Source organism: Lepus europaeus, chromosome 10 (assembly GCF_033115175.1).
Source record: "Lepus europaeus isolate LE1 chromosome 10, mLepTim1.pri, whole genome shotgun sequence".
Classification (NCBI taxonomy): domain Eukaryota; kingdom Metazoa; phylum Chordata; class Mammalia; order Lagomorpha; family Leporidae; genus Lepus; species Lepus europaeus.
The window spans coordinates 87,688,934-87,977,291 of NC_084836.1; the positions used below are offsets into that span (position 1 = coordinate 87,688,934).

General features: G+C 41.5%; 1 protein-coding gene and 1 pseudogene across 1 annotated transcript; both read right to left on the minus strand.

Annotated features, from left to right (window-relative positions):
* Positions 1-301: 301 nt before the first annotated feature.
* SPTLC3 (serine palmitoyltransferase long chain base subunit 3) lies at positions 302-159,631 on the minus strand. Its single transcript, XM_062203864.1, has 12 exons — positions 159,231-159,631; positions 123,627-123,809; positions 105,418-105,572; positions 104,691-104,839; positions 86,661-86,785; positions 85,229-85,322; positions 60,098-60,203; positions 52,525-52,744; positions 43,476-43,602; positions 17,442-17,577; positions 9,536-9,665; positions 302-4,054 (listed from the first exon to the last, which is right to left on the minus strand). Exons 1-12 carry the CDS (start codon positions 159,345-159,347, stop codon positions 3,941-3,943), a joined length of 1,656 nt encoding a protein of 551 aa, XP_062059848.1. The 5' UTR covers positions 159,348-159,631; the 3' UTR covers positions 302-3,940.
* Positions 159,632-224,544: 64,913 nt separating this feature from the next.
* LOC133768129 (telomeric repeat-binding factor 2-like) lies at positions 224,545-231,142 on the minus strand (annotated as a pseudogene).
* Positions 231,143-288,358: the final 57,216 nt, after the last annotated feature.

Genomic DNA, 288,358 nt, shown 5'->3' on the forward strand with positions numbered 1-288,358 from the left:
TTTTTATACTGTCAATTATTTTTATGCTCTGAATTTCACAGTTAAAATGAAGTAGAACTGGTCATCTCACTTGTGTCAGTGAAACATATACAACACACACACATACCACATACATCACAACACCATTAGACAATGTCCTACAATAATTCCCTAGAAACCCCCCCTCCCAGATACATACTCTCCTCTCAATTTCTTAAACAGTACACAGCTGGGGGCGTGTGCTGGGCCACTTGACTTTAAATACATTGTTCTTACTGTTTTGAAATCGGAAAAAATTGCAAAGAATTCATCAAGTGCTGTTATAATGGTTATTAATACAATTGTTATTATTGCTATAAATCAGAGTATATATTTAAGAGGGTCAAGGTTTCATCATCAGAACTTGTATTTTCAAATCAGAGCGAGTAGTTTATAACAATTGCTATCTTTGAAGAAAAACAGAACATTGCATGTTGAGAGAACTGTCAAGACTTTCACTCCATTGAGGAGCTTTTTGTTGGGATCAATAAATAATCAGAGGTTGAAGGGCTTTTTTTTTTAAGGGTTGGAAGATAAAAGAAAAAAAGATGAACAAGATAAGAAAATGAAAAAGGCCATCTTGTAAGGAGTGATACAGAAGAGAATTGGAGAAGGAGTAATTTTGCCAAATGAGTGGCAAATTATTCCTCAATGTGTAGTACATTTTTATTGAAAGAGAAGTTACTTGGAAAATGGGAGGAAGGGAGCAGGAAAGGGGAGTGTTGTGGGTGGGAGGGAAGTTATGGGGGGAGGGAAGCCATTGTTATCCATAAGCTGTACTTTGGAAATTTATATTCATTAAATAAAAGGTTAAAAAAAAATAAAATGGGAGGAAAATGTCATTAAGGAAAAAGGTTGGCCATGGAATAAATTTATTTTACTTTACTAATACTTATTAGCAGAGAACCAGGACAAGGTTCCTGTTTTTAGAGCTGACTGATCTGTCAAGTGAAAGCCCCAATAATGACTCTTAGATTTTGACTGGGTTAGAAGCACCTGAGCAGGCTGGTTTAAATGTAGATTCCTGGGCACTACAGCTATTACAAATCTGTGGAGGTCTGATGTGGGACCCAGTGGTTGACATTTAAACAAGTGTACTAGCAAAGTCTGAACCTGTGGTCTATCAAACCAAATCATGCTAAGAGGCAAGATAGGTGAATGTCCATGACACCCTTGTTTTATGTTAAGGTTAGGAAGGAGCCGATGTCATTTCCTTGTAATACAAATGAATCTTCTTTACAAATATCAGTCTGGAAGTCTGGAACCTTTGCCTTCTCGTTCCCTGAAGGTCATTTTCTAGAACAACATCTTCTATTTGTCTATAAACCATTCAGATTCTCATGTATATACTTTTATACTCTTGATTCCCCTGTAGAGGAAAAATCTGTGTGTGTGTGCATGTTTGTATGTGTGTGAACGTCTGTATGTGTGTATATGTGTGTGCTGGACTGTAAACAGTGTGTGTGCCTATATAAACAGGAGGTTTGGGGGTACATAACATTGTAGTTCTGTTAGAAGATTCTCTTTCCCAACAGACCTAAACAAAGAGAAATTTTTGTCTCTGATAAAGTTTCTCATTAATCTCTGTAGAATTGGAGTCACAGTCTTATCAGCCTTGTAGTAGAGGAATTCCTGATAACAATTTTAAAAATGCATTATTCACAATCATGTTCCTAACCAACCTTGTTCTGTACAACATACCTCTATTACTAGCCCTAGTCTGGGTCTCCCCCAGTGTACCCAAGAAGCATTCCATTTTAATTACATTTGTTTTATTAAAGGTATATTCAACATAGACTCTCTTAGAGAAATAGGGATTTTGTCTTGGATCTTGATGAAAAGGGAATAACCTGCTTCCTGCCCTCCATTCTGAGGGGGTAATTAGCTTCCCATGATGGATTAGACTTAAGCTTCTCCATGAAAGTAATGGTGGACATTTATGTGCAGGAATACACCCACTTAGGGGCTTAAAATCCAAGGGGACTGTGAAGTGTGTTTGAAGATCACAGACCGATCTATATAGGAAGAGGGTTGTTTGTTGCTTCCTGACTTTGGGAAAGACCTACATATCCCATTGTCTTTTTTTTTTTTTTTTTTTTTTTTTTTTACTGTCTGTGTCCTTAGTGGGACTGGAGATAGTCATGCATTTTGCACAACTCACTAGAAACAATTTCATTTAAATGCACATTTTCAAAAGACCTACATAGTCTTCCTTTCTTTGCATATTTGTATGACATACATGTATGTTCTTTGTACAACTAATGCTGCACCAATTCACTGAGAAGAGTTAATTTCGTTACTCAAGTCAATCCAGATGCAATTGCATCCCGAGAACCCAGTTCTCTTCATCTTTCACTAACAATACTTCTTATTACCCTTAACCATTCCTGAGGAACTTTGTCACCATGATACACTTTTAAACTGATGTACCCACCGGGGGTTATAGCTTTCCCATGGATAGCTTCCACACTGATTCCTCTTTTCTTGAACACGCTTTGAGCATCTGAGCACATTGCTCTATCCAGTGCTGGCAATGCAGTTGAGTTTCTATCTCAGTGCACAGCATGAAAGCTTGGGTCCATCTGTGTCACACAAAACCAAACCTCTCTTGAAGTGATTTGTTTACAGTGTCATTTGATGGAGTGGAATGTTCTGTAACTCATTCGAACTGTTACAGAAGCTTGGCTAAAAGGTCACCACTGCTCTTTAGAGTTTCCAAATCTGGGCACCATCTGGGAGCTTGTTAAAGATAAGGGTTTCCACTGGCTTTTTCCATACCAACCAGATTTACTTAGCAAAGGGCTACTTTTTCAGAGAACTTTGTATCCACATTGACAGAAAGAGGAGAGAGGGAAAAGAGAAAGAGAGAGAGAGAGAAATTATTTGCATTAAAGTTTACGTTGCGCTAAATTTGAGTGTGTGTGCCAAATGATGGTACTATTTAATAACCAGTCTTGGAAAAGACAGAATTTGCTTTTCAGTGTCCTTGAATCAATACATCCTTCAAATGCGGTCTTCAGAGTTAGTTCTAAATCAAATTCAGTTTCACCTTTTTTTTTTTCCAGAAATCCGTAAGAAACTGGCAATGTATTCCTGAAAGTCATAAAGATTGTGCATGCTAAACATTCACTCTGCGTGACACCAATAATGCTCAAGTTGTTTTGACTTTAGAATTTTAGTCTAGACCTAGAGCCGGCTCCTGCTTGCTTTCTGCCCCTTGAATTTTCCAAACCTCAAAAGCTCAGCTGTAAAACTGTAGGAGACCAGCAAGAGGAAAAGGAAAGTTTCCTTCCAAGACATGGCCAGATGCTGCTGGCCAATTCTGGTCTTTCCCATGAAACATTAACTATGTCTTTGGACACTTGTCCTTGGAAAAAGTTCAAATGTGGCAAAATGTAGAACCAATGTTTCTTTACCGCCTGCCTGGTTCCTCTCATGATACGGATGAGTTCTAGCTGGTACTTTTATGGGTGGAACACAGAAGTCAGGTACCTTCCACCACCCTCACATCTGTAGGTGAAATGAGTAAACACATAGTGAGATAACAAAATTAAAACTCAAAATCCTCTCGTTTGGCTGGATCCGCTGAAAGGATCTGGACCAAAGAGGCTTCACTGTAGCAGCTAAAACATAGGCTCATTGCCACTAAAAAATATCCTAAGAAGTGTACGTGTGTGTAGGCATGTGTGTGCATGTGTCTGTGTGTATTTCTAGCAGAAAGCTTGAGAGAGGAGAAACTTAAATCTGGAACCATGTTTGTTTCTGAGGTCCCGAGTTAGAGACATTAAAAACACAGCAGTGTCTCCCTCATTTCAATCAAACTAGTCCTTAGGAAGGAGGAGAAATCCATTTAGATTGCTTCTGAGGTAAGGAGGGAGATCTTTCTGGCAAAGTCTTCATATTCCATTCAGGACCAGGAAACTCAATCGTCGAGTTCAAAGCTTGTCTCGTCATAGAGCTCAGGGCGTGCTGAATGCCTGTGCCGGGAATATTTCACTTGCAGGAGATCACCTATTTCATCAGTGGCTTCCAAAACCTGTAATGAGGTTGACGTCCATCAGTTATCTTGAAATCTAAGTAATGCAGGTAAATAGCAAGCCTCACAGAGACCCTCAGTTTATTTTGCCAGCTTCTTGGGCTTTAACAAAAAGGATCAAGATCCATATCATTAAGCTGTGGTTTCTAAGCCCTACAGGAATGTTAGATGCTAATTCATTTTACTTAATGATCGAACTCCACCTTATGAACGTGTGTTTAATCGTGGGTAGTTTGAGTTGCGGGATACCAGCATCTGACCCATGCCTACCTATCCTTTAAGGCTTTATTTTAAAATTTAATGACTTAGATATATCCTTGTGGGAGAAAAAAGGAAAGGTTGCAGAATGCATTTGAAGTTATGTCTTCATGACACAGCAAAGCAACCTGGCCAAGAACAAAGTGGAACATTGTGGGAGCTGCTCAGCCTCCATCCTCCCAGGCTCTACCCTCCCACACCTGTGTTTCATGTTATAATAGGGCTTCAGCTCACAAAGGGCCAAAAATTCACCTGCTTCACTTCTTTTACTTCGGTGGGTAAATATGTTTCCAGTTTTACCTATGAAATGGCTGAGAGTCAGAAGGTGAAAAAGTATATCTTTTGTTTTTCGTATATCACCAATTCTATGGTACTGGGCAGACTTTTTTAAAACGTTTCTGAGTCTGTTTTTCTTAACCGGTTAAATGAAGAGGAAGACAGTTATTAAGATCTAAAACTTCAAAAAAAGTTACTGAAAGTTGTCAATATTGGAATGAGTGACTACTGGAGTTTAGGGAACTTCCTTTTGGGAAATCTTTCACATTTCTATCCATTAAGATATCTCTGGGGTGGGTGTCCTGGGCGCAGCCAGCTAAGCCACTGCTTAGGACTCTCCTATCCCATAGCAGAGAGCAAGTTCAAATTTCAACTCCATTGTTCCTGACCCAGCTTCCTACTAATGCACCTGGGAAGGCAGCAAATGATGGCCAAGTATTTGAGCTCACGCCACTCATGTGGGAGACCCAGATGGAATTCTGGCTCCTGGCTTCAGCCTGGCCATGGCCCTGGCTTTTGAGGACATTTTAAGGAATAAACCAGAAAATGGAAAATTCCCTATCATTTTCTCTGTCTCTGCCTTTTCAATGAATAAATAGAAAATTATTTTAAAAGAAAAATATATCCACCAACATGTTGAAAGTAATTTATTTCATGGTGGTGAGACTGAGGATGTTTAAAATGATTTTCTGGGGGTGAGGGGGAGGCTGGCTCTGTGGCATAGTGGGTGGAGCTGCCACCTGCAGTGCCAGCATCCCTTGTGGGCGCCTGTTCGAGTCCGGCTTCTCCACTTCTGATCCCACTCTCTGCTATGGCCTGGGAGAGCAGTAGAAGATGGCCCAAGTCCTTGGGCCCCTGCACCCTTGTGGGAAACTGGGGAGACTCCAGGCTCCTGGCTTTGGATTGACACAGCCTTGGCCGTTGCAGCCAACTGGGGAGTGAATCAGCAGAGAGAAGACTTCTCTCTTTCTCTGCCTCTGCCTCTCTATAACTATGCCTTTCGAATAAATAGATAAATCTTTTAAAAAATGATCTTCCTGGTTTTTCTAGATTTTTCTATGCACATCTAAGTCCTAAGGAAAAAAAAAACACACAGTTACCCTTTAAATGTCATCTATCTGGGATAATTTCTATTGATGGTTGTGGAAGGTGGGTTATGGAACAGCTCAGTGGGATCTGAAGTGGAGTACAACCCCTGGGATCATGTGTGAGACAATTCAAGGGGAGTGCAGGAGGAAAGTATTAGGATTTCCTGTCATTTTTTAGGTTAAAATTTTCAACTTTTTTATGTCTGTTTATAATCGACATAACATAATAGTTCATGGTAAAATTCCCTGATCAAAGAAAGACCACCCAGTACACACCTGTACTCAAAGTTAGAGTTCCTTAGCTGACTGCCATTTGGGGGAGCAGCATTCTTTCTTTCTTTCTTTTTTTTTCAAAGATTTTATTTATTTATTTGAAAGGTAGAGTTACAGACAGAAAGAGGGAGGGACAGAGAGAAAGGTCTTCCTTCCGCTGATTCACTCTCTCAAATGGCCACGATGGCCAGAGCTGTGCTGATCCAAATCCAGGAGCCAGGAGCTTCTTCTGGTCTCCTACATGTGTGCAAGAACTTGGGCCATGTTCCACTGCTTTCCCAGGTCATCAGCAGGGGGCTGTATTGGAAGAGGGGCAGCCGGGACTAGAACCGGTGCCCATATGAGATGCGGGTGCCACAGGTAGAGGATTAACCTATTGTGCCACAGCAAAACCCCACCCCCCACCCAAAGCAGGGTTCTGAGTTGGCTGGTGTCACCCAGCAGGTGCAGTTCACTGGCTACTTGTATATTTACAATTTTCACCCACAGGGTGGACGCATTAAGGTGAGGTTAGAGCTGTCACTGGTAAGGGAGAAGCCTTTAATTAGAAAGGGGAGATCTGAAATCATTTTATGTCTGTCTTGTTCCAAACATGGGCATTGCATGCATTTGTCTAGTGTTTACATTTTGTGAGCATTTATGTGCAGTTGCTATCTTAGTGCCTTGGCTGTTCAGCTGGGTCATTGTTTCTCTTTCTCTTATGTATATAGTAAGGAGCTGTTCAGATTGTTTTTATTGAATGGGGTGCATGATCTTAAAAGTTTAGAAGCATCTATCTAGATGATGCCTTGGTGTTCCTTTCAAACCTGGTATTTTGCAGCAACTAAGAACTTGTGACAAGAGTCACAAGGTCGGATAGCTAAAGAATTGTGTATATGTGAGTATCTCAATGTTCCTTGGATCACCAGAAATACAACCTTAATCCATGCTTCCTATCCTCTCTGGTCATCTGTGGTAGCTTGCTCCTGGGCCACCCCCTCTGCTCATTCTTGCCCGCAGGCCCCCTCCTCATCGTCTTCTTCCATTGATGTACAAACATGTTCAAGTCTTCACCCATTTCCATGGAGTTTTTCTAAACTTGACTTTCTTTATAAGCAAACGTTTTGTATTTCCTTCTTTGTATTCCTTCTTACCATCAAGTCACTCCATTGAAAAGAAATGACACTTAAATGAATGTACTGGAAATAAATGCCATAACTAAAAATAGAGAAGGATATGAAGAAGAACAATAGAGTTCATTCAGCTGACTTATCAATACCTAGAGTAAGCTCAGTTGTTAATGTGTCATTCAGCAAATTTTTGTTGTGTACCTATTATGCAGTAAGCACTGGTTTAAGTACTGTAGTTATAATGGTTAAGAAGAAAGACACAGTCACACTCTGTGTGTGTGTAGTTCCGATTCAAACTACCTTCTTCACTGTTTTATTCTTTGTATTCTTATTTGTGTTCCCTGCATTTTCCTAAAGCTGCCCAATGTGAGAACATTAAGCTTCTACTAATGGCTAATCCAATACTGTCTTTTCACCTTTCACCCTACTTAAATTTTCTGCAGTTTTTTTTTTTTTTTGGGGGGGGGAGGGTCACATTTAGATCTCCTCCCTGTTCCTCTTCACTGTATTTTTTAAAAATTTTTTTAAAGATTTTTATTTATGTATTTGACAGGTAGAGTTACAGACAGTGAGAGAGAGAGACAGAGAGAAAAGTCTTCCATTGGTTCACTCCCCAAGTGGCCGCCACGGCCAGCACTGCGCTGATCCGAAGCCAGGAGCCAGGTGCTTCTCCCTGGTCTCCCATGTGGGTACAGGGGCCCAAGTACTTGAGCCATCCTCCACTGCCCTCCCAGGCCACAGTAGAGAGCTGGACTGGAAGAGGAGCAATCAGGACTAGAACCCGGCACCCATATGGGATGCCGGTGCCGCAGGTGGAGAATTAACCAAGTGAGCCATGGTGCTGGCCCCCCTCTTCACTGTGTTTAGCACCACATCAGTCCAGGCTTTCTTGGATCATTCTGGCCCCCTCTAAGTCTAATTCCCTGACTGTGATCCCTATATATGCCCAGATACGTGGGCACCACACAGATGTCTGACCTTGGCCTGATCCCTCTCACTGGAAAATTATATATCTTCTGCCACCAGCTTTAATGGCCCCTCATTTCCCTAAACTGTAGTACCTCTAGCCATGTACACTCTCGGGGCTTTAGAATCTGATTTTCTCTGATTAGTGGTCCATAGACAACTAATCTCACTAGGTCTAGAACTATGCTCATTTTATTTCTCCATTACCACTGAAAATTTGCTGTTCCTTACTGTGTAGCTAGTCTGTTTAACTGCTTTACCATCCTGCATACCTCAAGGTATCTTCTGGTCTTTCTTCTCACATGTTCCCCACATCCAATCATGTGCTAACTCTAGGCAGCTCTGTGCACTTGTAATGCATGCTCATAGGTCCATTTCTTTAGTTCCTACTGCCATTGGCTTTGTTATCCCTTATTTTGTTCAAATAGCTCCATTTTATGTCCCCTCCTCTTGCCTCTTTTCTCTGAACGCATTTGTCATATTAACTTCATAGTAGCAAGGTTATGCAGCACCACTAGTCAAAAAAACCTTGAATGCTACTCCACAGTCTCTATCAAAAAACCTGCCTCAAAAGTTACCTCTTCTGTGAACCTCCCCCATTATAATAACTCATTCCTATCTTCATGTTCCCAAAGTTTTCCATATTTCTTTAAAATTTTTATTAATAATAATCATACATATTTATGGGCTACAATGTGACCTTTCAATACATGTGTAGAGTATACAGTGATCCAAACAGGTAATGACCACCTCCCTTTCTTTGACATTACTTTGTAACTGGAGACTTGGAGCTTTGTTCTTCTCTTTGTTTTTGCAATACATACTAGGTTGTTGTGAACTATCATCTCCCCCACTATATTCCTTTTTCAAGATTAATTTACTGCCTGTGGTATTATCATTATTTGCTTGCTTGTTATTTCCTTCCCGTAGACTTTTTCCCCTAGAGTTTGCACATAGCAGACACTCATTAGCGTTTGCAATTAACCCCAAACTGATTGGGATGACTTAGTTCTCTGATGTGACTCATTCATATAAAAGTGAAGTCAAGGGACAATGAGATGCAGATTTTAAATCATTTCCATCTCTATTAAGTCTGTCTGATAAAATATAGGTCTGTCTTGGTTTTCCAACATTTTGCTAAGCAGGGCTAGATTTTATTATGGTAGATTTAGTAGGTATGAAAAATATAAGGATAATAGGCAGCCAATGCTAAAATAGCATGCAAGATCAATTTTTACATTTAAGAACAAGTAAATAGCAGGAAATTTGGCTACTATAGAACCAAGATAATACCTTGACTCAGATTTTTGATAAACTAATTTCATTTTCCTGTTGAATTAGTCCCATTGTTGGGCATTGTGGAGGTACCCTTGCTTTTTAGCAGTGAAGTTTCCCTAGTGGTTTTCTAAATCACCCAAGAGAAACTTGAAAAATCCTCGTCTGGCTTAATAAATGGACTGAGAATCCAAGGGAGCAGGACTAGAGATTCTGTTGGGCCAGGCAGTACTCACCGTGTCTAACATCTCCCGGGTATGCGATGCTGAAATACAAAACCGAGCCCGAGCTTCTGCCAGGGGAGTGGCTGGAAATCCAACGACAACCACTGCAATTTTTTTCTCTAACATATGCCTTGCAAAAGCCCTAAGGGAAAAGCAAAAAAAAAAAAAAATGTTAAAAAGGAGATTGGCTGAGCAAAGACAAAATTATCCTGTCTGCAGAAAAGGAATATTACTAATGACTTTTTCTTTTTTCATAAGTAGAAGAAGATTGGAGTTAAATTTCTATCAAATAAAATTGACAGAGAAATGGTCAGTCATTTGATGCTGCTTGTTATTGAGTGTGTGATATTATGGGGCCTGACACACTCATTAGATAATTGTGGGTACTGAGTCTCTGACATGGAGCAGAAATGCTGATGTATGAGGTATGTGACTCTTGCTTGACAAGTCTGCTTTGATGTGAAATCCTTCATCAGCAGGGTTCATAAGACTAACAACCAACAGCTATACAATGCAATTACATAAGAAAGAGTACATATTAAGTGCAAACCTATGTATTTTCATAAAAATTAGTATCAATAATGTACAAATGTCAAGAGGTCTATATTTAGTGACTCTAATTTTAAAAATTATATTATTTTAGAGGACAGAGAGACAGGGAGATCCCCAAATGCCTCTGGTTCACTCCCCAAATGCCTTTAACAGCTGGGCCTGGGCAGGGCTGAAGTTGGGAGCCAGAACTTGATCCAGGTTTCCCACATGAGTGGCAGGGACCTAATTACTTGAGTCATCACCACTGCCTATCAGGGTCTACATTAGCAGGAACCTGGAGTCAGGAGCCATAGCTAAGTATCAAACCAGGTACTCCACTGTGGGATGCAGGGTTCCCAACTGGCATCTTAATTACAAAGCTAAATGCCCATGTCAGTGACTATAATTTGAATACCAAGATCAGAAAATTCAACACCAAACCAATATACTACTCTAGAGCCAAAGATTATATTTTCCATCAAATTAGATATAAAAATAGCTAATCAGATCTAAGAAATAGATGTACTAAATAGCAGTTATTTTTTTATGTGTGACTGAACCAGGTAACTACAGGAATAATAAACCCATTGGCTGGGTTAAAGGGGGATGTGGCAGAGGGAGACAGGAAAAAAAAGTTTACACCCATAGAGAACTTAGTAGGTAGACACAACATGTGGGATACAAATCATATAATTGTAGAGCTCTTCGGCACAGGATACAACCTTTGTAAGCTATAGTTCCTTCTTTTTGTCCTTCTGGACTCTGTTTTTCAAAGTAACACCAGTAACAATTCTAGAATATCAAACTCAAAGTCTATAAATGTCTTTGCTAAAAGTCAAAGTGAAACAACAGACTAACACAGAAATAAAAAGAATCATCAGGAATTACTACAAAGAGCTGTATGCCAACAAATCCTGAAACCTAGAAGAAATGGATAGATTCCTGGAAATACACAATCTATCAAAATTGAGTCATGAAAACATAGAACACATAAACAAACCAATAACCAAGATAGAGATTGAATTAGTAATAAAGACCCTCCCAACAAAGAAAAGCCTAGGTCCTGACACCCTCACTGCTGAATTTTACCAGATATTTAAAGAAAAACTAATTCTAATTATTCTCAAGCTATTCAAAACAATTGAAAGTGAGGGTATCCTCCCAAACTCCTACAAAGCCAGCATTACCTTAATTCCTAAGCCAGAAAAAGAAAAAAAAATTATAGACCAATTTCCCTGATGAACATAGATGCAAAAATCCTCAACAAAATACTAGTTAATCAAATCCAACAACACATCAGGGAGATCACTCATGGGACCAAATGGGGTTTATCTCTGGTATGTAGGGATGGTTGAACATTTGCAAACCAAACATGTGATACAACACATTAACAAACTGAAGTACAAAAACCATATGATTATCTCATTAGAGTCAGAGAAAGCATTTGATAAAATTCAACATCCTTTTATGATGAAACTTCAAGCAACTTGGGTATAGAAGGAACATTTCTCAAAACAATCAAGGCAGTTTATGACAGCCAGCATCCTACTGAATGGGGAAAAACTAGAGGCATTCCTATTAAGATCCAGAACCAGACAAGGATGCCCACTCTCACCATTTCTATTTTACTTAGTCCTGGAAGTTTTAGCCAGAGCCATTAGGCAAGACAACAAAATCAAAGGGATACAAATTTGGAAGAAAGAATCAAACTACCCCTAATTTCTGATCACATGATTCTACATAGGGGACACATTAGACTCCACAAATAGACTATTGGAACTCATTAAAGAGTTCGGTAAATTAGCAGGATATATACTCAACACACAAAAATCAATAGCCTTTTATACACAGAAATGCTATAGCTGAGAAAGAACTTCAAAAATCAATTGCATTCACAATATCTACAAAAAATTTTAAATACCTTGGAACAAATTTAACCTACAACATCAAAATTCTCTAAGATGAAAATAATTACAAAACATTAAATAAAGAAATGGAAGAAGACATTTAAAAAGTGGAAAAATCTTCCATGTTCATGGATTGGAAGAATCAAAAATACCCATACAACATATAAACATTGAATCTATAAAACAGTTTATAGATTCAATGCAATCACAATAAAAATACCAACAACATTCTTCTCAGATCTAGAAAAAATGCTAAAATTCATATAGAAACCAAGTGACCCCGAATAGCTAAAGCATTCTTAAACAATACAAACAAAGCTGGAGGAATCACAATACCAGATCTCAAGACATACTACAGGCAGTTATAATCAAAACAGCCTGCTACTGGCACAAAAACAGGCATGTAGACCAATGATACAGAATAGAAGCTCCAGAAATCAATCCATGCATCTACAACCAACTTATTTTTGGCAAAGGAGCTAAAATTAATACCTGGAGCCAAGACAGTCTCTTCAACACATGGTGCTAGGATAACTGGATCTCCACATGCAGAAGTATGAAGCATGACCTCTACCTTACACTTTACATAAAAATCCACTCAAAATGGACCAAAGACCTAAATCTAAGATGTGATACCATCAAATTCCTAGAAAGCTTTGGGGAAACCCTATAAGACACTGGCATAGGGAAATACTTCTTGAGAAATACCCCAGAAGCCAGGCAGCCAAAGCCAAAATTAACAAATAAATTATGTCAAACTGAGAAGCTTCTGCACTGCAAAAGAAACACTGAGCAAAGTGAAGAGGCAACTGACAGAATGGGAGAAAATATTTGCAAACTATGCAGCTGATAAAGGATTAATTTCCAGAATCTATAAAGAGCTCAAGAAATTCAACAACTACAAAACAAACAACTCAGTTATGATATGGGCAAAGGATCTAAACAGACATTTTTCAAGAGAGGAACTTCACATGGCTAACAGACACAAGAAAAAATGCTCAGGATCACTAGCCACCAGGGAAATGCAAATCAAAACCATAATGAAGTTTCACCTCACACTGTTAGAATGGCTCTCATACAGAAATCAACAAACAACAAATGCTGGTGAGGATGTGGAGAAAAGGGTACCCTAATCCACTGTTGGTGAGAATATAAACTGGAACAGCCACTGTGGAAGATAGTATGGAGATACCTCAGAAAGCTGAATATAGACTTACCACATGACCCAGCCATCCCACTCCTGTGAATTTATCCAAAGGAAATGAAATCAGCATATGAAAAAGTGATTTGTACCCCATGTTCATTTCAGCTCAATTTACAATAGCTAAGAAATGAAATCAACCCAGATGTCCATCAACTGAAGACTGGATAAAGAAATTATGGTATGTATACACTATGGAACACTAAACATATTTTAAAAAATGAAATCCTGTCATTTGCAGCAAAATGGATGCAATTGGAAACCATTATACTTAGTGAAATAAGCCAATCACAAAAAGAGAAATACCATTGGGTCTCTCTGATCTGTGGTAACTAATAGAGTACCTAAAAGGTAATCTGCATGAGTGAAACTGATGCCTTGAGATGCAATGATTTTGAACAGCCCTTGTCCTGACTGTTGAGGAACAATTTTGTTTGTTTGTTTGTTTTGTTCTTTTTTCTTTTTTCTTCATACTATTCAGTGAACTCTCTACTTAGTGTAGTGTTAATCTTATGAGTATAGAATTAACTGAAAATAGATCTTTGTGAAGAATAAGAATGGAAAAGGAAGAGAAAGGAGGAAGAAGGGTGGGAGTATGGGTGAGCAGGAGGTATGGAGGGAAACAATCACCATGTTCCCAAATTTGTGTATATTAAATGCATGAAATTTGTATTCCTTAAATAAAATACAATAAATATGTACTGAATGCCTGATAATATGACAGGAACAGTTGTATTCAATGTTCAGCAATGAAAAAGATTGATAAATTCAGTGTCTCAGGGGAAAAAAAGGGTCAAGGTGAGATAAAAAGGCATGTACCCCCAAGGGAGTCCTCCCCCACCTTGTTTGGGCTCTGTTGCTTTCTGCAGGAAGCCTTAATTATGAAGTGGCTGCACTCGTAAGTGAAGTCAGTGCCTCAGATCTGCCCTCAGCATTAAGAGGTTGCTGGTGTATTATTTTAGGTTCCAAGCTGGCAGCACTGGGGAAACCTTCCAGTCATAATTCAGAAGGAACTCTTGAGCCAGATGTGGAGAGTATGCATTCCTGTCCATCCATCTGTCTTTTGCCCTCTACCTATTGATTGCCTCTTGCAGAATGTAGGTTATCACATGAAGCACAGGAGACTGCAAGAGTTACAGAAACACACGGCTTCTCTCACACATGACACCCCACCCCCCACCCCCAGCTTGGGCAAGGCAAGATCTGCCCTTTGATTTGCACTGGGAAGGCTACGCGGCGATGAAGCTTTCTAACTGAGAAAGCTTGAAAACAGAGGCTGTTCTTTCTCTTTCTTGATCACCCTATGGAAGGCTGCCCACGGAACTGCACAGGATGAGAGCTCCTAATTGTCTGAGAAACAAGTCAAGTGCTTTTATTGCTAGAGGACAAACCACCTGACCCATGCTCTCAGACCTATTTCGGGGGCTCCTAGAGGACTATTTTCCCTGTTTGCATGCTTGTCTTTGTACCAAAGGAAGCAAGTTTTTCCAGAGCGTAGAGCATAACCTATGACTCTGTTGATTCATTAGGCAAATCTGGGATGAAACTGGTGCACTGTTGAATTTAAAACTTGCACTACTAAAACTAGCATTTTTAAGTGAATGTATATGATTGCACTGGGCATTTTATATAATGAGTCTCTAGGTTTGTACTCCCCAGAGCAAATTAGAGCTGGCATAGGCTGAAAGAAACTAAACTATGTGAAATAATAATAATAATAATTAGCATTGAATTGCAAGCAGCATCACTCCATCTCGTGTATCACCCTCTTCCAAGTGCATGGCTGTGGAAGGAAAATGCAATCCCCATACCAAGTATTACATACAATACATTCTTGGTGATTTGAGTGCATATTTTATGGGTGAAGTTACATTATCCTGAACTCCATAGAAGATTCCAGTAGTAGAGTTGTAACAGGACTTTGTTCAACAGGATAACTGACTAGAGATTTTATTTTCATTCTACTTATGTAGAAATATGAAGAAATCGCAGTTCATTAATAAAATTGAAGATTTTTAAATGAGCAAATGAAAGAAGTGCTTCTACTCTGGCTTATACAATCTACTCTCTGTTTTCAAAAGCTTTTCTACAAGTAAACTTTCAATGAGAGAAACAACATGGAAAGAAACAAAGCCAAACAGCCAGGTAAGGTCTTGTTAGCACCTCTTACCAGCAACAGTTGACATGACTTTTTCTTAACTAACCTTTTCTCAGTTTCCTAACATTTTCTCAGTTGTCTAAACTCAAACAATTAGATTTTTTTTTTATCACAGTGATTGATGCCTTTACAATCACCAAGGATAACATCAAAGAGAGTTAAATTTATACTGTGTTGCTTCAATGAGATGTGCATTTTTTCCTATGGACCAAAAGTTGAAAGACTTTGCTGTGTGTTCAAAAGAGCTGGTTTAGGGGGCAAATGGAACTGGCTTTAAATTCTGGGCTCTTCTGCTTAAAACCTGTGTGAATCTTAGAAAGCAGTTTTCTGTTTCTTAGAAACTGGCTTGCTGGGACCTTTATGAGTCTCAGACTCCTTATTTATAACCAGAGATAAGCACACTACCCTCAGTGTGTGACCAGTAGGGTCTAGCAACCTTATGTCACATACAGTCAGAATGCTAGTCTTATGGCACAGCAGTTTAAGTCTCCACTTGTGATATATGCATCCCATATTCAAGTGTGGGTTTAAGTCCTGGCTGCTCTGCTTCCAATCCAGCTCCCGGTTAATGTACCTGGTGAAGCAGCAGATGATGACCCAGATACCTAGGCCCTTCCCACCCACAGGGGAGACCCAGATGCAGTTACTGCCCCCTACCTTCAGCCTGGCCTCTACTGCCTGGCCTCCCTGCTGCCTCTACTCCAGTATTGTACATTTTCACCTTGAACAAGTTTATTTTTGGTGTCTTTTTTGGTTTAGTGATAAAGTGTCTAAGCTTCAAATCTTTCTTTCAGGAGTTACCATTTTCCCAGCCACTTTGAATAAACATTGATTTCCCTTTGTGCCTTCCAAAATCAGATGGTGAAAGATTTTAGATTATCTTCTACTTGGAATCACCATTGTCACCCCTCCTTGCCATTGGCACGGAGTAGTACATTGTGCAACATTTCTGTAGCACGCTATCTTCTTGGACACCCCAAGCACTGTTTTCTTGACTTAGAGTCACAAATAAAAGGCCAACTTGTGTAATTGCAAGGCATGCTAAAAAACCTCACGTAGGTTTTAGCTGCCTCTTATTTTGTTGTGGTGAAATGACACTAGAGAATGCTCCAAAGAATAAGTCTTTTGATAACTTATAACTCAGTCTTACCCCCTTGAGTTCTCAACCACAAAGACACAAACCTCTTTTACTGGCACACTTATATACTTTAAATACTCCACCTAACTATTCTGATAGTTAGATGGTCAAACCAAACATTTCAGCGGAAGTGTTATGTTGGGAGTAAGTTAAGACTTTTAGAATCTGAGAAATATTGTATTTAATATTTCTTCTTACACTGTGTTGGGCAGAAAGCCAAATATACATTTACATTTAGAAAGAACTCTAATTAATTTTCTTAAAAAATAACAGAAGTAATTAGTCTCTAGCAATTGGAAAAATGGCTCATATGTAAAATTGTCTGTTCTATAATGGGAAAGTATTTTTTTCTCTTTTTGCAGTTGTTGCTAAGGCTCAATTTCAGAGTTTCAGTGTTGCAATCCAATATAAAACAACTCAAAATTGGCCTATAATAGCAATATTAAAATTTGGTGTTAAGAGCACAAGATTTGGAGTGCACCTAAGTTTATCTTTTCCATCTTAGTTTTACTACTGTTTGCCATGTATGACTTTGGGAAAGTTGTTTAATTGCTGAAAGCCTCAGTTTCTCCATGATTAAAATGAGGATTCTCTGGTCTGAGGATGGCCATGAACGTTCAGTGCAAGAAAGCACAGATAGATGGTCTTCAGAAGTTCTCCCTGAGAAAGATCTTTGATCTAAAGAAGGCTGAAGACCAGCCTTCATTTACAGTTGAGGCTGGAGGAGATAAGTGTTCATGTGCACAGAGCGTGAGAGAGGTTGGCCTTAGCCCCTAGATTCTTTCCTATAGCCTTGTTGAAAGGTCCTACTGATGGGCTGGCAGATGGCATCTGACAAACTGTGTAAGTGAATTCAAAACTTGAACAACCAGTTCAAAGTGCATAATCTGATATTCATGCTGAACACCTCATAGTATCAAAAGCATCACCCTGGTCAGGTCACCTTGGTTTAGGTGTGATTCTGAGAGTCCTTGGATACTTACGCCACTTTACCAGGCATGTAAAGGAGCACAGGAACAACAGGAGAGTGATCATTGCCATAGATAATGAATCCCATTTCCCGCAGTCTCTGTCTGAAGTATTTCGTATTTTTTGCAAGTTGCTGTACTCTCTGCAGCCCTGAAAGGAGAGAGGCATGAAATACATCAATTCCCACCAGCAACAGGGAATTGAAGGTCAGAGTAACTTGGCAAATATAGCTAAGTCTCTCTGTAGGCTTATACATTAGCTTGTCAGGGGTCCAAATTGGGTGGGGAAATAGCTCCTGATGAGTAGGTGTAGGCACTAATATCTATTACTACCTTGAGTCCAGGAAGCAGGATAAGGAAAGGGTGCTGCTCGGTGCTGTGAGCAAATAAAGCAAGGCTAGGCTGCAGAGCCAATGGCAGGCAGTGGTGGAACCTATTGCATATAGGCTCTGTGCTGTTTTAAATGCATAACTCCAGGAGAAGGGAGTGTCACACAAAAAGTCTCTCTCTCTCTCTCTCTCTCTCTCACACACACACACACACACACACACAGACTCCAGCTGTTGATAGGTGGTTTTTACTCAAGTTGAGATAGCTCATTAAATGAACCCTCACTACGTCTCTAATCAAAGGATACTTCATCCAACTTGAATTTGAGAAAGTAGTTGGACATAGGTACAACTGAGGCCAGGGATGAATTGTGAAGCTTTGGGTGGTGGTAGAGTCTTAGACTCAAGGGAATAGCAGGGCTTCTTCTTTCCTCAACTGGAGAAAAAGGATGACATTAGCATACTACCTGTGTCCAAATCAAAACTATCGGTGTTTCAGCTCAAAAGTTTATCCGCTTTCTTGAGTGTGCGCAGAAGTTACAATCACGAGATCACAAAGGGAATTAGAAAGCAGAAATTGTCCTGAGAATTGTCCCACTAGGAGGTAAACTATCAATTGATAGTATAAGTAGAAATTGAAAGAAATGTTTCTTGACAGAATCTATGATATGGAGTAAACCATTAGTTGGTAGAAGCTATGGCAACTATGAAGAAGAGAAGTGGCCAGTTCAAGGTTTCTCAGCAGCAATAGGAAGCGAAGATATAGAAGAAGAAATGTTTACCTCCTAGTGGGAGAGACAGACTTTAATCAAATAATCACACAAATTCACAGGACATTGCAACTCTGATGAACAGCAAAGGCATATTATTTGCTGTCATGAATGTTCACTTTAGGACCAAATCTGAGGATCAATAAATGATGAGTGGATGAGCAAGTATTAGCCAGGCAAAAAGCCAGAGGAGAGCATGCCATGTGTAGGAAACAGTCCTGTGGTCTGAAGGAGAACAGAATGATTGAGAACCAGACAAGGTGCAATTGATGCATGGAAGGCAAGACAAGGCTGGAAGGATAGGCAGATTGTCTAAAAAGGAGGGGAGGGTAGATATGTGAGAAAAACTATAGGGATTGAAGAATCCAACATTAGTGATTGTGAAGAAAAGGATAACCCCAAATGGGAGATGCAATATGGTTGGTCAGGGAGGGAGAAGATACGTCAAGATATAGAACAGTGTTCCCTGGATATATCAATGTTAACAGTCATTGATAATCTTCACTTTGGGGTCCTTGGACAAGACTCTGGCTTTAAATTAGCAGGCAGTTGGAAGTATGGTTTACTTTAATGCATTTGTTGTTTGTTTTCTAATATACACCCTTAAAAAGACAAAAAAACAAACAAACAAACAAACCATGATTCTAGGTTGCAATGTAAATGTAAGAGATCTTGCAAAGGGGTAGAACCACCTGTATACATTTTGTTGCATAGACAACCTCTTTGGTACTTTAAAAAAGAATGTCTTGTAACATGCTGAAGGATATCCCTTGGATTTATACAGCCTATAGGAAGGACAAAACTAGATATTAGGAAGGAGGAGATTTGCCTTTGTTTCATGACAAAATTCATACATTCATTGAAACTGTGTTGAGAAAGAACCAACAAGTAGGGAGACCATGTGGATGGAAGAAAAAGAAAAGAGGGCTACATTAAGACTTTCTTAAAGACAATTGGAAGGAAGGCACAAATATACATCCGGGTCACTAAAATGCATTACATATGGCCTGTCCCCTCATGTGTTTGGCTCTTTTGTTGATTGTTAACTGCACAAAGAACACATGACTTCTTCAGGCTCAGCCCAATGATTCCTAAATGTTCCCCTCAAAGACTAGAAGGATTTTCTGGTATGGAAATGCATGAGTGACTTAAATTGATTTTCCCTGTGGCATTATCTTTGCACTTGCTTATAATAACTCATCTATCACTGGATTGCCCTAGCTACTTAATTGGCCCTGTCTGTCCCTTTTGCCTTGATTAACCCACATAACTGGATCATCAGCTTATGTTACCACTTCACTGCCTCTAGATCCATTGAGACTTGACCTAAATGATCATAATATGGATTCCAAGGTTGTCTGGTGAGAACTGAATGTTTTACTTTTGCCCCTTCCTTTCTCTGAACTGTGTAGAACAGTGTGGCTGACACACCATTATAATACACTTGGTGATCACTATGTTTTTTTTGTATAGGTCACTGTAAATCCCTTTGAGATCTTCTGGGTTGGCCAAGATACAGCTCCTTTCAATTACTCTATTGCTCACTCTTTAAAATTGGAAACATTCTCATATTCTCGGAGGGCCTGGGGGCAGAGGGGAATTTGTACATATAAAACGCTACTCATCTAGACAGGATGTGGGTGATTTTATTAATTATGTTGTTCTTTCAGATGCTTTGTAAAAGTAGAAGGAATATTTGGCACCATATGTTCTTTCATAGAGGGGTGGCCGTGCCAGGCTGGTACTTGGGCACTTTAGAGATTGGGCACTATAACCACATCCACTTGACACTCACAGTCCCTGAATGTTTGATCTTCTCCTGCATATGGTGTAGAAGGCAGAAAAGGTCCTTACTGAGATAAATTAGTGAGCCAGTCTCTCCTGTAGGCTTCTGGAGGGTTCACAGAAGTGTTTATTTTGCTGTATTCTGAATTCCCTGGAAGGCTGTTGAGTGGAGTTAAATGGATTGGGAGTCAAATCTCACCTGGACAGCTTAAAGCCTTAAATCTGAAATTTTATCTGCAAAACACTGATGACGAATAAGCTTATCTCGTGGAAAAACTGGGACAAATAGAGCTTACTGCAGGAAATGCGCTTGACTCTATCTGGCATCCAGGAGGTACTTTGAAGGTTAAATTCCCTTTTCTGTAGAGAAGTCATTCTTAGCAGCCTCACTGATACCTTGGAATTGTCTAGTGAGCCTGGCAAAATCCCATACTCAGGCTCTACCCCAGACCAGTTGAATCAGGATCTTTGGGAACAGATCTGGGTACACATTTGTGTTTATGCACAGCGCAACTAAGCAGACTTAGATACTCAGAAATAACCACCATTTCTAGTCCATACCTAAGGCCATGAATTTCCTGTGTTCGGTACCTAATTAGGTCCAGGCTGAACCATGCTCTCTGGTTAGATGTGGAAAATAAGAAAAAAAATTAAAAAAAAAATATGTAGTAACCTCTTCTGTGGCATGAGCGCATCCCAGCCCTTACTGAGTGCTTAAGTTCTTATTCAGGTAGCAAACTTTTGGGGGTGACCTGCTGCTGGACACCTATTTGGTCCTAAGTATTCACTCAGCTGGAGGTCAACAGCACCCCCATCATCAATCTCACCCTTTTCTCAAGGGTGGACAAAATCATGGGTGAACCCACCCCAGCTGACAGCCTAGCTGTTGCTGTTGCATCTCTGAGGGCTGGAGAGATGGGCGAGGTTAACGGAGGCCACAAACACTTTAACCTTCCCTCCAATGCTGTTAAAACAAAAACAGCTGGGGCAGAGGAAGGAAAACAAATAAAACACAAAGAATCTTACTACAAAGCCTTGCAGTCCCCTAATAAAAACAATGGTCTGTGGCGTTTCCAAAAATATGTTTGGGACGACTCAGTCTCCCAGAGGGCCAGAAGTGGAAACTACTGGAATGACCTATCTTAAAGGGAGGATATTTTCTTCTCTGTCCATTGGCATGCAAAAGAAAAGAAAAAAAAAAAAAGAGAGAAAGAAAAAAATAAGAAAGTTATTTCCCCCCGTAAGATTAAGCAAAGGAGATAGATTTGACAAGCTTGTGGGCCAATACCAGTGTCACTTTCTATTTTCTGCAGACCCTGCAAGCTCACTTTTTCACAGAGGAGACGGGAACGTGCCCAGATGCCACGAGGTGACTAACTTTATTACTCCCCAGGCTTAAAACTCTATGAATTGAAGTACACATGCTCACTCCCTTCTTAAATTATTTAGCACATCACCACTCTTGGAATACAGACTGGACAATCTCAAACAAACTTTTAGGGAGCACTGCAATTCCTTTAAAAAAATGTGGTTCTTGTCATTTGAAATGGGAAGTCTCCTGCCACAAAACACATCGCACAATTTGAGAAGCAGGCATGAGGGAACCTCAAAAGGTTCATGGAAATCGGAATTAAACAGTAAGTCTATTTTGATGCAAAATGTTTTTGAAATCCATGCATACAAGTGGCCTTCAAAGGGTTCATGGAAAATATTACGAAAAACTATTCGTGGATTCCATTTTTTTTTTTTTGTACTCAAATAAACTTATCACTTAATTTCTTTTTCCCCATCAGCCTTTTGAAGTTCCATCACATTGCTGAAAAATTAACCCAGGGAAGATCTAACTGATACCAAAGAATGCCTGAAGTGGTCAAGGAATAACTAACACCCCTTCTTCATCCTTCTTCTCTGTCCGCTCATGTACCCTTGGCTTTCCCCCCTGGCATGGCGAGGGGCTGGGGGGACTGGGGAGACACCTTGGAGTAGTTTCAGCATGGCAGCAGGGACCCAGCATCTGTTATTGTAAGCACTGGACACCAGACAGGACATTTTGTTTCAGCACACTCGGGGGCAGAGAGATCTCAGTAAAGATCAAGAGGCCACAGAGCCGCGAGAATTCTAAGAATCACATTAGCAGTGACAAGCTTCCCAGTGGGTGGAGGAAACAGTGTTTAGAGTGGTTTACTGAGAGAAACACACATTTTTATCAGGCGCTGAAGCGCTCCCTTTTGATGTCCACATTCCAGGGTTACAGCATGTTTTATAGTCACATACACATGTTCTGAGGGCTCTCCGGGCCACTCAGTCATGCTCCTGTGGAATGCACGCAGGAGCAGGCTGAACATCAGGGTTGGGTAACTTTCTGCACGGCCCGATTTCAAGAGCCCTGGGAAGACACCCCTGCCTCCAGCTCCCCACCAGCTGCTCAGATACAACATGTAGAATTTAATCTACCATGAGAGATGTTAATGGACATCTCTTGCATGCCTACTATGACCTAGGAAGTGGATTTATGAGCCCTCTTCACAGATGGGGAGACTGAGGCATAGCATTCACTAAAGTATCACCCTACTGACCCAGGAATTGGCTATGCCTATGAGACTATCCAAGTCTCCTGTTTGGAAAAGCTGGTAAACTCATTCGTGAGGAGGCACAAATTCCATGGTTCATACATTTCACAAATGAAAAGCACTCACTAAGTGCAGCTGCCAGGCCAGCTGCTATGGTGGGAGGAGAAACTGAAATAATTCTGGGACTGTTTGGAAAAAAATGGTCTGCTAGGAAACAGGGAAGATATCAAATACTATGCAATTGAAAAGAAGTGCCTTAAGACAAATACAGGCATTTACATAATGCTGCTTCATAAATATTTATAGAATGCATGATATGAATTAATGTTAATTTGCATTTAAATAGAGACCAATATCTTAGTCATTAGTTGTAGAATTTTAAATGAGGCAAAATTGAGAGGTAAGGGGCTTTCTGGGAACCCTTGCAAATCATCCTTTTAAAAAATTTTTTAAAAAAATGTATGAGAGGCAGACAGAGAAATCTCACTTCTACTGATTCACTTTCCAAATGCCCACAATAGCTGGGGTTGGGTCAGGTCAAAGCCAGGGGGCCGGAACTCAATGTGGTTCTCACACGTTGGTAGCAGGGACCCAACCACTTGAGTCATTACCTGCTGCCTCCCAGGGTCTGCATTAGAAGAAAGCTGAAATCAAGAACAGAAGTGGGACTGGAACCCAGGCACTCTGATTTGAGTTGTTGGTGTCCTAACTGGTATCTTTATTTCTAGACCAAATGCCTGCCCCAAATCAGTGATTCCTAAGCCGAGGGACACACCAGAATCCTGTGGAAAAAAAATTTTTTTTTGCATTTTTATTTTTTAGAATACACATAGCCTCCCTCTACACTGGAAAGAATGGGGTTAACCTTTATAGAGACTTACTGGGAATTGTGGGGTGTACCCCCAGTTAAGAACCACTGCTCAGAATCATGCATTACACTGCATGTTTTTAATTCTCCATACATAACAGTTGCTCATAATTGAGGACACTAGAGAAGAAACAAAGAAGTTATGTGTTTAGCCAATCAATCTGCCTCCTTTTCTATGAAGATGAGCAAGTCGCTCATCATCTCTGAGCCTCCATTCACTGACCTGTTGAATGGAGATGACAGTAATGCCTGCTCCACCTGCTTCCCAGGACTTTGGGGAAGATGATTAATTTGACATCTGCCTATTTAATACCTACGCCATGCAGGGGGCCGTTCTGTTCAGTGGAGAATTAAACACTGAGTGTATGCACTATTTTCCAAGGGGTATATAAACTGGAAATATGAATAGAATCTTAACAGAAGGTAGGAAATTGAGCACCTCAGGGAAGAAATGCTCTGGGAGTTTGGAGCAGAGACCCAGAGGTGGTAAATTAACCTCCTGGGCACACAAGTTTGTTGAGGTTTCTAGAATGGTTAGAATACAGTCACAATAGAGTCAGACCATGGGAACTGCAAATGCCATCCTGAGAGTCAGAACTTTTTGGTGACTAATAGAATCCATGGCAGCATCATAAGCAGAAAGTGATACATTCCAAGAGTGATTAGAAAGAGGAAGCTTGTAGTGTATAGGGCATGGATTACGGTGAGGGAAAAAAACTGGAGGTTGCCAGACAAATTGGACAGCCAGGGTGGTGGCCAACTCCTAAAGTGAAGGAAGAGGATGTGTATCAACAACTATTCTCATCTGAGGCAAAGCAGGTAGCAAAGGGCAGGTCCTGGACTATAATAGGATTAATGGGATCCCTTGAAAGGACTCTGAGAAACCATGCAAATGTAGATGGCCACCCAGACAGAAGCGCAATCCAAAGCAGCTACTCCCCTAACTTCCATAATTAAAACTTCTGGTTTCCATAGCATTTGCTAGAAAGTGATGTGCTGAAGAAGCCTCAAAGAGTTGCATGGGAAAAATTGACCAAGAGGTCCTGTACCTTGGCCTTACTCCCATGACAGCTGCCTCACAGCCAAGGGCTCTGGGATTGTCAACCCAGAGTTCTGAGTTCAAAACCAACTCTGTGATTTTGAGCAAAGTACTTCATTTTTCTATAACAAATTCTTCACCAGTAGAATGGGAATAGTAACACTGATACTCATCATATTAATGTTCATTTTATATTCTTGTGAGCATTTATTTTGAAGAAGTTGCTAGCATATAATAAATTGTGTGTTGCAATATATGTTTTATATAATAGACTTCCATACACATCTGGAAAAATACTATGGTTCACAAATATTGAAAACTTTTAATCTGAACCAAAGACTGTACTAACCTGGAATTGCTCTCCCAGTCTTATCCCTGGAGAGAAATGTAACCGACCTATAGCACCTATAGCCTTTCTGGCTGTTTCTGGGTCCCCCTTAGTATTTTTGGTGCCCCTGGCATGTCCTCCAATATCCTTTTATTTACCAGAATTAAGTGTTTATCAGAATCATTTTCATTCTTAATGCTTAAATTGAAACAGATGTTCACTGAGAATCTATTAAAGTACTCCTGTTTTATGAAGGAAATCTCAGAGACATTAACCAGTAGTTAGATCTAATAGGTGAACCCTTAGAGGGGTGTGGGCTTTTCCTGAAGGACAAGGGGAGGGGAGGGGAGGGGAGGGGAGGGGAGGGGAGGGGAGGGGAGGAGGAAAAGAGAGATTTGATGATGAGGAGATTCCATTGGCTTTGAAGATGCAAGGGGACAGAAAATGAGGAATGCAGCAGCCTCTGGGAGCTGACAGCTGCCAAGGAATTGGGGACTTCAGTCATATGACCCCAAAGAACTGAATTCTTTCACAATCATGTCCTTGGAAAAAGCACTTGAACTCCAGATGAGAGGGCAGCTGCTGACCCCTTGATTTCAGCTTTATGTGAACCTAAGCCAAAAAACAAACCAAAAAACAAACAAACAAACAAACAAAAAAAAAACAAAACAAACCCAAATGGTACCTGGGCTCCTGAACTAAGAAAACAGGTAGTAAATAAGCATTGTGTTAAGCTCCTAGATTTGTTATGCTGAAATGGAAAGCTAGTACATTTTCTCTAGCCCAGACACACATGCTGGGCTTCCTCAGGCACAAATCCACCTGCTTAATCTTCTCCAGCTGTCTGGTGAGGTAGCTGGCTTTCTCGACAAAATTCTCCGTATCAGAGTAGGGCTTAGGGGGTTTTGTGGGCTCGCTGAAAATGAGTGCATGATGGGAAAAACAGAGACCAAGGTGCAATACCAGTTTCCTTTTCACCCTGAAGATGCAGTTGTGCTGAACCAACATGAAATTCCATGTGTGTCGCATCACGACTGCCCCATCTCAGTTCCATCCACACACATCGGGAGACAAATGCAAAGAGGAAGCTTCAATGGGATTCTCGGTGTAACAGGATATCTTGTTTGTAGGGCAGCTGGAAGGAAGTGGCTACACTATCCTTTTGCCCCAGTGCCATTTCAAAGACAGAGTCCTTTTACACCCTTGCTAGGGAAATGTTTTTAAGGAGTCAAAGCAAGTGCAGAATTTACTGAACTTCCATGAAATTCTACTCTTGGCTACTTGTTAACGTGAAATGAAGGAAGGGGTGGAACATTCTGGAAACATTTGCCCAGCATTTCTGCACCATCAAGCAAACTTCTTCTTGTTGGCTAATTTTGCAGTTATTAGACCCAAGCTGTCCTACATGTATACAAGCAGCAATAGGGCAAGAAGGCAATGCCTGTCACCTTGATTGCTAACCCTGACCTTAGGTCTATGCACACAAAAAGACCAGGTAGAACTTTTTTTACCCCCCAGCACAGGTGATTAATCATGGAGGGAGGCAGGCCCTCAGTTGAAAGCCAGTGGAGCATAGCACCTGACATCTGTTTTGTATTAGCTATTGCTGAAATGCCAGTGGCCTGAAACCATTTAGAAAACGTGGCTTTTCGTGCCCTCTATTTCTTTCTTGGCCTTTTTCTGTGTCTCCAGCTGGTAACTGAGTGGCAAATATATTTAGGAAGCAGCAGCTACTTCCTCCCTTAACAAAGCCAGGAGCTTTCAATGCCAAGGCCCTCAGACAGTGTATTTTGGGTAGAATACTCTGTCAATGCCTCTTAAATTCATTGAGGGGCCGCAGAGGGACAGAATTAACAGCATGTCAAGGCTGAGTTTGACAGCAAGAAAAAAAATTGTAGGAAGCCAGTTTTGCATTCACTGACTTCTCCACCAAGGTAGACACTGAGAAATGTGAGAAGACCTTTCAGAACAGTTTAATTATGTTTTCACTCCCCTCACAGTCCTTTTGCATTTCATTGTCTTCCTTGAAGAAAAGACAGAATTCCAAAGGAAGAGTGAAACTTGGGAGTAATGGCTGCTAACTGAGCTTGGTGATATGGATGTTTAAGTACAGTTTTCAGCCTGCAAACAGCATGCACTGAAAAAAAAAAAAAAGCACCTTACTCGAGAAGTTTGTGAGTGTATCTCATTCTGTCATCCAATATACTCCTTTCTTTCACTCCTCAGTGCCCTAAATCTTCCCACTTAGTCACTGCTGTTTTTTAAAGCTATCAAACTCAAGTGTAAAAATATGTGTGCCCTGTTCCAGGGACCAAAGCAAAGGTGCAAGGTCACAGCTGGAAAGAGCTGGTGCCATTTTCCCCAAGTCCATGTTGAGTTAGGTGCAGAGCCAGTACCTGACCCGTGAATCTCATGATACACTTTCACAAATGGTCAGAATGGATGAAATAAATCCATGAAAAGGACTTTAAAATGAGGTATGGCTGTCTTTTCAGTACAAATACACTGGAAGTATATTTCAAACATCACTCTTTTTTCTCTGTAGAAGACAAAGAAAAATAACTTAAGGAAAAAAGAATTAATGAAGTTACATAAAAGACTTTGGTGTTTTACTCAAGTCTTTCTCCTAATAACTGAATGAAAATCAGAAAAAAAAATTTAAAAATATCCCAGATATGGGATGGAATTATCTAGAGTGAACAGCTTTTGGTGCTTCCAAAGTAGATTAAGTGCTGAAAGTGGTGTTGATCAGGATTTTGTTTTCATATCAACTCAATCTGTATATGAAACGTTTGGCTTTATTTCTCTATCATGGCTCAGAATTCAGTCTTCTCTTTTGTCTACTTACCCCAGTCTGTCAAGAGCTGGTGCTAATGTGATAAACATCACATTTTTGATACCTGTTCAAGCCTGTTATCTTCCTTTTAGTATACAGTCCCAAAAGAACTCGAAATAAACCTATGCAATTCAAATAATTAGCCTAAATGTCCATGTCTTAAACAGCAATTTATAATTTTATGATAATGACCCTATTTTTTGTCTTATCACATACCCTCTTTCAGAAATAATATCCTTGGGATGGGTTTTTGGTATAGCAGTTTAACTGCTACTTAGAATGCCACATCCCATACTGGGGTGTCTAGATTTGAGTCTCAGATCTGCTTCTGAGTCTGGCTTCTTGCTAATGTGTACATGGGAGGCAGCAGATGGAGACTCAAATAATACCTGCCACCCCCATGAAGGACCAAAATTGAGTTCCGGGCTCTTGTCAGGCATTTGGGGAGTGAACCAGCAGATGGGAGAGCTCTGTCCTTCTCTGTTTCTCTGCCTTTCAAATACATACAAATGAGTAAAAATGCAAAAACCACCAATACCAGTGTTCTTAATTTCTGGAATTTACTGTTTCCAAAATATACATTCCCCCTCTCCTGGCCCAGCTTCCAGAACTGTTCCAATATTGTGTCATTTAAATTTCTTCTGCAGAAGTATTGTCTTCAGAGTCCATTCTCTGCCTCCAGAAAGTACACAGCACTGAGGGATTTCACAGCACAGTAATGATATTGATATCAATACCTGCCAGGTGTTGGGACTGAGTTCTATGAAAAAGGAATCAGAAGTGGTTGTAGTAAAAGCCAGACTGGTAGCCCCGAGAGTCCCTATAAAAGGAAAGAGACCCATCTTCAGTCCTTTGGACTTTATTTTTTCTTTTGTTCTTATGTAGTGTTATTCTATTTTCAGGTCCAAAGTTCATTTACTGGGCCGATAGAAAGAGATTGGGAAACTGTCTAAATAGTCCACCGTATCTTCCCACTGTAACTGTCCACATGCAAGTCTGAGGAAAGAATGTCCTGGCTGGAGGTCACCTCTTCGTCAGCCTCATTTCCTCCTCCTAGGCAGATGCTTAAGTTCATTTTCCAGACTGCTTTGTGGTTAGGCGTAGTCATGCGGAATGTGGGTAGAAATGTAAGGCGCCTTTCTTGTCACGGACCGTGAAAGATCCCACACATGGTTCTCCATGCTCCCTACCCCTTTGTCAGCAAACTAGGAAGGCAAATGGGGAGCCACCAACTGGAAGGAGGCTGGGTTCCTGGAAGAGAACTCTCTGACCATCAGGACCACCAGGTTTTTGGACTTTATTTGAGGGAAAAGTAAATTTCTATTGGATAAACCACTGATAGATTGTGATTTGTCTGTTACAACAGTTAATAGACCTTAACTAATATGAATGGTACGGATTAGGATACTATGAACAACTTCCAAGGATTCAAAATCTGAGGCCCTTCTTCCTTAATTGGCTGTATGGTGTAATTGGCTGTATGGTGTGAGAGAAAACCCAAATTTTCTGTGGGAGTTTTTTAGTTTCCTCAACCTCTCATTACTAGTCGCCAAGCAATGTCATGAAAACATGGAGTTTCTTGATTGAAAAACATCTTAAGTGCAAATCATCATTAAGATGGGGGAGGAGAAGGAGGGTGGATGGAAAATGCCATTTTGGACGCTTAAGATTCAGCCTGCTCTTCTCTGTTTTAGAGTGTACTTCAACCTGGACACAGCATTGGCTGGTGCCCAGCCCCTGCTGATTACTGTGCGTAAAAAAGTCAAATGCATGATGAGTTTTAGATGGTGTCTCCATAAGAAACCTTAAGTGAGGGATGCAGCTAACTGCTTGGATAATTAAAGGAAAAACTCCATTTTTGCTTCTGCTATATTCTGCGTTGGCTTGAACTACCTAGGCTTATCTTACCCTATATCTGATGATGTCTAGACAAATTCTTACTAAAGGTAGTGTAAAATTATTCATTTATCAAACAAATAAGAAAGGGACTCTAGATGTTGGCCCACAAAGAGTCACTCATGCAATATTTGAACCAAAATAACTCTATAGGCAACCTCTAAAGAAATGATGTTGCAGTTGTTTATAAATTATGAATAGATTCCATGGTTTGTTCATGAAATCTGCTTAATCCCAAATACAGTATTCAGTTCCCATTCACTCCCATTTATCATACTTAAGGCACAAATAATGAATCACTATCTATTTGTAGGGTAGGTTAGATGTATATGTGACTAGGTAGGTTAGATGTGTATGTGACTAACATAATAAGAGCAAGAAACTGCAGGATACTGGAGGAGAAAAGGGTTATTTTTTAGCTGAGGCCATCAAGATCAGGCTTAGAAGGATTAACAGGGATTCAAGACATAAAGAGTAGGTATAGTGTGTTGTAAGGAGAGGTTAGTCTTTCAGATAGAGGAAAAACCATGAGTATGCATGGGGAAATACAAATTCCTGAGGAATGCTTGATGAGATGTGCCCTGCCTAATTGTGTCATTTATTCAGCTGACATGTAGTATTTGAGGTTGGGGACAGTATATCTTCCCTTATGGTGCTTCTATTCTAGGGGTGACAGACAATATTGAAGGAATCAAATGAATATTCTCAGTAGTAATAAATGCTATCAAGAAAGCAATGCAGGATAAGGGAGGAGACAGAGTGACTTACAGGGAAGAGGACATTGTTTTAGAAAGGGTGGTTGGGAGAGGTCTCTAGGGCTTCTAGAAGGGTCACTCCAGTATGAGTCTACGTGCTGATCTGAGTCTAGATATCCTCTGGGTCCCAAGTTTGGGCTCTGAGCCTATCTGAGCCCAGGACCACCTGTGTTTGTTTTCAGAAGCAAGAAAGACCTGTGTGGAGGAGGGGTGGAAAGTGAGGAAGGCTGCATGTCTCTAGGGAGTCAGAGATGGCGTGATTGCTTTCTTCCAGTTTTGTAGAGAGATACTTTTTCTTTTATGAAGAAAATTTTATCAGTTTCAATTTTTGACTTCTCTGTTTTTAGCGACCTGGATTTCTTCAATAGAATTCCCTTACTCCAGTGTCCGGTGTGTTTTGCGACGGTTAACATTAATATATAACAACACAGATTTTTTTTCCTGTTGTATAGACATCACTTATCTCTGGCCCCTTAGATGTTCTCAGTGACAAGACTCAGGAGGTTTCAAATGAAGAGGCAAAAAACCCAGTCTTAATTTTAGAATAGGCAAAATCACCATAAAATATGATACTGCATAACCAAATATTTATTATGTAGTTATCCCATGGTATCCAGAAGGGATTGGTTCCAAGACTTACTTAGACACCAAAATCTACAGATGCTCAAGTCCCTGTATATAAATGACCGAGTATTTTCATATAATCTAGGAGTATTCTCCCATATATTTAAAATTATTCCTAGATTACTTATAATGCCTATGTAAATGTAAATACTGGTTGTACTATATTGGTTAGGGAGTAATGACAAGAAACAAATCTTATGTGTTTAGTACAGATGAACTTTTTTTAACCGATTATTTTTTTAATTAATTAACTAATTTATTTTTGATAGGCAGAGTGGACAGTGAGAGAGACAGAGAGAAAGGTCTTCCTTTGCCGTTGGTTTACCCTCCAATGACCGCTGCGGCTGGTGCGCTGTGGCCGGTGCACCGTGCTGATTTAACCGATTATTTTTAATCACAGTTGAATCTGTGGATGTAGAACCCACAGAGAAGGAGGACTTATTTTGGTGCAAAACAGGTTTTTTTTTTTTTTTTTTTAAATAATGTATGGACAGTGTATAACATGAAAATCCATGCACTGATTTTAAAAAATTGCAACAAGATAAACTCATACTTTCAATTCTGTTTTTCAATGAGCATTTTGAAGTATCCTTGTGTATTATAACACTGTTATATAACCACGTACAAATTTAAAATCCATCAGTGCTTGGTTCAGAAATAGAGAGCCTTCTCCCAGAGAGCAGCACTCAAAGGAAAAGAGAAGAGCACCCCATTCACTTTGGGCCCGGTGAGTGATGTGAGAGTAGAACTCTATGGCAGAGGTAACCACTTCCCCACTAGTGGAATGTTTTGAATACTTCCCAAGTCACCAGAAAAATAAAACATCACAAAAACTTAAGCATGGGGAGGCCTCTTGGGTGGGGGGCATTTCTATTTGGTTTTTCCTCTCCAGACTTGGTCTGAAGTTGATTTTGATTTCTAATGGGCAATGGAAACATGGCCTGAAGAGGAATTCCTTGTACCAGCACAGTTGTGGTGGTGGGAGTCCTTGGCTCTAATTTACAGGCTCAGTTTCCCCATCTTTTCTTTGTATTTTTTTTAAAGACTTATTTATTTTTATTTGAACGGCACAAAGAAGAAAGGGGGAGAGATGAGAAAGAGATATTCCATCTACTGGTTCATGACCCAAACCTGAAGCCAAGAGTCAGAAATTCCATCTGGGTCTCCCACATGAGTGGCAGTGGTCCAAGCACTTGGACCAGACCGCCATCTACTGCCTTTCCAGGTGCATTAGCAGGGAGCCTAATCAGAAGCAGAGCAGCTGGGACTCAGACTGGTGCTCCAATGTGGGGGTGGCTTAACTCACTGTGCCACAGTGCATCTTCCCCCCATCCTTTTCTTAGTAGCTTTCTTAACTCAGATTGACAAAAAAAATGTGAGTTTTCATACTCTACTATGCTTGTTTTGTTTTTTCCTATATATTGCAAGTAGGAAACTGAGGAAATTATCTGGATAATCTAAGTTTGAGTGATGATATTATGACTTATGTCCTCTTTTTGCAGCAATAATACCTGACTACTACATCAAAAAGCATGAAGTTCTACAGAGAAAACTTCACATTGTCACTCTGTCAGATAAACTCTTGTATTTTTGAGGCTCTTGTATAGCTAATTGTTTTATTTCCAAGGAAACTATGCATTGGAGCATCTTCTTTTTTATCTTTAGTTTAGCTCTACCTACATAATATCTAGGCATACCCCCTCACGACCAAGTAACTCTTTTTAAGAGCAGGGAGGCACAAGTGTGACTTTGAAGAAAAAGAATCCTATTTTTCCTAAATTTATCATTTTAAATAGAGGAGAATTTATTAGCAGTGATGTAAATATATGGAATCTGATCTCATACATTAGAAACTGATTCCATATATATTTTCTTTTATAAGTAAATTCCCATACTGTCTCCTTTTCTATTGGCCACTTGATTACAAAAAGTCAAATGTTTTTGTGTGTGTGATAGTGATAAGTGTTTCTGTGACTCAAAGCTGGCAATTATTTCATCAGCCTAGCATTGAAGTAACAGATGGGAGAAGGTTGATTAAATCACAGATATTATGAGTTTTTCTATAACTATTTTGTGTTAAATAAGGAAGGAGGTATCCAATGGAGTAATCCAAACAAAGTACTGGCCTGTTAATCAGAGTCATTCCAACTATTCCTGTCCCTGGTAAAGGTTGGTACTTAAAAGAAGAGTTATAGCTACAAACTGCACATGTTTGATAATATAACTGCTGTATCACCCTGATAAGTAACTGAAAGTATAACAAGAATCCTAATATTTGATACAAAAATGCTAAATCAATAGATGATACTGATCAATAGATATTTCAGATTGAACTGTCATCTTTTTTTAATAAAAAAAAGTTGGCATCTGTTCAATACCATGCTTTCAAATTCTAACAATCATATAAGGAAGATGGGTAGCCCAAAAGGGGTGATAATTACAGTACAAAGTCATGCAGATCCCACATAATTATAGGGAAAGCCATCCCTTCCAAGTTATGAATATGAAATGTTTTGTCATCAGTTATTCTTAGAAAAACACTTAGCATTGTTGTCCATTGGGGATCTTCTTTCTGACCAAATTGATTCTATGTATTAAAAATGCACTGTAGAAATGGAGAATTTCAGTAATTATTATGAATACTGCCTTGTCTATCTCAAGGGACATGAGTTAATAGAGAAATGGCAATGTCTTTGTGAAACGCTGTCTTAGACTATTTTTATTATCACAGTGAAATCCCTGAGGCTGGGTACTTTATAAAGAAAAGAGGTTCATTTAGCTCACAGTTATAGAGGTTTGAAGGTATGCTGCTGGCACTGGGTCAGCCCTGGTGAGGACCTCATGGTGATGGCATTACAATAATGAGTGTGCAAAAGTGAGTAGTCACATGGCAAGACAGTAGCCAAAGAGTGGGGAGGACCAGTTTTGGTTTTTTGTAGCGGTTCATAATTGTGAGGATAGTGGAATCTCACAAGATCTACCTTCATTAGCAAGACCTAATGACCTTCCAGTACATGCCATCTCCTAAATGTTCCACCACCTCTTAATATTGCCACAATACAGACCAAACATCTAACACATAAATTCTTGGGGGGATAAATCACAACCAAACCATAGTAGATGCCTACCATCAAATCAAATGATTTAATCAGTATTTGCAATCATGAATCCTTAATGCCTTTACATGAAAGCATGGAGTTAAGGGAGAGTCTGTTGGAAGACACAGATACTTCATGAGGGCAAAAGTTCTTTGCTATCCTTTATTCCAAGGTAGGTAGGCACAGGTATTGGGAAGATCAGGTGAGGTAATTTTGACTGAGTAAACAGAGTTGATATTTTGATTTAAACAGGCTGAAAGAAATGGATCAAAAAATGCTTCATGATTTTCTATTTGTCTGCATTTTCTTCTTCCTGATTTTCTGCTAGATCCTCTCCCTCTGCCTGAATTTTCCAGAATTCCATCCCTTGTTTTCTTGACTTTTCCTTCTGAGAAAATGCTGTCACCCACATCCTTTCCTTTATGTAGGAACATGGTTCTTAAAGTTGAGCCTGCACCAGAACCACCTGGAGGGGTGGTTAAGACAGCTTGCTGACTCCTGCCCTAGAGTGTGTGATTCAGAAATGCTTTCTGCATTTCCAAGTTAAACTGTGGAGTACCATTGCCCTCCCAGCAGGCACTCCTGTCTTCATGAAACAAGCAGTGATGACAGAACACATGGGCAGGTTTTCCCAACACAGGTGACCTTCTATGAAGCACAGAAATGTAATGAACAAGACTGCACTCCAACATAGGAAAGAATTACAAGGAAGAGGCTGAACTTGGTGGGCGAGTTCAATTGCTCATCTGGCTAACAGTAAGTATTCAGAGAGTCTGCTCAACTCTATCAATGAAAAGATGGCTCTGAATAGATATTTTTATCAGCATCTGTGTCATGGCACAACTGGGTCTCCACGTTTCTTTTCAGTTCAGCTTGAACATATGTGTTGAAGGCCTATCATGTCAGGCACTGTGCTGATGATATAAAGATTATATGATATGATAGTTTCTCGCCATAAGAAATCCACAATCCATTAGTGTCTGGTAGGAGGGATAGGATGGGTGCACGGTTATTATAAAGCAGTGGTTCTCAAAGGGTGAAGGCTGGGCCAGCAGCGTCACTGTCACTTGGGAGTTTGCTAGAACTTCAGGGAGTGTTTCTGTTTTTTTTTTTTTTTTTTTGACAGGCAGAGTGGACAGTGAGAGAGAGACAGAGAGAAAGGTCTTCCTTTTTGCCGTTGGTTCACCCTCCAATGGCCGCTGCGGCCAGCGCGCTGCGGCCAGCGCACCGCGCTGATCCGATGGCAGGAGCCAGGTGCTTCTCCTGGTCTCCCATGGGGTGCAGGGCCCAAGCACTTGGGCCATCCTCCACTGCACTCCCTGGCCACAGCAGAGAGCTGGCCTGGAAGAGGGGCAACCGGGACAGGATCGGTGCCCCGACCGGGACTAGAACCCGGTGTGCCGGCGCCGCAAGGCAGAGGATTAGCCTAGTGAGCCGCGGCGCCGGCTCAGGGAGTGTTTCATGCAGAACTCTCTGGGAGGTGGGGTCACCAAGCTGCTTTAACCCTCCCTCCGGGTGAATCAGATGCAGGTTCAGGTGTAAGAGGCACGTCTCTAGACAAAGGAAAGGAAACAGGTGAGGGAACTTGGGCAGAGGGAGATGTTAAGAGAACAGAAGATGGAATTCTGGCCAATACATGGGAAAAGAGGCTAAGCTGGAAAGAAGAGGAAGAAAAATGAAAATAAAAAGCATGACAAGAGCAAAGAGCATCCCCACAACTAGGGGAAGACCACTTTCGAAGAGAACAAACGATGCAGAGAGGCCAATTGCAATCCAGAAGACGAGGAGGTTTAGAGTGATCTTACCCCTTCCTGCTTCCTTCTCCGCCCCTTCTCCCCCCTACAATCAGTTTTCAGCTCCTTCAGCTTGACCTCTGATCTTTGGCTCTGCGGGCTCTGCCCCCTCAAAGATCACTGTTTGGAGAGGAAGAAGGCTTTTTAGCATGATGGGAACTGATAGATTCATGGTTGAGTAAAGGGGCCGGTGGGTCTAGAAGGCGGAAAAAGAGAAAAGGAAGCACAAGGAGTAAAAGAGATGAGACTTGTTTATTTGTTGAGATAAGAAAGACAGAGAGGAGAATTCTTTCCATAAATATTTGTTGAGAACCTATGCACTGGTCTCAGTTCTCCCGGGGTTTACATTCTAGCGAGGAAACAGACAATAAGCAGATACATAATTTGTTAGGTGCCCCTAAATGCTATAGAGATGAAAGACAGTCCTGGAAAATTAGCAGGACAAGGAATGTGCACTATTTAGGATAGGGCTACTCCCCTAATGTGGTTGATTTTGAGCGGAGATGTGAGGGAAGGGAGGGCGGGGGTCACACAGATGTTGGTCTCTACTGCAGCTTTAGAGGGACCAAGTGCAAAGGCCTCTCCATGGGAGCTGCCCTCCGTACTCTAGGAGTGCAGGCTGCCGGCTGGCTGCTGGGGTGCATCAAACAAAGGTAAGTGTGGCGGAGCACGTTACAGAGGCCTTGAGGGGCCACAGACTGAACTTTGTTCTGAGCAAGCAGAGAAGCTGTTGGAGAGTTCTGAGACAAGGAGTAATATGGTTTGACTTATAACTTTTCTCCCCCTTTTTCCCCCCCTAAACATTTATTTATGTTAAAGACAGAGCAGCAGAGTGATGGATAGAGACTCTTCCATTCACTTATTCACTCTCCAAATGGCTGAAACAGCCAGGGCTGGGCCATGCTGAAGCCAGGAGCCAGGAACTCCATTCAGGTCTCCCATGTGGATGGCAGGGTCCCTGGTATTTGGGCTGTTTTCTGCTATTTTTCTAGGCACATTAGCAGGGAGCTGAATCAGAAGCAAAACAGTCAGAACTCAAACTGGCACTCACATATGGGATGCTGGCATCACAGGCACTGTGCCGCAATGCCAGTCCCTCTCCCTTTTTCCTTGAAGATAATTTTGGCTTCTGTGTGGAGACCAAGCCTCAGAAAGGGAGGGGCAGAAGCGGGGAGAATATTTGGGAAACTACTCCAGCAATCCAGCTGTAAGGTGAGCAAGGGAGGGGTGACATGTGAGGAATGACGAGAATACGGGCATATGAGGGGCCTTCAAAAGTTCATGGGAAGGCCGGCGCCGGGGCTCAACAGGCTAATCCTCTGCCTTGCGGCGCCGGCACACCGGGTTCTAGTCCCGGTCGGGGCGCCGGATTCTGTCCCGGTGGCCCCTCTTCCAGTCCAGCTCTCTGCTGTGGCCAGGGAGTGCAGTAGAGGATGGCTCAAGTGCTTGGGCCCTGCACCCCATGGGAGACCAGGAGACCAGGAGAAGCACCTGGCTCCTGCCTTCGGATCAGCACGGTGCGCCGGCCGCGGCAGCCATTGGAGGGTGAACCAATGGCAAAGGAAGACTTTTCTCTCTGTCTCTCTCACTGTCCACTCTGCCTGTCAAAATAAATAAATAAATAAATAAAAACCTAACAAAAGTTCATGGGAAAGTGGACTTGAAAGTATGACTTGACTTTGGTGCAAAAAACCATTTCTTTTCATATTACATGGAGTATGCATATTATGAAAAAAACTATGCATGGGTTTCAAATTTTATTTTTGCACATAAATAAACATTTTTAATTCTATGAACTATTTGAAGTACCCTCATGTATCAGCGGAATAGGCTGCAGGATTTGTGGCTGGAGTAGGTGCCAAGTCACAGAGAAAGGAAGAATTCCAGGATGGGTAAAAGCTATTGCAAATGTGGAGAAGGGGAGAAAGCAGACACATAAAAAAATAATGGAATCTCACTGACCACTTATATCAAGCATTATGCTTAGCTCATTATCTACACTCCATCATTTAATCATCTGACAATGTCAGTTGACAGTGGAGGAACTGAGACTAAAGGAGGACGAGTATCCTGCCAGTGATGGAGCAAATGGTGGGCTGGGCACCGGCCCCTGTGTGTCTGTGCACAGACCACACTCCCATAGTCATCCATGCTATACAACCGTGGTTTTCTCTGAGAAGTGAAAGGTGCCACAGGGTTGGGGAAAAGGGTGCAGAGAAGCAAGGTCAAGGTTGCAAGGTGAAAAATAATTTGACTAATTGAAAAATGTGCACCAGTGATTTAAACTAAATAATAAGACAACTGTTGACGATACTTTCTTAAGGGAGTCAGTATAGATTGGGGCTCTCCTGCTTGTGCCATGTCTAGATGGAGGAAATGACTGAGATGCAATCTTTCTGGACCTCTCCGAAAGTAACCACAATCGCTGAAAGATCCTGGTCCCCAGGCCTATGAGATAAACATCCCCATGATCTCAATTAGCTGAAATCGAGCAGGCCGGCAAGATGGAACTTGAATCATGACATATTCATTAAGCCAAGCACTGAGTTTGACACTCAGAGGAACACCAAATTAACTCAAGACACATTTCTTGCCCTTAAGGGGCGTACAGCATGGTTTGGCTGGGGGACCACCCACCATCCATTAGGCTGGAGAAACCAAATCTCCACTTTGGGCTATTTCACTGCACGGAGTGACAGGCCAGGAGTTTAAAAGGGCCTCGGTGCATATGGAATGCACGCCCGGCCTGCAGCCCCTCAGCCTGTGTGCATTAACTGTACCAGAAGCCTGGCTACAGAGCGAAGGTGGCTGTTTGTGCATAAACATTGTCATTTCACTGGGACTGCTATTTCATCTTTGAACCCTGGCATCAAAGGGACACTGACCTTATTCCTGTAGCTTGCTTTTCTTTGAAGCGTATGACTTTGCAATGCAGATTAAAGCGAAGACATTCATCAAGGAACAGATCTGGCCAACCGCTCCCCAAATTCAACCCGAAACAAAGCCTTGAAAGGCTCCGATCACAGTTGCAGTGGAGTGGGCCAAAGATGAAGGCTTGGAGCCGGGCTTCTCTTTTCTCAGATCCTGTAAGTCAGCTCCAGCATAACACAGTGCATCCCTTTGAGCTTTGGACAACTTTAACCCAAGAGTCAGTCTATCTCTGCGGAAAGGGCTAGCTCATGCAATATTCCCAACCTGTCCGTTTTACTTAAAGCAGGCATTGTTGTAAATGAGGCCAGCGTGATCATTCACTGTGCGCCTTTGAATTCTTCAAAAGACATGTCAGGCAGAACCACCTGAAACTTGGCTCATGAGTCTCGATTTTCTATTCTACTATTTCCCTTTGTTCATTTAGTTGAAAAGAAGCTGTCCTATCTTTCTCCCTGGTTCATCTCCTTTGGTTCTGAGAAAGCAAACCATCTTTCTGATTTTTCTTCCCTCTCTTAAGATGGCAAGAGGAGTGAAGTGAAAAACTTCAACTGCAAGGTTAAAAGAAAAGGATCAAGTAATTAATTATAAAGCTGAGAGAAAGAGCCAGGAGAAATAGTGCTTACCTCAGGGGAAGATGAGAGATGGCATTGATGATAAATGACTGGAAGGACAAATGATCATATCTTTAAATGCAATTTTTCTATTGATCTTCAATCGTGATCAGATCCTGTCTGTGATGAATGGGTAAACCAATCCAGAGGAGGGAAAAGAATGATTGCAAAGCTGCATACATGTAAATCAATGGATCTTGATAGCAAAGGCTCCAAAGTGTCTAAGGAATTCTCAAAAAATCCTTACTGAGAAATAGGCTACTTTTTGGAATAACTTTTTCCTAGTCACTCATCTTTAAAATAAGACCAAAGAGTCATTCTGGTCATTATGATATAATAAATCACAAATAGGTGATTTTCCATTAAGAAGTCCTTAAAGATCAGGGCATAATTTTTTTTTTTTTTTTTTTTTTGGACAGGCAGAGTGGACAGTGAGAGAGAGAGAGACAGAGAGAAAGGTCTTCCTTTGCCGTTGGTTCACCCTCCAATGGCCGCCGCGTCTGGCGCGCTGCGGCCTGCGCACCGTGCTGATCCGAAGCCAGGAGCCAGGTGCTTCTCCTGGTCTCCCATGTGGGTGCAGGGCCCAAGCACTTGGGCCATCCTCCACTGCACTCCCAGGCCATAGCAGAGAGCTGGCCTGGAAGAGAGGCAACCTGGACAGAATCCGGCACCCCGACCGGGACTAGAACCAGGTGTACCGGCGCCGCTATGCGGAGGATTAGCCTGTTGAGCCACAGCGCAGGCCAGATCAGGGCATAATTAACACAGTCCTATAAGAAGCCTGTGGTTCCTCAACAGTCTCTTTACACCACCTGACAACTCGCACAGGGATGGACACAGCTCTTTATTGCCATTTAAAGTGCTGGAAGATAACTGCTTATCCAATATCCATAGTCTTTAACTTACTACCTCTTTTTGACATGGCTATATGAGCAGTTCCAGACAATGGAAGGTGATAAATGTCACTTCCAGGCTGATCCTGCCTTTCTTTCCTCCTTAGTGACCATGGAGACCATGTTCTGAGAGGGCCTACCTTAAAGCTTGGAGCAGCCCAAGTCACTGCCCCTATGAACAAGAACTGTGCCAGGAGTTGGCTGATTTGTATTAGATTTGGTGAAAGCAAGAAATAAATCTTGTTTCTCATAAGCCATTGAGATTTTCAGGGTTTGTTAATGTGGCATAACCTAGATTATCCTGAGTAATCCAGATATTTGGAGGATATCTAGTCCTATTTCACTTCTGTCATAAGAATCCTTCTTACAGCATCCCTGAGATGTGGTCACATTCTCCTTTGTTTGGCATGGAGGTTAAGAAACCACTTAGGACACCCATATCTTACATCAGAGCATCTGGGTTTGAGTTCTGGCTCTGGTCCTGATTCCAGCTTCCCGCCAGTGCACACTCTGGGAGTGAGCAGGTGATGGCTCAGTAATTGGGTTTCTATTACCCACATGGGAAACCTGGATTAAATTCTGGGATTAGCCTGGCCTGGTCCAGCCTTGGCTGTTGAGGTCATTTAAGGGGTGAAGCAGCAAAAAGGAGCTCTCTGCCTGTCTTTTTTTTTTTTTTCTCTCTGTCTCTCTTTGCTTCTTAAATAAATAAATTTGGAAAGATTCTTGAGGAATAATGGCAAATACCAGGAGCAACAATTATATCAAACTTACTAAAAATCCTTTCCAGACAGAACTTTAAATACCTCACATGGATTAATTCCCCTAATTTTTTTTTTTTTTTGACAGGCAGAGTGGACAGTGAGAAAGAGACAGAAAGAAAGGTCTTCCTTTTCCATTGGTTCACCCCTCAATGGCTGCTGCGGCCTGCGCGTTGCGGCTGGCGCATCACACTGATCCGTAGCCAGGAGCCAGGTGTTTCTCCTGGTCTCCCTTGCGGGTGCAGGGCTCAAACACTTGGGCCATCCTCCACTACACTCCTGGGCCATAGCAGAGAGCTGGACTGGAAGAGGGGCAACTGGGACAGGATCCAGCACCCCGACTGGGACTAGAACACGGTGTGCCCGTGCCGCAGGCGGAGGATTAGCCTAGTGAGCCGCGGCGCCGGCCAATTCCCTAATTCTTACAAAAACCTGACTCATAAATATTATTTTCCTTATTTAATAGCTGGTGCAACTGCAACACACAGACGTTCCATCACTTCCTTGGGGTCAAACAGGTAAGTCACTGGCCTAAGACCACACAATGTGTAAGTATAACCCAGAGGTTGAATCCAGGCGGCCACCTTCCATCTGTACCATGAGGCCTTTCTAGACTGGATTGTGATTTCCTTTTTACAAAGGTCATTCAGTCAGAGTCATAAGATCTTTGAAGGCTGCATTTAATATGGAGGGAAACAAATCAACCTGCTGTCCATCTTCTTGCTTTTGTAAAGAAGCAAGGTCTATCTTAGTGGTGGGGAAGGTCTTAAACAAGTGTCATGGGGGGGGCACAAGGGCCCCGTAGAAGACCCTAGGTGCTGTTCATAAGGGAAAGAAGGCACCACTTCCACCAGACCAGTCTTGCTATTACCTGCTTTATATATTTTGTGGATTGATTATCCCTTATCCAAATTGGTTGGGACAAGAAGTGTTTTGGATTTTTGGAACATTTGCATATCTACAATGAGATACTCTGGGATGGGGCATTAATTTGTTTTATATTTACCTTGTACATGGAGTCTGAAGATAATTAATACGATAAATTTAGGACAGCTATGTTTTGATTGTGAGCCATCACATGAGGTCAGATGTGGAATTTTCCACTTGTGTCCTGTTGGTGCTCCAGAAATTAAAGATTTTTGGAGCATTTAAGATTTCATATTTTTAAGTTAGGGATATTCAACCTATAGTCAGTTTCTGGTAAAATTTGAATAAAGTTTTTGCTGCTTTTATATAGTATTGAAAAATGCTGGATAGGCTCATATATCTACTGAAATAGTGGGCTTGGAAGGTGTAGGGCATCATACAAACTGGGCTATGAGGTGGGTCACATGGATTGTATTGCTGAAAAGCTGGTTCTGGGGCGGGTATAATTTGCTGCTCCATAAATGCACTCACCAGCTTGCCCGGCTGCAGCAACTGCCTTATTCATCACTGTCTCCCCAGTGGCATGTGCCATGTGGGAGAAGCTCTATAAAACATGTGTGCAAGAAAGTAGAAGAGTTACAAGGGGCTTTGATGAAACAGTTTTTTAAGAAGTAGTTCTAATTCATTTGGGTTGAGCAAAGCCACACACTTTAGTTGAGGTGACCCAATGGCAAATAATGGCTGGAAAGTTATTGTGTGTGTTTTCCCCAGATACCCTCAAATGGCCAGTGGGTTGTAAAAGGATGTTAAAAAGTTGAATATTAAATGGACTGTCTTGGTTTCAGGGAAACACAAGTGACAACCGCAAACAAACTAAAGCAAACACTCTCTCACATCCATAATATATATAATACATACACACATATAAATACATACACACATACATACATATACATGCATACATACACCTACAAATATACACATATAAATGCACACATAAATCATACACACATATACATACATATACACACAAAATATGTACTTCATTTCAACATAACTAATCACATAAAATTATCTAAATTTGCTGATCACATTAGGAGATGAATTAGAAAGTTCTCTTCCCTTTAACAAAGCATTTGTGTGTTTGTATGTGTGTGTTTGTGCTGACAGCAGTTCTGATACATTTATCATATTGCTTGAGTTACTTTAGACAAAGGTATGATTTGAGAAGGGGGAAGACTGACAGAAAGAGTCGGGGAGGGGAGTCACAAGTGCTCTGTGCTTGTAGATTCTCTTACCTTGCGTGGTCCCATCCAGTCCCATGATGAGTTTCATTGCTCTGATGATTTGCTCTGCCACTGGAGGGCTCATGGATGTAGCATAAACAGCACTATGTGAGTGGACCCGTATGTAATCCACAAGTTCCTTAAGTAAAGATGGGGGAGACCCAAAAAGAAGGCAAATAAATCTCAGTATCAGAGGTGAGCATCACATCTAGTCTTACCTCCATCCATCAAGCAAAGAGACATTTTATTTTTGAAGCTCAAAAGATGCATGTGACTTTAATGGGCATCACCAAAGTGCTTCTATTTTCTACCCCTTTAATCTCAGTCTCACCCTCAAAAATCTAGAAGCTATCAAAAATGGGATACTGCACATTTGGAGCCGAAGTCTATAAAGCAAAACCAGATTGTGAAGCAAAAATGATTCCCAAGATGTCTGTTGAGTTCTATGTGAGAGGACTGACTTGGTGTTGAGGAGTGTCCAAAGAATATAGGACATGGTTCTTGCCCTTGAGAATATTACGATTGTTCCCATGGAAGAGTAGTGCTAGGAAAAGTAACAGTACATACAATAGGGCTACCAGATGCAAAGGATTCAGAGAGGACACTGCTGGCTAGAGCAGAGGGGGAAGTTTCCAATGAGGAGATGGGATCAATCACATCTTGAAAACAGAGTTTAGAAAATGTGAGGGGTTGGCTGGCACTGCAGCTCACTTGGCTAATCCTCCGCCTGCGGCGCCGGTACCCCGGGATTCTAGTCCCGGTTGCCCCTCTTTCAGTCCAGCTCTCTGCTGTGGCCTGGGAAGGCAGTGAGTGATGGCCCAAGTGCTTGGGCCCTGCACCCGCATGGGAGACCAGGAGGAAGCATCTGGCTCCTGGCTTTGGATCGGCTCAGCGCGCCGGCCGTAGTGGCCACTTCGGGGGTGAACCGACGGAAAAAGGAAGACCTTTCTCTCTGTCTCTCTCTCTCACTGTCTAACTGCCTGTCAGAAAAAAAAAAGGTTAAAAAAAAAAAAGAAAATGTGAGGGAAGGGAGTGCAAAAGGAGAAGCTGAACAAAGGTATGAAGGCAATAGCAGAAGGTAGATTGTTTACAAATGGCTGCATTGCCTTTATTTCCTATACCGTATATCTTTGCAATCCAACCTTGCAGCAACTTCCAAAAGATAGATGAATTGGACTGATCATGTGTCTTTCTTTAACCAACAGAACATTGTTCTGAACAACGTTGTGGGAGTTCACATGGGAGGGAAGAGAGAAACAGGCCATAGGCTAGTTTCTGGCATCCACAATCCATGTATATAATTTAAATTAAGTTGCTGCCTAATCTTTTTTTTGGTGAATATAATAAAAATAGCTGGGCAGGTTTTGCCATATTTGAAGAATATGAAGGTGCTTCAAAAAGCTCGTGGAGAGACTGGCATTGTGGCACAGTTGATTAAGCTGCTGCTTGTGATGTTGGCATCCCATGTCAGAGTGCCAGTTTGGGTCTCTGCTGCTCCACTTCTGTTCTGATCCAGCTTCCTGCTAATGCACCTGGGAAGGCAATGGAAGATGGCCCAAGTCCTCAGGTCCCTGCCACCCATGTGGGAAACCTGTATGGAGTTCCTGGCTTCTGGCTTTAGCCTGGCCCAACCCTGGCTGTGGTGTGCATTTGAGGAGAGGCCCAGTGGATAGAAGATTCTCCCTCTCTCCCCCTCCCTCTCTTCCTCTCTCTCTCTCTCCCTCTCCACCCCCCCCCCCACCGTGTGTGTGTGTGACTGCCTTTGAATTAATAAATCTTTTTAAAAAGTTCACAGAAAATGGATTAAAAGGTGTTTATTTTGATGGAAAATCCTTTGAAATCCATGCACACTTTTTTCCATAATACACACTTTTCATGAACTTTTGGAAGATCCCTTGGATGTGCAGGATGCTGGCCTCATTTAGGGTATCAGCCATATGCCTGGCAATCGGGAAGTTTACTTTGGAGGATCCAGGGCACCTGAACAGGAGAGCAGCACTGATTTTCCAGAGCAGCTGCATCCAGGCTACCCTTCACATCTCAGTGTTCTGCCCCAATGGGCAGAAACTAGGCTTTTCTTTCTCTGTGGAAAGTGAACACATCCCCACAGGATGCTGGGGGAGTCAAGGAGAAGTAGGGTGAGGTAGGCTCATGTGGACCTGTGTCAGGAAAGGAGTGTTTGATGACAATGATCTCTCCAAAAGGATGAGGGGACTTAGACACAAAGGAGGGTAAAGTCAAGGACCTGTGCTAAAATCAGGAATAAGGATGGCATCTTATGGGCACAAACCAAAGGAGTTAGTTGGGAGTCGAAGGGGAAGCTTGTGCCTCTGAGATGAAGGAAATGTAATGCAGGAGTACCGGCACAAGCTCTTGAACCCAAATATTTTGGGATCAAATCCTGGCTTTGCAATTTATATAGGCAAATTATTAAATCTGTGCCTGAGTTTTCTTCTTTGTTAAGAGATGACAGTAATGCCTACCTCAGAGTCAATATGAGGATAAAATGAGTTACTGCATCAGTGGTGCTTCAAAAGGGGTCTGACATACAGTGACTACATGATGTGGTTGGTTATTATTGTGAATAGATGGCCAATTCAAAGACTGTTGGACAAGTGGGAGGACCCCTTGGCCTGTCTTTATTCCAGCTCTCTCACCTTGCAGAAGGCAATGTTCTAGAATTATTTTCTAGATGTTACATTCTAGAGTTAGGCAATTAAACATGTTCTAGATCATGCAATTAAACAGTGTTCTAGAGTTATGTAATTAAACACCGGTAGACCCAGACATCAAGCCAAGATTTTCAGCCCAGCTCCTCCTCCATCCTCACAGGGGCGTTGGCAGTAAGAGTGAAAAGGAAGGATAAGAGAGCGATTTTATAGAGAGGAGTATGTGATGGCAGATGGAACTTTGAAGAGAGAATGGGACTAGAAGCTAATGCCATAGCTGATATTCATCATCTGCTTGAGGTTCCGTTTTAAGAACTTTGCACATCAAGATCTGCAATAACTCTATGAGGTAGGTCCTGTTTTTGTCCCTGTCTCATAGATGGAATAAATGAGTCACAGAGAGGTTCAGAAAATTATCCTGGAAAAGTGATAGGACAAGGATTTGGACCCAAAGTGTCCGACTCTAGAGTTCAGTCCCACCCTTATCACCACACCACAAGGGTGAGGGAGTTCTGATTGGCCACCGAGGCCAATTCAACTTTTAGTTACCCTGTGGTGCTTTCTCTGGTTCAGATAGATTCTTCCTCTTTTTTTGGAGGGGGGCATTGGGGAGAATTACTCAATATGCTGTATATACTCAGTCTATACAGTACTAAAGCACAGAGGGAATCGTGTCAGTCCCCAAATGGTTCATGTCCTTGAGAGCAGGTGTGGTGTTACACATTTCCCTTAAAAATCCATAGTGGAGAATTAGGAGGGGCATAGTACATACTGACGGCCTTATGGAAAGCAGGTGGGGTTCAGAGGCAGAGGAAGATGGTGAGGGTCCTTAAAATGTATGGGAAGCCGGCGCTGCGGCTCAATAGGCTAATCCTCCACCTTGCGGCGCCGGCACACCGGGTTCTAGTCCCGGTCGGGGCGCCGGATTCTGTCCCGGTTGCCCCTCTTCCAGGCCAGCTCTCTGCTGTGGCCAGGGAGTGCAGTGGAGGATGGCCCAAGTGCTTGGGCCCTGCACCCCATGGGAGACCAGGAGAAGCACCTGGCTCCTGCCATCGGATCAGCGCGGTGTGCCGGCCGCAGCGCGCTGGCCGCAGCGGCCATTGGAGGGTGAACCAACGGCAAAAAGGAAGACCTTTCTCTCTGTCTCTCTCTCTCACTGTCCACTCTGCCTGTCAAAATAAATAAAGTGTATGGGAGGTGGTGTACAAAGCTGCATTCTTGGAAACAAATGTAACAATATTCTCTGAGCTTGGGGGCACTGCTGACAAACCACCAGCAAGGGAACAAGGCAAAGCTTACTTTGACCCCCGACTGAAAGGGCTCTTCCCAGTGTTTCAAACCCCCAATTTTCCTTCAGAAATGGAGAGATCTCATAAAGTCAAGTCATGAGCATTCTTGTTTTAAATACATGCTCAGTGGTTCAGTATCACTCCTTTTTAACATCAGGACTGTCTTGTCCACAATTGTATTTCTTTTGGACTGAGTTTGCTCTCCCCGAAAATCAGTTTGCTGACTGGGAGTAATACTGGGGGTAATTTGCTTGTGCGGTTCAGAAAGGAGAGCTCTTGAGTAACTTCTGGGGACCGGCAAGGAAAGCCTTGATTCTCGATTACTGATTCCCTTCCTTTATGTCCCCACTGGGTGTGATAAGCCGTGAGTTAAGAGCTGGCTTTGGTCTTTTGCAGGGTGAGTCTGGGTTGTGTCTTCCTTCAGGGTAGGTTAGAGGTCTCCTCAGACTGAGGTTTCCAAGTCCATGTTTAAGTTCAAAACTTGGATTATTTTCTTTACCCACAGTCCTGGAGTTCAGGGCAAGGGTGGGTTTTGGACAGGAAATCAGACAGGAGGCTCTTAGCATAAACATCTTGGTGCTCATTCTGTGACCCCTATTTACTTCAAAGGGCTGTTAAACACAGCCAGGGCCGAGCTCACAAGGCAGAGCTGGCTTCTGCCAGGGGCCTGCCTGTGCCTGGTGTGCAGACTCCTGGGGCTCATGCTCACCCCAAACTTGGCTGCACTGTCCCCCTTCCTTCCTTGAGCGTTCCAGCCCTGGAAACTATCAGTCAGGAGGGTTTTCCTTTGCTTCATTCATCTGCAAGTCTCTGGTCAGCCTGTTGAGGCTGTGGAAGCCAATGGTTAGCACCAGACAGGCAAGAGAAATCAAGATCCATGCCTGGAGAAAAAAGTGGGGTCTCCGGGGTCAGGCACATCTCCCCAGCAACTAATGAATACAAATGAAAACAAGTGTAGGACCATCAGCTTAAGCTTTCTTCAGAGAAGCCATTCATGGCATGCGGTTCCCTCGGGTGGAGGGGTCATTAGCTGACATTTCATCTGAAAGATTTTGGAAGGACAGAATCCTCTAAGTGGGGTTCTTCACGGAGAACCTGTAGCAGCTCTAAGCTCAAAGTCAGCAAAATAGAGAGTACGAGACCGTGACAGCATGCAAGAGAGCCCTGGCTTCCCAGTTCACTCCCCAAATGCCAGCAAGCCAGGACTGGAAGTCAGAAACCCAGGAACCCCACTAGTTGAAACATCACTGCTCCCTCCCAGCGTCTGCAGTGGCAGGAGGCTGGCGTCCGGAGCCAGATACTACCATGTGTGGGCCTGGTAACTGCTGGGCCAAGCACCCACTCCTTGTGCTCACTCTCCAGAGACTATGTTAGCATTTTCTCCTAGGTGGGGAAAGAAAGCCAGGCAGAAGCTCTCATTAGCTGAGATGAATCTGTCAGATATTTTTATGAGGGGAAGGCTGAGGCCAAAACAAAACCTCTATTCTCTGGTAGCGTCTTAGCATCAAGTTGATGCTTTTCCCCTTTGTTTCTCAATGTTTCCCTCTCACTTGACTCTTCCAGATGGTAATGTATATAGCTCTGACCTTGGCCCACTGTGTAAATATTTCTAGAGCCTCTGGGGCACTGTTATTGGGAATATGGCTCATCTATATCAATATTAACATTGTCTTTTAGAAAGGAAGGGTCAGGTGTTTTTTTGGTTTTCTTGGTTTTTGGATTCAAGTGATTGTTTTTAAATTTTGATTTACTACGAACCATTTTCAGAAAAATGTTAAGTCTGAGTGTGTGCACTGTAACATTTTTATGGTGAATTTTGTTGCTATGTATCTGGTGGTTTAGAATCCTAGATATTTTGCAATAACCCTCAAATTAAGATATACAAAAACATTTCAAAAAAGTCTGTGGAGAATGGAATTAAGAGATAAAGTTTATTTTCCATGAACTTTTAAAAACATCTCATATACTGCAAAATTTCTTGGAAGGCTGTGTGTAAGTGTATGAAATTTTGATAATGTTGTAATTATTTAAACAGATAAGGACAAAGATTTTTTTTAAACTATTTTTATTTGTCAAATCCTATGTGCTTTCAGTTTAAAAAGCATAGCTTAAACTAAACTCAGAGTGAAAATTCTTCACAAAGTTATCCTCAGTTCAGGAGAATAAAATGTATCATTTAAACTGAAGATACACATAATTAAAATTAACACAATTAAAAGAAATTAAAAATACCTGGGAGCAGATACATAAGTTTTATTACATAATGGGTTCCTTGGCTTATTAGGCTGGGGAGAAACCAGTTTATCTCGGCTTTACAGTCTCACCAAAACCATTCCAGCCAGCTGTGTATCTGACTGTTTTTTTAAATCATCATGGGTGACACAGACAAGCAACTTCTCCATCGTCCTCCTATCTCTTACTCACCCTTCACATCTTTAAAAGCGCTCTATTTTCAAAGTTTCATATCTTGCTGCTTTTGGGCTTCCTTGCTCAGCAGAGGCTAACAGTGCTCTGCCTAACACCCTTTTGCTTTCTGCCATCTAGTGGTAAGTTCGGAGTTTGCACTGTACTATGGAGAGAGAACCAGAAACTAGAAGAGTGGAAACAGAAGGAGCGAGTGATGCAGCCCTCTGCACCCAAATATCAGAATGAGTATTTGAAGGGACAATAAAATGAACAGATGTCCATACTTCTTCTGCATCCTGATTAATGTAAATAATCATCATTTTCGCAATTGCTCAGTATGTACCCTGGATGCATAGGAGTGATGCTGACAAGAACGCCTATACTTTTAAAATCCTCCAGCTAACTTCAAGAGGGAGACTACGCGGGAGAACTACAGCGTGTCAGTTCTTGCTTCAGCTAGTCACCGGCCTTTGTGTAAAGTGCGTATCAATTGAAGGAACTCCAAGGAGAAAAATGTGACATCTACCAAATTTGACAGCATTTCAAGGATCTGCTTGCTCCAGTTTATTCAGGTGCCTTTCACTCTGGAAGCAGAGTTATGCCTGGTTAAAATGTTTGAGCTCAGAGCTCTGCTAAAGTAATCACCAAACCTTAAGCTCACAAAGCATTGCGGTCTCGGTAAGAGGAGCTCCTAAATTTGAGGCCCTCTGGTCCCACTGCTGTGAGCGCTGCGAGGGGAGCATTGAACCTTTCACTGAGTTTAGCTGACATGTGTAGGATCCTGGGCATGCATCACCCAGCTAATTCCCACAGACCAGTGGAAGGAGGTTAAAACTGAACACTGGGAGCCTGGGATAAAGCAGTGCTTAGTGAGGGGTAAAGATCACTTAAAACGCTGAGCATTTTCAGCATCATAGCAGGGCGAGTGGCCAAGATGAAATCTGTTGTTTTAAATCACAGGCTTTGAATGACAAGACTGTTTTCTGCTGCACTGCTTGATCTGTCTAACTGGTTTACCAGGAGTTTTATTCCTTCTGATCACAATGGGCTAGGAATGGTGAAGTTTAGATAAGCCATTGGTGCCACCTGTGTGCACTGGTTTGCGGTCTGCTCTGCCATCCGGGGTGAGCCAGCACCAGTCGCACGGTCTCTTTGGGGTTGGATATAGGGTTGTATGAGATTGCTGTCAAGGTTTGGATAAGGCTGTCATGTAATGGGGGAGACATCTGGCCCCCTTATGCTCAAATCCGAGTTTGAGTATCAGACTTTCCCTTTCCCATCCTCCTTCTCCTCCCCTGTCATCTCCATGTCTCCCCCTTCTCATTCTTCTTTTGAAAGATTTGTTTATATGAAAGGTGGATGAGGGGAGAGAAAGAAAGAAAGGAGAAAGAGAGAGAGAGGGAGGGGGGAGGGAGAGGGAGCAAGGGAGGGAGATAGAAGGGGAGAGAGGAAGGGAGGGAGAGAGGGAGAGAGGGAGAGAGGGAGAGAGGGAGAGAGAGAGGGAGGGAGGAAGGGAGGGAGGAGGGCAGAGAGAGAGAGAGAAATATATCTGCTGGTTCTACTCCCCAGATGGCCACAATAGCCGGGGCTGGGCCAGGTTGAAGCCAGGAGCCAGGAGTGCCATCTGAATCTCCCATAGGAGCACAGTGTCTGCTTCCCACGTGCATTAGCAGAGAATTTGATGAGAAGCAGATAGCTAGGACTTGACTCAGTACTCTGATAGGGGATGTGGGTGACCCAAGGGGCTGCTTAATCCACTGTGCCACAACCCTCTCCCACCCAGCCCCTCTTCTTTTAAAATGTCTTCCGAACATTTATTGTTTTATATTCACAAACCCATTGGTGGTACCGACACTTGAATAACAGGGCTAGCACTCATTTAAAAAGTCTAATTTCATCACATAAAATCTTTTAGGTATATAGATAAGATTAGAGAGTGGGAAGATTTGACCTATGGCTTACCCAACACTGTGGAAAGAACTGTTTTTGCAGAGTATCTTAAAAGTACAATGGGTATTTCAAAAAGTTCATGAAAAAATGGACTAAAAGGTAAATTTATTGTGGTACAAAAACTGACATTCACACATAATTTTTTAAAATAATATACATCTTCCATGAATATCTTAAGATCCCTTTTATATATGGGTTTCAACATTTTTTTGCACAAAGTAAACTTCTCTTTTAATTCCACTTTCCATGAGAGTACCCACAAATGCCACTGATCCTGCCATTGTTGTGATGAAAACTCTCAAAACCCATAGCTTATAGCATAAGGTCAGCCTCCTTAACACCTGACCTTTGCCTACTGTTACTATTACCTGCTTTGCATTCTTCACAAACTACTTGCAGATCAGTCTTGTGACATCCCCTAATCACTTCTGTGGCTGGGTATACATTATTCCTCTCTGAGAAATATAATCCACTGCCCCATCACTGACATTCATTCTAAAGACATCCCAGAAACTCCCCTAGTGAGTCGGTTATGCCTCTCCTTTGTACTGAATCTTGGGTAAGCTTTGTCATCTGATTATAAAGTGAGCACTCACTCCATGCTGCTCTCCACAATTGGCCTCACCTGGGTGTGGATCCATTGTTACTCAGCTGCAGGGCTGAGTCAAGGTGAGGTGAACTGAGCTGAAGCTTCCCCAGAGTTCATAGCGGCCAGCAGATTTTAAACAGACACTAGGAGTCTCTTACCTTCTTTCCAGCTATGTAACCTCCTGCGGCTCCAAAGCTTTTGGTGAACGTGCCCATGAGCACATCAACATCTCCAGGGTCTATTCCAAAGAATTCGGAAACGCCCCGGCCGGTTGGGCCCACTGACCCAATACTGTGAGCTTCATCTATGTAGAGGTAAGCTTTGTATTTCTTCTTTAGGGCCACGATCTGGGGAAGCCGCACAATGGAACCTTCCATGCTATGGCAGAAGCAGAAATGCTCGTAACTAACGAATACTCTCCTGGGGTGCTCTGTCAATCTCCCAGTACATGCACTGGGGTTCTAGGTCCTCTGCTAGTATTTTTTATTAAATTGCTCTTCAGTGATCATATGTTTTCCCTGATCCAAGGTAACTAATAGAGTAACTAACATGTAATATATTGGAGTGAAATGGACATTTTGAGATTTGATGACTGTTTACAGCCCTTGTCTCTTCTGTTGAGGAACAATGTTTTTTTTTCCTTCCTACTATTTGTTGAACCCTCTTACTTAGCGTAGGGTTAACCGTTACGATCATTAAGCAAACTGAAAGTAGATCTTCGTAAAAATTAAGAGTGGGAATGGGAGAGGGAGGAGGAAGAAGGGCAGGAGGAAGTGGGCAGGAGGGAGGTTAGGGTAGGAAGTATCACTATATTTCTAAATCTGTATACATGAAATACGTGAAACTTATAGAACTTAAAAAAAAAATTGCTGTGCAGTGACCCACCTCTGTCCATTTGTCTTTGCCTACTTGGCAAATTCTGACTGACATAAACCCAGTGCATGAATTGTCAAATATTAAAAGAAGGAATTAAAAACACACAAAAGAAAATTATTTAGGACCTCAGAGTATTAACTAAGGCACAGTAGAAAGTCCTAAGGAGCTCTTATTCAATACCTATTGAAAGTCAAAGGCTAATTTGAGGCACCTGGTGTTGTCTCCGCTTTCTACTCTTGGGGCAGTGAAACAAAGTTGAGCAACTATTTATGAAAACACAGATTTCTGGGTCTGTCCCCCCAGAGTTTCTGATTGAGTAGGTCTCTGTTGAAATACTGCATTTTTTCCAGGCTCTCCAGAGTTTCTGATCCCCATTATCAGGGACAATGCTTTGAGGACTGCTCCTGTAGATGAACCCTTTTGCATTAACCCATAGTACGATAAGTTGCCAAACACTTCAAGTCCTCTCTCAAGGGGAAAAACACAGTCAATAAATAAGTAAAATTAATATTTTATGGCACTTCTGGAAGTCAGTGGCTTTAAAATAACTGTTGGGGGTGGCGCTGTGGCACAGTGGGTTAAGGCCCCAACCTGCAGCTCCGGCATCCCATACGGGTACTGGTTCAAGTTCACTTCCAATGCAGCTCTCTGTTATGGCCTGAGAAAGCAGTAGAAGGTGACCCAAGCCCTTAGGCCCCTGCACCCACATGGGAGACCTGGAAGAAGCTCCTGGCTCCTGGCTTCAGATCAGCTCAGCTCTGGCCATTGCGGCCATTTGGGGCTGTGAACCAGAGGATGGAAGACCTTTCTCTTTCTGTCTCTACTTCTCCCTGTAACCCTCTCTTTCAAATAAATAAAATAAATCTTAGTGCTTAAACATATTAAAAAAAAAAAAAAAACAACAAGCCCTGTCGTCTCTCATCAGTTCTCAGGACACTTTGTAAACTGTGTTCATGATACACAGTTTTGACTGCATTGGCAGGCAAGTGCTATGAAAACACAGACTCACACACTCACCAGGCAAAGGAATTTGTCAAACAATTCAAGCTACCCTTCAATTTCTTTCATAAACTAATCAATTGAATCAGGCAGCTGAACTTCTCCTTCCTAATCAGTTTATTAGATTAATTTTCTTAACATAAGCTTCAAGGTTAGGCTGATTAAAAAAGTCGTATTTCCTGCCTCAGTTGTCTCATATGTAAAACAAGTATGATAAGGGAATCCTCCTCACAGGGCCTTTTTAACAGTGACTGGAAATCATGAATGTAAAGTGACTGGTCCATAATTTAGCGCTTGGGGAATTGTTATTCTTAGGACACAGCACTCAGAGAAATTGGTTGCAGTGAGGCCTAACCTGGAAATCAGGGAGCCCTCAACTGTGCTGTGCATTGTGTCTTTCAGAACAAGGCATGTGGGTGTCAAACATAACAAATGGCTCCAGGCTGTCAGAATTCCAGAGTTTTCTTCTCATCTTTAAACATCATGCATTGGTAACACAAACAGGCTAAAACCTGATATGCCACAACTAACTATTCTTTGTTCTGGGTCTGAATTTGGCAGGGCCCAAAGCTAATGCTGAACAGTGTTTGTAGACACTCTGGGAGGCTAATTAACTATCCTTCAATAGGGCTGGTCTTGTTAATGTTAGGGGCCTGCCCACCTGGTTTATATTTCTTTCTCTAAGATTAATGACTGTAAAATACTGCTGATTTCTGGAATTAATGCAAGGGCATGTGAGAATCCTAGTGAGAATTCAGCTTTTATAAAGTTACATTCATTCACACTAAGTTTTCATTTTCTCAATGTGACCAGATTGGAATAGAACCTTTCCCTATGGTGGGGTATCGAGTCTGGTGCTTGCATAAAAAAGGTTATCTATGTTATTCCCATGAATTTCTGTCCAAAAAGCAGTTCCAAAAGTGATAAAACAAGAACAGCATTTTATTCTTTCTTCCTGAATGGAAGGTTGTGTTTTTCTTTTGATTTCAATTGAATAACTAAAATACAACTGTAGGTAAAGATAATTCTACCGGTTAATTTGAAGCTCTGTTCAGGGACTTGAAATATTCTTAAACCAGCAAGCCAGTGAATAATTTCTTTATATCTTTTCTATTACATAATGTATTAGCTAAGTGACAAGACGCCTTTTGAAATCTCCTTCTCACCACCTTTCCCTCTACATATAAACCATATTATCCACTGACAGAATTGGGAACTAAACCACTGGTTGGCCAATATATGTGGTGGAAAAATCTCTTTGGTGGGATCAAAGTATAACCTATGATTTGAAAGGAACGTGAAAAGAATGAGAAAAAAAGGAGTTAAGACTAATTAAAAGTTAACACTGTTTTCTTATTCTCTCTTTGTTTGTTTAAAACATAGTGATATAAGTTAGAATTTACTGCTGCACTTCTCAGTCTGAAGTTACACTGTTCTGGGGAGGAGGATGGCTTACATTCCTAGAGTAGATGGCATTCTGAGGCTTGAGCACATGTTTATATATGTATTTTTTTGGAAGGGACGAATATTTTTTGATGCCTTTCACTTTTGAACATTTTGGCTCCAGGAGTGCTAGTTCATGACCCAGGCTAATGCTCACCCCTTTGCCCCAGGATTAATTTTGGATGAATTTTGAGGTTTCTAAACCACTGTGAGCTGACAAGAAATTTAGACTTAGAGCATTAAGACACAAAACTAGGAAAATGTGACTTTAAAACAATACTTGAAGGAAAATACAGATTAGAACACTAAAATTATGCTATTTTACTTTTTTTTTTTTTTTCTTTTGACAGGCAGAGTGGATAGTGAGAGAGAGAGAGAGAGAGAGACAGACAGAAAGGTCTTCCTTTTTGCCGTTGGTTCACCCTCCAATGGCCGCTGCGGCCGGCTCATCTCGCTGATCTGAAGCCAGGAGCCAGGTGCTTCTCCTGGTCTCCCATGGGGTGCAGGGCCCAAGGACTTGGGCCATCCTCCACTGCACTCCCGGGCCATAGCAGAGAGCTGGCCTGGAAGAGGGGCAACCGGGACAGAATCCGGCACCCCGACCGGGACTAGAACCCGGTGTGCTGGCGCCAAAAGGCGGAGGATTAGCCTGTTAAGCCACGGTGCTGGTCCTATTTCACTTTCAAATAAAAAGAAAATTTATGAGTTCATGGAACTTTAGGCTTCAAATTTCAGTGTCCCTATTTCATAGATGAAGAAGACACTGAGACCTAGATAGGGTCAAAAAGTCAAACTGATGATCTTGCATGTTCCACATTTATGTCCCTGGATGAGCACAGATGGGTTGACTCTTCTATATATTGAGCCTTTGCACCAACACTTGATTTCAAGCCCAGATATGCTTCATCTCAGTTATGCGTTAGGTCTTATCTGGGCCTCCATTTTTCCATCTTCACAATAATTTCAAGGGTACTGGGAGATTCACTCAAGATTCACACATGGAATGTTTAGGAAGGAGTAGACATATGATCTATGTGCGCTCTGTCCTCTGACACTGTCCTTTGGGTAGATGAAGAACAAACAGCCCTGTTGTACACATGGCTTATTGTTTTCCATGTTACAACTTCCTCAGCGAAAAATAAATGTAATGAAGAAGACAATGGTCCTCGGTTGTGGGCTTTTTATGGACTGGACCCCTGCTAAGTACCAGTTTATATGACCTCATTAATACTTACAAATGGATAAGGAAACTTTAAATGTCCATGGAAAATGGAATTAAAAGATAAGTTTCTTTTGGTTCAATAGTTTTTTTTTTTAAAATCTGTGCATCATTATTTCGTAATATGCAATTTCCATGAACTTTTTGAGTATCCCTTGTAGTCAAAGATTTAATATTTTTTTTTTTGCAAAAAACAAACATGGGTTGATTTTCCATATTTTTGAAGCATGTATGGAGTATACATGGATGTACTCAGAGACACCAGGATTAGAACTCAAATCCCAGGTCTTCTTCCAAATTCTGACTCCTCTATATTCTATTTAAAATTAATAATAGCTATGGATGGTGACATTTTAATCTTATTATTTTTTGGAGTTTGCCATTTTTTTGGTGCTGGTACTAGATTTTTCTGTTTATATCCATGCCATTTTAATGTTCCAATTTGTTTGCTCTCTTTTGGAGTTATGAAAATAATTGATGTATGCAGGCTGTTGGTGGTGAAAAGTACTTTTCATATGATTGCAGATCACAAGCAAGAGAAAAAAAAATCTGAAGTTAAAATTTGAGGGAATCTTTGGGTAGGTATCTACAAGGTGTGTGTCCATGATACACCTCTAAAAAGTGGAAGTGCATTTGTGAATTACCGATTTCACATTCCTAACCCTTTGGAAAATTCTCTGAGAAATAATTTCATCCTTTGGTGATAGCTGAAAATTATAACACTCCTCTGAAGGCTTTTCCTTTGCGTTTCAGGGCCCTGTAACCCTTCACCAGGCTAGCTTTATTTTATAGATTAAGAAACCGAGGCCTTAAGACCTATCAAGGTCTGTTGAAGCAGTACACTGACTCCTATCTGTCAGTGAGTCCTCTGGGTCTTGATCTCATTTAAAGGCAAGAATACTTGTGGGTGAGAAAAAAGAACCTCTTAATGAGGGAAGTTTGTGAACAGTACAGATTTTACTCTACATAGATGCCAGGTTGCTGGAGATGCTATTGTAGTTTGCCTCCTCCAGAGATAACTTCCTGAAATCTTCCCATACACAAACTGATAGTCCCATCAAAAGATGGGTTTATTTCACCTGCCCTTGAATCTGGGATGGCTCCATGATGTGTTTTAGCCAATAGGGCCCAACAGAAGTGACGCTGTGCCTAGCATCTCTTTAAGGCCTAGCCTTTAAAACACTGACAGCTGATTCTTTTGCTCTCTATGTTGTAAGGAAGCTCCGGCTAGACTACTGAATGAGAAGAGACACTATATACAGAAAGCTATGTAGAAGAGAATAAGGCACCCCAGTCAACAGCCAGTATCAAAAGCCAGATGTAGCAGTGAGGCCACTGAATGCTCCAGTGTTAGCCAAACTCTCAGTCCCATGAATGACCTCCAACCAATACCATGTAGAGCAACTGCCAAGTTGGTCCAGACAACCCACGGTAGCATAGGAAATAATAAATCATTGCTTATGCTTTAGGGTTGCATGTGATTTGCCAAAAGATGTCTGAGTAGTCACCATTTCTAGTGCAACATAAATTGTAGGTTGATGCCATGATGGCTTAGAACTGGAAATCTCCACCTAGCTCTCCTGTCCTGACATCATGGTAGAACACAGACCCAGAGTAACAACTTCTGGTTTCTCTATGAAACTGGTGGGAATATTTGAGAGTAAGATACTGGTGGTCCACTTAATTTCAGCCATGATCAAAGTGCTTAAAATGTAACTTTCCTTCAGTGGAGCCAAGTTCTGTTAATTTGCAATTGGGTTCTGTTTACCCTGGTTAAAGGAGATGCCCAGTCTGCTCTCCTTCAGCCCATCTGTTCTTCCACTAGTCCAAGCCTGAATGACAGGAGTTTAGATAAGGTCTCTTGGCTCCCCATCCACGCTGGCAGCTGGCACAGAACACACAGGGAAAATGATCTATGCTTGAGGTTATGGTGATACAGATTCAATATGAAATTATTTCCCCAAAGCAGCAAGTTTAGGGCCAATGAGTACTTAATTTTTCCAGAGCAGTGTTGGTTGACACTGGCTAATTTGAGCTAGATAATTCTTTCTTGCAGGGGAGGGTGGGGCTTTCTTGGGCACTGTAGGATCAATAATGGCATCCCTGCCCTTTCTGTGCTAGATGCCAACAGTTCCCTACCACAGATGTGGCAACTGATCATTGCCAAATGTGCCTGGGGTGAGTGTACGGACAAAAGCATCCCAGTTGAAGTCCCCTGATATAGCATGGTCTCAAAGACCTCATCACCAGGTCGTGATCCCCAGCCAGGCCTCAGGGGGAACTGATAAATAATATGGAAAATGGACTACTAGGAATTTCAAATGCAAACTTCAGAACTACTTCATAGCGCTGGGAGCATGCAAAACACCAGCCATTATGGGACAATAAATTGTAAAATTAAAATAAAAAAATTATACCAGACTTAGTATTTTAGATTTCAAGGAATTCACTTTTTTTCTCTAAAAGGAACGGAGGTACATTTCTGGATTAGGATAACCAACAGGAGAAATGTCCATGTGAGTAATGGTAATAGATTCAGACATAGAATGAAATTAATTCAAGCTCAATCTGCAGTATGGAAACATCAATCTGAATGGTTTAGTGGATGTTTTGTCTGCTCAGCATAAAAGGGATGGGAAAACTTGAAGCTAAGCATTCACCTTTGGATGCTCAAATCATCCCACTCCCATACCTACAACTCTGGAACAAGAACTGCCCTCCAGGTCAGTCCTCCTTTGAGGAAATCAGGTGGGCCTTTGGTATTCTGAGGCCAATCATTGGCCAAAAGTCAGTAAGCAGTTGGCCATTGGCTCTACTGTCCAATTAGTGTATCTGGGTCACCCAGGAAAACATGTACTACATACATAAAAACAAGGAGCATCATGATGTTGCATAACCCAACTGCAAAAGGCCTTTGAAACTCTGGGGAATCTGAGAGTAAGGGAAAGAATCAACACAGGGTAGCAATATCTTGTGAGAACATTTTTGAGGAATGCTTCATCAACATGTCAATCTCCAGTGTATCGCATGTATAATGTCAAAAAGACAGGTGATCCGAAGCCTGGTGGCTCCTTTGGTAGCTCTGTCTCAGGTCCCTGTGTAATATCCATATCTAATCCGTTTAGCTAGGAAAGGTCATCCTTTCCCCACTGGCCAGCTGGTGTATGCTAACATGTTGCTAGTTATTTACATACCTGTAGATGCCCTCAACCAGAATGAGAATCTTTTTCCAAGCTCTGCGGGTTCGAGGCTGGCCATAAATGATAGCATCTCTCAGGAGCTTTTCCAGGCTTTGCATGTCTTTAAATAATAGCAGAAAAGAAATTGAGTCACAAGTCATTTCTTTCTTGAGGAAGCATCAGATTTTTTAGGCTCATACTCAGACTGGAACTTTTAGAGAGCAAAGAATCAGAATACGGAGAAAAGAGAACAGTCTAATTTTTAGTAAAACTTGACTCTGACAAGATGAGTAGTTGGGTTTGTGCAAGTAGGAAGAGCAAGCTCTCACTGAAGGTGGATGATTTCCTAAGCTCTTAGAAGGCTTTCTCACCTCCTTGAAAGATTGAAATTTTGCATGAGATGTGTGTGTTAGGCTGAAGTGTTACTGTCAGGTTGATATGAACTCTTGGAGATAGAATTAACTGTTAGAGGTTAGCTGGGGTTTCAGAGAATAGCAGCATTGCTACCAGGCATCTCATCTTCTATACTTTGAGATTTGATTTTTTTTTAGAAGTTTTTTTTTTTCTTTTTTTATTTTTTGACAGGCAGAGTGGACAGTGAGAGAGAGAGATAGAGAGAAAGGTCTTCCTTTGCCTTTGGTTCACCCTCCAATGGCCGCCGCGGCTGGTGCGCTGCGGCCGGCACACCGCACTGATCCGAAGGCAGGAGCCAGGTGCTTCTCCTGGTCTCCCATGCAGGTGCAGGGCCCAAGCACTTGGGCCATCCTCCACTGCACTCCCTGGCCACAGCAGAGAGCTGGCCTGAAAGAGGGGCAACCGGGACAGAATCCGGCACCCCGACCAGGACTAGAACCCGGTGTGCAGGCACCTATTGAGCAGCAGCTCCGGCCAGGGATTTGATTTTTGACATCCCCCAACTTCAGATATTTTAAAACTTGAAGGCAATGGGGCATTTAGTATTCTCATGCAAAATATGTAAAGATTCCTGGAAACAATAACAGTAGCTCACAATCATTGTGCCTCAGGTGCCTCATCTATGTGCAGGACCCTCTTCCAAGCCTTTTTTTTTTTTGGTCATACTTCATTTAATCCTCAAAAGAACCCTCTGGAGGAGGTACTAGTGCTATCTCTGTTTTATGTTTCAGGAAATAGATGCATAGAGTTTGGCAAACCAGCCAAGGTCTGTGATCCCAAGTGGCGGAGTCAGGACTTAAGTCCTTGTAATCACTACCTTTCACTGCCTTGTGTGACAGCCATTGTCCTCTGCAACCTCCATGATGATGTAGAGAAAGGGAGGAGGACCATCAACAGAGAGTCTCTAGTATGGTTGCTAGTGACATTTTCTTTATCTGCAATCAGAGGTAGATGTCTGGACGTTGGTGAGAGATCCTTTGGAAGGGTTTACCTATCAACCCAGCTGTCTGATGGTTAATGGCAGGCTGTGTTTTAATTTTGTTTGTCTTTTAAAGTCTAGGGAGAGAGAGAGAGGGAAGGAGAAGGAGAGAAATGGCAGAGGTTTTAGATGAACGCTTTTTTGATTTTCTATATTTATTTGCACTTCTAGGTTTTCCCTTCTTTGAGAAGTAGTTCAGGCCTACATTCCAATCTTAATTTTAAAAAGAGGGAGATGCTACTGAACTTCTAACCTGGTTGTTATATAATGTTCACCAGGAGATAAAGATACCATTTCCATTGCTCACCAGAGGAGGAATCTAGCAAACATAATACGGAAGCCATACAGTTGACAGTGGTTTTTGACCACTGTAGACAAAGCTCTCAGGAAACCAGTGTTCACTGATTTATCATTAGCTGAGGTTCTTGGTCTCCATGTAGAGCCCCTCAGCTTTGTCTTCTAGTCCCCAGTCTGTAGCTGGATCCATTGTAGGGCATTCTCCCAAGCTGGGTAAATGCATTCGTGAGTCTATTAATTTTTCCGCATCGCAACACAGCCACAACCTCAATGAAGCCAAAAGGTATTTCCTTGAAATAAAAGTGTAGATGTATTTGTGTGTGTGTGTGTGTGTTTAACTGACCAAGTACATTTGAGCAGACCACATCCAAATATAGTTGCCTTCCTATGCATTGCAGCGGGGTATGATATCACTACAATTAGTAGTGCAAGATCAAAGCCTGCTTGCCAACAGGCACCTTGTTAGCATCCTGCCTTCTAAGCTCCCCAGAATCCATCCACTGGCGACTGCATTTTGAGTCCTGACATTCAAAAGAAGGATGTAACATGCAAATAGGGGTGATGTGTTCTAGAGATCCTCTTGGAAATACCAGAGCTAGTGATATTACACTCCTTGTATTCTTTGACTTGCTTATGAAGACTTAAGGTATACATAAGGAAGAAGTGAAGGAATAGTTCTGATTCAAACATGCAAGGCCTGTGTACTAGAAATAGGCCCATTTTAGAATGCTACCAACAAAGCCCAGCATGATATGTGAACCAACAGACTCCAAAAAGTGTCATTTTTCTTTGTTTATTAATTAGCCAGAGATTAACTTTTAAGATGATAGGTCAGTTTAGATGTGGAATTAATCAATTTCACCATGATGATATGAAAGAAATGGAAGAGATGGTTGATATTCATTTTATTTCATCTCTCCTGCTCTTTTTTTCATTTTTCTTTTATTTAAAAGAGACAAGGGCAGCACTGTGGGGCAGTGGGTTAAGCTGCCATCTGCAGCACCAGTATCCCATATGGGCACAGGTTTGAGTCTTGGCTGCTCTGCTTCCAATCTAATGGTAATGGGCCTGAGAAAGCAGTTAAGCATGGACCAAATCCTTGGGCCACAGCACCTACACGGGAGACCCAGATGAAACTCCTAGCTTCAGCCTGGCCTTTCTCTGGCTGTTGCAGCCATTTTGGGAGTGAACCAGCAGATGGAAGATTTTCTCTCTTTCTCTAATTTTGACTTTCAAATAAATGGATGAATCTTAGAGACAGACAGACAACAGAGCATGCTCTCATCTACTGGTTCACTCCTCAAATGTCCATAACAGCTAGGGTGGTCCAGGACAAAGCTAGGAGCCAGGAGCTTCTTCCAGGTCTCCCCTATGGGTGCAGGGGCCCAAACACTTGGACTATCTTCTGCTGCTTTCCCAGCACATTAATAGGGAGCTGGATAGGAAGTTGAGTAGCCAGGGTCTTGAACTCGTGCCCATATAGGATGCTGGTGCTGCATATGTAGGTGGCTTTACCTGCTATGCCACAGTCTGGCAGTTGCATCATGATTTTTCAACTACCTTTTAGACTAGTTCACAGGTTCTCAGTCTCAACATTTCCAAGATGAAACTTGTGGCAGATCATATCATTGTCTCCACTTTGCAGACTGCCTCCCATTTGAGTCCTTTGCTATGGTACTTTATGGCCCTTCCCAGGTGGTCTTTCCCTGCCCCTTGACTTGGGTTCAGCCAAGTGACTTGCTTTGCCTAATAAAATGCAAAGAAGAACCGTTTTGCTATTTCCACACCTAGGTCAGAAAGGATCTTACATATTTCTATTTTTTTTCTTGTGTTTCTCTGAGTGACATGAAAAAACATGCCCAGGCTAGCTCCCTAGTGCCAGGATGACCCTGAAGAGGAAGAGAGACACACATGACACCTACCCAGCCCACCTGGAGTCACAGTGGGAAACAAGTGTTGGTTGTTACATGCTATTGAGGTTTGGCAGTTCTGTGTCACAAAATTAGTTACCTACTACACCCTCAAAAGGCCCTTCATGATGTAGCCTCTGTACCTATATTTCAGACATAGTTTCCCTATGATCCACAATGCAACTCTCCTGTGTGCTGTTTCCACTTGTCTGTCTGGGGAGCTCTCTCATCACTCACTCAAGCTTCAACTCAGACTCTGGTCCACAGTGCAGTACAAATCATAGGCTTTCTCGTCCCCATTTCCCCATCGACTCATCCTTTAAGCTATCATCACATTGCTCATTATTTGCTTTCATATCTGTCCTCCACAGAAGGCAGGGACCGTATCTTTCTTGTTTTTGTCCAAGTGCACAGTATTATTCTACATCATGAATAACTGAATCCATCTTATTTTCATGGGCAAAGAATGTACAGTAGACAGTAGGAAAGGGAATGTCACCTTTTGGCATAAATAATCATTATTTTAGAGGAAAATTGGCTCATGTCTGAAATAATGTTCTTTAACAGTGATATCTGATGTTCCCAGGAGCATGTTTTAGGGACATCCCAACATTAACCACCAGGTGGCAGCCAAGGAAACAAAAATGCTGCTTTCTTCTGTGGGAAGTTTCAGGTGCAATAAAATCTTTGCACTGGTATCTTGTCTTAATTTTTCCTCTGGCCTGAGTTTCTAAAATATTGAAGGGAATCATGTCATGGGGAAAATTCATCAGCTTCTTCTAACTCTACTACCAGTTATTAGCCTCCATTCTTTTAATGACCAAGCAGTCCATGAGATCAAGCCTGGACAGGGATCTGAAGTGTTTTATGCATGATGCTGACGAAAACAAAAGGAACCCGGGGAGCTTCCCAGGTAGGACCTCACTGTAATCAAGCTGCCTGGACAGCCTCAGAGGAAAGGCTGTTTGTGGACTTCACAAAACCACCAGTGTTCCACACACTGTGGTCCCTAGGCAGAGGGAAAAATCAATCAGCCTTTTTCCCCTGCTGCGAGGGATGAACTCACTGACCTTTTGCAATCACAGAAGCCAGACAGGGGCGGGATGGGGGGGGGGATGGTTTCACTCAGCATGGGTTCTGAACCTGCAAGAGCCTCTGGAAGTTTTCTCTCTGGTTCTCTGATTCTTGCTGGTCAGGCTCAGTCTGTAGGTTTTAAACCCGAAGATCCAGGGATTGTGATGCATGGTTTTTAGGCTGTGTGGGGTTCTACTGTTACAGCAAGCCATATGCTAACATCTGCGAAGGATTTCTTAATCATGATGCTTATTAAAGCACTTACACTCACATTATGTGAATCTTCATGGCACCTCCGAGAAGTAGGAAAGAATGATTAGATTTTATTTTTTTCAGATGAGCACACTAATACTTGAAGTTTATTCAAAACAAAACAAATGTCCCCCCTCCCCAAAATCTATTCATATTGGTTTGTAAAAAAACTCTGAGGCATGGAAATTAAAAGGATAGGGTTCACACAGGTGCGTGCACACACACCGTGCTATTGTCTAATGTTATTGCAAAGCACAGATGACATACTATGCATTTGTAATTAGTACAGATCTGAGCATCAACAATGCCTTAGATGTTGTTTACTACAAAGTCTGACTCACCAAGGAGGGGAATAGAAATGGACTATTTAGCTATTAAGGTTGAAAGTGTGGCATTGCAGTGCAGTAAATTAAGCCTGAGATGCTGGAGTTGCATACTGGAAGGCTGGTTCAAGTTCTGGCTCTCTGCTAATATGCCTGAGAAAGCAGAAGATGGCCCAAGTATTTGGACCTCTGCCACCCATGTGGGAGGCCCAGATGGAATTCCTGGCTCCTGGCTTTGGCTTGGTCCAGCCCTGGCTATTGTGGCCATTTTGGGAGTGAACCAGCAGATGAAAGACCTCTCTCTCTTTCTCTGTCATTTCCTCTCTCCATGTGACTCTTTCAAATAAATCTTAAAGAAAGAAAAAAAAAAAATGAAAGCACACTGGGGCACATCCTGGTGGCTGGTGCAAAGCAGTCCTTGCCTTCATAGGCACGATTACCTCGGTCCTTGGATTACTAAATACTCATTATGAACCGACCATGGGTCAAAAACAACAGTCAGGTTTAGGTGACATATATGCCTTAGTCCTTAAATTCAAAGCCCTGATGGTATCAGCATATCTTCTGGGTCTGAGAAATCCATAGATAGGATCTTGTGAAAAGAGGGCATGAGGAAACAAGGGAGCCAGAATGTTCTCAGAAGCTAGATTGGGTGTAGTTCAAAGAGTGTTTTCCTTAAGATAAGAACCAGACACTTGGTTCAGCTGTTATTTTACTGGAGAGTGACAACACTGATGCTTCTACTCTGGCTTCCCGCTTCCTCTTCTCTTGTGACACTGGGCTTTCTCTGCAGGCCTGGGTTCAGTGGAGATCATCCCTCACTGCCTGTTTCTCAGTGTCCTCCCTCCCCTCTGGATCCAGGGACCCAAGGAAGTTGGGGCTGGAACTAGAGTCTCCACTTTCCATTTGCTTCCTAGTGTTGTTAGTAGTTTGTTAAAGGATTTGCAGAACCTGCCTGCAACTGCGTTTAGTTGTTAGCTTTAAAAACATTTAGAATTTTCATTTATGAGAGACAACAGCGAAAGTGGGAGAGTGAGAGCACGCCTATCTGCTTGTTCACGCCTCAAAGGCCCACTAAAGCTGGGGCTGGCTGGGAACCAGAATATAATCCAGTTCTCCCACATGGGTGGGTGGCAGGAATGAATTAATTGAGCCATGACTGCTGCCTCCTAGGGTCTGCCTTAGCAAGAAATTAGAAATGGTAGCCAGAGCCAGGTGCTGAAGCCAGGTCCTGTGATGTGGGAAGTGGGTGTCAACAACTAGGCCAAAGACCTGCCCCTGAAACTACATTAGAGATGCTCTCTTGTTCCCTACTCCACAGGTTGCTCAATGAAAATATTTTCCCATATCTTTCCATGGTAGGCACTCAACAGATGTCCCAGTTCATAAACGAAAAGACGGACAGATGATGAATGAATGCTGTGCTTTGCTGTTTCTCAGCCCTGGCTCACAGCCTTTATCTCCATTTGTTTTGTTCCTTCAGAGATACCAAGTTTCACCCTCCAAAATTCAGTCCAAATGTGAAATATTAAGTACTAATTATTCAAATAACTGTGAATCACAATAAAAGAATTATTTTTATTTTTAAGATGATGGTGAGGAAGATTGCTCTCTCCTATAGGGGAAAACAAAACCATAATGGCCCACCTTGGTAAGGAAGGCCAATATTTTTCTGAAAGTCACGTTTATGGAGTCTCTTCTGTATAAGATCATGGGATTTGTTTCGCACTGAACATTTGGAGGCTTTAAGTTTTCTAGAACAGATTGGGCAAATACTTTGCTTCAGATTTTCTTGATGGGTCTGGAAATGCGAGTATATAGACAGGTGTTGTATGGTTTTTGGTTGGTCAAAGAAGCAAGGTGATCTTCTTGGAAAAGTGCAAAACCCAGTGGGAATCAGATGACCTGGGCTGGGTGTAGGGATGAAGCAGGTATTGGGGGCAGGGCTTGCTTACTCTGTAGTTGGGGGGACAGTCATACTTCAGGACATGAGATGAATGAAAGCCTAGAACATGTGTACAGAGTGTCCCATTCATGCAGACTTTGGGTCCAGTGCTGCATATAGGGCTCTGATCCTCAGAGAGGCATGAGGGAGTAGACAGAGGACTAAGGTGGGGGTCCCAGGAGTGAATGTGGCGTACAGGAACAATATGGGAGCCCAGTGGTCAGAGTCCCAGCAAGAGGGATGCTGGCTGTGTGCCCTAACCCAGAGTGCTCTGGTCCAGGGAGAGGTGCACAGGAGATAGGGCTACTAACTATAGCATGCAGCATTCTACCATTCAGAGGCAAGCAGAGGGTAAAAAACAGGCCAGGAATGGAGGAAAAACTGCCTCATGCTGAAAAGCAGGGTCTCCAGGGTGCAAACTTCATAGGTTGAAGTTCCCACTGTGCCTCTGACTAGTTCTGTATCTCTAACTTCTTAGAGAAGTCACTTCGTTACTTTGTGCTTCTATTTGTATGTATTAAGGGGATGTTAATAGCAGGTGCCTGTTGCATTCTTGGGAGGCTAAAAAGCAATGATGCATGTAAAAGGCTCGTTATGGCAAAGGCTCAGTACTGTTTGCTGTCGTAAAAATACGGGTGCAATCGCTGTATTTATTAAAAGGTGATTAGGGACTAGTTTAGGGACTCAAGTAGTATCTTCAGATTTAATGGTCATGGCTTGTGAAATAGTCTACATGATGTTTTAGGGTGACCTTCCAAATAACTTCTGAGCCCTCATTCTGCAGACAAGCTGGTGCTCAGCGTTTTCTAGCAAACACTGGACTCTTTGTTTTTCCTGCTTGTGGCCTTTAATTGCTGCTAGGTAGAGTTTTGGTTCTCCCTCTCTGCTTTCCTTTTTACCCCACTCCAAATTCTTGGCCTACCTGGACCCCTGACCGTAAGGCAACCCTCTTGGCTGGAGAGACTTCTCTTCAACACTTCTCTTCAAGGCTTGAGGACACCCTTTGTGATCACTTGAGGATTGAGATTGCTTAAGCCTTTCCTGTACATAAGCATAAGCATGAGCTTGTGAGAATGCAGACTCTTAGGCCTCTCCCCAGATCCACTGAATGAGTCTGTCTCTTAACAAAGACCTTTCAGATGTCTCCTATGCACATTAAAGTTTGAGAAAGATTGTCCTAGTGTCTATATCATATGCAATCACCGGTAATGTGGGTAGATTCAGGGATAGAGTAACTTAGTGTTGATTTCTTCAAATCTCTGAAAGATTTTGACCTTTCCAGAAAGTTAAAAACTACCTAGAGTTTGAGATCCTGGAATGCTAAGGTGTTACTACACTGAGCTCAGAAGATGTGTCTACCAAAGGCACTCAAGGGCAGGCTGCTGCTCACATCCTCCTAGTGCGCCTGAATCACAGTGGAGAGCAAACTTGCTGGTCTGTGTTGGAACTGACTCCTTAGCTTAGGCTATGAAATGGCTTGAGAATCTCTTATGTAGCACCCAGGAGGTCAAGGCAACCAAAAGATTGCCCATTTCACTTAAGTTGCCCGCAGTAGAAGATGCAAAGAGATATTTTTTAATACTTGGCCAGCAAGATGCAGAGGCCAAACTGGAAATTCAGGGACTAACAGGTTAGGACACCATTGCTCACCACCTTCTGGATTGATTTTTTTTTACACAAGGGACCACAGCTTTCTGGCTGCTACATAAAGCCTAGCAGGGGCTGAACTTAGCTAGTGATTAAGAATGTTAGCAAATGCTGTGTCTACCCTGCCTGTATTCCCCTTATCCAAGCTGTTCATTGCAAACAAAAGCCATTCTTTGTCCTTTTAGTGGCTGTGGGAGCATATTGGCCTGAATAGGGAGCAGCCCTCAACCCATCACAAAAGGGAATTAAGGGAAAAATACCCCAGCTTCCTCACCCCTCAGATGGTATAATACCAAGGTGCCTACTCTGGCACCTAGAATTTCCTAGTAGATTTGAGATCCTGTTGTAATTGTGGTAACTATTGACAACATACCCTTCATAGTTTGCCATCCCCTTCCCGTTTCTCTGTTCACCTGCTGGTGCTTCCTGGGATCACTTCCTAAATAAGTGACTTGTACCTAAATTCTTGTCTCAGGGTCTGCTGCTGGGACAAACAAACCAAGACAAAAGCAACAGACTTGGGTTTGAAATTTTACTTCCACTACTCATCATCTGTGTGACCTTGGGCAGGTCATTTAATTGCCTTGAGTTTCACTTTTCTGTTTAATAAAGTGAAGATAAGAGAAGGATGTATCTGAGTTGGTAAAAATCAAATGAACTAAGCATGTGAATAGCTTAGTGTAGTGTTGGGGCATCCATGAATAAATGACAGCTCTGACTCAGTCCTTGCCTATATCTACTATTCAGGAAAAACTAGTTTATGGTGATCAAAGATGCTGGTATATATTTTTTAATTATTAGAAATAGCCTTCGATGTTCTGAGTTTGTTCCCTTTCAGAATTTTTCTTCTGTTTAGTCTTCTCAGTTTTTGGTCTCATGGGAAAGGGGGAGAGAGAGAGTGAGAGAGAGAGAGGGAGAGAGGGAGAGCAAGCGAGCGAGTGAGCGTGACTAGCTAACTTGAAGTTAGTAGCCAAGTCTATTTACAAGGATTTATTATGATGATCTGAGTAGGTATTGCTGTATCTTTGGCATATTTTTTCTATAATAAATTTTAAAATCCAAGGGCCCAGGATTCTGAATCATTGTCAGTTACCCTAAATAACAAAGGATATCCTCTGGCACTCCATAAAAGTAGAACACCCTCATCTTCTTTTTTTTTAAAATTTTTTTATTTTTATTTTTTTATTTTTTGACAGGCGGAGTGGATAGTGAGAGAGAGAGACAGAGAGAAAGGTCTTCCTTTTTGCCGCTGGTTCACCCTCCAATGGCCGCTGCGGCCGGCGCATCTCACTGATCCGAAGCCAGGAGCCAGGTGCTTCTCTAGGTCTCCCATGCGGGAGGGCCCTTATGATTACCCTAGACCCATTGGATAATCTCTTTAAGTTTAATTGATTAGCAATCTGAGTTCCCTCTGTCTCTACAATTCCATTTGCCATGTTTCACAACATTCACAGAGCGTGGGATTTTTCAGAGGTGGGCGTACTTCTGTCCACTACAGAATGCTGAAGAGGAACCACAGCTCACACCTAACACTTCCATGGATTGGATGACAGACCCTGACCCTTGCTGACACAATTCTCAATGAATTGGGAAGAGCTGCATTTATACATACAGTTCCAGGATTCACCAACGAGTAGTTGTACAATCTTGGACAAGGTCTATGCCTGAACTTCCTCATTTGTAAACTTGCTCCTAACTCATGAATTTTCAACAGAGCTAAATAAGTAAATAAGACAAGGCCATTAGCTCAGCCACAAGCACAGACTGTATTTTCAGTGCTAGAGGCTAGTGTAAAATAACTAAGACTACCATTTATTATAACAAGAGATAATGAATGTCATCTATTTTCCAGGAATACAAAGGGAAGGCATGAAGAGTAAGTGAGTGTTTTAAGAATTTTTGTCAAATTGAAAGATATAGATTTAACTCTTGTTTCAAAGAATTTTAAAGAAGTTTTATTGATTTGAGAAGAAAGGAGTTGAGAGGAGAGGAGAGAGGAGGAGAAGTGAGGAGAGAAGGGGAGGGAGGGAAAAAGAAAGGGGAGGGAAGAGACAAGGGAGAAACTCTTGTCTGCTAGTTCACATCCCAAATGCTTGCAGTGGTCAGGACTGACCCAGGCTAAAGCCAAGAACCAGAGACTTAATCCAAGTCACCCATGCAGTAGCAAAGACCCAATTACTCGAGCTATCAATGCTGCCTTCCAATGTCTGCATTATCAGGAAGCTAGAGTCAGGAGTGGGAACTGGGAATCAAACCCCGTTCTCTGATACGGAATGTAAGTGTCTAACTACTAGACTAAATTCCTGCTTCAAAATTTAGCTCAAATTATACTTTTAGTAAAGAATTAAGTATTTAAAACTAGAATTTATTTGTAATTTCACAGTTAACTAAAAATTGCATGAACAAGAACACTACAAACACCATTTTACCAGGTTAGTCTACCAACACTTTATCCCTTTTTTTGTAATTCTATTCATATCTATCAATATCTATGTGTATCTATCAATTTGTGTGTCAGTGTATCTGTATGTATAAGTCTGTGTACACACACATACACACACAAGCTACTTTTCTAGATTGAGTCTTCTATCCCTAACTAGTTCAGTGTATCTTCCTTAAGAATAAGGATGTTCCCTTATACAGCTATAGCAGAGGTCAGCAAACATTTCCTGTTAAAAGGCATATAGTAATTTTTTAGGCTCTGAGGATCACGTATGTGTTCTGTGACATATTCTTCTTTGTTCTCTACAAAACCCTTTAAAATGTAAAAACTATTCTTGGTTCACAGGCCATATGATGTCTACCATTGGATTACAGGGTAATTATTCACTTCAGCTTATTTAACATAGATACACTACTCTTATCTAACATCATCTAATCTGTCACCCATCTTCCAGTTTGCAAAGTGACTCAGTAATGCCCTTCACAGATTTTTCTCATCTTCCACAATTCAGTCTGGGACCAAATATTAAAATTGGTTGTTTCAGATCTTTAATATCTTTTCATCTGTACCATCCCCTCAAGCCTTTCTTCTACATCTCTAAGATACCAACACATTTGGAGAACACAGTTCACATCTTTTTAAATCACACTTTGCTAAGTTGGAGTCGTCTAAAGCTAAGATTCAGTGTTCCTCCTGCATGCTGTGCAAGGGATGTTGAATCCTTGTCAGACTGTGACAGCTGGAGACACACAGTGTCCAACTGCCCCTCCCTGCTGACATCAGTGTTTAACAGCTGTCCAGATGGTGTCTGATTTCTCCTTAGTTTAGTGATTATGAGTTCTCCCGGATGTAATTTCACTGGAACTGTCCTGAGATTGGCATTTAAAGGAGAGCATCCCAAACAACTGCATAGTATCCCATGGGCTGGGTAAGGAGCAGTAGTTTGAGCTGCTTGTGTCCCTAGGGCACTTACTGAGCAGTCAGAACCACTGGAAAGATTCAGCCTATGGCTGGATCAGTTTATTTGAATCTTTTAAAGAAAGTTGCTTTGTAGGCTCTTTAGAAAATGCCCCATTGTATGATTTCTGTTAACTCATTTGTCTTTTGTTTCAGCATTTTGTTTGAGCAATGGTATGTTAATGTTGTTGGCATCTACTCCATGTATCTGTGGATAAGAGAAGCACTTTTGTTTACTGTGGGAGAGTGAGGTGGGCAAGTATTTTGCTTTTCTCTTGATATCTCAGTTTCAGCCAATAAGGAAAGAATCATTTCAGGCCATCATCCCACTCATGGAGTCGTTAACATGATGGATCAGAGTCTGATACTCCTTAGCCATGTGGTACTTGTGGGCGGCAAACTAGGTTTTTAAGAAGTCAAGAGCATTCCATAAACCCTGTTTCACATCTAATCTATGTTCCACAGGACCTAGTTTTCTGTTGCCATGCAAACCAACACAGCTAGGCAGATAAAGTAGATGAGTAAAATCACCCAGGATTTTACTTCCTGGAGAACTTCCTGGAGGAGAAAGTTGGAAGCCACACTTGGGTGTCCAGCTTGTACCCTAGCAATGCTGACCAGAGAAGCTATGTCAGTATCTATTACCATGTAACAATTTATCTCAACACTTAATGATCTGAAACAACGAAACTTTGCTAACTTAGAGATTTCATGGGTCAGGAATTTGGGAGATGAAGCTGGGTGATCCTGGCTCAGCAAACTTGATAAACTACAATCAAGATATTAGCTTCTGTTATTGTCATCTGAAGGCTTGACTGAGGCCAGAGGATCAGTCAACACATCCCATTCATGTGGTTACTGGCGAGAGTCCTCTGTTAGTTTCCTTTGGCTGCCCAAGTGTCCCAAATGTTCCAAGACAGAATGACAGAGACAGAAGCCACACTGACTTTGAAATCTAACCTATTCTTTTGATCTGCTTTTACTTATTTATTTGGATCACACATACCAACCCTGATATAAGGCCTCCTGATACAGGAGGGGGCTGCACAGGACATAAATACTAGGAGGTGGTGATAACTGATGGCCATCTTGGGTAACTGCTACCCTAAAAGCTTTAAACTAAAGTATTTGGAATGTTTCATTCAGGATTAATAAAGCATGGACTATGTCTCTGAGTTTGGTCACAATCTCATTTGTACATATGTAAGTACATACATGTATGTATGTCTCTATGGATAAAGGATCTATCTATGATCTATCTAGCTATCATCAATCATCTCTACAGAACTAACTAAGCAAAACTTGTAAATGGTAGAATATGGGCAGAATTCCAAACAATTGCAAACGCAGGGTAGAGAAAGTATAAGGGAACTCTGCTTTGGGGACAAACTATGATCGTAATACCTAAGTATTAAGTTTTCCATTCAGTGCTGTTCAGTGCTTTAACTTAATTCAAAACTTACATCTCTATTTCCATCTCTACTGGACATATGGGAAGGCAATGACATGGTTAGAGGAAAAACGGTTTTTTCAGGCAACATAATGGCATAAAGCAGAAATTCTTGGGCATTTTTTGTTGCTTCTAGAAGTACATAGAGCTTTGCTGGCATATAAAAGTATATCTAGGGGCCAATGCTGTTGCACAGTGGGTAAAGCCACCACCTTCAGTGCCAGCATCCCATATGGGTGCCAGTTGGAGTCCCGGCTGCTCCACTTCCAATCCAGCTCTCTGCTGTGGCCTGGGAAAGCAGTAGAAGATGACCCAAGTCCTTGGGCCTCTGCACAGAAGTGGAAGACTTGGAAGAAGCTCTTGGCTCCTGGCTTTGGATCAGCCCAGGTGTGGCTGTTGCGGCCACTTGGTTAGTGAACCAGCAGATGGAAGAGCTTTCTCTCTTTCTCTGCAACTCTGCCTTTCAAATCATAAATTTTTTAAGGATTATTTAATTTTTATTTGAAAGAGTTTCACAGAGAGGGGAGAGGTAGAGAGAGAGAGAGAGAGAGGTCTTTCATCCTCTGGTTCACCCCCCAATTGGCCGCAATGGCCGGAGCTGCGCTGATCTGAAGCCAGGAGCCAGGAGCTTCTTCCAGGTCTCCCACATGGGTGCAGGGGCCCAAGGACTTGGGCCATCTTTTACTGCTTTCCCAGGCCATAGCAGAGAGCTGGATTGGAAGTGGAGCAGTGGGGTCTTGAACCGGTGTCCATATGGGTTGCTGGCGCTTCAGGCCAGGGTGTTAACTCGCTGTGTCACAGCGCCAGCCACATAAATAAATAAATCTTTTAAAAAAAGTACATCTAAATGATTCTGCATTAACTGGCTAAAGTTTTATTTTTAGCCTGTTCTCTAGTAGTTTGGCTTTACATTTAGGCCGCACTAAAAATCTTACAGCTCTCTGCAAAATTACTGTTCAGTTTGAAATATGCATTTCTTCTTTTGTGATTAGAATTCTCTTCATCTTTCAGTGTTGACTGCAAATGCCATCCGTTTCACGGAATCCCCAAGGCTACATGATCTATGCACTCTTGTAGGTTACCATAATGTTTTGTTTTGTCCCTTAGTGACACTGATGATGACAATGATGAGGATAATAACTCTAAAACAGCAGTGCAAATATTCAGTAGTTTTCATAGCCAGGCACTGAGCCAAGAAATTTGTTTCCTTCAACATATTATGAATTAGCTTCATAGTTATCCTCATTTGTGGAAAAAGTAAATAAAGATCTAGAAGGTTAAATAATTTGTCTAGGACCACCTACTAATAAGTTACAGCACAAGGATACAAATGTTTGGATCAAATACTATACTTTCTAAAAATGTTGACTTAATGGTTTTAATTATATGTATGATCTATGATAACAGTGATATTTTTAGATAAAATTTGCTTACAGGGAAATATATAGGTCCTACATTTATAAATCAATTAATTTTAATAAGAATGTAACCCTTACTTCAATCAAGACACTGCACCTTTCCATCACTCCAGAAACTTCCTTTATGCTTCTTGTCATCAGTTCCCTCTTCTACAACCTGAGGCTAGCACAATTATCATTCCTGTCATCATAGATTACTTTGGTTTTGAATTTTCTATAAGTGAACTCATGCAGTATGTATACTGTTTTGCATTTGGCATATCAGTAGCTCATTCCTTTTCTGTTGTACAGTGGTATTCTAAGGTGTGGATAAAACACAACTTTTTTCCCACTTTCTTATTTCCAATTTGGAGCTATTATGAACAAAGCTGCTTTGACTGTTCTTATACAGACCCTTTTGTGGACACAGTTTCATTTATAATGGGTAAATATTTATGTGTGGAAATTCTGGGTTACAGTATAGGTATGTTTTTAAACTTATAAGACTTTGTCAAAGAGCTTCCAGAGGCAGTTGTACTATTTTACACTCCTCCGGCTGTGGGATAAAGTTCTGGTTGCTCCATATCCTTGCTAACATTTGGTGTTGTTCTTTTATTTTAGCTATTTCTGAGGCTGTGGCCAAAGCTTGTACTTTTAACCACTGCCTGATTTCACCATGGCCCTGTCCCACTTTGGTTTTTAATATACACACATATTTATGTCTTCTGCATGTATATCTGTCTATCCTGCCAGACTGTCTGCTCTCAGATACCTATTGTAGTACATTTTCTTTTTTATAGTCCTACAAAGGCCCAACACAGTACCTCCATGTATTTTGGCTTAGGCCACTAATTTTACACTTTATGGGACTCTTTGTCAACTATGGATCAGGAATGTAAAAGAGTGGCAAGAGGAAGAGTGAGGACCATTAATATGGTAGCGTGTTTTGGTGATATACCCCTGGGCACATTGGCAGGAACCAGGTATAGCTTAGGTTAACAGTCAAGGAAATAAAATTCTAGGTCTTATCTTGATCATTAGTTCCATCATAGTCATAAGAGGAGCTCTGAAAAATGCAGCTACCTTGGCCCCAAGATAGATATTTGGTCTGGAAGTAGATGCAGTCCTTGATCTTTTATAGATGTTCTCAGTGGGGAGGGGCTGCATTGTACAATTAAGATCATGGACTGCTCCCCTCAGTGGAACTAAGAAATGAGAGATTAACATTGACAGTCATCCAGTTCATTTGTTTCATATAGATACAACATGACTATGTCTACTTCTGAAAGTGAGTTTATCATGTTTAAACATTTACCTGGATGAAACTACATTATTGAGTGGTTGTCAGCTATCATTTCCAAATAAATGGAGCCTTTGACCACTAATCATCTGCCATGCTGAAGAATCATAAGGGCATAGCACAACTGTGCTTATGTCAAAGGCGAGGTGCGGAGCCAAGATGGCGGATAGTGAGGACGTGCGCCGTAGTTTGGGAAAATAAAGTTTCATAAAAGTGGAATTACTGTAGCCTCAGGAAAAGACTCAAGAAAAAAAACTGCAGAGGAAACGCTTCTGGATCCAGTGGATGTGACACAGAGGACCTACAGGGAGCCCACCGCATGGAAAACCAACCGCGGGAGACGAGCCGAGCGGCGGGAGACGAACCACAGAATCTCGCCAGCGCGGGAACCAACGGAGGAGGGTAAGACAAAAACCTCAGAAACCCGAGACATTGGGGGCGGGAAACAGAGGCCTCTCCCTTCACTCACCAAGCAAAACAAAGAGCACCACGATTTTACATATGTAAAGCGCAGCCAAACTCAGTAACTTTAGCAAAACTCGAGAACACATTGAGGGCTACATAAACTCTTTGTGTGGTCCCAGGGGTAGATCAAACGAATACTCACAGAGGCCAGATTTCAACTACCCTCAACTCCACTCCCAACTGAGTCAAAAAAAAAAAAAAAAAAGAGCGAGAGAGAGCGTTCCAGCAAGGAGCAAGGGAGTGAGCAATCTGGGAGAGTCGCTCTTTGCACAGCCTTAAACCTGAAGAATCAAGCATAGCTCTCTGGCCACACTCATCACAGCCCCTAAGGATCCAACAAAGCAGACAGCTCACTTAGAGGCATAGTATAACGAGAAAAAAAAACACCACAGCAAAAAAAAAAAAAAAAAAAAACAGCATAAATTATCTCCAACATGCCAAACAACAAACATAGAAGCCGAGGTAACAAGAGCAAGGAAGACACTATGACGCCCCTAAATGAGAAAGACACGCCAATGCAAGATTATGAAGATGAAGAGATAGAGGAAATGCAAGAAGCAGATCTCAAAAAATTGATAAGAACATTAAGAAGTTCTCAAAAACAAATTCTTGAACTACAGAAATCCTTAATGGACAAGATAGAAAATCTCTCCCGTGAAAATGAAATATTAAGGAGGAATCAAAATGAAATGAAACAACTAGTAGAACAGGAAACTGAGATAGTGACCAAAAACCACAATGAAATGAAGAACTCAATAGATCAAATGGCAAACACATTAGAGAGCCTTAAAAACAGAATGGGTGAAGCAGAAGAGAGAATATCTGACTTAGAAAACAGAGAACAGGAAAGGAAACAGTCAAATCAAAGAAAAGAAGAAGAAATCAGAAATCTAAAAAATACTGTCAGGAACCTACAGGATACTATTAAAAAAACCCAACATTCGGGTTCTAGGAGTTCCTGAAGGCATGGAAAGGGAGAAAGGATTAGAAGGCCTTTTTAGTGAGATACTAGCAGAAAATTTCCCAGGTTTGGAGAAAGACAGAGGCATCCTAGTACAGGAAGCTCATAGAACCCCTAATAAACATGACCAAAAGAGATCCTCACCACGACACGTCATAATCAAATTCACCACAGTGAAACACAAAGAAAAGATCCTAAAATGTGCAAGAGAGAAACGCCAGATTACTCTCAGAGGATCTCCAATTAGACTCACAGCTGACTTCTCTTCAGAAACCCTACAAGCCAGGAGAGAATGGCGAGATATAGCCCAGGTACTAAGAGAGAAAAACTGCCAGCCCAGAATATTATATCCTGCAAAGCTCTCATTTGTGAATGAAGGTGAAATAAAGACCTTTCACAGCAAACAGAAATTGAAAGAATTTGTCGCCACTCGTCCAGCCCTGCAAAAGATGCTTAAAGATGTGTTACATACAGAAACACAGAAACACGGTAACCAATATGAAGGAAGGTAAAGGAAGGAAACCTCACAGCAAAAGATCACAGGAATCTCAAACCAGATATTAGAAAATATCTTTGGCAAATGGCAGGGCAAAGTTACTCCTTCTCAATAGTCACATTGAATGTTAATGGCTTGAACTGTCCAGGTAAAAGACACCGATTGGCTGACTGGGTTAAGGAACAAAACCCATCTTTTTGCTGCTTACAAGAAACTCATCTTTCCAACAATGATCCATACAGACTGAAAGTGAAAGGCTGGAAAAAGATATACCATGCCAACAGAAATGAAAAAAGAGCGGGCGTAGCCATCTTAATATCGGACAACATAAACTTTACCACAAAAACTGTCAGGAGAGACAAAGAGGGGCACTATTTAATGATTAAGGGATCCATTTAACAGGAAGATATAACAATTATCAATGTATATGCACCTAATCACAGGGCACCAGCTTATTTAAAAGACTTGTTAAGGGACTTAAAGGGAGACTTAGACCCCAATACAATAGTACTGGGGGACTTCAATACTCTACTCTCAGAGACAGACAGATCAACAGGACAGAAGATCAACAAGGAGACAGCAGATTTAAATGACACTATAGCCCAAATGGATCTAACAGATATCTACAGAACATTTCATCCTACATCTAAGGACTTTACATTCTTCTCAGCAGTATATGGAACCTTCTCTAGGATTGACCACATACTAGGCCATAAAGCAAGTCTCAGCAAATTCAAAAGAATTAGAATCATACCATGCAGCTTCTCAGACCACAAAGGAATGAAATTGGAAATTAGCAACTCGGGAATCCCCAGAGCACATGCAAACACATGGAGATTGAACAACATGCTCCTGAATGAACAATGGGTCATAGAAGAAATTAAAAGAGAAATCAAAAATTTTCTGGAAGTAAATGAGGATAACAGCACAACATACCAAAACCTATGGGATACAACAAAAGCAGTGTTAACAGGAAAATTTATATCAATAGGTGCCTACATCAAGAAATTGGAGAGGCACCAAATAGATGAGCTTTCAAGTCATCTCAAGGATCTAGAAAATCTGCAGCAAACCAAACCCAAACCCAGTAGAAGAAGGGAAATAATTGAAATCAAAGAAGAAATCAACAGGATTGAATCCAAAAAAAAAACATTACAAAAAATCAGCCAAACAAGGAGCTGGTTTTTTGAAAAAATAAACAAAATTGACACCCCATTGGCCCAACTAACTAAAAAAAGAAGAGAAAAGACCCAAATCAATAGGATCAGAGATGAAAAAGGAAACATAACAACAGACACCACAGAAATAAAAAGAATCATCAGAAATTACTACAAGGACTTGTATGCCAGCAAACAGGGAAATCTATCAGAAATGGACAGATTCTTGGACACATACAACCTACCTAAATTGAGCCAGGAAGACATAGGAAACCTAAACAGACCCATAACTGACACAGAAATTGAAACAGCAATAAAGGCCCTCCCAACAAAGAAAAGCCCAGGACCAGATGGATTCACTGCTGAGTTCTACCAGACATTTAGAGAAGAACTAACTCCAATTCTTCTCAAACTATTCAGAACAATCGAAAAAGAGGGAATCCTTCCAAATTCTTTCTATGAAGCCAGCATCACCTTAATTCCTAAGCCGGAAAAAGATGCAGCATTGAAAGAGAATTACAGACCAATATCCCTGATGAACATAGATGCAAAAATACTCAATAAAATTCTGGCCAATAGAATGCAACAACACATCAGAAAGATCATCCACCCAGACCAAGTGAGATTTATCCCTGGTATGCAAGGATGGTTCAACGTCCGCAAAACAATCAATGTAATACGCTACATTAACAGGCTGCAGAAGAAAAACCATATGATTCTCTCAATAGATGCAGAGAAAGCATTTGATAAAATACAACACCCTTTCATGATGAAAACTCTAAGCAAACTGGGTATGGAAGGAACATTCCTCAATACAATCAAAGCAATATATGAAAAACCCACGGCCAACATCCTATTGAATGGGGAAAAGTTGGAAGCATTTGCGCTGAGATCTGGTACCAGACAGGGATGCCCACTCTCACCACTGCTATTCAATATAGTTCTGGAAGTTTTAGCCAGAGCTATTAGGCAAGAAAAAGAAATTAAAGGGATACAAATCGGGAAGGAAGAACTCAAACTATCCCTCTTTGCAGATGATATGATTCTTTATTTAGGGGACCCAAAGAACTCTACTAAGAGACTACTGGAACTCATCGAAGAGTTTGGCAAAGTAGCAGGATATAAAATCAATCCACAAAAATCAACAGCCTTTGTATACACAGGCAATGCCACGGCTGAGGAAGAACTGCTAAGATCAATCCCATTCACAATAGCTACAAAAACAATCAAATATCTTGGAATAAACTTAACCAAGGACGTTAAAGATCTCAACGATGAAAACTACAAAACCTTACAGAAAGAAATAGAAGAGGATACCAAAAAATGGAGAAATCTTCCATGCTCATGGACTGGAAGAATCAATATCATCAAAATGTCTATTCTCCCAAAAGCAATTTATACATTCAATGCAATACCAATCAAGATACCGAAGACATTCTTCTCAGATCTGGAAAAAATGATGCTGAAATTCATATGGAGACACAGAAGACCTCGAATAGCCAAAGCAATCTTGTACAACAAAAACAAAGCCGGAGGCATCACAATACCAGATTTCAGGGCATACTACAGGGCAGTTGTTTTCAAAACAGCATGGTACTGGTACAGAAACAGATGGATAGACCAATGGAACAGAATAGAAACACCAGAAATCAATCCAAACATCTACAGCCAACTTATATTTGATCAAAGATCCAAAACTAATCCCTGGAATAAGGACAGTCTATTCAATAAATGGTGCTGGGAAAATTGGATTTCCATGTGCAGAAGCTTGAAGCAAGACCCATACCTTTCACCTTACACAAAAATTCACTCAACGTGGATTAAAGACTTAAATCTACGACCCGAAACCATCAAATTATTAGAGAGCATTGGAGAAATCCTGCAAGATATAGGTACAGGCAAAGAATTCTTGGAAAAGACCCCAGGAGCACAGGCAGTCAAAACCAAAATTAACATTTGGGATTGCATCAAATTGAGAAGTTTCTGTACTTCAAAAGAAACAGTCAGGAAAGTGAAGAGGCAACCAACAGAATGGGAAAAAATATTTGCAAACTATACTACAGATAAAGGGTTGATAACCAGAATCTACAAAGAAATCAAGAAAATCCACAACAACAGAACAAACAACCCACTGAAGAGATGGGCCAAGGACCTCAATAGACATTTTTCAAAAGAGGAAATCCAAATGGCCAACAGACACATGAAAAAATGTTCAAGATCACTAGCAATCAGAGAAATGCAAATCAAAACTACAATGAGGTTTCACCTCACCCCGGTGAGAATGGCTTACATCCAGAAATCTACCAACAACAGATGCTGGAGAGGATGTGGGGAAAAAGGGACACTAACCCACTGTTGGTGGGAATGCAAACTGGTTAAGCCACTATGGAAGTCAGTCTGGAGATTCCTCAGAAACCTGAACATAACCCTACCATAAAACCCAGCCATCCCACTCCTTGGAATTTACCCAAAGGAAATTAATTTGGCTAATAAAAAAGCCATCTGCACATTAATGTTTATTGCAGCCCAATTCACAATAGCTAAGACCTGGAACCAACCCAAATGCCCATCAACAGTAGACTGGATAAAGAAATTATGGGACATGTACTCCATAGAATACTATACAGCAGTAAGGAACAATGAAACCCAGTCATTTGAAACAAGATGGAGGGATCTGGAAAACATCATGCTGAGTGAATTAAGCCAGTCCCAAAGAGACAAATATCATTTGTTTTCCCTGATCGGTGACAACTGAGCGCCAAAGGGGAAACCTGTTAAGTGAAATGGACACTATAAGCAACAATGAACTGATCAGCTCCTGTCCTGACTTTAGATGTACAATGTAATACTTTATCCTTTTTAGTATTTGTTGTTGTTCTTGTTGTTCTAGTACTAGTGGTTGAACTCTGTAATTAACACACAATTATTCTTAGGTGTTTAAATTTTAACTGAAAAGTGATCCCTGTTAAATTTCAGAGTGGAAAAAGAGTGGGAGGAGATGCACAATTTGGGACATGCACAATCCACACTGATGGATTTAGAAATGTGCCAGGGGATTCCAATACAATCCCATCAAGGTGGCATGTACCAATGCCATCTCACTAGTCCAAGTGATCAATTTCAGTTCACATTCGATGGCTTAGATAGGTCTAAAAATCAAAGGGATCACACAAACAAGACAAGTGTCTGCTAATACTAACTGATAGAATCAAAAAGTGAGAGAAAGATCCAGCATGGGAAGTGGGATACACAGCAGACTCATAGAATGGCAGATGTCCTAAACAACGCTCTGGCCTCAGAATCAGCCCTTAAGGCATTCGGATCTGGCTGAAGAGCCCATGAGAGTATTGTAGGCATGGAAAGCCAAGATAGCATGGAAAAGAAAAAAAAGAAGAAGACCTAAATGAAAGATCTCTGTGAGTGAGATCCCAGTGGAAAGAACGGGGCCATCAAAGAAGGAGGTACCTTTCTCTGAAGGGAGGAGAGAACTTCCACTTTGACTATGACCCTATCGGAACAAGATCAAAGTCAGCGAACTCTAAAGGCTTCCATAGCCCTGGCAACTCATGACTAGAGCCTAGGGAGATTACTGACGCCATGAACAGGAGTGTCAAATTGTTAAGTCAGCAACAGAAGTCACTGTGTACTTACATCCCATGTGGGATCTGTCCTTAATGTGTTGTCTAATGTGCAGTGATGCTATAACTAGTACTGAAACAGTATTTTTACACTTTGTGTTTCTGCGTGGGTACAAACTGATGAGATCTTTACTAATTACATACTGAATCGATCTTCTGTATATAAAGATAATTGGAAATGAAAAAAAAAAAAACCTGGTGTTAAATTGGAAATGGCATAGAAAATTAATTAATTTAAAAAAAATATTATGTAGGATCTCTGTCTTTAATGTGCTGTACACTCTTATTTAATGCTATAACTAGTACTCCAACAGTATTTTTTTTTTCTTTTCACTTTGTGTTGCTATATGGGGGCAAACTGTTGAAATCGTTACCTAATATATACTAAACTGATCTTTTGTATATAAAGAGAATTGAAAATGAATCATGATGTGATAGGAAGGGGAGAGGGAGCGGGAGGGGGGAGGGTTGTGGGTGGGAGGAAAGTTTTGGGAGGGGGAAGCCATTGTAACCCATAAGCTGTACTTTGGAAATTTATATTCATTAAATAAAAGTTTAATTAAAAAAAAAAAGGCCTATGATCCATTCATAAACTTGCTTCTTTAAGACCTCAGTGATGGCTACTCCAAACTTGAATGTCCAACACTGTTAATATAATTTGAGTCTATATGTGGATATGAAAATAATTTAAATAATTTAAGTTGGTTTATCAAAGACTAAAGCCAAGATTTTTTGGTGCAAAATTAGTAAATGAGTTTAGTGGATTTTTGAATTAACTTTGAGCTTGATGTTGTAATTGAACTGAGGCTGAGGGATCCATGGTGGATAATCCTGGGAGGCCTGGCCCTACACTTCATTCCAGAATATTCATCCTCACACAGATGCTGAAAATGTTTCAGTAAAGACTTAGATCTTACTTCTCTTAGTGAGAGCAGATCTTTTATTTGAATAACTCTACAAGTTAGGAAAAGGGGGTTCACAGGAGAAAAATCCATGCATTTTCTTTCCTCACCCATGGAACCACTGTTGTTTGGTTTGAGATTGCTGTGAGGTGGGCAGAATATTTCTTCCTCTGTTGTCCATCAGGCTTATTCTTGCCTCAATCTTTGTTGATTCATTGGAGGATGGAAGGGTGAGGCAAGGAGGAGGAACAAGGAAAATTTAATGGGGAGGGAAAGCAGGAGAGAAAGGTGATCAGAAGGAAGAGAGACACAACAAGTGAATCTGTATGCGTTTGTGTGCATGTGCACGTGTGCATGTACAGAGAGAGAAGGGAGGTTTCCAATGACAATAATGAATCCAAATCAGAACCTTTGAAACAAGAGATCCTTATACATCATAAGTTCAACTACCTCATTTTACAGACATGGAAATTGAGTGCAAGGAAGATTAAATAGCCTACATAAAGTGACACTAGAACTGAGGGATAGAGCCAAAGAGAACTCCAGTATCCGCCACCACCTTCCTTCTTTAAAGTATTTTGTAACACACCCCATGCTGACTCATCAAGTCTCCAAAGAAGACAGAGCCTCACCACCCAACCACAGAACCCTACAAGGATATTTCAATGAAGTTAAGTAGAGAATTTTGTGAGGAGGTATCTGAGCATTCTGTGGTTGGGGATAGTGGAAGTAGATATTGTACTAAGGAACAAGCTCACTTTTTACCTGAGTATAAGACAGAAACTTAAACAAGTCTTTAAACTTTCCTAAGTCTGCATTATAGAGAGGGGAGAGTTATAACACTTCAGATAATTAAATGGCAGTTCTGAGAGATCAATCACATCTTTAGAAGCCACTCAGCAAGACCACTAGCAGTGACATTAATGTGTTTGGGTTGCACTTAGCAATCTGTTTGTTTAATTCATTTCAACCATTTGTTCCAGGTCACAAGAGGTTAACAAGCCAGTAGTGAATATAAACATAATTGTGTTCATTAGGCTAAGTTCTCAGTTTGAAGAACAAGGATAAAGCCCCATTAATAATCTTTATTTTCTTGTAGGAGTGAGCTGGACATATCGGATAAATATATTGGTACTTACTGTTATGTTTGAAGGTTCTTATGGTTGCGCCTGAGAGTCGGGCCCCAAGCACAACAGATGTGTGGTTTAACTCATCACTTAAAATTAGGCATCCCTGTGCAGAAAACAAATACACAGTATACAAGCCAATCAGAAAATGAAGAGAAAACAACTTTTAGGAATAGGAAAAGATTCTCTCAACTGTCTTAATATCTCTTGTAGACATTATATCTTGTCCTATCTTTTCAATGTAAAATCCAACATAAGATCCAATATAAGATCATACATTGTGTTTTGATGTCCTGAGTTAATTTTTTAAAGATCTAGATCTGATTTGCATACTTGCTTACTTAAAATATACTAACTTCCAATTTTGTCAGGAGCAATTTCAAATGCTTTGGTATGATTGATCCTCTAGAACTTTTTGCACTTTGGTACTGTTGTCATCTTTAGTCTCTTCTTCAACCACTACCATTTGTTATAATTCTTCCAAACTTCTGAATTTTACAGGTAGCATTCCCTCTTTGTCTTAGAAATAACTTTTTTGTTAAAATTCTCTTCTTATGTCACCCACTGTGCATGGGGATCACAAGCTTTCTCAAGAAGAGTTCAGGGTACTCTTTTGTCCTTGCTCATGTATGTGCATGTCTTTCCTAGGGTATTCATTCTGGTTTAGATAGCATATTGTTTTTTCTGTTAGATTGAAAACTGCATACATTTATGAGGAAGAGATTCTGTTTGTCTTATACCCTGTATATTGTCTCATATTAAGACATTGATTCTTGGGGCCAGTGCTGTAGCTCACTTGGCTAATCCTCCTCCTGAGGTGCTGGCACCCCATCTGGGCGCCGGGTTCTAGTCCCGGTTGCTCCTCTTCCAGTCCAGCTCTCTGCTGTGGCCCGGGAAGGCAGTGGAGGATGGCTCAAGTGCTTGGGTGCCTGCACCCGCATAGGAGACCAGGAAGAAGCGCCTGGCTCCTGGCTTCAGATCTGGACAACACCAGCTATGGCAGCCATTTTGGGGGGTGAACCAATGGAAGGAAGACCTTTCTCTCTGTCTCTCTCACTGTTTAACTCTATCTGTCAAATAAAAAATTTAAAAAAAAGACATTGATTCTCAAAAGTGGTTTATTAAATGGATATTGTTGTCCAAATAAATGCTTAATAACAGCTACATTGCAAATGGAGATTGAAAGATCTAACATTTTGATGGATTTTGCTAAACTATCATCAAAGAGGAAATTGGATCCATATCTAGGGCTGCAATTCTGTAATCTGAAATATTACAATGAAGAAATTTGCTGGACTAAACTGGTAACTTTATTTAAAAATCTAGCTTTCTAATCAACTTAATCTAAGAAAATTACCTTTTTAGCTAAACTCTAACAAAGGAACTGCTCAGAGTTATAAATCTTAGGAATGATACTTTAGAAAAATAATTAACAAATGCTTACCTTTCCAACTAGTACAGGGATATTCATTGAATTAGTTGCAAATCCCATTCCAAAGACCATAGCTGCTTCTACATTCAGAAATTTAGCCACAAGGTCCTCCAACTCTTTATGCTTATCCAAGGTACCTGCTCATGAAATTATACAAGGAGTGAGCCTTCTCTTTTCTAGTGGCACAACATTAAAAACTCAAATTCAAGTACGTTCCCATCACCAAAATACCTGTACAAGAGTATGTGTGGCAATAATTTGTCATGGGTTTGTTGTATCCCCAACTTAGAAACAATCCAAATGTTATTCACTCACACTGGATAAGAATGTATCAATACATACAGCAATGAGGATATGTTGTTGAATGAAAAATGTCAGACATTTAAGAGCACAGGCTGTATGAGTTGATTTATATAAAGTTCACGAATACAGAGTCAATCTATAGCTTTAGGAGTCAGGATAGTGGATACTTTTGTTAGGAGCATGAGTATAGTTTTGAGGTTCCCTTAACATTCTATTTCTGAATCTAGATGCTGGTTATACAGGTTTGTTTCTATTGATTTTCACTGATTACTGGGGGAATTTTCTCTATCTGTATTTAAAATACCATAATTCCTTTCTATCCTAACCCTATATCTCTCTCTGAGGTTCACCACACCTAAAGGCAAATAGATCTCATGACTTCCATAGGTACCAATAAAACTAGTTATAATTTATTGAACCTTGGGATCATACCACATACTGCACTAACCCTGGTATTTGGGTTACCTCATTGAATCTTAGAAGCCCAATAATGCAAGTATTATAATTTTACAGATAAGAATTCAAAGGTAAATGAGGTCACAGATAAAAAGCTGCAGAGATAATATAGTCTAATTTCAAAGTTCACATTTTTACCTTTCTCTGACCCTTTATTTGCTTCCACTTTGATACCTTCTGAAACCTCAGGCCTTGCTGACAGCAAATATTGATGCTTCAATGTTTCCTGTTCATTATCACTGAGATTTCTAAATGGGCACTTTCCAATATTGTGGCCATTGGCAATAGCCATAGTGCATTTTAATTTAAAATTTGTTCCTTAAAATTTTAATTAACTTAATTTACCTTTTATAACTGAAGTACTATAAAATATTTTCAACTAACACAACTTTGTTTTAAATATAGGATTGTATTTCACATTAATCAGTGAAAATTTAGTGTATGAACTGACATGTATTGTTAAGTGTAAACTATGCACAATATTTGGAAGGTTAGTACAACAACAACTAGAATGTAAAATAACTCATTATTGTTTTTTATGTTGAATATATGCTTAAATGATAATATTTGGGATATATAATGCTAAATAGAATATTAAATTAACTTCACTTTTTAAACTTTTTAAATATAGCTATTATAAAGCTTAAAATTCCACAGTGCCTTATATTATATCTTTATTGAGGAAATTCTTTGTAAATGAGGTACTTGAGGGAACAGAAAAATGCACAGGTCAAAAGACACTATACTTGGCATCCACAGAGTATAGGAGTTGTTGCTAAGATTAAAGTTAGAGGAATTTGTTAGTATGTTTTGGCCAATCCTTATCCTTCATGACGACTACAGTGTCATATAATGATGGTTGATAACCTTTCCTCTTAAACCAGAATTCATTTATTCCCAAAATTTTTAGAAGTGAGAGTAAAACAAGGATTCTATCAGAGCCAATCTTACTCAAGGTTTGAGGGGGGAGACTTAAATGTATAAGTTGGAGCAGAAAGAAAAACTGAAATCTAAATAAAGCAACATGGGCACATAGTCATTTGTCAGATTTGATTTTACCTATAAGAGATTCCATCCCAGAGGGGAATGGCCCCAAGAAATGTCATGAAAAGGCCACTGGTCTGGGGGTGAGATCAAGTTCTGGCCTCAGTTCTACTGGCCAGCTGAATGGACTCTGGCTACCTCTCCCTGAACTTTCTGGAGGGATTGGGGAGAAGCATTTTTAGGCTTCTCTTATATAGCTTGCTTTTTCCCCCACATAAAATTGTCTTGATGCTATAGTGGCAGCTCCCATTCATTCTCTGAAACCCACTCCATGTATCATCTTTTCTCGTAAGCTTTATCAGCTTTCCCAGGTGGAATTGTTCATCTCTTCCAGACCAACAACCTTCATCATGAAATTGAACTGAGGGAGTTCCTGGGAAAATATTCTTTATCACAGAAAGACTCCTTGATGAGTGATAAAGTGTGTGAGATCCCATGACTTCCATAGGTACTAGTTAAGAGTATCACAGATGTTCTTAGTGTCACAGATGCTATGACAATATTGGAAATGTTTGTCTTGGTAACCACAATGCCTCACACAGCACTGACACATTTTGGTGTTTGTAGAATTGTGTGGAGTCTTTTGATGGGAAATGAAATGATGAATTTAGAAATAGGGTGGCATGGGGAAGCTGAGCAAAAACCACACAGTGCCAAAGCAACAAGATGACATGGCAGTGCATACCAGCCTGAAAGCACCTGTTCCTGGAGAAGTCCTCTGATAGAGACAGAACACGCCCAGACTCTGTCTACTTGGTAACTTTCCCCATGAGTCTTTCCTGTCCAGAGAATAGAGCAACTGCCAGAAGTGCATAGTGTCTACCTTCTACCTTCATCTCTCCAAACTTGCCATCCTAAGGTTTCATCTATAATAGTTGCCTCACTAACAGTCTTTAGGACAATATGGGATGCATTGCCAAGAAATAGGACAGCCAATCAACTGATGAGAAGTGTGTGTGTCCAAGACCGTCTTGAGAGATTGCACACTACAGGGTCTCTACCTTTAGCCTTGGTTTAAAGCCTTTGGGGGAGAAAGGAAAGGCAGGTGTCTGTCTGAAGTCTTCAGACACCAGCATTTTTCTGACTTTCCAGTAGATGAGTGATTTGTAATTTTTAAATAGACCAATTTCCATTATGGATGTCTCACAGCTGAGTTGAGTTATGAGCCGTTTTGTATGAAGGGGCTTATGTTCATTTGTAGGAAACAGTAGTCACCAAACATCACTATTATGGAATTTCTTTGTTTTATATTCATAGCTCAGGGATTTTTAAAAACTTTTTAAAATTTATTTACTTGAGAGACAGAGTTACAAACAGAAGGAGAGGCAGAGATAGAAATCTTTCATCTAATAGCTCATATTTTATAAACAAATTTGAGAGACCCCCAGGATGGCTGGATATTTCCAATTTAGGGAGCCATGCCTTTCAAAGTTATACTGGGTTGACTGGGAGTGTGGTGAGAGTCTTTAAGAAATAATAAAAAATATGGCTCAATCCTGCTTTCCTCCTGTGCTTCCTATGCCAGAAATAAAAACATAGGAAGAGCTTGAAGAAACAAATTATTTACGATAAAATTGACTAGTTTTCTTACTGCAAACAATCAAGCCATATGGTGATTGAGTAACGGCATCAAGTTGCAGCTGGTGGTCCAAGTGAGTACTTCAGTAATTCTGTTAAATTTGACATTTGTCCTTAGTACATGAATATTGGCATCTTTTAAACCCCAAGAAAGCGTAGCTATATTTCTAGGTGAAGGTAAAAATAAATACACAATACTTTGATTTCTGTTTCTCTCTATGACATTTTGGTACATTTGAATATCTGGTAGTCATTGAGAGTCACAAATTGGCTAGTGACGAGTCACAAATCAGCTAGTGACAATGGATCTCCAGGTTGGTATGTTATGAATATATTGACTCTTATTCCTACCTTGATTGTCTATATTTATCCATTGCAATACTTAAAATATGCTTTGTAAGTTAAAGAATAAATACAAACTGGGCATATCCTTTTGCCAGCTCTCTCAGCAATATTTCCATGTGCCAAGCACTGGGTTTGCTGCCATCTGTCAAATCAATAAAAATTAGATTCAGTAGGCCGGCGCCGCGGCTCACTAGGCTAATCCTCCGCCTTGCGGCGCCAGCACACCGGGTTCTAGTCCCGGTCGGGGTACCGATCCTGTCCCGGTTGCCCCTCTTCCAGGCCAGCTCTCTGCTGTGGCCAGGGAGTGCAGTGGAGGATGACCCAGGTGCTTGGGCCCTGCACCCCATGGGAGACCAGGAGAAGCACCTAGCTCCTGCCATCGGAACAGCGTGGTGCGCTGGCCGCAGCGCACTACCGCAGCGGCCATTGGAGGGTGAACCAACGGCAAAAAGGAAGACCTTTCTCTCTGTCTCTCTCTCTCACTGTCCACTCTGCCTGTCAAAAAAAAAAAAAAAATAGATTCAGGATAAAGTGCCAGCATTCTGTTTGTGGACTATACACTTCTTCTGTGTTTTATTGATGCTGATGGGCTTATGCTCTTTAGTCAGAGCACAGAGTTTGCTGGCCTTCATACTGACATTGATTAATAAGAGAGTATGGTGTAATAAGCAAAACTGTTTCACAATTACCAATGTTTCTTTGTGGCACATGTGAAGACTATTTTCCAGACTGTTACTATTCATTTTTGGTTTAGATGGTCCTGTTTGTGGACTATTCCCTTACCTTACCTAAGAGCATGCATTTGTTTCCTTTGGGGACTTACCAGCTACCCCATCTGGGTATTCAATTGTACCATTGCTATCAGTTTACCTCTGTTCCACTTTGATTGCAATGGTGATTCCTGTGTTAAAGTCAGCATCAACCTTTCTTTTTTTTTTTTTTTTTTGTTTGCTTTTGACAGGCAGAGTGGACAGTGAGAGAGAGAGAGACAGAGAGAAAGGTCTTCCTTTGCTGTTGGTTCACCCTCCAATGGCCGCTGTGGCTGGCGCGCTGCTGCTGGCGCGCTGCGGCCGGCGCACCACGCTGATCCGATGGTAGGAGCCAGGTGCTTCTCCTGGTCTCCCATGCGGTGCAGGACCCAAGTACTTGGGCCATCCTCCACTGCACTCCCTGGCCACAGCAGAGAGCTGGCCTGGAAGAGGGACAACCGGAACAGAATCCGGCGCCCCGACCGGGACTAGAACCTGGTGTGCCGGCGCCGCTAGGCGGAGGATTAGCCTATTGAGCCTCAGCGCCGGCCTAGCATCAACCTTTCTGGCCAAAGAATTTCATGTGCTAGCATCACCGAAAAGCCCTGGTGGTACCCTAGCTCTCTTCTTTTCATATCCAATCTGGTGGAGGTTCTAGAGCTGGAGTGCCTGTTGAGTGACTTTGGCCAACATTCAGAGAAAGTCTACAGGAAGCTAGCCAATTTGTGACTTGTCACTAGCCAAAGTACACAGGGTATCCATGTTTGTACAGAGTTCAAGGAATATATATATATATATATATATATACATATATATGTATATATATATGTCTTTGTTCTAAAGAATCATCATGACACATTGAATATGTAGATGAGAAATAGGAGAAGCCTAGATAAATTTCTAGACTCTGAAACCTGAATCTTTTCAACTCTGCCAGTCTACATCAGGTGGTTTTCACATCAGGTGAAAAATCAGGTCACATGTTTAATTTATGTTGTGTGTATTAGAAGCAACACTAGTGACAAGATGATCAGAAGTGACTTCCATCTTGCCGCAATTCTTTTGCATTATAATGAGGGATAGGTCGTACATTTTTGTTCAGTTATTCTTTTACCATCCTAAATGTTCCCGTTTGTCTGAATGCAAAAAGTTGGAGGTAGACATTGATGATGTCCGTGGTGTCCCTCAATGGATATTCAATGGATGCCCATATTAATAAAAGTTAATATGTATTCCTAATATATTTGGATGTAATAAGATATTTAGTCCAGGTGAAGGATCCTGGTTTGCAAATCCAGAAGCTTCTTTTCTCCAAATTACCATGATGCCTATACTTTTTCAATGAGCATACTTTTTTTATAGAAATCTATAGACTAAATAGTTTAGAAATGGTTGCTGTTCTGGCTATGCAACTCTGCCGTTGTAATGTGAAAGCAAGCAGATACACACAAAAGAATTGACTATGTTCCAATGAAACTTTATTTATGGAAAATTGAATTTCATATCATTTTCATGTGTCACAAAATGTTATTTGTATTTTTATTTTTCTCATCATTTGAAACTAATAGAAATGGCTCTTAATTTGTGGGCAATACAAATACAGGGGGCAGTAGGGTTAGTTTAGTGATCTCTGATATAAATGGTCCCTGGCTTTAGCTGTGAGCAGGATTGTACAGTGCAAAGAGCTCTTAAATGGGACTCAAGAGAGTTGATGTCTGGTCTTCTCAACCTACAGACTGGAGGAACATTGATTGGCAAGTCATTAAAAAAAAATCTCTGGGTTCCCAGTGTCTCATCTTATGGTATTTGTGTCAGGGGAGAGGTAGAGGTAAATGATTTAGGAATTCTGAAACTATATGAGCTTCAACTTTCCCTACTCACGTCCCAGGCATAAATTTGTTGGAAAGTATTAATGCTTATGTAAAATTTAATAGTACATCTTGTTGAATCACTGTGCTGACTTGGCTTTGTTGAACCTATAGAGCCAATTCTTTACTTGCAGAAATATCCCTGCTAGTTGACATTTGGCTGGGGTATAAGATCTATCATTGTCAAGAGAAAGGCAATTACCTTGTCAGAACCCTGCTAAGTCTCAGGAAATCGCTATAAAGCTTTCAGAAACCAAGATACACATTCATTTTCCTACTCCTAAACAATTCCTCTGAGAGACTCCTTCTTACAAATGTTGTTAAATGAAAATAAAGGCATTTGAGAGAAATGTAATGAAATCTCATTAATCAGAGTTTACAATAATTTGGTCTGAGAGGAATTGGCACTATTTAGGAAGAAGGGTTTTGTTGTGTAAATTAACTAATTGGGGTGGGGAAGTTTATTGCCTATTTAATTGAATCCATTGCTTTAAAATGTTCCTAGCATTGATTTGCATAAAAATATATTAATTAGAATTGCATTTGAAAGGGAAGCATGATATCTATTTGGTAGCCATTTCTTTGAAACTATTCATCCCTAGAGGAGCTAGAAAGCCATAAGCAGAAGTTTATTTAAAATATGTTTCATTTAGACATTGTGAAAATTCAGGCTTATCCTCTTCTTCAAAAGCTTGGGTTGATAAGACTGTGTCTAAGTCTTTGAGAAAGAAACACAGGAAGAATCTCAATAAAATAAATGATGGCAAAGAACTTGTCAGGAAGATAAGTTGGCAGATTTCACAAAGTAATGATTAAGGACAATGTTCTCAAGTTGAACAACAGAAGAGAAATTTCAGCAAATTTGCACATTGCTATTAACATGAAAATCACACCAGAAACTTCAGAATAGAAAAGGATTTCCTATTACATCCAGTTGCATGGATTTCTAAGTCAATGTATTCCTTCTGGTGTTTTTAAAACAAAAATATTGGAGGCTACTTCTCCAAATTGCAGTAATAATTTGGAAGAATGTTTTCAACTAAGCTGACTTTGGGTATGCATAATATTCAGAGACCCCAGATGCGAGACAAGCATGAGATTTTCCTTAAGGGCAGAAAAGTTTCCTAGCAGAGATGAGCTTTCATTGGCACAAGAATTAGTCTTGTGGCATTTCATGAGTTTGTGTTCTTAGAAATGAACTTATGACTAACAGTTGCTGGGTAAAACTAAGGCAGCACAAAGGATTTACAGATTGTATACATGCAAATAATATACTGGTACTATATTTCTGTTCTTAACCATTGGGTCCGCAGGAAGAGAAAGAGCAAGAAACTCTACATCCTTGTAGAGTAAAAATGTAGAAAGAGGAAGAAATGAGAGAAAGCTTCTGAATGGTTTGCCTTCATCTAACCTTTCCTGGATTTAGAACTCTTGACCAGCAATAATTCAATGATCAAAACCACCTTGCTTCATTGATTTTCTGGGGTATTTATTACCAACTTGCCATTTTTTCATGAACAGACTCTATCTCCTACGCACGTGTGATGTTCACGCCACACAAAGTAAAGGACTATTGCATTTTGGAAAACTTTTGTCTAAATTGGTCAAGAAAGTCAGCCATATGATATAGTTTCCAGTGGTTCTCAAAGGGTTTCCTAGCATAGCAGTGTTAACATCACTTGGGAATTCATTTGAAGTGGAAAACCTTGGGTCTTCTTCCAGAGCTGCTGAATTAGAAACTCTGGAAGTAGAATCAGCAACCCATGTTGTTTTTAAGCCTTGTAGGTGATTCCAGTGTGAGTTACAGTTTGATAGCTACTGTTTCAGGGTCAAGAATCTCCCACTGCCTGTAGCACAGTACCTTCAGTAGGCTGGAAGAGCAAGATTGTCTGATGTGGTGGCGACACTTTTGAAGCACCAGAATTCTCTTCCATAAGACTGTGCCTAAACATCTGACTTCATTTAAGATGTAAGAAAATAATTTGCTCAAGAAATATGAGATTATTTTTAAAAAATGAAAAGATCACAAAATAAATATGATCTTGATACAAATACTCATATGCAATACATTTCTAAATAACTTATATATGCGGTCTACAATTTATATTATTTTCCTAATAGTGTATTTCCCATTTTACAGAGGGGAAAATTGAAGCCTAGTGAGAATATGCACTTATCCCAGTCCCTAGCTTGGAAAAAGGAAAATTGGGATTTGTACCAAGCAACTTAACCATGGTGCTTGGTGACTACAGTATAATTTTTATGGTTAAATCATGTGTGTGAAATAGATCCACCAGTTATATTTTGAACAGATCTACCCAAATTCTTAATTTCTTGGTATTGGGAATTCACTTGTTTTCCTACTTTTTACATTATTAATTACACTGAAGTCATTTTTTCTGGAACATACTTGGGCATCTTTAAATAATTATATGTTTTCTAAGACAAAATTTCTTGAAATAAAATTAGTGATTCAAATGGATTTCTGTTGCTTCAGTTTCAAATTGTCTTCCAGTTTACTGTACTATAAAGACATTTTTTCGTTTACTCCTTAGAAATAATTTTTTAAATTTATGCCAGCTAGGTGAAAAAATGTTAACTCAGTGTCTTAATCATTATTAATTATTAGTGGAGCAGAATATTTTCCATAGGCTTATATTTCTTTCTCCCCTTATTCCTAAATCAATTTTTTAAATTAATTAATTAATTAATTTTTTGACAGGCAGAGTGGACAGTGAGAGAGAGAGAGACAGAGAGAAAGGTCTTCCTTTACGGTTGGTTCACCCTCCAATGGCCGTGGCCAGCGCGCTGCGGCCGGCTCATCACGCTGATCCAAAGCCAGGAGCCAGGTGCTTCTCCTGGTCTCCCTTGTGGGTGCAGGGCCCAAGGACTTGGGCCATCCTCCACTGCACTCCAGGACCATAGCAGAGAGCTGGCCTGGAAGAGGGGCAACTGGGACAGAATCCGGCACCCTGACCGGGACTAGAACCTGGTGTGCTGGCGCCTCAAGGCGGAGGATTAGCCTATTGAGCCACGGCACCGGCCCCTAAATCAATTTTTAAAAGGTTTAAAAAAATTATTTGAGAGGCAGACAGAGGTAGAGGGGAGAGAGAGAGGTCTCCTGTTTGCTAGGTCATTCCCTAAATGCACACAATGGCTGCGGCAGAGTCAGGAGGTGGGAACTCAGTCTAGGCCTCTCACATGGGTGGCAGGAACCCAACAACTTGAGCCATCACTGGTGCCTTCCAGGGTCTTTATTAGCAGGAAGGTGGAATCAGGGTGATGCCAGGGATTGAAACCAGGCACTCCAATGTGGGCTGCAGAAAGCCTCATCAGGTTCTTAATCACTAAGTGAAATGACCTTCCCTGGGTCTCTATTTTCCCGTAAAATTTTCACTGAACTATAGTATACATACAGAAAAGAAAACACATTATCAGTGTAAAGCTCTATAAAGTTCCTCAAAATGAACATACAACATAGTATGCAACAACAACATAGTAATAATAAAAAACAGAATATGTGCATCCCCTGGGAAGCACCTTGTGCCCACTTCTGGTCACCATCTACTTCCCCTCAAGGCTAATTATATCCTGTGCACTCTCAATAGGAGCAATGTTGCCCCAAAAGGGGAAAATTTTGTTCCTTGGGAAGAATGGCTACTCTATTCATATATAAAGTACAGATGTCCGTGAGTACATGAACAGGTTTATAGTAGATCAGTGTCATGAGATTGAGATGATAATGAAAAAAAAAAAAAAAGATTGAGAAACAGTGCATTGCCCTGGATATACTGTTTTACATGTTTTGAATTTTACAATAATGTGGCCCCTTTTCTTTTTCTTGTTAGTTTGTAATAGTCTTTGTCTATTTAGAAAATCAATATTTTATCATATATATTGAGAATAACTATTTCTAATTTTGTTGTTTGCTTTTGTCTTTGTAAACATTGTTTTCAACATGTACAGAGGGTTAACTATTTCTCTTCATTGGATATTTTCCCTTAAGATTTCTGTGAGTGCTTTTTCTGGTTCCCTGGAATGGGAGGACACAGTAGACTACTGTGTGAATCAGGCTTGAGAACCCTGAAGGGCAAACACAGTGGCTTGCTGTTGGGGTGGGAGCAAGCTGTCTCTCCTCCAAAAGGCAAGAGTGACTGTCTTTCATGGACCAGGGTGCCCTCTGTGGCATTGAGTCACTGGGTAAGGCATTTAAAATGGAGCCCGCCCACCTAACAGAGTGTCCTGCCAGAGTGAGCTGAGCTCACCTGGAAGAGACTAGAGGTCATCGTGGATTGTAGAACTGAGGAAGGATTGGCCATGTGGCAGCCTGGAAAAGAAGCACTGCTCACATCAAGGAAGCTACAGTCTGGCATTCCTACCAGGACCCTCACTGGACAACTTGTATAAATGTGTCTTGTACTTGAACTATCCTAGTAGTTTTATTTTATCCATCCATCCATTCATTCACTTTTAATTGTACCTATATAGTCTGTATTGGTCGTGGTTGCTTTATTTTTTTTTTTTTACTTCCAATATCAAATACATTTGGAATTTATCTAGATATGATTTACAAAGATGTAATATGTGAGGTAGACTCTGTCATTCCTTTATCTTATCAGCCAATTATCATAAGATTAAACCATGAGGTAATTCTTTACCAACTGATCTGAAATATTGTTCTTGTCATATACAAATGAGTGCAAAATTGTGTTTCTAGATTTTCAGTTTAGACCTGTTCATACCCTACCCATAAATGATCTGAGTAGTATTTTTGAATTACATATCCATTTGGGTAAGAATTGATAGAGTTACAATACTGTTTTCTAGTTTTCTTCATAGGTTCTAAACCCTTTCAAAATAAGTTTATTCCCTGTATGCTTCCTGCTTTTATTCATAATTATTAATAATATCATTTCCCCTGTACATTCCCTTACTGATTATTGATGATGACTGATTTTACTATATGAACTTAAAAAACTGGACTTTTTTGAGCCTCTCGTGATGTCTAATAAATGTTTGAATGCAAAGTGGGAGAAAATAGAAGAAAACTGTTGTAAGTGAGCAGGTGCAAAGCCCCATTGTCCCAATTGCTCAATTCCTTTTCCTCTCCACAGTGGTCCCAAGAACAACCCAGTTAGGAGTCTATCTTGCTTCTCTTAGGTAACAGAAAGCCAGAAAGGTGAACATTATGCTCACCTGCAAATAATGGTTCTTTCACCTCTTCCTGTGATATGCAGGTACTTCTAATTCTGTCACAGAGTAGTCATTCAACATATACCCAGTGGCTTAGTAAAAATTAAAGGAATAATTATATTATTTAGTACTTTGACAAATTATTTAAAATCATGGTGAAAGCAGGCATCATCATCTTTTCCCTGCTTTAAAGTGAATGCATCTAGTGTTTCACCACAAATTATAGCACAGTCACTGTGTTTGAGTTAGAAAATTTGTATTCTATTTTTTATGTTTATCCCATTAAAAATGTTTGAAGGATGGGTACTGAAGTTTATAAGTGCTTACTGGCATCTACCATAATAATGATATGTTTACTTCTTGATCTTTGAATGTTATAAACTATCCAATTATTTAACTATCTTTATAGCCTTATAATAGAATTACTTAATCATGGTATCCTGTTACTTGACTATACTGTTGGGTTATAGAGGTTGTTATATGATATTTTTTCTAAGAGATGTTAATTTGTAAGTTTTCCCTTCATCAATACTTGTCAAATTTTGGGATTAAGGTCATGGTAGCTTAGTGATCCTCTGTGGCTCCTTAGCCGAATCACCTCCAGTAATTTATTAAGAATACAGATGTCTCAGCTTAGTACTCTTCTGCAATTCATGAATTTTTATTTTTTAGCTTAATAACTCAGCACTTTTGCTTTCTTATTATTCTTTACTGGCTGCCCAAGTTGTTAGTTTCAATCTTTTCTACTTAGTAAAAGGAGACTATGCATTTTCTTTCGAGTGCACAACTAATTGTATCTCAGGGATATTGCTAGTTTCTAAATATGATGAACCTGTAATTTCATTTCCCTATTGATTCAAGTCTAATTTAAAAGAGGGATTTAAAACTTTTTTTGGAAATTTTTTATCCAATTCTAGTTTTAATAGCTAGCTTTGTTGTTTTTATTTTTGACAATTTATTGAGTATTTTTTTAATGCTGCATGGTAAGATTTATTTAGAGAAGTGAGAGGAATACACACGCACATGAGGGCTTTATTTAGGGAGAGTGCACCAGGAAAGGTGAAACAAGGAATTTCATATCCTGCTCTGAGATTTTTTTGTGGTATAATATTTAGCAAATTTTTATGAAGATTCAATGAAGTATGTTGATATATGTGCTTTAAGGTTCAACATCCAGTAGGTAAATATTCAACTTAGAATTAATCATTAGAAAATACATTGTTAATATCCTCTATGTATTTATTTTTGTGGCTTCATTTTCAAGTATTGAGTGGTACATTATGGTCTTTTATCAATTTATTATTTTTTATTTTTCTTGATTTTTTTTCTCATGGCATGCAAATTTATCCACACTTTTGGAGGCCCCCCGTGATTCACTGTTCCTCTAACTTCTAGTTCACAGCAAAATAAACAGCCAGATATGTCTCTGCTGGGTTATTGGATGTAGAAAGCCTAGAGAAGTTATATCTGTTTTCATTGTGAATGTTCTACATAGTTTTTAATAATACATATTTTTTATTCTGTTTTATTGCTTGTAACTTAAGCTTAACTTCTGTTTTCCTTTTTGTTCATATTTGCATCATATGTTTAGGAAATTCATTTATTTATCTTTAAAGTTTCATGTTATTCTTTGAACCTTTGTTCATGTAACAAAGAAACAATTATGCATTGCTTTTGCCTTAAGGCTTCTACACTCTGTCCTCCACTGTTAAATTAATGTATTCAAGTAAACACCTTCCACATCAGATAAACAAATTCAAAAGTGGAAATGATTACATAATAGAAGTATTTCTTATTGTTTGATTTTCAGTACTCAGATGTTATGAATATTTATACACAGTGCTCAATCCCGGAACTGAAAATCCAAAAGTCTATGTGATTTACAGAATCCCTTTGTAAACAGTTATCCTAGTGAATTGTCAAATAAAAATTTGGAGGCAAGACAGCTTGAAAAGCGTTTGAGTACCAGTCTCGGAAAACTTTTATAAGCCATAAGGTTTAGAGTTCACGACTTGGTATCATTAAAAAAAAAAAACTTGGCCGGCACCGTGGCTCACTAGGCTAATCCTCCACCTTGCGGCGCCGGCACACCGGGTTCTAGTCCCGGTCGGGGCACCGATCCTGTCCCGGTTGCCCCTCTTCCAGGCCAGCTCTCTGCTGTGGCTAGGGAGTGCAGTGGAGGATGGCCCAAGTCCTTGGGTCCTGCACCCCATGGGAGACCAGGATAAGCACCTGGCTCCTGCCATCGGAACAGCGCGGTGCGCTGGCCGCAGCGCGCTACCGCGGCGGCCATTGGAGGGTGAACCAACGGCAAAAGGAAGACCTTTCTCTCTGTCTCTCTCTCTCACTGTCCACTCTGCCTGTCAAAAAAAAAAAAAAAAAAAAACAAACAAAAAAAACTTCCACTATCACATAACATTTTTGACAACCTGATCACGAAAAACAAAACTCTCACTACAGCATTCTAATAACAACAATTAAAAATATTTTGGGGGTGGGCATTTGGAGCAGCAATCAAGATGCCACTTGGGATACCTGCATCCATGTGGAAGTGGGAATAAGAGAGGGAGGAGATGTATATTTTGGCACACACTCCCTTGGACTTACCCCTAAGGGTAAAGCTAAAAACTTGCCATGGGACTCCAAATCCCATTAAGTTGGCAGGCACCAATGCCATCTTACTAGTTAAAGTGATCAGTTTAAATTAATAACTGATCATGAAGATAGGATTAAGTGTCAAAGGGATCACACAAATAAGACCAGTGTCTGCTAATAATAATTGATAGAATTAAAAAGGAGAGAACGATCAACATAGGAAGAGGGATACACAGCAGACTCATAGAATGACAAATGCCCTAAACAGCACTCTGGCCTCAGAATCAGCCCTTAAGGCATTCAGATCTGGCTAAAAAGCCCAGGAGAGTATCTCAGGCATGGAAAGCCAAGATACTATGGCAAAAATTGACCAAAATGAATGATCTCTGTGAGTGAGATCCCGGTGGAAAGAAGGGGCTTCATCCAAGAAGGAGGTAACTTTCTCTGAAGGGAGGAGAGAACTTCTACTTTGATTATGGCCTTGTCTAAATAAGATCAGAGTTTGTGAACTCAAGAGTCTTCCATAGCCTTGGCAGCTTAGGACAAGAGCCTTGGGTGATTACTGACATCATAAACAAGAGTGTCAATTGTTAAATCAACAACAAGAGTCACTGTGCACTTGCTCCCCATGTAGGATCTCTGTTCTTAATGTGTTGTACTATGCAAATTAACAGTAAAACTAGTCCTCAAACAGTACTTTATACTTTGTGTGTCTGTGTGGGTGCAATCTGTTGAAATCTTTACTTAGCATATACTAAGTTGATCTTCTGTACATTAAGATTCATTTTTAATTATCTTTATAAAGAATGGGATGGGAGAGGGAGTAGAAGATGGGATGGTTTGTGGGTGAGAGCATCGGTTTTGGGGGAAGAACCACTATAATCCAAAAGTTGTACTTTGGAAATTTATATTTACTAAATAAAAGTTTTAAATTAAAAAAGAGGAAGTGGCTGGGTTCGAGTTCCAGCTCTGCTGCTGATTCCAGCTTCTTGCTAAAGCACATCTGAGAGGCAGCTGATGATGGCTCAAGTAGTTAGGTCCCTGACACCTGTGTGGGAGGGCCTGGCTTTGGCCTGGCTCTATCCTGGCTGTTACAGGCATTTGGGAGTAAACCAGAAGATGAAAGGGCTCTCTCTCTCTCAATCTCTCATTCTGTTATTCTCTCTCTCTCATTCTCAAATAAAATTTAAGAAATGTTTTAGACATTTTCATGCTTAATTATTTCACTCTGCTTCATATTTACAATATATAAAGTACACATCCTCCCACTTCCCTTAATTCATGCAATATTAAACTGACCCAAAAGTAAGTCAAAGTCTCTCTTGGTTCTGTATTCCACTATTTTTCAGTGTTACTCTGAAATAAACAGTAGTATGGCGTTTCCACCGGGAACACAGCAGTTGTACTTCTGTGCCTGTGTGTGGAAAGGTATCATTTCCAGCTGCAGCTGGGGGCTTCGTTTCACATTAGCAGGTGTGGGGTCAGCAAACAACCTTCCTCTTGGGCTCTTTCCTCACTGCTTTCCACTGGCTGGACCTCCCTCTGAGCACCAAGCGCAGGGTGATGGTGGCTGAAGCAGGGAGGGAAGAAGCAGATGGCTGGGTAGCACCTATCCTTCTATATTTCACCCACTAGGATCACTTTAATTCAGTATGTTTTTAAAACTTAGATTTAAAAAATTTAACTCAAATTTCGATGAATCTCACTGTACTTCTGCTAGTAGGCAAATGTGTTCTAGTTACTTTTTATTGTCAAAATAGTATGTGTTGTCTTTTATCCTTTTACTATGTTTTAAGTGTATTCTTTTGATTTCTCTTTTTGTTTTATTTTTCTTTGTAACATGAATTGTAGTTTCTTTTCCCCTCTAGAACTTTGAAAAATATTTTCAAAGCTTCAGGAAGTTCCTTTTACGTAACTAAGTGTTCTTGAACTTTTACTTTTAGTTCCTCAAGAAACTGTTTTGGTTATGAAAAATTGTTAAATTTCTATATTTCTAATATTCATTGTTTATCCATTCACACCATTAAACATTTTTAGAAATGCTTCCTAAAAGTTAGTTGTATACTTTAGAGTATGTGGCTTTCAGAATTGTGCTCCTCCTAACTCTTTCATGCTATGTTATGATTATTGTTTATAGCACAGAATGCTTTCAAATGTCCTCTCTTTGTTTATTTCTTAATGGGTTGCTTATATTCATGATCCAATCTTTCTATTTGCCTAAAATTAGTGTGGGTGGCTTCTGTTTGGATCTTTATTTACTTGGAAACGGTCAATATCTTCTCAAAATCTGACCTAGAGAACTGGGTGAAGCCAGTAATGTTAAGAACCCTAGCAATTCAGAAACAGTTGTAAGTGGAGAAAGAACTTGGGTCATGGACATAACAAATGGGAGTTGCACTTCTGCCTGGACTCACTGGTGTTGGCTGAACCTGCAGATTAGGGGCCCACATTCCATATCTGGCTCCCGTGGCAGATAAACTATTGTCTGCATCAGGCTGCCTCCCTTTGGCTTCTGCTGCTATGAAGGGGGAGTGCTCTGTCTCCCTGAGTTAGTGTTGTGGTCTTTGAAATGTGTTTCCTACATGTTCACCAACAACCCTGGTATTACCTGGTATTGGATGTAACAGTCCAAAGGTTACTGACTCTGTGCCTCTCATGGATGGGAGTGTTCTCCCAGTCTCTGTCCATCTCCAAATGGGGCATCACAGGTGACTCAGTTCTAAGTGCAGAACAACCAGTCACCCCTACTCCCCAGTGCCTTGTGTACGTCTCCAGCCTGTGCCTCAAAATGAAGATAAATAAGTTCTCTTTCTTAAGAAATCTGAGCCACCACTATTCACTCTGGAGCTTTAGCTAAGTATTTACTGAATGCTGGGATAAAAAAGATACTTTGTCCAGTTTGAATCATTTGTTTCACAGTGCTGAACAATTGCATTGTTCTTAAAACCCTTCTGCTAACTGTTCATCTAAGAAGGGCATGTGGTTTGTTTTTCATTAAAGGTAAATCTCTTTTTATTAGATTTGCCTCTTTTTCTTAGATAGGCCTGGACTGAATTTGTGAAACTTGCAGGTGTCACTGTGATGGTGAACTGCTGAGGAGAGAAAACTGACCTAAGCTAGGAGTTAGGATGTTTTGTTAACCATGCTGGGCACATCTCTTACATGCCAAGATCCTCTGTTTCCTCCTCCAGAAGATGGAAATAACACCATCTGTGCTGCCTAAAGCTCAGGATATATGTTCCTTTTTGAAAAATAAATGAGAAGCTGCATAAAAAGACAACACACCAGGAATCGCAGAGCACGCTACAAATGCAAGCTTGCTGTATTCTTTCTCCCTGAAGCAGAAAGGAGTGGAAATCTCTTTCACACGGATTTTGCTCCCTTGAATAAGAAAACCATGTTTTCACGAACAGAGAAAGGGAAAAGCTGTCTGCTCCACCTTGTCCATCCATCCTGCCTGTTCATCATTTATCCACACATTACTTGTTCATTCATTCAACACCACATTCCAGAAGGCCAATCCCGCTCCTCGTGAAGCTCACATGTTTGCTGACAGAGACAGGCCACATGCACACACAGAAGCAAGATCATTTTATTCTGTGCCGAACATCAACAAGGAAAGTCAGCCGAAGAACAGAAAAGGCTCAACTGGAGGAGGTGTGACAGTAGCTGTTTTAGAAATATGGTTAGGGAGAGACCATTTTTATCTATTTGGGACAAATAAAACAATTAATGATTTGCCTGGCAACAGCATAATGCTTGACATTTCCAAATTTTTTTATCCTTTTACTTTTTGGATTTTGTAACAGCTGTTTGAGGCACATATTCTATACATGATTTAAATTTGAGAGGCAGTCACAAGAAAGCTGAGACTCAAGGGTACAAAGCTTTAAAATAGTGAGCATACATACCCATTTCATGTCTGGTGCTGGCCACACCTGTGCCATACCTCTCTAAAACCTCCTTGACTGTCCTCATAGACTCGTTGTACTTGGAAACGAGGCCAAGAAAATTATAGGAACCCATGTTGATGACATCTTTGATGATTCTTCCAGTAAATCTGCAGAGAGACATGAAAGTGAACACAAAGGGTTGTCTCATTTACTTTTAAGCCAGAATCCAAGAAGCACCAGGTCTGATCCAAATTATATATTTTCTTTTTAATGCATGCTGTTGTCAGCATAATGTGGTTTTCCTTTAGAGGAAAGGAACCCCATAATGATAGGGACCTAAGTACTGGAGAAACTCTGAGCTATAACTGAGCCCTGATTCGTCTTGGGTGCTCACTTTTATGACTCCCATGCTATGCAGGAACCTTGTGAAAGAACAAGAGCCATGGGCATCACTGTCTCCTTCAGCAAGGAATCGGAGACTAGAATTTGTAAAAAGAAAGCTGAAAAGAGCTCTTCCCAGCTGGCTTTGTGAGTCTCTTCTGACACAGATCCCACTTTAATTACAAATAAATGATCCATCTTGGCAACTTAATTCCTGTGACTTCCTGCACTAGCATCATGAGTGCTAAGGACTGAGCAATATAAGACCAGGCACTCCAGGCCTTGGCTTTTCACATCTGTGACCTGGTACTCATGCTAGTGTTTCCTTGAAAGCCTGGCAAACTGCTCCTGGTGACTGCCTCACCTGAACGTCCAGTTATAGTCATCAGACACCCTCTCCAACATGTCAAAATGAGGTCCTGGGGCACTGCAGACAGGCCGGTTCCAGTTGTCTCTGATTCTCATATAAAGATTTCGCGTATAAAAATTCTCAAAGTCTTGATACAGGGGCACAAAATCCTATTATAACAAAGGTGGAAGGTTAGTTTTGGTCTCTCATCTAAAAAACATTCTTATCTTTAAAAATGTATCTTAAAGAAATAAAGAGTGAGAGGACACCCATCTGTTGATTCACTGCCCAGATGTCCACAGTGGTCAGGCCTAGGCTGAGACAGAAGCCAGGAGCAAAGGACTCAGTCTGGGTTTCCATGTTGGTGGCAGGGACCCAGTCACTTGAGTCATCATTGCTGTCTCTCAGGGTCAGCATTAACACAAAGTTAGAATCAGGAGTAGAGCTGGGTATTGATCTTAGGTATTCCAATATGGGCATCTTAACCACTAGGCCAAACACCTGGTCCAGCCCCTCCCCCCATTTTCTTTTGTATTTCATTTAGAATTGAAGGCTGGGCGAAGATCTAGAAGAGCTATGTAAATAATCCATCAGCAAGTCTGTGTTTTGTACAAAGATCAGTAAGCAAGGAAACAGATGAGGTCCATAGATAAATCTGTGAGGACTCTACCCTCAAAAAAAAACAAAAAACAAAAAAACTTATCATGTAGTAGGGGAGGTAATACATGGGATAAAGAAGTATAACAAAGATGACAGAACAGTATATTTCATGTCCCAGAGCAAGTGTTAGAGTCCCCATAGCCTTTCTATAAAAGGAGAATTTCAGAAGGGTAACAACAGGTGTTTGTGTCTAAGACAATTTAATTGGTACAAAAAATAGTTGAGACAAGAATTGGTCTTAAGACCAATAGACAGTTAACTGTTCTAAACTGGACTATCCCTACTCACTATGTTTTTAGAAGTGTGGTTGAAGCCGGCGCTGTGGCTTAACAGGCTAATCCTCCGCCTTGCTGCGCTGGCACACCAGGTTCTAGTCCCGGTTGGGGCGCCGGATTCTGTCCCGGTTGCCCCTCTTCCAGGCCAGCTCTCTGCTATGGCCCGGGAGTGCAGTGGAGGATGGCCCAAGTGCTTGGGCCCTTCACCCGCATGGGAGATCAGGAGAAGCACCTGGCTCCTGGCTTTGGATCAGCACGATGCGCCGGCCGGCCGGGGCGGCCATTGGAGGGTGAACCAACGGCAAAAAGGAAGACCTTTCTCTCTGTCTCTCTCTCTCACTATCCACTCTGCCTGTCAAAAAAAAAAATGTGGTTGAACTCAAAATTTTGAATCTGTTGGCAGGACTGCTGTTGGCAGGAAGCTGGCTGTCACATGGCTGAAGACCTGGAGACTGAGATGAGAAGCTGGTGGAGGCACCTTGCCTCTCTTGCAGTTGAGGTTAACCCATGACTGGAGGGATATGCAATCCACCTGTTGGTGAATGCAAGGCATGTTGAATTTTGTCATCTGGCTTGCAGTAGTTAAAGCAAGGCAAGAAAAATGCAAAAGCTGTAACTATGGCCTAAGCCAAGAACTTTGGACATTGATAGCATTAGAGAGAGTAGCGGAGGAAGAGCCACATCTTGCAGGGGGACTCAGGGAAGCTGTAGGAGAGGTCTCGGAGAGGGTGCCAAGGCAGAATGAGATCGTTACAAGCAGGGATGTTTGCAGAGAGCACTTAGGGGGAATGGGTGTATAGGCTGGAAGTATGGAGTGTATTTAACAAGATTGCATGTGAATAAAACGTAAGGCATCTGTGATCATTCTTTGCTCAGAACTCATGGTAGCTCTGACTTCACTTCTATTTCAAGGTCTTGCTTTGTTTCTGATTTTCAGATTTGCTTCTGGTTATCTGACACCATCTCCTGTCTACTCCTTGTAGTGAAGATGAGGTTGCAGTGTTAGCTGGGCACAGATGGTGGGAGCCTCAAGCATTACTCACACTAATTACTTATTCTGCAAGTGATGGGTGAAAGGGAATAACTGGTCGTGAATTTGCTCATTCTCGCTCCCATCCTCTTTGGGCTGCTTGCTCTCCTTCCCCTTGTGAAATGGATTTGCTTTCCCAAATAACAAGCAGAACTGTGGGGAAAGCCTTTGCAGATGAACTTCTGCTGTTGATTTGACGACCCCTCATTCCCTGAGTTCGTTCATTCTAGAGGAAAATACAGGGAAGATCTGGGCCTCAGCCCTTTCTGTCATTTTACCCTTTGATCCTCAGTGAGAAAGGCATCATTTTTAGGGATAAATAGTGATTTTTCTGTAGGAAAGAATGTTCTTTGGCACATTCTGGACACTGTGACGTTCAAGGATGGTTGGGAGACTTGATTTGTTCCATTTGAAAATAACATACCAAATGTGCTCTCTCCAACTAGCTGGTGACACGGGTTTTAGTTTTATTTAAAACTACAAGTTTATGAAAACTATATGGCCCTTTCATGTTCTCACAGACAAGGAGTCATATTTTTGAGACAGCAAGATTGTGTAATTCCAGAAAGCTCATGTCCAAACTATTTCCTTTTTGATTCACTTTTTTTCCCAGATTGTTTGTTTTGTGGATTCTATGTCCCCAAATGATATTCATGTCCATTTGTAATTCTTGTAAAGCCTTACTTAAAATGATGATATAAAACTATCCTATCAAGAGAGAAGAGAGGGGGCCGGTTCCATGGCACAGTAAGTTAATCCTCCACCTGTGGCGCCAGCTCCCATATGGGCGCCGGGTTCTAGTCCCGGCTGCCCCACTCCAATCCAGCTCTCTGCTATGGTCTGGGATAGCAGTAGTAGATGGCCCAAGTGCTTTGGTCTCCACGTGGGAGACCAGGAAGAAGCACCTGGCTCCTGGTTTCGGATTGGCACAGTTCTGGCTGTTGCGGCCATCCAGGAAGTGAACCAACGGAAGGAAGACCTTTCTCTCTGTCTCTCCCTCTCACTGTAACTCTACCTCTCAAATAAATAAAATAAAATATTTTAAGAAAAGAGAGAATTAGTTCTGTAAATAGTAGTTCAGGAGTCTGAATGGAATCACAGGGTTAGCTTTTGTAAGGACCCTTACCCAAAATATTTTTTAAGTTGTTTTAGAGAGATGGAGAAGAGAGTCAACACATTCTGTCAGTAAAATCAAATAAAAATAAATTTCAAACTTGGAATCACAAAATGCACAAACTACAAGATGTGGAGGAAAACAGAAATCATGGAATTAAAAACCCCTTTTAACACATGCAGAAGATCAGGCTGAGCAAGGTGAGTGACTTGAACTCTACTCTGCCTCTGACCTCACCCACTTTCCCAGGCAGTGCCTTCAGAGTGACCTCAGGCTTACCATCTCCCCTCTAAAATAACAGTGCTGACAGAAAACCTGACCTGCACCATAGAAAACTAAGACCCACAGATCACTAGACTTTTGTGGGTGTGTCAATTAGACACAAGGAACTTGGCATCAACTTGAGAAAACTGTGGCTTCCCCATATCCTGCCTCATAAAGATGCATTGTTGTGGTGCCAGAGAGAGAATGAGGAATACTTCATCCTGCCTAAGGTTTCTGCCTCCTGACACAGATCCAGAATTTGTTTCTATGTGTATGTGGGCAGCTACCTCTTTATTGAGACAAATGCTTTGAGGGCAAATTACAGGGATTCAAACCTATTTTTTTTAAATTTTTTTAAACTTTTATTTAATGAATATAAATTTCCAGTGTACAGCTTATGGATTACAATGGCTTCCCCCTCCCATAACTTCCCTCCCACCCACAACCCTCCCCTCTCCCACTCCCTCTCCCCTTCCATTCACATCAAGATTCATTTTCAATTCTCTTTATATACAGAAGATCAATTTAGTATAAAGATTTCAACAGTTTGCACCCACATAGACACACAAAGTGAAACATACTGTTTGAGTACTAGTTATAGCATTAAATCAAAATGTACAGCACATTAAGGACAGAGATCCCACATGAGGAGCAAGTGCACAATGGCTCTTGTTGTTGACCCAACAAATTGACACTCTAGTTTATGGCGCCAGTAACCACCCTAGGCTGTCGTCATGAGTTGCCAAGGCTATGGAAGCCTTCCAAGTTTGCCGACTCTGATCATATTTAGACAAGGTCATAAAAGACAGAGTGAGGATAGTAACCAATGATCCTAAGAGTGGCATTTACCAGGTTTGAACAATTATACAGCATTAAGTGGGGAAGAGGACCATCAGTACACACAGGTTGGGAGTAGAGCCACTGGTGGTAGAGTAGAGGTTATGATAACAAAGGAATGAGGCCCAAGTGTGCTAGACAGGGTCTAGAACAAAGGACAGAGTCATTATTAGAGGAGCTAAGAAAGGTGCTGTCTAAGCTACAAATAAGTTTTCTGATTGAGAGGCAAATAGAACCAGATAGAAGGGGCTTGATAATAATCTGGTGGGCTTTAGGCCTTGTAAATTCAGAGGCCCAGACCTATCTATCTCTTCACATGGGGTACATCCTAAGGGAGGTGTGAACCTCCTAGGGGAAGGCACTCTGTTGGCTTTCATTACTTGGCTGGCCTGGGAGGAGAGCTCGCCAGGTAAAGGCAGGGGGCATCTCTAACAAGAAATTTACAGTTCTGCCTGCAATGTTGCTGACCCTACTTGACCATCCCTTCAGCTGCAGTGGTCACTTTGGAAGTTGGGCTGAGTGAAGGGCTTTTCAGCTTAGAGCCGATAAGATCTGTGGCTCTGACCTGGGCATCCTTCGACTCCAGGGCAGGTCCATTTCCAGTGATCCAACTCTTGGCAGAGCTGCCAGGGCTCTTCACAAGCTGACTTCTGCTGAAGCCCAGGCTTACCACATTGAAAGCCACTGCAGTGGACTGGCCTGTTGGGTCTCCTTGAGGGCAGATCACTGTACAGATCAGCCAGTAATAGGCCTGCCACCCATTGCTTCTGATGCCGAGCTTTCTTTTCCTCCTGGTTTGTGTTAAAGCAGACCAGAGGATGCAAGTCAAGGGAGTGTCCGTTTCCCATCTCTAATCTTCGGTGGCCTGAACTACAAGTCTATAGTCACAGGCATGTTCTGTAGTAGTTTTTCTAAGGTAGACAATGTCCATGAGGAAAATTATATTCTCACTTTAAAACTTTCTTTCCCTTTTGTCTGAAAGGGAGGTTTTTTTCTACTTACTGTATACTTCGCTGATGGCGAAGTGAATCTAGCTATGAGATTATTATTTAAATTCTTATTTTGGCTATGCTATTACAGAAAAATGTTAGCCATCTCTTTTATAAGGTCTAAAGATTAAATTGTGCATCCTACAGATTCCTTTATAGTAGAATTAGTTTCCTACCTTGAAGAGAATAGAGAAATGAAAGAACAAGTTGTGCTTAGAATAGAGAAATGAGGGAGCAAGTCCTAGATCGCTTGCTGACAATAGCAATATCACATGAATACTTAGCAAACCGTTTCAACCATTAGATAACAACTTAAGAAAACATTTACCAGAAGGTCCAATGCCTTCTATAAATTTTAAGAATCATGTATTTGAAAACACCTCTTAAATATCTAACATGGTGTAGATTGTTTAACCAGTAAACTTAAGCACAACCATGTAAAATGTTTTTAGTTTCTTTCTACCAACAAGTTTAAAACATATGATACACAGATTCAGGTCACACAAATTAAAATGTATCTATGATTGATTTTAGCAGCTTAAATTTATGGACAACCTTATCTATAAGCCATTTAAAATAAAACTCTTAATAAAATTTCCCCATGTGGACATACAATATGTACACACATATAACATGGCATAATAGACCAATATAGCAATTTTAATAATAGCTTTTAAAATCTTAACTCTTTTTGTAGATTGCCAATTGATTTGAATTGCTTTTTGTTTTTAGATTACTTTAACACATTGCTTTAACAGAGCATCAGAGTGTAATTCTATGTCAAAGAGAAATTGAGCTTCCTATGATCTTTTGCTGTGAGGTTTCCTTCCTTTACCTTCTTTCATTTTGGTGACCACGTTTCTGTGTTTCTGTGTGTAACACATCTTTAAGCATCTTTTGCGGGGCAGGATGAGTGGCAACAAATTCTTTCAGTTTCTGTTTGCTATGAAAAGTCTTAATTTCACCTTCATTCACAAATGAGAGCTTTGCAGGATATAATATTCTGGGCTGGCAGTTTTTCTCTCTTAGTACCTGGGCTATATCTCGCCATTCCCTTCTAGCTTGTAGGGTTTCTGATGAGAAGTCTGCTGTGAATCTAATTGGAGATCCTCTGAGAGTAATCTGACGTTTCTCTCTTGCACCTTTTAGAATCTTTTCTTTATGTTTCACTGTGGTGAGTTTGATTACAATGTGTCGTGGTGAGGATCTCTTTTGGTCATGTTTATTAGGGATTCTATAAGCTTCCTGTACTAAGATGCCTCTGTCCTTCTCCAAACCTGGGAAATTTTCTGCTAGTATGTCACTGAAAATGCCTTCTAATCCTTTCTCCCTCTCCATGCCTTCAGGAACTCCTAGAACCCGAATATTAGGTTTTTTAATAGTATCCTGTAGATTCCCGACAATATTTTTTAGATTTCTGATTTCTTCTTCTTTTCTTTGGTTTGTCTGTTTCCTTTCCTGTTCTCTGTCTTCTAAGTCTGATATTCTCTCTTCTGCTTTGCCCATTCTGTTTTTAAGGCTCTCTGATGTGTTTGTCATTTGATCTATTGAGTTCTTCATTTCATTATGGTTTTTGTCACTATCACAGTTTCATGTTCTACTAGTTGTTTCATTTCATTTTGATTCCTCCTTAATATTTCATTTTCACGAGAGAGATTTTCTATCTTGTCCATTAAGGATTTCTGTAGTTCAAGAATTTGTTTTTGAGAACTTTTTAATGTTCTTATCAATTTTTTGAGGTCTGCTTCTTGCATTTCTTCTATCTCATCATCTTCATAATCTTGAATTGGGGTGTCTTTTTCATTTGGGGGCGTCATGGTGTCTTCCTTGTTCTTGTTACCTCGGTTTTTGCGTTTGTTGTATGGCATGTTGGAGATATTTGGTTTCTTCACTGTGGCGTTTTTTCTTGTTACACTATGGCTCTATATTAAGTGGACTGTCTGCTTTCGGTGGAGCCTTAGAGGCTTGAGATAAGTGTGGCCTGAGAGCTGTGTTTGGTTCCTCAGGGTTGAGGGTGTGTCAAAGATGACACTCCCAGGTTAGGCGTGGTAAATCTCTCTTTCTTTCTTTCTTTTTTTTTTTTTTTGATTCAAAAGGGAAGTAATTCCGCACAGCTGAACGTAATTGGAGGTAGTTAGCAGGCGAATGATATACCCACAGGAGCCAGAGATCGGAAGCTCTTTCCCAAGGACCACACAGGGAATCTCTGCTGCCCTCAGTGAGGGCTCCAATTCTCCTGCAGTCTCTCACTGGGTTGCCAAGTTAGATCCTAATCTCCTGTTATTTCACCCCTCCCCCCAGAGTCAGGTTTTTCTGCTAGGCTGAGGGCCGGTGCAGACCTGAGGTCGCCCTGCTTATGACGTATGTCCAAAATGGCGCCTGCTCTTTGTCTTGCTCGCCTTTGAGGGGTGAGCGGAGAGAGAGAAACTCGTGTCCGTATCGGTCACTTTTTTTTTTTTCCCCCTCTCTCTTCTAGTTAGCCTGGTGAGCTTTTCCCCACGGAGTTTCAAGCCTCGTTCCCTCTAGTCTCCTCTTTCCGCTTGCCCACTGGTGTTTCAGGCTATTGAGGTTCGGCTCACCTCGCGTTCCAGCGCTGGTGCGTTGAGTCTGCTGCTGGTGTCCCGAACTTGGGCTTCCACGCTCTCCACGCAGGTCCACTGTGAATCACTAGTTCCGGAAGAGTTTCCTCTGCTGTTTCTTCCCCTACTCTTCCTTGACCCTGCAGTATCTCCACTTTTATTAACTTGTGTGTCTTGCTGAACTATCAATGTGCTCCCTTCCTATTCCGCCATCTTGCCGCTCTCACTCTAATTTTCTAATTTCTTTTTTTTTTTCTTTGACTGTAAAATTTTCTGAGATTTGTCTAACTTGAATATTCTTTTGGAAGAAAGGATCCTCACCAAGTCTGTTGTTAAGGCTTTCCACCACATTTTTTTAATTTGTTCTATTGAATTCTTCATTTCTAAGATTTAATTTTGATTTCCCTTTAAAATCTCAATTTCATGGAAAAAATGTTCATTTGTACCATGTATGGATTTCTTTAATTCATGGATTTGCTTCTGATTATTTCTAAGTAATTCTATGATCAATTTTTTGAATTCTGTTTCTGGCATTTCTTCAATCTCTTCATTTTCACATTCTAGGACTGAAGTAGAGATACTTGTTGGTTTTTTTTTTTTTCCCTGTGATGACTTTTATCTTTGGACAATGCCTCTGGATTAGTGGAGTGTTTGCTCTTTCAGTGAATATCCTGAGGTGTGTGCTGGGTATGGCCAGGAAGCTCTATTCAGTGCTCCAGGGTAAGAGGTGACACCCAAATTGGGAGTGGTAAATATTGCCCCCCCCCATTTTTTTTTTATCAGAAGGGAGGTTTGATTTGCTTTGTTGGCATGGTCTCATGCTTACCTCCTCTTCTCCAAGGAGATGAATGCATGGTTGCTAGCCCCAGTGGGTATAATATTTGTTCACGCTGCCGCAAGAACCACACAAAGGATCTATGCAATCCTCGATGTGAGCATAGATCCTGCAACAATGACCCTCACCATGGAATCAGGGAGCCCTGAAGGTGTGGAGCCCAAAGACCCAGCCACACTCTGCACCCTCCCATGCAGCCACAGTACTTTCACAGTCTCAGTATACAAGGTTCCCACAATCATGAGCACCCAGCCTCCTGTCAATTCTCCCAGCCAGACTCAGGCATCTCCTCTTGGCTGGTTACAGGGAACCAGTGCTGGATGGTCAGAGAGAGAGAAATACGCCCCCTTTCTTATTTCTCTAGGTTGGCAGGTATACTGTTCCCCACAGGGCTCCAAGCTAGACACATGCCAGGCTCTTCCTACAGCTTTTTTGCCAATGGTTTGGGCAGTTCCAGTCTGGTCTCACCTCACTCTCCAGAGCTGGTGCTGAGGCTCTCAACTGCTGGGTTCCTGAGTTGTGCATGTCCACACCCTCCATGTAGGTCCACAGTGTCCCTCTAATTTGTGTTGAGTTTCCTCTGCTGTTTTCTCCCTAACTCTTCTCTGAGATTGCACTCTATCCATGTTTTTTGTTTGTTTGTTTTAATTTTTTTTTTTTTTGGACAGGCAGAGTGGACTGTAGAGGGAGTCAGAGAGAAAGGTCTTCCTTTTTGCCGTTGGTTCACCCTCCAATGGCCGCCGTGGTAGGTGTGCTGCGGCTGGCGCACCGCGCTGTTCCGATGGCAGGAGCCAGGTGCTTCTCCTGGTCTCCCATGGGGTGCAGGGCCCAAGCACTTGGGCCATCCTCCACTGCACTCCCTGGCCACAGCAGAGAGCTGGCCTGGAAGAGGGGCAACCGGGACAGGATCGGTGCCCCGACCGGGACTAGAACCCGGTGTGCCAGCGCCGCAAGGCTGAGGATTAGCCTGTTAAGCCACGGCGCCGGCCCATTTTTTTTTTTTTTTAAACTATCTTCTCCTAGACTAGAGCAGTAAGCTCCCTCCCTATTCTGCCATCTTGCTGTCTCCTACGTTTATCTTTTTATTCCACTTTTCTATAAGCATTTTGGAGTACCCTTGACTCAAAGCCCATGAAATTTAAGCTGGATATAAAGAAGAAAAAGTGGGTATAGGGGAGCTCAAAAGAGCTAAAACTCAAGGGATTGCAGACTCCATGGACAGAGCAGACTAAGAGATGTCAGAGGCAGTTACAGGAGTGACAAGACTGGTAAAGACAAATCCCTCGGATGGGGGGCAGTCCTGCTGTTAACAATGCATAGCCAAGGTTGAGACGCACTGATCTGATATTATCAGCTGCTAATCTGTAATGGGCAATCACAGGAAAGTGCTTGTAGGTTGAGACTGCCTTTCATGGAATTGGCAGTGAAATAGCTATGCATGTTACAGGAGATGGCTCTGTCTGAGGGATGGTGCTGCCTCCACCTGAACACAGGTGACAGCTGGACATCAGAGTACTTTCAGAATAGCAGCACTTTTCAAATCTTAATGTTTGTCCATATCACCTAAGGATCATGATTAAATCATGACTTGCTTCAGAAGTGCTGGACTGGGCCTGAGACTTCTAACTCGCCCTCAGTTTATGGTGATTAGAAAGATCGATGGGGGGCACTTGCACCAGCAGCCCTGGCTTCATCTGGAAGCTTGTTGATAGCTACAGAGTCTTGGCTACTGAAGCAGAACTTGCATGTTAACATGATCCCCATATAATGTGTAAACATGGTAAAGTTGGAGAAGCTTTGTTCTAAAACCCTGGTTTGCTACTTTAGGCATCTACAGAATCACCTGGGAGGCTTATATGAGCCCTGCTACACAGGCTGCACCATACAGCAGTTAAATCAGGATATCTATGGGTAAAGTCCAGGCATTAGTACCTTTTAAAGCTTCTCAGTGATTCTGATGGGTTGCAAAGGCTGCGAGACACTGGTCTAACATTAGTGTTTCATGTGCTGTTGCACAATATAAGCACTTAAGGGATAGATACCCCAATGAAGCTCTCTGAGTTTGGCCCCTGCAGGTCCAAACAGGAAGATCAGCACTTGGTCTGTTTGCTCTGGATAAGACTCTGTAACACCCAGCAATTTTGATGGACCTCATTCTTCAAGTTATTCAGAGGAACGTTCTTCTGGGCTAATCCTGCTGCTAATGAGAATGTAAAATGTGGATCCAAAATGACAACTTTCATTTCATGGAGACACTAGAATATTTGTCTTAAAATTTTCCAAAGCTACACCCAACTGAGTCCTCTTTGTTTGAGGTGGGAGTAAAATCTCTCTGAGAATGGATCAGAAATGCCAGGGATTTACTTGCAGAGGTAATGGGGAGTATATGGAACTAATGTAAGCATGACTAGAACTGAATTGTTTTATACAAAGCTGGTGTCACATTACCAGGTCTTACAGAACCTGTTCAATATTGGTGCTTTAGGAATCTGAGAAATATGGACCTGTAGAAGGTCTCTGATGATGCTTGACAATAACAGGTTATATTTGCTGATATTCTCAAAGCTAGACTACTGTGTCCTTAGAGGTCATAGACTACTATGTCCTTGAGAAATTTGTGGTTCAGCTTTAAAGTTGCCTTTGATTACAAAAAAAGAGAGAGATAGTGATGACTCCACAAGTAGAGAATTTAATCAAAATTTTTAAACCTTGTATCTATCTGTATTGTCTGCATTTTCTTTCTTAATGCTAACATATACTAATTACTAGTGGAGTCTGTTTGGTACCCAGGAGATACCCTGGGTCTATGATTCCTTTTAGCGCTCCCCTAGAGAGAAGTTTTGATTTTCTTTCCACTTGGATAACACCAATAATGGGAGGAAAACATCCACTTATTATCTGTGAAGGAAGCTGTAGTTGTTTTTTGCTGCCACTTCATGAGTGTGCTCTCTATTCTGGTATCATTTTGCTGGTTTGTCTTGTGGGACAATTTATTCTGCACCCCCAGAAACCAAATTTTTGCATGAAACCATGCTCACTTCTGTTACATAAACAAAGAACCAGAGGTCACTGGAAAGTATCATGTTCCATATTTGGAGCATGAAACTTCAAGATTGTCACAGACAACTTATTAATAAAAAAGCATGGGTATTGTCAGAAGTAAGGGACTGAGAGTTGTATTAAAAGGATAAAGGCTCAGTTTGTAGATGATTGTGAGTGCTCAAGTCCCATCCCCCCCCCCCAAAAAAAAAAAAAAAAACCCAATAGCATTTAGTTAGAACCCATTAAAGGACTCTAAATTTTTAAAAGGGATGAAATGAGGGGTTGGTGCTGTGGTGTAGCAGGTAAAGCTGCTGCTTGCAGTGCCGGCTTCTCATATGAGTGCTGGTTTGAGACCTGGCTGCTCCACTTCTAATCCAGCCCTCTGCCTACGACCTGGAAAAGCAGTAGAAGATGGCCCTGCACCTGGGCCCCTGCATCTGCATGGGAGACCTGGAAGATGCTCCAGGCTCCTGGCTTCAGACTCATCCAGCTCTAGCCATTGCTGCAGTTTGGGTAGTAAACCAGTGGATGAAAAGACCCCCCCCCCCCACCTCTCTCTCTGCCTGCCTCTCTGTAATTTTGTCTTTCAAATACATAAATAAATCTTTTTTTTTTTTTTTGACAGAGTCAGACAGTGAGAGAGAGAGAGACAGAGAGAAAGGTCTTCCTTCCATTGGTTCACCCACCAAATGGTCGCCACGGCCGGTGCACTGCACCAATCCGAAGCCAGGAGCCAGGTGCTTCCTCCTGGTCTCCCATGCGGGTGCAGGGCCTAAGCACTTGGGCCATCCTCCACTGCTCTCCCAGGCCACAGCAGAGAGCTGGACTGGAAGAGGAGCAACCGGAACAGAATCCAGCACCCCAACCAGGACTAGAACTCAGGGTGCTGGTGCCGCAGGCGGAGGATTAGCCTAGTGAGCCGCGGCACTGGCCACATAAACCTTTTTTTAAAAAAGGGCTCAAATGGAACACATAACACTCAAAAAGAATGCCATATAAAAGTTCTAAATACCATGGCAAGTCTACTGACTAATACTCTCTAGCTCAAGAGATCAAGCAGAATGTAAAGCATTTATTTTGTAAAGAATGCAAGATACTGATTTTTTAAAATGTATATCCTCCAGTGAGAGCAGTTCGAGCAATTCTTGTAACAATGGGGACTGGTGTTGGAGTACAGATGGCTGTGTTAGTTCCAGCACATCACTCAGGATTAACATACTCCTTGCCCTACCTGCGGGAGCATTGGAACTTACAGCTCTCTGAGGATTACCTGGGCCTGAAAGAATCTACCTCAACCAAGACCCCTGGTGCCAGTATCTCCTGATGCTGGGGTGTGAAGACCCAGCCCTCTTTCCTGATGACTACAAAGGGACCTCCCATCCCCGGCACTCTCTGTGGAGCAGGCTGAAGCATTTGCTGAGTCTTCATTACCGTCTTGCTCCAATCCCGTTGCATTGATCCCAGGACCCGAGGGAGCTTCCTGCACTCAAGCTACCATCTCAGAATACACTCCACAGGGAATAATTTGACATGGGTATTTACATTTTTTTTTTTTTTATTCTTGAACTGTAAGAAACTCTTTAGAAAAGGAAAGAAGACTGGATCTGCTGGGTTAATGAAGCAAAAATATGGAAACTCAGGTCCCAAAAGAGGTTGCAAATCTCAAGCCAGAGCCTGCCAAAAGATGTCTCATCTGAGAAATTTACATTTGATTAATCTTTTGTCCTTGCAAGTGCTCTGAAATGTGCTTGTTTATCGTGCCCTCCTCCCTTGTGCCTGGTGAGCCTGTAGATTAGTAATGAGAGCCTCTAGAATAGTCCAGTTAATATGAGAGTGGGGCTGTGGTGATCATTATGACAATGACCAAAAGACTCCCTTCTTAAAAAACCTATTATTGGGCTTGGTGCTGTGGCATAGCAGGTAAAGCTGCTGCCTACAGTGCCAGCATCCCATATGGGCACCGGTTTGAGTCCTGGCTGCTCCACTTCTGATCTAGCTCTCTGCTATGGCCTGGGAAAGCAGAGGAAGATGGTCCAAGCCCTTGGGCCCTTGCACCTGCTCCTGGTTTCAGATCAGCACAGCTCCGGCCATTACGGCCATCTGGGGAGTGAACAAGCAGATGGAAGACCTCTCTCTCTCTCTGCCTCTTCCTCTCTGTAACTCTGCTTTTCAAATAAATAAATTAATCTTTAAAAAAGCCTATTAATTAATTTATTTGAAAGGCAGACTTGCAGAGAGAAAGAGGGAGAGAGAGAGAGAGAGAGAGAGAGAGATTTTCCACCCTCTGATTCATTATCTAAATGGCTGCAATGGGCTAGTCCTGGTCCAATGCCAGAAGCCAGGAGCTCCATCTGAGTCTCCCATGTGGGTGCAAGGGCCTATGTATTTGGGCCATCTTCTGCTTTCCCAGGCACATTAGCATGGAGCTAGATTGGAAGTGGAGCAGCTGGGACTTGAACCGGTACCCATATGTGATGCTGGTATTGCAGGTGTTGGCTTAACCTGCTTTGCCACAAGTGCTTGCCCTAAGAACTCTCTTTTTAATCCCAATTTCCCATTTTCATCATTAGCTCTACTAGGACTGGGGAAACCTTCATCTCTGGGAGAAGGCTGGCTTGAATCTTGCTTGATTTTACTGTTTCTGTATACTTTATTATTCAAGTGCTTTTGTGTCCTCAAAACTGGATCTGTGGCCATCTTTTTGCAATATATTCCATTGTGATGGATACAAAATTGCTATCCATGTATCTGTCCAAGCTAGAAGTTTTGGATTTATCTGTCATTGCTTCATTTTATCTTCCATCTACTCAGTCACCACGACTTGTCGATACCTTCCAAATGCGAGTATTTATGATTAGCTTTCTTTCCATTTTGTCTGTATCTTCCCTAGCATCATCTCCTCCCTAAACTATTGTAAATTTTATTGTGGCTCTCTAGACTTGAATTGGAATATTCCTTCTTTGACATCTGTTAACTTTTCTGGAGTTATTTGTTCTTTTCTCATCTTTTCACTTTTTCCTTGTGGATCCTCCTTGGGAGAACTCATATGTTTCTCTGGCTTTGATTTAGATGAGTAGGCTGAAGATACGCTGAAGATGCCATGGGATCCATCTGACACTTTTCTCTGGAGGTCAAGATCTCTATATTTAGCTGTCAATTTGTCAAAAAATGAATTGCTTAGTTTCCCCCTCCAATCTTTCTTGTCTTTTCCTCATCTCAGTGAATGATTCCACCTTCTTCTACACAGCTACCCAGATCATAAACCTGGATGTGATTTCTTATTTGTCCATTTTCCCAATTCCCCATGTCAAATCAATCATTTCTAACTCCAGCTCATAAACATCTCTTGGTCTTTTCTCCTGTCACTACCTCTATGGTAACCACTCTGCTTCCAGCCCAAGTGTCTTACCTAGATATTTTTAACGTGCCAGGGGATTCCAATTCAATCCCATCAAGGTGGCATGTACCAATGCCATCTCACTAGTCCAAGTGATCAGTATCAGTTCACAATTGATCATAATGAAAGGATTAAGAATCAAAGGGGTCTCATAAACAAGACTAGTGTCTGCTAATACTAACTGAAAGAATTAAAAAGGAGAGAACGATCCAACATGGGAAGTGGGATACACAGCAGACTCAGAATGGCAGATGTCTTAAACAGCACTCTGGCCTCAGAATCAGCCCTTAAGGCATTCGGATCTGGCTGAAGAGCCCATGAGAGTATTTTAGGCATGGAAAGCCAAGACACTCTGGCAAAAACAAACAAAAACAAAAACAAAACAAAACAAAAAAAACCAACAAAACCTAAATGAAAGATCTCTGCGAGTGAGATCCCAGTGGAAAGAATGGGCCATCAAAGAAGGAGGTACCTTTCTCTGAAGGGAGAAGAGAACTTCCACTTTGACTATGACCTTGTCTAAATAAGATCGAAGTCAGCGAACTCAAGAGGCTTCCATAGCCTTGGCAACTGATGATAAGAGCCTAGGGTGATTACTGACGCCATAAACAAGAGTGTCAATTGTTAAGTCAACAATTGTTAAGTCACTGTGCACTTATTTCCCATGTAGGATCTCTGTCCTTAATGTGTTGTTCAATGTGAATTAATGCTATAAATACTACTCAAACAGTATTTTACACTTTGTATTTCTGTGTGGGTGCAAACTGATGAAATCTTTACTTAATATATACTAAATTGATCCTCTCTATATAATGAGAATTAAAAATGAATCTTGATGTGAATGGAATGGGAGAGGGAGCATGAGATGGGAGGGTTGTGGGTGGGTGGGAAGTTATGGGGGGGGAAAAGCCACTGTAATCCAAAAGCTGTACTTTGGAAATTTATATTTATTAAATAAAAGTTAAAAGAGAAACCTGAATTTCTGCATCAGCCTCTTAGTTTGTGTTTTGACCTGCGTGTTGCCTTTCTGCCATCCATTTCACATACAGCAAAGAGAATGATCTTTTGAATCTGTAAATCTGCATTCCTCTGCCTGAAATCCTTCAGTGCTTTCCCATTGTTCTTATAGTAAATGTTCATGACTTATAAAAACCCATTGTAGTCCAGTCCCCAAGCCTCTCACACAGTCTTTTTCCCTACACACTCCCACTCTCACTCCCAACACTCTGTTCATTAGAATTCCTGGTTTTCTTGAATGCACAATGCCTTCTCTTACCTCCGGACCATCTTGTACCATGTTCCCACTCCCTAAAGAAGCCTTCCCCCATCGTGCCTCACCCTTTGCCTTGCTGCTTGCTTCTCAGCCTTTAGCTCTCAGTTTAACTTTCTCTTCCTCTCAGAAGCCTGCACTGAATGCTAAATTCAGACAGACATTTCTCTTTGCTCTCATGCTGCCCTCCACTTCCATGCACTACACCTCTTATAAATTGTATTGCTGTCTTATGGTTAGCTCTCTAAGGGCAGGATCTGTGTCTGTCTTGGTTATTCTGGTTTCCCCAGATTGTAGCATAGTGCCTGGCATAAAATACATGCTCAAAAATAATCCCACTTCATTCATGAATTAAAGTATTCCTTTGTACATGAAGTGACTTCTTTTGAGAATATCCTCCTTTGCATCCTTGATTGTTTGGCCAACTCCTATTCACCATTCAAGCCTCAGCCCTATGACTTTCTGTCTCCTTTAAAGTGTGGAAGACATGGAAATCTATGACCCACGTCACTCTCCTCCAGACCATAAATAATTAGCATTTGATTTGCTGTAGAGTGTGCTTGCATAACAGACTTCAAATTACCTGATGCCAGGATCTGTCTTTTCTGCTATAAATATCAGAACCAAGTAACTGGTATACAGCATATGCTCAAATACTTGCTGCAAGTAGAAGCAGTTATACTATTAAAGAGGGTTCTGAATTTCTTCTGAAAGTGATACATTAGACCTAAGGCAATTCCAAAAGAAATGTTCCATATGGGGACAGGCATTTGGCTTGGGCTGCCCACATCTCTTATCAGGGTACTTGGCTTTGAATTCTGGTTCAGCTCCTAATGTGCAACTTGGGAGACAGCAGATGATGCCTTCAGTAACTGAGTTCCTACAACCTCTGTGGGAAACCTGGATTGAATTCCCCACTCCTGGCTTCAGCTTGGCCAAGCCCTGGCTACTGTGGACATTTTTAAAAAAAGTGTTTCATATGTTTTCTTCATGGGTGTATCTCAATAATGCTTACCTTACTGTGGATACTAGTTGTTAAGTCACAGAATTTGAGGATTTCTTGTTATATTGAAGTTTGTGTCTTGCCTTTGTTCTTTATGTGTTCAAGATTCTAATCACATGGACGGTGCATACATACTCATATATAATATCCCAAAGCAATGGTTGGTGAAAAAAAGTGATTTGTGGCATCATAAATCCTTTGAATCAGTTGGGGGGAAATAAATTAACATAATGCAGAATCTTTGTGTCCTCTAGTTCTGTGCAAAAAGCAATGATATAGACTTTTATAGGTTAACTATACCTAGATCAGTGGTTGTAATCCATGAGTGATTTTGAGCTCATATGATATTTGGCAATGTTTGAAGGAATTTTTGATTATTACTAATGTGTCTTACTGCTAATGGCTAATCTAGTCATAGAGTTCTGGGATGCTGTTAAAATTCCTACATTGTTCAATGTGGCCTCCCACATCAAAGAATTATCCAGTCTAAAATGCCAGTAGTGCCAAAGTTGGGAAACTGACTTAGATGAAAAAACACTTTTCTATTTCAGGATACAACATAAATAATATTCAATTTAAAACTAGAAGACTGGAGGACCATCCCATTTGTGTGTTCTTACACTTAGATTATGAAGTTTTCATTTTTCAAATGGTATTTTGATGTTTATCTCATGGGAGTTGTTATAAAAATTAAATATTATAATTTATGAAGAAAAAAAAATCCCTAGCTCAGTATCTGGCCCAAAAAATGTTTGTAAAAAACAATCCCAAACACTCAAATGGTAGGGTTTAGGGGTGAAGATGGATGGTATTTGTCCTGAAGAGTTCCTGAACATCTCATTCTTTCCAGAATCCATACCTGCATCACAGCTTCTGAGGACTTTAGAGAACAGGTATTGACAAAAATCCAGGGAGGTGCGCATACATACCTTTTGTTCTTCTCGCTCTACGGCTGCATTGCATTTTTCTATTCCCCAATTTCTCAAAAAGTCTCTGAGATAACCAAACAGGGTTCCAATTCCATATCCCATATAAGTGAAAACCATAACATGAAGAGGTGCTTCTTCAAAGGACTCCTCAATCTCCATGTTAATATGTGGTTTCCCATTTTGCTGAAGATACAAAAGAGAATACAATTAGTACTCTCCCCTTACAAATATATGATGATACTTGGAATTTTGGACTTAACAACCTTTTACATTTCAAAGAACATATTTAATATTATAAAATATTACTGTAAAAATAGAAATTGATGATTTGAAGAGGTTAATCAGACATGAAAATTTTATTTTGTAATCCCTATCAGATAGTTGTTTTGTTTTTAAAGATTTATTTATTTGAGAGGCAGAGTTACAGACAGAGAGAGAGGGAGACAGAGAGAAAGGTCTTCCATCTGCTGGTTCACTCCCCAAGTGACCACAATGGCCAGAGCTGAGCAGATCCAGAGCCAGGAGCCAGGAGCTTCCTCCAGGTCTCCCGCATGGGTTCAGGGGCCCAAGCACTTGGGCATCTTCTACTTTCCCAGGCCACAGTAGAAAACTGGATTGGAAGAGGAGCAGCCAGGACGTGAATTGTTGCCCAGGAGCCACAGGCTTAGCCAAAGCACCGGCCCTAGGATAGTTGTTTTATGCAAAAATCCTAAACACATGCTCAAGCCATTAGTTGCAGAGTTAATGAGGACTAAGGTATTTGCTGGTTGCCAAAGTTCAATCACATGGCTTACTCCCTAATAGCAAACCTGGATTCATTACCCTACTTAACCGAGTTACCAAGTTGTATCACAAATGTTGGAACAACTAGTCATTCTACTCTTATTACAATGTAATATTCAGTACTCAGCATCCCTGAGTTTATATCTAACTTCCATTTTACAAGAAATTTCAGAAAGGAGGAGCATGGAAAATGAATGCACAGGAAAACAGATAATCCAAGATAAGGGATTTTTCTACATGACAGTTAGCCTGATCTTTTCAAAAGGTTAATTATTACAAAAGAAAAGAAGAGTTGACAGGGGAACTTAAGAGTAACAACAAGCAGTGAGCGTTCCTTCTATAGATCGTGATTGTTTTAAATTCATGTGAGAAAGCAGGGAAAAAATGATATATTTTAAACAACTGTAAATTCAGATGTAGACTATACATGTTATTAAGGAATTATTATTCATTTTGTTAGGATTGATAGTATTTTAGATACATAAGAGAATGTTTTAATTTTTATACATGCTGAAATATTCTGTACTATGAGAGTTGTAATTTTATTTCAAAAGGTTTGTCAAAATTGCATAAATAAATGAAACACCTTTAGGAAAATGTTAACAAGTGTTGAATCTAGATGGAGGTTATATTGGTTTTCATTATGTTGTTTTTTTCTTTTCTTTTGTGGCTTGAAATTTTTCGTGATAAATTTAAAACTTTTCCTTTTATTTTAGGTAACAAGATTCCAATGGAAAATAGACTTTTAACATCAAACCATTTTGATTATTATTTGATTTACACATAGCAACTCAATCAAAATTTACTCAGTGAATTAGCAAATAACTATTTTTATTTACTTATTTATTTGAAAGGTAGAGTTAACAGAGGGAAGAAGAGACAGAGACAAGAGACAGAGACAGATCTTCCATCCACTGCTTCACTCCCCAAATGGTCACAATGGCCAGAGCAGGGCTGATCTGAAGCCAGGAGCCAGGAGTTTCTTCTGGGTCTCCCATGTGGTTCAGGGGCCCAAGGAATTGGGCCATCCTCTGCTGCTCTCCCAGCCAGATCAGAAGTGGAGCAGCTGGGACTCAAACCTGTGCCCATATGGCACCAGCCCCATAAATAGATTATTTCTAATGCTAATATTTAATTAAACTTTAGTCCTTAAAATATTTATATACACATCATTATTTCATTATATAAATGTATGCCACTTCTCAAATTCCCCATATCCTAATGATGTGATCCATAAAAAGTGCTTTCACCACTTGGAATATACAACTTTTCGTGATTTATAAGAAATTGTCAAATGTGCACTAACATTTCATGTGTTAGTTTAGCTTATATATAAATTTAGAATTTTGTATTATATTAAATTAAGGCAATTCAAAAGACCTTTCTTGCTATTCCCACAGTACTTGTAATTACCACCATTAACACAGTGCTCCAAAGCATATCTTCTTCATTTCCTCTGTGGTGGTTGAGAGGCAGAATTTTTGGAATCTCTGTTTGATTCAGTCACTAGAAGTTATGTGACTAAGCCACAAAATAGACATGCCAAACTAATATTAATGGTTGTTGCCCCCATCTAACTTGTCTTTCCTCAACCTATCTGATGATTTAAAATAATGAAAATGAGAGAACATTGCTTAATATAAAGTCTTGAATGAAAAGTGAATGAGAGCAGTTATATTCTTGTGTACAGGACATTTATTGAGTGCTTATCATGAGCAGTCTATGTGCTAATTGCCTTCAGATCAGTCCTGTAGGTCTGATGGATGGCTGATCTTACTGATCTAGTTAACCTATGGCTCCCCACCTTGGCTCTGTTCTGCACTTGACCTTTGGGATACATTTGTCTCTAGCATTCTGGATGACCTCCTAACCCAAGCTAAGATCTACCTTTCACTACCTTTCACACCATGGAGGCATACAACTGGCTTCCTTGACAGATTTGTCCAGACTCATTAGAAGGCATTGAGGTCCTCATAAAGAAAGATATGATGAAACTCTGATAGGTTAGGTGAGGTCAAGGAAGAGGAAAATACAAAGCATCTGCAGGGAGTAGTATCATATTGTTGATGAGAAGAAAACGGAATTAGAAAGCAGGCTGCCTACTGAAGGAAAAAAAAATGAGTCATGTGGGACATGCTGAGTTGGAGGTGGTGGTTGCTCCTGGAAATGGGATTGTCCTCTAATCAGTTAGTGTTGCAGGAAAGGAGAAAGGCCTTGACTGAAACACAGTTCTGAGAGCCAACTATAAGACACAGTTTAAGTCATGCTTGAAAGTAAATGTGGATGGCTGGCGCCGCGGCTCAACAGGCTAATCCTCCGCCTTGCGGCGCCGGCACACAGGGTTCTAGTCCCGGTCGGGGCGCCAGATTCTGTCCTGGTTGCCTCTCTTCCAGGCCAGCTCTCTGCTGTGGCCAGGGAGTGCAGTGGAGGATGGCCCAAGTGCTTGGACCCTGCACCCGCATGGGAGACCAGGAGAAGCACCTGGCTCCTGCCTTCGGATCAGCGCAGTGTGCCGGCCGCGGTGGCCATTGTAGGATGAACCAACGGCAAAGGAAGACCTTTCTCTCTGTCTCTCTCTCTCTCACTGTCCACTCTGCTTGTCAAAAAAAAAAAAAAAAAAAAAGTAAATGTGGTAAGAGAAAAGTCATAAAGAAGAAGAGTAGGGGACTTGGGGCAGAATTTAGAGGCAAAATGCTTTTATGGGCAACAGAGAAGAGGAAGGTTGAGCAATGCAGACCCAATGTGGGTGTCCTCAGAACCTTGATTTAACCTACTCACTAATTAACCCTTGTCTGACTTAGAAAGTGGCTAAGTTCTGTGGGTGCAAGTAAAGAGATAAACTTTGAGGACATTCAAGGCCATCCTAAGAGGATCAGCAGGTTTTTCCCTTCTTTCTTGGCTGTACAACCATCTCTGAGCCCCACATGTAGCCAACCTAAGGGGAACATTTCCCTTGAAAACCCCTGGGAAGATCTAGATCCCTGATAATGTACCTTGGAAAGTAGCAAAGGATGGTTCACTTATTTGGGCCTTTGCCATCCTCATGGGAGATCTGGATGGAGTCCCAGGCTCCTGGCTTTGGCCTGGTCCATTCTGGCTGTTGCGGCCATTTGGGGAGTGAACCAGTGATGAAAACATACACACTTTCTCTTTTCTCTCTCTGTAACACTGCTTTTCAAATAAGTAAAATAAAAATCTTTAAAAAAAGAAATTCAGGAGAAATGTCTGCATGAACTCGTTCTGAAGCAAGCCACACTCTACTTAATAGATAGTCTACTGATGTCCACAAAACCCTCACTTGGTTGCACAGGCTGGCACTGCGTAACTATTTTTTTCTCCCTGTGACTTATTCTATGAAAATGTTATGACACAAAGGAGAAATTTTCAAAAATGTCTGTCAGTCCCAAACAAATATCTTCTGTCTTATATGACTTCATTTTAAATATAATTTAATCGTATTTCACAGAGACAAAATACTTTCATGGAGAACAAAACTTTCTGGGAATGTATAGGTCTTAACAGATGTGAAGTGACTCATTCAGTATCTTCCTTAATTTAAGATTGAAATTAGTCACACCTCTTGGAAGGACTTTCCAATGTGGCATTGGATAGGTATTTGGAAGTATGAGATTTTTGTTCTATCAAAGTAAATGAAGCATAAAATCTCATGTAATAGTTTGTCCTTATCAAGCACTTATTATTGCTGTACACACATTTTTATCTGTCATACACTTTGCCTGTTCTACTTTTTCTTGCTTAGCTTTGAGAATCAATAGATCCTAAGCCACTTGCTCAGTGTGCCTGAACATTTAAGACACCGTAACACCCTTGGATTTGTTTTTCTTCCTGCACATCTGTCAGATGTGGAAATAAATAGGGGGTCAGGATATGCTAGGAGGACCCAACTTAACAGGCAATTACTCTCCCTTTCAATTTTGCATCTCTTTTATTGGGTGCCTATTTTATTATGTCTTAGGTCAAGATGAGAGGGGGATATGAAATTCATAAATAGAGTCTTTTTCTCCTGGAATAGATAGTACAAGGAAGTACATATGTGGTGTGTTTGGCAAAGGTGGGTGCAAATTACCCTACTATAGAGGAAAATGTAAATGTCATAATGGTGACAGAAAGGGAAGGACCTATTCCACTGAGCAGTTAAGACTACCTTCCTGAAGGAGGTTGTATTGGAGCCCAATCTTTTTTTTTTAATTAAAGATTTATTTTATATTTTTGAAAGGTGGAGTGACACCGAGAGGGATAAAGACAGAGACAGAAATCTACTATTAGCTGTTTCACTCCCCAAGTGCCTACAAAGCTGGTCCTGGGGCAATGCCCAAATCAGAAGCCTGGAACTCCCTTGGGGTCTTCCATGTGGCTGGCAGAGGCCAAAGTAGTTGGGCTATATTCCATAGCTTTCCCAGGCACATGAGCAGGAAGCTTGATTGTAAGTGGAGCAGTTGTGACTTGAAAAGGCTCTCTGGTTTGGGATGCTGGTGTACAGGTGGTGGCTTTACCTGTTGCACTACACTGCTGGGCTCAAGAGCCTGGTTGTGATGGGAGTTGGAGAATAATGACAGATGTGGGCAGGATTCAGACTGTTGAATTCAAATGCAGGCATTTTCATTTACTTATTGTGTAACCTTGGGAATATCAATGAATTTAATAGGGATGATGAATGAAAAACTGTGAGACTGGAGATTTTTAGGCAAATATTTGGGGAAGAACAGAATACATCTTATTTGGCTGATGCCATCACATAGATTGAAGTGGGAAAATGAGAATCCAGTAAGAAAACAGCAAGAGTGGGAGGGAGGGCAGGGGGAGAAAGGAGTTTGAAGGGGGAAGAGTAACTGGGGGTTGAAATATTAAAGTTGAAAAGATCATTGCATATGCAGGCTCTCATAAGAAACCTTGAGCAATTGATTTTATCAGGCTATTATCCCTGGAGGTTTATCAGAGAGGGAGTGAGGTGACAATGGGCGGGGAGCTGTGACTACTAATTAATGCACTGTAGTGAAGAATGAGACAGAGAGTGGGTGGTGGCATTGGATACTAGAAGTGAGAGGAGATTATCATGTTGTAATAAAGATATACTGAGTGTGTATGGGAGCCAGAGGAAAATTCCAGTTGAGGCTAACTGGAGAGAAAGTAAGGGATAGTATTGTACTTGGAACAAGGCCCTTGAGGAGGAAGGAATGAGAAACACTTGTGACTATCCCAACCATAAAGACCTGCAGTATCTCAAAGCACTTTGAAAAACTTGTGCTGCAGACCCTTATTCTCCTTTTGGTCCTTTAGGGACCAATCATGCTGTTGGATCACTCCTTGGAAAGAAAAGTCAAGATGAGAACAAGGAGGAAGCAGATTTTTCAGGACTTGGTCACTCTGTAAGGGCAGGAAGTATGGGAACAAGATTGGCTCTAGGATGATGAAATGCCAAAGAAAACGTAGAGAACTGGAGATAAGGAGAAGGTCATGTTCTTCTCTGAAGTGACTGGAACAAAGAGTTTTCTACATTCTGATCAGGTGTTGGCATAGAATTTCCCTCTTCTGAGAAAGAACATAGCCTTTCAAGGATACTGGCAGTTTGGGAATGCATCTCTGATTACATTGTAGAAGTTAGATTTTGAGCAAGAAAGCAGAACCTCTGTGAGTGATGTGGAATAAAAATCTTATTGTATTAAATACTATATACAAATATGGGTGTTGGTTAAAAATCTATAGAAAGGGAGATCATTTTCCTTATGGTGGGATGAAGAATTCCATAGACCTTCATCACAGTTCAAAAAAAAAAAAAACACCCTATAACTGATAAAAATGCAACTTTGAAAAGTATCTGCAGATTGTCTAAGGGCATACTACAAACAAAGAAACATTTATTCAAGAAAATCTACTAAATATTTAAAGGAAAGTCAGAGTCAGTGATTTTGAGCCACGTCATTTACCCCTGCACATGGCCGTCTCCTGCATTGCTCTCCTGCAGTTCAGCATGAAAAAGTTCTGCTCTGAGAAGGCACAGCTAAGATGATGAGTCTTCCTGTCCCCCACTTTGATGTGTCCTGAGAGCATTTCTTACCACCCTCCCATCCAGCTCTGTTTGGTAGAGTCTAAATTCCATCCAAGTGTGACTGAGAAGCTGAGGGTTGTGCTCGCTTCGGCAGCACATATACTGAAATTAGAGAAGCTGAGGGTTCCATTGTACCACTGAACACCCACTCTTAGCATGAAGATACCCTATATACGGCATGACATGCTGGGAATACTGGGGTCCCCATTGTCCTTTCTCCAGCTCACCAGAAGGACAGAGGTTCTGTGGTGGAAGAGGAGCTCAAGGTGACCAGAGGCTCTTATCCCAACAGAAGCCTGCTTCTCAAGTTGGCATGTCACACCTTGAGAGATCATCGTTGTTTTTTCGGTGGCTCATTAGTTTTGGTCAAATTGAGAGGCAAACCACAAGACCCAGGGTTCCAAAGCAGTGCCTAAGAAAACTGATTTTATCTTGAGGGGAAAGTAGGGTATTTGAGACTAAAAAGTGCTTTTGAAACCAAGATTTTGATGGCAAGCATAATAGAGAAGACTGGTGGCTCCATTAAAGCAACATGATAAACAGTAGGCAATTAATTTACTAGAGAGAAGCAGGCAAATACCTAAGAAGTGCTCTCTTGGCATTAGAACAAACCTCAAAGGTTGGCATCAAAAACTGTCCATGTCAAGGATCATGAATTTAATTGGATCAGATTGTAGAGCATCTTATGCCCCAGGGAAAAAACCAATGCACCCATCTACACAGCTAAAATATAGATGTTTTCAAGGACAAAGGCTTTAAAATATAAATGTTTTCAAGGACAAAGACTTTTCACATTTGTGAGATCATCTCTTTTAAAATTTATTTTTATTTATTTCAAAGAGAGAGAGTGACCTCCTATCATCTGGTTCTGGTTGGCTCTCCATATCTCCTATAGCAGCCAGGGTTGGGCCAGGCTAATGCCAAGGTCTGGGAACTCAGTATGGGTCTCTGATGTGGGTGACAGAGACCCTAGTACCTGAGCATTTCCTGCTGCCTCCCAGGGTGTGCATTATCAGACAGCTGGAATTGGGAGGAGAGTCAAGAATCAAACCCAAGCACTTTAATATGGGATGCCCACATCTCAAGTAATGCCTTTAGCCACTAAGAAAAATGCCTGCAATGACATTTCATTCTTGATGACCTAAGGTGAGTGTTCTCTCGTAGGGGATGAGAATTCAGAAATACTAAGGTTTCCATACTTTGTCTTGGTTACATATGAGAACTTTTCCTTTGGAACCCTGAGGAAGCTCCACGATCCTGTTGTTACTGCAGAATATATTGGGCATGCCATGAGAGTATTTTAGGCATGGAAAACCAAGACACTCTGGCAAAAAAAACAAAAAAACAAAAAACAAAAAACAAAAAAACAAAAACCTAAATGAAAGATCTCTGCGAGTGAGATCCCAGTAGAAAGAACAGGCCATCAAAGAAGGAGGCACCTTTCTCTGAAGAGAGGAGAAAACTTCCACTTTGACTATGACCTTGTCTAAATAAGATCAAAGTCAGTGAACTCAAGAGGCTTCCATAGCCTTGGCAACTCATGACAAGAGCCTAGGGAGATTTCTGATGCCATAAACAAGAGTGTCAATTGTTAAGTCAACAACAGGAGTCACTGTGCACTTACTCCTCATGTAGGATCTCTGTCCTTAATGTGTTGTCCAATGTGAATTAATGCTATAACTAGTACTCAAACAGTATTTTACACTTTGTGTTTCTGTGTGGGTGTAAACTGATGAAATCTTTACTTAATATATACTAAATCAATCTTCTGTATATTAAGAGAATTGAAAATGAATCTTGATGTGAATGGAATGGGAGAGGGAGCGGGAGATGGGAGGGGTGTGGGTGGGAGGGAAGTTATGGGGAGGAAAAAGCCATTGTAATCCATAAACTGTACTTTGGAAAATTATATTTACTAAATAAATGTTTAAAAAAAAGAATATATTGGGCATGAGTATCAGGTACAACTTTGAATTACAGGAATTGAAGACAAAGATTTGAGTGAGTGTGGATCGTTATAAGCCCACAATTTCTCTTTTTAAATACTTGTAGATCATCTGGTGGGGTATTTTCATAACGTAGGCGCTTCTGGTTACTTACCTTATGAGCGTAACCTATATTCTTATTGCAGGAAGAGCTGGCCTTAGTGTTCAGTTGAAGGTGACCCTTCCCTCACCTCAGGGAATAAGCTTTATTGTCCATGGCAGCCATAGAAGTCCGGCCAGTGACAGTTTTAGATGTGGTCATGTGGACCTGGCCAGTGGGTACTGAGGAAAAGTCCCTTTGGTGGTTTCTCAAAAAGGCATCATTTAAATATTAAAATAGATGGGGAAAAAGGAAAATGTCTATTTTTTTCGAACATTGTTGTATCTGATTTGGATTTCCAGACTTCAGCAACCATCTTGTGGTCATTAGGGGAAGACTTTTGTTATGCATGAAAGATGGTAAACACTGCGGTTTTTGATGACTTTGTTGACTTCCCCAGTCAACACATCCAGGGACCACCCAACTCCTCACTTCTTATGTGAGAATAACAAAATCCTCTTTTTAATCTAGCTAGCTTTGTTGAGTCTTCCATTATTCACAGCTGAAGGGATTCTATCAGTTCCCCTTCCCAGTCAAGGATAGGACAAACATTGTGCATTGATTATGAGGCTGACAGAAGACTTTCAGGGCTAAGGGCAGGACTGATGGCTGCCCAGTACACACTGACAATACTCACCTCACTTATTTAAGATCAGAATCCATTTTGATTATCTAATGAGCATCCCGTTCTTATTTTTTTTTTTTTTTATTCCTTAAGAACCAAGCTTTATTTATTTACAAAAAAGAAAAAAAGAGGTTGGCCAAAGGGGAAGACAGTAAGTATACATTACTTACTACCAATATTTATATATTTTTATCATTAACCCAATGGTAAATAAAATTCAAAGTAGTTCTTTCCTCATTAGAATCCTGTACTTTTCATCTAAATTTTTTGGATGTCTGATTGATTTCAAAGCTGCTATTTATTATGCTTTTAAAGTACTTTGGAATGTCCATTAGATATGACTGAAATTTTGTGAGTGTTACAGCAGCGAAGTTCATGAAATGTAATAATATAAGAATGATGGAGTACACAGTTTTATCTTATATGTAAGGGAATTTAATATAATTTAAATTGATTACTTAATTAGGACAACTTAATTCCTCTAAGTTGTCTGAGGATTTTAAGAACTAGTTTAACAGCAGCCTGTGCCGTGTGTTTTATACATACAAATATTAGAAATGTTTCGTGAAAGTCATGTCTCACCCTAGGTCACTTTTTTCACAAACAGGAAAGTTGCCCTGTTTAGAATGTGTCATTTGATTCTGTATGTATTTAGTCATTTTTAATAAATCCATTTGGAATAGCTCTTCCCTAATTTTATTTCTGTTTTAAGGCAGCTTATTTAATTAATCATTAATCTTTTGGCAGCTTATTTGCAGAACATGGAATAAGATATTCCACATGACAGCCGGCGCTGCGGCTCAGTAGGCTAATCCTCTGCTTTGCGGCACCGGCACACTGGGTTCTAGTCCCGGTCGGGGCGCCGGATTCTGTTCCGGTTGTCCCTCTTCCAGGCCAGCTCTCTGCTGTGGCCCGGGAGTGCAGTTGAGGATGGCCCAAGTGCTTGGGCCCTGCACCCGCATGGGAGACCAGGAGAAGCACCTGGCTCCTGCCATCGGATCAGCGCAGTGTACCGGCCACAGCATGCTGGCCGTGGCGGCCATTGGAGGGTGAACCAACGGCAAAAGTAAGACCTTTCTCTCTGTCTCTCTCTCTCTCTCACTGTCCACTCTGCCTGTCAAAAAAAAAAAAAAAAAAAAAGATATTCCACATGAGAGATATAGGTGGAAAACTACTACTTATTGGGCCCAGCCAATTCAACTTGTTCAGACCACTGAGACATAAAGCTGTATAAGAAACTTAGACTAAAATTTATTTTCTATACAACATCAAAGCCCCAGCAGCAACTATATCTGCAAGATTGTGCTAATACTGGCTTTTTCTTTTCGTTTCTTTCCTATCAGGATGCACGAACGATAGACTAGACGCTGCCAAACAGTACTGTAGTGAGTGGGGGGAGATACATCTGAACAAGGCAGAGAAGGGGGACTGCACATGAGGAATAACTGAAAAAGGCTTTAAGGGTGAGGAATGGGAGGGTAAGAGATAAAGGCAGTAGAAATGGGTAGAAAGACCCTCAAGACAGAGGAAAGCGTAAAAGAGTTGCTGATCACCTCTCTCCTGGACTACTGTACTCATCTCCTGGGTGTCTCTACTCCATCCTGACTCCTTAACCCTGTACTTTTTAGGTAATTCTATCTCTATCTCTAACATCTGACTCTCATTTATAGTGAGCTTTCCAGAGCACTCCCTGGAGATGATGATCTAAAACAGATTTTGGAAAAATTAGGTACCCCTGCCCTCTTTTGGGGATTTGTAGTATACTAAAGCGACAGTGTAAGAGCCAAGGGAGATATCTTTCTCCTTTATCACTGTATCCCTAGGGTCTGCACATGGTCTCACACATGGTTGGTTTTATATCAATATTTGCAGACTGAATTAAGTGCAGTGAAAGGCACTGAAGTAAAAATTATTTAACTTTAGGAAACCCAGTACATGGATTAAATATTTTTTTATCTTTCATATAAACACAGCTATGCCATGACCAAAGCTGTCTTTGAAAAATGTGTTGGTTTTCAGCATAAAGCTAAGTTGCTTAGCATAGAAGACAATGACCTGCCCAATCTCTGATTTCCTACTTTTTATTTCTTATGCATGAAACTACCTTTGCTTCACATCCTGCTTTTTATCCTTTCCTAACCTTTTCTCATGCTCTCACTTTTCTATAATCTCTTCAGTTTCTACTCTTTTCCAAACTGCCACCTCTCCCCCATCTCTACTCCTGTTACAAAGGGTCTTCAAAAATTTCAGGATAGATGTTCTTACTGTAGAAAATCATCATTACATTCATCATATTGTATTACAATGATATTTCTATAATATTAAGAAATACAAGTAATTTTATAAATACTTTATATCCATTTTAAAAAAAAACAGAAAATGAAAGATCACTTGGAAAAATAAGAGCTTTCATTATGTCTCATGCAGGTCTTTCAAATGTTGTAACACTATGACCAGTGTGGCAAGGACTGGCTGTTCATCATACTCATTTCCCTTGCTTCCTTCTTACAAGGAGGCCACATTTCTCACAACCTTGCAGATGAATGTTGCCTTGTGACTGAGTTCTGACTAATGTGAAGTGGATAGGAACACAGTGTCTCACTTTCATGCCCAGCCCGTAAAACCTCTCTCTGCTGTTGCCATCTGAATCTTCATGGTCCAAGTACCCTTGGAAATCACACATAAAGGATTGTAGCAGCTTTGCTAGCCTGGATGTCCCAACAACTGTGTAGAGTACTACCTTACTCTCCTACTTCTATCACTGCAATTATGCTTAATTTGGTTGAGCAATACATTTCTACTAGATCATGCTTTTGAGATTTATTTATTTTGACACATAGTTTGATGTTCCAACATACATACTATAAGGATATCGTTAGACTTCTTCCATTCTTAACGCTTCCACAGAAGATTTTGTAAGAAGCCTGAGAATTAATTTAACTCCTCAAGGAAGCTTCCGGATCGGGATCTGTTTGGGCTGACCACCATTCAAATTTAAAAATGTGAAAGTTTAAGTTCAGAGAGTAAATTAGTTGGAGATTTAATTGTTGACTTACTGAACATCTCTTTGTGTCAGGTGGTGCATGATGGGAAAAGTATATTGAAATTTTTAGGCTTCAGTGATCCCGTATGCCAGGGCAGGAGCTGGTGGGGGGGATGTTTTGAGTAGGTAAGTTATTTCTATATTTGCTACTCCAACCCTTTCTTTCTATGATGAACCAGTTGAGCATTTTAGAGCTTAAATTACTTTCCCATTATCTTGGCTCTCGGTCTCCACACTTGAAAATTCAGCTAACAAGCCAGGGAAGCCCAAGAGCAGAGCCACAGGTTGCAGAGAGAATGGTGAGTGAGGGATTCATAGAAAGGGCAGGATTCCTTCGAGAGGTATAAATGTAAATAGATCCTTAGTATATTTGCAGAGGGAATGAATAAATAAGGAAAAGTTGGGAGAGGAGGCAGAGAGGGACCTTCCAGGATCAGCATGGACATCCAGTGATGGCTGGAAACGGGGGAGAGAATCATGCAGGGATCTCTGGCTGGAACTCATCTGCTGTAGTTGGAGATGTATAGAGCCCACTTGAACTGAATAATGGAAGGCCATCTAGGCCCAGACTTGACTCTTCAGATAGAGATGAAAAAAATGTATGGATGCATCCTTATCAGAACTGCAGAAGGAATTTGGGGGCAGAAACAGTTGTAAACCCGAACCACCAGGGATAACAGCTAAGGTCTCAAAAGTCAATTGAATGCAATTCAACTTTGGAATTAAGTGGCTGTCCTTCACCACCTTGCAGTAGTTGCATTCTTGTGCTCTTGTTAACAACTGTCTGGCTCACTGTAAGAGCACAGAGCTTTTATTAAGCTTCCTGATAAGCTAGATAAAGCAATTCACTTGCAGTTTAATATCTTTGTGAATAACTACTGTCTTCTTGGTCAATTATAATCTGCCACTGGAGAATAATTCTTATCTCCAAGATGCTCAGAAGCTTTTATAGACTTACGTGATCTTATTTATTTACTTGATATTCCTAACAGGTAGGTGGTGAATAGCTATAATAGAATTAGAATTATCTTCACTTAATGATAGAGACACCAGGGCATTAAGCAACTTGCCCAAGGTTATAAAGCAGGAATAGCCAGGACTAAGTTGAATTTCTCAAGCCCACAATGTCAAGGTTGAAACCAGAAAGACACTTGAAGTTAGCAATTTGTGACAAAATGATTGGAGCATATTTCAGAAATAAAGTAATCATGATACTGATTTTTTTTTTTTAACCTTCCCGAGGTGGGCACTCTGTGGGAAGTATGATTGCTATGTACATGTTCTTGTGTTAGGTACACTCTTAAAGCTCACATACTTATGATGCTGATGATAAGTAGGTAAATAAATTTGCAAGTAGAAATATAATATTTCAAAGGTAGAGAGCAAGAAGTATCCAAGTGGTAACAGTGTTGAAAAGAAAAAAGAAGGAGATTTGATAATTCATTCCATATGTATGTACTTTTTCATTCATTCATTCAACAAACATGTATTGAGCATCTATTTGTGCTACGTCTAGGTAACACAGTGGTGAACAAGGGGGATATATCCCCTGACATCATGGTCTAGCCCCCTGCTGTCCTAGCATTCATCATGCATGGCTAGTTACATTTAAACTTAAATAATTAAAATTAAATGAATTTAGAGATTTACATACTCGGTTGCACTAGCCACATTTCAAATGATAAATAACCTCATGTGTTTGGTGACTATCTTCCTGCACAGGACATAAATATAGCATTTCTATTATCTGTTGTTGAGTGCTTAGCAAATTGTGGCCCATAGGTCATCCCTGGCCCATAGCCTGATTTCATAGAAAAAGTTTTATTGAAACACAGCTACATCCATTTATCCATGTTTTGTTTATGGCCACTTTCAGGCTACAATGACAAAGTTGAGTATTCATGACGGAGACTATTGAATGGCTTACAAAGATGAAAATATTTACTGTCTGGTCCTTTAAAGAAAAATTTTGTCAATCCTGGGCTAGATGAAAAGATATGCGAAATAATATTTATAAAAAGGGAAATGATGAGTAAGTGAAGGTGCTGTAGAGTGGGTAGAATGGGGACCGAACCTAGTTCAGGAAAAGGAAACGTCTCCCCAAAGATGGTGCTTAAGGTGAAATCTGAACAATCAGTAGTTCACGAGAAACAGAAAGTCTCTCTAACATAAAGAAGAGCCCAAGGAACTGTGACATGGAAGTAGGGACAGCTAGCACAGGTAGTGAGGGGTGACCCTGGCCCAATGGCAGTTAGAGGAGCAGAGGTTCCATCCACTTTGTCTGTTGTTAGTATCCCAGTGCCAAGAACAGTGTCTGAAACATAGTAAGTGTCCAGGAAACATTTGAAAATGAATGAATGAATATCTGCATGAATAGGCGAGGAAGTTGTGCAAGTGTGATAAATCAAGTTAAGGACTGCAACCCTGATCTTAACAAGGGAAGCCACTAATGAGCTTAAACAAATGGTAGCCTGATCTGTCGTGCATTTTCAAAAGTGCCATTGGAAGACAGTGTAGAGAATGGATCTTCAGGGAATCACATCCAACAAATCATATCTATTTGTGTGTAGTAATTTTACAATCTCATAAACATATACATCGTTGAAGATTTGATGAGGCCAGCTTGCTCACTTGACTGATATTTCTATCCACTGACCAAAAAAATCCAAAGGATAGAATCTGTTAAACTGAACAGGAATGAATCAACAACAGCGGAGCAGTCTGTCATCACAGTGTGGTGTGCACTGTAGCATTTTTTCATGGTGCTGGGCTGCCGATGACTCATGGATGAGTTATGATGGGGGTGGGGCTCCAGGAGGGATCTGGGAGTATTTGACTGAGTTCAGTAGATTGACTTTGGTTTACAAACAATGGGTTTTCTGTTAGAATCAAAACAACTCATTTCTTCATGGACCTCAATGGTGCTGAGCTTCTGTACCTAGGTCACACCCAAAACTTCCCTTCCCCTGAAACTAGGCCACATAAGGGCTGCTATTCTGCAGCATGCAGATTCAGAGAGCCTTCTGACCCAGAGAGAGAGAAACTTACCCTGATTTGATTGCTATTCCCGTCTCTCCGTGTGTACTAGGAATTGGCTTTTAGTTGACCATACCCATGTCCCTAGTTTCTCCTCCTTCTTTGCCTGTCACCCCATATACTCTGGTTGCCTTCTGCTTGCCTTTTAAGGCAGAATGTATCCTTAAAGAGATAGTGCTTCATTGAACATATACAGATTCTCTGGCTAAGCTTTTTGGCTTTCATGGGAGGCAGGACATATTTTGTTTGCCATGAAGATGTTTTGCTCCTGTATGAAAAGTAAGTATATTGTCTCCAAACAACCAAGTCACTAAGACTTGGTACCACAACTTAGTCCCTTGTTTCCAAAGTATCAGGGAATGTCTGTATGACAGTTATCTGATTAATTTTTTTTATCATATGTAATATCATGTATGAAAAGTAACCTTTCTCAGAGCCAAACTCATCTTGACTAGTTTTTACCTGTACTCCTGAATCAACCAGCTTTATAAGTCCAGGAGTTTTTTAGTCACAGTTTCTGAAGCCAAAGTAATGAGTTTGTGCAAATCATGAGTCACCTAATGGAATTAAAATTGGTATTATACCTATCCAAAGGAGATTGGTGTTTGCAGTTTATTTATTTCAGCTACTGAATTATTTTCTCAGGCTATGAGGTGGAGTGCTTTACTTAGTCTGTACATACCTGATTCAGTTGTCATGCTAAGAATTAACCAATGGGAGGCATGATTCCTTAGGAAAAAGGCTGCCCTCTCATGTCACAGCTTTAACAAACCAACTCCTGATACACATCAGTTGTGGGATTTTCCTAGGTGTCCCAAATCATTGGCACGGCTGGCAAAATGTGGTGGTGCTAAGGACTCCAACAGGACTTATTTTGATCCTGTAATGTCAGAGGGTGTGTTTTGCAGAGGCACTAGAAACTGGCAGTGGGCAGACACATGTCTTGCCCTAGATTGGCCATTTTGAGGTATTGGGCAAGTGACTGAACCTGTTTGAGTCTCAGTTGCCTCATATTTTCAAGTAAAACCCTGATAGCCTTATTAGCAGTAAAAAGATGTGAATGGGAGAAATAAGACCAAAAAAAAAAAAAAAAAAACTCAATTTTAAAGGAGATATGAGCCAGTAGCTATTGTAGACTTTGATTTTGCTTTTGACAACATGAGAAAACAGTGGTGAAAATAGACCACTATTATTTTTGTATTCTTTTTTTGATCAACCTAATCATTTCCAAATCTGCTTTATGCCTTTATAAAATATTTGCTAAAATTTTCACTGATGTATGGTGAAACTTAAAAAGCATATACATTTATTATGTATTCATATGCAAATATGCATGTGTGAATACATATTCACATCTTTCTTAGATGCTAATCAGACACTGTGTCCTCGGAGGAGTAATTTCCCTGCTTGGTCTGGAAGTCAGCATTCATTGCATTATGTTTTTAAAGATGGCATTGAGGGACCAGCATTGTGGCCTCATGGCTAAGGCCACTGCCTGTGACACCAGCATCCCAAATGGGTGCTGGTTCACGTCCCAGCTGATTCACTTCCCATCCAGCTCCATGCTAATGCGCTGGGAAGGGCACTGGAGAATGGCCCAAGTGTTTGGACTCTTCCACCCATGTGAGACACACAGATGTAGCTTTTAGCTCCTGAGTTTGGCCTGGCTTCATCCTGGCCATTGCAGACACGTGAGGAGTGAATCAGATGGAAGATCTCTTTCATTTTCTCTCCCTCTCTCTTTATGAGTCTGACTTTCAAACAGATAAATAAATCTAAATAAATCTTTATACATAAACAAATAAAAATGGAATTGAAGCTGTTGAAACATTCAGAAGGTAATTCTAAGGAGTGTACATCCTAAGCTGTGAACATAAATATGTGAAGAAAAAGGTAAATGATTATTAAAGAGAGATTTAGATTTACAGGAAATTTTACATCTGTATGTACCATGTAAAAACACTTTGCTGTCTGGTTATGGAAATATAAGGTAGAAATCAATATTTTTCATCAATGCTTTCAGAATCAAATGGAATTTTTTTTTTTTTAATTTATGGAGCATGGTCCTCAAAGCTGTTTTAAGCAAGTCTAATAATGAAAATAACACATTTTTCATGTGCTAAAATAAACTGTTGAAGGACAGAGGCTCCCAATGTTTAACTCCATATTTATTTCTTATAAAGGGTAGTTGATGGAATAGTACAAATTGTATAATGGCTTGGCAAATGTCTACTACAGCTCATCTTTAGAGACATCCCCAACTCTGCAATATCAGTTTTGAGATGGAGACTAAATAAATTTGTAGTAGTACCTGATGCTTTATGATTAATTGATCTATTATAGTCTCTGAGGTTGAAGTTTAAAAAAAAAAAAAACCAAAAAACAAAAAAACACTGCAGCTTTCTAGATTGGACCTTTGACTATCAAGACAGTGCGGTGGAGGTGACGATGGAGGAGTCTCATGTTGATGTGGCCTTGAAGGTGGCCTCAGAAGCTTTGCTGAGACTCATTTTCCCATGTGTAAGCGGACAGAGGATACAAAAGAATTGTAAGGATGTTTAAAATTAAGATCCTATCCTGCTAGCTGGCTTATACTAGAAATAAAGAATTACCTCTTAATCCCCTTAGGACCATGGGTGTACAGCAAAGTAGTTTCTCTAATTGATAGCCTTTGGGTGACCCTTTTCTTTACATCATTATATGCTAATTGGCATAATGATGGGGTCTCTATTCCAGAAACTGAGTTCTTTATTGGTAAATGAACAACTTTAGAACATCTTTCTGTAGTCAAAATTGTCTTTTGAAATCATATTGAGGGGCCGGCGCTGTGGCTTAGCGGGTAAAGCTGGCACCTGCAGTGCCGGCATCCATATGGGTGCCAGTTTGAGTCCTGGCTGTCACACTTCTGATCCAGCTCTCTGCTATGGCCTGGGAAAGCAGTAGAATGGCCCAAGTTCTCAGGCCCCTGCACACATGTGGGAGGCCCGGAAGAAGCTTGTGGCTCCTGGCTTCAGATGGGCACAGCTCCAGCCATTGTGGCCAGTTGGGGAGTGAACCAGCAGATGGAAGACTCTGTCTCTCTTTGCCTCTCTTTCTCTCTCTTTGTAACTCTTTAAATAAATAAATAAAAGAAACCCTATCAAATAAAACCCATCAAAAGATGGTCGAAAATCTTTGATTAACATAGTTCATATTTTTGCATTTCATTGTATGTAAATTTTACCTCTAAGGAAAAAAAAAACTAAAGGCATCATTGAAGTCTAGTTAATAGTATGCATGCTTAAGGTGTAGTGAATTGATTCTATAACTTGCTTTGAAATTAGTATGGATTGATGAGTGCATAAAAGGGTGGCTAGATGGGAAGACATAATATAAAAACACAGAAAAATATTTATATAACCTACATGGCAAGAATAGGAGCATTTATGGTAGAATTCTCTTTTTCTGCAAGTTTTCAAGTGTTCATAAAAAATGTTGGTGGAAAAAGCATTTTGTCTAGTGATAAAAACACATACGCTGAGAGCAATCTACATTGCTAACTGAATTTTTGGTCTTAGGCAAGTTTAGTGTGACCCAGTTTTCTCAAAACATGGGCTTTGAACCAGTACAAATCTGAAAGTTTTTTGAAAATCAAACTGAGTATTTACAATGTTTTTAGCATGTAGTGTGACATAAACATCTGTTAAGTAGAGACTGGCTTTGGCACTGCAGTTAAGCCACAGATTGGAGCACCTGCATTCCATATTGGAATGTCCTGGGTTCGAGTTGCAGCTGTGTTCTCCATTCCAGCTGCCTGATAATGCACACTCTGGGAGGAGAGACGTGATGGCTCCAGCACTTAGGTCCCTGCCAGCCACAGGAGACATCTGAATTGATTTCTGAGCTCCTGGCTTGGCCCTAACTGTATCAGGCATTTGGGGAGTGAACCAGGAGAAGTCATATGACTATGATGGCTCTCTTTGTGTGTCTGTCTTTTACACACTTAAAAAAAAATTGCTAAATAAAAAATTTAAAAATCTCTGATATGGGATAATTTATGAGAAAACAAATTCTATTGACTTTTTTTAGGCATCCAGTTTGGAGAACACAGAGCTTTATTAGTACCTGATGATAGACACGTGTTCTAAATGATTAGTCATTTTCCTCCTAATCCAGGCATATTTCATCTCCTGCTAAGGAGTTCTAAAAATCACTGGGTTGAATCAGTAACATTTAATTTCTATTTTAATTTCCTTTTAAAAAGTTCTGCTTTCTTAAAGCAGAACTGCCCACTTAATCTTTATCCCCAGGCTTGGGTGCATTGTGAAGGGGACTTCAAAAAGTTCTTGGGAAAATGGAGTTGAAAAGTCAGTTTATTGTGGTGAAAAAGTTTGGAAATACATGCATATGAGCAGCCTTTACAACATTTGGGGAAAATGTGTATTCCAAAAACAAACAAACAAACAAAAAAAACTATGCACAGATTTCAAAAACTTTTATACCAAAATATACTTGTCTTTTAATTGAATCTTCCATAAGCTTTTTTGACATTTCCTCATAATATCTCAATATAAAAACCTGTAGCTACCTAGCCACACAAGTAACAATAATTTTTACAAAGAGGGTAGTGAATAGCAGCCATGTTTTCCAAGAAAGCTTGAGACCTGTGACTTAATTAATAAGTGATTACGTGCTTTGAAGTTTAGGAACAAGCCTTGTGTCCTATGAGAACTAGCCATATGCATAGCAAACAGAAATTTAAATAAAATTTAAATAAAATCTAAATGGGATGAAATGAGTGATGTCAAGCAACAGATTATTCACGGTGAATGGTCTTTATTCATCCTACCATATTATTCCATATGATTGAATGTCTGCTGTGTAGACTCTGAACTAGGTGCTGGGGTTTCACGAAGCAACAAGACAGAAATTCCTGCCCAAGTGAGCTCACAATCTTAAGGCAGAAGCAGACAAAACAAGAAGTAACTTTGTGTGTGTGTGTGTGTGTGCCTGGTTTGCAGATGGCGTTAAGTGCTAAAGCAATGATGAGGGTGTAAAAGGGGGCAGGAAGTGAAGAGATTTGCAATTTTAGGAAGGATTGCAAAATTGAATCTCCCAGAGAAGGTGATAATTTGTGTCAAGATGTTAAGGGCGGAAGGGACAGCCCTGTGGATTATCTGGGGAAAAGGTGAATAGGAGGGAACAGGAAATGCAAATGTCACAGGTGGGAGGCTGTGACATAAAGCTTGCTCAAGGAACAGTGAAAAGTGTGCAACTGGAACAGCATGAGCCCTGTGGGAGACAGCAGATGAGTCATAGATGATCAGGCCATGGAGTCACGGTCATTTTAAAGATTTTGGCTTTAGCTTTGAAGGAAATGGGAACTGTGGAAAGGATTTGGGCAGAAGAGTGACATCTCTGGATTTCATTGCAGCAGGCTCACTGGCTGCTGTGTTGAGTCCTGCAGGTAGTGGCAGAGAATTGGGTAGGGGTGGAGGCAGGGCAAGGTGGATTTAAATTGGGTCCATGAATTCCTTGATATTCCTCCCATGAGAGGTAGGATGGTCCCTTTCCTGTTAGCCTGATGGGCATGTCTGTGATGATGTCAAGCCAGTTCATAGTCCCAGCTTGCCCATCGTTTCATTTTGAAGGTCAGTTCTTCTGGCCTGGGCAACTGTGTCATTGCAGCTATGGCCTCAGACGTCATGCAGTGGGAAAGAGCTATATCTGCCATGCATTTTCTGAATTCCTGACTAGGAGAATCCATTAGCATGATGAAATGGCTGCTGTTTCATGCTACTAAGTGTCGGGCAGGTATTTTAAACAATAGATGACTGAACCCCAGGGAAAATAGATGGAACTGTTGAAATAGTCTGGGTGAGAAATAATGATGGCCAAGACCAAGGTAGTTGCTGAGGAAGAGGCGAGGGATGGTGAGATTCTGGATATATTGCGAAGGAAGAACTATGCTTTCCTGACAGACTAAATGTAGAGTACATAGAATGATAGAAAAGTCATGAATGATGCCAAGTTTTTTCACTTGAGCCATAAGAATAAAGTTGCCCTTTATTGATATGAGAAGGATGGTAAGGGGATCAGGTTGTTTGGGGGACAGAATGAGGGAATATCAGGATCAGTTTTTTACATGTTAAGTTTGAAATGCCTTTAAATTATGCACCTGGAAAGGTTAAGTGGGCAGTTGGAAATGCCTCCTCCTGACTCCATGTGTATTAATACTCATATCTGTGTATCAAGTAGTCAGTTGGAAATGCCTATTATGTATGTATAATGATGAGACAAGATCAGGTCATCGTGTGTAACATGCAGTCAAAAAATAGAAGTGGTGGGGCCAGCACTGTAGTGTAGCAGGTAAAGCCACTGCTTGTAGTGGTGGCACCCTATATGGGCACCGGTTTGAGTCCCGGCTGCTCCACTTCCAATCCAGCTCTCTGCTATGGCTTGGGTAAGCAGTATAAGAAGGCCCAACTTCTTGGGCCCCTGCACCAATGTAGGGGGCCCAGAGGAAGCTCCTGGCTCCTGGCTTCAGATTGGCACAGCTCCAGCCATTGCAGCCAATTGGGGAGTGAACCAGCAGATGGAAGACTCTCTGTCTCTACCTATCTCTACAACTTTCAAATAAATAAAACAAATATTTAAAAAAGGATTGTAAAAAAATAGAAGTGGGACAATGACTAGGCCTGGAATCATTACATAACTTCTAGGTCAAAAATATGAAGAGGAACCAAGAAAAGAAATTGCAAAGGAACAGCTATTGATAAAGGAAGAAAATCAAATGTCATATCCTGAAAACCAAGAAAACAAAATGCTTTTAAGAAGAGGGAGTGATTACTTGTGTCAAATGCTATTGACAGGCCAAGTAAAATGAGGTTTGGGAAGTTACCACTGAATGAAAGTTTTATGACTCTTATTGTTGAATACCTTTTATATACCATGCATTGAACTGATTATTCTTAGAACTTATCATTCCTCTACTATTCTTAGCAGAGGAGAAAGAAATGGTTGCAAGGTAACTTTGATAGATAACAGTTGTCATTTATTGAGTGACTATTATATGGTTGATATTTATTAGAAGCTTATATGATATGTAATGTAATCTTCACTGTAACCTGATGAGATATGGATCAGAGACATGAAGCTCCTCATCCAATATGAAATGACTGGGATGTGGCAGAGCAGGGACTCAAACCCAGTTTTTTTGACAGGCAGAGTGGATAGTGAGCGAGACAGAATGGTCTTCCTTTTTGCCGTTGGTTCACCCTCCAATGGCCGCCACGGCCGGTGCATCGCGCTGATCCGAAGCCAGGAGCCAGGTGCTTCTCCTGGTCTCCCATGCGCGTGCAGGGCCCAAGGACCTGGGCCATCCTCCACTGCCTTCCCGGGCCACAGCAGAGAGCTGGCCTGGAAGAGGGGCAACCGGGACAGAATCCGGCGCCCCAACCGGGACTAGAACCCGGTGTGCTGGCGCTGCAAGGCAGAGGATTAGCCTGTTAAGCCACGGCACCGGCCCAAACCCAGTTCTATGTGACATCAAAGCTAGTATTCTTTCTATTGTTCCTGCTAAGGGGTTTATATTTTCCTAAGAAATCTCAAGGAGTGTTGGGATGGGAATAGCAGAAAGATATGAATACTGTGTTCATATCTTTCTGGCAAGTTCAATATTACTTAATGTTTTAAAAAAGGGTATGAAAGGAATTTTGTAGTAAAATATCAATATACTGTGAATCAAAATAAAGAATTCTCACACAATTTAAAAATAAATTTCCAACACATATGTATCTTGTTGCCTGGGTAGCGTTGGGTTATATGTGTTTTTCTCTCTTTGCTGCCGTTCTTTACTCTGCCTTCTCTGGGAAGAGGTGTTCTACTGGTTTTTCTGGTTGGGTTGTGAAAGCAAATATAGTCTAAGTAGTAAAGGCATTTCAGAGCTGGAGTTTATAACCTAGAGATTTGAGAAGTCAGGGAGTATATGAAGTCTCTTCATGGAAAGTGTTGTGATTATGGATAGAGTTGTTTTTCTACAGAAAGTGTCTTTCATTTCCTCCAAGGGAGGGATCCTTGATGTGCAAAAGTCAGCCTTTGGACTCCAGGACAACTCCATGACAGAGAAAGATCAGTCATGTGCAGCTTACAATTAAGAAGATAATCAAAATCTGCACGTAGCCTTTTTTCTTGGGCAACTTCTGAAGGCCCAGTTAGACCAGATCTAGAAACATGGTGACTAGGCTTTATGAGTGCCTCGTCTAACAAAAGGTTTGTGTTCCTCCCATGAAGTCCGAGAAATGAGGTTTGCCAATAAACACTGCCAGGTCTGTGACATTTTGTCAACATTTGAGGATCTGCTATTTGAAATCAGAGTTAGTCAAAGAAATCTAGTGTGTGTAGTTGGTCCTATGCGTTCTTCAGACCTGCACATTCCAGATCAAGTGTTAATCTAACAACATGGAGATCTCTCCCATTGTTTTTTTTTTTTTAATTTAATTTAATTTAATTTAATTTTTTTGACAGGCAGAGTTAGAGAGTGAGAGAAACAGAGAGAAAGGCCTTCCTTTTTCCGTTGGTTCACCCCCCAGTGGCTGCTACAGCTGGCGTGCTGCGCCAATCCGAAGCCAGGAGCCAGGTGCTTCCTCCTGGTCTCCCATGCGGGTGCAGGGCGCATGGACCTGGGCCATCCTCCACTGCCTTCCCGGGCCACAGCAGAGAGCTGGACTGGAAGAGGAGTGACGGGGACAGAATCCGGCGCCCTGACCGGGACTAGAACCCCGGGGTGCCGGCACCGCAGGTGGAGGATTAGCCTATTGAGCCGCGGCGCCAGCCTCCCATTGCTTTTTAAAATTATAAAATCATTCTAAAGTAAGAGGAAACAAATTCCCTGAGTCATTTTTTCTAAAATATATTTTAGAAATTTTTTCTAAAAATATATGAGAAAATAGCACTTGATTTATGACCTCTTATTGCCTACAATTCAGAGGTAACAAATTGGTGGTTGGTAGCAGTTTTTCTTTTTTTGAAACTTACATGATTTGCATTTATTTATTTGTTTAATTTCTTTGAAAGGAGATGGTGAGAGAGAGAGAGAGAGAGAGAGAGAGAGAGAGAGAGAGACTGCGAATGAGAGATATCACTAATCCTCTGCTTCTGTTCTGTTCCCAGACAAATCCAGGGCTCAGCCCATCTCACTCTAGGAGTGGGGAACTCAATATGGATCTTCCACATTGGTGACAGGGACCCTACTTCTTGACTCATCAGCTGTTGACACAGTGTGCATTAGCAGGGAGCTGGAATTGGGAGCAGAGTCTCGACTGGAATCTAGCATCTGCATATGGGATACAGATGTCTCAAGTCATGGTTGACCCACTGTGTCACATACCTGCCCTTTGATTTAAGTTTTTGAAAATTAGATGCCAATACTTAAAAATCAGGAGAATACCTACCTGCCCTGCATGACCAACACAAATTTAGATTTCCGGCTTCTTTTGAAAAGCAGAAAATCTGTCAAGATGGGGCCTTTTTTAAAATCCCATGGTATCCCTCGACTTTGTACATTGTTATCATCCCCTATTGTCCTACACAAACTTAAGTCACCGACAGCTGCTCTAGGCCTTTGCAATCTCAACCACCACTGAAATCAAATGATCTTCAATGTAGAAAAATTTTCAGTGAGAGCAGGATTCTGATAGCACTTTGATGGGTGGAGTAGATATGGACAACATTTCTCTCAGCTGTGCTTATGTGGTTTTTTTTTTCCCTCCCCAAATATTTCATCTAAATTGCAAATTACCTGGCCAAGATTTTTTTTTCCTAATATGATGGTAGTACATCCTTTTCATATGAACTTATAGGTTGATATACTTTAGAATACAAGTGAAACTGCAGTTATTTAGGCCCACTGAGGCAAAAGTAACCATATCAATGAAAAATTAAGTGTATATAGAAATAAGTATGATTGATTTCTTGCAAGGTTACCATAAATCTACCTCTAACTTCCAAAGAGGAAGCTTCCCTAGAAAACTTTATCCAATAGATAAAATTAATTTTCAATTGGAAGTCACTAAATATATTTAAAAGTACATTCCTTTAGTTAATAAAATTAAGATATTGAATATACTTTAAAATATGTATTCTGTTAATTAATGAAACACCTGACCACACACATTCTCTTAAGCTGGCCCTTTCTTACTAGAAATGCAATAAATTACAGGCTTTCTTAGGTTGAATAATTTGGCAAAGGTCCAATGACTGTGCTTTTGCACAATATTCAAGGTTCATTGTATTTGGTTTTTATAATCACATACTCATCCCTAATTTAGAAACCTAAGCATACATTGCTTGTGCCAAACAAAACAAAATAAAAGTTTACAGTGTAGGAAAGGGCATCTTTGCCAAAAACTAAAAGCAAATATACAGCCAAAACAAACTCTTCCCTGAATATTTAGAAGCAAGCATTGACAATGATTATGAAGGGAGATTACAGAAGGAGTTTCCTAGGCATTTTAAGGAAATATAATATCTATGTGTTCATATTCTGTTGCTTTTGAGAAACTACCACTAAACTTAAATTACTCATCACTCATTTCCTCAGGAATCTGTAATATGGGTGGAGCTCAGCTGGGGCAGCTCTTCTACACTGCATGCCGATCAACTGGAACAGATCGAATCTGGGGCTGGGGAACCCACGTCTAAGATAGCTCTTTCACACAGTCTGTGAGTTGATGCTGCATCTCAGCTAGAAACACAGCAAGAATGCCCGGTTTCTCTCCACTTGGACTTCTCCTTTGACTGCTTAGGCTTTCTCCAGGCATCTTGTTTGGGTTCTAAGAGGAATGGGTTCAAGATGCAGGTTCTTATAACAAGACTCTGAAGTCCCAGAATGCCCCTTTTATCAGCCTGTTGGCCAAGTAAGTCATTAGGTGCGGTCCAGATGCAAGGGGAGTAGAAATAGCTCCTACCTCTGTATGAGAAATGTCTCCCAGAATTTACAACTAACGTTATCACTTCACATGTTTAAGATATTCATAATGCCAGGAAATGTTGTACTCAGTGAACTGCCTGTTCAGGGAGGCCATGTGGCCTTGCAGAAAGCTTCAGAGGGGCAGCTTATCTCTGGAATTCCATCTGGGGATATATCTGAGTCCACTTGACTCAGGGTCACTCAGGGTTTATTTAATTTAATTCAGAGTTATTCAAAGTGAAGCATGGTGGGGTGGCCAGTTCTCTGCTGCAGTTGTCTGTGATTAAACATTGTTGCATTTTGCAACCTCAGATAATGTGACAGTTTGGTGTCATTAAGAACCAAAAAGCAAGCAAACAAAGCAACCCATCAGACCTTGAACTCATACTGACTCTTCCCTTTAATGCTGACACCAGTTGGCTCCATCTCTGTGGAAGGAGCTATGAACCCCACTCCCAACGATATCTTATGTTTAGAGAGGAATAAGAACTTAAGTTGCTGGACCTGACAAATGTTGTTTCCAAACTTAGTTTTGATACTTATAAGCTGGTGACCTTGATTAAGTTATTAACACTTTCTTTTTCCTTGCTTCTAAAATTTGGTCTGATAATACCTAGAGGATTATTGCAGGATGATGAATGCCTGGCACTTCAAAATAACTCAATACTGTTAGGGATTATTGTAGTTATTTTCTTGGTTACCTCCCAAAGTTCCTTTTTTAAAATTTTCTTTATTTAAAAAAGGGAACAAATTTCATACGTAGAATTTTAGGAACATAATGATACTTCTCATTCTACCTTCCTGTCCCCATTTTAAAATTTCTACAAGGACATACTTATGTTTAGTGAAATAAGCCAGTCCTAAAAAAGACCAGTATTATATGTTTTTCCTGATTTGTGGTAACCAATATATACAGTACCAAAAAAATGTAGTACATAATAGCAAAATTAACATTTTGAGATGATTATTGTTTATAGCCCTTATCTATACTCTTAAGGAATAGTGGTTTTTCAACTTATACTTGTTGAATTCTTTATCTAGTGGAGTGTTACTTTGTGATTATAAAGAAAATTGAAAGTACCTCCCAAAGTTTTAAACTATAGACCAACCTATATTGCGAAATGGAGCATGATGTTCTAGAATATTGTGTTAGTAATGAAAGTTGAAGTCTTTTTCTTTTCTTATATGTTATCAATACCTTGAACAACTGATGCTATATTCAGTTATAAAATAAAGGTCTCTAGGCCTATTTTAATGGAAGACAGTTTTTGGAATAATGGGATAGTTGTTAAGAGTAAAAGGGAGTTACGAGTTAAGATGGGGGGGGGGCAGCACTGTGGCACTAGTGGGGATGTTGACATCTCATATGGGTGCTGGTTCAAGTCCTGGTGGTTCCACTTTCAATCCAGCTCTCTGCTATGTGCCTGGGAAAGCAGAGGAGGATAGCCCAAGTGCTTGGGTCCCTGCACTCATATGGGAGACCTGGATGAAGCTCCTGGCTGTTGGCTCTAGCTTGATTTCCATCATGGCTATGGCAGCCATTTGTGGAATGAACCATTGGATGGAGAATCTCTCTCTCTCTCTCTCCCCCCTCCTCCCTCCCTCCCTCCCTCCCTCTCTCTCCTTCTGTGTGTGTGTGTGTCTTCCTTTTTCTTTCTGTAACTCTTCCTTTCAAATAAATAAATAAGATAAAAAAGTTAAGATGAATTGTCTAAAGTTGATGTCCCAGTTTTCTTCTAGATGTGTGACTTTGGGGAAATAACTTACATTCTCAGAACCTCAACTTCCTCATCTATAAAAACATGGATAACTATATCCATTTAGGAGTACTGTTCTGATAATTAAATAAGGCAAATTATGTAAAAGTGCCTGGCATGTAGCAGCTCCCAACAATTTTGTTTATTAGTTTCACCACCATTGAACTGATGAAAATAACTAGACTATTTCAACTAAATTTAAATTTGCATATTATGGACACAAACAGAAAATGAACTTATAAGGGATTTCTCCATGTAAATATTATACAACCTATATTTTCTGGATTAATTTAATAATTACTTAAAATAGCTCTCAATTTATGTGCTAATACAAAATAATTTCAATTCTTTTGCAGTCTAACAGAATTTAGCTGGTTGGTAGTGCTAATCATCCCTCTTTATTATTTTCCATATATATTCTGTCATTATTTATTAAGTTTTGCTCATAAACCTTAGTCATTTTTCCTGGCTGAACAATTATATTGCTTTATTTAATTTGGCTCACAAGAAATTTATAGATTAATTTTGGCAGAATTAACATGTTTTTCATCTTGAGTCTTCCTATACATGAGTATTGTGTATCTTTATACTTATTCCAATTTTCTTTCATTTCCTCCAGTGACTTTTTTAAAATTTATTTTATTTTCTTTATTTTTAAATTTTTTTAAAAAGATCTATTTATTTATTTGAAGGCAGAGTTACAGGGAAAGAGAGAAAGGGAGAGTGAGAGTGAGAGTGAGAGTGAGAGAGAGAGAGAGAGAGAGAGAAAGAGATCTTCCATCGGCTGGTTCACTCTCCAAATGGCCATAATGGCCAGGACTGGGCCAGACAGAAGCCAGGAATCAGGAACTCTATCCGGGTCTTCCACATGGGTGCAAGGGCCCAAGCACTTGGGACATTTTCTGCTGTTTTCTCAGGTACATTAACAGGGAGCTGGATTAAAAGCAGAGCAGCTAAGATTTGAACCGGTGCCTGTCTGGAGTGCCAGCATTGCAGGCAGTGGCTCTACCTACTAGGCCATAGTGCTAGCTCCTCCAGTGGCATTTTAACACTGTCTTTAAATTGATCTTCAATTTTTCTTTTTACATTTAGTCCCAGGCCTTTCATATTTCTCAGGCTACGGTGAAGGAATTTTTGCTTCCGTTGCATTTTCCAATTGGTTCATATTTGTTCTCTCTCTCTTTTTAAAATTTATTTATTTATTTGAAAGTCAGAGTTACACAGAGAAGAGGCAGAGAGAGAGAGAGAGAGAGAGAGAGAGAGGTAGGTCTTCCATCTGCTGGTTCACTCCCCAATTGGCCGCATCGGCCGGAGCTGTGCCAATCCGAAGCTGGGAGCCAAGAGCTGCTTTCTGGGTCTCCCACATGGGTGCAGGGGCCCAAGGACTTGGGCCACCCTCCACTGCTCTCCCAGGCCATAGCAGAGAGCTGGATTGGAAGTGGAGCAGCTGGGTCTCCAACCAGAATCCATACGGGATGCTGGTGCTTCAGGCCAGGGCATTAACCCACTGTACCACAGTGCAGGCCCCCATCTTTGTTTTCTTTTATAATATCCTTTACCAGATAAGAGTTTTAGATTTTTTAGATAAAATTTGCTAAGTTTTTTATGATTTCTGCTTTTTCATCCTGCCTCAGTTCAAATGGGGAAAATCATGGAATGATATTCAACCTTGGTATATTCCTTTTCTCCTTAGCCATGCAGTGTGTAGGCTCTGTTTGTGTTCCTTAGTAGCATAATCCAGTTTTCCATGATGATTAGCTTATTAGGTCAGTGCTAATCCATAAACTATTCTCTAAAAGTCGAAAAGGAATAAAATTCAAACAGTCTGAGAGAAATATAGCTTATAAAGCCAGTTCTCTAGCACTTACAAATATATATGGCTCTAGCTGACACTCTTGGTGGTACACTCCGACTTCCATGAATTCTGATGATTTTTTCTGAAAGCACCTGTAGCTCACCTTGAAGGATTTCTGGGGTGACAGGAGTTTGCTCAGTTCAGATGTGGGAGGGCTTAATGTGCTGTTTGGTGAGTGTCTCTGGGAACTTTGCTGAACAGATGACAGACAGCCGTTTATTGATGTGAACTCCAGGTTTCTTGTGTCTTAGTTGGAAAAACTTTTGAGGTCCATTCTACATCATCTCCTGCCATGTCCCCAACAAGTGTGAACCTCCTAGTAGTAACCTATAATACAGTAGTTTCCCAAGGTCATCTTTCTTACTCTGTAGCAAGAAGTTTGGCTGCATTGTGTCCATAAAATAAAGTTAATAATGATGGACTAGTTTATTTGACAAAAGAAATTTCAAAATGGCAAAGCGTTTAGGCTGGATGGATATTAATGGCTTAAAAGGCATATTAAAAGCATGGATATTAATGACTTCTTTTGGTCAGATTTACAGTGAGATGTGGGAGCTAAAGGAAACAGGAAGACAAAATTTGAAAAATTTGCAAACTGGTCAGGAAGAGAATAAAGAATAAGTGTTTAAAGGTGTGACCTAGCAACCAGTTGCTGAAGAGATTTATGCAGATCAAAGGGAGCCAGTTGCTTTGAACTGGGACAATGAAAAAAGGCCCAGGGGCCAGCACTGTGACACAGCAGGTTAAAGCCCCAGCCTGCAGCATCTGCATGCCATATCAGAGCCGGTTTGAGTCCCAGCTGTTCCTCTTCCTGTCCAGCTCTCTGCTGTGGCCTGGGAAAGCAGTAGAAGATGGTCCAAGTCCTTGGGCCCCTACGCCTGCATGGGAGACCTGGAGGAGGCTCCTGGCTCCTGGCTGCAGATCAGCTCAGCGATGGCCTTTGTGGTCATTTGGGGAGTGAACCAACGGAATGGAAGACCACTCTCTCTGGTTCTACCTCTCTCTGCAACTCTGTGTTTCAAATAAATAAAAAAAGATAAAAAGAAAAGAAAAGAAAAAAGGCCCAGAGGACACCTCTTAAATCTTTGAGGCTGCCTCTGCCATGACAGGACCAGGAGCCCTCCAGTGCAAATTTATTTCAGAGATTGAGCCTTGAGCACTGTCCGTGGGCTTCATGACTAAGACCACCTTGGGAATCTTGCTTTCTGGTGAGGTTCTGCAGTCACTATGGCTGTGAATCAATAGACCCATGTAGATAGCAGACCTTGTATCCTTGTGGTGTCGACTTCACAGACACACAGAATGCAAACACTGTAGGTTCTGGGTGGCTTCCATTGCGATTTCAAAGTAAGGCTTGGCAAGTCCTATGAAAGAGTATCACAGGGTCAGAGGCCCTCAAGAGAGCCTCCAGTGAAGCTATGTTTGGTGAAGTCCTGGGAGGAGATCTGTAGCAGAGACTCCAGATATGTCCAGCTACCAGCAATAGCCAACACTTTCTGAGAAAACCGGCAGGCACCGTGCCAAAGCAGCCCAGAAGGTAATCATGTGGACTGTGAGCAGCAGAGCCTTGGTGTGCCAAAGGACTGTGGGTCCACTCTTCACTGTAGTATACTCAAGGAGTAAGACCTAGAGCTTTAAGACGTGAAGTGCATTGCTGAGTGTTGGCCTTGCATGAATCAATTACTATTTTCTATGTGTTTTTTTCTTCCTTTTAAAATAGAAATGTTTACCCTATCCCTGCATTGCTGTTGTATCTTAGATGTACATGCTTTGCTTTTTTGATTTTACAGAAGTTCACAGCTGGAAAGAATTTACCTTGAATATCTCATGAGAGTTTGGCCTTGAATTTTTGGGTGATTTTAGAATTAGCTTTGAGAGTATTGGTAATGGAATTAACTCAATTTGCATTGTGAGAACATGAGCCTCTGAAGTCCAGGGTGGATAGCTATGGTTTGGATATAATTTGAGTTTGTTCCCCCAGGGTTTTTGTGCCAGAAACTTTGCTCCCAAGGGTGGTGGTACTGGGAGAAGGTGTAGAATCTTTAAGAAGCCGGGCCCAATGGGAGGTTCCTAGGTCAACTAGGGGTGAGTCCCTGGAAAGAACTGTGACTTCGACTTGCTCTGGGTTCTTGTCTGGCAGCATGATATCCTTTTCCTACATAGTTTTCACCACTGTGGTGCTATCCACCATAAGGTCCTCATGAGAACGGAGCCGATGCTGATGCTAAGTCCTTCAATTTCCAGAACTGTGAGCTAAATGAAACTGTCTTCTTCATAAAGTCCCATGGCTTCGAGTATTTCATTTAGTATTGGAGAACTGGTGAAGGCACTCAGGCAAGCTGACCTGCAGCAAACACCATGTGAAGTGGAGAGAGGCCACCTCTATGATTCCTGCCTGAATTCCCAGCCTACAAAAATCATGAGAAATCCAATAGTTGTTGTTCCAAAGAGAACATATTCTTAATAAATATTGATGAATGAGTGGGTGAGAGAAAAAACTACATCTTACGGATCACTACATTCTGCATGTAATGTTACAACATATAGGGCAAGAGCTCCATAAGCACCAACTTAAGACACCTGTAACCCATGATATTTTGGTTTTCTATGAAAGGAATGATTAGGGAAAGCCTCACAAATTTTCTTTCATCTTCATAGGATCAATTTAACAGAAAATGCAGACCCTATCCAGTTTAAAAAAAAAAATAAAAAGTACCTCTAGGAGAACGCAGAAGTTAGAGTGAAGAAGATAGAAGTCTACCTCCCTAAGTTCATGCTTCCCTAATAAATGTTTCTGGCAAGCTCAGAAGTAATTAGTGGCAAATAAAAAGCAATTATGTAGGTTGTAATTACAAAGTAATTCTATGGAATTGAGTCAATAAGAAATTATAGGAAATATGGCATTTATAGATTAAGGATATTAGGGGCCCTTCTGTCTTTTATGTGGACAGGCTCAGAGTAGGGGAGAGGGAACCCTCCAGGACAGTAATGTTCTGTTAGAAGTGAAAGACATGATGGCATGTTGGAAATGGACAAAGAATGGACTTAATCAGTGATGACACCAAGTTTCAGTGCATCCTCAGGGCATATGGGTTTAAAGGAAAAAAAAAAATGGAAAGCTTTGGCCCCTTGGCAGTCTTGAGATTGGGGTAGTGAACCTGTGTACCACACACAGCCAGGATGTTCAAACTGGGCTATGTTGGAACAAAGGGAGGAGGATTCCTAAGCAACTATCTAGCACTGGTTTTCATATTGTTGGTTATGCCAGGAAACCCTGGGTCAACGGAATCTCAAAGGGTCCTCCAAATAGAAAAGGCATAATTGTGTTGCTGAATGGTTGTAAATCAGAAAGAAAAGAAACGGTGAGGGAATCTTTGGAGAAACTGGCGGGGATTGTAGATGCTACACCACCGAGCATTAAGCAAGGCATAATGTGTTTGGAAGATTACTAGCCTGGCATATCTGTGAGCCTTGATGGATTTCCTTTATCACCCAGCAAGGGTTGTGGTCAAGATCTAGTTTGTTAAAAAGCCCCAAAGCAAAACAGAGTTAAACTAGCAGCTGAGGATCAGGATAGCAAAGCCAGCTTCACTCACATCATGGCAGGGGAAAGCAAGCTGCATGATAGACTGTTTGCTGTATTATACTGTGATCTCAGCAGGGGTTATTCTTTTTGGAAAATATTTTTAAGCCATAATTGAGGCTCTCAGTGGAAGCCAATTTCAACTTAGTAACACCTAAATATATCTGAGACCACAGGCTGTGGACAGTCCTTCAGAAAGAGCAAAACAGCCGTGAGAACAGGCAATAGCAGCCCCGATATTTTCTGCTGCTCTCAGGAAAACCTTGACTTGGAAAGGATTACAGTCTTGTCGTCAGATCCTACTACTGGAGCCTGGGTTCTGCGTTACCTGGAATTTCTGTAACCATCTCTCTAAGTTCCTAACCTCATCGAATGTGTTTATAAAAATAAGAAGGAGGACACATGCTGTGCAGGCCTGTCTGACCGAATGAGAGCCTCCAGGGTCACAATGATCCAGTGGGTAGTGAGTAGGTGAGTGGCCAGGGAGTTCCAGGCATTCCAGTGTAAGAAGCATCTTGGGCAGTGATCTGAACAGCTATTCAGTAGAGAGTAAATAGTGGCTATCATTGCAATTTCGCTCCTGGAAATAATGAGTGTTGAGTACTTCCTCTTCACATTGCTCCAGGTTTCAGACACTCAGTTGACAGAGCTCGGTACTGAGATATTTGGTAGACACTCCCCAGGCTAGGTTGATGTCTTTTTTTTTTTTTTTTTTTTTAACATTTTGGAAACTGTGCCTTTTCACACACAACCCAGGCTCCAGAGGACCTCCTGTCTCTTCTAACTGGACCCAGAAAATGAATTCACTGAGTGGAGAATTGGCCCCCATCCAGCCCTACCTGTCCTGAGACCTTAGAACAATCTGATCTTTCCCCTGGGTGGATGCTGGCTCTCTGGGATGACTGAATGATGGGAGATTGTGTGGGGTTCCCTGGGCAGCTTCTCCTTTCCCAACAGGGAGGCTACCTGTTTGGCTGCTCAAGTTTGCTCCTGACGCAGGTGAGCTCACCTGGTCTGCTCAGAGCAGAGCATCAGGGCATCATGTGGGAAGTGCAGAACCATCTTTATGTAAGAACCTCACAAACACTGGCTCCTTTGAAGAAGTTGACATTTCTTGAGCCCCCCCCCCCGCCCCCACCCAGTACCTCCCCTCAAACATTCCTTCACAGCCAGAGCAAAAAGTGTCACATGGGAAAACTCTCAAAAGTCTGTTGTAAAGGTGCGGCATGTCACCAGAGGCCTGGGGTTCGGAAGTGCCTTGGCATGCCAGTGATGTCAGATTTCAAAGGACTCTGGCCTCAAATCAAGCTGCAAACGGCGACAATGCTTCGTTAAACAACAGCAAGCAAAACAAAACAAACCTTTTTCCAAGCAGAGATGTTTCTCATGTATGTGAGCAACATGCCATGTGCACTACAGTCTCGGCACAGTTTACTTTCACTTCCTCTTTTTGTTCCAAAGCATTGTGAATGTAGCAGCTCTCCTGATGACCTGACAATTTAGCTGAACAGTGGGAGCCTTCCCAATTTGCCCTCCAAAGAGACAAAGAAGAGTCTAGCAGGAAAGGGTGTATTCTGGGGAGTCTAGAGCTGTGTGGGTCTCTGTGTGTCCTCTCTTGTTTAGAAAAGAAATTCTCTCCTAAATCCATACCTAAACTTTTTGGGAGCGGAGCATTGGAGCATTTGACATTAGCTGCCCTAGACACTCAAAACACAACACTGGAGGCAGGCGGGTTAAGTTATTTCCACCTCAAAGAGCTTTACAAACAGACACAGAGGGGCTCAGATCATTCAGGATAAGGGTGGGTTTGAGCGCTTCTTACCTGGGCTTCTCTCACTATTCCATTCTTGGTGCAGTGTCCGCCCTGCACACAGTTGCTCTCTGTCTTGCAGTTGTGCAGGGTACCATTGCCAACAGCACCACCTCCAGGATTAGCCATTTGGGGGGGAAGTGATGGAACCCCCGCGCTTCTCTGGAGAGGTCTCCTGGGGAGCTTCAGTGTTCCAGGCGCCAGGGGATAAGGGGTGAAGCTCTTGAAGGCTGAGCCCTGACAGGAATCCGACCAGTCAGGCTTTTCCAGCCTATCTTTTCGCCAGATCTTTGAAACGAAAAACCAGTGGTTACCTTTACACTCCACAACTCCAGTCAGAATGTGGACTCCTCCGAGACAAACCTGCCCACAAAACTACAGAGGAAGTGGCCCATGTTGGCTCCTCCTGGGGACGGAGGAAACCTGGGGAGGGCGAAACCCAGTGGCGAGCCTCTGGGAGGCGGGCTGGGAGGTGGAGAGACTTTTAAAGACACACACACAGGCACGCTCCCACTGCCTCCTGCGCACTGCAGCGTCAGCTCCAGCACTACCTTTTTCTATCACCTCTCCTTCCCCCGTGTAATTACTTTTTTGATTGTCAACAGAGCTCAAACGTCAGGATGCCTTTTTGGCTCTTAGACTGCATTCAGAGGTGGTGACCGGAGGCTAGCGGGAGGAGGGCACAGAAAGTCACTGTTTAACGAGAGCAGAGTTTCAGTTGGAGCAGATCAGGAAGGTTATGGTGGTGGCTTGTTGCACTGTGTGAATGCACTAAATGTCGCTGAACTGTACACTGAAAAATGATTCGCAAGGCAGATCGTACGCGATATTTGCTTTACTATATACTTTTTAAGTGGTGTAAAAATTAACAACTGTCAAATACTCAACATTCAAACCAATTAAAACCAGGGGTATGATGAGGGACTGCCAAGTCAATAAGACTTCCAAGAAGACAGAATATATGGTTTCTCATGGTGACTTCAGTATCTGCAATGTGATCGTGGGAGAGCCATACACTCTCTTTGTGTCTCAGGATTTCCACCTTTAAAACAAAATAAAATCTTTTTGGTAGACTCCTGTCTGATGAGGTAGTAGGAAAACAGCAGTGTGGCTTGGGTTTGGGACTGATACAGGTGTTGTCAAGTAGGCAGTGAGAGCAGGGTCCCAAGCCCAAACACCCGTGGTTTACTTATTAACTCATACTCTTAATGCACCAGTCATCAGAGGGCTGTTTCTTGCTATCATCATCAACTAGCACTGTGGTGATATGGTTTGTTGGACAGTGTCAATCATTTACAGCTTACTGAGTCTTCCAAAGCCCACCTTCATGATTGTCTTGTATTGGGGATCAAAAAATATGATACCTCAAGGTAAAGAGCCCAGAAGCAGCTGGAGAAGGAAATTTTCTCTCTGATCATCTCCTGACTTCCTGTGTCTTGCTTCCCTTCCCCCCCCCCCCTTTTTTTTGTTTTTCCTATAAGGCAAGTGACAGAAACTAGAATTTCTCTTGCCCAAGGTGGAAACTAAAGCCTCAGTCTTGTTATGGGACTGTGTATTGTAATCTTTAGTTCTAGGTTCTTGCCCCCACAGAGATAAAAATTCAAAGCAGAGGCATAGTACGTAACTGAGCACATGATTTATTTGAAAGAGAGAGAGTAAATATACAGTCACACGTGAGGGTGGGCCACCCTATATGCAGAAATACCCATCATAAGTATCATGCCTAAGAGTTGGGGGGAGACCAGAGCAGGATCCAGAGGCCAAGTGTAAGAGAAGGAAAAACCCTCCCAGGCTATCAGTTTCTCTTATGAGATAGGTAGTGGAGCCCTATTTGAATATACAAATGGTGTGAAATTTAGCACGCTCCAAGCTTTCTGAAGGTTTCACGGCACCACCATGTAGACTTTAACCCACATGGCCATCATGGTATCTGCTTCCTTCTTGTCCCGGGTGAGACACAGGTGCATCATGGGAAAGTGGGCCTTCTGGATTGGCAGGTGAGGAAATAGTTACAATGCAGGACTGGTAGAAATTGTGATTCTGTTCACTCATTCCTAACTAATCTTCCTGTCGAGTTCCCCCACAGCAGTCTTACCCTGTCATTCCGTCTTGGAGCTGACCATAAAGAAATTCTCTGACCTGTTTTGTCTGAGAGTAGACTGCAAGAGACCCATTTTGGAAGGGGTCCTGCCCCATATCCAGGAGGAAGAAATGCTACACAGAGAGGCAAAAACATTGGAACAGAGAGATCTTGCTGTGTTTTCCCACTCAGTCTATTAACATTAGGTCACACTCTTTGGGTCTAATCATATTTCTTTTTTTTTTTTTTTTATTTGACAGGTAGAGCTATAGACAGTGAAAAAGAGAGAGAGAGAGAGAGAAAGGTCTTCCTTCTGTTGGTTCACTCCCCAAATGGCCACTAAGGCCAGCACTATGCTGATCTGAAGCCAGAAGCCAGGTGCTTCTTCCTGGTCTCCCTTGCGGGTACAGGGGCCCAAGCACTTGGGCCATCCTCCACTGCCCTCCCGGGCCACAGCAGAGAGCTGGACTGGAAGAGGAGCAACCTGGACTAGAACCCGGCCCCCATGTGGGATGCTGGCACCACAGGTGGAGGATTAACCAAGTGAGCCATGGCACCGGTCTTTGGTCTAATCATATTTCTACATGGCTATCTATACTTCATCAAACCTAAGCATAAAAAGGACTAGTTTTCTCAGTGAAGACTCCCCATCATAAAACTCTACGACCAAATTAATTCCTTATGCTTTCCTCTCATTAACATTTTTGGCAGAAGGATGTTGTTCACGACACTTTATGATGAGCAGGAAGGGGATGACCTGCTTTTTCATCCCTGTACTGAGTCTAGCCTTCGTTGACAATAGGAGCTTAGAAAAGCAACTCATTTACTGGCTCAACAGACAAAAACAAACAACAAAAGCAAAAGACCACAGGCAACAAGCACAACAGAAATGTTCCCTATTGCCAGAGCTGCATTTCTTGGCCCACAGCTTTCTTGGGCTGGGTTTGTTTCTACTACAGAATATGTGACTTTGAAAGGAGTTGATGATAATGTTTCTCTTAACCATGATTTGTAGGTAAGGTTCCCTATTTTTTTGCATTCCAAAAAAATATTGGAGAACTAAGATAAGATCCTGGGCCAAGTGATGAGATGGAGTTAGTACCAAGTGTGTCCTGCCCAGTTAGTATCTCCAGCTTAGCATTTTTATTACATCTCTCCCAATCTTTGTCTTCAGAGCAGAATGAGAATTCTACTGGTCTTTCTTCCATGGCTATTATCCTAGAAGTTGAAAGTTCCTGCTATGTTGGTTTATTTTTTTCCTAAGACTTATGCAACAGAGAGAGAAAGAGAAAGAAAGAGAGAGAGAGAGAGAGAAAGGGAGCATTAGTTACTCTTTGACTGCCTCAGGTTACTTAAAAAGATTCAACGTTGTTTTGATTGAAGTCTATAACTTTACATCATGGCATTTTAAAAAAATATTTAGTTATTTATTTGAAAGGAAGAGTGACAGAAAGAGAGAGGGAGATAGGAGGGGAGAGACAGAGAAGAGAGAGAGAGATTTTCAATTCACTGTTCAGTCCCCAAATCGCAAATGACTGCAACAGCAAAGTCTGTGCCAGCCAAAGCCGGAGCCAGGAACTTCATCTGGGTTTCCCACATGGGTGGCAAAGGCCTAAGTACTTGGGCCATCACCTACTGCCTTTCCAGGCGTATTAGCCTTCCCGGGGAGCTGGTTGGGTAGTGGATCAGCCGAGACTCAAACCGGCACTCAGATATGGAATGCCAGCATCACAAGGGGCAGCTTACCTTACTGTGCCACACACCTATCCCTGAGAAATATTTTAGAATATATTTTATCTGTATAAAACATACATCTACTACCTTTTTTAAAATGTTTTGATAGAATCATTTTATGTTTCTGGTCAGCAAGGGATGGTAAATGGAATTGAAATGCTCAGCACTTTCCCCAGTTTTCTGTTGCTACTGTAACAAATCATCACAAACTTAGTGGCTAAAGCAACACAAATGAGTTATCTTAGAATTCTGCAGGTCAGGAGTCTGACATGGGTCTCACTGGGCTAAAATCAAGGCATCATTCAGGCTCCCCCAGCCCTGCCAAGAAAATCTGTTTCCCTGGCTCTTCCGAATTTCAGAGGATACCTTAATTCCTTGGTTAATGACCCCTTCCTCATCATCAGAGCTAGAAATTCTGCAGTGGCCTTGCTTCCATTGTCTAGCTGTGAATGCCCACAGCCAGAAATCATGTGATTAGATAATAATCATCCATTAATAAAGGCTAATCTTAGCATAACCTCGATTACCTCTGCAAAGTCATTTAAAAATTATTTTAATTAATGTATAAGACTTTATATATTTATAGTATACAATAGGTTGGGTTTTGCTATAAATATACATTGCAGAATGGCTAAATCATGCTAATTATCATAGGTATTACCTTGCCACAGTTATCATTGTGTGTGTGTGATGAGAACACTTAAAATCTAATCTTTAACAATTTTCTTTTCTTTTTTTTTTAAGATTTTATTTATTTATTTATTTATTTATTTGACAGGCAGAGTGGATAGTGAGAGAGAGAGACAGACAGAAAGGTCTTCCTTTTTGCCATTGGTTCACCCTCCAATGGCCGCTGCGGCCAGCACATCATGCTGATCCGAAGCCAGGAGCCAGGTGCTTCTCCTGGTCTCCCATGCGGGTGCAGGGCCCAAGGATTTGAGCCATCCTCCACTGCCTTCCCGGGCCATAGCAGAGAGCTGGCCTGGAAGAAGGGCAACTGGGATAGAATCCAGCGCCCCGATCGGGACTAGAACCCGGTGTGCCGGCACCGCAAGGCAGAGGATTAGCCTGTTAAGCCATGGCGCCGGCCAACAATTTTCAAGAATACAATACATTGCTATTAACCACAGTCACCAGGTTTTAAGTACCTGCTGATCTGATGTGTACTTGACCGCAACAGAACAGCGCAGAGCAGTAGCTTTTAAGTCCCAGCGTTACCCAGTAGCCTGACATTCAAACAGCCTGGTTGTTCAGCTCCAAACTCTTGAGCCTGACGAGAAGGACCCTGAAAGCCCGCAGAGAGCCAAGTCTTCCTTCTCCTGCTCCCTGTCACATTGCGGTAGGAGCCGTGCACCTCTAGTATTTATGTCATGGAGAACACGCATTCTCGTCCATGCCCCTGGCACACACAGGCCCTGTGCTTCACGCTCAGCTTAGCTACGGGAAACGTACCAGTTGCAATTTGCCTGTAATAAAGAGCATGGGGGAAAAATCATTTGACCTTGTAAAAGATGGAGGCCTGAGGCCCCATTTGCCTAGACTCTCTGAGGCTTTCTCATTCCAGGGACTTCCTTCCTCTTAGGGGCACTGCCTGCCAATCAGGGCAAGCCTTTCCACAGCCACTCAATATTGGGCCTCTGGTCAATATTTCTCGTGGAATCTCCCTCCTCACAGCCTGGAAGAATCTCTTCTGTAGTCCCCCAGGAACATTCCTTTCTCCCAAAACCTGGTACTGTCACTCATATGTGTCTCTATGTTCTTCCCAAGGATTTCACGTTTGGAGCATAAAAGTCCAGAAGAGATTATTATGTTATTCTGATGTGATTATTATTATTATTTTTACATCTCTGTACTCTAACTTTTCCTCTTTATATGAGACTAGGGCAGCTTATCAAGATGAGGAGTAAAGGGCAGATTGATATTGCCTATCCGAGGGTATTAGAATAATAGTCTACATCAATAATTCACTGTCCTGCCTATCCATCCTCACAACACACACACACACACACAGAGAAAGTAAGCATATGTATTTTCCTGCTCTGCATTTCAAAGAGATGTATGTGATTTTAGACATTTCAAATTATTATTTTTATTTGGTCACATATGCCCAGCTACTGAATTATTCAACAAATTATTTTGTTTTAAAAATGCCCAAGACTTAGAAATGAGCAAGAATAATTCCAAAATGTCCTTTTGGTAAAGGGCAGAACATAATCTAGTGAACTCTTGGGAGGATCATTTGATTCTTGTAGGAGTGTGCATCTCTTTGATTTTCTGTTGATGAATTTACAATTCTGGAAGGATAGAATTTAATGTGTAGAAAACTGATAACAATGCTAATGATTCTTTGTATTAAGATTTATTTTTCATTTTAAAGGTAGCATTACAGAGAGAGGAGGACACACACACACACAGAGAAAGAGAGAGAGAGACAGACAGACAGACAGACAGACTCCTCAAATGGCTGCAGTGACTGGGATACCCAGGGCTGAGCCAGGCTGAAGCTAGGAACCTGGAGCTTCTTACAGGTATTCACGTGGGTGCAGGAGCCCAAGTATTTAGGCCATCTTCGGTTGCTTTTCCAGACACATTAGCAGGGAGCTGGGTAGGAAGTGGAGCAGTCAAGTCTTAAACTGGTGCCCTTATGGAATGCTGGCATCACAGGTGGAAGCTTAACCTGCTATGCCACAAAGCTGGCCCCAATGCTAATGATTCTTATGGATAGCAACGCAAATACATTTTTAAAATTTTCATTCTTTTTTGAAGATATATTTGTTTATTAGAAAAGCAGAATGATAGAGGGAGAGAAAGAGATCTTTCATCTGCTGGTTTACTCCCCAAATGGCCACAACAGCTGGGCCAGGCTGAAGCCAGGAAGCTTTGATTTCCATTCCGGTCTCCCACGTGAGTGACTGGGACCCAAGTACTCACACCATCCTGTGCTCCCTCTCCAGGTGCATTTGAGGGAGCTGGATCTGCAGCAGAGCAGCTGGTACTCTAACTGCCATTCTGATACGGGATGCCAGCTTAGCCTGCTGTGCCACAGCTCAGGCCCTGCACTTGAATTTTTACTGGTAAGCAATACAACTGATTTCTGTCCATTTAATGGGTTAAAAATCATTTAATACATTTTATGAGTTAAAAATCAATCAAATACAATCAAAAATTGTGCTTCCCTGGAGAGGGAGCTTTTCCTCTATTGGAAAATTTATGTCTTCATTCCCATCTGTCTCTTCATACACATCTATTTATTATTCTATGTTCCTCAGATTCTCCTTCGACTCAGTCTTTATATATTACTATTGGTTAGTTAACAGATTGAATAAAATCTTTGATGTGTTCATTTTATTTTATTTATTTTTTAATTTTTTAAAATTTTTTGACAGGCAGAGTGGACAGTGAGAGAGAGAGACAGAGAGAAAGGTCTTCCTTTGCCGTTGGTTCACCCTCCAATGGCCGCCGCCTCTCCTCTCTCTGTGTAACTCGAACTTTCAAATAAATAAATAAATATTTAAAAGAAAAAAATGGAATATTAATAGATGGACCTCATGTTCAAACAACAAGTAGAATGTTACTGGCACCCCAGATTGTACCACCTGCAAACTCCAGCTGTAACTTTCTGAGGAGTAGCCACCACCCTGACTTCTAACAGCATGGGTTTTCTTGGCCTCTTTTTGACTTTGCATTCATGGAATCACACAGAATGCACTCTTTGGTGCCTGACGTCTCTTGCTCAATACTGTGATTGTGAGATAGTAGTGTATGTAATTGTAATTTGTGTAATCTTATTGCTAGAAAACACTCACTTTATAAAATCTTTTTTTAAAAAAGATTATTTTTTTACTTGAAAGTCAGAGTTACACAGAGAGGAGAGAGAGAGAGAGAGAGAGAGAGAGAGAGAGAAAGAGAGAAAGGTCTTCTATATACTGGTTCACTCCCCAACTTCCCAACTGGCCACAACAGCCAGAGCTGTGCTGATCTGAAGCCAGGAGCCAGGAGCCTCCTCCGGGTCTCCCACGTGGGTGCAGGGGCCCAAGAACTTGGGCCAACTTCTACTGCTTTCCCAGGCCACAGCAGAGAGCTGGTTGGAAGTAGAGCAGCCAGGACTCAAACTGGCACCCATATGGGATGCCGGAACTACAGGTGGTGGCTTTACCTGCTACGCCACAGCGCCAACACCCATTTTATAAAATCTTAAAATTATCACTACTAGTATCATAATAAGTTTTCCTTTCCACAAATTGTGTATGCACATACACAGACACGCATGCGCACTGTGATGAATTCAGTCTCCTCTGAATAGAAGAGGGGAAGGGAAGGTTGTATATTAACTGCATTTTGACCTTTGAATAGGGTGTAGATCACCCAGTAACCACGATGTGTTAAATTTCCAGAAGATATTGCTGACACATTTAATCACACCATCTTCTCTTCCAAATAGTTATGTTTCTTCCTTCTCATGAGTGAAATATTTAACACAACTTTATCTGGTGTCATGCCAAATCTATATTCAACCTGTTTTTCCAGTTCTGAGAAACTGACAACTTTCCCTTGTTCCATTTCCAAGTCTTTGGCTCCTAGTCCTTGTTGTGTTAGCATGAAGATGATCATGAAGTAGTCACATGTACCTGATACGTGGAAAAACTAACAGAAATGAACTGCAAATAAGATGTGCATCAGTGACCCCTTAGCTTGTTTTGAATCAACAATATGTCATCAAACATTTGCTTCTAATGTTTTTGAATCTTCTAAGACTATTTTATTCTTTTTTATAATAGCCTTATTGATATATAATTTATACTCCACACAATTCACCCATTTATAGTATAGTATTCAATGATTTTTAGTATTGTTACTAGAATTTTACAGAATTGTGCAACCATCACTGCTATCAATTTTAGAACTTCTAAAAATTTAACTCTAAAGACTCTTTAAAATTTATTTGAAAGTCAGAGTTATAGACAGAGGAGAGATAAAGAGAGAGAGAGAGAGAAATAAATTTTCTATCTGTTGGTTCACTGCCCAAGTGGCCTCAATGGCCAGCACTGGGCCAGGCTGAAGTCACGTTTCATCTGGGTCTCTGACATTGGTAGCAGGTACCCAAACACTTGTGCCATTTTCTGCTGCTTTTTTTAGGCCATTAGCAAGGAACTAGATCGAAGTGGAGCAGTTGGGACATGAATCAGCACCCATAGGGAATGCTGATGTTGCAGGTGGCAGCTTTACCCACTGTGCCATGACAGCCCCAAAACATTTCTTTTTTTAATATAAAACTTTTATTTAATAAATATAAATTTTTATTTAATGAATATAAATTTCAAAAGTACAACTTCTGTTTTAAAGCGGTTCTTCCCCCCCAGAACCAACGCTCTTACCCGCAAATCATCTCATCTCCTACTCCCTCTCCCATCCCACTCTTCATTAAGATTCATTTTTATTTATCTTTACATGCAGAAGATCAACTTAGTATATACTAAGTAAAGATTTCAACAAATTGCACCCACACAGACACACAAAGTATAAAGTACTGTTTGAGGACTAGTTTTACCATTAATTTGCATAGTACAACACATTAAGGACAGAGGTCCTACACGGGGAGCAAGTGCACAGTGACTCTTGTTGTTGATTTAACAATTGACACTCTTGTTTATGATGTCAGTAATCACCCAAGGCTCTTGTCCTAAGCTGCCAAGGCTATGGAAGACTCTTGAGTTCACAAACTCTGATCTTATTTAGACAAGGCCATAATCAAAGTAGAAGTTCTCTCCTCCCTTCAGAGAAAGTTATCCCCTTCTTTGATGGCCCATTCTTTCCACTTGGATCTCACTCACAGAGATCTTTCATTTAGGTCAATTTTTGCCATAGTATCTTGGCTTTCCATGCCTGAGATACTCTTCTGGGCTTTTTAGCCAGATCTGAATGCCTTAAGGGCTGATTCTGAGGCCAGAGTGCTGTTTAGGGCATCTGCCATTCTATGAGTCTGCTGTGTATCCCGCTTCCCATGTTGGATCGTTCTCTCCTTTTTAATTCTATCAATTATTATTAGCAGACACTGGTCTTATTTGTGTGATCCCTTTGACACTTAATCATATCTTCATGATCAGTTATGAACTTAAACTGATCACTTTAACTAGTTAGATGGCATTGGTACCTGCCAACTTAATGAGATTTGGAGAATCATGGCAAGTTTTTAGCTTACCCATAGGGGTAAGTCCGAGGAAGTGTGTGCCAAAATATACATCTCCTCCCTCTCTTATTCCCACTCTTATTTTTAACAGGGATCAATTTTCAGTTAGATTTAAACACCTAATAATTATTCTGTGCTAATTAAAGAGTTTACCCAATGGTATTAAGTAGAAAAAGAAAATACTAAAAAGAATAAAATAGTAAGCTGTTCCTCGACAGTCAGGACAAGGGCTGATCAAGTCATTGCTTCTCATAGTGTCCATTTCACTTCTACAGGTTTCCTTTTAGGTGCTCAGTTAGTTGTCAGAGATCAGGGAGAACATACGATACTTGTCCCTTTGGGACTGGCTTATTTCACTCACTTTCATGATGTTTTCTAGTTTCCTCTATTTTGTTGCAAATACCAGATTTCATTTTTTAATCACTGTGCAGTATTCCATAGAGTACATATCCCATAATTTCTTTATCCTGTCTTCTGTTGATGGGCATTTGAGTTGATTCCAAGTTTTAGCTATTGTGAATTGAGCTGCAATAAACATTGAGGTGCAGATAGCTCTTTTATTTGCAAATTTAATTTCTCTTGAGTAAATTCCGAGGAGTAGGATGGCTGGGTTGTGTGGTAGGGTTATATTCAGGTTTCTGAGGAATCTCTAAACTGTCTTCTATAGTGGCTTTATCTGTTTGCATTCCCACCAACAGTGAATTAGTGTCCCTTTTTCCCTACATCCTCGCCAGCATCTGTTTTTAGTTGATTTCTGTATGTAAGCCATTCTAACTGAGCCCCAGAATATTTCATAAAAAGATTTATCTATGTTATTTGAAAGGGAGAGAGCGAGCGAGAGAGAGAGAGAGCGAGAGAGAGAGAGAGATCTTCCATCTGCTGATTCACTCTCCAAATAGTCGCAAGGGTCTGCAGTGGGCCAGGCTGAAGCCAGTAGCCTAGTACTCCATCTTGGTCTGCCACATAGTTATCAGGGGCCCAAATACTTAGGCTATCTTCTGTTATTTTCTCAGGTGCATTAGCAGGGAGCTGTATTGGAACTGGAGCAGCCAGGACATAAATACCATTCATATGAGATGCTTACGTGGCAGGCGTTGGCTTTACCTGCTAAGCCACAGCACCAGCTGCTTAGAACATTTTTGTGTCTCCAAAAGGAAATGCTATAAGTATTAGCAATCACTCCCTATTTTCTTAATCCTAGCCATTATCTAAATACCCACAAATTTACTTGGTCTCTATAATTTTAAATATTCTGGACATTTCAAATCAATGAATTCATACCATATGTGATAGTTTTGTGAATGACTTCTTTCACTTTGCATAATATTTTTGAAGTTCATCCACATTATAGTTTATATTAGTGCTTCATTCTTTTTGTGGATTAATAATATCCCACTTGAATAGATACACCATATTTTTTAAAGATTTATTTATTTATTTGAAAGAGTTACAGAGAGAGAGAGAGAGAGAGAGAGAGAGAAAGTCTTCTATCTGCTGGTTCATTCCCAATTGGCTGCAACAGCTGAAGCTGCGCCAATCCAAAGCCAGGAGCCAGGAGCTTCTTCCGGGTCTCCCATGTGGGTGCAGGGGCCCAAGGACTTGGGCCATCTTGTACTGCTTTCCAAGGCCATAGCAGAGAGCTGGGTCGGAAGTGGAGCAGCCAGGACTAGAACCAGCGCCCATATGGGGTACCAGCGCTTCAGGCCATGGAGTTAACCTGCTGCGCCACAGTGTTGGCATGAGATACACCATATTTTACTTATCCAGTTATAGTTTGATGGACATCTGGATTTTTTCCACCTTTTGGTTAGTGCAAATAATGACAAATTTTTATTTAAAAATATGTTTTTATTTTCTTGGATATTGTGGTATATATATATTTATATTAAAGATTATATTTATTTATTTGAAAGGCAAAGTTACAGAAAGAGAAGGAGATACAGAGAAAAGAGAGAGAGATCTTCCATCTCCCATCTGCTGGTTCATTCCCCGAATGTCCATAATGGCTGGAGCTGGGCTTGGCTGAAACCAGGAGCCAGGAGCTTCATCCAGGTCTGCTATATGGGTGCAGGGGCCCAAGTTTTTTAGCCACCTTTTGCTGCTTTTCCAGATACATTAGCAGGGAGCTGGATCAGAAGTGGAGCAGCTAGGACTTGAACTGGCTCCCATATAGAATGTCAGTGTCCCAGGAGACGGCTTTACCAGCTACACCACAATGCCAGCCCCAGTAGTGTTACATACTTATATTTTGGTTTTCATCCATGGTTCCTAACTCATAATGCTCAACTCTCTTGATATTTACTAATTAACTAGACATATAGCCTATTATATCTTTTATTAAAGTATTTAGGATTTTGTCCTTGATTCCTGAAGCAGCTTCAGATCAGGTTCAGAGCCATACACGTGACAGACAGTGACACTGGGGTGCATGAGGCCATGGAAAGCAGTGTCTCCTCCTCTCACCTTCTCCTGCCTTCCTTTCACCTACTGCTTTTTTTCTCCCCAAGGCAGTCCATAGAACCTAGAATTTCCCTTTACCAAGGGAGGTCCTAGAAACTAAAAACGTGCTTTAATACTCTTGCTTCCTTCTGGACATAAAGAAATCCTCTGACCTGCCTGATCTGGTCGATCATAAGACCCTCCTTTGAGAAGGGGACTTGCCTCCTATTCAGGGGGAAGGAATGCTGTACAGAGAGGCCCAGAAGAATCTGAACAGACAGGCCTCGCTGGTTTCCCTGCTCAGTCCATTAGCATTTTTGTTCACTCACATTGCTCCAAGGTTATCCGTGATTCAATTATATTTATGTAGTGAAGTATGTAAAAATCCATAAGGATAGGGTTTGAAGAACTCCCGAACAGCTGAACACGTGGAGGTTCCTGGAGAGAGGTGCCTGGAGAGATCAAGGGAGCCCTGCGCCCCTCCCCCGTACCTACCTTCTGTATATCCTTTGCGATATCCTTGACAGTGAACCACAACCATAAATGTGTCCCCGAGTTCTTTGAGCTGCTCTGGCAAATTGGTTACACCCTAGGAGGGGATTGTGAGAGCCACAGAAATGCAGGTCGCAACCTGGGGCTTGCAATTGTCATCAAAAGTGGAGGCAGGGAGGCGGTCCTGGGGACTGAGCCCTCACCTGTGGACTCTGGGGCTACCTCTAAATAGTGGGATTCAGAACTGACTTGAGTTAGAAGACACAGAGCAGATTGTCTGCTGAAGAGCTGATTGCTTGCTTACTGATGGTGGTCGGGGGTGGGAGGGCTCCCCACAGTGTTTGGGATCACAGACTTGACCTATATAGTAGTATATAGTAAGAGAAACCTACTGTGAGCAGATTTGTGATTTCTTGATATCAGAAGTATATACCTGGGAAAACTTAAAAGCTTAACTCCACAAAAGTTTGTGGGTTAAGCATTACAGATACTTTTGTTTTATTATTTTATCTGACACCAGTCTCACAGCTAACGGAAAAAGACAAAATTGCTCCTCTTTTTATCTGTATTACCTGGGCATGCTTGTCTCCCCTGCTGAGTCTAAAACACAGTGGTTTTCTTTTAATTGACTTTGTAGCTTTATTAGGTTGTCCCTTCTCTTTGTTCCCCTTCTCTGTCCTTCTTTCTCTGTCCATCCTCCACTCTCTCTGTTATTCTCTCTCTGCTGCCCCTCTCTCTGTCCCCACTACTCTCTTTTTCTCTCTTTCTCTCTCTCTCTTCGCTCTCTCTCTCTCTCTCTTTCTCTCTCTGTCTCTCTGTGCCTGGCAAACTCTGGGCTCTGAAGAAACAACACATAGGCAGACTCTGGTCTCCAGGAGAAGAATGAAATTGGTGGGTCATGGGAAGCTTTAGCTTTAGCATTTTTAGGAATTGTCAGAATGTCGCCAATGTGGCTGCACTATTTAATGTTCTAACCAGCAGTGTAGGAGGATTCCAATTTCTCCACATCTTCAACACTTGTTAATATTTTTTCTAAATATTTATTTATTTATTTGAAAGTCAGAGTTGCACAGAGAGAGGAGAGGCAGAGAGAGAGAGAGAGAGAGAGGTCTTCCATCTGCTGGTTCACTCCCCCAGATGGCCACAACAGCCGGAGCTGTGCTGATCTGAAGCCAGAAGCCAGGAGCCAGGAGCCAGGAACTTCTTCCGGGTCTCCAAACGTTGGTGCAGGGGCCAAGGACTTGGGCCATCCTCTACTGCTTTCCCAGGCCATAGCAGAGAGCTGGATTGGAAGAGGAACAGCTGGGTCTAGAATAAGCACCCACATGGGATGCCAGCACTTCAGGCCAGGAGTTAAACCCACTGCACCACAGCACCGGTTGCAACACTTGTTAATATTTTGGGAAGAGTTTCTGATGATAAACTAGTCCGTGACTTTCAGTGTTTTTGGAGGGTTGAAATCCTTTCTTGTTGCCTAAGGCTACTATGAATAAAAAGTATTTTCTAATAAGATTTTTTTTTCCTAATAAGAATTTTTTTTTCTAATTGACATCTCCCTATCTTGACAACAAAAACAGAAAGATACCAAGGTAATCTAATAATGTGTTCTTATTGGATCTGGGCTCTTGGCTTAACTAAGCATTATGGGAAGCTGACAAGCAGCACAGGACAAGCGCTGTTCTGTTTTGGCTCTTATGAGTGGAAAAGACACACCAGGGAGCAATTCATTCAGACATAATTCTTTCTGATTGCCAGAGTATCTACTTTATTTTTATTATTATTATTTTTTATTATTTTTGACAGGCAGGGTAGACAGAGAGAGAGAGACAGAGAGAAAGGTCTTCCTTTGCTGTTGGTTCACCCTCCAATGGCTGCCGCGGCCAGAGCACTGCGGCCGGCGCATCACGCTGATCCAAAGGCAGGAGCCAGGTGCTTACCCTGGTCTCCCATGGGGTGCAGGGCCCAAGCACTTGGGCCATCCTTCACTGCACTCCCTAGCCACAGCAGAGAGCTGGCCTGGAAGAGGGACAGAATCTGGTGCCCCGACCGGGACTAGAACCCGGTGTGCCGGCGCCACAAAGTGGAGGTTAGCCTATTGAGCTGTGGCGCTGGCCCAGAGTATCTGTTTTAATGCTCTTCAGGTAAATCTCCAATAAATATTTATGTAAGTAACTGAAAGATAATACAGAATCATCGTGCAGTCTGATCTCTTAGCAAGCTGTGAGCTTGGGAATCTCATTTAGCCTTCCTGAACTCCTGTTTACTCACCTGCAGATGGGGCCAACAACAATGTTTAGCTCAGAGTATATAAAGAAGACAAGTAAGGGAGCCACAGCTGAGGCAAGTGCACATATAACTGTCCAGACTCACCCTGCCAGGAAGGCAACGCCAGAGGGTAGCAGGGAGGAGTTGTTTAGGACATGGTTTTTGAAAGAGAACTGGATGAAAATTCTGTGTCGGGGTGTTCTTGGATGAGTACTCACTTGTAAAATCTGCTTTACAAGACTTGTGTTGATTGTTTTGAACACAGAGGAACCTTTTAGGCAAAGGAGTCAGCAGGTGCAAAGCATAAAGGAGGTATGTAGTCTCATCGCTGGATAGTATGTTGAGAAATAAAATAAACACAGGATTAAGAACACCCTGGGACCAGTGCTGTGTTGTAGTAGCTAAGCCTCCACCTGCGGCACAGACATCCCATATGGGTGCCAATTCATGTCCTGGCTGTTCCTCCCTCCAATCCAGCCCTCTGCTATGGCCTAGGAAAGCAGTAGAAGATGGCTCAAGGTGCATGGGCCCCTACACATTCGTGGAGTCCCAGAAGCTCCTGGCTCCTGCTTTGGATCAGGCCAGCTCTGGCTGTAGTGGCCATTGTAGGGAGTGAACCAGTGGATGAAGACCTTTCTCTCTGTCTCTCCCTCTCTCTGTGTAACTCTACCCCTCAAATAAATAAATAAATAAATAAAATCTTAACAGAAAAGCACATTCCTATTAAGAATCAGAATCAGAGAACTTAGATGGCCAGGTGGAGGATGCTGAAGGATTTCATGACATCTACTTTCTCTGATGCATGTCTCGGACTGAAGGGAAGACAATCTGCACACTGGGGAAAGCTCCAATGTGGCAGCCCAGAAAAAAGCCCAAGTTTAGCTCTGGCTTCACACTAGTTAGGCTTGTGTCTTAGATCAGGCATTTAACTTTCTTGGGTGATGTCAGCAGGTAAGTTTATTCTGGGAAACAATAAGCTCCAAGTTGATAGATCTGGTTTCCCCGATGGAGCTTATGTGAGATTGCTGCTTAAGTTTAGAAAGCAACTTGTGCCTGGCCACTTTGTCTTTGGGGCAATCTTTTAAGATTTATTTATTTATTTTAAGGGCAAAAATTAGGGAGAGAGAGAGAGAGAGAGAGAGAGAGAGAGAGATGAGAGAGAGAGAAAATCTTTCATCTACTGGTTCACTCCCCAGATGGAGGCCAGGCTGAAGTCAGGAACCTGGAACTCCATTCACATTTCCCACATGGGTGCAGGGGCACAAGGACTTAGGCTATCATTTGCTGCCCTCCCAGGTGCATTAGCAGGGAGTTGGATCAGAAGTGGAGCAGTTGATACTCTTGGGACTCAAACTGGCACCTGTATGGGATGCTGGCATTGCAGCAGCAGCTTAATACAGTGTGCTACAATGCCAGCCTTGGGACAATCTTTTTAACTTCCACAGACCTTGATGGCTTATGTGGCAATATGTATGAGCATATAAAGATGTTATCCAAGGCAGTGCTTGGCTAAATGTTTCAGATTGTTCATGTGTCTTCCTGAAATGTGCTTGACATCCCCAAGAAGTCTCTGCAATGCATTTCTTGAACATTTACTGGGCTTGCAACATATATAGAAAAAATGCTCAACTTTCCCTGTTTTCACTAACTGAATACCCCTAGGAATCAGTTCCTAAGTCAAGAAACAGATCATGACCAGACTCCCAGAACCCTAATTGCTCTCTTTTCTAGAATAACACTGACTTCTAGTATAATGGGGTAGTTTTAAAGTGTCAAAAAGTGATTACATTCTGAGTCCTTATTTAGAGATCTTTAAATGCCACTCATGGGGCCATGTTGTGGTACACAGTGGGTTAAACTGCCACCTATGATTTTGGCATACTATGTGTGAATACCAGTTTTTGTCCCAGCTGCTCAGCTTCTGATCCAGATCCCTGCTAATGTGTCAGAAAGCAATGGGAAAAGCTCCAAGTGCCAAGGCCCCTGCTACCCACATGGAAGACCCAGATGGAGTTCCAGGCTCCTGGTTTTAGCCTGGCTCACCCCCAGCCATTGCAGCTATGTGGAAAGTGAACCGGTGGGTGGAAGATCTCTCCCTCTCTCTCACTTACTCTGCCTTTCAAGTAAATAAAATAACTCTTCAAAAATGTCATCCATAAGTATAATTCTTTGTGCATGGATAACGAAGGATAATATGTTTAGAAAATGATTTGGCAATATATCTCAATATCCATTAGCATGTCTGTAGTATTCTGTCCTCAGAAATTTATCAAAAAGAAAGTTACTCAAAAAAGGATTATTTTGTTATTCATAAATCTTTTCACTTCACAGATATCTGTAATTATTAAGCTAGAAAGTAACCTAGACATTCATCAGTAGGTGAATGATTAAATAGCTTATAGACACAAACCATGAAGCATTAAGCAGCCACTGAAAGAGAAAGCACTTATCTTGGAATGTTTAGTAAAAAGTATTATTGTGTATTATTTTATTTCGAGAGGGAGGGAGGGAGGGAGGGAGGGAGGGAGAGAGAGAGAGAGAGAGAGAGAGAGAGATCCTATCCACTAGTTCATTCCCTAAAAACACACAAGAGCTAAGGCTGGGCCAATGCCAAGACTGCTAGCCAGGAATGTAATCCAGGTCTCCCACAAGGATATTAAGAGTGCAACTGCTCCCTAGGCCACATCTCAGGGGATAGCTTCTTGGATAAGACCCCTAAAGCACAGGCAGGCAACACAAGTAAAACTAGACAAATGGGACTATATCAAACTCAGAAGCTTTTAAACAGCAAAGAAAATGATCAGTAGACAGAAGAAACATCAATGGAAAGGGAAAATATTATATTTGCAAATCACCTATCTGACAAAGGATTAATATATGGAATATATCAGCAGATTTAAAAAATCAACAACAAAAAGCAATCCAGTTGAGGAATGGGCAAAGGGCTTCAATAGGCAGTTCTCAAAAGAAGAAATTCAAATGGCCAACAAATATATGAAAAAATACTCAACATTAATAGCCATTAGGGAAATGAAAAATAAAAACCCACGATGAGATTATCACCTCACCACTGTCAGAATGGCTAAAATCCAAACACAAAGAGTAACAAATGCTGGTAAGGATGTTGAGAAAGGGGAACACTTATACACTGTTGGTGGGAATGTAAATCAGTGCAGCCTCTGTAGAAAACAGTGTGGGGATTTCTTTAAAAACTAGAAACAGACTTGCCATATGATCCAGCAATCCCACTACTGGGTATATACAATGACCGTGGCGGCCATTGGAGGGTGAACCAACGGCAAAAAGGAAGACCTTTCTCTCTGTCTCTCTCTCTCACTGTCCACTCTGCCTGTCAAAAATAAAAAATAAAAATAAAAAAAATGATATACTACGTGGTTTTAATGATATGTGATTACTTTAAAATAAAAAACTAATTAAAACCCTCAAATAAATATGGGTAAGGACTGGACAATATTTATGAAGGGATGTTGACAGATTTCTATATCTGTTCTGCTAAAAAGAATTAATGTAGTAAAATTTTATGGGAAAAATAAGAAAACATAATATTTTCTATTTGAAATAAAAAAATATTTTGGGGTATACTCACAATACTGAGCCTGAGAAAGGAAAATGACAACCCAAGACCCACTCAATTTTCTTTATGTTTTTAAAGATTTATTTTATTTTATTTGAAAGGCAGAGTTTTTACAGAGAAAGAAGGAGACACACACACACACACACACAGAGAGAGAGAGAGATCTCCTATCTGCTGGTTCACTCCCTAGATGGCTACAATGGCCAGAGTTGGGCCAGGCTGAAGCCAGGAGACAGGAGCTTCTTCAGGGTCTCCCATGTGGGTACTGGGGCTCAAGCCTTGAGCAATCTTCTGCTGATTTCCCAGGTGCATTCGTAGGGAACTGAATTGAAATGAAGTGCCTGGGACTCCAACCAGCACCCATCAGGGATGCTAGCACTACAGGCAATAGCTTTACCTGTCACCACAATGCCAGCCCCAACCCACTCCATTTTCTAAAAAATTTCATTAAACTCCTGAAAGGGAAGACCTTTCTTTGCTGAACTCCTGGGTCAGTCAAATAACAACCAAGAGCCACACAGTCAATTAGCAGAGAAATCACTGACCTCTTGATTAACTCCACCTACATCTGACTTGGTCTGCAACCTAGTTGCTAACTCAAAAAATCCCAAAGACAGGCATCCTGCTTTGCAGTGAGGACACACACACACACACAAACACCTGTCTATACTTGCCCTTTTAAGCCCTGGCCCATCATCACTGGAGCCCATACTGCCTATGGTGCCTGGCTCCTTTCATCCCTTGGAAAGGGAATAAAATCTCCAATGTCATGAAATCTTTCACAACACTTGCAGCAGCCATGCAAACTCACCTTTCAAAGGTCAACGACTTTCCCAAAGCCCTTGAACTTGAATACTTTACATAAAATTCTCTGAAGTAATAGACTGCTAAGTATAAGATTATTACTATTGAGATTATTTCATCTAATATCAAATGGCTTATAAGAGTTTACAAATGAGTCTACCTGTGTCATTTTATGAAAGATCAAAACACTTCTAAAATAAATGTAAGGCTAGTAAGAATATTCCCTTTCATTATAGAATGCCCATTTTTGGTGCAAATGAGTTTTTTTAATGTTTACTTTTTAAAATTTTTTAAAGATTTATTTATTTTACTTGAAACTCAGAGTTATACAGAGAGAGAAGGAGAGGCAGAGAGAGAGAGAGGGAGAGAGAGAGAGAGTTCTTCCATCCGCTGGTTCACTCTCCAACTGGCTGCAATGGTCAAAACTGCGCCAGTCTGAAGCCAGGAACCAGGAGCTTCTTCCTGGTCGCCCACACAGGCACAGAGGCCCAAGGGCTTGGGCCATCTTCTACTACTTTTCCAGACCATAGCAGAGAGCTGGATCAGAAGTGGGGCAGCTGGGACTCAAACCGGCGCCCATATGGGATTCAGACACTGCAGGAGGAGGCTTTACCCACTACGCCACAGCGCCAGCCAAATTTCTTTTAATTTTTATAAAGGTAGAATTGTGATAGTATCCTTTACATTTTTGCTACAGACAGCATTTTCCTAAATGTTGTCCAAGAGCAACTTTGTAGGATAAAGCATAAGGTGAGGATATTCTTAATTCCTGACATCTACAAATACCTTAGCCTCACTTTCAGTGAATAAAATGCTGCAACCCCATTGCTTCAGATGGGGTGGGGCAGAAATTTAGCACCCAGAAACAGCTGCTGGCAGCTCCCAAGTGTTAATCCCATTCACACCAGTTCAACTTGCTCTGTTGGAGGGGTGGGGCTGGCATCAGCTTTGTCTACATCAGCCATCTGCTTCTTGGTGAAACGTAAAGTACATGTTCTTGGTTCTCCAGGATTTATAGCTTGGAAGCCCTAAGGAGAATAGGGGAAATACTTTGCACATGTCTAGAAATTAGGTATCTGAACTCCAGGCTCTATCTTCAGCAAAGGTCCTAGATTTCATATGTTGCTCTTGTCAAAAGATTATCTGACAAAATCTCCAGCTGTCAGCCAAGGCAGCAGATGGAATATTGGTGATTTTGCCAGAAAAATCTGTGTTACACAAACTCTGAGTTGTTTTTCTTGTCTTAAGACTCCCATAACATGCAATCTGCCTTCAATATTTATTTTAAAAGTGAGAGGGAGAGAAAGAGGAAGAGAGAGAATCATCCATCCATTGGTTCACTTCCCCAGTACCTTCAACAGTTGGGGTTGGGCCAAGCCAAAGCCAGCAGGTAGGGACTCAATCCAGGCCTCCCACATGAGTGATAGGGAACTGATACTTTCTCCAACATCTGCTGCCTCCCAAGGTATGCATCAGCAGGGAAATGGAATTTGGAGTGGAGCTGGTACTCAAACTTAGGCGCTCTAATATGGGATGAGGATAGCTCAGGTGGCATGTTAACTACTGCACCAAATGCCCATCCCACCCCCAGTGTTTTGAAGACTATGAGTCAGTTAACTTTTTTTTGAAACATACATTTCTTTTTTGGTGTTTACCATTCAGATGAAAAAGCTCTGATATGTGATTTTCACCTCTTTATCCTTTAAGCGTAGGCAAAGATGTACAGTGTGTGCTATATGGAATTATGTATGAAGTGTCCTGATTACAGACAAAAAAGAGTTACTGCCTTGGCTCTCAGAAACATTTGCCCTAAGCCCTTCCTCCCAACCACACAAAACGTCCCACACAGATTGTCCTTGGTGATTGAGAAGGCTTTGTTCCCAAATAGTACTTATAAAAATCTTTGGAATTCAGTATTACAGTATTTTTAGTTGTGAGAGGCAGTCTTTTTAAAAGACTTAATTTTTTAACTTTTTAATGAAAGCAATTATAGTGAAAGAGAAACATGTTTGCATTGCTATTTTATACTTTGTGTAATGCTATCTTATAGCAACCTGTGACTGAGAAAAAGGATAGGTATTTTTATTCTTATTTCATGAATCAGAAAATTGAGGCCAGAGACGTTAAGCCATTTTCCCAGAATCTCATTTTGTAAGTGAAGTTTTGCCTGGGAGTACAAGAATCAGTCTCCCTTACTCTACAGCCTATCGGGCAGTGGTGATACTTCTGAACACTGATCTCTTGTTAGTTCTCTCTATTGATGTAAGACCCAGCCCCTCCCAGGTTTGGTAACTCTATCTGTGTTCTGAATTGGATCAAGAGGTGTGGCGTTCCACACCTAAACTCTGGTTTATTTTTCATATGTATTGGTTGTTTGTAGTTCGTGTTGGAAACTGCCTGAATAAACATACCTGCCATGAAAAACAACAAACAAGAATACATATGAGGCATATATCACACAAACAAGTCCCATCAAGGCCAATCCCAATCATGGATGCAATATTTACAGAGGTGTTTTTAAGTAGATTACTTGCAGGCAAGAAGAATGTTTTGAGAGTAACAGATGCAATAAATTATGTGTCTTCTAAAGCCATGGTTCAGTGTAGCAGAAATTGCTCTTCCTTTATTTTAGAACCCACTGACCTTGCTCCTCTAAAAGAAATTATTGTTCTCATTTTGACTGGAGTCTTTTATGAGAAAATTCACAAGGCATTACACAGAGAATGTGCAGGAGAAGCCCCAAGAAGACTCAAAGGACAAAAACCATATTTTATAATTTATTAAGCTGTTACATTCCACAAATACATTTAAGAAAAAAAATAGCACTGGTTCTTCTTACCTAACCTGTATTTTTGAGATTGTACCAGTGCACAAATGAATGAATCAAACTCATGATAAGAGTCATCTGACAGTATTTTCCTGGTTCCACCCAACCACTTTGCTAGAACTGACACCTTCTCTCAAACTCCTCCTGCATCTTCTTGTGAGGCCCCTGCACGTTTCCACGTTTCTCGTGTTCATGTCACACACATAAATCTTGTCTTGGGAAGAGGCTGTGTTGGACATAGACTCCTCATTTTTTCCCCCAGTGCTTTGCCTCCTGGTGCTAATTAATCCCCACCAATCCTAGGGCATGGCCATGACCATCTCAGTGCTAGCTCCTGCCTACGTGCTTGTGGGGGAGGCTAATTTTTTTTTTTTTTTTTTGACAGGCAGAGTGGACAGTGAGAGAGAGACAGAGAGAAAGGTCTTCCTTTGCCGTTGGTTCACCCCCCCAATGGCCGCTGAGGCCGCGCACTGCAGCTGGTGCACCGCGCTGATCAGAAGACAGGAGCCAGTTGCTTCTCCTGGTCTCCCATGGAGTGCAGGGCCCAAGCACTTGGGCCATCCTCCACTGCACTCCAGGGCCATAGCAGAGAGCTGGACTGGAAGAGGGGCAACTGGGACAGAATCCGGCGCCCCAACTGGGACTAGAACCCGGTGTGCCGGCGCCGCTAGGCGGAGGATTAGCCTGTTGAGCCATGGCGCCAGCCAAGGCTAATGTTTTACCAAAGGTGCCAGTTCCTAGTCCTACTGGCCCTGATGCTGTTGTTCTTTCTAAGATTTTCAGAGAGTGTAGTGACGTGATATTACTTGTTTACTTGCTCTTTCCCGAGAGTTTGCATCTACCCTTATGCCGCAAGCATAAGCATACTCAGAGACCACATGGAAACATCATCTAGTTTTGTGACACTAGTTTATGACACTGCTTGGTTACCCTTGAACCAAAGCCATGGCTTGGACTTTCCCTGATCTCCATTGAATCTTTCTTCGTAGTCCCACCTCACAAGCTCTCCAAGCCTACCCAGACAATCTCATCTCCCTAGAGCAAATACCTAAACAAGTATAGTTTAGACACAAGCTGAACCTCTCTACACTGTCCTTGGAAACATTCCTGTTGGAAAGGCAGCCTTCTTGAGGCCATAAATGATCCAAAGGAAGAGTTGCCCAGGTACAGTCCCCTGAAGCCCTCCCTCCTCCAACAGTAATGGTTTGTAGATTTGGAGCTAAAAACAACAGCAATGTAGGCTCTTTAAGATGACATTCTTCTTGGAGGGTACCTCGAGTGTGCCCAGAGGCCAAAGGTCCTTGCAAGAAACAGTGACATATCCTGGGAGCCTCAAGGGCCTGTGGGTGCTACCCCCAGTCAATTTTAGAAGTATTGGTAGTTTTCATTACAATCTTTTGTGTTCCCTATTCTTATCTGTGGGTTTCCTTCTCTGTCAAGGATGTGATATAAAAGAGTTTTCTATGATAATTTTCCCCCTTCATCTCCCAGATACACCAAGGATGATAGACTGGTTTCATGTGTGGTTTGAGTATCTGTACAGGTAGGCATGCCCTTAACATTTTACCTGCAGAGTAGAATGGAGGAGAGGAAGATAGGAGTCTGGAAGAAACTAGTTCCACCCAGGGCAGAAATGACTTCTAATTGTCTCAAGGATGGAGAGGCCTCTGTGCTCTACCTAGTACAGCCTGGACATCATATTACCAATAGTCTGCCTTTTTTTTCTGGCAAATACTACATTAAATGCTCAACTATTTCATCAAGCCATAGCCTTTCAACCCAAGTGGCACTGACATACAAGTTTGTGGAGAAGACATGTTTGCTTCTGTGTAAGAGCTTTGAAACCTTTGCATAGATTCTTCCTAATGTGCGTTTTCTAGGAACTATGAAATGACTGCTTGTGAAATTTGAAATAATGCCTTGAAGTCCTCAGAACTTGGTATTTGAAAGCATTCCCCAGACTTTCTTCCCTGGGTACTCAGAGTTTGTGTTCATGGGTCTCTTGCCACCTACAGCTTCATAAATCATGTCAGATGTGTTGCCCCTAAATCCATTTTCATCACCATTGTCCCAAATGTCATTATGCTAGAACTTGTGTGGATTCACAAGAGCTCTTGGGCTATTCTCTGACTACTCTCAGCTGATTCATCTTTTGCTCACCTTCTGAAGGCCCACGTTAGGTATACACTATTTATGCAATTTACTGATCTGTGAAGTGGGGAGGTTGGAATAGTCTGTTACAAGGTCTCATTCAGCCCAAATATTGATGACTATTTAAGTCTATGCCATCATAGCTGCTCATGTACTGTGGCAAACATGGTATAAACAAGTCCAACCTGATAGAACCCTGTAATTCAATTTTTGCCTTAAGTAGAGGACATTTGCATGTGCTTCATTTAATGTCATAGAATAAAGGCACATTCGTTAGGCACAGGTTAGCTTTAGGATAAAAAGTTTTCCTTTTGAAAAGCATGCAAATATATTCAGAAAATTCTTTAGGAAAAATAATGAGAAGATAATGATTTTTATGTATTTGTTTATTTTATATCTTAAAATGGCCAAAGTTTAGGTCACTTCTCTTGCCATGCATTAAAAAAAGTCTAGAATACTTCATATAATTGCTTTAAAGAAGGGATGTTTCATGTTTTAGGTTGTTATTTCTAAGCTTCCAATGGGAGATAGATTATATCAGTGTGTTGGGGGACTGGTTGTTTTTTATTTTTCAAGTTTTTTTTTTTTTTTTTTTGACAGGCAGAGTGGACAGTGAGAGAGAGAGACAGAGAGAAAGGTCTTCCTTTTGCCGTTGGTTCACCCTCCAATGGCCGCTGCGGTAGCGCGCTGCGGCCAGCGCACCGCGCTGTTCCGATGGCAGGAGCCAGGTGCTTCTCCTGGTCTCCCATGGGGTGCAGGACCCAAGGACTTGGGCCATCCTCCACTGCACTCCCTAGCCACAGCAGAGAGCTGGCCTGGAAGAGGGGCAACCGGGACAGGATCAGTGCCCTGACCGGGACTAGAACCCGGTGTGCCGGCGCCGCAAGGCGGAGGATTAGCCTGTTGAGCCACGGCGCCGGCCTATTTTTCAAGTTTAAATTTTAACAAGATCTAGTCTAATTTATTAGTTTTTTTTATTTTTTAAGATTTATTTATTTCTTTGAAATGCAGAGTTACAGAAAGAGAGAGAGAGAGAGAGAGAGAGAGAGAGAGAGAGAGAGAGAAAGTCTTCCAAGTCTTCCATCTGCTGCTTCACACCCCCAGTGGCCACAACAGCCGGAGCTAGACCTATCTGAAGCCAGAAGCCAGGATCTTCCCCTGGGTCTCCCACGTAGGTGCAGGGGCCCAAGGACTTGGGCCAACAACCTTTACTGCTTTTCCAGGCCATAGCAGAGAGCTGGATCGGAAGTAGAACACCTGGGACTCAAACCAGTGCCCATATGGTATGCCTGCACTGCAGGTGGTGTCTTTACCCACTACACCACAGTGCTGGCCCCTAGAACTGGTTCTTGTTTGAGATGCTTTTACTTAATGTGAAGTTAGCTGCATAGTTTTGGAGGGAAACAAATAATGGCTTGACTTCTGGATCTGATTTACTCCCTACCAATGCTGCATTCTTGGCCATTCTGAGATTCAGTTTCTCCATCAGTGCAACATACAATAAGCATCTGATTTTTTCCCATGTTTCCAGACTTAGGTACATTCAGTAGTATATTTATTATACTATTTTCCAACTAACAATTAAACCCAAAATTTTAAATTAAGTGTCCTTTTTTAAAAAAATTATTTATTTGAAAGAGTTACAGAGAGAGGTAAAGACAGAGACAGAGGTCTTCCATCCACTGGTTCATTCCCCATATGGCTGCAACAGCTGGAGCTGTGCCAGTCCGAAGCTAGGAGCCAGGAACTTCCTCTGGCTCTCCCACATGGGGGCAGGGGCCCAAGGACTTGGGCCATCCTCCACTGCTCTCCCAGGCCATAGCAGAGAGCTGGATTGGAAGAGGAGCAGCTGGGGCTAGAACTGGCACCCATATGGGAAGCCAGTGCTTCAGGCAAGGTCTTTAACCTGCTATGCCACAGTGCCGGCCCCAAATTAAGTGTCTTTTATTTAAACATATAAACGATGTACTATTTTTTTGCATGCTATTTAAAAATAAGCTTATCTCATGTTTTCCAGCTTTTGGATGCTCTGTAAGATGGAAGGGAGGTAAAATTTGTGTTAATGGGAAGAAGTATTGTCCTGAAAGAGAGGGATGAAAAACCCAGGATATAGCCCAGAGATACTCTCCTGTGGATGTTATACATCTCTGCAAATTATGAAACAGGTCTCTGAAGATGGAGAGCAGAGGACCAAAGAGAAATAGGTGGAATAGTGGTTGGTAGGGATGGAGGATGGCTATAGTGACACTGAGGGCTAAAATGACCATCCTCCAAGGCTAGGTTGAAAAGTTGCAACAACAACAAAAATTACTTGAATTACTGGATCCCATAAGATTTGCCACATCAGTGCCTTTCTGTCCATGTCCATGAGGAAATCTCCTGATGCACTGTGATAAATTGAGTAATATGGACTAAGACTGTGTCTTCAGAGTCCCCAGTTAGTGTCACTTTCATCACAGTGTTATCAGTTCATGGTTGGTTTTCATCCCACTGGAATTAGCCCATTATGAGGACCTAGCAGCGTAGAAACAGACACCTCAATCTGTCCCACCTGCTGTTTACATCTGTCAGTTTTGGATAACTCAGCCTTCCCATTTGGGTTGTAGGAAGGAATCTTGATTTCAAAAGAGTTGAACACTCTCCCTTTGCAGTTGATGAAACTGACACTCCAGATAGTTGTGTGACTTGCATATGCTACTAATTTATGGCAAAGCTGTTGTCAGGAAGTATTTCCCAGTTTTTAATCCAAGTCTTTGCCCCAGTGTGAGATAAGAATCCAAAGTGGATGAACATAAATGAGAGCAGGATCAGGATTTACTGAAAATGGGAGAGAGTATTCCTTTAGGTGTAAGGGTGGACAACCCATGAGGAGAGATACTTGCCATGAAAGGGCTCTCAGAGAGAAAGCTTAGGAGCTGGCAAAGAGGTGGCCCAAACAAGGGCTGCCCTGTGTCCATTGGCCACCTGTTTGAGGTGGGGAGTGGTGCTCTAAGTGAATACACAAATGGAGTGGAGTTTGGGCAGGGTTTAGTGTGCATGAGGTTTTCCGGGATGTTCATGGCAGTTCCATGTGGACTTCAGCTTACATGTGTTCATTATAGCATCTTCTTCCTTCCTGGTGTAGGAGACACAGGTACGTTATGGGAAAATGGGCATACTGGATTCACTTGCAAGGGGGTGGAGTTAAAGGGTGGGATTGTGAGAGAGAAATTATGAAGGAATCTGGTTCATTTTTCCATAACTTCCTGCCCAGCTCCCCCATATCAGAGCTAGGATAACAACCCTAAATCCAGTGCTGTTTTCATACAACCATGCCTATCCTGTGTAGCATCTAACTCTGCAAAGAGGTGTGGTTTAAATATTCATAATCCTAAAAGGAAATACACATTTTATGTATTTAGTAGCAACAGCTTTGGGAGAGGTATGGATGGCCTAGCGCTGAATGGCTGATCTCTAGGAGTTCCAAGGAAAGATTCAAGTGCACAAATAATAACCAAAGGCTGCATGGTGAGGGCCCAGCTGTGAGTGCCTATGGGTTTTGGCATTAATTCAAGAAGCCAGTCTGAGTCAGAGTTGGCTCATTAGAGTTGGGAGGCTAGGCGCTGTGGATGAGATAGAATTTACACTAATGAAGTGTTTGAGGAGTGCCTCATGCCATTTCTCATGCTCTGTTTCTGTTTTGGGTTTATGCAACCCCACAATCTATACTGAATCCTTTGTTGCGACATCCAGATGGATGCCACACATCCAGAAATTCTTCTTTTACACAAATGAAAATGAGGCCAGAGGCTTAGCATATGCAGAAGGAAGACTGTCCTTTAAACTTCCTTTTATACTATTTTTAATTCAGGTGTAGAATTCTGAATCATGTAGCCAAGAATTGTATCTCCACATTTACATGTAGTTCTAACAGTTGTGCTTCATGACAGCACCAGTATTTTGGATTGTAGTGGACATTTCTAGGATAAGTAATTCCTCAATCTATTCCACAATCTATCGCAGAGTACAGAAAGAATGAACGCTATCATATTCATTGATGAGACTCAGTGACCTTGATGCTAAATCCTGATAAGAGCATTATAAGCAAGGAAAGTTACAGGGTCATCTTACTTTCTAGCACAAATGCAGAACTCTCAACTAAATATTAACAAGCCAAGTCCAGTGAATTATAAAAAAAATTATTTTCATTTCTAGGATTTTTAGTTTTTCCCATCTCAGTTTAACACTAGTGATCTCATCCACGTGTTTTATCTCATTAGCATAATAATGGAGAAAAGTATCTGACACAGGAATATGCAAATGATCTGACAAAACATACTAAATATACATGAAAACAAAGCGCAGAACAAACAATTGCTTAGCAAACTCAGATGGAAGGAGACACTTTTAATCTGATAAGGAACTTTCATAAAAATGTACAGCAAGCATAGTACTTAATGATGATAGGTTGAAAACACTTCCTGTAAGACTAAGAGCATGAATGGATGTGTGCTGCTTCCATTTCTTTTCAAGATTGTAATGGAGATCTTGGAAGGACAGAAAAAGATAAATACCTGGAAGGACAAAACTAAGTTGTCATAGTTGAGATGAGTTTCTGTATAAAACACCTACTATGGTTTGAACAAGATTTGAATTTTGAGCTTATGCAGGAATTTACACCCTAAGTTTAGTACTGTAAGTTAATGGTACTAAGAAGACAGAAACACAGTCCAATTATGGTGTATAGAAGGTGGGACTAGGAGGAAGTCCTTAGGCCACTGGGGCCATGCACTTGGAAGATAATTCTCCAGAAAGAGTTGAATAGAAAATCCTGAGTTGGGCCTGCCTGCACTGTTTTCTTCTTCTACACACACTCCATGCTCCCCACTGCTGCCCTCATCAGGGGCTAAACTAATGGAGTCCCCGGATCTTGGACTTGAACCTCCAAAGAAAGCTGTAATCTCAATAAACTTTTCTCTTTAAAAATTTAGTTTTTTCAAGTATTTCATTGTAGTGATAAAAAGTCCAACTAAGCATCTAAAAGAAATTTTAAATCTGAGAAATCATAAGAAGATTAATAAGGTAGCAAGATACAAATCAAAATATAAAATTACTTGTATCTCTATAAACCATAGTGATTAATTGGATGAAACAGTTTTTAAATTATACTGTTCAGACTAAAGAAACATAAAACTTTAAATACTCAGGGATTAATGTAATAAAAGATAAACAAATCTTCAATGGAATTGAAATTCAATAGAAATGAGATTGAAATTGTAAAAATATATTTAAAAATTTTTTTAGAAAATCTACATAAAATGCAGAGACATACAATATTATTAAATGAAAGATTCAGTAGAGCAAAGATGTAAATTCTCATCAAATTGATCTGTATGTTAAATGTAATTAAAAGGAATCAGCATTTGGAATAGATACCACTTGGGATGCCTGCATCCCCTATCAAAGTGCCCCGTTTCAAGTCCCTGATTTACTTTTTTTTTTTTTTTAAGATTTATTTTATTTATTTGAAAGAGTTACAGAGAGAGGTAGAGGCAGAGAGAGAGGTCTTCCATGCACTGGTTCACTCCTCAGATGGCCGCAACAGCTGGAGCTGTGCCGATCTGAAGCCAGGAGATTCCTCCGGGTCTCCCATGTGAGTGAGTGCAGGGGCCCAAGTACTTGGCACTTTCTACTGCTTTCCCAGGCCACAGCAGAGAGCTGGGTTGGAAGAGGAGCAGCCAGGACTAGAACTGCAACCACATGGGATGCTGGTGCTTCAGGATAGGGCCTCAACCCTCTGCGCCACAGTGCGGGGGGTGGGGGGTGGGTGGGAGGGTGAGGGTGGGGCGGTGGGGGGCCTGAACTGCTTTTGATTCCAGCATCTTGCTAATGCTCACCCCAGGAGGCAACAGAAGATCATTCAAGTGCTCAGGTTCCTGTTGCTCACTATCAAGACCAGATTGAATCCCTGGCAACTGGCTTTGGCCTGACCCAGCCACAGCTGTTTTGAACATTTGGGAAGGGAACCAGTGGATGGAAGATCTTTGTCTCTTTCTGCCTTTCAAATAAAATGGTGATAAATAATAAATTTTTAAAATTTAAAATAAAATGCAATTATAAGCAAAATTCCAGTAGGAATTTTCACACATAGAATATAAGTGGAGAAGAGCCTATGAGAGTATTTTAGGCATGGAAAGCCAAGACACACTGGGGAAAAAAAAAAAAAAGATGAAGAAGAAGAAGAAGACCTAAATGAAGGATCTCAGCGAGTGTGATCCCAGTGGAAAGAACGGGGCCATCAAAGTAGGAGGTACCTTTCTCTGAAGGGAGGAGAGAACTTCCACTTTGACTATGGCCTTGTCGGAATAGGATCAAAGTCGGCGAACCCTAAAGGCTTCCATAGCCTCGGCAACTCATGACTAGAGCCTAGGGAGATTACTGATGCCATAAACGAGAGTGTTAAATTGTTAAATCAACATCAGGAGTCACTGTGTACTTACGTCCCATGTGGGATCTGTCCTTAATGGCTTGTCCAATGTGAAGTGATGCTATAGCTAGTACTGAAACAGTATTTTTACACTTTGTGGTTATGTGTGGGTGCAAACTGATGAAATCTTTACTTAGTATATACTGAATCGATCTTCTGTATATAAAGAGAATTGAAAATGAAAAAAAAAAAAAAACCCTTGGTTTTAAATTGGAAATTACATAGAAAAATAATCTTTTTTTAAAAAAATGTCTTGCAGAATCTCTGTCATTAATGTGCTGTACACTGTTATTTAATGCTATAACTAGTACTCCAACAGTATTTTTTCACTTTGTGTTGCTATGGGAGGACAAACTGTTGAAATCTATATATATATACTAAACTGATTTTCTATATATAAAGAGAATTGAAAATGAAAAAAAAAAGAATATAAGCAGATAATTCTAACATTATATAAAATAATAAAAAGGGATTTTCCCTACTGAAAGTAAAGAACTGTTTATTACTTTGTATTCATTTTTTAATGATTTATTTAATTTTTTGAAAGACAGAGGTACAGAGGCAGAGAGAGAGAGAGAGGTCCTCCATCGGTTCACTCCCCAGATGACCACAATGGCCCGAGCTGCACTGATTGGAAGCCAGCAGCCAGGAGCTTCTTCCAGGTCTCCCACATGGCTGCAGGGGCCCAAGGACTTGGGCCATCTTATGCTGCTTTCCCAGGCCATAGCACAGAGCTGGATTGGAAGTGGAGCAGCCAGAACTTGAACCGGCACTCATATGGCATGCTGGCACTGCAGGCAGAGGCTTTACCCACTATGCCACAGTGCCAGCCCCTAATTGAGATTGCATGCTGTTCATGTGAAAATAGAGCTCAAACAAATTATTGCAGACATGGAAATTTGCTTTACTAAAGAGCAAATAAAATTCAGATTAGACAAGTCCATACTGTAGCAGAAAGTTACCCCTTGCATTTCTCACTGATATTACAAATCCAAAGTGACTTGACAGGGTGGGGCTGGTATTCGGCTCCTCGAAATCACTCAGCTATCCATGCAAACAGAGGCTTTGTAATCTTAGAATTCTACTTTCAAGAATCTTGCGGCTTTTTTGGTCATGGTGGCATGGCTAACAAGAGTGAGAGGGTCACTACCAACTCATACATGCTTTGACTTTATTATTATTATTATTATTTAAAATTTATTTATTTATTTATTTATTTGAAAGGCAGAGTTACAGAGAGACACAGGGAGAGAGAAAGGGGAGGAGGGGAGGTTGTCCATGTGCTGGTTCACTCTCCAAATGGCTGCAGTGGCTGAAGCTGAACTGATCTGAAGCCAGGATTCAGGAGCTTCTTCTGGGAATCCCACGTTGGTGCAGTGGACCATCTTCCACTGCTTTCCCAGGTGCATTAGCAGGGAGCTGAATCAGAAGTGAAGCAGCCAGGGCTTGATCTGGAGCCCTTATGGGATGGCGGCACTGCAGGCAGCAATTTTAACCGCTACATCATAGCACTTGCCTCATAAATCTATTTATAAAAACTCAATACTAAGTAAAACTAAGCCATGGGCTGGCGCCGTGGCTCAACAGCCTAATCCTTCACCTTGCGGCGCCGGCACACCGGGTTCTAGTCCCGGTTTGGGCGCCGGATTCTATCCCGGTTGCCCCTCTTCCAGGCCAGCTCTCTGCTATGGCCCGGGAAGGCAGTGGAGGATGCCCCAAGTGCTTGGGCCCTGCACCCCATGGGAGACCAGGAGAAGCACCTGGCTCCTGGCTTTGGATCAGTGCGGTGTGCCGGCCGCAGCAGCCATTGGGGGGTGAACCAACGGCAAAAAAGGAAGACCTTTCTCTCTGTCTCTCTCTCTCACTATCCACTCTGCCTGTAAAAAAAAAAAAAACAAAAAAAAAAAACTAAGCCATGTATACATAACTTATACATAGTTATGTAAAATGATACATATATATGTTTTGAGAATGAGACTATACATGACAAAACATAAAAAAACAGAAATGAAAGCATTATTATGTATGCAAATCAAGATCCAGTTTGAAAAGGGAATGGGAACTGGAGGAAGCACACAAGAAGCTTTTAAAATACTGGTGATTTTTAATGTCTTAAAGCAGGTCATACCTAATTAATTCATCTAACGATAGTGAGAGTTCAGAACGAAGTAAAATACCTGGTCGTCCAGGTAAAGAGAGGAAAGTCTGGACCTGAAAAACATCTCCATCAGGCCCACTGGCCTCTTCTTCCACAATTCTCAGCATACATCTTAGGGAGCAACTTCCCCTCCTTACCTCTTTCTTGCTCATCAGCATTTTGGACATATTACCTACCTTCCAGAAATCTGTAGACATTTCTTGTCATCTAATTATAATTCCAATTTCAGTTCTCTTGTTCTAGATTAATATAGTCTCACACACACACACACACAATTCAGTACTGAAGAGAACTTAAAAAAATATCAACTTAAGAAGGTATTGGGGGCTGGTGTCTGGAGTAGTGGATAAATCTGCCACCTGTAATGCTAGCATCCCATATGGAAACTGGTTCATGTCCCAGCTGCTACACTTCTGAACCAGTTCCCTGTTAATGGATTGAAAAAAAAGCAGCAGAAGATAGGTCAAGTACTTGTGAGACCTGGCTGAAGCTCCAGACTTTGACCTGGCCCACTGCTGGGCATTGCAGCCATCTGGGAAGTGAACCTGTGGGTAGGTGATCTCTCTCTCTCTCTTTCTCTCTGTAACTCTGACTTTCAAATAAATAAATAAATCTTAAAAAAACAGAGAATACGGGCCAGCGCTGTGGCTCACTTGGTTAATCCTCTGCCTGGGGTGCCAACATCCCATATGGGCACCGGGTTCTGGTCTCGGTTGCTCCTCTTCCAGTCCAGCTCTCTGCTGTGGCCCAGGAGGGCAGTGAAGCATGGCCCAAGTGCTTGGGCCCCTGCACCCTCATGGGAGACCAGGAAGCACCTGGCTCCTGGCTTCGGATCGGCATAGCTCCAGCTGTAGCGGCCATTTGAGGGGTGAACCAATGGAAGGAAGGCCTTTCTCTGTCTCTCTCTCTCACTGCTAACTCAATCTGTCAAATTAAAAAAAAAAATATATATATATATATGTATATATATATATAAATTATAAAAAAAAGAGAAGACATTGTACCCATGAAGCAAGAAAATGATGCTACTAGAAAGCCCAAAATACATGAAAGCATATTTTTAATAAGAAAAAGTGAATAACTTCTCAAAATGTAGAGTGCCAAGAATAGACCGGAAGTTTCAAGAAATAGTAAGAAACAGAGGATGTATCTGGGAGGTCCAACAACCAGCAAGTCAAGGCGACAGGAAGATCAGAGAAAATTGAGAGATCTGAATGATATAAGATGCAACATAATGATGTCTTTTTCAGAGATGAATGGAACAGAACTCTGAATACAAACAACTCACATCTAGATCCTGATTATAAAACATGAGCACACTAAGGATTAAGAGACATTTTGTCAGTAGAATTCTCATCAGATTCAGTTGCTAGAAAAATAATTAAGCTGTGCTTTTATATTTATGAAAAAAATTTCATTTCCTCCACTTCTTTCTCCTTCCTTTTCTTGTGTTCTACTCTCCATCTGTCAGTCCAACCATACACTCACCTTCCATCCATCAACCTGCTCATCTATCCATCTAGCCATTGATCCATCACAACTCATCTTTCCTGAATTTTCTTTTCTAGTTGGTGTCCTTTTCCAATCTGATTCCTTATAGTGCTGCCATATTCATTGTAAATAAATCTGCCAAGTTTTTCCTCTTAAATCTGAACAAGTCACTCTTCTATTATGACATTTGCTGAACTGTTTTCTTATTTTTGTTCTTATGGTCTATTTTCACCAAAATGAATTCTTACAATGCACAACATTGTAAAACTTGCTTTTTCTCAATATTTTACAAATGGTACACAATGTCAATATGGATCTAATTAACTTACTTATTAGCTACTTAGTAATCCTTTGTGGAGATTTACCACAATTTATTCATCCACTTGCCCATTGAGTCTGTCCAGTTATTTTCAGTACTAAGTTCTAGTCTCTTTGAGTAGCAGATGTTTAGAGAATTAACAAGTGATCAGAGTAGAGAGCTGGAAGACCCAAATTATCAGGACATATTTTAGGAGTCTTCACTCTGTGACTATTATAGTGCCTAATTTTTACCAAGAAAGATTATCACTTTACCACTGGAAAATACCACAAAGTATGTTTTCTCTATGAAGGGGACATGAGTTATATGTATAAGGCTATATTTTCCATCTCAAATGGAATTTCTACTGCCCTAAACTCCTTTTTATTATCCAAGCAAGTCACCAGAATGATAGATTCTATAGAGTTTATCTTGTTTTTGAACATGAGATATAATTTTTGTTTCCCCAAGAGGGTGGTCTTAGGTGTATACTTCTTAGAGCTTACATGGATGAGAGATAATGGATGGTAATTAAATTTTGCTTCCTGAACTAATTGTATAATGCTATAATCTGCCTTATAAAAATCCATCCATTCATTCATTCTTTTGTTATTTGAAAGGCAGAGCAAGAGAAAGAGAGACCCATCTTCCATCTTCTAGTTCACTCCCCAGATGCTCTCAATAGCCAAGGCCAAGTCAGGCTGGAGTCAGGAGCCTGGAGATCAATCTGGATCTCCGGTGTGAGTGTCAGGGACCCAAGTATCCAAGCCATCATTTGCTGCATCCTAGAGTGTGTATTATTTGCAGGAAGCTAGAATCAGAAGCAGAGCAAGAACTTGAACTCAGGCACCCTGATATGGGATGCATGTACACCAAGCAGATCTTAACTACCAAGCTAAACTTCCACTCTTTTTCTTTTTCCCTTAGCCTTATCTACCCAACAGACAGAATGACACAGTTGAGTGTGTGTTCTATTACTTCTAGTATGAGATATAAATGCAGCCAGATCAGTTTTGTTCCCAAAGCCAGTTTTATGAAGCATGAAATTAACTGAAAAAATTACTTAGTCTACCATTAATATATTTGTTGAATTTCATTTATCTTTATTTTATTTGAAAGTCAGAGAGACAGAGACCTTCCATCCTCTGATTCACTCCTCAAATGCCTTCCATAGTCAGATGTGGCCCAACCTAAAATCAGGACCTTGGAACTCAGATTGGGTCTCCCACGTGGGGGCAGGGATCCAAATACTTAATCCCTGTATCATATGCTTGCCCCAATCATTAATAATTTTAAAAATAAAAATATGATATTTGAGAATATATTGGCTTGTTTTAGCAAGACCAAAATAATCACAATTTGTTTTTAACAAACCACTGTTACATTTTCCCTGACTTTTTAGAATTTTTGGACATAATGTAGCATTTGAAATCAAGATGATTATTAAAATATTAATTTTATGATATTTGTCATCTCTTAAAAATAATTAGTTTTAAATAAAAGCATACTATTTTATTTTTACTCCAGGTTTCATTGCTCACCATTAGACTTTTTCCAGTCTCTATTTTTGATATTTTATTAATTTTAATTAATTCTTCAGTTAATACAGTATCTGTTTTGTTTTCAGGAAAGGTGAGTGAATGTTGCATTTTCGATGGCACGCACACTCGTACATACACCTTCACTGAGCTTTAATTAACAAAATAAAATATTCAGCTATCCTATGTTCAGATCAAAAGTTTTGTACAGTTGTGTACATTTAACTACCACCTGAAATAAAATGTGGAATGTTTTCACTTTCCAGGGAGTTCCCCATGTTTATTTCCTGTCTCTTCGCTCCCCTTCCCTCTATTTCTTCCCCTTAGAGCTCCTGTTTGATTTCTATTGCACACATTATTTCTCTGTATTTGGACTTCAAATAAACGGAATCACTTAGCATGTATTTCTTTTACATCTGACTTTTTCTTAACATTACTTTTTTTTTTTTTTTTTGACAGGCAGAGTGGACAGTGAGAGAGAGAGACAGAGAGAAAGGTCTTCCTTTTTGCTGTTGCTTCACCCTCCAATGGCCGCTGCAGCCGGCGCATCTCGCTGATCCGAAGGCAGGAGCCAGGTGCTTCTCCTGGTCTCCCATGAGGTGCAGGGCCCAAGCACTTGGGCCATCCTCCACTGCCCTCCTGGGCCATAGCAGAGAGCTGGCCTGGAAGAGGGGCAACCGGGACAGAATCCGGCGCCCTGACCGGGACTAGAACCCGTGTGTGGGTGTGCCTGCGCCTCAAGGCGGAGGATTAGCCTGTTAAGCCATGGCGCTGGCCAACATTACATTTTTGACATTATGTCATCGTGTGTATCAGTAGTTCTTTTTTTTATCAGTAGTTCAAGTTAAATTTTATATCTTGATATGAATATTCTACAGTTTGTTTATTCAACTTTTCCTCAGTGGACATTTGAGTTGTTTCCAGTTTTTGGGTATTTGAAAATGATTGATGAAAATATTTTTGTACAAGTCTCTGTGGACCTATGTTTTGATTTCTCTTGAGTAAACATATAGAAGTGAAATTGCTAGGTCATAAGGTAAGGTTAAATACTGTAAGAAATGGCCACAGAACTCTGAGATGCTCCACTTCACATCAACCAGCAGTGAATAGAAGTTCCAGTTGTTTCTATCTGTGCCAATGTTTCTAGCTCTTGATCACTGTCTTACTTTCCTGGTTGTTCTATTCATCATTTTTGAAAAATTTTTTCTCTTTATTTGAAAGACAGACAGAGACAGAGATACTTCCATCTGCTGGTTTTCTCTCCAAATGCCAACAACTTCCAGGATTGGCTAGGCCAAAGCCAAGAGCCCAGAACTCAAACTGGGTCTCCCATGTAGATGGCATGAGCCAACTATTTGAAGCATCACCTGTATCACCTGCTGCTTCCCAGGGAGAATATTAATTATCCAGGAGCTGAAAATGGTAGTGACACTCAGACTGAAACCTAGGTACTCTGATATGGGATGCAGGCATTCTAAGTGGAGTCTTAGCTGCTGTGCCAATTGCCCACCTCTCAACCCATCTTTTATTTTGTAATTTTTCAGTTTCTGTCACTCTTCCTGATCCTACACTGTGCCCTAAGGCTCACAGGTCTAAGGCAAATCTTTTGTGAGATTATACTTAGCTTAACTTTTCCCATTGGTGTAGCAGTCATAAGCTTAGCCTGACAGTGAAGGTTCTCCATGATCTCACCTTCAGTTAAAATTTTAATTTTATTTCCCAATCCCTCATATGTAATTTCTACACACCCTACATTCCAGCGAGACTAGTGATTGGTGTTGCTACACCTGCTGCTCCCCAAACCTGCTGAAGGATTTGTTCCTTTGCTTTTCTGCATGCTATTCTTCACTCCAAATCATTCCCTCACCATCTCTATTATCTATAGCCCGCCTCCAACCCCGACTCAGCTCACATTATAACTTTCTATGATACCCACTCTCCCAAACATGAAATCAAGGTTCACAATACCTTTAGGATTGGACTTTTGCCTGTTTTAGAATGTTTCATTTTCAATTTTTTTTAAAAAAATTATTTACTTGAAAGGCACAGTTACACACAGACACAGAGGGAGAGATAGAGAACTTCCACCTGCTGGTTCACTCTCCAAATGGCCCCAACAACCAGGGCAGAGCCAGGTGAAAGCCAGGAGCCAGGAGTTTCTTCTGTGTCTCCCATGTGGGTGACAGGCGCCAAAGTACTTAGGCCATCCTCTGCTGCTTTCCCAAGCACATAGCAGCGAACTGGATTCAAAGTGGAGCAGGTGCGACTCAAACCTTGCCCATATGGGGTGCTGGCACTGGAGGCAGTGACTTAACTCAGCACACCACAGCACTGGCCTCCATTTTCAACTTTTTTAAAAAATTAAAAATAATTATTTTGATCAACAAGTGTGCATTTTTATATATCTCAAAATAGAGTAGTGGATTTTGAATGCGCTCACTATAAGGAGATGTTAAAAGTGTAGGATGCTGAATTTGATCATTACAGAATATATACATGAGTGGAACCATCATTTTCTACTGCAGTTTATTTTCCATAAACCTTCAGGTTTCTTCCTAGCTAGAAGACAGTTCGTAGGTGAGAACAGCACCTCGTTTCTTCCCTGTTCACCTATTGTGAGCTTCAGTAGGTTAATTGAAGGAATGAATAAGCTGACTGAGTTGTGAGTGGGGAATGGCAAGTGCAGTTTGTAATGAATGGTGCCCACTTCTGTAAGTGTATTTCTTTTTAAATGGGGGAAATGAAATACACACCCTACCTTACCCTACTCTGTGGCTTGTCATATTCATAATCTAATAATTGTATCTCGGGGCTGGCGCTGTGGTGTAGTGGGTAAAGCCTCCACCTGCGGCTCCAGCATTCCATATGGGCATCGGTTCTAGTCCCAGCTGCTCCACTTCCAATCCAGCTCTCTGCTATGGCCTGGGAAAGCAGTAGAAGATGGCCCAAGTGCTTGGGCCTCTGCACCCATGTAGGAGACCTGGAAGAAGCTCCTGGCTCCTGACTTTGGATCGGTGCAGCTCCGACTGTTGACACTGTTTAGGGAGTGAACCAGCAGAAGGAAGATCTTTTTCTCTGTCTCTCCCTCTCACTGTCTGTAACTCTACCTCTCAAATAAATAAAATCTTCAAAAATATAATTATTTCTCCCAAGAAGATTTGCTGCGGTGTGAATGTGAGTCCTATCCTCTAATATTTTTTCTTCATTTTTCTTTCTCTGCCAGCCCCTCTTACATCCTTGTAAGAGAAGTGTCAGTTCTGGGTCTTTCCTGCTTCAGGGACTTTTGTGTCTGTGGAAATAGCAGCTGTTGAAAGGAAACGTTTCTTTCTGTCTTTGGAGCATATAAACCAGTGGTTCTCAGACTTCTTGTTTTCAGGATCCCTTGGCAATATTAAAATGGTTAAGGACTCCAAAGAGCTTTTATTCACATGAGTTTTTAATCTGTTGTTGGCTTTGTATGAGTTTTATAAATCTCTTTAATGGCTTAAGAGAGGAACAGCTGGATCCTTGGGTCTGCACTGTATTTATCCTATCCTAATATTACACAGTATGTGGTCTCTAGGAAATCCTGCTATACACCCCTGAAGGAATGAAAAAGGAAAATAATGTCTTTGTATTACAATATCAGTAGTTTTGACCTCACAGACTCTTTGGGAGGACCCCAGAGGTCCATGGATGACACTCTGAGACCTGCTGGTTTATTTTGAAGAGATTGTGTAGATGCCCTTGACAGGGATGGGTATAATGGGGGAAGGGAAGTTGCTTTTGAGGAGGAGAGAAGGGCCAGCTTCTTCTGAAGGGAGAAGGCACCTGCATCCTCTGGGTGGCTGTGTTCCGGGAGGCAAGCCAGCGCTCTGTGGGGTGTGGTCATGAAGTGCACCGAGAATGGCTGCACCCTGGGCTTGGTTGTCAGCATTGGTAAAGTTTCCTAGAGTCCAAGCCAAGTCTGAAATTTCAGAGGTGTCAAGTTCCACGAAGCAGGCTGGCTTGGTCCAATCACATCCCACTGGTGACCAGGATTGCCTACCAGGGCCTTCCTAAGTGCGCTGTAAGATTCAGAATCTCGGTACGGTACTGCCTCCCAGAGGTTTTGAAACTTTATGAAGGCAATTTTGGTTGTCACAATAGGGGTGGTGCTATTGACGCTGAATGAGGCATCTAGCTCAGTCTCTGCACTGCAGATGAGATGCTAAACATCTGCAATGCACAGGTCAGTGTCCCACAGATTTCCAATGGTCCCAGGCATCCATGAGAATGAAAAACTCAGGCTAATCTTCCTAGTTTAGATTCCAATTCTGTATATGAGATATAAGCACAGAGCATGTTTGTATTAAATTTTAGTATACTCTACATCTCCCCAAATAAACTAGTATAAATCAAGAGAGGATTCTACTTCCATCTGTCTGGAATTTTATGCAACTTATTTTATCATTTTAGGAAAGAACATCGGGGCAGATGTGTGGCATAGAGGTTAAGTCATCACTGGAAACACTCACATTCCTTATAAGAGTGCCTGGTTCAAGCCATGGCTACTTGGCTTTAGATCCAGCTTCCTGCTAATGTGCACCGTGGGAGGTAGCAGATGATGCCTCAAGTATTGGGTACCTGCCACCTACATAGGAGACCCAGAGTGAGTTCAGGGCTCCTGGCTTCAGCCTGGCCTGTTGCAGGCATTTGAGGAGTGAACCAGTGGATGGTAGGTTTTTCTCTATATGTCTCTCTGCATTTTTCTGCATCTCTCTGCCTTTCAAGTAAAAGGAAAATGAATAAAAATTTTAAAAAGAAAATAATATTATCAAGACAAAAATACTTGTGTTAATTTAGTCTCCATAATACACAGCTGAATCCACCTGCATTTGTAGCTAAGGCATTATATACATAGATGCAACTCTCAGAGCATTTTCTTACATCTTCTAATTTAATTATCATCAAGCTTTTTCCATATTTATATTCATTTATTTTAATTAGAAATTTATCTTATATTTATTGGTGTTATAATTTTAAATGGATTTTTTGGGGACTGGTGTTGTATTGCAGTAAGTGAAGCTGCTGTCCACAATGCCAGCATCCCAGAATGGTCCTGGTTCAAGTCTGGCTGCTCCCCTTCCAAACCAGTGTCCTTTGTGCCTGGGAAAATAGCAGAAGATAGCCCAAGTGCTTGGGCCCTTGCCACCCATGTGGGAGACTCAGATAGAGTTCTAGGCTCCTGGCTGTTGGGGCCATTTGGTGAGTGAGACAGCTGATGGAAGATACATCTCCAAATCTCTCTCTCTCTGTTTTTGCCTTTCAGATTAATAAACAAATAAATATTTTTAAAAAATCAAATGGATGGTTTCAAAGATTTTGCCTTTAGATAGTAAGATCTATATATTTAATGTCAAAGTTGTAGGGAGCATTATAAGTTGTTTACTATAAAAAAAAAAAAGGAGTGGTGAATCATTAGAAATCCTGGAATCTTCATATAAGTTTGAAGAGGGCAGGTAGAGCGCAGAGAGAACACTAATAAGGACTACAATAGGTAACATACGGGTTTACTAATGTTTTATTTAAACGATGCATTATCATCATCACCAGAGGTTGGATAGTAGAGTTGGTCACTCCTTTTTTGTTAGTGACTCTATCCAGACCTAGAAGTGCAGCTCAGTTTTGTCCTGTGTGCTCATTGTCTGTGTCAGCACTATAGCTGCCACTATTTCCAAAACTGACTCTGCAGTGCTAGCCACTGGGCCAGAGGCACATGGCAGCACTAACGAATTAAGAGGGGGTAGTATGATGCCCTGTAGTAACCCCTTGGGAAAGGGAGTTTAAATTTTCCCAAGCGGTTTTGTTCACAGAGATTATAGTTTTGTTCATAGACATGACTTAAAAAATTGTTATTCAGAAAGGTGATCAGGCCCAGTTACCAGATAGAATATTGTATAGAAAGTGATAGAAGTAAAGGGACAAAAAAAATGTAGATGGCTGTGGAATCAGATAGACCTGTGTGTTTCTGTCCCCCTTACCAGCTGTAAGTCTCTGTGCAAGCTGCTAACCCTTCTCAGAGGTCAAGATTTCCTCATTTATCAAGTGAGAATGCTACCACAATTAAATGAAAAGTAAGTACTCTTTTCTTCTTTTCATTTGTCCTGCCCACTGATTCACAAGTCAAACTTTATATCCCTTTTAATACTTGCTATTCATGTAAATTTCAAAGATGTGGAAGAGGACATTCACAATGGCTCCATATTGGCAACAGTGAACCAAGTCAAAGGACAGAGTAAGCAAGCCCAGTCAGCCTCTGTATCTGTGAACTCTGCACCTGCAGGCTCAACCAGCTATGAATAAAAAATACCCTAAGGATAAATCGTGTTCATACTGAGCATGCCCAGATTTTATTTCCTTGTCACTCTCCCCTAAACAATATAGTTTAACTATTTGCATGGCATTTTCATTGTAATAGGTATTATAAATAATCTAGAGATGGTTTAAAGTGTATGAGAGGATATATGTAGGTCAAATTCCATGCCATTTCATATAAGGAACTTAAGTGTAATGTGGACTTTGGCATTTGCACTGCATCCTGGGACCAATCCTACATGTATATCAAGGGATGACTCTTTCCACATTCTAGAAAGAGCTGCAAAAAAATTGGTGCAGGCCAAGAAGAGTTGCACTTATCTTCACAATTCCTGAAGGTCACCCAGTGTCCCTTCCCAGGCTATATAAGAGGACTGAGAAAAGTGTGGATGTTCATAGGAAATGTGGGTGTCAGTTTGGTGAAGCAAGTGTTTGTGATAATGATGTATTCCAGTCTCTGAAGCTAAGCTCTAGGGTCTGTGAGAAAAAATCACTCATGATAAAGACTGGGGCGCTGGAGAAAAGGGAATGTGAGATCTTGACTTCTAGACAGATGTGTGCCCTGGCAGGCAGGCTTTCTCATCTGCCCCAGAACCTAACTGAAGGGGTAGGGGGCGCTATAAAGACAAGAAGACAGGAGAGAGAGAGCAAGGAGCGATGGTGGAGAGGTTTGCATGGTCACGTTGGGAATGCAGTTCTCCATGGTGGAGTTGCTAAGAGCCACCCATGGGTGTGTGCTGACTGCACTGCAGATGACTGCCAACAGGCTTGAAGAGCATCCCTTGGTCAGAAGAGGGAGGAGTGTAGTCGTTCTAGGGGAAATCTGAAATAATTGAGCTTAGGCTGACATCTTGTGGCTCAGCTTGAAGTGGGCATGTCGTTAAGAAATTTAGCAGACTGGAAGAGCAGTGGCGTGAGAACAGAAAAATAAGAAATAAAAACCAACTTACCCCTCCTTCCTTCAGAGTCTCTAAATTTACTATGAGAATAGTAAGGGAGTGGTGATTTCATCCTCCTGAGCCCACAGTTTATTGTGAAAACAAGTCATCTATCCTACCAGGTAGGATAAAGGGTTGCATATATCAGGTCTTTTGATGGGTTTTTTCCATGCCTGGTAACTGAATGTCAGTCTGATTGTCAAGTTCTTTTTTCTTCAAAATTGTACTTAAAAACCCCAGTGCTGAGGGGTCCTTTGAGTTTTTCTTCTCTTGGAAGCCCTCTCCATCCTTCTCTGGTTGGAGGTCTTTGACTCTAATAAATCTTTTTAAATCTAAAAAAAAAAAAAAAAAAAAGAAAAGAAAAGAAAAACACAACCCCCCCCCCCCAAAAAAAAAAAACAAAAACAAAAACAAAAAACAGCTTAGGTCTTTGGACAATGTGATGATATTTTTAAACTATATTTTAAAAGATAGCTTTGAGAAAGATAATATTTAGCTATGGTGACTATGGATTTAAATTTATTTCTGGCTAAAACAACTGATGTACACAAGAGGTATAAAAATACATATGACTTAAATCTGTTTGAAATCAATTTCCACTATCAGAGACTCCTGTACTTAATGTGAAATGGTCTGTGTTTCCATCAGTTAGACAGAAGTGATGAATTCTGGTGTTCCCCAGTATGCTGACTGGGGTGACTGTAAGCTCAGACACTATGCGAAGACCTGGAAGGAAAGGGTTGGTTGGCTCCATATAAGGGAATACAAATGCTAATTGCTTGATTTGGTCAGTGTACATTGTAAACCTGTTGACATACTGTAATGTATCTCACAAAATTGTGCAATTATTATGTGTTAATCAAAAAATGTTTTTAAACAGCCAAGCACTCTGGATGCCAACAGGTATTTCTGAGGACCCTGAGGAGTGCCAGAATGTTCCACTGGTCCCCTGTACTCTCACCACTGGATGCTCTGTTCTGAGGCTCTCTCTGCCTCCGTCTCCTTCTGCAGGTCTCTGAGTCCTTGTCCAAGATGTATTGATTCTCCTTGAGCTGCTTCCCCAAAAATATGGGTGAAGTTGCTTCCTCCAAGCACAACTTCCAAAGAGATTGTGAACAGGATTTTGCTGATACTTGACACTTTGCTGATACATAAAGAAATTTAAATGCATGAAAAGGAAACTTTAAAATACAATTCGCCAGTTGCCTCTTCTCTTCAGTTTCTCTGCTAGCCACCACACCTAACTGCCAAGCTGCTGAGATCGGTGCTGCTCCCTCAAAATGAGTCTAAGATTTAAATGTCCTCTAGAGTGAAAGACTCCCAGACCATGCCTCTAGTTCCTGCCTGCAGGATGTCCCACATCATGCACCTCTTCAACAATGCACATCCATCACATTCCACACAGCCATCATGGTCAGATGTTTAAAACAGGACACTTCACGTCTCATTCTGAAGCATTTGAATTTAGGATACATGGTCAATGTTTAGAGTTTCCTAAAGAATAATGAGATCTTGTTTGACTTATGTATTCTCACAGAGGTAGCTCTTCTCAAAACCATGAATCTAACCCTGACAAATTCAGCTTTTACCTCAAGGGAAACACAAAGGATGAACTTGAAAATGGAGGCTTCTGGGGCAGACATTTGGTGTAGCAGTTAAGATGCTATGTGAGGCCGGTGCTGCGGCTCAATAGGCTAATTCTCCGCCTTGTGGTGCCGGCAGAGCAGGTTCTAGTCCCAGTCAGGGCGCTGGATTCTATCCCAGTCGCCCCTCTTCCAGTCCAGCTCTCTGCTGTGGCCCGGGAGTGCAGTGGAGGATGGCCCAAGTCTTTGGGCCCTGCACCCACATGGGAGACCAGGAGAAGCACCTGGCTCCCGGCTTTGGATCAGCGCGGTGCGCTGGCTGCAGCAGCCATTGGAGGGTGAACCAACGGTAAAGGAAGACCTTTCTCTCTGTCACTCCCTCTCTCACTGTCCACTCTGCCTGTCCAAAAAAAAAAAAAAATGCTATGTGAGACACCTGTATAACATATTGGAGTGCCTGGGTTTGCTTCCAATTCCAGCTTTCTGAAAATGCAGACCCTGAGAGGCAGTGAGTGATACTCAAGTAGCGGAGTCCCTGTCACCCATGTGGGAAGCCTGTATTGAATTCTGGTCTCCCTGCTTCAGCCTGGCCCAGCCAGGCAGATATTGGGGGAGTGAATCAGCAGATGGAAGATCTCTGCTCCACCTATCAAATAAAATGAAAAGTTAAAAAAATAACTAAGTTCTTTTTTGGTTTTACCATATCACTGTGTGATGGTGGCAAAAACATAGGTTAGCCTCCCTAGGACTGAAAATGAAGTCAGCAATACAGCCTTTATTTAGGGAGGATTGAGTGAGATGATCTGTGTGAAAGAATCTTTAAATTATATCCCTTGACTTTTCTTTCCTAAGTGTCCCCCCCCTTTTTTTTTTAAAGATTTTTTATTCATTTATCTGAGAGGTAGAGATACAGACAATGAGAGGGATAGAGAGAAAGGTCTTCCGTCCATTGGTTCACTCCCTAATTGGCTGCAACAGCCAGAGCTGCGCCAATCCGAAGCCAGGAGCCAGGAGCCAGGACCTTTTTCAGTCTTCTACTGCTTTCCCAGGCCATAGCAGAGAGCTGGATTGGAAGTGGAGCAGCTGGGACTAGAACTGCTGCCCATATGGGATGCCAGCACTGCAGGCAGAGGATTAACCTACTGCACTACCACACTGGCCCCTCCCCCAAGTGTTCTTACTGCATATGGAGCTGGTGATTCAGGGTTCTTTAATTTAATTTAATTACCTTGTATGGCCCCGTGTAAAATGTAGGAATATTAGGGGAAATGCTAAAATTGCTTATGAAATTTACAGCAATTTACTTGTGTATGTGGGTTAAGGCTTTGAAATATATTAACTTCTATTTTGTTTTTCTAAGTAATGGCCTTCTCCTTCAACTTAAAATACCCACTGCCTTGGGCAGATGAGTGAGGACCAGGGTAGAGGCTGGGGGATAAGGAGAGGAATAAAGATTTCTATAGCAGGAATCCAAGGAGAACAACATGACTCATGAAGTTCTCCTAAAATTGTTGTTGTTTTTTTAATGTTTACTTATTTGAGAGAGGGAAGGGGCAGAGAGGGAAGAAGGGGGGCGAGGAGAGAAATCCTGTCCACTAGTTTGCTCCCTAAATGCTCACAAAGGCTGAGGTTTTACTGGACCAAAGTCAGGATCTAGGAGCCAGGAAGTCATTCTAGGTCTCCCAGGTGGGTGGCAGGAATTCAACTGCTTGAGCCATAATTGCTGCCTCCCAGGATACAAGTAAGCAGGAAACTGAAGTCAGGAACCAGAGGTGGGTATCCAGCCTACATACTCAGATGTGGAGGCATGGGATCTTAACTGGTGTCATAATTGCTAAGCTAAATGCCCACCTCACTTGTCTGGGGGTCCCTAAGAGAAGGCAACTGCACAATGATGAACGCACAAGGAGACACTGAGTATCCCCCAGGCTGCCCTTGTCTCCTGTATAGCATCCTGGTGGGTCTCAGATGTTGCCACATGCTCCGGAAGAGGAGTATCAAGGATTGTGCAAAAACATTCATGGAAGTGGAGAAAGAAGCTCCTTCTAGGGACCATCTAGGCTAGGATCATTAGCATATGCTGGGGGGTAGGAGGATCCATAGCCCCCTCCAGAGCTGATTAATGTGTATGGGGGAGTGAAGGAAACACTGGTAGGACTGTGGGGGAATTGAGGTGGAAAGGTGTGTCACCAAAAGTGAGTACAAAACCTAGCCAGTTAACCATTATAGTACCTGGAGCTCTTTCCGTTGGCACACCCTAGAACTGTACATAGGACACGTACTTCAGGGTCATCTCTTTACAGTGGCAACAGAGGTGGGATACTGACTGAGTACTGCTTCTAGGGGTGTTAATTCTCCAACACTTTCTGCACCTACTTGGAACATGTCATGGTGGACTTCCAGTTAGAGTCCTGACTGCTCCACTTCCCATCCAGCTCCCTGCTAATGAACCTGGAAAAGCAGGAGAAGATGGCCAAAGATCAGACTAGGTCTGGTCTCAGAGTCTACTCTGGGGAATCCGAAATTAAGACAAAACTTAAGAATATTGAGTCCAATTTTGGATTTTTGAAGCTGGATTTGTTGCCTCACTTGTCAGCTTTCTTTGGGCTCAGAAACGATTTTTTTTCACACTCTTCAAAACCCAGGTAATTTATCCAAAACTATAAAATCAGACTGGGAATGGGCCATTGGTTTATTTCAATAGGCATGTGTATATACTCACTAATACATTTCTCACAATAAATTATTATCTAGTATCACTTGGGTTGCTTCTCTCCAAAATATTGACGCTTTGGAGTTTGGTGTAACCTCAAAGAAATACTGTTAGAAAGTATTAAAAGTAACAAAGATGTGTGTGCTACCTTTAGGAAAACTAGGAGATTTGTGCACATTTTAATTTGTCGGGGCTGGGTGAGATATTTTGATGGGTGGGATTCATTCTCCCTGTGCAATTTCTTGAACATCTCATTGATCTTTTCCCCCTTTCTTTCTCTTTCTTCCTTTTACCTATCTACATTCTTTCCCTGTTCTTTTTTCTTGCTCTGGATGCCAAGCTCTCACCCCGCTTTAAAAGACATATAGCAGAAACCCATCACAGGGAGAAAACACCCTTGGATAATAGTGCACCTCTCAGCACTTTTCTTCTAGGGAGTAAATTACATTGAAGACATTGATTTCTGGGTGCTTCCTGCACTGAAGTTCTCCTGGTTTGAATGTTCTTTCCTGGGCTAGGCTCTTCTGTTATAATGTGTTATAGTCTGAAATCTCAAATTTTAGGAGCTCTCAGATACAGATCTCCCAATGGAGAATAAACACACTTGGGCTTACTTAAGACACAGGTGAAGACCAGTCTCTTCTCAAACTAAATGACTCTTTTTTCCTTTTCATTCCAGGATCAAGGCAGATTCCACCCACCTTTGACTGGTGTCATGGGAGAGTAAAGAGTGACATAAAACCACCAAAATCACTTGGAAACTGACCCCTCCATAACCAAGCAGCCAGCATGAAATATGGTCTTTATTTTAGGAAAGAAGAGAATCCCTGAGGGGCTTTGACCAATGACAGTGACACTGGCCTGAAACGCTGAGCAATATAGGATGATATTTGAAAAACTCAAGGATCTTTTCAGAATGGATGGAGCTAAGAAACAAAAGAAGGGAGTTTCTGTTGATAGTGTTGATGTTTTCTCTGAAATCACAGAATCAGAAGGCATGGTTCATGGTCTCATAAAACTTCCTCAATAAAATTCAATAGGGGATCAGACCTTTCAGAGTTCTTAAATTCTCCCTCAGAGGACTAAGGGGTGGTGTTTTATGGAAGTGATAGTATGCCTACATTTTCTGTGGGGAAAGGCATTTGCCAGAAAACCATAGGATGTGTGACTGAAATACAGTTTTGTTGCTGCGAGCATTTCTTAACATTTTATGGTTTGAAGTTTTATTTCTTTGCAAAACAAGTCTTACCCTTTTACTTAGTCAAGCATGTTTGCATAGCTCCCTTGCAAAAATGCCAGAGTTTCTAAATTCTGCTGAGCACAGAGGAGCCCTTTGATGAGGAGAGAATCAGCCGTCCTGTGGTGAAAAGCCCATGTCCCACATTGTGGGAAATTTCCATTCGTTTGGTTGTTAAAATCCCTGTGTGCTTCAAGTGTTAATCTGAAGGCTCTTCAAAAAATTCATGGAACGTGTGTATTGTGAAAAAAAATCTATGCACAGATTTCAAATTTTTTTTGCACCAAAATAACCTTATCCTTCAATTCTATTTTCCATGAACTTCTTGAAGTCCCCATAGGATTAGTGTGTTAGTGGAAAATGACATTTCTCACAACCTCCATGAGTTAGAAAGTTTGGTTTTTATTTGATTTGACCACAGTTGTAAAGATATTTAATCTCCTTGCGTTGATAATTTATTTCTCCAGCAGTCAAATGCACATAATGAACATATTTTCCTCCTATGGGAGACATAAGAAAATTAATCAAGGCTGAGGAAACATGAACATTTTGGGATTTAAAAGGTGTACTAAGTGTTTTTCTGTATTATTTCACAACTAATGGGGTGAAAATGTCTCCTTTATGATTCACAGCTGAATGGAGTGGTGGAAGTGTTTAGGGCACGGTATTCACTGAGAAGTTAAAATGTTCTAAGCTGAGAAAGAATTGGACCCTGGAAACAATGGGGTGATCTGTACTCTGAATTTTGGCATTGGGGAAACAAAGACAGATGTTGTGTGACTGCACCCCTGGACAGGTATGTGCTGAGGACCTGTAACATCGACTTCCTTCGGGGCATGGTACTGCACTATTAACCTGCACCTCTGTGACCTTCTTCCTCCACTTCTAGGACAGAATTTTCTTTGATCACCCTTCCTCTCTCTCATCTGAGTCTTTACCCTAATATGTGAATTTATATGATTTATCTTTAGAAAGACTCTTAAAAGCCAGTTTTGAAATTCTGACATTATCAAGTGCTCATCAAGAAGGTGGATGAATAAGAACATTTAGTATTGATGGGAATACTGGAAATTGTTATAACACTTTGAAGAATAATCAGCTATGTTTGGTAAAGTTGAAAATCTGCGTGTTATCCAACAAATTGCCCTCATGTTTCCCAAATATGTAAAATGATAATTTTCTTAGTTAATATGAGAAGATGATTTTAAATTTATAAATACACATACACACATATATATATGTATATGAAAATTAACCTACAAGTTACATTTTTAAAAAAAAAGATTTATTTATTTATTTGAGAGGCAGACTTACAGACAGAAAGTGAGAGAGAGAAAGAGAGAGATCTTCCATCCACTGGTTCACTTCACAAATGGTCACAATAGCTGGAGCTGGGCCCATCTGAAGCCAGGAACCAAGAGCTTCTTCTGGGTCACCAAATGGGTGCAGGGGCCCAAGCACTTGGGCCACCTTCCACTGCTTTCCCAGGCCATTAGCAGGGAGCTGGATCAGAAGTGGAGCAGCCAGGGGCCGGCGCCAAGACTTACTTGGTTATTCCTCCACCTGCAGTGCCGGCAGCCGATAAGGAAGAACCTGGCTCCTGGCTTTGGATCAGTGTAGCTTCAGTCGTAGCGGCCATTTGGGGGGTGAACCAACAGAAGGAAGACCTTTCTCTCTGTCTCTCTGTCTCTCTCTCTCTCACTGTCTAACTCTATCTGTCAAATAAAAAAAAAGTGGAGCAGCCAGGGCACAAGCTGGCAAAAATATGGGATGCTAGCACTGCTGGAAGAGTCTTAACCTACTATGCCACAGCACTGGCCCCTACAAGTTGCATTTTAAGATCTCAATGATTTGCAGATTTGTGGTAGTACCAATGTTACCACTGTTAGTTTCCCACCTCAGAAAAATTATTGCAATATCTGCAGGGGACATGTAAAATGACTATAACAGCAACAAAAATTTCAAAGAACCTAAGTATTACTGAAAAATGGAATGGATAAAAATATTATGCTATAATCATACAATGGAATAATTTATAACAGCTACATTCATCAACTTGGATAAACATCTAACATGTTATAATTAAACAATTTGTAAATACTCAAATTGTGATACCAGTTATATGTAGGCCATAAATCTGTAAGCAAAACTATATTTTTGGAATGAATACATATGGAGAAAAATATGAAAAGATGCATTTGGATAATAATTTCAAGATAGTTGTTAGCTCTAGTTGGGAAAAAGGGTTCTATGGTCAGGGATGAGATGACCTGAGGCTTCAAATGGATTGATAACATTTCATTTCCCAAGATGAATAGGATCTAAGTAGGTGTTAATTGTTTCATTCTTTGTCTTTTCAGTAAATATTAAACATGGCACAATAAAACAGAAAAAGCAATGAATATCAAGAGTAAAGACTAAAAAGCATATTCATGAATTAGCTTTCCACTTACACATTGACTGAGAAAACTAGTTATTTGTTAACTTGGAAAGGCCCTTTGATGTCAACACAAGACATTTAATGTAATCATGTTTTGATCCAGTTTAAATCCTTGTTAAAGAACTGAAGAAAAGTGAAATCCAAAAGCAATGAGAAAATTCATGTAGCAAATATTTAGTGCTGGCTGCTCATAGGATTAATGAAGTCAAGATAATTACATAATAATTAATAAGATTTCAGTTAAGCCAGTTATTAATTTTGTGTTGTGTTCCCCCAGAGGTCCCCCAAACTGTGGTCCTTGTGTAGGTCTTTAGTGTGGTGACTCATTGTCCATTTATGTACGGACTCTTTTCATGATGTGGTCTGCCTATCAACCTGCCGATGCTCAGGTTAATATTTTTGGTTCTTATAAAGTTGGGGTGAGATTCAATTAAAGGTGCCCATCTTTGTCCAATCATTCATCCAAATGACATTTACTTAAGGTGTGCCTCCAATATGTCCAACACACTATAAGACACAGGCTTAGTCCCTTTAAATATTCTTGTACTGAGAGCTTAGGGTTCTGTCCTCAACAGCTCTACTTTAATATCAAAGTGTTTCAGCCTTCTATATTTTAAAATGCTTTTCCCTGAAGCTTTTTACAATAACCTGTAATGTAGAAACAACTGTCATTCTTACTTAATATTAACAAAACAAAAGGGCATATTGTTAATAACGAAGAGAACCAGTTTTCACTGAGCTCAACTTCTTTTTCCACTCAGTGTTAGTTATGGGCTGATTTAAAAAGCAGTCCTATGATCTTAGACACCATGACTTAATTGCTTGAGCCCATAAAATCTAGAGGAGTTAATGTGGCTCTTGTTAAAGGAATATTTTCAGTAAGTGACTGGGTCTGCCAGTGCTGTGGCCTTGTCACATGACCACAATGGGTTTCTGAAATGGAAAGTTACCTTAGGAAAACCTCTGTAGTCATGGTGAGCATTTGCTTGTTTGTCATTCTGCATCTGCTCAAATTCCCCATCATAAGAATGGCAGTAGAAAAATAAGAGTTTGAAGAACTAGAATATGGGAACTGTAATGGATCATTCAGTTCAGGAGTCTGTAAACTTTCTCTAAAGGGTTGCAAATGTATTCTACTTTTTAGACAATAAGGTTTGTTTGGCAATTACCAGACAGTATTTGTAGCATAGAGGCATTGATAGGCAATGGTTGGGAATGGCTCTGTTGCAATTGGTCTATTTTCATAAAAAGCACATAGATAGACATGGCCTACTTGTAGTGGTTGCTGAACATTAATCCAGTTTGCTCTGTTTTCTTTGCTACATGCTAATATGCCAGGGCAAAGCTCATGCTCTTAAAGTAGTGTACAGGAAGAGTTAAGATTAAAAGATCAAGAAGCAAAATACAATTTAACACAATAGTCTTTACAACATTAAAACACATACATGTTATAACACTACACATTTTCCAAGAACTCACAGAAAGTAAAATTCCTGTATTAAACACATATTGATTTCCTTCTGGGGAGGTTAGTAAGAAAGGGAGTGGGAAATTGATAAATAAAGAGTAGACCTTGAGTGATCAATGAATGGACTGTGTTTTTTTCTTTTTTCTTTTCTTTTTTTTTTTTTTTTTTTTTTGACAGGCAGAGTGGACAGTGAGGGAGAGAGACAGAGAGAAAGGTCTTCCTTTTGCCGTTGGTTCACCCTCCAATGGCCGCCGCGGCTGGCGCACTGCGGCCGGCACACTGCGCTGATCCAAAGGCAGGAGCCAGGTGTTTACCCTGGTCTCCCATGGGGTGCAGGGCCCAAGGACTTGGGCCATCCTCCACTGCACTCCCTGGCCACAGCAGAAAGCTGGCCTGGAAGAGGGGCAACTGGGACAGAATCCGGCGCCCCGACCCGGACTAAACTATGTTTTGATTGGAGCCTTTGCTCAACCCTCTGCTGCTAAGTCCCCCTATTAAGAAAAGACATACTCAAAATAATGTGAAAAGTTACAGAATTGAATCTTAATTTGAATCCAAAGGAGGATAACCAGCTGTGTAAAGACTTTGTAGATGTCAAACATGATGAGTTAACATGAGCATAATGACATAACCTCAACATTCAATTCTATTAATTATTTCTAATTCCAGTGTTTATTGAATGCAATCTAAGTAGTTGTGGGCTATGATTTTTAAAGCTGTGAAAATAAACTTGATATCAATTCTAGGAGCTCCCTCTCTGTGCAGAAAAAAATAATGGCTGAATTAGTGAAATTCAAGATGTGATCTGTGGACCACTGCTGGCCAGTGAATATTTTATGTCTGGCCTGGGATAGGATTAACATACCAGTTGAAAGCAAGTATCTAGAAACTTTCATTGCAATTTGGCTATGCCACTTGCCTTATTGAATGGGATGTAGACCAATCAGGTGTTATCAAATTCACATGGTGATCCATGTATACATTATGTAATGATCAGACAAGGGTAATTTGCATACCCATCACCTCAAACAAAACATCACATTATATGTATGACTGTGTGTCAATTAAAAAAAAAAACTGAAAAGAAAGAAGAACAAATCACCTGGTGAGTCATAATTAGAAGAAGCTCTGTAATTGTTGAGCATAGTAGGTTGTGTTCTGTAATAATTTCCCAAATTCAGAAGTTTGTTACAGACTGTAAATCAATGTATTATTTTCTTTTATAAAAAAGGAATTCCTATTGAGCTTAAATATTGTGCTTAAGGAAATAGTAAAATATATGTGTTCCTTAAAGGGTAATCAGTTGAATTTGATTATTTTCCTTTTTGTGGACAAAATTGTGGAAGCTGGTCAAAAACAACTGCTCATATATGTGAAGGTATGTGATTGTTGAAGGAGAATGTTTGAACTATGAACTGAATGTTTCTGCAAGGTAAGCAATCAGTTGGATATTGACTTTAGAGATGAATATGGGCAATCAATCTTGCTAATTTGTCTAATACTTAAGGTACTTCAATGATTTTAATACTGATTTGCAAAGAAAAAATGCAATAGGTCTTGCCAGGGCAGATAATATCGAAGGGCAAAGGCTAATGTTGGAAGCCTGGAAAAGCTGGGTCTCTACAGAGAAGTTCCATGACTTAACAACAATTGTCAGTGAAGTAGAGGTGGTCTTGATATTGCACAGATGCCAAAGTTTATCACTGTAAACCTTCCCAAATTGATAGAACATTTTGTATCCAGCTCTCATTCCTCTCACTAAAAATCATTTACCTCCAATAATAATTTTATAGAAAAATCACTTTGCTGTCTGATTATTGCTAAAGGACCAAAGATAAATTTTGAAGCTGGCATTTTGGACAGGAACTACAAAAAAAAAAAAAAAAGTAAATATCATGAGATTGTTAAAATGGCTCTAAAGGTCTTATTTTATTCTTGCCAAGGTCCAGTGTTGTGGTGCAGCTGGTTAAGCCACTTCCTGCAATGCTGGCATCCTGTATGGAATGCTGGTTCTAGTCCCAGCTGCTCTGCTTCCAATCCAGCTTCTTGCTAATGCACCTAGGAAGGCAGTGGACTATGACTCAAGTGCTTGGATTGTTACTACCCTTGTGAGAGATCAGGATAGAGTTCCTGGCTCCTGGCTTTGGCCTGGCCCAGACCTGGTTGTTGTAAGCCATTTGGGGAGTGAACCAGTAGATGGAATAATCTGTGTTTCTACCTCTCTATCTTTCAAATAAATAAATCTTAAAAAACAAAAACAAAAACAAAAAAGCCTATGTGGTTTTTAGTTACAAAGAACAAAAGCAGTTGGAATAAAATTATCCTCTAGAACTGGTGCTGTTACTCTAGTTGATATCATAAGCTAATAAGAAAAGCAAGTTTGTCACATAAAAATTGTTAAACATCAATAAGCATTTGTTCAGAATATTGTACATGTATTTAATGTAGGAAATCAGTGTTTCATTCATAACTATGTTTAAATGTGGTCAATGGAGGACAATAAAATAACCAACATAACACCAATCTTCTGTAAATATCCCTATTCATTTTCAACCAACATCATGTTTAGTTTCTGAAACTATTTTCTTTTCCTCATTGTTATGTTTGACCTATGTTTCTGAGTTTAGTTCTGAATCCATCAGTAAAATGCTTTGACTTTTAATGTTTCCTGAATTTTTTTTAGTAATTCTTTTTTAAAAAATATTTATTTATTTATTTATTTAAAAGGCAGAATTACAGAGAGGCAGAAGCAGAGATAGAGATCTTCCGTCCACTGGTCCACTCCACAGATGGCTGCAATGGCCAGAGCTGGACCGATCTGAAGCCAGGATCCAGGAGCTTCTTCCGGGTTTCTGATACATGGTGCAGGGGCCCAAACACTTGAACCATCTTCTATTGCTTTCCCAGGCCATAGCAGAGAGCTGGATCAGAAGTGGAGCAGCCGGGACTCGAACTGGCGCCCATAGGGGATGCCAGGACTGCAGGCGGTGGTACTAAAGAGGTGTACTAAAGAGTGCTAAAGAGATACTAAAGAGGTGCTGGCCTCTTTAGTAATTCTTTTACAAAATTATTCATCAGCAAAGGATTGGAAATAAAGGACAAGTTGTTACAACGGGTAGTTTGAGAAGTACTGGCATAAACAACTTAAATAAACAATAGATACTGCTAAGTGTTAAACCTATATAAATAATCACAAAGGCATGCAGACAGAGGAGGATGGGGAACCTCAGTAGTTTGGTGATTCTGTCTGGAAAAATGCATTGTACCTTTATGTCACAAATTCCTCTACACAGAGCTGTGAGGTAAACAAAGGTCACCAAGCTCTGAGATGTTGTCTACTCAAATGCTTGACCAGTAGCAAATTAAAAGGGATAGAAAGTGAGACACAGGTGAACATGGGAGCTTTTCAGGAGGCAACTCAGCAGGACCAATTTAGGGACCACAAAAGCATGATCCAGAAGAAAAACACGATGTAAAACTTTAGAATCTATGAGCATGCAAAACTGTTCAGTTTAGAGTAGGAAGAATTTAAGTCAAACTACAAGGAAAGGTGACTAATGAATAAACATAAAATTCAGAGTAACTGCTACAGAGGAGGTGGTGGTTGCTGGGGCCCTACAGAATGTGTGAAGAGCTGCAGAAGAGAAGGGGGTGGTGTGAACTCCAATGGATTGCTTGATTCGATGAGTTTATGCTGTACATACGTGTTGAAGTATCGCACTGGGCTCCACAAAAATGTATTCTTATATGGCATGGTGCAAGTATTGCATTTTAAGCAAAACTTTAAACAAAGCAAAACAGAAGGCTGCTTAGGTAACTAGTACTCTGTTTTCTAAGATGAGTGATAGTTACCCTGGCATTGTTATTTACTTTTCTTTCTGCTGTGTGTATACATTTTATGTATTTTTCTCTAATGGATCTGATATTTTGTTAAAATGGGAAAAGTAACCAGACACAAAAATCTTGACTTAAATTGATGAACTTCTATAAGAATTTTCTACTAAAATAATGATTCAGGAAATATTCACCTCATTCAAAGATGAGCTATCAATCAAATAGCTTCAAAGTTGCACAAAGATACAAGAAAAATGTAAATAAAAAAGGGTGGGAGAGTTAACTCACTGAGGACACTTGCCAGGAATACATCATCAGAGAGCAAATAATGACAACTCTGACCCATACCAATGCAGTGCGTACACACGCAGCTGCCTGCAGAGAACCACTCACAGACAGACAGGGAGACACCAACTTGAAATGGGAGTTGGTAGTATTGGTGGTACTGAGCTGTGGGCAGATCAGTGTAGGGCAATACCCAGGAGGAAATGGTTTTGGGAGGAACAAGCCACAAGAGGGTGTGATCTCATATAGACATCTTGAGTTCTGTCCAGGATTCCTGGCTTACAACTCCCATAGCCCTGGTTATTTCCTAAATCACTAGAACAATAAGGTTAGAGTAGTTATCCTTTTGTCCTTGGTTCCTGAAGCAGCTTCAGAACAGCTTCTCTCCAAAGGTGGTGAGAGACAGTCTCTGTTGCAGTGTAGGACATGCTGGGCCTCAGAGGCAGCTTCGGGAAGCAACATCTCCCTCTGTGACCCTCGCTTTCCCTCTTTTTTTTTTTTTTTTAAGAGATTTATTAATTTATTTGAAAGAGTTACACAGAGAGAGGAGAGGCAGAGAAAGAGGTCTTCCATCTGCTGGTTGACTCCCCAGTTGGCCACAGCGGTCGGAGCTGCGCCTATCCGAAGCCAGGAGCTTCTTCCAGGTCTCCCATGTCGGGTGCAGGGGCCCAGGGACTTGGGCCATCCTCCACTGCTTTCCCAGGCCACAGCAGAGAGCTGGATTGGAAGAGGGGCAGCCGGGACCAGAACCGGCACCCATATGGGATGCCGGCGCTTCAGGCCAGAGCGTTAACTCACTGTGCCACAGCGCTGGCCCCCGCTTGCCCTCTTTTCACCTGCTGCTTTCTCTCCTGGAAATGGGCCAATGAAGCAGACTTGCAGGTCAGAGAAAGTAACAATGTGCTCCTGCCTTTCTAACTCCGAGCTGGCCATAAAGAAATACTCTGAGTTACCATGTGTGATGGTGGAGCACAGATCCTCATTTCAGAAGGGTTCCTGCCCCGACCTTGCAGGAAGAGATGCTGCACGGAGAAGCCACAAAACTAAGCAGAAAGGGCTTGCTGGGTGTCTCCTCTCAGTCTGTTAGCCTTCCATCTTACCCTGTTTGTGCACTCATGCTACTACAGGGTTGTCCTTGCTTCAACCACACAACGAAATCTCCATAAAAGCAAAGCACAGGGTTCAGAGAGCTTCTGGACAGCTGCACACATAGAGGGATGTGGGAAGGTGACCCAGACTCATCCACCTGCTGTTCTCCCAGGCTCCTAACATGGGGGCAGAAGCTCTTGTGTTCAGAATTCTTCCAGAGATCATCCTATGAATCTCTTCCTGTGGCTACTTACTTAAAGTGTTTAAAATATCCCTTATAATAAGCTGGTGAACGTGTTTCCTTGTGTTTTGTGAGCTGCTCTAGTATCTTTAGCTTAAAGAAGGGGTCCCGGGAAGCAGTGAGTTAAGAAATTCCTGATACCAAGACTTGGTGTCTGATGTGGGGGCAGATTGGGGACTGAGAACTCAACCTGTATCCTCTGATGTTACCTCCAGGTAGATGGTTTCAGAATTGATTTAAATTAGAGGACTGGGCAGGTGTTGCTGTGTAGTAGGTTAAACAATAGTTTGAGATACCTGGTTCAAATCCTGGTAACTCTGCTTCCGGTCTAGTCTCCTGCTAATGTGTTTGGGAGGCAGCAGATGATGGCCCAAGTGCTTGGATTTCTGTTCCCCATGTAAGAGATCTGGATGAAGTTTCTGGCTCCCGGCGTTGGCTTGGCCGAGCCCTGGCTATTGTAGTCACTTAGGGAGTGAACCAGCAGAGAGAAACACTCTCTCTTTCTGCCTTTCCAATCAATAAATCTTAACAAATCAAAAAATACAAAGAAACAGAGGGCACTCCACTGGTGTCAGAATCAGAATCATTGCTGGCTTGCCAGTGGAGAGAATGCCCACACGTTGGGGGATCATAGAAGAGATCTGTTTGTGGGTGTGCAACAGGAGGAACTGAGTTTGTTTCCCCCCACCCCCCGTATCTTTGAAAGGACAGGAGAAGGAATTGTCTGCTGAAAGAATGTCTAAAAGAAATTTACCCAGGCCGGCACCGCGGTTCAATAGGCTAATCCTCCACCTTGCGGCGCCGGCACACTGGGTTCTAGTCCTAGTCAGAGTGCCAGATTCTGTCCCGGTTGCTCCTCTTCCAGTCCAGCTCTCTGCTATGGCCTCGGAGTGCAGTGGAGGATGGCCCAAGTCCTTGGGCCCTGCACCCACATGGGAGACCAGGAGGAAGCACCTGGCTCCTGGCTTCAGATCAGCACGGTGCGCCGGCCGCAGCGGCCATTGTGGGGTGAAACAACGCCAAAAGGAAGACCTTTCTCTCTGTCTCTCTCTCTCTCACTGTCCACTCTGCCTGTCAAAAAAAAAAAAAAAATTATTTACCTGTTCAATCAATATCAGTATGGCACATTTATAAAAGGGAAAATCTTATAACCTCTTTCCTGATCATGGATGTTTGAACCACACAGGTCATGTCCTGATGGGGTGGGGGTGGCAGGCTGAGGGGGTTGGAGGGGGACTTTGGCCTCTGGTCACATAGGACTGGGAGCCTCCTGCTTTCCATGGTGTGCTCCATTCTTCTTATTCTTCTTTAAAGAATTATTTTACTAATTTGAAAGAGTTACAGAGAGAGGAGGAGAAGAGAGAGCAAGTGTGAGAGAGAAGCAGATTTTATATCTACTGGTTTACTCCCCAAATGGCTACAATAGCCAGGACTGGGCCAGGCTGAAACCCGGTGCCTGGAACTCCATGTGGGTCTCCCATGTGGTGGCAGGGGCACTAGTACTTGGGCCATCCTCCATTTTTCAGGCACATTAGCAGGGCGCTGATTTAAAAGCAGAGCACCTGGGACTCAAATTGATGTTGGGGCAGATACGGGATGCAGGCAATGGCTTGTGCCATAACGCTGGCCTCTGGTCTGCTCCATGCTAGCACAACCCACCCAAAAGAGCTTGTTCTATGGACATAGCTACCCTGTTCTTTCCATGTCTTTCCTTGTCTGGCCTTCCTGCTGCCCCTACCCCTACCCCTGGATGAATCAGGAATATCTGGGCTTTCCTTTCCAGCTGGTTCCCTTCTGACTTTTGTCCCTGTTCTCCCATCTAAATTCATTAGACCCTTAGTTCCTAGTGATCCTTGTTCTTGCTGTTGCCCTGGCCCCAGATTCTTAACCTAGACCTCCTAGACTCTTCTCTTCCCTACCCAAGCCCCCATCTGTTCCTCCCCAAGGCTTGGATGCTAACTTGGGGCTCCTGTCTCCTTGCCCTGTTCCTCACAGCTGCACGCCTGGGTTTTCAGCTCTAGGGAAGCCAACAAGATAAGCTGGGGCAGAATCATCAGGCAGCTGAGTCTTGTTTGCTGCTACCACGGAAACACGGGGTGCGTGGGACTTAGCAGGTTCTTTACAAGGGAGGGGGTCAAACGCTAGGTGAGGAGTCAAGTCTCCAACGCTGTGGGACCGGGCCCAAGTCTCGACTTCTCTCCACTCAGTGCTTTTTGGGGGCTCTTCTTGGCATCTAGAACCCAGCTCCCTCTGCGTAGGGGGAAGGAGCCCGTTATTGCCTCAACACCTGGGACGGCAGGTGGGACGGGTAAGAGGGAAGCAGGAGCCGGAAGGAGACTAGGACGGTTGCTGCGGTGGGTCTCCCTGGCGCAGGGTCAGCCCGCGGGGATTTCTCACGATGGAATCACGGCGCGGGTGGGGTGGGGGTGGGGGTGGGGGTGGGGACCGTGACCCTTAGTGAAGTCGGCGATTGGCCAGGAAGGCAAAGGTGGATGATGGAAGGCCTTGCTAGGGCCTCTGCCTGGCAGAGCGCCCGTGAGTAGGAAGGGCTGGCTCTGGGCTCCAGCTCCGCACGGTCCTCCCTTCAGGACGCCGTCTGCCTGCATCTTCTCCTGAGCCTCAGACGCAGACATGGTCTAGCGTCCACCCCGACCCATGCCCCACTTCCTCCAGCTTCTCCAGTCCCGGCTGCGTGTTCCTCCACCCTGATTTCCAGGAATTTCTCCTGGCGCCAGCCTCTCCATCTAGAGTCGTTGGCTTCCCTGCCAATTCTGTGTGTCCTGCCCACCTGGGAGTCGGGATGACCGTGATAGGCAAGGCCACTTGACTTTTTCTCTGCACGGTATCAGAGCTAACGATAAAGTTTCACGGCAGGCTTATTTTGAAGGTGACGCTGAGGGAAACATAGGTGTCCCCGGACCAGCATGTGAGGGACCACAAATACACTGTTATTGGGCAATGCTTGCAGAGAGTTTGCAGGGGCTGCCTGGGAGAGAGGCGTGGAGAACGCTGCGTGATTGCGTACTTCACCATGGCCCGCGCACTTCACCATGGCCCGCGCTCCCGGGATGGTATATAAACAGCCTTCAAGGGCGCTGTCTTTCTGGCCACTCCTTAACTGACAGAAGAGATCCGTGTCCTGAAACCTGCAAGTCAGAAACTGATCCCACCAGGGGAGATAGGGGGCATAACTCAGGAGGATACAGCAAGTGCTTGAACTGCCCAGGCTATATCTTACAGGGGAGCAAGAGTTCTGGACACGGTAAGTATTGCCTTAATTAATCTTGACATACTTACTGTGTATAAAGAAAAGCTATAAAGTTTCTCAAAACAGATTGAGAAATAATTTTAATAGACCATGGGGTTATAATTTTTTTTAAGATTCCTGCCTTGTGTTTCAAAAATTAAACCTACAAGAAAAATAAAAAAAAGGAAAATGAAATAATCAAAGAAAAGTTGAAAACTAGATAGGATTCAGATTCTACATTAGTGCTCTTAACAAGAGCAACCTGGTGATGTTCACTGTGGCCTGTGCTGCAGAAAATCTTTCCGTGCAGAGAGAATTGACGTGGCTGCCTGAGAGAGGGCCTTAGCGCTTCAGCTGTAAGGTCGTGCAGCTTTAATGGGCTCTGGAAATAGCCACCAAATGCTTTCGCAAAGAAGACATCCAAGTCCAGGGGGCTCTTTGGCCCCCACATTGAAACTGAAAAAGGTTACTCAATCTAGGCTCTTTCAACTTGTGAGGCTTCCTCTTCTGGAAATGGAAGCTTTGGGCTTATGCCTTAAAGGGTCTACCCCAGCAAACGTGCTCACTGAATCAGTAGGCTTAGAGCTGGGCACACTGCGGCCACATCAGTAGCCCCCGGGCAATCGGGGTCTCCTAGCGGAGAGACGTTTTCTGCACCGGTGCGCCTGACCTCAGGTTTTCCCTTCAAATGCCCAGTGGTATCTTCCCCACCGGAGAAAGCCCACATCCTTGCAGCCCATTTAGACCCTCTCCTCAGTTGTGGGAACTGAAGACCTTCAACACACCAGGGAGTCTTAGGAGTTGGGTTTTTAATGTGATGAAAGGTGACAGGAACATGGCTGCTAGTTAAGCAGTTGCTGTGTTATGCACTGAACAGAACATGGGTCCCCAAACTCGTGCACATGTTTAAACTCCCCAATGTCTTATGTTAATGTTTACAGATTGGTGATAATGGTTAGTGGATTATGGTAATTATGAAGGCTAGGCCATGAGGCCACTGGGAGGTCTTAGGTCATGTGGGATTGCCCCGGGAAGACAGCTTTTGTGAGAGGTTTGTTTATTGGAGTTCTTATGTCTCTCCTCTCTGCAGCCTGGCTTACTATGGGACTTCCTCCACACCTGCTCCGCCATGGCCAGCCTCCACTGGACACCAGACTAAAGGGACTGCATGATCCTCAAGTGTGAACCTTCAAACTGTAAGCTGAAATAACCCCTTCCCCCGTTACCTCCAAGAAACTCCTCTCAGACAAAGCTGGCTGATGTTATCGGGGTGTTGCCATGATTGCACAAGCACAGCTAGGCGATGGTGGTGTCCTGTTGAACAGAAGCAGAGCGTGGGTGCCAGACAGTGCCACTCTGTGACCATGAAAGGCTAGGAAAAATAAAAGTTGGATCACTGTTAATCTTAATGGAGACAAAATCATGAAAATTGTTCAAACCACAAAACTCAAATATTTTCCTTTCTTGGTCAAAATATGAATAGTGCCTATGTGCTCTCCAAGCACAGCTTTGACTTTATGCTCCTATGGTCTTTTGGAAAAGATCAAGATATCTAATGAGTCCCCCCCCCTTCCTGACTATTCAGTACAGAACAAATTCCTGCTTCCTGGAACCCCCTCAAATTGCCTCTTACAAGCCCAACCTGTAAGTTTTTCCTTATTTCTGCTGACTTTATGCCTCATAGTTCTGGCTGATGTGTAATCTCCCTAATTTTATTTATTTATTTTTTAAAGATTTGTTTATTTATTTGAAAGGCAGAATTACAGAGAGGCAGAGGCAGAGAGAGCAAGAGAGAAGTATTCCATCTACTGATTCACTCCCCAGATGGCCGTATTGGCTGGAGCTGCGCTGATCTGAAACCAGGAGCTTCCTCGGGGTCTCTCATATGGGTGCAGGGGTCTAAAAACTTGGGCCATCTTCTGCTTTCCCAGGCCATAGCAGAGAGCTGGATTGGAAGTGGAGCAGCTGAGCCCCAAACCAGTGCTCATAGGGGATGCTGGCACTGCAGGCGGTGGCTTTACCCACTATGCCACAGCGCCGGCCCCCTGGTCTCCCTAATTTTAATGAACCAAAAAATCATACCTGTTAAACTATAGTTGTTCTCCATGGGGTCTTTGATCATAATGCCTTGACGTGAGTGAGGCTCCCCCAGATTCAGCTGTAACCAGTTGAAGGTTTCATCATCCCATATTGGAAATCTTGATTCAGTGTGAAATGTGTACACCTGAAACTTCCTATTTGTCTACCTGTTGAGTGTCAGCATGCCCTTGGCAAGGTATTAAGTTAATGTACAATCAATCTTTAATTTTATCAAAGGTTATTTGTGTTGGTTTATTTTGGCCTTCTAATTATTAGGCCCTATAAAGTTTTTGTTTAATGATCAGATTTGTATTGTTCCTTAAGGAAATCGGTTTTTGTCATTCTAATATCTGTTTCCATGGTTTCTATGCTTGTATAGTGTTTTGTATATTGTTTGTCTATAAGAAGAAATGTCTTGGGGCCTGTGCTGTGGTGTAGTGGGTAAAGCCACTACCTGCAGTGCGGCACCCCATATGGGTGCTGGTTCAAGTCCCAGCTGCTCCACTTCCGACCCAGGTCTCTGCTATGGCCTGGGAAAGCAGTATAGGGTGGCTGAAGTCCTTGGGCCCTTGCACCCATGTGGGAGACCTGAAAGAAGCTCCTGGCTCTTGGCTTTGGATCTGCCTATTACTAGAGAATGGCAGGGTCCTTGTCTGCGCAAGAAAGAATTCAGGTGTGAGAGAGTAAGTGGAAAGCAAATAGCAAGGTTTATTAGGACAGGGACATCTGTAAGAACAGATGGGCACCTCTCCAGACAGAACCTGAGAGTGAGTGCCTAGTCGCTCAGACTGGGGGAGAGCGAGGTTACATGGTTGAGTGGAGACAATAGGCCAGGCCAGGCGGGTGGCTCAGCAGAGAGGCAGAGGGCTGAGCGCAGTTCGGTTGAGGCTGGGGTTTTTAAGGGGATGGGTCTTGCCTTCCTGCTTCTTCTCCTCCTTTTTGGATGTAAATACGAAAAATTGCTTTCTGAGTTTTCCCCCTGAAGTTATCAGACAAGGAGAAGCCTGGCTGGTGTCGCTGCCCAGCCTTAGAGGAAGGATAGTTATCAGGCGTAGGGTGTTTGAAGTGCAGATACTGGGCTGCCCCTGGAAGGTTATTGGGATGACTTTGAGATGCATATGCTGGACCTAGTTGTCTCCTTAGGTCTTTGTCACACACACATAAGCTCATATCTGCCTTCCTACCTAACAAAGGGACTCCTGCTGGACTCCTCTCTAGCAGTCTGAGCAAGCTGGGTGGTAACTTAGCTGTTAATTCATTCACAGAAGTAATATTGGGCCCAACCAGCATCACCAAAAAGCCTGAAAACTGCTACAAATTAAGTTCTTCATAGGAATTCTTCTCCCTGGGGTGGGGTTGGTTGAGAGCCCTGGGCTTGGGTGGTGATACAGGAACAGCCTCTTGGGAGGACGTGAGGCCTGTGCTGGGTCAGTTCTCTGGCTGGCCTCTTCCCAAACCAATCTGCTTATCACCAAGCCCTTGCACTTGGGCTGCAGTTCTGAGCCACCCTTATCCTCAGCGGGGACTGAACTTTCATTCTCATCTTTTCTTGGTCTCTTGTTTTTGAGGGCTGGTGATGGTGGGGTCACTTGATTAGGAAGTACCAAATGTTTCTGGTCCAGTTCTGAGAAGGCTGCATCAGGATCCCGTGTACTGGCCAGAGCCTTGAACGCTGCCTCCAGAGCTGTGATTCCGGGGTGGTTGGAGTACTCTGTAGCTGCCTTGCTGGTTCTCTGGGAAGCTTTCCCACGGCTCTGGTGCTGGCTGCTTGTCTTCCTCACTGTACTTGGGCAGCAGACTCAGCTTTCAAAGTGTTTTTGGCCACTGTGAGGAGGTAGGGCTCTGTGTCATCCAGTGGCTCTCCAGGAAGTGCAGCATCTTCTGCTGAAAGACAGAAGGAAAAGTTCTGGATAACAGGGTGGGCCATGGTCTTTTCTCAAGTAATGTTCAGGAGGTCATTGCTCACCTTATAAATTGTGGGGTCCTTAGACATATGTTTTTTCACAATTTTTGAAGCCTTTTCCAATTCTTTGTATTTGATACAAATAATGACAGCAGCCTCCTTGACCAGTTTTCTACTGGATTCCATCACTGCTTCTGTCAATGTAAATTCCATTTTAATCATCTCCAGTACATGGATAGCTGATTCCAGTGGTGTGAGCTCAGCTTCCATATCAAAGGAGCAGTCTAAATGCTCCCCTTCTTCAATGCGCAACAGACACTGCATAACCGGCAGCTCCTTCCCCAAGGGTCTGACGTGCAGAGCCTGCATAATATCCTGGATCTGTCTGAAGTCCCTGTACCAGCTATGCTGAAGGGCCCACAGCTCCTCATGGAATTAGAACTTAAGCATCCTGCAGTTGATGGCTTCTTCATTTTAATATCTTTAAAGGCACTACACTTTATTATAATTGACATCAGTGTAATATCAATGACAATAAAAGCACAAAGGAGGGAGGAACTGAAGCTCCTTTGCAACCAATTTTTACCTTTTACTAGAATTAAGATAGCATGAACCTGAAGAAGATTGTGAGAAAAGACATATTTTAATCCCCAGAGCACCCACTGAAAGAACACCAATATAGTTTATAAAAAAATTACCACAGTTGTTAAATGTTTTCTTTGGTGTTAAATATTTTTCATCTACGAAGGATGAAGAATAATGACAGGGAGCATGTAGAGAAAAAGGTAAAATAGTGGACAAATGCAGCCATGTCATATTAACATAAATGCTCTAACTACTACACTCCTAAGTCACAGATCGCCAGAAGGGAAAGATTGCCAAAGGGAAGAAGAGATACACCTGGAATTCAAAGGCATCAATTGAAAATAAAATAAAAAAGGTATCCTGAAAATAGTAACTACAAGAGATATGGATGAGTTGTTAATAGCAGATATAATAGATTTTGAGAACAGAAGTGTTATTAGAGATCCCAATGATAAAAATTTAGCATGTCAGGAAGGTATTAAAAATTATAAAGGTTTACATACCTAGTAACAGTTTTTTTTTTTTTTTTTTTTTTTGACAGGCAGAGTGGACAGTGAGAGAGACAGAGAGAAAGGTCTTCCTTTGCCGTTGGTTCACCCTCCAATGACCGCTGCGGCTGGCGCGCTGTGGCCAGCACACCACGCTGATCTGAAGGCAGGAGCCAGGTGCTTCTCCTGGTCTCCCATGGGGTGCAGGGCCCAAGCACTTGGGCTATCCTCCACTGCACTCCTGGGCCAAAGCAAAGAGCTGGCCTGGAAGAGGGGCAACCTGGACAGAATCCGGCGCCCCAACCGGGATTAGAACCCAGTGTTCCGGCACCGCTAGGCGGAGGATTAGCCTGTTGAGCCACGGCGCCAGCCTAGTAACAGTCTTATTAATGTGAATTAAACACTGATAGACTTGAAAGAGCAGTATAAAATCCAACTTTTTTGGAGAATTCAATGGCCCACTCTTGATAATTGACAGATCACATAGATAGAAAATTAGCAACTATATAGAAGACTTGAGTACCACTGAAAATCAACTTTACTGATATATGGAGATGTCCACTGAAGGACTGCAGAGTATAAATTCTTTGCAAGTGCATATGTGACATATTTCCAGGACATACTACATGCTAAACCATGAAATAGTCCCACTCTATTTAAAATGATCTAAATCATACAATGTCTTTCAACTACAGAGTTGGATTAGAAACCCCAAACTGAAAGAAATCCAGGAAATCTCCAATACTTAGAAATTAGCAAAACATTGCTAAGTAATCATGGGTCAAAGAAGAAATCATCAGGAATCAGAAAATAAATCAAACTAAAAAAAAAAACCATCAAATTTATGAGATGCAGCTATTGCATGAATTAGTTTTCAACAAGAAAAAGAATAAAGGTTAAACTGATAACTTAAGCTCCTCTGTAAGATTCTAGGTAAAAAGAGCAATGTAATCTACAAGCAAGCAGAAGAAAGGAAATAGTAAAAACTAGAGCAGAAATGAATGAGAAACAAAAAGCAGGAAAGACATTAGTGAAACCAGAATGGGTTCTTTGAAAATATCTACAAAATTGACAAAATTTTATTAAACTGACCAGCAAAATGAAACACAAATTTGTAAAATCAGGAAAGAGAGAGGGAACATCACTACTAATACTATAAAAAATTAGAATGGAATACAAAGAAATATTGTGAACAACTTAAGCCAGAAAAAATTGACAAGTTCCTCAAAGTAAACAAATTATGGAAGCTCACTGTGGAAGAATGAGAAAATATGAATAAACATGAAAATTAAGGGAACTGAAGTAACAATTATAATTTTCCTACAAAGAAAACCTTATTCACAAGTTGCTTCACTGGTGAATTCTACCAAATAATTTAAAAAGTACTACAGATCCCTTTCAGATTCCTTCAGAAAGTTAGAGAGAAGGGAGTACTTTCCAGCTCATTCCAGGCTAGTGATAACCCTGACACAAAGTCAGAGTTATTACATGAAAAAATAAAGCTTAATGTTTCTCACAGTCAAAAACACAAGTATTTTAAGAGAATAATAGAAAACTGGATCCTGCAACAGAGAAAAAGAATCATGTACCATGGCCAATTTTATAGTTTATCTCAGGGTGACAGGATAGATTTATCATTCAAAAATCACTTAAAACAATATGCCATATTAATGAAAGTACATAATTAACTCCATAGATGAAGAAAAAGCATTTAAAAACCCCAACACTTGTACATAATAAGACTAAAACATACTCATAAGAAAAGCTTCTTTATGCTAATAAATGGTATCTATGAAAATTCACAGATAAAATGCTTATATACTGAACATACTAAATGCTTTTAGCATAAGTTTCTGAACAATTAAAGGTCACTACTTTTGTTACTTCTGCCAAACATTATAGTAGAGTTTTTAAACTAGTGAAGTAAAGCAAAATGAAACAAAACCAGAAAATAAATTTTTCAAGGAAGTAGGCTGTCTTTTATTCATAGATGTTATAATTCTGTATGTAGAAAAATTTACAAGTTATAGATGAGCCAGTCAAGTTTGTAGAATGTGGATCCAACCACAAAAATCAATTGTTTTGATATAGAGCAATAAATAAAATAATCTCATAGTAGCATGAAGAATGTGGACATTTATGAAACCTGTCAGCTGAATATTATAAAGTGTTGCCATGAGAAATTTAAAAGTTATGAATAAGTGCAAAGACATTTCATATTCATTGATTAAAAGACTCAGTATTAAGGTCAAAATTCTCCCCAAATTAATTTGCAACTTCAAAATAATCCCCAGAGTAACTTAGTAAACATTTTTGTTGGGCAAGTTGATTCTAGAGTTTATGGAAATGCAAAGGGTTAAAATAGACAAAACAATTTTCAAAAAGAAGAATAAAGTTGGAGAACTTTCAAAACTGCTTTCAAAACTTAAAATAATATTCTAGTAATCAAGGTATTGCCACAAGGTCAGGCATATTGATCATTGGAAATTGTGTGTCTAAAATAAATCCTTAAATTTGTGGTAAGGTCATATTTGAAAAATGTGCTATCTTTTTAACAAATAGTGCTGAGATAATTGAATATTTATAAGCCAAGAAAAAAAGGGAGACTCTTACCTCAATCCATACACAAAAATGAACTAGAAGCAAATCATGGACCTAAATATAAGAGGAAAAAAGTCTTCAACGTTACAGTAAGAAACAGGGGAGAGAGCGGTGCCATAGCACAGTAGGTTAATCCTCCACCTGCACTGGTGGCATCCCACATAGGCACAGGTTCGAGTCCTGGCTGCTCCCCTTCCAATCCAGCTCTCTGCTATGGCCTGAGAAATTGGCTCGGCTCAGCTCCAGCCATTGCAGCCATCTGGGGAGTGAACCAATGGAAGGAAGACCTTTCTCTCTGTCTCTCCCTCTCATTGTCTATAACTCTACCTCTCAAATAAATAATTAAAATCTTTGGAAAAAAAAAAGAAAAGGGAAACTTGGATTGGGAAAAGTAGTTATAGATACAGCAAAAGCAAAATATTAAATGGATTTCATAAAAACTAGAAAGTTTTGTACTCTGAAATACATCAAGAAAATAAAAATAGAAGCCATAAAGTGGAGAAAAACATTCCCAAATTGTATATTTGAAAATAGATTTAAATCAATGTTTAAAGAACTCTTCAAGCTTTATAATAAGGAGAAAACTAAAAAGTGTTCAAAAAGCTTGAACAAATATTTCACTAAAGAAAAGACTGGATAATGAGCACATGAATGATGAACACATATATTGTGTTCAAGATTATCAGATACTAGGGGAAATCATATTCAAACCACAGCAATATACTTCTATATATCCACTGAAATGATTTTTTTTTTTAAAAATCCAATTTTTAAAAGGTTTATTTATTTGAAAGTCAGAGTTACACACAGAGAGGAGGAGAGGCAGAGAGAGAGAGAGAGAGAGAGAGAGAGGTCTTCCATCTGCTGGCTCACTCTCCAATTGGCCAGAGCTGTGCCAATTTGAAGCCAGGAGCCAGGAGCTTCTTCAGGGTCTTCCCATGAAGGTGCAAGTGCCCATGCAAGGTCTTGGGCCATCTTCTACTGCTTTCCCAGGACATAGTAGAGAGCTGGATTGGAAGTGGAGCAGCCGGCACTTGAACTGGTGCCCATATGGGAATGCCGGCACAGCAAGTGGCGGCTTTACCCACTACACCATAGTGCTGGCCTCTGATTATGGTAAAACAGATAAGAGCAAGTGTTGGTGAAGATAAACAGAAACTGAAATCCTCATGCTTTGTTGATGAAAGTGTAAAACAATGCAGTTACTTTGGAAAAGAGTTTGACAGTTTCTTAAAAAAATTATACTTGCCATACAACTCAGGAGTTCGACTCCCTAGAATCTACTCAAGAGAAATGGAAACACATCCATATACGATGTGTATGAATGTTTTTCATGGTGTTGTCCATAACAGCTCAAGACTAGAAGCAATCCCAATGCCCATCAGATGGTGAATGGTTAAATCAGTACAGAATATCCCTACAATGGAATCCTATTCAATAATTAAAAGGAACACATGGTGGTGGTAGGGGCAGTGCTCTGGTGTAATGGGCTAAGCCTCTGCCAGTGGCACTGGCATCCCATAGGGGCACAGGTTCTAGTCCTGGCTGCTCCTCTTCCAATCCAGCTCACTGCTGTGGCCTGGGAAAGCAGTAACAGGTGGCTTAAGTGCTTGGGCCCCTGAATCTGCATTGGGGACCTGGATGAGGCTCGAGGCTCCTGGCACCTGTCTTTGGATTGGCCCAGCTCCAGCCATTGAAGCCATTTGGAGGAGTGAACCAGCAGATGGAAGACCTTTCTCTCTCTTTTAAATAAAATCTTTAAAAAAATAAGGAACACACAGATGCATGGTAAACTATGAATGAAGTGTGCAAACACTATGCTACATAAAAGAAGCTAGCCCAAAAAAGGCTACATGTGATACAGTGACATCTATCTCAACAAAATTTAGAAAAGGCCAATTTCTAGAGACAAAGCAGGTCAGCGTTTGTCTTGGCTGGAGATGGGAGGGGAGACTTACAAATGATGTGAATGAACTTTGTGATGGTTCTTGGGGCAACAGTACCCCACCAGACATCATGTTTCTTTCTGGGAAAAAAAAGTCATTCTTAGGAGGAAAAATCATCACACTTAACAACCCACAGACACCCACATTCGTTTTCAGTTCCCCGGCATTGGTGGATACCATGGTCCTGCCTGTCTAAGTAGCTTTTCCACACAAGCCCGGCCAGTGAGTGATGCAGCCTTTGTTTTTTACTGGATACACATGTACTGACGCACAGTCCACGTCCTCCCCAGACCCACTCCCTCAGGGTGTTCTGTTGGTACAGAACTCTGTGTGGCTGACTTCTCCCCACTGCAGGTCAGCTCCAGGAAAGGGTGTACATAGAACATGGACGCAGAAGGCCCTTTGATTGGAAATCGTTGGCTCCCACAGCACCATGAATGACAAGCGTGGGCCTGGGCCTGTCTCCTCCTGTGGAGGGGCCTTGGCTCTGACAGATTCCGTGCACTGAGACAGCACGCATTTTTCAGAAGGCTCCAAAAGAGTGGAGGAACTTCCTCAAGTTAGTCTGAGCAGAGCAGGTCCTAGATCCCACAGCCCCTGCTCTGACCACTGTAGGTCCCCGCAGCATTGGTTGGCTTTGCCCCCTCCAGTGAGGAGCAGTTTCCTTGGGGTTCTCTGACCTCTGCCTGGCAGAAGCTCTAGCTTGCACGGACTATGAGCCACCACTGGGTCTCTATTCACTCAGCCCCTCAGAGGCAGGGCTGTACCCTGAGTTCTGACCCTGGAATTCAGCCTCGGGATGATTGGTCTCTGGAGATAGCAAGGTGGTCAGGGATGGTGGAACCACCCCAGGCCCAGGGAACAGATTCCACCAACCTATAGCAACTATAGCGTCTCTGCTGGTGACAGGTTCAGCAACAGGCAAGACACTGATTGCTGGCCAGTGAGTTTTTTTTTTTTTTAATTTTTAAGATTTATTTATTTGAAAGGCAGAGTGACACAATGAGAGAGGAAGAGATTGTCTATCTGCTGGTTCACTCTCCCAAAAGGCAGCAATAGCCAGGGCTGGCCCAGGCAGAAGCCAGAGTCCCAGAACTCCATCTAGGTTTTGCATGTAGGGCGTGAGCCCAAGTACCTGAGCCGTTCTCTTCTGCCTTCCCAGGGCATTAGCAGGAAGCCAGCTTGGAAGTGAAGCAGCAAGAACTCCACCTGGCACTCGCATAATGGGAGGCCAGTGTCACAGTGGTGGCTTAACTTGCTGTGCCACAATGCTTGTCCCCTGGTCAGTGAGTTCTAAGTGCATGTCCTCTGGGGTGGTTTCTGGAAAAGATTTTTTTTTCTACTTTTGCAAAAATCCACAGAGAAATAAAAGCTATCCACTTCTGGCCCTTACTCTGTAGCTATGGCAGGAGTCTTCGACGCTTCAGCAGGTGACTTGTACCTAGGTAGGAAGGTTGTTTTTCACTCTTGGAAGTTCCCAGGGTTCCTGAGAAGTGTCCCAGAACCACCTTCATCCATGCTCATGGGCTGCAGGTAAACAGCAGTGTCTCTGTGAGGGTCATGGATCCTGGGTTTTCTGTCCTTGCACGGGAAGCACCAGTGGATACAGTCCTGGCCCGAGAGAGGTTCTGCCCTCCCAGGCTTTGGAATCATCAAAGGGAAAACAGCTCTTCCTGAAGCTGAAGAAACTGCCATCCTCAGAGGCTTTTTGTGAGTCACTGCAGCCTAGGTCAATCCATTCTTGTTTAGGGCTCACAATCTGAAAGATAACTCTGCTTGGAGCATAAAAGAAAATGAGGGGTTGGGGTTTGGAACAGTGTTTAAGATGCTGCTTGGGACATGCATATCCAATATTAGAGTGCCCGGGTCTGAGTCCTGTCTCTGTCCCAGATTCCATCTTCCTACTAATGCACTAATGGGAGACAGCAGGTGATGGCTCAAGTAGTTGGGTCCCTGCTGCCTGCTAGGGAGACTTAGATTGAGTTGTTAGCTCCTGGCTTTGACCTGGCTTAGCCCTAGCTGTTGCAGGCATTTGGGGAGTGAATCAGTGGGTGGGAGATTATTGTCTGTCTGTGTCTCTGTCTCACTATCTTTCTGCCTTTCAAATGAAAGAAGTAAAAATTAGAAAAAAAATAATGCTAAATCATTTATAAGAAGCAATAAAATTTAAAAAATTAAAAACCATGATATAACTGACAAGGGATTCCAAGGTCTGGACTTGATGTTCATTAGTGCAGGACAGCCAGACCTGCAGGAGGTACTCAAACATTCATCTGCCCTCAGAGATTCTGACCCAACCAGGGACCAGGGTTCCAGAGGGACAGGTGTGGGTCTGCATGCACTGATTTGCCAGAAGCCCAGAGCTTTGCTAAAATTCTACCATCCTGCAGAGATGTTTTTCATCCATAGAAAGATATCTCTATTTCTCTGTATTTCAAATGGAATAAAAAGACAGGAAGGGAAGGAAGGAGGGAGGCAGAGAGGGAAGGAAGAAAGAAAGGAAGGAAAAGAAAGAAAAAAGGTAAAAAAAACATAAAGGAAAAGAATTGGTTACAGATCAGGAAAAGAGCAGAAATGGCTAAGCTTACGCTGCCATCTGGTGGTACACTGTGAGAATTGCACCTCACTAAGAAATGAACAGAGCCATAAATTTATCTTGGCGAGGGAGATGCATCTAAGAACAGGGAACTTGGGGGCTGGCGCTGTGGAACTTGGGGGCTGGCGCTGTGGCTCAGTGGGTTAAAGCTGAGGCCTGCAGCGCCTGCATCCCATGTGGGATTCCAGTCCCAACCGCTCCTGTTCCCTGCTAATGCACCTGGGAAAGCAGCAGCGGATGCCCTGCACCCATGTGGGAAACCTGAAAAAATGTCTTGGCTCTTGGCTTCTGCCTGGCCCAGTCCTGGCTGTTGAGGCCATTTGGGGAGTGAATAGCGGATGGAACATCTCTGTCTCTTCTTTTTTTTTCTCTGTAAATCTGACATTCAAATACATAAATTTTAAAAACAAAGAACAGGGAATTTGAGCATTTGTTCTTTCCTTTAAAAATTTTTAGGAGCTGGCATTGTGGTACAGTGAGTTAAGCTGCCATTTGCCATGCCGGCATCCCATTTCAGAGCACCGTTTTTAGTCCTGGCTGTTCAGCTTCTGATCCAGCCCCCTGCTAGGCAGCAGAACATGACCCCAAGTACTGCAACGTCCAGGGCTGGGCCAGGCTAAAGCCAGGAGCCTAGAGCTTCTTCCATGTCTCCCACGTGGGTAGTAGCAAGGGCCCAAGCACTTTGGCCATCTTCTGTTGCTTTTTCCAGGCCCTTAGCAGGGAGTTGGATCAAAAGGGGAGCAGCCAGGACACAAATGTGCACCATATGGGATGCTGGCATCACAAGCAGGGGCCCTACCTTCTACAGCACAGTGCCACCCCCTGCATAGTTTTTTCAAAGTATGCATTTTTCATGAACCCTTTCAAGATTCCTCATATGCATGGGTTTGAAAATGTTTTTGCACAAAAATAAACTTACCTTTTAATTCTGTCTTCCAAGAAGCTGTTAAAGTCCTTGTGTATATTACCTTCTTAATGAGCAGGGTCCACAAATGTCCCCATTTTACATAGGTGGAAGCCAAGCAATGCTCGAGGGCACAGCGAGACCGTGAATGTGGGCAGAGCTCAGAGGTGGAGCTAAGTCTTCACTTTTTTCCAAAGTGCAGGAAAACGAGCCTGGTCTTCACACTTGGCTCCTTGTGAATCTGACCTTGCTCTCTGCTTCTAAAGCTCTTCCTTCTCATCCACCTCCACTTGTAGAGTCCATCCGAGTGTTCTGTTCTCTCCACTGCTTCCTCCCCATTCACCTATCCCACAAATGGGCTGCACAAAACGTTAGCATTTGTCCCTGTGGTTCTCTTTGAAATATTAATGATGATCTCGAAAATGAAACAAAGCAGTCAGGACAATGAATTAAAGTCTTCCTCGCTGAAAAATAAGGAAGATGAGAAGACGAGATCCTCAGTTGAAAAAGAATACCAAAAATCAAAGGGTCAAGAAAATGACCATGTACATGATAAAAACAAAAAATTTGATCATGAATCAAGCCCTGGAACAGATGAAGACAAAAGTGGATGAGTGAGTCCTGTATACTTACTTCATTTTTGTCTCAAATTTTAAGTTTTACAGACTTGCTGATGAATCTCCTTTATGTTGTTTTCATTGTTTTTGGGTTGTTTTATGTTTGTCTTTTTTTTTTTTTTTTATGTGGACTTCATTGAGTTGATCTTTTGATAATCTGCACCTGGATAATTTGTACTGCTAAAGTTTTAATAAACTTGAAATGAGAAAAACAAAACAAACAAACAAAAAAAAGAAATATTAGTGATGAGTCATTGTTATTCCCCAGGGGCATTTGTATTACAATAAAGATAAGGAACTCAGGAACACAGAAAGCCTTTGGGACTTAAAAGGAGCTTGTCAGACTGAGAAACATATGGGGCTAGTACACTGGGGGCAGGTAAACAAAGATTTCCTTGAACTACCCTAACAAAGACAGCCTGTCCTTGGCAACCTAGGGTTTTCAGACATCAGATTACACAACTGATGCAACTGAAGATCCAACTAAAGGCAAGTAGTCATGTGTTTAGCATCCTGGATGGAGTTACCAGTAGGGCAATGCAAATGCTGTCGGTGAAAAACTGGAAGCAGACGCTAAGGCACAGGACCATTTTGCAAAATAGTATCACAATTTCAAAATAAAGGGACCAGGACATTTTAACTCCAAGGGACTTGAAGTTTTCATTTCCCTAAAAAAAATTTGAAGAACAGTGCCCAGTAATTTGGAATACTTATGAAGGATCAGGCAACCATAAATACTAAGTACTATTTTTAAATTATGTCATCTGACTCCCACACAACCACCTATGAAGTTGCACTGATACTTGCATCTTATAGGTGAGAGAAGTGACTGTCAGGGACTGGGTCACCTCTCCAAGGTTGCTCAACTGCTAGGGGCATAGGTGGGCATCTCAGTGGGTTTGGCTAGACTCTGACCTCTTACTTTGTCTACCTCCATATTGTTCATTTCACTGTTTGAAGTAAAGTGGAGTATTGATGCTGAAATTCTTATTTTCAGAATTCCCCCCCACCTCCAACTGGTGGGTAAGAAAAGCGGATAGAGTCATAGACCCAGACATTCCAGTCGCTCTTGCTAATTGCAGTTGTAACCCAGGCACCTGCGTTCTGGGGGCCCTGTTTCCTTCCTTTCCAGTGGTCCCAAGTCAGCTCTCGTGGGTGCGAAAGATTTTTGAGAGCCCAGGGTAGTGTCAGGATGTCCCAAGGATCCACCCATGACCATAGTACTTCATGCTTCATACTGCTCCTCCCGTAGGTCTATGACCCCATTTTCTCTCTGACCCCTTTTGCCAGAGAGTGTGAAAAATATGATTCCATAAAGAAAAATTCTAAGTTTTGAACTCAACAAACCTCACTGACACTCGGAAATAACATAAGAGAATTACAGTGTAGAAAGTGGAAATTTGACTGGCACCATGGCTCACTAGGCTGGTCCTCTGCCTGCGGTGCTGGCACCCCTGGGGTTCTAGTCCCGGTCAGGGTGCCGGATTCTGTCCTGGTTGCTCCTCTTCCAGTCCAGCTCTCTGCTGTGGCCCGGGAAGGCAGTGGAGGATGGCCCAAGTCCTTGGGCCCTGCACCCACATGGGAGACCAGGAGAAGCACCTGGCTCCCGGCTTCGGATCAGCATGGTGCGCCTGCTGCAGTGGCCACTTAGGGGGTGAACCAATGGAAAAAGGAAGACCTTTCTCTCTGTCTCTCTCTCTCTCACTAACTCTGCCTGTCAAAAAAAAGGGGGGGGGAATTTAAAATACCAGGACACCCCTTTCCTGGAATGTAACAAATTGATCTTTATCTTAGTCCATTTTGTGTTGCTGCAACAGAATATAGGCTGCTGGTAATGTACCAAGAAAGTGCACTTGGCTCATGATTGACACAGCATGGTGCTGGTGTCCTACAAGGGCTCCCTGGTTATGCCACAATATTGCAAAGAGGCAGCAGGGAAGGTGAGTGTGTGCAAAACTGTACGACTGTGTAGGGTGGCCTTGCTGTATAACAACCCACTCTTGTGGTAACGAATCCAGTCCCTCAAGACCTAACCCATTCATGGGAGATGGATAACAACCCCTTATGAGGGTGGTATTTCCATGCCCCAAAATACCTCTTAAGGATTCTACCATCTCTCAACAGGATGATGCTGGAGACCAAGCCTCCTGGGTTTTGATGGGAAAATGTCATATCCAAAGCCTCCTAATAAAAGACTACCATCTTCACAGCAGAGAGCTCCCATGTTATTTTGAAATGAATTGGTGTTTTGTTTCCTGGAAATCAGAGTTGGGGGATCATCACGGTTGGAAGTTGTGGCTCTTCCACTCTAGAGGACATTGAAAATGTGGGCTCTTGGAGTAGAAGCCATGGAGGCCCCTGATTTTAATATAAAAGAGAACTGATTCCATGTATTTCACATGTACAGTTTTAAGAAGATATTGATACTTCCCTCTCTCTTTCTCTCCCTCCTTCAATACCTCTCCTTCCTATCTTTTCTTTTTTCTTTAATTTTTGTAAAAACTTAATTTCTTTTTTTAAAAGATTTATTTATTTATTTGAAGGAGTTGCAGAGGGAGAGAAGGGGAGAGAGAGAGAGAGAGAGAGAGAGAGAGAGAGAGAGAGAGAGAGAGAGAGATCGGTCTTCCATCCACTGGTTCATTCCCCAATTGGCAGCAACAGCTAGAGCTGTGCCATTCTGAAGCCAGGAGCCAGGAACTTCTGGGTCTCCCACGTGGGTGCAGGGGCCCAAGGACCTGGGCCATCTTCTACTGCTTTCCCAGGCCATAGCAGAGAGATGAGAATGATGAGGCAATGTAGAGATGAAGCCCAGGGTGACAGACTATCATATCAGTTTGTGGGGACAAAATTAATCTTGCTCATGTCCTAATTGAAGAAGAACAATAATTCACTGCAGAAATAACACTCAGCAGCATAGACATCTCAGTTGACTCAGTTTACCCAATTGTGACTGAGAAAGTGGAGCAAACTTTCTACTCAGTGACAATTAAAAGTGTTGTGCACAGATGAACGTCGTAAGAATAGAGATTTCAATGGAAAATTTTGACACATGGTTTCAAGAGTCTAAAGCATTTATTCCAAGAACTGGGAATAGGAAATAAAATCTGGCTTTACCAGTATGATCCGGAAGATACAGCACAGTTAACGAAATGCTACTAAGAGGTAGGAGTGGTCCTGTCAAAACAGAAGCAGGCTGGTCAAGAGCAAAGTTCCCAGCAACAGTTCTTTTGGAATGCTCAAGGAATTTTGCTGGTTGGCTTCCTGGAGGGTCAAAATTAGATAACATCTGCTTATTAGGAAAGTGTTTGGAGAAATTTGGCTGAGATTTTAGTAGGAAAATGCCTGGGAAATCTGTAACAGTGAGTCCTTCTCCACTCTAACAATTCTACAGGCCATTCTTATTCGAAAAGGGCATTTTGGTTAGAGTTTGAATGGTAAATAATTACATACTCACCTTACAGCTTTGATTTAGCTCATTCCGACTTCTTTTTGGTTTCCATTTTATTTTTATTTTTAATTTTGACAGGTAGAGTTAGAGACAGAGAGACAGAGAGAAAGGTCTTCCTTCTGTTGGTTCACCCCCAAAATGGCCACCACGGCGGGTGCAATGCGCCTTTCGGAAGCCAAGAGCCAGGTGCCTCCTCCTGGTCTCCCACGCGGGTGCAGGAGCCCAAGCCCTTGGGCCATCCTCCACTGCCTTCCCAGGCCACAGCAGAGAGCCGGACTGGAAGAGGAGCAGCTGGGACTAGAACCCGGCACCCATATGAGATGCCAGTGCCACAAGGTGGAGGATTAACCAAGTGAGCCATGGCTCTGGCCCTGGTTTCCAATTTAAAAAATATTTAAAGGGAGCCCATTTTTAATCAGTTAATATTATAGGAAATACCTAGTTGACATGGCTTAAATTCAAGGACCTGATTTCTTGGGGATGGACTAAATGGCTGTTTTCATCATTTATAAAACTGTCTTCAAGATGATAGTGCTTAAGTTAAGAAATAAAATTTATATTTAAATTTTTATCTTTTATATCCATTTTCCCACAGACTTTGGGAGCTTCCTCATATAACTTCTCCCTTCTTTTTATAAGGTGGTTATTTTTTTTTTTTTCTGTCTGTTTCAAAGCAGGAAAATGGTATAATGGGAGCAGGAAAAGCAGAGTAGAATTAGCATTAATACAGAAGATATCTAAAGCTAAAAATACTATTCAACTCTTGACATGAAATATAGGCCCCCTTCCCTTTCCCGAAAGGCCAGAATCTTGCAAATCAGACTTTGCTGGGCCAGAAAGTATTTTCTAACTTTGGAGAACTCATATAATAGATTTTCTTTGAAGGTAGTGAAGATACCACTTTTGTTTATGACAACTGGGATAGGAGATGGAAAATCCAATGAAGGAAAGAGACACTGAGCCAGGAGAGTTCATGTCGTTGAGAAGAATGGTTTAACATGGAGTAGTGGGAGCTTTGGAGACTCCTACTTGTAGGCCCACAGGTGTTGGTAAAAGAAAGGACGATGGTGGTAGAGTAATAGACTTGCTCGCAAGCTGAGGTTGTATTTAATAGTGTGGTAGTTTTTCTTAAGCTTGTCCAGCTGGGTGTATAACATCACAAGAAACCTGGGCTGTGCAGTACAAAAAGATGGAGTCTAGAAAGCTCTATTTCTGCATAAGGCCTTTGCCAACAGGACATTAGACAATGGAGCTGCTATTGAGGCAGATGGTGAACAGAGGTGCAGTGGTTCATCCAGTCTCCTCCTCAGGACCAGAAACTGCTTCTCTGGTGGTTCCTTTCTGTTAGGCAGAGGTTGGGAGTTTGGATGTGGCATAGATGAGACCCAAGGCTCTAACGCCACTTCTCAAAGAAGGGAAAGAGAAATAGTTTGGAGAAGGGCAGAAAATTGTTTCAGAGGGTGCCACTATGTTGGGTCAAGGAGGTTCTATCCTGGGTGGCTACAAAGTGACCCCATAAGCCAGAATCGTGTGAATCACAAGAGTGTTCCTGAAAATGGAGAGATTCATAGCACCGTCTGGAGCTGATGGCAGGGGTGTGTGTGGGGGGGCATGTCAGAAGGGACAATCCGTGGACACCACTCAGTTACCCAGGCCACAGACATCAACAGCTGATGATAGAAGATAGGCAGTTATAAAAGTCTATGTCACTGCCACTGCTGTCTTCACAGAGATGAGGTATTGAGAGAGCCGGCATCCCATATGGGCACCATTTCTAGTCCTGGCTGCTCCTCTTCCAATCCAGCTCGCTACTGTGGCCTGAGAAAGCAGTACAAGATGACCCAAGGGGCTGACACCATGGCTCACTTGGTTAACTCTCCACCTGTGGCGCTGGCATCCCATATGGGCACTGGGTTCTAGTCCTGGTTGCTCCTCTTCCAGTCCAGCTCTCTGCTGTAGCCTGGGAAGGCAGTGGAGGATGGCCCAAGTGCTTGGGCCCCTACACCCACATGGGAGACCGGGAGGAAGCACCTGGCTCTGGCTTCAGATTGGTGTAGCTCCAGCCGTGATGGCCATCTGGGGGGGTGAACCAACAGAAGGAAGACCTTTCTCTCTGTCTCTTTCTCTCACTGTCTAACTCTATCTGTGCCCTCATGGGAGACCAGGAAGAAGCACCTGGCTCCTGGTTTCGGATCCTCACAGCTCCAGCCGTTGCGGCCACCTGGGGAGTGAACCAATGAAAGGAAGACCTTTTTCTCTGTCTCTCCCTCTCACTGTCTGTTACGCTCTCTCTCAAATAAATAAATAAATAAATAAATCTATACAAGTCATCCATGCTCTGCCCCATAAAGTGAAATATAGAAAAATACAAATATAACATTTTCAGGCCAGCGCCGTGGCTCACTAGGCTAATCCTCCGCCTGCGGCACCGGCACACCGGGTTCTAGTCCTGGTCGGGGCTTCGGATTCTGTCCCGGTTGCCCCTCTTCCAGGCCAGCTCTCTGCTATGGCCCGGGAAGGCAGTGGAGGATAGCCCAAGTCCTTGGGCCCTGCATCCCATGGGAGACCAGGATGAAGCACCTGGCACCTGGCTCCTGGCTTCGGATCAGTGCAGCGCACCGGCCGCAGCGCGTTGGCTGTGGCGGCCATTGGAGGGTGAACCAACGGCTAAAGGAAGACCTTTCTCTCTGTCTCTCTCTCTCTCACTGTCCACTCTGCCTGTCAAAAAAAAAAAACAAAAAAAAAACCACAAAAAAACAAAAAAACAAAAACAAACAAACAACAACAACAACAAAAACAACCAAATATAACATTTTCTCTACATAGTTAAGATTGGTGTGAATAAAATGGTAGCTTTTTTTTCTTTTCTAATGAAAACAGAACAAAAATCAAGTGTGGAAATTTCCTAAAATATCATGGCAGTGAGAAAAAAAACTTCAAGCTCAACTTTTAATTTTAAAACAATATCAGCCAAAGATATCTAAATTAAATTTTAGGCTCTAAGAGTTTAAGAACAGATTTAGACATAGTTGCCTTCTGAGGGAGAGGCTTAAATACTGCTAGTTGTATTATTGTAAGTCATTGGATACTCTTGAAATCATGAGATAGCTATAAATCTTGAGTAACCTAAGAGGGTTCAGATATAAATTTTCCAATGGAGACTAGATCAAGATCAGGTTTTTGATCAAGAATCAGATGGAGAGAAATATCTTTTAAAATGTACAAATACTCTTTTTTTTGGAAAGTTATGGCAAAAAGATTCCACCCACCTAAAAGTGGTTTTTGTAAGAATGAGTGTTGATTTATAATAACAAGTAACCTGCATACCCTTTCAATAACCAAGGGTGTACAATGAAAAATATTTCTTCAAGAAAGAGGAAAAGAGAAGATGTTCTTTCATCTCTAAGCCTAAATGGTTTGCTCAGAAACAGTGACATCACACCAAGTCTTTTGTCTGAAACTGAAATGCCAGGAAGAGATGTTGATTTCTCTGTTTCCCTCTTGGATGATCTAAGCTGGTATTTTAGGAACTCAGGTGATGTCAGGTGGGACTGAGAAATGAAAGAGGAAGGATGTCTTTTGGTTACTGTTTATGTGGTTTCCAGGGGTTACAAAGAGGAGGTAGTTGGTTCATAGTACAAATTCTTATTAATTTCAAAGTTTTCAATGCCATCTGTGAAATAAACACTGGTGCATTGAAAAAGGCTAGACAGCATCACCTGGAGTTTGCATATCCTTTATTATCATAAAGAATGAAAACACAGATTGTCCTAAACATAGAACCCTAGGACAATATAGTATTTATAAATACATATAAGATACACTATAAATAGGGCAAATATGATATACTTTCATATATTACATAGTATACAAAGAAGAGACTTTCATGACATGTTCAACAATTGCTTTGGTGGAATAGGAGCAAGATACTCCAAACAAAGTGTTACATTACATTTTTGACCATATATATTGGTGTTTCACAGCTTAGTTTTTTTTGACATTGTTGTCATTTTTGTTAATTTTAATAATGTGATTTCTCATGTCAAATCTGATATATTGGACATGAGTAGATACAGGAGTACTATTCTTTCATCCTGATGGTTTCTCATAACTTTTTCAAGGCAGATATCACTTTTGAAATTCAACAGATTAATGAGATATTTCTTGTCTCTGTTCACAAATTTTAAAATAATCCATGCACTTATATATACATATTTGAGTGAACAAACACCAATACTATTTTTTATTCCTTCTATTTATTTATACTGCTATTGGAAGTGGAATATTTGGAAACCAACCAATCATATTTATCTGTACCACCATTGGAATTGTTATTGGTACCCCATACCTTTGGTTGGGGCACATTATTTTTTAAAGGTTTATTTATTTATTTAAAAGCAGAGCCACAGAAAGAAAGGAGAGACAGAGTTTTCCATCTGCTGGTTCACTCCGCAAATGTCTTCAACAATCAGGCGTTGGGCCAGACGAAAGCCAGGAGCCAGGAGCTTCCTCCCGGGCTCCCACAGGGACTCAAATCAGCATCCTTATGGAATGCAGGTTGTGGCTCAGACCGCTGTGCCATAGCACTGGCTCCAGGTTGGGGCATATTATCTCTACTATTTACTTTTTTTTTTCCTTAGTTGAACTTTGCCAAGTGGTTTAACTGTATCATATGCAGTTCATTCCAAAAATGACAACTTTGTTATTTAACCATTCTACAATGTTATTATTTGTATTGAATGTATAATCATACAACCCTCTTGCTTAATCAGTGGTACCCATTTCAGAGGCCACTTGTTTAGTTTGTTTTCCCTCATAGATCTTGTAGCTTCAAATTCAATATTTCAAAGATATACCAAATCATAAGAGGTGAATAGACTGTTGAAACAGTGTGATTGTGGATTCTCAGCCACTTCAATAATTTTTAGAACTACCTCACTCCCAAGTGTACAGATTATAACTTGTTAACACACAGCTACAAGTAGCAATATGCTAGTTTGTCACACAGCAGTACAGTATGCTACATATTAATATGTAGAATGCATTGTCTCATTTAAAGGACAGCTATTTCTGAAACTTGATAGTTTGAAATGCAGTGCATTCTTATAAATTAAATGACAGCCTAGTTCTTTTTTTTTTATTTTTTATTTTTTTATTTTTTTTTGACAGGCAGAGTGGACAGTGAGAGAGAGAGAGAGACAGAGAGAAAGGTCTTCCTTTGCCGTTGGTTCACCCTCTAATGGCCGCCGCGGTAGCGCGCTGCGGCCGACGCACCGCGCTGTTCCGATGGCAGGAGCCAGGTGCTTCTCCTGGTCTCCCATGGGGTGCAGAGCCCAAACACTTGCGCCATCCTCCACTGCACTCCCTGGCCACAGCAGAGAGCTGGCCTGGAAGAGGGGCAACCGGGACAGGATCGGTTCCCTGACCGGGACTAGAACCTGGTGTGCCGGCGCCGCAAGGCGGAGGATTAGCCTGTTGAGCCACGGCGCCGGCCTAAATGACAGCCTAGTTCTAGAAAATATTTTCATGAATGAATTTCTTATATTATGTATTGGTTATGTACATAATCTTTTATTTATTTAATTGAACATTTAGTAAGAGTAACTTTTGCAACTAAAGTTTATACCATTTTCACCATGAATTTAAAAATATTTTTAAATATTCTAATTATTCACATATTACTTTTCTCAAAAGGATAGAATTCTAAAACCATAATAGTTATTTTATAGTTATCATATATGATATATTTTAAGTTTATATAGATACTATAGATACATATAATAGTATATATACATATGTATATATGTACATAGATATGTATATACATATAAAACAGTGGAACATATTGGATTAAGTTAATTTTAACTGGGTTCTGATATTTTCAGAGCTCTGAAATTCTCCTATTGAGAATTAGGGTATAGTGTTTTTCCTAATTTTCTTTTTTAATTTTTTTTTTGCACAGACATAATTTTAATCTACTCTATAAGCACAGGCTTAACTCACCACCAACCCTAATATTCAACAAATAAAATGTAGGAAGACCACAGTTTCACAGGAGTGTAAACAAGGGCTAAAAACAAAAATCATATCATAAGGTATCTGTTTAATAGCAGTCATAATACCTAGAAGGTTTGCAGTGGGGAAAGGAGTTTGCCATAAAAAACTTAGGATGTGTAACTAAAATGTAGTCTATTTTGTTCTTAGAGACTACCAGCTTTTTATGGTCTGAATTTTTTTTTTTAGTAAAACAAGTCTTACTCTTTTGTCTGGACAGACATAGCTTCCTTACAAAAGGTGTCCATATTTCTGCAATCTTCTATATAGAGAAGGATCTTTTATGAGAGAGGAATTTGCTGTCGTAGTACTCAGAAGTTCTACATCTGACACTGTTGGGTTTTCTGATTGGTGCTGCTTTTAAAGTTCCTATGAATTTCAAGGGTTAACACTAATGAACTAGTGAGCATTGTTGTCTCCCTTAGCCTAGTAGGTTATAAACTTTTTTTTTTTTATTGCGGGAGGGGTATGTAATTTATACTAAAGGGCTTTAATCTCCTTCCATTCATAGTTTGGGTGTGTTTCCCTATTGATCAAGCAAAGAAAACATTTCTTCCTCCTAGAGGAGACAAAGAAATGAATGCTGGTGCAAAGTGATAACTTTAGGTTAAATTAAAGTTATTGATTTGCTCTGTGCTATTTGAATTATTCATAACAAAAAGAAAGCAGAGATGCTTAGGGACACAACGGTTATTAAAAAGTCATAATGCTAAAAGTAGGGAAGGGTTTAGAGTTAGAGATAAAGGAATTTTCCATTCTCTGATCTTTCATTCAGATATCCCCCTATAGTCTTTGACAGACAAATGAGCCCTGGGAAGAAGTGGAATTAGCATATGTACAGCTCTATTGCATAGATGGATGTGTACAAGACTATCAATTAGGCCCACAGCCTCATATAGGGTATTTTTACTGAGTTTTAAATTCCCAACATCTCTGACCACATTTTCTTATTCCTAAAATAGACTTGACTCTAGTTTGATTTCTCTATTTCTTTTTTAAAAAAATTTATTTAAGGTATACAAATTTCATATATTTCATATATACAGATTTAGGTTCATACTGATACTTCTCACCCTACCCTCCCTCTGCCCATGTTCCCACCCTTCTTCTTCTTCCCTCTCTTATTCCCACTCTTAATTTTTACAAAGATCTATTTTCAATTTACTTTATACTCATAAGAGTAACCCTACACTAAGTAAAGAGTTCAACAAATAGTATGAAGAAAAAAACCCATCATTTCTCAACAATAGAGACAATCATTGAATCTCAAAATGTCTATTTCTCTCCAATACATTACATTTTAAGTATTCTGTTAGTTACCACAGGTGAGGGAAAATATATTCATCTTTTGGGGGATTGGCTTATTTCACTAAGTATAATGGTTTCCAGTTGTGTCCATTTTGTTGCTAAAGATAGGATTTTATTTTATTTTACTGCTGAGTAATATTCCATAGTGCATATAAAATCATAATTTCTTTGTCCATTCTTCAGTTGATGGACATCTGGGATGATTTCAAATCTTACTATTGTGCATTGAGCTGCAGTGAACATGGGGCTACAGATAACTCTTCCATTTGCTAATTTCATTTCCTTTGGATAAATTCCCAGGAGTAGGATGGCTGGGTCATATGGTAGATCTATTTTCAGATTTCTGAGGTATCACCATATGTCTTCCACAGTGGCTGGACCAGTTTACATTCCTACAACAGTAGATTAGAATTTCTTTTCCCCCACATTCTCACCAGCATTTATGTTGATCTCTGTATGAAAGCCATTTTAACTGAGATGAGGTGAAACTTCATTGTGGTTTTGATTTGCATTTCTCTGATGGCTAGTGATCCTGAGCATTTTTTCATGTGTCTGTTGGCCATTTTGACCTTCCTCTTTTGAAAAATGCCTGTTCGAGTCCTTTGCCTATTTCTAAACTGGATTGTTTGTTTTGTTTTTATTGAATTTCTTGAGCTCTTTATAGATTCTGGATATTAATCCTTTATCAGTTTCATAGTTTGCAAATATTTTCTCCCATTCTGTCAGTTTGCCTCTTCATTTTGCTGAGTGTTTCTTTTGAGTGCAAAAGCTTCTCAGCTTGATGTAATCCCATTTGTCAAGTTTGGCTTTGATTCCCTGTGCTTCTGGGGTTCTTTCCAAGAAGCCTTTGCTTATGCCAGTGTCTTGCAGAATTTCTCCAATGTTCACTAATAATTTGATGGTATCAAGTCCTAGATTTTGGTCCTTGATTAATTTGGAGTGATTTTTGTGTATGGTGTAAGGTCTGAGGAGTCTTGCTTCATACTTCTGCACATGAAGATACAGTTTTCCCAGAACCATTTGTTGAAGAGGCTGTCTTTTCTCCAGGGATTGATTTCAGCTCCTTTGTCAAAGATAAGTTGGTTGTAGATGCATGGATTGATTTCTGGAGTTTCTATTCTGTTCCATTGGTCTATAATTCTGTTTTTATACTGGACTATTCTGTTTTGATTATAACTGCCCTTTAGTATGTCTTAAAATCTAGTATTATGATGCCTCTGGCTTTGTTTTTGTTGTATAAGATTGCTGTAGCTATTCAGGTTTCTTGTGATTCCATATAAATTTTAGCATCATTTTTTTCTAGATCAAGAAGATATTTAAATTGGGATCACATTAAATCTGTAAATTGCTTTTGATAGTATGGACAGTTTGATGATATTAATTCTTCCAATCCATGAACATGGGCAGTTTTTCCATTTTTTGTGTCGTCTTCTATTTATCTAATGTTTTGTAATTTTAATTAAAGAGATCTTTGACTTCCTTAATTAAATTTATTCCAAGGTATTTATTTTTTTGTAGCTATGAGTGAATGGGATTGATTTTCTTTTTCATGCTATGAGTGAATGAGATTGATCTTAGAAGTTCATTCTCAGCCATAGCATTGTCAGTGTATACAAAGCTATTGATTTTTTTTTGTATGTTAATATTATATCCTGCCACTTTACAGAATTCTTATATGAGTTCCAGTAGTCTCTTAGTGGAGTCTTTTTGTTCCTCTATATATATAGAATCATATCATCTGCAAATAGGGATAGTTTGACTTCCTCTTTTCCAATTTGTATTGTTTTTTTGTTGCCTATGGCTAAAACTTCCAGAACTATATTGAATAGCAATGGTAAGAGTGGGCATTCTTGCTTAGTTCCAAATAGTAGTGGGAATGCTTCCAACTTTTCCCCACTCAGTAAGATGCTGGCTGTGGATTTGTCATGAATTGCTGATTGTGTTGAGGAATGTTCCCTCTATACCCAGTTTGCTTAAGGTTTTCATAATGAAAGGCTTTTGTATTTTATCAAATGCTTTCTCTGTATTAACTGAAAAAAATCATATGGTTTTTGTTCTTCAGTTTGTTAATGTGATCTATCACATTTATTGATTGGTAGATGTTGAACCATCCCTGCATACCAGGAATAAATTCTACTTGGTCCCAATGAATGATCTTTCTGATGTGTTGTCGCATATTTTTTAAAAGATTTATTTATTTATTTGCAAGCCAGAATAACACAGAAAGAGGAGAAGCAGAGAGAGAGAGAGAGAGAGAGAGGTCTTCCATCTGCTGTTTCACTCCTCAGATGGCTGCAATGGTCCGAACTGTGCTGATCTGAAGCCAGGAGCCAGGAACTTCTTCTGGGTCTCCTACGTGGGTGCAGGGACTCAAGGACTTGGACCATCCTCCACTGCTTTCCCAGGCCATGGCAGAGAGCTAGATGGGAAGTAGAGCAGCCAGGACTAGAACCGGTGCCTATATGGGATTCCAGTGCTTCAGGCCAGGTGTTAACCCTCTGAGCCACATCGCTTGCACTGTGTTGTTGCATTTGACTACTTATGTTGAGGATTTTTGCATCTATGTTCATCAGAGATATTGGCCTATAGTTCTCTTTGATGAAAAAGAAAGTGTAACAACAGATACCACAAAAATAAAATTAATTATCAGTAATTATTACAAGAGCTATATGCCATAAAATCAGAAAATCTACAAGAAATGGATAGATCCTGGACATATAGTCTGCCAAAATTGAGTCATGAAGACTTAGAAAACATAAATAGATCAATAACCAAGACAGAGATTGAGTCAGTAATAAACACTGGATGGCTTCACTGCTGAATTCTCTCAGACATTTAAAGAACTAATTCCAATTCTTCTCAAGCTATTCAAAATTATTTCTCTGGTTTAGTCTTTTTTTTAAAAGATCCATTTATTTTTTTTTGCCAAGCAGTTACAGAGGAAGAGGCAGAGAGTGAGATAGATCTTCCACCCACTGGTTCACTCCATAAATGGCTGCAAGGGCCGGAGTTGCACCAATCTGAAGTCAGGAGCCAGGAGCTTCTTCCAGGTCTCCCACATAGGTGCAGGGGCCCAAGGACTTGGACCATCTTCCACTGTATTCCCAGGCCATAGCAGAGAGCTGGATTGGAAGTAGAACAGCCGGGAATTGAAGTGGTGCCTATATGGGATGCTGGCGCTGCAGTCTGGGGCTTTAACCTGACCCCCTGTTTCAGTCTTAATCTCTCTCTCTCTCTCTCTTTCTATCTGTGTCAATCTCTCTTACTCTATATTTTATTTGTTTACATTATCTATATAGACATTTGGAGCATAATGTTAAGTTTGACAATATTAAGTTTTGGTGGGCATGTAGAGTAATTTTTATATACTCATTTTTATTCACTCAGTTTTTATATACTCAATTTATATACTCATGAAGGGAATACAAAGTTGCTCAAGTTCCCTGGAGAACAGTCTGGTTGGTCATATTTTATAAGGTAGAACATTTTCTTTCTATAACTAAATATTTCCTCTCCAATGTGTTCTTATGGGTAAAATGGAGTTAGTGATTATATCTCTTTCATGGAAGTCTTAGGATAAATGAGTTAATAACTACAAGAGCAATATGTTAATAAAAGTAACTCTTATTAGAAGTAATACTAGTTGCAGTCACGATAATAGTGTCTTTATTTTTCTTATTAGCTATGTGTTATGGAAAATTCCACATATCCCCAAGTAGATCTGTATAAGAATGCTTGTAACACCATTGTTTATAATAGTATAATATGGAAATAACCTCTCATCAAAAAGACTATAAAATATTCTCTACGCATACAATGAGATACATATAGGAGGTACACATATCATTAGGAATGAGCTAGAAAATATATCATTGATTAAAACACAATTTTCAAAAAAATAAATTTAATATCGTTAATCTTAGGCTAAAATTTACAAATACTGTATATACTTTTGAAGAAATGAATACAAATGTTTGTGATGAGTAAAAATCATTGAAAACAATGATCCCTGCATTCAGGATTGTTGATACTTTTGATGGGATGGAAGGTTCTGGACTCAGAGATGGAGACTATAGCTGGATGGTTTTATTTCTTAACTTGGATGTTTACTGCATTATTTTTTTATATTATACTATATTTTAAATGCTACCATCCAAGTAAAGAATCACAACAACAGAAAAGAACAAATAGCATGTTAATAAATTAGGTATTTATCTATGTATATGCTATTAATAATAGCTATTTGTTGCTTTAGTAAGGCCTTATAAATTGAATATTAGAGGTCTTTTTTTTTTTTTTTTTTTTTTTTGACAGGCAGAGTGGATAGTGAGAGAGAGAGATACAGAGAGAAAGGTCTTCCTTTTTGCCGTTGGTTCACCCTCCAATGGCCGCTGCGGCCGGTGCATCTCGCTGATCCGAAGCCAGGAGCCAGGTGCTTCTCCTGGTCTCCCATGCGGGTGCAGGGCCCAAGCACTTGGGCCATCCTCCACTGCCTTCCCGGGCCATAGCAGAGAGCTGGCCTGGAAGAGGGGCAACCGGGATAGAATCCGGCACCCCAACCGGGACTAGAACCCGGTGTGCCGGTGCCGCAAGGTGGAGGATTAGCCTGTTAAGCCACGGCGCCGGCCTATATTAGAGGTCTTTATACAAAGCTGGATGCATGAAGCTTCTGCTAACATTGGGCAGAAACCAAACATATTGTGAAAATTCATGCATTGAACATTTACCAGTGAATGCCCATGAAGTTAGGAAAAACCAGTATATGATTAGGTTTGGCAATAAAGGTGAGCTAATTGCTTTTACTATCCTAAGCTTAAAAAAATATTTTGTTTGTAAGTGGCCATAGGGCAGGTCTTGTCCATTTAGGTCTGACCTGTTTTTTCACTGCTGTCTTGGTGCCTTTTATCATTTCCATGTCAGCATCTTCTCTCATATTTCAGTTTCCAGAGGGCAGTCTACTGTTTGGAGCACATATCAGCACCCACTCATTTACTCAACACATATTTATTGATGGTCTGTTAGGTGCCAGCATTGCTAGACACTGACTCAAGATTTACAAATCAACTATTTGATAAACACTGAGTATTGTCCAAATGAGAGATGTGGCCAAGATGACCTAGAAAGTTCGGGCATGAGTGTACTCTGGGAGCTCTTTCTGACCCCCTAAGCTGATGTCCTCTATCCTCATCAGGTCATTCTGAGACCCCACGTTGTTGGCACCTGGTATGTTTTGAAGTTGAGGTTATTGATAACTATTAAAAATATAAAATTTTACAGTTTTTGTAAGAAAAATGGAGAAACCATTCTGAAATTAATGTAACTTTCCACTTAGTGTGGGATTGATTTTAAAACAGTGGAGGGTTAAGTTTGTGATTATAAGGAGAATTCAAAATCAATCATTGTATGGGGCCAGAGCTGTGGTACAGCGGGTTGGCATCCCATATGGGCGCTGGTTCGAATCCTGGCCACTCCACTTCCGATCCACTCTCTGCTATGGCCTGGGAAAGCAGTAGAAGATGGCCTAAGTTCTTGGGCCACTGTACCCGCATGAGAGACCTGGAGGAAGCTCCTGGCTTTGGATTGGCTCAGCTCAACTCCAGCCATCGCAGTCATTTGGGGAGTGAACCAGTGGATGGAAGACCTCTCTCTCTGGCTTTACCTCTCTCTGTAAATGAAATAAATATTAAAAAAAAAAACTGTATCATGTAAAAATTACAAGAAAAATAAGAAAAAGAGGAGGGAGGGTGGAAAATATCATTATGCTTTTTAAAACTGTGCATATGAAATTCATTTTCTTTATATAAATAAAAACATAAAACCAAAACCAAAATAAACCTTACTGTTGGCTTACTTGTTCCAAGTCATAGTCCAGTCCAGATAAGGTAACGTGGAGCCACACTGCATGTTGAAGAACTGAAGAAGCCTTACAAATGACTGAACGGCTCCTGCCAGCAGCCTGGATTGTGTCACATGACAGCAGGCAAGGCTTCTGAGATAGAGATTTGTCTCCAGCTTTAGGAATCCCGGCAGACACTGCATTGGGGACTCTTTATTATCTCCAATTGGTTTATTCATAGCTGCTATCCCTGGCACACCCTCATTGTCTTTTTATCATTTAAACACAGAGTTTATGATAATACTTATAGTTATTTATTGTATTTGTTATTATAGATAAGACTAAATAAGTACAGATGGTCCACAGTTTATGATGGTTTGATTTACGATTTTTTTTTTTTTTTACTTTATGGTGGTGTGAAAACAGTATGCTTTCAGCAGAATTTGTTCTTTGCATTTTAATCTTTTCCTGAGCTAGCAAAATGCAGACCAATACTCCCCTGATGCCCAACTGTGGGATACTGTAGGTATTCTGGGCATGTTTAAGGCAGGCTAGACTAAACTATAATGTTCAGTAGGGTGGGTGTATGAAATGCAGTTTTTTTTTTTTTTAATTTAGGAGTTAGAGGTGAAGAGGAGAAAGAGGGGTAGAGATAGTGATAGTGATGTGTGTGTGTGTGTGTGTGTTAAAGTCATATGTCCTTATCTAAGTTACAAGGAAATCTTGGAAAGCAAATAAGTGAATTCTGGTTTCTACTTGAGGGAGAAATTCTCCAAACACAGACAGAGCACTCCAAACATGCTGTATAGCCAAATATGAGGGAACATCCAGAAGTTTATGGTAAAATGAAATCAAAAGATAAGAATTAAAGTAATATAAAGTTCATTTCTTAACACAAACCTCTATCAAGTTTAAGATACTCTTGGAAGTGATGATATTGCCATTTAATCCACTCCTAAAAAGGGTCCTGGGAACTTAACATGTCAATGCAGTCTGTTTTACATTATTAACCAAGGAAAGATGAATTCCCTTCAGGTAATTTTTAAGATTAAGAAAGGGCCGGTACCGTGGCTCACTAGGCTAATCCTCTGCCTGCGGCGCCGGCACCCCGGGTTCTAGTCCCGGTTGGGGCGCCGGATTCTGTCCCGGTTGCTCATCTTCTAGTCCAGCTCTCTGCAGCTCTCTGCTGTGGCCTGGGAAGGCAGTGGAGGATGGTCCAAGTGCTTAGGCCCTGCACCCACATGGGAGACCAGGAGGAAACACCCAGCTCTTGGCTTCGGATCGGTGCAGTGCCGGCTGTGGCAGCCATTAGGGGAGTGAACCAATGGAAGGAAGACCTTTCTCTCTGTCTCTCTCTCATTGTCTATAACTCTCTCTCTGTCTCTCTCTCTCACTGTCTAACTCTGCCTGACAAAAAATAAAAAAAAAGATTAAGAAAGAAAAAGTAGTCATAACTAAATCAGCACTATAAGGTGGATATCTAATGATTTCTTACTGAAACTTTCACAAAATTTCTCTTGTTTAATGAGAAGAATGAGCAAGAGCATTGTCGTGGTGGAGGACTCTGGTCAAGGTTTCCTTGGTGATTTTCTGCTAAAATCTTTGGCTGACTTTCTCAAACACCTCTCCTTGTAAGTACATGTTTGTTGGATTTCCAGGAAGTCAGCAAGCAAAATGCTTTGAATATCCCCAAAAACTGTGATATGACCTTTGCTCCTGACTGCGTTTGCTTTGACTTGGACACATCCACGTCTTGGCTGTCATTGCTCTGACTGTGGTTTGTTTGTAGGACTCTTGTGAAGCCATGTTTCATGTTCTCTTCCAATTGGGAAGAAATGTTTCAAGATCTTGATTCCACTTGCTTAAAATTCCCACTGAAACCAGTACACTTGTCTGCAGCTGATATGGGTATGATTTAGAATCCTTTGAGCATAAAGTTTGCTCTACTTTAATTTTTCAGTCATTGAGGTCTATATGGAGTTGAATATTATTTCTGCTGTAAATAATTGGTGTTTTTCAGTTAATAGCAGGTCTGATTTTTTTTTTCAGAAACTAATGTGGATAGTATCATTCTTTCTGAAAACAAGTTGTTCATTTATGAGCTTGCCATTTCTTTGGGGTATTATCCCCATAAGATATTCACAAACATCAGTGATTTCACCATTCTTACACCCAAGTTCCACCATCAAGTTGATGTGTGTTCGTGCTGCAGTTTAAGCAGAATTAATGATTCTTTGATAGTGGATATTTTCACACTAATGTCTTTTCTTTCTTTGTGAATCAAACTAGTTCCTGTTCAGATATGTTATAACAAGTTAGTGTGAGTTTATTTTGGTACAAAAAGTGGAGACCCATGAATAGTTTTTGCATAACCTGCTTAAGACCCCTCATATGTTCACTGCAGCCATGGAGTGAGAGAGAGCATGTAGAGGCATATTTTGGACAAGGAGGACCATGTTCGAAAGATTCTTAGCCTGCCTCCCCATTTTAATTTTTTTTTTTTGATCTTGTCTATTTTCAGTCTTTTTTTTTTTTTTCCCACTGTTGGTTGCAGGGTAGAAGCTGTGTTTTTCTTACAGTCCTGATACTACCTGTTACAATATGTTGATCTAATATGTTCTAGTACCTATGAAAAATAACTTTATATATATTTACAGTACATTTCTGATAAAATGTTCATAAACTTATAGGATACTTATTATTCTCTTAACCTTAAGTTTTAGAGATTATTATTATTATTTTTCTTGACAGGCAGAGTTAGACAGTGAGAGAGAGAGAGTGTGTGAAAGGTCTTCCTTCCGTTTGTTCACCTCCCAAATGGCTGCTACGGCCGGCGCTGTGCCAATCCAAAGCCAGGAGCCAGGCGCTTCCTCCTGGTCTCCCATGCGGGTGCAGGACCACAGCAGAGAGCTGGACTGGAAGAGGGGCAACCGGGACAGAACCGGCACCCCAACCAGGACTAGAACCTGAGGTGCTGGTGCCGCAGGCGGAGGATTAGCCTAGTGAACCACGGCGCCAGCCAAGTTTTAGAGATTATTAAGGTGTCTTGCTGGGATCTGTGGTAGGATGCCCAGTGAATGAGGGAGCTGAAATTTGATTCCAGGCCTTTGGAGACTCTAATCCTAGTACTCTTTCTTCCCCATCAGGTTAATTGTTTCTTCCAAGTTCACATATAATGATTGGTTAACAAGAATTGTCCTCCAGGGTGACTAATTACTTATACATACATAACTAGATAGACATCTTTTTCCTCTGCTAAGAAAATGGAATATTTTGGATTCAGGTAACTTGCAAAAAATTTAAACATACAACCAAAATGATTGCCACAAGGTGGCATTCCTTTCAGAGGAAAAACAAAATGAGAACCTGCTACAGTCTATCAGAAATGTCTTACTATCTTCTGCATTACACGAGCTAAAACTGTTGAACTGCAAAAATGCAGACTAGAGACTTCAGAATGAGTAGTACTCAGTCTGGACCACGGAGGGCTGATATTTGAAAGATATTTCCACTAGTAAAAGCTCTGATGCTCTGATTTTCAGTCTCTTTTAGCAACTGTAACTTGTATTTGTTTTTTTAAAAATTGTTTATTTATTTATTTGAGAAGCAGAGTTACAGAGGACTTGGAGAGGGATCTTCTGTCTGCTGGTTCACTCCCTGAAAGGCCACAAGAGCCAGGGCTGAGCCAGGCTGAGGCCAGGAACCAAGAGCTTCATTTGCATCTCCCACTTGAGTGGCAGAGGCCCAAACATTTGGGCCATCTTCTGCTGCCTTCCCAGCTGCATTAGCGGGGAGCTGGATCAGAAGTAGAACGGCTGGGGTCTGAACCAGCACTCCCATTTTGGGATGCTGGCGTTCCAAGCAGAGGCTTAATTAGCTGGGCCTCAACACTGGCTCCAGTGCTTGTCCTTTTGATTCATCTCTTTGTCTCCATGACCTTCATATTTTTGTCTACTATTCTCCAGGGAAATAGAGCAATTATATTACCACGTATAGAACAACTACATTACCATGTATTAGCTCACCTGTTTATGCAGACTGAGAAATCCCATAATCTGCTTATTGCAAACTGGAAACTCAGGAAAGCTCATGGTGTCATTTCAAAGGACAGACAGTGAGCCAGTAGTGTGTATTCCTATCTCAGTCTAATGTCTTAAGAACCAGGAGTATTAAGGTGGGGTAGTTGATATAATAGCTCAAGAAGACAAGCAGGGAGTGACTATAACATTCTCCTGCCTCTTTTTTTCTATTCAGGCCCTTGAAATATTGGATGGTGTCCACCTACATTGGGAAGGGCAAACCATCTGACTTAGTCTACAAATTTAAGTACTATTTTTTGAATATCTTTACAGATGCATCAGAATTTGAATTGGTTATTAGGCATTCCATGGTCCATTCAAGTTGACATATAAAATTCTCATATTTCATGCTTCTCTGGAAATTTTTTTTTTGACAGGCAGAGTTAGACAGTGAGAGAGAGAGAGACAGAGAGAAAGGTCTTCCTTCCGTTGGTTCACCCCCAAATGGCCAAATGGCCACTACGGCTGCCGCGCTGCGCCGATCTGAAGCCAGGAGCCAGGTGCTTCTCCTGGTCTCCCATGGGGGTGCAGGGCCTAAGGACCTGGGCCATCCTCCACTGCCTTCCCAGGCCACAGCAGAGAGTTGGACTGGAAGAGGAGTAACCGGGACAGAATCCGGCACCCCAACCGGGACTAGAACCCTGGGTGCCGGCGCTGCAGGTGGAGGATTAGCCAAGTGAGCCGCGGTGCCGGCTCTGGAAACTTCTAATTCAATCTATTAAAAATATAGTTTTCCTCTGGATAAAGATTTCTCTAGTTCACCAGTTTTCTCTCTGCCTTACTTTTGTTTTCTGTTTAGCAAAGACAGACGTCTGCTGTCCTGAGAAGGTGGAGGAGGGTCCTTGGAAACTCCTCAGATGTGTCGCTACTCTCTTTCCGGATACCCTCAGCTCACTTGGTCCGAGCTGACACAAAGACCTGCAGCTTTGAGTGAATGAAGTGTTTCTCTCTCTCTGTGGGTATTTTTTTCCCTCTCTCCTGTGTCTTCCCATGGGTTTGTTCTCACTCAAGTGCTGCCAATGTTTGCTTGACATGATGATGTGTATAGTCAGCACATAGCCTGACAGTATCCAACCTGGCTGTGCTTGCCACTGAGTGCAGGACTTATTTCTCTCCTCATTTGGACACATGGGGACCCTGCCACTCACTCCCCCCGTAAACGCACACAGCAACCAAGGAAGATTTTCCCCCTGGCTCCTTTACACGGAGCCATAGTGAGCTAGTGGGTGACAGCTTAGCGGAAGGCACAAAGTCCCCCACGTGGAATTGGGCTCATTAGCAGCTCATCTTCTCAGACCCCTCTGCACAGGGATCACATCTTGGTAGGCAGAGAGGCAGGGCTGGATCAGAAGATCAGAAGCAAGTCGAGCCCCAGATTATTTCTGAGCATTGCTGCTGGCAGAAAAGCTCTACACCTGACCTCATGCAGCAGCCTGCAAATTGGCCTTCAGAGTTTTCTCCATGCTTCTAGGAGACACCAAACACATTGCAATTAAGGCTGGGCCAGGCATTCAATTATCCTGTTGCTTTTCTGCTTCCTTGGCTGCCCTGGGGTGAAGGGAGTCCCTTTGCAGCCACAGGGGCTACCCTAACTTGATTGCTCTGCTAGGAGGGACAAGCCTGCCATTAGAGCCTTGGAAAAGACAAGGCTTCCCAGGCAGTCTTTAAATGTTTCTGATTTCTGATTTCAAGCTGTGAAGATGGGCCCTCTTTCCTCATGGACAGAGTGGGGAAAAGGGGAGCTCTTTGTAAGGATCACTGATTGACACTGTGTCTTCAGAGATTCCTTTATTCACTCAGTGAATATTTGCTGGGGGTGCACTCTGCTAGAAACTGTTGTAGGCACATTGTGGTATTCATCAGTGAACAAAACAAGAATTTGTTCTCCTAGCATCTTGTTTTGGTTACTAGGTATATAGATACATCCAGAAGGGAATACTGACGATTGCCTTACCCAGACACCCCCAGGAGCTTCCTCCCAGTCTCCCATGTGGGTGCAGGGGCCCAAGGACCTGGGCCATCTTGTACTGTTTTTCCAGGCCACAGCAGAGAGCTGGATTGGAAGTAGAGCAGCCAGGACTAGAACCAGCGCCCATATGGGATGCCGGCACTGCAGGCGGCGGCTTTACCTGCTATGCCACAGCCCGGGCCCCAGACTGGGTCTTGTTTGCTTGGGTTTCTCTGGTGACTAAATCAGTTTCTAGCACAAAGCAGGTGCCCAGAATATAGCTGTGGACCAAATGAATGATTGTGAGCTTTTAAATAAAAGGGATTATATGTTTTATGGCTTTATATTCCCATTGCTTAGGTGAGTCTGTGTATAATAAGTGCTCAAAACGTTTGCTAAATGCATCAGTTCAGCAGATTAGGGGTTTAGCTATAGTCTTAAGAAGTAGTAGTTTTATGGAAAGCAGTAAGTTTAAGTATCCCCCAAATGAACATATTTCTTTTAAAGTAGTTCTAAGAAACCGAATGCCCTTGCCTTCTGGAAGGAAGAGAGTAATTTTTATTTTGTGCCTAGTGAGAAATAAGATTCTTTTTGGCTCTTTTTTCTTTCCCAAAACCAATGCTTCCATTTCCAATACTGGACCAGTTGTCTGGAAGTGAAATTAAGCTGAGGGCTGAATTCCTATTCTGGGGCTTCCAGTCCATGTTAAGAGAACATCATTTGGATTTCTGGTTTCGAACTCCTAGGTTGCTTGAGGTCAGGTGTGATGAGGAGGCAGCCATGCAGGGCTGGGGGAACAAGTTTACTCAGTTTCATTGCCATGACGGTGGCCATGGCTGGTTGGCTGACACCAGCGCATCCAAAAATGATGTTCTTCTGTAGCCACAGAGCCATGGAGCGATCACAAGGCTCCCCTGTTTTACAAGTGAAAGAAATGGAGACCTAGGGAGGGGAGCTTTCCTGGGTAATGTTGGTTAGTTGTGAACCTACAAAGTGGTTTTCTAAAATCTAAGAGGCATTCTCTTTATTTCAGAATTCTTCCTAGTTAGCCACAAACCATTGAACAAATTTCCTATGATCTTCTTGAGGATAAAGCCCATCTTCTCTTCCCTACTACCTTTGTGAAACCAAGGATCAAACTACCTTTCTTGAGCTCAGTCCATCACAGGTATACCCAGAGCAACAGAGAAATCATTCCCATGAGCTCCTCCAGGCATTGAGGTCCCTGTCCCAGGCTGAGTGACTGAAAGGTTCTGAGTCACTTAACTAAGGGAGTGATTCTAGCTCAGAAAAACTGGACTCAGATTATATCCCATCTCAGTCTGCGTTCCCTGAAGAACAGACCATGAGACAAGGATTCAAGTACAAGAACTGTATTTGGGAGGTAATTCCAAGAGGCACCTGGAGGGCACTGGTAAAATGAGACTAAGAAAGCCAGGCAGGTGCCTACCCCAGCTAGCTTCCACATTGGGCTCCTGGAGCTTAATCCCAAGGGGGAACTCGGGGAGCCTGTGTGAAACTCACACTGCAGAATTATTGCACCCAAAGGCAAGGGAGCTGGGACTTCTGCACACCAGCTCTCAGCAGGACTGCTTGATAGCTGTTGAGGGCAGGTGGTGGCAGTCAGCGCTTAGGCACTTCCAGCAAGCCCCAGTAACAGTCTTCTCAGAAAGAGAAGCAGAGGCCAGTGGCTGAAACCAAGCAATCTTATAGTAACATGGTATCTTGGCTTTCTATTAATTTCTATTATTTTTCTGAGACTCAAATTCATTTATAATCTGGAGCTCAGAAGTTTGAAATCAAGGTGATAAATGGATCTATTCTTTCTGGAGATCTTAGGGGAATAAACCATTTCTTTTATTTTTTTTTTCAACTTCTAGAGACAGGGGTGGGGAACTTTTTTTTTTCTGCCAAGGTCCATTTGGGTATTTATAACATCATTCACGGGCCATACAAAATGATCAACTTAAAAATTAGCCTGCTGTAGATTTATTGATTTTTGAGTCCTGCTTGTGGCTGCTGGGCAGGGCCGGACAAAATGATTTCACCCACCTTATATGGCCTGCAGGCCGGCTGTTCCTCACTTCTGTCCAGCAGGGTAGCATCTTCTCTGTCTATTTCTGTGTCCTTCTCCTCTTTTGGCTCTGACTCTTCTGCCTGCCTTTTATGATGACAATGGGCCCACCCAGATTACCCAGAGGAATCTTGCATCTCAAGACTCTTAATCATATCTACCAAGTCCCTGCATATCCTATAAGGCAACATATGCAAAGGTGTGGACATCTTTGAAAGGCTGTTATTCACTCTGTTACACAGGGCCTGAGGCTGGCTCACCTTTATCCTGGGCAGGAGGGTGCTATCGGGAAGGTGCAATAGATACTGACCAACAAATAAGTAACAGATTTCATCTACCAAGAAACATTTTCATACTTGGTTTAAAAACAAAGCCAGGAGCAGGCTTTGCACTGCACTTCAGATGCTGCTTGGGATGCCTGCACTCCATATCAGGGTGCCTGAGCTTGAGTTCCCACTCTCCTCCCAATTCCAACTTCCTGCTAGGGAGGCAACAGGTGATGGTTAAGTAGTTGGGCCCCTGCTACCCATATGGGAGACCTGAATTGAGTTCCTGGCTTCTGGCTTCAGCCTGGCCCACCCCTAACTATTGCAAGGATTTGGAGGGAATGAATGGTAGGTGGGAGCTCTCTGTTTCTGTTTCTGTCTCTCTCTGCCTTTCAAAGACATAAACTAGAAAATAATAATTATAAAAGCAAAGTCAGGTGAGGAAAGCCAAAATGTTATGTGTCTTTGATCAGAGCCTTGGGAATGGTTTGAGATGCAGTCCAGGAAGCCTCTGGGAGTCCTATTAAAGATCTCACAGGATTTCCACACTGAGTTTGCATCCCTCTCACCATTTTCAGCTGTCTGGGGCACTTCCCACTGATAATTTGTTTGCCCCCACTTCAATCACCACCTCTAAAACCAAACACTTGGCTTCCAGATCAAATGCTCAGTGCACAATCATAGTCCTCTAAATATTTAGTGCAAGAAGAGAGGAAGGAAAAGAAAGATAATGATTGGGCCTGGTATGGTTGTGTTTGCATTTAGCTTCCCTGTGCATAAGCCCGAGTCTTTATGCAGAAGTGAGGGACACAATGTGATGACTTTGGGCCAACTCTGAGCACACATAATGAATTAATCATGTTTCTCTTGTGATGCTGATGTACAGGTCCCTGAAGGTGGGAAGGGGGAGCCAGGGAGTCCCAGTCCCTGACTCATCCTGTATTTTGTTGCAGCCCAGGACAGGGGCAGAGCTGATCTGGAGCAAAATGCTGAGTCTATGCTGTTGTGGGTTAAGCTCTCCCCATGGGCTGGTGTGTCCTGAATGGCTGGGTTTAGGTTGCAAGGCAAAGCTGCTATTATGGTTGCTCTGTGAACAAATCATAAAAATCATTTCCTCAAATGACCTGTCTTGACAGAATTCCTGCACAGTCAGAAGAAAGGCAGTGTGCCTCCCTCGATGCCGTTGGTTCTGGTGTCAAGCTTCTAAGCCCCTCTGTGGCTTGCACACAGTACTCCCCCTCCTCATTCTCTGCATTCATCACCATCAGTCATCCTCCAAACTTGACCACTGTGATCCCATTCCTTCTTAAGGAGCTAAGAGAAATATGCCTCAGTTGTGTGTGTGTGTATGTGCTTACAGAAAACTGTGCTGTCCAAATACCAAATTTTGGCTAATGATAGTTTCTTCTAAATATAACATTGTGGGTAGGAGGCAAAACTCAAAGTCCCCATCAACCTCTCAGGCCCCCCACATCTCCCACCAAAACAATTATTCACCTCTATTGCTGATTATTTTTGTGTTCCCGGCTCTGAGCTAGTACATGGAAAAGCTTTCTTAGAAATAAAAAATTAAAACTAGTACACACTTTTCCAGTTACTTTTTTTGGTGAAAACTGCAATTTTATTTTATTTTTCTTACTGCTAGGATTCCCGTGATACTTCACGAATGCCAGCAAGGCTCAGACTTTCAGATTTGCTGCAATCATTTGATTCAAGGAAAACTAAAAAGGAGATGAAGACCTGGGTCATCTTGCTCATGCCATACTGCAGGCTGGGTGTGGACCTGAGTGATAACCAAGAATTCCTATTCTGTCTCATGGTTTTCAAAAATGTCTTGTTTTTTGAAACCAAGACCACTGGCCTGGCAGAGAAGGTGCTGCATCAAACCAAAGGATTTTTGTCCTTCTCAAAGTACAGGCAGAGGTGTGAGAGTGTACGAGGGGCTTGTGTGTGGCTTCAGTGGAGATGGACAACTACTCACCTCTATCACAAGTCCTTATGGTCCCTAAAAGGTCCCTGAGGTTCCAATTTGTGTGTGGCATAGCCTGAGATGATGCATTCATCTCAGCTTTGCCATTTACCATATCTGTGAAAATTTAACTACATTTGAATGCTCTCAACTTGGAACCCTACAGAGTGGGATAAAGCTCCCTGAAGGATCGGGAAGCCTGAGTGTTGTCCTGTGACATGGCGGTTCTCAGGATAAACATTGCAGCCCAAGCAGGTGGCTACACTGTGCTGTCCCTCTAATGGCTCCCCTTCTGCACTTGGGATGAAGTGTGAGTACTAACTGTGTGGCTCAGAGGCTCTGAAGACCCCCTGTGAAATTCGGCTTCTTAACTCCCATCACACTGAAATTGTGTGGTCCTCATTTATCTTGTCTACATGTGCAAAAGTCTGGGAAGGAAGGGATCCTGTTTCTCTCACTCACAGCATTATCCTCAGGGCTTAGCAGAGTTCCTGACACACATCAGGTGAGCAGTCATTGTTTGTAGGAAAAATGCATGGCATCAAATAAATTCTTCCTTCAGTTGACTGGTCCAGTAGACAAATGCCTAAATTCTGGGTGATTTGGAGAAGCTTGGATCGCTGGCTTGGGTCAGACCTTAACTTTGTCAGATGTGTTTTGAACCTAGATGCCCCTGCTGTGCTTAACTCTGTGACCTTGGTTAGGGAGGAAACAGTGTAGTGTGCTAGCAAGGGACGTAGAAGCTGGCATTTCTGCTTGGTTTATATAAGTGCATGAAATGGGCAGCACCTGCTTTTAGGCCGTGTCTTTACCACATGTGGGTTGGTGAACAATGGCAGAGGTTTCTTTTCTTTTTCTGGAGCAGGTGAGTTCAAGCTAGATGATATTGTTCCCCTAAAAACTGAAGAGCACCTGCTGCAAACCATTAGACACATGGAGGGACAGAGTGCATGAATGTGCTGCTTTGCCACCCTTGCAGGTGCCCTTCTAAGCTGCTGACTCCTGTGCTCAAACAAACCACTGAAGTGGGGATACAATGTCCCTGCAAGATGTGATCGACTTCTGATGTTCCTGAGACAGCAGAAAGCAGACCTATGACACCCAGGATCCATTAGGTGGCTGTATTGCATTTCTTTCCATCAATGGATATCTTCTCCCAATGCAAACTGTAAGCTCAGCTGCTCCCCAGAATCAGTCCCTCAACTGTGGGGAGAACAAACCCCAGGAAAACCAGAGTGAAGCTTCCTCACTCAGATCTGCGTGGTGACCACTGTTGTGCTTTTAGTATACCTGTCTGCCAGGCAGTATGAAGATGTGTTGGAACCTTCTTGTGGAACACAGCTGGGGCTGAACTTGTCTTCCAGACTTCATGGTGATTCCATGGCCTGATGCAGAGGCACAGAGCAAGTTCATAGAGGGGGGAGATTCTAATGTTTGTCCCATCTCTTACACTAATTTGAGATAACTGAGATTGTATTCTGTGTCATGGCTCACTGGGATGGAGTCTCTTTCCTATCCCATTGGCTTTGGGCATAGTCAGTTGACTTGCTGTGGCCAGGGAAGATGGACATGACAGGATGCTACCAAAACAGAGGCTCTATTGCTGCCACTGATCATTGTTGTTCTGCTTTTGCGAACTCCATGAGAAAAATATGCCTTGAGTGGCTACTACAGACCGCCACAGAACTTCTGGTCCACCTGCACACTTGTGAACAAGTGAATGTTTGTCTTTGCAAGATACCGTGTTTTGAGAGTGTTTGGTACTTGACATTATTGCAGCAGTATCTGATTAACATAAAGAGTTTCAAGTTCCTTAATTATTCTTGAATTTCTCTTTTGGTGTGAGGTATGATTTTACGTGTCTGATGAATCTGACAATGTTATGCATTCATGCAATCACCAACAAGCAGTTGACTCTTTTTTATCACCCTTGAAAGCTTTCTCAAGCCCTTCTCCAGCTTTCTCTTTCTGAGAGCAACCACATCCTGTTTTCTAACGCTGTCATTTAGTTTGCCCGTTCCTGAGTTTCACCCAAATGGAATCATACAGCATCCTCTCTTTGTCTCTGATTTTATTGATCAATATCATGGCTTTTTATATCTTCCATGTTTGTATCAGCAGTTTATTCTTCTGATTGTTGACCTGCTTTCCACCCTATAAATACACCACAGTTTGTGTTAGATCTACCTAATGATAACCATTTGTGCTAATTCCATATTGTGGCTATTGTGAATAAAGGTGATTTATTTTCAATATAAGTGTTTCTTCTTAGTATATATCTGGAAATGGTATTACTGGGTTATAGGGCAAAATGTTTTTCAAACTGGATATACCATATTACCCCAATCAACAATGTATTAGAGTTCAGTTCCTTCAACCATTGTCTTTTTAATTTTAACTCTTCAGGTAGCATCTCACTGTGGTTTTAGGTTTTCTCTGATGAACAGTAGTGGTAAGAATCTTTTCATGTGCTTATCTGCCATTGCCAGATCTTTTTTTAAATGATTTTTCTATTTCTGATCTTTGCCCATGCTTTAAATTGGATTTTTGGTCTTGAATTGTAAAAGTTTTTTTTTTTTTTTTTAAATTTATATATCTATTTGAGAAGCAGAGTTATAGGCAGAGAGAAGGAAAGACAGAGAGAGGTCTTTCATCCACTGGTTCACTCCCCAAAGGGACACAACAGCAGGAGCTGAGCCAATCTGAAGCCAGGAGCCAAGTACTTCTTCTGGGTCTCCTATGTGGGTGCAGGGGCCCAAGCAGTTAGGCCGTCTTCCACTGCTTTCTCAGGCCATTAGCAGAGGGCTGGATCAGAAGTGGAGCAGACCAGACTAACAGGTGCCTATATGGGATGCCGGTGCTGCAGGCAGAGTCTTTACCTATATGCCATAGTGCCAGGCCCTGTGGAAGTTCTTAACGTGTTCTAGATATAAGTCCTTTATCATATATATGCATTATAAATCATTTCTTATAAATTATTCTATCAATAACTAGAAACCGAGTGTTAAAATCTTTGTTATATCAGTTTTTGCTTTATGTTTTTTATGTCTGTTATTTGATATATCTATTATTTAGGATTTCTCATGTCTTCTATAAAAATTTCTTGTTCTATCATTATAAAATTCCTTTTTTATTTCTTGCAATACTTTTTGCCTTGAAATTTACTTTTGCTGATATTAATATAAGTATGCCAACTTTCTTTGCTTTCTGTTTGCAAGTTAGATAATTTTCCCTTATTTTTAACTTCAATATATTTTTGTGATATCAGAGGATTCTCTTTAGACAGCATAGCATATAGTTGTCTAAAAAGCTATTTCTTACATTTTTTGTTCTGTCAGATACTCTCTGCATTTCAATTATATTTTTTCTATCAAATTTAATGTAATTATTGATGTTATTGAGCTTGTCTATCTTCTTAATGTTCATTTTCTATTTTTCCCATCTGTTTTTTTTTCTTTTGCTTCTCCTGTCTTCCTTTCTTTGAATAAATCAAGTATTTTTCCCAGTATTACATTTAGTTTCCTCTCTTGATTTTCTTGATCTGGTTTATAAAAATATTTAAATGATCACAATGTATTTTCATTTGATGTATTTCTTCATACACACTACAGAATTTATAAGAAATGGAACTAAACGTACTCCCTTCTTGCCCTTTATGTTTTTGCTGTCATTTATTTTACTTTTGGTTGCTATAAAACCTGTAATATGATTTCATTATTCTTGTTTCAGTCAATGAATTTTATCTTTTTTAGAAGATTTTTTAATTTATTTGAATATCAGCATTACAAGGAGGGAGGGAGGGAGGGAGAGAGAGAGAGAGAGAGAGAGAGACATCTTCCATCTTCTGGTTCACTACCCAAATGGCCATGAGAGCTGGGTCTGGGCCAGGCTGAAGCCAGAAGCCAGGAGCTTTATCCAGGTCTCACAAATGGGTGGCAAGAACCCAAGTACGTGGGCCATCATCCACTGCCTTCCAGGCACATGAGCAGGGAGCTGGATTGGAAGCAGAAAAGCTGGGACATGAACTGACATCCACATGGGGTCCCGGCATCACAGGCCACAGCTTTACCCACTACACCGCAGCACCAGCCCCAGTTGATAGATACAAAAGCAAAATTAACATCTTATGATTTAGTTAATTTAATGTATTTTATGTTTACCCTTGCTGGTATTCTTCAGTCGCCATTATGGATCTAATGATATTTTGGGTGTTTTCCCCCAGCCTGCAAAATGTCTGTCAGCATCTCTTGTGGCTCAGGTTACTGTCTGTAGAGGAGTCTCCCTCTTCCCATTGCTCTAGTGGATGAAGCAGCCTTCCATCTCTGTTCTAGAAAAACCTTGTTACCTTCTGCACTTTACTTCATTTAGGTTTCCTACGTCCTCAAGTTTCTGATGGTTTATTTGTAAAGTTTGATTTTATTTGAGGTGGGGAGGGAAAGAGGGGAGAGGGGGGAGGGGAGGGGGAGAGTGCAGAGGGAAGAGATAACTTTCATCTGGCTCACTTCCTAAATGCCTGTAACAGCCAGAGTTGGGACAGCCTGAAGCCAGGAGCCTGGAAATCAATCCATGTCAGTGGGAAGGACCCAAGTACTTGGGTCATCATTTTCTGCCTCTCAGGGTGTGCATTAGCAAGAGGCTGGATTGGAAGTGGAGTAGAGACTCAAATCCAGGCACTCTGATATGGGATGTGGCCTTAACCATTGAACCACAATGCCTATACCCTGTGGAATTTAAAAATGATTTTTAGGGATTATGTTTTTTTTTGCTTTTTTGGTTAGGGTGGGAGTGACAGTGTCACTTCCCATTATTCATTATGCAACTTCCTTATATCTCTTCCACCCTTCCTCCCTCCCAGATCATTCTTTATTCAGTGGCCATTCCCCCTTCTCTCTTGAAGGCTCCCTAAAACATTTCCTTCCTCCGTGCTGCATCTCAGAATCCAAATAGATTCATCCTTTAGCCACACATTAAAAATGGGGTGTAGGTCTCATTATTCAGCTGTTTCTAGGCTTGAATTAAGAAAGAACAATCCAGGGTAAGCTTATTGCCCATGAAGGACTGATTTTCATTTTGATTGGTCAGTATTTGTGCAATGCTGGATTTTAAATATTTTTAAATCTCCCCACAAGGGATTATCAGTACATCACATGGTATCTGACTTATAATATGAATTCAGTACATATTTTTTGAATAAGTTAGGGAATTCCTAACTGACTGGTTACATGGGTGGTACTGCCTTTCCAGCTGCTATGCTCTGTTCTCTGAACTGGGCACAAAACTAAATGAGGCACTATCCACAGCCTAAAATGGAATCCTTAATGCATGTTGGACATTCATGTCTCTCATCCTAGCTTTTTGCTCTGGGCATTTGCTGTAGACCAATACTGCATTAAGTGTATCCCAAGCGCACTTGCTACACATTGTATCCCTCACTTTCTCCATCATTGTCATTATTCCCTGAACCCATCCTTGATCATTGGTGAACAAGACCTAAGGGCTAAATACCCTTCTTATTTTCAGATGCATAATTCTAGGCCAAGTTTATTCAGTCTCTCAGAAGATCCATCCTCAGTAGAGGGAGCCCAGTGACCTACAGTGTTGGCCAGCTTGATAGTGACTCCCTGAATTGCTTTTGCTTCCTCTCATGTTTCCTGGTTTTCAGTCTTTCACTCTGTTCCTGGGATCATTTTCCAAAATAAATTACTGAAGTATTGTGTTTCCTTTCTGAAACATCTCAAGATAAGACAACTTGTAAGCAAATAATCACAGGACAGTGTCATCATTGTGATATATTCATCAGGGAAAAGACATCTTAGGATTATTATTTATGTAAAATCACATCAGTCTTTTAGGATGAGTGGGGTAAGACAACCTGACGAGATGGATAAACACATTCCATGATGACCAACAGAGCTGAGAGGGAAGGGTGGTAGCTAACCTCCAGGATGACCCGCAATGAGTCCTACCTCTTGGTATGCAGTTGTTTAGTCCTCTTCTCATCCCACAGTATACCAGTATTCATCTATGTGCCTAATAGAATGGCAGAAGTCATACTTTGTCTCTTCTAAGATGGAACCATTGAGGACTTCTGCTTTCACGATGGGTTCTGCCCATCTTGGATCACATACTCTGGGGCAATGCAGCTGCCATGCCATGGTGAAGCCCATCTGATGGGTTCAAAGACCCTGGCTAATTGTCAGTGAGGGGCTGAGGCCTGTCAGTAACCATGTGAGTGAACCTGGAAGTGGAACCTCCAGCCCCAGTTGCGTGTTGAGATATCTGCAGCTCTGACCACTAGCTTGACATCAACCTCATGTGGAATGCTGAGCCAGATCCTCTAGCTAAGCTGCTCATGGATTCCTGAGCTTCATAGATAGTGTAATAAATGTTTGGTATAATTTGTTATGCATCAATAAATAACCAGTGCAGGGAAGTGATTGCAAGAAAGCAAGATACATTTTGGAGTTGCAAATGGATTTCTCAGGTCTTTTCAACTGCAAAAATTGTGATTGCATCATCATTTAGGCCAACATGGTTAAGATTAAATGCATTGCCTTTGGAGACAGACTGTTCACAATAAGTCTTCCTTCTGGCGTGTACCAACTTTGTCATCTTGGGCAATTTTCTTAATTTCTAAACTTTAATTTCTTCTTAATTTGTAAAGAGTTTTAAAAATCTGAGATGGAGAGAGAGGGAGAGAGAGACAGAGAGAGCGAGCTTCCATCTGCTGGTCTACTACCCAGAGGTCCACAATGGCTAGTGTTGGGACAAGACCAAAGCCTGGAGATAGAAATTCAAGCCAGGTCTCCCATGTGGGTGGCAGGAACCCAATTACTTGAGCAAGACTTCTTATTCACAGAGTCTGTTAGCAGGAAGCCGCAGTGAGGAACTGGAGCCACAAGTCAAACCCAGACCCTCTGAATATGTGGCTGAATGCCTGTCCCTAAACATTAGTTATTTAAAAACTTACTTATTTTTATTTGAAGGGCAGAGAGAGGGAGAGAGAATGAGAGTACAAGAGAGCACGCCAGATTCCTCATCTATTGGTTTACTCTCTAAATGCCTAGAGCAGCTGGGGCTAGGTCAGGCTGAAGCCAACAGCCAGGAGATCAAGCTGAGTCTCCAACACAGGTGGGAGGAATCCAAGTACTTGAGCCAAGTACCTCGTAGGGTGTGCATTAGCATAGCAGAGGTGGAGTTGGAAATCAAGCCCAGGCACTCCCATGTAGGATAGCAGCATATTACCTTCTGGACCAAACGCCAAACCCTAAACTTCAATTTTCATTGTCCGTAATATGGAACTAGAGATCATATCTCAGATAATTGAAAGAGTTAAATAAGAGAGTGCATGTAAGGCTTTTATTATTCTTGCACACAGTAAGCACTCAATAAATCTTAGCTATCATTATTCTTCCAAAATGGTGCCAAATATGGATTATACTATGAGTGCAACTTCCCATTTTCTGGTTCATTTGCAGTCTCCCAATTGTGTTCAAGAATAAATCTTACAGAAACTTCCCACTTTTCTTCTTAATCAACTTAGTTCAGGAGTCTAAGAATTTGAAGAAGTGTAAAAGTGTATTCAATACCTTTAATTATCAACCACTAATACATTTCCCCAATGTGCCAACAAAAAGGATGAAAGTAATCAGCTGGTGAAAGGTTAATTAACTCAATCTTTTATAATTTAGAACAGGTTGGGCTGTGCTTTAAAACACTTCCTATTGGGCAGACAGCCTTGTACCCAGAAAGGAAGGAGAAAGAAAACTCCGTCCAAATGGAGCTGAGAAGAAACAGCCCCCGAAAGTGGCTGTTGGTGCCTGGAATGCTTCTAAGATGATCCAGTCTGAGGCCCGGTTCAGCAGTCCTGCTGGGGACAGAACCTGCACAGGCAGTGAAGGTGGGAGAATTTGTCAGTGATCCGAGAAGGCTGAGGTCCCCCTGAGCCATTAGCTTCTCTGATGGCTCAAGGCTTTCCTCTTGCATAGCTGCCTGTCTCCCAACCTTCTCTGATTCCACTTGAAACTCTGTGTTTGGCAGATGTTGTTTCCTTCTGTCTTTTCTATCGTATGGATTAAAGTTAGGGGACTGGCGCTTCTGGCATTGGCTATGAAATTGCTCTATCTTTGAGGATAGGACCTCAAGCCTCAGGAGCAATTGGGGCAGGATTTCATCCTGGGCTCAGTGGACTTCTCAGAACCCAAGAAGCCAGCCTGGGTGGATTGTTACCAAGAACACTATAAAGGATCTTCAAGTCCAGTAGGACAAGGCCAGGCCAGCAGTGACAGGAGCCCACATGAGAGCACAACCTCCAGAGACACAGAATTCCTCTGCGACGGCTATGAATTTCAGGTAATCTCTGGACTACGCACATCACGTCTTCCTTCGAGCTTGTGCACATTTTGTCATCTTGGGTCATTTCCTTGACTTCTAAATTCTAAAGAATTTTAAAAATTTGAGATGGAGGGAGCGAGAGCAAGAGCCAGTCAGGGAGGGATCCAATCTCCCGACAATGAACACCCTGGGAGGTAATTGGCTCAAGTACTTGGATTCTCCCACTTGCGTTGGAGACTCAGCTTGATCTGGCTTTTGGCTTCAACCTGACCTAGCTGCAGCTGCACTAGGCATCCCTTTCTTGGATGATAATCCTTGAGATCCCTGATGTTAGAGGATTGTTTTAAGGAAAATGTCCCTCCTCTCTTTATAGTGTAATACGTGTAGCCTGGGATTCTGTGTCACACTTTCTAGAAAATGAGAGAACATCTCTCATCCACCAGTTCGCTCCCCAAATGCCCACCCCAGCCAAGGCTGAGCCAAGTCAAAACTAGGAGTTATGAGCACAATCTGTGTCTTCCCCAGGGGTATCACAGACCTGAATACTTGAAGCATCACCTGTGAGAAGCTGGAATCAGGAGCAGAGCTGGGACTTGAACCCACTAACTTTCATATGGGATGTAGGCATCCCAGGTGGTGTTTTAATCACTAGGTCAAATGCCCACCCCTGTGTAGGAATTATATAGCTAAATCAAATCACCCTTATAAGGAACAGCAGTATGGCTGCTTTTCCTGTCTCCCAACCCAGCTATGACTATGACTTGGGCTTCTCTGATTTTGTGTAATCTCCATGTGATGACAGTATGTCAGGGACAAGGCACCTGGTTGCTTGAGGAGTGCACAGCTCTGGGTACATGGGAAGGCACCTGGCTTCTCATTTGTATAAGGCAGTTTTTGAGGTAGTGTGGGCAACTCGAAGAAATGGCACATACCCTCTGTCCAGGATTTAGGATTGGAAGAAACAAATGAACAGAAAAGTGGGCCATCTTTAATTTCCTTCCCACCTTTGAATAATCTAATGTAAAATCTTTACAGAGGAGCAAAGAAATCTTAAAAGGTCAAGAAATACTGAGGGGGAGAATAAAAGGGCAGGGGTACAGCTTACAGAGGTTTTTTTCTGCATGGGTTTGCAGGGAGCTCTGCCCAAAATTTGAGTCAAAAACTTCATTCCTAATGTGACTGTGTTGGGAGGTGGGGGTCTAACAAGAGTGGATTCGGTATTAAGTACTCTGCCCTCATGAAAGGATTAATATCATTTTCACTGGAGTGGGTTAGTTAACGTGAGAGTGGGTTTGTTATTCAAGTGAGCTTGCTCCCTCTTACTCTTCTGCTTGTTCCTGGATTTCCACAATGGGAATAACATAGCAGGAAGAGCCTTATCCAAAGCCAGCACAAAACTGTTGGTCTTCCAGCTCCCAGAGCTGTGAACTGAATACACTTCTGTTGTTTAAAAATAACCAGTTTCTGGTATTCCCTGATAGTAACACACAGTGGACTAAGGGCCAATCTCATTACTTCCCTCATGATGACCCTGCTCTGGCAGGAATTCACATCTTAGTTTGCAGAATGATAGCTGCTGGACCTCGGCTTTCATTGTATGTGGAAGCATGAGTTCTGTGAAGCTGTGATAGAACTATTTAGCTCCATCTCTGACCTCTGAGTAATCTCAGATGACCCTGGAGGCTAGTGACAGGTGTTTTAACTGAGCTTTCAATCCATTTGATAACATGAAAAACCTGCATTCTTATTGGTGACTACAAGGAGAGTGAATGATGCCTAAATGTGTTGTAGCATGGCCAACGTCACCACTGGCACAGTGGCATATTGGGGTGGACATTGTATCCACATCCCAGAGCTGGAGATTCCAGAGTTGATGATGACAACCTGTACAGATCAGATGCCTCTACTGAGCCATCCTGTCTCCTTATGCCAAATAGGGATATCATTGGATTTGGTGAGCTCATTTTCCCCTTTCTCCTCCATCAAAACTACATCAATTCTTTACAGATCTCACTTAGGGATGACAAATGCATTTCAGTGTTAGACCTCCACCTTTGAAATTAACTAGGTTTCTTCCCAGGTTCTTTATCAAATTTGGGTCATGATCTGCAATTTGCACACTAGCTTTAATTGCTGAAGTCAAAAGCAGCCCATTCTAATTTATTATTTGTCTACTGTTAGAGGGGGAAAAACTGCCCAAAACCCAAAGTAGGGCTTAGAGAAACTTGAAACACCATCAAAATATTGCTCTCATGTACACAGTGGTAAGCATGTAACATAAAGCTCTGAAAAGCAAGTACAGTGAAATGAATCACTAGGCACGCAACGCAACAAGTAGAATCCATGCATATGCTTTCAAAGTGCCAGACACACGTGCCTTAGGCTTTACATATTAACTTTCTTAATCCTTACAACAACCCTAGGAAATGGGCTTTGTGTTTTTTTTTTTTTTTTTTCCAACAGGTGAGAAAACTCTGCAAGTGGGCAGTCAGAGTGTGTAGGGCAGAACTGGGAATAGTGCTTCTGGATTCATCCAGACAACTTCCTCTGATCTTCACAGTCCCTGAACTTGGTTTCATCACTAGCCAGGGATTCAACTGCAGCCTGCAGCCTTGGGGGTCATTCAGTCTGGGTGTTAGTTCTGAGGCTACTTAGCTGTGCAATTTTGGGTAGACTTCTGGAACTATGGACTACAGTGTCCTTCTCTGAAGAATGAGGATCATCCCATTCTACCTGGCAGAGTTACATGAATTGATAGGAACAATGAGGATTTCCCATCAGCACTGCTCTCCCTTGACTTGCTCCCTCCTTTGCCTGTGTTCCCTCACCACCCCTCCTCTAAGTTATGCACTGTATGTTTCCTATGCTTCCCGGAAGAAAGGTGATCATCTGCTTCTTGCCTGTAACTGCCTCTTGTGATGTGTTCTTTATTCTCACTCCTAAGTGTTTCCTTTCTGGATTTAGCAACTTCCTTAGGCTTGGATGCCCTTACCTTTTACATTCCTTGCAAAATTGCCCACAGGGACCCCATCCTGGTGCTTGGAACATCTAGTCTCTCCATAACTTCAAGCCAGCATCCATGAACACCCATGTAACAGGCAGGAGTCAGAGGAGCTTCTTGGATTCTAATTAGAAACAAAGCAAGCTAGAGTTATGTAATTAGATGGGCGAGAACAGAGGCACAGCTGTTTAAAAGGTTGTAACCCGAACTGACGAAAGGCAGTAAATTTGGAGGGGCAGATGTCTCATCAACCTTTCCTTTGGATGGTGTGGGTTCCTTGGCTGATATATAGCTTTCCTTCAAGGTATTTTGAGTTTCTAATTTCTGAATTTTCATTTTTAAGGCATTCACAGGATGTTGTACCTGGGAGACTGATGGACTCCTTTGAAACTTAAATAACCCAAAGGAGCCATCCAAACCTCTGGGTGGAATATGTATTCATGCATTTTTAAGAAGTTAGATTATATACATCAGAGACTTGGACGGCTCATTAGGATGGGTTTGCTGGAGTATGTAATTCAGGGTTTAATGTGCTGTCCACAGACTAAGCTTACTGGGGCTATACTAAAGCGGTTTTATTTTACTTTATTTTTCACAGTAACATCTAAAGCCTAAAGCATTTACACAAAATGACTAATCATTTGCATAGTTTCATTTTTGAAATCTATGCCTTTCTCAAGTTAGACAAAAACCAGACACAACTGAAGCCACTGTGCTTTCCATGAAACTTAAATAACCTTGGTAAATCCTTCAGCTGCTGCTTTTTAAAGATTTACAACTAGGCTGATAATGAATCATTTTAACTCCTGTCTCTGGAGGTTTCCTGTGCTTGGGTTCCCATAGTGTAACTTTTGGGATTCTTTATAGAAAGCAAGATCAAGTTGGGTTAAGCTACATAAGCATTATTAATATTTTATTCCTTGGCATATTAAGTACCTTTTATATTTTTTCATGATTAAAAAATATAGTAAGAGATGACTTGGACTTGATGGGAAATCAAGGTGGTGACTACAGTTTGGGGAGCTGTGTACTCGGGGTATGTGAGCAGTCATCAGATGGAGAGGGACAGAACTTGACTGTGTCTTAAACAGATTTTAAGATCCCGATTTTGTGGGGTCCTTGCCCATTTTTTCCAACATTTATAGATAAAAAATGTTTCTTACTTTGTTGGTGCCCCAGCTGGCTAGCTAGAAATAGTCAAGATCCTAGTGGATCTTTCTGGCTACCCAGTGTGACTGAACATTAATTCTTCTTGGTCCCAGGGAGCTGCAAAGAGCAGCAAATTGAGTTTTCATCTGGAGAGGAGCAATCTCTCCTCTTGCTGCTGAGAGCCACGAGCTCTTATCCATGACACTAGGGCCTCCTAGGATAGAACAGCTGTGAGGGAAGATGCAGAGAAAGTTCTTTTTAAAATAGTATTTTGTTTTTTTAACTTTTATTTAATAAATATAAACTTCCAAAGTACAATTTTTGGATTACAGTGGCTGTTTTCCCCCTATAACCTCCCTCCCACCTACAACCATCCTGTCTCCCGCTTCTTCTCCCATTCCATTCAAGATTCATTTTCAATTATTTTTATATACAGTAGATCAATTTAGTATATTCTAAGTAACGATTTCAACAGTTTGCACCCACACAGAAACAAAGTATAAAGTACTGTTTGATTACTAGATATACTATTGATTCACACAGTACAACACGTTAAGGACAGAGATCCTACATGGGGAGTAAGTGCACAGTAACTCCTGTTGTTGACTTAACAATTGACACTCTTGTTTATGGCGTCAGTTATCACCCTAGGCTCTTGTTATGAGTTGCCAAGGCTATGGAAGCCTCTTGAGTTCGCTGACTTTGATATTAGACAAGGTCATAGTCAAAGTGGAAGTTCTCTCCTCCCTTCAGAGAAAGGTACCTCCTTCTTTGATAGCCCGCCCTTTCCACTGGGATCTCACTTGCAGAGATCTTTGATTTAGGGTTTTGTGTCCCCCCCCCCCCCAGAGTGTCTTCATTTTTCATGCCTAAAATACTCTCATGGGCTCTTCAGCCAGATCCGAATGCCTTAAGGGCTGGTTCTGAGGCCAGAGTGCCGTTTAGGACATCTGCCATTCTGCTGTGTATCCTACTTCCCGTGTTGGATGGTTCTCTGCTTTTTAATTCTATCAGTTAGTATTAGCAGACACTAGTCTTGTTTATGTGTTCCCTTTGACTCTTAATTCTATGATCAACTGTGAACTGAAACTAATCACTTTGACTAGTGAGATGGCATTGGTACATGCCACCTTGATGGGATTGTATTGGAATCCCTTGGCACATTTCTAACCCTACAGTTAGGGGAAAGTCCGATTGAGCACGTGCCAAACTTTAAAACAATATTTCAGAAGCAACATAAACAGCTTCCAAACCACATAATATTCTGTGATTGGAACAAAGTGAGACACGTGTCTTGGGAAATATGGAGTCTGAAGATTATATAAGTATCCTTGAAACTGGAAAAGGTTGGGATTTTCGTTGACTTGTTTTTCTGATAGTCTTAGGTGACACATCATGTTGGGGGCACAAGAAAGGGCAAAAAGGGGAAAGAATAACTTGGGAAACATCATCTATATGTCAATCAAGTCGATCACTATGCTAAGTATTTTACATACATCAGTAATTTTGTTCCCTACCATCCAGCAAAATGATCATTATTATTCCTACTGATCAGTGAAAAAATTGAGATCCACACTGAGTAATAGCAAAGGTACGTTCTTGGATTAGTAGTTTTTTTATTTTTTATTTTTTTTTATTTAGCGCACCTAATTCTGTGACCTACTTCAACTCGCACAGTAGCCCTGTGCTGCTTTTTTCTCCTGTTCTAAAACAATGGATTCGACTTGGACTTTTGGGATTCTACAGGGATATTCTGGATTCTAATATTCTAAGAATTTTCTGTAGAGTCTGATCTATTCTGTAGACTGTGGCTCTTGGTGTATCACCAAGCCTAGAAACCCATATGGCAGAACAGGCTCCAAATGATCCAAACACATGGGAGAACTGAAAGTGCAGTCGAGAACTGCTGCCATTCAGATATGGGGGAACCATAGCAGAGAAGTGTCCTGTTTTACTGGGGCAAGTGAGGGTTCAGATTACCACCTCTGGAAAAGTGAGTCCAGGGAATGTGAATCACTCTAAACAGAAAACACACGATGTGAGATTTGCAGTCAGTGACTACCATAACCTCTTACTCACCTCTGAGATCCCTGGCCCCGTTTCCTCCTTGGACAAGGTGCCACATCCTTCTACTTCAAGACTTGTTAAAGTAGCTTAGCCTTGCTTGACTGATTTCTCTTTTTTAATCATCTCTAGCCTTCTCCCTAAAATTTCCTCTTAGCTCTGGCCTCGTTTACTTTGTGTAAACCTCTCTTATAAATCCCAAGATTACTCCTTCATTTTGAAGAGTGGAAACTGGGTGATGTGCTGTAAACTAAAGGCCATGATGAGTTAGTCTGTGTGAGACATGATAGCATCATCTGACATAACACACTCCTGGAGCTCCAGACTCTTGTGTTGGGAGCCAGCACCACCATGCCAAGCCCCAGAGTAAGTTATTTTGACAGATTTTTCTGCAAACACTGTTGCTTTGCACTACAGCATGTTCCATGTGCAGTCTTCAGAAAAAAGTTAACTTTGAGCTGTTTGACTCAGTTACAAATACATTATCAAACAGCCCTGTTCCTTGTATAACTAATCTTTAACTTTCTTTAGCTTGTATGAGACTGTTCCCTTAAATTGGGAATGTGATTTATTGGTAGATTAATTCATTTATGATTTTACTAATTTCCAGCTCAGATTCTTCTATATTCTATAATCTACCAGTGATGTTAGAAAGTTTAATGTTTCAAAAAATTCTCTGATCTCAAATGAAAAGCTCAAATTGAGGATTTAGTCTCAGCTGGATGCTATGCTGAATACTGTACAGAATGCAGAGTTGAGTAAAATATTGTTTATCCCCTCAAGGAATTTACATTCTTAGAGACAAACTCACACATTGCTTATTTGAAAAGCATGCTGGTAGTGTTGCTGGAGGTCAGTTAAGGGGACTGCAGGCATTTGAGGCATGTGGAGGTCGTCATTTTTAGCTGCTTACTCTCTGCAAGAGCTGCTGCTATGGGTTCATCAAGCTCTGTCTAGAATGGGGGAACTATAAGCACATCTACCTTCTTCTGGTTCTAATTACTGTGGAAGAGTTCATACTCCTATCAAGGCTAATTCCTACTCTAATATTTCAACATGCGATCTCGTGTCTTCTGGAGGATTTAAAGAAATTAGCTGAGGCCAGCATAGTGGCACAGCAGGTTTAGCTGATGCCTGGGATGCCAGCAACCCGTATGAGTGACAATTTGAGTTCTGGCTTCTCCACTTCCATCTTCTGGTTCACTCCCCAAAATGGCTGCAACAGCCAGAACTGGTCCAGGCCAAAGCCAGGAGCCCAGAACCCCATCCAGGTCTCCCACATGGGTGGCATGAGTCTAACAATTGGATCATCTGCTGCTGCTTTCCCAGGTGGATCAGCAGGGAGCTGGATCACAAGTTGGGCAGCTGGGGACTAGAATCACTGGGATGCTGGGATTGCAAGTAGTGGCTAAAATAGCTGTGTCATGACACGGGCCCTTGAGCTGTAATTTTTACTTGCCAATTGTATACTTGATATTTCCATTTGGAAATCTTTCAGACATCTGAGGCATCATCCAAAATGGGATGTTTGATTTCCAGTTTCCCTTGCACACTGTTGCTGATCTTCTCAGTTGCTCAAGCTAGTTGTGGATATGTTCATCCATGATTGATCACCTCCCATCAAATGCTCAACAGTGATCCTGGTGGATCTAATACATGTCAGGAATCTAACTGTTCCTCACCAAGTCCACTAGTGAGTCCTTGGATATAACCATGATGCTTTTCATCTGGATTAATGCAATTGGCTCCCTACTCCTACTCCAATCCCAGTTCCACATGGCAGCCTTGACCCTAGCATATCTCACAGTTCTAATTCACACTACATAAATCCCTTTAACTTTCTTTTATATTTACCCCTCACTGTAAAACAAAAACAAAAATCTATTTTTTTCCCTTGAAAAGACACATAATCATTTCTCTTTGAGATTTTGAGTTCTTGATCTTGCTTCCTACTCAGTGATGGGTTTTCTGAAATAATGACAGCTTCCTTTTAAGGTGTTCATCTCACCAAAATGGAAATGGATTGAAAAGTGACAAAACTTTTAAAGATCTGAAATGCTCAAGGAGTGTGTCACATAATACTTGTAATGTTTGCGTAATAGTGAGTTGTTTTGTCTTGGTTGAGAGAATAGTGGGCACTGGGGACCCCCGGACAGGTAAGCTGATGCTTTACTGTGGACATCCTCCAATGCCTGACTGAGGAATCTGAATCTGGTTCAAGTCAAGAAGTTGGAAGCCACTGACGAAGTCTTGATCTTGTTATGATGCAGTGGATGTTCTGTTTCAGAGATCCCAGGCTGGCACTATTTGCAGGGATGGATTGGTTTGGACTTGGATGGGAAAGTCAGAAGGTGGGGAAGCCAGTAAAGAGGCTAATAAAGCAGGTGAGAAGTATTGAGAGTCTAAGAATGGCAGATCCTGGGCCACCTTCATTGTGTGTGTGCATGTGTGTGTGTGTATTCATTCAAAAATATTGGAGGGGGAGATTTCTCTGTTCCTCAAATGGTTTTAACATTCATTCTACTGGGTCACTCCCCAAATCCTCACAGGAGCCAGGGCTGGGATTTGGCTAGAGCTAGGAGCCAGGAACACAATCCAAGGCTCCTATGACAGTGGCAGGAACCCAATTACTTGAGCCATCACTGATGACTTCTAGGGTTTACATTAGTAGGAAGCTGGAATAATGAGTCCGATCTGGGAGTTGAACTCTGGCATTCCTATATGGGATGCAGACATCATAACTGCATGTCAAATTTCCTACTCTTTGCTTTAAATACTATTTTTTTGTTTGTTTGAAAGAGTTATAAGAAGAAAGACATAGAAAGAGGACTCTTCCATCAGTTTGTTCACTTCCCAAATGGCCACAATGGCCAGGCCTCGGTTAGGCTGAAGCCAGAATCCAGGAACAACTTCTGTGGGTGCAGAGGACCAAACATTTGGGCTGTCCTCCACTGCTTTCCTACATGCATTAGCAGGGAGCTGGATCTGAAGTGGAGAAGCTGGCTCTTGAACTGGTATCCAAAGGGAATGCCGATGTCACAGGCACAGGCTGAACCCACTACACCACAATGTCAGCTGCTAAATTTTTTTTTGGTTAAGGATTCATTTATTTGTAAATCAGGGTTGAAGATAGAGAGGGAGAGAAAGAGGAGGAGGGAGAGACAGACAGATCTTCTACCAATCTATTGGTTCACTCCCCCAGATGACCAGAACAGCCAGGGCTGGGTTACAGAGAGTAAGGGGGAAAGAGAGACTGAAGCCAGGAATTTCTTGCAGGTCTCCCATGTGGGTGGTAGGGGCCCAAGTACTTGGGTTATCCTCTGCTGCTTTCCTAGGCATACTAGCAGGGAGCTGGATTAGAAGTGGAACAGCTGGACCTGAACCAGTACCCATATGGGATTCCTGCATTGCAGGTGGTGGCTTAATCAGCACCACAATGCCAACCCCAAGTCTTATCATTTCTATACTCTCCTTACCCAATAGATGATATGGATATATCTATATGGAGGCATTATTTTTTTAGAAAGCTTTTATTTAATGAATACATATTTCATAGGTACAGCTTTAGGAATATAGTGGTTCTTCCTCCCATACCCACCCTCCCACCCCCACTCCCGTCCTACCTTCTACTCTCTCATCCCATTCTTCATTAAGATTCATTTTTAATTATATAAGTAAGACCAACTCTGTATTAAGTAGAGATCTCAATAGTTTGCATCCACACAGTCAAAAAGTATAAAGTGCTGTTTGAGGACAAGTTTCACCATTAATTCTCATAGTACAACTCATTAATGACAGAGGTCCTACATGCAGAGTAAGTGCACAGTGACTCCTGCTTATTTAACAATTGACACTCTTACAAGAATTACAAAACAAAGAAATAGAAGGTACAAAAAAAAGGGAAAACCTTCCATGTTTATGGACTGGAAGAATCAATATCACCAAAAGGTCTTTTTTTTAAAGATTTATTTATTTTACTTGAATTTTTCATTTAATTTGGTTCCTCTAAGATCGCAGTTTCATCGGAGAAATTTTCTTTTATGTCCTGTATGGATTTTAGTAGTTCATGCATTTGCTTCTGATTACTTCTATATAATCTTATGATCAGTTTTTTGAATTCCATTTCTTATATTTCTTATCTGCACAATCGAGTATTGAAGTGTTCTTTGGGGACGTCATGTTGTCTTCCTTATTCTTATTTCTTGTTTGGCATTTGTGGAGATACTTTTTTTTTCTGTATCAGCCTTTATCTTTGTACTGTGATTCTGTAGATAAGTGGAATGTCTGCTTTTAGTCAACATCTAGAGGCTTGTACTAGGTGTGGCCAGAGAGCTCTCTGTTCAGTTCTCCAGGGTTAAGGGCATGCCTAAGGTGACACACCCAGGTTTGGCATGGTAAATCTCTCTATCTCTCTCCCCCTCTCTTTTCAATAAGGAGGGAAATTTATTCTTCAGTAGAACTCCCCTTGTCAATGGAGACCAGTGCCTGAGCACTAGCCCCAGTGAGTGTAATGTTTGTCCGCTCTGTCCCAGGGACCACACAAAGGATCTGTGCAGTCCTCAGTGTAAGAAAAGTTTCCCCAGCAATGTCCCTCACCAGGTAACCAGGAAGCCCTGAGCATGTGGAATATCCCACTGAGACTGCTCAGAGTCCCAGCCACACCCTCAGTTTTTTTTCACAGTCCTGATGCAGAAGCCTGACATACTCACAAGCTCTTAGTCCCCTGTTAGTTCTCTCCACCAGAGTCAGGAGCCTCCCGTCTGTTGGTTGCTGGGCACAGACAGGAGCTGGCACAGCTGTTCCGTATGTCGTAAGTGGTGCCTGCTCTATTGGCTTGTTAAAGGACGCTGTTGTAAAGTGATGGGGGAGAGAGAAACGTGTCTGTCCTGTCTTTTTTTTTTTTTTCCTCCTGTAATTTGGCTGGTACACTTTCCCCCACGGGGCTCCATGCTGGGTTCCCTCTAGGCTTTTCCTGCAGCCTTTTCTCCAGTGGCTTGGGCTGCTGTGCTTTGGTCTCACCTCACTTTCCAACACTGGTGTGTAGGCTCTCAGCTGCTGGAGTCCTGAGCTGTGGGTAGGTTCACGTGTCCCTCTAATTTCAGTAGACTTTCCTCTGCCATTTTCTCCCTAACTCTTCCCCGAGACTGTATACTCTCCACTTTATTAAAACGATCCTCTCCTGGGTTAGAGCAGTAAGCTCCCTCCTATTCCACCATCTTAGAACTGCCTATAATCAGTTACATTATTCTTGACAGAGCCTTGATGGTTTTAAACTATCCCAGGCGAGGATATAAGATTCTCTGCTTTTCATTCATTTGTCATGAGTAATTAGATGGTTCTTTTTTTCTGCCTTTTTGTCTCTTCTACTTTCTGAAAATCATCTCTTTTTACATGTTTTGAATCAAGGTTGTTTAAATTTGGAGGGAGCATCAGAAATGTTTGGCTTATATATAATAAAGAATTTCTAATAAGTTCATCCAGCAAGTGTTTATTGCATGATAATAACATCTCAGGCACATATAACAGTGCCTATCACATCCAGGTACTGCTGTAGGTATCTAGGATATAACAGTGAACACAATAGTTACAGGGACCCTCCATTCACTACTACTTAACGAATAACTTCTTAAGGCTAACAGGTTCCCATAGAGGAATGTTTACTTATTTTCAATACAGTAATGATATCAAGGCCACTGGTTGAGACGGAAGGTGCTTCAAGGCAGCCGACTGTAATGAGTGAGAATTTCTTGCTTTTATCTAGATTGTTCACAACTGTCATTTTCTTTAAATTTCACTCTTACTAGGGGCGGAGGGCATGGAGGAAGAAGCATTACCTTGGTTCCCTTGTGGAAATTAATTGATGTTCCTTCTCACACTGGTCTGGATAAATTAAAATTTAATATACTGTGCAGACAACAATGCCTAAAGGTTATAGGCACTGGCTGGTGAGCTGCAGGCATTGCAGTCTGCCAAGAAGAATAAGAAATAGATAAAGCTAAATTACTGACCTATTAAAAATAAATTAGCAAACGGTTTCTTTGGGGGGGGGAGAAATAAATTAGTGGTGTCAAAAGCAAATTAAGATGCAAATAATCTAATTTCAGAGTGTCTGGTGAGTGATGCTTAATTCTTATGTTTGAAGGAATCTATTAATTAAAAAATATTTATATAAAATGAGTCTGTACAAGGTCTTTATTTCAAGAGGGCCCAACGTCAATTGATTTGATCAGGAGGTGGCCTTGATTTATTTATTTTTTTGTGGAAGGCAAAACCTGCCTTCATGCTGTCTAAATTAGAGCTTGTTTTCCTAAAAGATCCTTGCCAGTTGTAGAGAATGTTTACCTTACTTTTCTCCACTTTGGTTTTTCTCAGCTTTGTCTTTTGACTTCCTGAGGTCAATTCCAAATCATTCATTCTGCTTCTTTCTCTTCTGATTGTTCTCAATACAGGAGTTGGTTTGTAACTGCATTTGGATAAGGAATGTGGCCAAATAAGCAGAGAAGTCCTGCTTGGAGATGCACTTGGAGAAGTGAGAGACATAGAAGGGTGCAGTCATTGACTGCATTAGTCAGCCATTCATGACACACAGCTTTATAACGGCAACCACATCTATAAATAGAAAGGCTTATTCGGTTTTAGAGGTTTTATATCAAGATAGGTTGGCTTCTTTGGTTTGGTCTTTGGAAATCGGTGAGCATGTGCAGAGGTAGAATCACGTGAGCAAGGAAGGAGGAGGAGGGGGAGAGGGAGGGAAGGGGGCAGAGGGAGTAGAGAGGGAGGGAAGGGGGCAGAGGGAGTAGAGGGGGAGGCGTCAGGGGGAGTAGAGGGGGAGGGGGCAGAGGGAGTAGAGGGGGAGGGAGGGAGGGAGGGAGGGAGAAAATGAACTGAGACTGACTTAAACCTTTATAAGTACCCTTCCATGAGGGCAGTGATGTAAGGACCTCTGGCTAGGCCCCACCTCTAAACAGAATCATTAGATTGAGGTTCCATCCTCTTCGTGCCATTAACTTAGGACTTTGGGATTTAAAATCCTGTGTGTGTGTGTGTGTGGGGGGGTCAAATTATATTCAAATGATAGCACTGAGCAGTGTTCAGGTAGAAATGATGGAAGTATTTGAAGTCTTATGAGTGAAATCTTACCAGAGGTGAAATAGCTGGATCTGACGAAAGAGTGAAACTCCATAGTATTACTAGTCATGTGATATTATTTTCTTCCTTGTACCCAATATATTGGGTAACAGGATTACTACACAGGTGCTGAGGCATAGGTCAAAATGAAGTTTAGGCTTTATAGTCATTCCTCACACCTGTTGGCTGACAGGTGTTTAAGAGAACTCATCAGCAGGGAGGCTGCGCAGAGCTGGTCCCGCATGCTGGGAACTTCTGGAGTTCAAGGAACTCCATTCTGAGTACAGGAATACGTGCAGCAAAGGAGGCCAGTCCTGCCCCTGCTGTGTCTCACTGTCCTACTTCGTAGCAGAAATAGGATTGAGTCAGAGGCTGAAATCAAAGAATCTTCCCAGCTGGCTGCAGGTCTTGCTTGGATCCAGCACTTGGTCCTAATGGTAGGAACAATGGTGGAAGGCAACATGTAGATTTTTAGTCTTTTAAACCTATCTTGTGGATTGCAAAAGCCATATCATAGGAAAAATTTAAAAATACAACTCATAAGGAAAAGCTAGCTTCAGAGTAAAAAGTGAGTTTTCCCTCATTCTCTCAGCATAGGTTTGATTTCCACAGAGAGAGCATGGGCTACACAGCAGGCAGAACAAGAAGTAAAAACGACGAGTTACACTCAGGCGTGAGAAGACTGAGCACCTGCAGTTTAGAATGGTCAGTGCCTTAGGACGCCATCAGTGTGACAAACACTTTGACTCTCTCTTGGGCAGTGAAGGCCTGTCAATTACCTCAGGCAGAGCTCTGGCCTGGTGGGCCCAGTTCTTACTGCAGGGGGTTGGCACCTTCCCGTCTCCCATGGTGACCTTGTTAGGTAAACAGCACTGTTTGTTTCTATTAGTTGTCTCAAAGTGTTTGTAGACAGTGGCTTTTCTCATGCCGTAAGTTTGACACCTAAGAACTCTTAGTTTAGAATTTTATATTTAATCCATGTAAAACACATACACACACAGGTACTTCAAAAGATTGTGGACAGTCCTCTTATGAAAAAACTATGCATGAATTTAAAAAGTTTTACAGCAAAGTAAACTTACTTTTTTGTTCCATTTTTCCACAAATGGATTTGCTGTATCCACATGTGTATGTTTGTTTCTTTGATTAGCACCTGGTGTTTTGTTTTCTCTCCAGTCTCTGTCATTTGCATTCTTGTATCTGGAAGGATTATTTTCTTCCTGTTTCTCAGCACTTAATTTACCTGGGAGAAATGACTGATCCCCTAGGCAAGTCCGAGCCACTGTATAAGCTCTAAGATCTCGGGCTTCTCCGCCTACTTGTTTTCCCTGCATGTTCTCTGGGAATGTTGAGCCAGTGCAGATGAACAGTTCACATGGAGCCACATTGCTAATAAACTGCAGTCCTATTTTTATGTTGGATATTTTTATGCCTCTCCATGCATGCTTCAAAATAAGGCTACTGCTTTTCTTTATTTTTTGTGGCAACTCTGAGATGTATAGGGATCTGCCAAGGGATTGACAGGGGATTCAAGAGCCTAAAACTTTTCTGATTCTGGAGTTTCCTCAATGGCTTCTTTAGTGTTGTAGAAAAATAGGAGAAATAAAGTTTATGTCAGCGTGCAAGGACCATCTATCATGGATCACTATTTAAAGTGCAGGCATGCCCCCAGCCTCTGCTGTCAACATTGTATGGGATCTGGATGTTGCATTACTGATGGAGCAGGGTTTTCTATCAGACAATGCTCTGTCCCTGCATTCTGCCCATATTTCTGCAGCTGTGGCTTGGACTACACTGAACCTGGCAGCTCTTTGAGTCTGGTGATTACTAAGATGATCTGTGAGTTCCCTTTATATCCCCAGACCCATTCTCTGTCCTGCCTGTGCTCCAGGAAGTGGTCCTTGAAAGATGACTTCCCCTGGATTCTCTTGATCTCTGTTCCCTGTTGAGTCTACTAGAAGGAAGCACTGGTGGGAGATCATTGGCCTGAAAAAGGCTGGGGCCACAGCTTCAGCCACGGCAGAGTGGCTTCCCCCTCCACTGTAGCTCTTGCTAGTAATCTGGTACTGACCCTTCTCCCTGCCTCCTCACATAGTATCCACTTCTGCCAACTGCTAATCCTTGAGTCCTTCGCTGACCCTTGCTGGTTCCCTTAAACCTGGCCCCACTGCTGCAGCTCATCTTTTTATTAAGCATGCTCCCTCTTTGGCTACAGTGAGTATCTGCCTGTGTACTGGCAGGGCCCTGAGGGATGCAGCAATCATCATCCTTAGGAAACTGGCTTTGTTGTGTCTTCCAGGTGGCAGCGAAATTCAGGACACACTGAAAGCTTATAAAACTAAGGGAGGGTCTGACTTCCTGCAGAATCCCGAACTGAAAATCTGAAACCCTCACAACTAGATTCATTTCATATCTTCATTGTGTGGTGTGTGTATAGTGTGTGTGGTGTGTGCGTGTGTGTGTGTACACATATAGTAAGCACACATTATAAATCAGCCATTGGTGAACTATATTGGGATTTAGGCAGTGAGAAGATCATGTGGCAGGTGGCAGAATAGTTAGGTTCTTGAATGTAAGATAAGAGATATGGGTTCAAAGCATAGTTATGTTAGTAGGTGCTTACCTTCTGAGTCAGTTTTTTTTTTTTTTTTATCAGAAGAGTGTGTGTGATCCTACCTCATTCACATAGGTTTCTTGTAAAAAGCAGAGATGATGACTGTAAAGTACTACAGAATCGAGGCTGGGTATATCTTTTTCTTATTTTAAAAGGATTTATTTATTTATCTGAAAGAGTTACACAGAGAAGGAGAGAGAGAGAGAGAGATGGCGCGCGCGAGAGAGCTCTTTCATCCTCTGGTTCACTGCCTAATGGACTGCAATGGCCAGAGCTATGCCTATGCAAAGCCAGGAGCTGCTCCTGGGTCTCTCATAAAGATGCAGGGGTCCAAGGACCTGGGCCATCTTCTACTGCTTTCCCAGGCCATAGCAGAGAACTGGATCAGAAGTGGAGCAGCCGGGACTCAAACTGGCACCCATATGGGATACCAACACTGCAGGCAGCAGCTTTACCCACTATGTCACAGTGGGGGCTGGCTATTTCAAAGTACCCTATACTTTCATAGCTCTACCGATTCACACACACAAGTACACACACACCCCCAAATACACTCAGAGACTTAAGTGCTTTCTTTCCAAATGGACCTTGGCTTTGCCTTGGGGAATAAGGCCTGATGGGGTCTGTGGTGACTCTGCAATGTGTCAGCTTGGCCAGACTGAACTAGACCTTACAGATTTTCCTCTCCTATTCAGCTCCAGTAAAGATGTGCCCAAGAGCGACCCCTGTGTAAGGAGTAAGGAGTGAGGTGGCAGGCATTATGTAGTTGGCACACACTGTCTCTGATCTGCTGATGCTTTGTGAGATAAGTGGGCCAGGTGTGCAACTGCCCCTCTGTCCTCCAGTTGCCTCACTGGGAATGCTTCTATGAGGGCCCAGAGAGAAAGTGGCCATATTGTACATGGAGGAGACGGCCTGTGTACAGCCTTACACGAAGGTTTCTGGTTCCTGTGTGGCTCCTAGACAGTGAGGCTGTTTGGCTTGGAGAACCTCATTGCCCTGGGGTGTCTTTGTTTATTTCCTGGTGCTGTGATAAAATACCAGAGACTGGATAGTTTGTAAAAGAAATAGGCTTGTTTAGTGCATGGTTGTCAAGGCTGGAAATCCAGGATCAGGCAGCCGGATCTGGTGAGGGCCTTCTGCTTTGTTGTAGTGTGGTAGCACAGTGGAAGGGTTAGCCAGCATGTTCAGAAGACAAAAACAGGAAGGGCAGCCTCACTTTGTAACTTCTGACTTCTGTGATAACTCATGCAGTCCATGAGAACTTCATCCACCTCTCTGATGACTTAATCACCTGTTAAAGGCTCTGCCATTTCTTAACACCATTACATTGAAGACTACATTTTAGCATGCCTCTTGGAGACAAACCATATTCAAGCCATAGCAAATGGAGAGACCTTCTCTGCAATTCCTGGTAATAACACCTTGAGGTTTACCACCCCTCCTTGCATCTCACCATGCCAGGACTCCACAGACACCTATTTCATCAATGTTTTTGATAACAGTAATGTAAACATCTGACCAGCCTTTAGGTTACAGGTGCTGTATGACAGTGATTTTGCGGACTTTGATAATTCATCTGTTATGAAATCCAAATGGCATTTTGCACCCCATTTTATAAGTGAGGAAATTGAGGCCAGACAAGATTGAGACCTAGGTGGTACAGCTCTACAATCCATGCTTGAAAAGTTGAAATCATCAAAAAAAGTGATGCTTCTTGTATGTAAACCTGAATTTGGAGGCATAAATGTGTACCAGCTTGTACATCATGTTTAGAATTAATATTTTATCTTGACACCTCTACAAAAGGGAGAATCGGTCCACCTTTCTACAGGGGCAAACAAGAGGCATATACCAAGATCTGCTTTGAACCCTTGGGAAGCCGAGCAGGGGTCATAACTGAAGACTGAGTTGCAAAGGGACCTGCCTTTGGCCTCAACAGTATCACACTCTCAGTTAAGTGTCTGGAACATAAAAGCCCCCAATAAATATCAGCTGCTTTAATGATTATGAGGGTGATTATGGTTATTATCACCCCAGAGAAGGCGGTGCAGAGCCAATCTGCCGGCACACAATTGCTGCTCCTTCAGATCTGAGTTCCCGTTCACAGAATCAGACTGCTTGGAGGTTATCACAGAGATTACCTCACCCCTTCCACAAGTGTCCAAGGTTCTTAGTTCACCTCTCCCTCCTATTGAGGTAATATTGAAATC

Coding starts and splice junctions, on each gene's coding strand:
- SPTLC3 (XM_062203864.1), bottom strand. CDS start 159,347: ATGGCTAATCCTGGAGGTGGTGCTGTTGGCAATGGTACCCTGCACAAC. Junction 60,204..85,228: donor AAGAACCTTCAAACATAACA/GTAAGTACCAAT, acceptor TATTATTTAAAG/ACATGCAAAGCCTGGAAAAG. Junction 52,745..60,097: donor CTGGTTGAGGGCATCTACAG/GTATGTAAATAA, acceptor CTTCTGCCATAG/CATGGAAGGTTCCATTGTGC.